This window comes from Homo sapiens, chromosome 12 (assembly GCF_000001405.40).
Source record: "Homo sapiens chromosome 12, GRCh38.p14 Primary Assembly".
NCBI lineage: Eukaryota > Metazoa > Chordata > Mammalia > Primates > Hominidae > Homo > Homo sapiens.
Window position 1 is genome coordinate 74,973,119 of NC_000012.12, and position 243,793 is coordinate 75,216,911.

The window sequence follows — 243,793 nt, forward strand, 5'->3', positions numbered from 1 at the left end:
TTAAAATGTATGCTGGACATGTCAGAAGTAGTCAGGTTTTGTCATGCACTCGTTTTATGACAGATCCAGGCCACAGACACGAAGCTTGGCAAGTATCTTATAAATTATAGCTGTGCTGAAGCCTACAGCAATAGCTCTTAACTCAGGCTCACCTACCAAATATTCTTGCAAAAACAAAAATGATACAGTGAAATAACACAGGAATGTAAAACGCAATTTCTTCAACATCTAAGTACCAAGCATCCAATAGGAGTCTCAGATTTTTTAATAATCTGTTTTATTTTCTTTCCCAACAAACCTAAAACTGTAACATAGAAAACCATGTTATATTACGTAATGCTTTTCTTTAAAGTTTAACAGCCTTAATTTTATAGTCCTAGCACAGTTTTTATTTCACAAAATTTTATCCCCAAAAGATTGGACACTAAATCATTCTTTGTTTCATAATGAGTAACGATTTCATAATCTTGAGATTCTAAATGAAAATGTTCTGCATTATTTAGATCTACTTTGTAAGACGGCAAGTAGGAAAGGACTCTCATTATTTGGAAGACGAATTTATTTCTCTATACTCACTAATTTAGAAAAATCTTTCTATGTTAACTGTTTAGGCCAAGCAAGAGACTCTTTTCAGATGTTTGATTACAGTGACACTAAAGAGTCTAGTATAAATTAAATCTCAACCGGAAAGAAAAGTCTTTTTTGATAAAGACCTTTAGGTTTTACCCTAGACAGTGTGACATAAGAATCTGTGTTTAACTAGTAGATTAAATTTTCACCCTTGGATAAGAATTTATGTTAATTTGTATAGCTTCATTTAGAAGATCTTTTTAGTTTGTGCAAATTGAAAAAAAAACTCTAAGCTAATTTTTATTAGCTATTTTTTAAAATTACCAGTTTTCTTCACCTTTTCAAATTATCATAATCTTATTACATATTTCAATTAAGTTTCAAAAATTGTATATCCTTTCTAAAAAAAGTATGCCAATAAATGACTAACTTCAGTCTACCAAGAAAGATGAATTTTTCTTTTCTTCACCTATTGTTGCAGGGTATCTTCTATGGACAAACAAAGATTTTTAAATCAATTCCAAAACTCCTTAAGAAAAAAAGCATTTTCAGTTAAAATAAATCTTTGAAATCTGGTACTGAAAATACAGCTATTTAGTGGATATTGTGTGGATAAATATGAAATAATATAAGTAGTTCTAATTTTCCAGTATTGTTAACCAACATCCTCCATTCTTCCATTCTTAGTTTTGAGATAGTGACTTTCATATAAATAGTATCCTTAGTCAGGGGAACAGTTTCAATGGGTACAACAGTATTCTCATAAATAGCATTGAAGAGAACAAATTATGTCTTCATTCTGAAACATTTTATGCCAAAATAATAGTATAGACTTGGGTTTGACCTGCTTCAAAATGAAAAACACCTTCCAAAGAAAAATACTTCCAAATAGCTTCACCTTTTTTAGTGCAGCCACATAAATAAAAACAACAGTATGGAAAACAATTTAATTTTTAAAAAGAAAATAATTATTTTGCACTTTGGCTGTGATAGGGAAACTGCATCTTTGCTATTAACAACTAACCCGGATAAAATATGAAACAATGCTTCAAACATTCTGGAGAAAAGAGGAAACACATGAGGAAACCATGATATTCATGCGGTCTTTCTGTCTAAAGCCACATTCTAGAACACAAGGCATGCAAAGGGAATCCAAGCAGAGCATAATTGTATCACTAAATTTAGGATATACCGAATCAATTTTGTGAGGAGGCTGAGGCAGCTATTGTGTAAAGCACAGAAATGGAGAGGAGAGAAATATGCAGAGAAGAAAGTTCCAGGAATTTGAATAGGGGTTGCCTTGAGTCTTTGGAAGAATAATAACCTGTGTATGCTCAAGGTTAAGCTCAATGAAGCACACCAAAAACGTACCATGGAACTGTAAACTGAATACTCCCAAGGCTCTCAGAGGATGGAGAGATGCCCAAATTTTAAGCAGCTGGAGAGGAGAAACTCTAATAAACATCTAAGCATTCATTGGAAACTCCAGAAATTACACCTTAGCAGTAAATTAGCATTAGAAGTTATAGCTATTCTATATGTATCCTAACAAAGGTTAAAATTCTCAAAAAAGTAAGTTGATCCACAATTAGCTTAAAACAAAACAAAACATCCCAAATATTTCAAGAAAAAAAAAAACAAAATCCAGACATTAAATGACTTAATGTTTACAATATCCAGCAAGTAATAAAATCTTACTAGAATAAAAACAGGAAAATGTGATCAGTAGCCAGAACAATCAACCAATAGAAACAAACTCAGAAGTGACAAAGATGGTTTAAGTAACAAAAAAGAATTTTTTAATGATTAAAAAAATGCTTAATAATGTAAAGAAAAAAATGCACATGAGAACAGAAGCAAAAGATATTTAAAAAGATGCAAATGGAACTTCTAAAGATGAAAAATGTAATATACAAAAAAATTTACAAGATAGATTTAACATCAGATTAGACAATAGGGAGAAAATAAAACACTACCCAAACCAAAACTTAGAGAAAAAAGACTTTAACAAATCAATGGAGCTTAGGTGGCATGTAGGACAATATCAAGCAGTTTAAAATACATATAGTTGGAGAGGAGGAAGATAAAAAAAAATTGAAAAAATGACTGCCAGAAAATTTTATATTTATTTAGATGAACAAGAATTAGAATTCTATCAACTTCAGAAACAGTACAAACCAGAAAAAAAAGAATTTTTTAAATGCTGCCAAAAGGTAATCTGTCAAATTAGAATTCTATACCTAAAAAAGATATACGCTTAAATGAAAATCAGACCAGGCATGATCATTCACACCTGTAATCCTAGCACTTTGGGAAGCTGAGATGGAGGATCACTTGAGCCCAGGAGTTGGAGACCAGCCTGGCAACACAGTGGGACACCATCTCTACAAAAATTTAAAAATTAGCCAGGTGTGGTAGTGCTTACCTGTAGTCTTACCTGCTCTAGAGGCTGAGGTAAGAGGAAGGCTTGAGGCCAGGAAGTCAAGGCTGCAGTGAGCTGTAGCTATACCACTACACTCCAGTGGAGGTGAAAGAGGGAGACGCTGTCAAAAGAGAGGAGGAAGGAAGGAAGGAAGGAAGGAAGGAAGGAAGGAAGGAAGGAAGGAAGGAAGGAAGGGAGGGAGGGAGGGAGGGAGGGAGGGAGGGAGGGAGGGAGGGAGGGAGGGAGGGAGGGAAGGATGGAAAGAGAAAAAGAAAGACAGAAAAAAAGAAAGAAGAGAGGAAAGAAAGAAAGAATGAAAGAAAGAAAAGAAAGAAAGAGAAAGAAAGAATGAAAGGAGAAAGGAGAAAGGAGGAAGGAGGGAGGGACAGAAGGAGAAAAAAACAGAAAAGAAAGAGAGAAAGAAAAAGAAATTACAATGAAATAAAGAAACCTTCCACAAAAAGAACAAGAAAAAAGAAAAAAAAAAGTTGAGAGTATTCCTAGCTAATACACTTGAACTATAACATACTTTAAAGGAAGTCTTCTGGCCAAAGAAATATAGTTCTGCCTGAAAAAAAAAAAGAGCTACATAAATTAACTGGAAGTATCAAAAACCATAATTACATTGGTATGTTAAAAAATAAACATTTTGTTTCTTGTCTAAAATTTATTTAAAATATAAACATTTGTTATTTTGTACATTTTCTTCAAAAGTTTATTAACTGGAAAGTGGAAATAGATTGTTTAGTTTGGAAAAGTTAACCCTTCATTATCAGCAGGACCCAGCAAAATCTGACTTCATTGACTCATTCAGGAATATTCATATTGGAGAAAAAATAAAAGAAAAAATTAAGACATTGGAATTTGAAAATTTTAAAAACTGAATTTCAAGGCTCTCTATAACATTACCTAAAACTAACTTTCTAAAGTTATTTCCCACTATTTTCCAACATGTTATAGAGGATCCATGGCAGCTGAACTGCCTTCTGTATTTTTTAATGATTATAATTTCTCAGAATTTATTGATGCTGTCACTACCTCAAACAAAAATTTCCCTAACTCAACTTTAACTATTTCTTTTTAGCCCCAGCCTACTTATTATTTGAAGTCTTTCTCAAAAGTAACTTCCTCCATGGAGCCTTTCTTATTTCTCCTTGACAAAAATAATCATTTCTTCCTCTGAACGTCCATGATACATTGCAAGAAACATTCACTACACATGATTTGAGTTTAATATATGTTGCTTATGTAGTTATGTCCTATTCATGATTAACTATAAGCAAAGGTTGTACCTTGTTTACTATGATATCATCTATATCATACAAGATAAATGGAATTAACATTTACTGAGAACCTACTATGTATCTTTATGAAACAAATAATCTGAAAAACGCTAATTTTCATCATAACTCAAAGAAACAATTATTACTATGCCTTTTTTACACATGATTAACTTTCCCGTTTAGAAAAAAAAGTTCAACTCGTGTATAATTTTACATCAACACACTCTGAGGCTGAAGCAAATCTGACTGATTATCAATGTGAAAATAAAATATAAAAACTGTTCTTATAGTTATTTATAAACAGAACTAACATTAAAATTATCTGAATCATAAGAATCATCTATTTTAGAAAGATAGGATTCATCAAATGGATCTTTGGCCAACAACTGTTCTAGAACGATGCTAACATCACATGTAGGGTGCTACGTTATCTAGGATTTAATATTTTCTGTGATAGAGAATGGCTATATTTTGTAAATAGAAATACCACTACTAAAAACAGAATGCTATAAGTAGAATGTCTTTTGTTTCCAAAGTCAATATACTAGAGTAATGCGAAAACAATAACGAAAGCAAGATATTTCTTGTCAAAATTTACTTGGGGTAAATGCTGCAGCCACGAGCACTGCTGGCAAGTATTCTCAGGGCAAACTGGAAAAAGGTTAAATAAAAACTGCGTAAACTTGTCCAAGATCACATGAATAGTAACAGGAAAGCTACAAGAATAACCGAGGGTTCTATTTATATGATCCAAAGCATATATTTGTTTCACTAAATATATTGGTAATTGCTAAATGTAAATAGAAACCTAACAGTCAAAACCAGTAAGTTGTTAAAGTATTGCATATTTCAAAGAGAGAGAGAGAGAGAGAGAGAGACAGAGAGAGAGAGAGAGAAGGGAGTGAGATGATGTAAGACAGAACAGAGAGATGAAAGGAAGGAAGGGAGGAAGGGAGGGAGGGAGAAAGGAAGGAAGGAATGAATGAAGGAAGGAAGGAGAAGGGGAAGGGGAGGCAAGGGAAGTGAAGGGAAGGGAAGGAGGGAGGAAGGGAAGGGAAAGAAGGAGCTATCATGTATTTGAAGCAGAAATTCTAAGTATTTTGGTTTAGAACATCTCATACAGAACACCCAAAGAAGTACAAAAGAATAAATCAGAGTAACTTTCACTGCAATATAAAGAGAGCTATCTTTAGAACAATAGCAAAATTACTAATAAAAATTATTATCTTGAAGGGATAAAATTGCTATTGACTTGGAATTCTTAAGGTTAGAGGAAGTAACTTCAATAAACCGTGTCTTGAATTGCTGTTGGCAACTCTGAAAGTAATCTTATATATCTTACAATGCCTGGACAAGGAAATACATTTATTTCAAGTAGATCAAGTTTCTTCAATATGTGTTGCTTATGTATATAATTAAAGATATAGTCTAGGAGCTAAAATGATGATGATGAAATAGTTTTTTGTATATCATTATTTAATAAAGTTCCTTGGTTATACCCAAATGTGTCAGGAATACTGCTATGAAGCTTCAAGGAATATTGGAGTCTTGCTCAGTGACAGTGATTTTTGAGATGAGTAAGGCCATGGACTCTACCTGGATGGGGAACCTATGGTTTGTGACAAGTGTCTCACCCACATACACACAAAATAAATCTAATTACAAATATCTCTGAATCTTGTGGCAGAACAATAAAAAAGGTGGTTTCATGTGTGTGTGTATATATATATATATGTTATTCTAATGAATATATTTCATGACCTAATGAAATAGTTACATAATTTATTAACATATTTCAAAAAGTAGAATGGGCAATAGTTGCTAACTTCCATTTTGGTAACTCTAAGTTATGGAAGTGCAACTTGCTCATCACCAGCGCTTTGTAAAAATGGTGTGATGTGTTGAAGCATGTGGAATTAATATCTAAAAGATGTATACATCTTTTGAAAATAATATTTAAATCTGTCTCTGAAAAATATTACGAGAGTTTTACCGACATGCAATTTTAAGACATTAAAATATTTTAGGCCAGGCGCAGTGGCTCACGCCTATAATCCCAGCACTTTGGGAGGCAGAGGCAGGTGGATTACCTGAGGTTGGGAGTTTGAGAGCAGCCTGGCCAACACGGTGAAACCCCATCTCTACTAAAAATACAAAATTAGCCAGGCATGGTGGCACATGCCAGCTACCCAGGAGGCTGAGACAGGAGAATCACTGGAACCTGGGAGGCGGAGGTTGCAGTGAGCCAAGATCGCACCATTGCACTCCAGCCCGGGCAACAAGAACGAAACTCCATCTCAAAAAAAAAAAAAAAAAAAAAAGTATTGCTAAGGCTTTCTCCTGTACATATATCCCAAAGTGGTTCATAGCAGCAATAATCAAAATTTAGAATAATGGTAATATTCAATAATAGGAAGCAATTATTATGGTAATCATCTGTGGAAGATAATTTCAAGCAACTAATAGCAAAAGCAAAATTATGGAGACTGAATAATGGTGGTAATCAAACGAGCAATTTCCCAACTAAAACGCTTATTTGACAGCAACCTGGTTAATTAATGTTGTACATCAATTCAAAAACAAACAAGTATATTAGCTAAAAAAATAAGCAGAACACCTTTCAAGATAATTGAGAGAATTATTCATAAACGACATAGAAGATCTAATTGATAAATATTTGTGAAAATATACCTCATACAGTTAAGTAGGTAAGATACATAGGTAAAAGATATCTATATAAATACTTACTGATACAATTTGCATTCTCTCACAAATATTACCTAATGGTCCATGAAATCAGTGTATTTTGTTTACCACTATATCGATAAACAAAGCACTTGAAACATGATAGATGTAATTTGTTGAATTAAGTGAATTGGCAGATGAAAAATTTCTGAGACTGTCTTTTGCAAAGAGAGGATTCATGTTTACTCTTTTTCAATATTTCATGTGCACTTACTCTTAATGTCTATGCTCCTCCTGCTAATTCTATGGGTTATGAGGGGAAAAAAAGCTAAGTTGCCAGTAAAGTGCGTAGCAGATTTTTCTGTGTGTTTTGTTTTGTTTTTTGTTTTTTTTTTTTTTTTGCTTTATTTTGTTAAACAACACATGGCCCACGGGAACTGGAAAGCTTATCATTTGGGTTAAAGTGTTCCTTTTGGTGTTTCACTGTGGCACTGCACAGTAAAGTTTTATAAGTTCCAGGAAAACAAATGAAAACAGTAATTCAGATTCCAGTCTATCTTTATAGCCTCTAATTTTTGTTCTCACTTATGGCATAGCCATCTTGGGAGCTCTTATTACAAAATTTAAATTCCTGAATCAACAGAGCATTTCAAACAGCGAACTGTTGAACTCCTCCAAGAAGATCATGTTGCAGAGGGCAACGGAAGGTCAGGAACTTCTTCCAATTCATTCTTGTCATCTCGGGAAGTAACACAATCTTTATGGTGTCATAAATCCCATGCCATTAAAGCACCCAGTGTTCTCATAATATTAAAACAGGTGGTATCAGCCCCTAGTCCCAGCCCTAGTATGTATGTTTAAGATTTCATGAGAGATGAGTTGTCAATATTGCCAACTTTTTTAAATATGAAAAATAGGTAGAAAAGGAATGTTTTCAATGATTATAGGATTAAAAATCTTTTTAAAAGAGAGTATTCAAAAATTCTAAGAAAGTAGTATCTGGTCTTAGCAAACAATAACAGACTCAAATTAAGTGGGCAAAGACATTTCATTATTGAGGACAAATTAATGGGAAGGCTAAGAAAAGCAGTAATTATGGATGCAAAAGGAGATGCTGGGGAAAATACAAGTCAACTTTTTCATTTGGTATTTTGTAACTAACTAGCTGTAGCACATAAGGGTAAAACCAATCTGATAACGCCTAGGATAAATGCAGTGAATTTTATGGAGCTGTAACTTTGGGATTGTTCCGTATTTTGAAAAACTTCAATTACATGTAAAATGCTACAAGTGGTATAGTAGGTGTCAGGTCAGGATTAAATAACTAAATGAATATTAAACATATAATTTAGGGCAATATAAAATGTGTTGGTTATTTCTGTTTGTTTGTTGGAGTGTTTTAAATCAATAATCCAGGTCATGTAAAATAAAGTTACTGGGAAAGACTCCACATGACATTCTCATTTTCTATTCCTGGATTGGAAATGTTGAAGATGAGCTATGTATTTAATCATGTCTGCTTCTCTCCATGAATAAGGGAATAGCATAAAGAACACAGCTTTCTTAAAGTTAATGAAAAAGCAGAACAATCAAAGGAAGCAACTCCGTCAGGGAGCAGCTCTGGTTCCTCAGATCTAAGCAGGGAACAGTAAACAACTGCAGTGTCACTATTCCCAGTTGCAGGAAACACAACCTATTATCAAATATCCTGAAGATGATGATATAGGCCCTCCAAGTGACATAAGTCCTTGTGTAAAGAAAATATAAACTTGCCTTCAGTAAAATAGTCTGTTTTCTTGATTATCCTTTTAACTATTTGATACATACCACCTTCACCTACTGAGACATGGTTAGAACAGCAACAAATTCTGGATTTTCTGAGTCAGTGCCAAATTAAGTCTTTGGCCCATTTGTTGGTGTGTTCACCTTAGAGTTAGATTCAGAAAATAATGTTCACTTCCACCTGACATCATTTGGTATTAAAACATTCCAACCTCAATTCAGGCAAGAGCAGAGAAAAAAAGAAGGTTTTTCTAGAATTTCTAAGTCCCATTCCAATTTCAACTTCTTAAAAGAAATGATTCAGGCTTTAAAACATCAAAAAAAAAATCACGATAGAAAGTAAGCTAGCAAAAAATACAGGGGTTTTGTTTGTTTGTTGTTTGTTTAGTTTTAGGTAAGGGAAATTTGAAGATGATAGATTAAGCTTGGACGCATCTGTGGAATCTCTGGCGTGAAACTGGTACAGCTATCCATCTAAATTACTAGAATGATCTTGTTCCTCATCTTTGGAGAAGTCAGAAATGATCCTAAAATGACCAACAGAATTGAGATAGATAGAAGATAGATGCACTGCTCTTATCTCCTTCACTACTTGTTATACTGTATACAGCAAGTCTGCGTGTGTGTGTGTGTGTGCGTGTGTGTAAACTTTCTCAGAATCTCCCTCACTATATTGTCGACTTCTTTAAAGTAGGGTTGCATTTTTAAATATTTGATGATGATAAACATGACATGGAATAGTCACATAATAAATGCATGGTTATTACATCAATGTATTTATACATGAATTAATGAATGTTATTCTCAAGACAAGAAAAGTAAATAAAATAATAGTTACATTGGTTTTAGCTAATATTCATGAATACCTTGGTAAGGAAGAAAAATCAAATGAAATGAAAGTTGAGTTGTGTTAATTCATTTTTCTAGCTTGTATGTAAGAAGCAGTAGCGGCATAGATTTGGAAAGATTGCCTAGCAACTGTTTACCAATAAAGAAAATTTTCAGGATTTTTGTTTGCTTGTGTGTGTTTATGTGTGTGTTTGTTTTTTTGAAACAAATTCTCACTCTGTTGCTCAGGCTGGAGCACAATGGTACGATCACAGCTCCTGGGTTCAAGTGATTATCATGCCTCAATCTCCCAAGTAGCTGGAATTACACGCATGCACCACCACACACACATAAATGTTTAGTAGAGACGAGGTTTGCCATGTTGGCCAGGCTGGTGTCAAACTCCTGGCCTCAAGTGATCCACCTGCCTCGGCCTCCCAAAGTGCTGGGATTACAGACATGAGCCACTGCACCTGGCCCAAATAAAGAAAGGTCTTGAAAACAAACCTGAAAAAAATGATTCTAAAACATTGTTGTATAGAATTAGTTTTTAGCTCAGGTACAGTTAGTTTTTGATTACTTAATTCAATTTCTTAATATGGTTCACAACTTCTTGTGGATTATTTGGCTGAGCTTTTAACATCATAGAATAAACAATATTCTCCATTCGCTTTAGTTCAAGCAAAACTTTGCCTTCTTATCTCGGCCACACACAATGCTAAAGAGATAAAACTGTCAACTTTCTAAAGGGACAGATGAACAGAAAAGCATATATCAAATACAGAGAGAAAGGAACTACTTGTCTGCAACCAGGTCAAGTTATGAGGAAAAGCCACATGGAGAAAACATGGCCACTCTTGATGATGCTGGAGCTTGATGATGCTGGGACCTTATTGTATCCAATGTTAACTAATTGTTACTCACTTCTCAGCTCAAAACCTGAGGAATTTACATTGCCTTTACCAACTCATGGCCTTCAGACTGGATATTTTTGACACACTTCTTCACTAAGGGATAACAAATATTAGCCCTGGTGGTATTTTAAAAATTGACTTATTTATCAATAATTACAATTTGGGATATGTCATAAGCAAAACGTGTAATTCTATACTTCTTGAAAAATTGGAAGCTCAGGTAGCACTGGGTGACTTCACTTGGAGCTTAGTATTAGCCACTTCCCTTAGACAAAAGAGACATATAACCAATATATCACAATCCCAATCACTTTTAAATGATAAAACAGCTATGATGTAATAACTCTTTTCAGGAACACGAAAGGTAGAAGTGGGTTAAAGCAGTGGTGTGCCGGAGCCAGCTTATACTGATTGGCTCAAGAGAAATAGTGTGTGCATTTCTTACCAATTTCAAGGTCAATGGCATCATGCTGGTAGCTTTAATTCAGCTACAGTGAGCATACTTACACCACAGAAATCTGCAAATATTGTCAATCTAATTTTCCATCGAAGCTCTGATACTAGTTGTTAAACATTAACCAGCACACCATTGGATTGAGGTAAAATGCAGAGCACATACCCACATGAAAGGGACAGCTGCATTTAACAAAGCCACTTTAGTTACATTTGTTAAGTGCCTTATTAAAATCATAATCCACAATAAAAATATATTGAGTCTATCATGATCAACCTCTGCTTATCTTTTAAACACAATAACAAATTGTCCATTTGAACAATACTGAACTATTTGTCATTTCTAAGATGGGACAATTTTTTTTCCTCTTGGTTTCTTTATAATTATTGTACCCCTTTTCTGGAATAATCTTTTCATCTTGTTCATCTGTCAATGCCTGCTTGTCTTCTCAGATTTCAACTCAGGTATATTATCTTCTCCTGAGTTATTTTTTTAACTGCTGTAAAGGCGTATTTCTGTGCCCCATATCTACGCTTCCTAGGATAAAGCACGTTCCTCTAATAGTGTACAACATTTGGCAATTGCCTGTTTGTCTCTTCTCTCTGCTAGACGTTGTGCTACTTGAGAATATAGCTTTCCCTTTTATTAATTTATTTCGTTTACATCCTTCTGTCACAGGATTCTACCAGCCTGGATCCTATGCCTGCCAAGGGCAAGTGGAGCTGGAAGGGATGTGTGAGCAAGCAAGCATCAGGTCCGGCCACTGCACATAGCTGCTGGCTGCAGTGGGGTGGGCAGCTCCAGTCTCCAGCACAAGAGCCAGCTCCTTGCGAGGCTACAGCTGGACCAGACATCCCACAAGCAGCTTCCACAGATGGCACTAGGGAATGCAGTGGCACCCAGAAGCTTGAAGGCACCAGGAACCACAGAGCCCCAAAGAGGGTGTCACAGTCCTGGCTTGGGGAACTCCTAGATCTGGGCTCCCTGAAGGACTGCAGCTCTTCTCTCCTTCTTGTCACCCACAACATGGTGAGCAAGGGGTGTGTTTCAGCCCTGTTTGTGTTACAAAGGGCATGTTCAGCCCTGCCATTTGGTGGGTCCTGAGTTCTTGTCCAGTGCCCAGGAAAAATGAGGAATGCTGACAAGTGGAGGGTTAGCAAGGCGAAGAGGAGCTTTATTGAGCAATAGAACAGCTCAGAGGAGACTTGAAGTGGGTAGCATTTGTCCACAGCCAGGGTGTCCCGATGAGTGTTCAGCTCTCAGCAGAGAGGAGACCCTGGAGTGGGCAGCTCCTCTTCACAGCTGGTAGTGTCGATGTTTGCTCAGCTCTCAACAGAGAGGGGAACCTGGTGTGGGTAGCTCCTCTCCACAGCTGGTTGTCTTATTGTCTCCTCAGCTCTCAGCAGAGAGGAGACCCTGGGTTGGGTAGGTTCTCTCTGCAACTGGCCATCCTGCTGTCTTCCTAAGTCTGTCTGAGTCCAGGACCTTTATGGGCCTCAGAGGGGAGAAAGCGTGCACCGATTGATTCATGGGCAGCTATGGGCAGGCATGGAAAAAGCACCACAAGTTCCCGCTACAGTCTGCAGGACTAGCAGCCTGGCCCCCAGGCTTCAGGCCCTCCCTGGCTTGAAGATGGAGCTTCAGTGGGGATCTGCCCGCTTCTGCCCAGGAGCCTGTCTGCCTCCTGCTGCCATTCATGGCACTCAGGCTGTTCATGCCAAGGGGTTCCTGAAGGTCAGCAATGACCCGCCCTCAGCCCTGCCCTTGGCCTTCCTCTTGTGCTAGTTGTGCCCAAAGTCCGGAGGGGATGAAGGTGGCACGGGGTTGGTGTGTCAATACTTCCCTGATTGTGCGCACACCTGGCCAGGCTGGGATAGTGACCAGACTCGGCCCCAACCTTGCTCTGAGATCAAAGCAGATGCTAGGAGTGGAGAGAAGCCAAACAGTGGGAGCAGGCACTTCCAAGCCTGTGGGGGTATGGGGGTCCTTCCCAGGCCCCTGAGAGTGCAGAGATGCCTGGGTCCACAGCCGTGACATGAGGAGTTGCAGCTGTGCCTGGGAAGGTGGGGCTCCTCCTGCCTGTTCCTGGCTCTCACCAGCTCCCTGGAGCGTGCAGTGCTGCCTGTGCCTCCACACTGCAGCTGGCATCGTGGCAGCTGCCGCTCTATACAGGCTGCCACTGCCATCACTTCCAGAATATTACGTTGCTGCTACCTAGTAGATGTTCAGTAAGCTTCTTAATTTTAATAAGCATTTAACTAGGAACATGAAGTTCTTTATACTTTGAGACATTATATACCTGCTTGTTATTGCCATGAGTGCTTTCTGTCTCTTGACTGAAACATGGCTCCCAAGCCTGAAACATCAGGGATAAAGTCTGGTGAGGAAAACAAAAGCAGAGAAGAGAACCAAGAGCCAGCATGGTTCACCAAGGTCACAGGGCTCTTGGTTACTGACTGAATCCAGACTGTAGTCCAATGCTACTAGCAACAAATCTGTTCTTTACACTGAGTCTCGGCTACTTTGCTTCTCTTTAAATGCAAGTAATCAAACTTTTTCTTCCTACTACTAAACATTTTAGCACAGGTATTATTTATATACTTATTGAATGCACAGCTTTTCAGTAACAATCCTAGATAGCTAGTGTCACTATTTAACACCTTAAATCTCTAATTATGATGAGTCCATTTTGACCTTTCCTAGAGTTCCTCAGAGGCATCCCTATTATTGTCTTATCATTAAGATTTATTAGTATCATTTCATTTACGAACTGCCATTTTCATTTTATTTTGGGGCATATGTTCAAACTGGCATCTTCCCCAGCTGCAATCAATGTACATAATGCCACAGCTCCTTGATTGGTTTAAGAACATTTTCTTCTCTACGGATAGGAACACAGTTTAAGGTTTCTGATGATGGCACATTTCAAGTGATGCTGCTTAATTCACCTGCAGTTCTCAGTGTCTTGGTTGTCTCATATTCATCTTTAAAAATAAACTTCCTGATGTTGCAAACTAAGAAGTGGTCCTAAAGAAAAGAAGATTAAAACCACAGATGGTGCAATATAGATACCAGACATCCTATTACACTAACTCTGAGTATTACAATTAATGTAATGAAGAAAAACTTAAATGTGTTGGCCTTAAGAAGTTAGATAAGACCCAGTAGGTGACAAAGTTGCTTACGGTGATGGTTGATTTCCTATTCCAGGTTGTTGGTTTTTCTTTTTTACTGTTCTGAACTAGAAAAAAAATGTCTTGGAAGTTCATATAAATAACTTTCATGATTTCTAAGAACAATCATTGGTTACAGATGAATGTTTTCAGGATAATTGTCATATAGATTTGGTTATGAGAAATTAATAAAAATTGTTCCAAATAAATTTAATGTAATATACATCATTTATATGAAGTCTTTATCAACTTCTAAAATATTGCTTTTAAGTGTTTTTATTTATATTAAAATATATAGTCTATCTTCACTGGAAATATTTTCCTAATTTTGTTTTCATATAATTGCTTTTATTATTGTAATTTCTGTTGAACATTTATTTAGTACTCATTGATCAAGTCCATACAACAAAGAAAAGTTTCTCTAAATCTCCAATGAATTTGGCTGTGCTCTGATTATTCCTGCTTCCCTAGCTTTCAAGACAAACAAAACTGTCTAAAAGTTTTAATTGTAGTTGATAAATTCTGAAAATGGAGTAACTTTTAAAGGCTCTTTCACACAAAAATCCTAAAGAAAACTCATAAATAATTACTCTCAGTAAACCCCCTCAAATTTTTAGAGCTTTTTTCACTTTATTCCCTTGATATAAAGTGTTAGTTTTTAGGTGGATTAAAACAACCTATTAGAAAATCTTGCCAGGTGTGTTGGCTTACCCCTGTAATCCCAGCACTTTGGGAGGCTGAGGCGAGCAGATCACCTGAAGTAAGGAGTTCGAGACCAGCTTGGCCAACATAGTGAAACCCTGTCTCTACTAAAAATACAAAAACTAGCCAGACATGGTAGTAGGTGCCTGTAATGCCAGCTACTTAGGAGGTTGAGGCAAGAGAATTGCTTGAACCTGAGAGGCGGGGGTTGCAGTGAGCCAAGATGGTGGCACTACACTCCAGCCTGGATGACAGAGCAAGACTCTCAAAAAAAAAAAAAAAAAAAAGAAAAGAAAAGAAAATATAATAGACTGACTCTACATTTATTTGTACTGTTCTATTTAAAAATATTTTAAATAATTTTTAACAGACTTTGCACCACAGAATGTCCAGGATATATCAGGAAGGAGCAATGAGGTAAGTGTTCCTCAAAGTGACAGTTATAAGTGACTAAGACATAGGGAGATGAATCACTTGGTCATCATATTGATCTGAATTCTGGGAGGACATAGATCATAAATTTGAAGGAGAAAGGCAATGCATTTCTGCAAATGGATACTGCTTAAAGTCCCTAACATGCTCCTTGAAATAAATGGGGCACAAAAGAGGTTGTTTTACCCTAAAGCAATTTTACCTCCAATCTTGGCAGATTTCCAAATTTTTGAGACTTGACCATAGTCTTATGTTAGAGTGGCTTTAAGGGGACAGGCAATGGGATATTCACTGGATGTAAAATCAGATGATTTTGGTTTGAAAGCAAGCCTTTTCACTTATCAACTTCTTGACTTTCAGCAAATCATATAACATCTCAAATTATTAATTGTCATATTATCTGTGAATGACATATATATACATATATAAGCCAAGAGTGTTTTGTAAGCAGTGAATTTCTTTACTGCCATATTCAATAAAGCAAGCAGTTGTTAGGTGATAGTCATTCATTTATTCATTCAACCACACTGTTATGTTGGGTGGAGGATACTGACATCCATGAAAAACAATCCCCTAATTTCAAGACATGTATAGTCCAGAAAGGGTTGTAGACTCAACTCATTGTGGCTCACAGATGTATTTTGTCTGCTGGCATATTTATTTAAAGTTGGAATTGTAAGGCCTTTTAATACCCTCTCCAGTTAGTCACATGCTCAACCTCTCCTTTTCTTATATTAACCTGCTTTAGTCAAACAAGGTCACACACTATAGGTACTCTCTTTAGTCAAATTATTTTTTCCAGTGGATATGCCTTATTTATGTTGCAGTTTGACACTAAAGCTACATTCAAGAAAATGTTTCTCCATGCAAGCTGTTGGAATAACATCCATAAGAATTCAGCCATTCTTATTTGTATATTTGTCCAAAATGCTCCTTTTCCCCCATTTTACTTCTAGATTATGTATATCTGTAAATGTTTCTTAGATTTACTTTGCTACATTATAGTTTTGCCAAAACATACCCCTGCCAAACAGGATACACTTTTCTCACCTCATTCTGAGGCTTATATTTCCCACAAACTCAACAATGTAAATTAGATCCTATTAGGTTGGTGCAAAAGTAATTATGGTTTATGCCAACTAAGCAACCTGTACTAATAGACTATTCCAGTCTTAGCTAATTGTTCCCTTTTCTGAATTTCTGTGATATTCTGAATGCCTATACCACCCATTTGGGAATGTAACCACATTGGGAAACATTTCTTTAGCTATTTCATGTCAGCATATCTTTCTAAAACACATTATTTTTTGAAAACAGAAACTGGGTCTTAAATTCTCTTGTTTCTAGATCTTCTCCCAGTGAAATCTTGGTGAAATAAATTGACAAATAAGGAGTGAAAGATGACACAGCTAAATATGTGACCTCCAAAACATAGATCTAGTTATATTTATGGTATAATAATATAAAATGCAAACTATCATATATATATATATAGTAAAACTTATTCTTAATTCTCAGAATCAAGCTAAGACTCACTTGTCCACTTTTTCCATCCTTAAACAGAAGCATACATAGAATATATATATATCCCAAGACCCAAACTAATTTTCTAGCAATCAACTCAGTGACTTACATTTGTAATTAGAATAGTATTATCTGTGGTGCTATATTATGCATTTGTTTCCACAGAACACTATCCTTCTATCCTTGTGTTCTGATGTACTTAATAACCTCTTGATTATATATATAAAGTAATTTTCATGATGCTGTGTCTCTACTTTATATAGTCCTGCTTATACATTTCTGCAAATAAAGCCTGTTGTGAGAAATTGTATGATGAAAACCCAGAGAATATTACCTTCATAGTTTCAAATAATGCCTAGCTATGTAGTCTACTGCTCTCAGAATTTCTATTTAATTCCTAGGAGACTACAATCCATTTCTTTGATGTGCATGATTTTGGGACTACATTTGACCATGCTTAGGCAGGTCAGTTTTCCTTTGTGGTTTTATACTGTGCAGGACTGACCTTTTCTTGTGCACATTTATTTTCCTTTTATTTTCTTTAATGGCCCATTGCATGCTGGCCATTCTTAAAATGACTTCCAAGTAGAAAAATATGGATTTAGGATTTTTTTTATAACTACCCCCCAATGAAGTGATCTTTTCTGTGTGAACTGCAAAGAGTTACTAGAAAGCAAAGATTGTTATTGAAAGAGGACTAGACTTCAAATTAGAAGACCAAAAGGATCATAAGAAGCCATTCTGTTCTGTCAATTAACAACGATATGACTTTGGTTGACTTTGCTAAATATTTTGAACTTAATTTTCTTATCCATAAAATGGAATGATGATGATGATAATAATAATAATAATAATAATAATAATAATATTGCTAGCACCTTCTATGGGAAGTTGGTACAATTAAATAAAATTTTTAAGCAAAGAGGTTTGCAAATTTTTAGCATTACAAAAAATGTACATAGTATAATTTGTAAGAATGAAGAACAATGACTGAAGCCTTATATTTGGCACCATCTGTTCTTAGAAATCCATAGGATGAGCCACACAGAATAAGAGCTGAGTATATTGACTGACCTATAGGATTATGCAAAGTCAAAATTCAGTTCTTCATATACAGAAAAGGTGAGTTAGATATTTGAATGGTGAACATGTAAGCACAAAGTAAGTTTGAAAATAAGTTGAAAATTAGAAAATTCTGCAATATGTACCCCCAAATTAAAATTATATATATATATGTATTATATGTGTTGTGTATACATATAAGAAAATTCCACGCAGAAAAAGCAACAGATGAGATGTCAAAAATAAATAATATAATGGTGACTGTTATAATTCTAACAGTGTCCAAAATTCAGGAAGTTTGTTTCAACAGAAGTGGAACAAATAATCACTAAAAAATGAAGAGCTATGCAATGTAGCAGTCAAGTTACGTAGATGGGAAGCTGGCATTCACAGGAATTTAAGTAAAAATTCAATCTAGTCATGCTGCTATTAGGCGTGTTCTTAATTTTGTTGGGTTTTTTTAATATAGTACAGTGGTCAAAAACAGTTATGACTAAAAGGTAAATAATATAACAAAAATCTCTTGTTGGACAAACCACAAGACGGATTTAATATTTGGTCCTGTGGCAGTGACCAAAGGCATCTTTTTACCCTTTATTTACTACAATCTCAAAATTCAAGCTGGTACTTCCAAATTGCAGGATGAGATTAAAGAATGACACTAACAGACTAATCTGCTAGTATTACAGGAGTTTTATTTAAACTATTGTATTTCTTGTCATTTGTGAGCTTACTGTGTGTTAAATGATAAATTAATCTGAGAAGCATGCAAAGTTATAAAATTAACTGTTATAAGTGCTATGTCAGAAAGCTGCTGAGACTATTAAGTTTGTAAATTTGGCATTTACTTTTTTGTGTATGGCAGGGAAATTACCCTGAGAAGGTAATAGCTGAATTGAATATATAAGAAAGAAAGTTAAAAGTGGCGGGGAAGATAAAATAAGGAGGAAGCATTCAGGCATAAGAGCAGCCCTAATATAGCTCTTATAGCCTCATCAAATGGTCGGTGAGATCTGAGCACTGAAAGCAGCAGGAAGAAAGGAGAAACATTCAGCTACAGAGGTAAGTAGAATCAGCCTTGAAGGCCTTCTGTGTAGGCCCTGTCAAATATTTTTGTTTTATGAGTAATGGCACATATGTAGGTTTTGTAGCAAAAGGTGACATATCTAAACGTACATTCCATAAAATACTGTGGTTTCAGAGTGAAGAAGAGGTTTAATGGTGCAATATTGGATATGGGGAGAATGGTTGGGGATTATTGCAGCAGACAGCAGACCACACAGCAGGACCAGGGCAATAGAAGTGGAGATAGAGAGAAGACTGACTTAAGAAATGCTTAGGAAATAAAGTCAATTTACAGTACTGAACTCCATGTTGGAGCAAAGGAGAAAGCAATGTCACAAATAATTCCTGATTTTCTGGCTTGGATGTTGATGCTAGAAACACTAAAAAAAAAAAAAAAAAAATTAATTGAAGTGAAGGGGGTCAATATGAGTTTAGGGGTGTTGACTTGTAGGTAACTTTGAGACATCCAAATAGGGAATATTGAAATCCTAGCTGGACGAAAGTTTTTGAGTCCAGAAATTTCAAAACTGTAAATATAAATTTTGGAGTTATTTGTATATATGCATATATAATATAATAGAATTATTGAATTTTCAGACCTATTTTAATTTGATTATCATTTTGCCATGTTGTGAGAAGTTTTTCAATAGAAATTGGCTGATCCAATGCATTCGTTCACTGAGAGAGCCAGGAATTGGACTGATTCACAGATGGGGTTGACTGGATGAATGTGACAAAGTAGCAAAAGGACCAGGTAATTGAAAGCATTATCAAGAGTGTGTTGACATATGAACAGTAGACTCTAACTAAATATAGAGATATTTGAGGACACAGAAGAAGGAAAACATGAAAGGTGGTCAGCAGACATAAGATGTCAATGAGATTACATGTAGAAGTAGCTGAAAAGGGAGAATTTTGAGATCAGAATGTGATGTGATTTAATTACTGGTTGAAGTTGGGATACTTACAGGTGCAGCGATGTACTCAACCAAAATAAATGAGATGGTAGAGTGGAAAAGAAACTCATTGGCAGTGAGGTCAAGGAGCTGAAGAGGTTGCATGTTGAGAGTTCATGCCCCAAAATGAATAATACGAAGGAAAGATAAAAAGATGGAGAAATAAAGACACAATAGTTCACATGCTTTAGAATATTGAGGAATCAATAACGTATGCTATTGCAGTAGCTTTAAAGAGATTATCATTATAAATGCTTTGGGTTCCCTCAGTTTTGAATTTAAACAACAAATATTTGTACATCAGAATCTAGTGCTTTTGAATATTTTACATTCCAGCTGACATTACGCTCCTTTCTCCCATTACCCGTTTACCCATGCCACCCCCCCGACACACCAGAAAATATAGCAAATAAAAATATGATTTTGACAGTTCTGTCATTAGGAATCAATGAAGACAGTCACAAGATATTTCCTAGTAAGCTCTTGGACAGAGAAAGGAAATGTAATTAAGATGTTGACTAATTTAATGACGTCTATTCTCCAGAGCATATCCACTTTTACCGCTGTTGCTATTTCCAGATCCTATTTTCCAGCCAGTGATTTTTTTCATGAGTTGTGATATTCACTTGAAACCTTAATCATTCTCAAAGATCCAGCTCTAAAATGGAAATTAGGGCTTTTCCCTCCATCTGAAACTCACTTGAAAGAACTAAAGCTGCTGTGTCAACTGCTTTCAAGAATTATAGAGGGCAAAGCAAGGGAAGAGCTTAAGAATAATGTAAAAGATTTTTATTCTAAAACACTGATTACCTAGACTCTTCCTGTGGAAATTTAAATGCTGAATTTTCAGATCCTAGATTGAAATGAGAGCGAGATACACAATATGGCCTTGGTAAGAATATCTAATAAGGACTCTGCCATCATAAAATGAAATGTTGGTGGCATCCAAATAATGCACTACAAATTAAGTGGGAAGCAACATTTTTATGCCTAAAACTCAAATTTAAAGGGTTCTATTAATTAAGGTACAATTTGTGGTGAACGATATTTCAATAAACTTGATTGTTAAATTCTATTTTTATCTAATACTATCTATACACTTTTATCTTTGTCCCTGGCTTTTTAAACATAATCCTTATTCAGTCTCTAATTGCATCCTCAGCTTCGTCTCTACTGGTCTCCTGGCTCTATCATTGTCCCTATGCAGCCTATTTTATAAGATTCTCCAAAATGTCTCCTCATTTTTGCAAATGCTTTTCTTCCTCAGAATAAAGTAAGGTGCAGTGGTTGATCCCATCCCACCATTGATTTCCAAGCTATGGTAGGCAGAATAATGCCCTTGCCCCTGTAGAAGTTTATATGATAATCCAGGACCCTGTGAATATGTTATGTTACATGACAAAGGGGAATTAAGTTTGGAATTGGAATTAATTTGCTATTCAGTTTTCCTTAAAATAAAGAATTTACTCTGGATTATCCAGGTGGATCCAATGTAGTGGCAAGAGTCCATAAAAGTGAAAGGAGACAGAAGAGGGCTCAGGGCCATATATATTTAAATGTGCTATACTGCTAGATTTGAAGATGGAGGAAAGGCTTTGAACCAAGAAATGCTGGTGGCCTCCAGAAGCTAAAAAAGGCAAAGAAAAGATTCTCTGCTGGACTTCCTAGAAGGAATGCAACTCTAATGACACCCTGACCTTTACCCAGCAAGACTGAGTTTGACTTCTGACCTGTAGAACAATGATATAATAATGTGTATTGTTTTAAGCCACTAAGTTTGTGAAAATTTATTACAGCAACAAAAGAAAACTAATACACAAGCCTGTACTTATATGTCTGTCAGCAATTTTCTGCCTCGGGATCCTCATCTTCATTAATAACTTGCTGCAGTTTTTAATTCACATCAGTGACCAAGATTGTTAGCAAATCCACTTGAGTTGGTGTACTGCACAGTAGTTACAGTTTTCCATTACTCAGAGGAAATAGAAAAAAAAAAGTTCTCCTGAAAGGGAGCACTAGAAAAGCCAGCATTAGAAATTATTAGAGAAGGATCACTTCCCTTGACTTCTGCCCACGTCATTCATATTGTCTGAAGGACTGTTTGTCCCCATTTCCAGATTTTCTTCTCTCATTGCTAACCATATCCATTTGGAGTCAAATTCATTTGATTATACCTTTATTATCGCCCCAAGTCTGTTTATAGAATACCTCCTAGGACTGCATTATACCTATACCTTATTTTTGTTGTTGCTTATTAAGATAGTTTCTAAAGTGTCTCTTCTTCCCAAGTATTCCTCAGACAATTGGAAGAGAAATGTTTATCTTCTCATCTGTCTAAATAAACAGCAATCTCCAAAATGTCTAACTCAACTCATTGCTTATAATAAGCATCTGAAACATTTGTCATAAAACCATCCTAACTCATACTAACTGTGGTAAAAAGATGAAGACAAGTCTGATGAAGAGAAAATAAGAATTCTATCTATAAGACACAAAGTTTTAAATTTAAAATCATTCAACTCAATATAACTTGCAGCTATCAAGTATTAAATTATTTTTCTAAAGACAGCATCAAAGTTATGAATACACTATCAATTTTTATGCTGAGAGATGCTTCCAGAGTGTGAGAAAGTGCCTTCCTAAAAAAATTAAATATCCTCCTAAAAATATTAAATATCACTTTAGAATGTTCACTATTCAATTTTCTTATCTTTTTCTTTCTGAGAAAGTATAAAATTAGTTTTTTTATGTCCAAAGGTGGTGATTTCTAAGTAAAAAAGAAACCGAGTATTTAAGTTTTAATTTATGACACTGTTGTATATGGTGCATATTTCATGTATTTGTCCACATCTATAATTTTTATACTTTGTTGTATCATCAACACACAGGATTTCTGAGTTATGGAACGTGGATAAGGGTTTAACAAATAAATCCTTTTCAAATTAATAATGATAATAATTATAATCTTTTTTTCATCCTTGAAATCCCAAGTGGTAAATGCTCCAACAAAATATTATATATAGAAAACAGGGTTATTATAAACAGATTATCTTGAAGGACTATCAAAAAACATTACCATAATTACATACTTAAGAACATAATTATAAAATCTATTTGAAATAATTCATATATTGATAATACAGCTGGAAAATAGAAATATTTGGACTGCCCTTTCTGTGATAAAGAAATGTCATGATCCCTTCCTTATACCTTACACAAAAATTAATTCAAGATGGATTAAAGACTTAAATGTTAGACCTGAAACCATAAAAACCCTAGAAGAAAATCTAGGCAATACCATTCAGGACATAGGCATGAGCAAGGACTTCATATCTAAAACACCAAAATCAATGGCAACAAAAGCCAAAATTGACAAATGGAATCTAATTAAACTAAAGAGCTTCTGCACAGCAAAAGAAACTACCATCAGAGTGAACAGGCAACCTACAGAATGGGAGAAAATTTCTGCAATCTACTCATCTGACAAAGGGCTAATATCCAGAATCTACAATGAACTCAAACAAATTTACAAGAAAAAAACAACCCCATCAAAAGTGGGCAAAGGATATGAACAGACACTTCTCAAAAGAAGACATTTCTGCAGCCAAAAGACATGAAAAAATGCTCATCATCACTGACCATCAGAGAAATGCAAATCAAAACCACAATGAGATACCATCTCACACCAGTTAGAATGGCAATCATTAAAAAGTCAGAAAACAACAGGTGCTGGAGAGGATGTGGAGAAATAGGAACACTTTTACACTGCTGGTGGGACTGTAAACTAGTTCAACCATTGTGGAAATCAGTGTGGCGATTCCTCAGGGATCTAGAACTAGAAATACCATTTGACCCAGCCATTCCATTACAGGGTATATACCCAAAGGATTATAAATCATCCTGCTATAAAGACACATGCACACATATGTTTATTGCGGCACTATTCACAATAGCAAAGACTTGGAACCAACCCACATGTCCAATAATGATAGACTGGATTAAGAAAATGTGGCACATATACACCATGGAATACTATGCAGCCATAAAAAAGGATGAGTTTATGTCCTTTGCAGGGACATGGATGAAGCTGGAAATCATCATTCTCAGCAAACTATCGCAAGGACAAAAAAACAAACACCGCATGTTCTCACTCATAGGTGGGAATTGAACAATGAGAACACATGGACACAGGAAGGGGAACATCACACACTGGGGCCTGTTGTGGGGTGGGGGGAGGGGGGAGGGATAGCATTAGGAGATATACCTAATGTTAAATGACGAGTTAATGGGTGCAGCACACCAGCATGGCACATGTATACATATGTAACAAACCTGCACGTTGTGCACATGTACCCTAAAACTTAAAGTATAATAAAAAAAAAGAAAACATGAATAATGGGGAAAAATATTAAAATTTTTTAAAAATGTAATTATTATTATTGTGTATTAACTACTGCCAGCATGTATGGAATATATTCCGTAGCTTGATGTTGATTCAGAAAGGTTTTTTGAGGAAAAAAAAGATCTTCCAGAGAAACAAAGTATTTTAAGGAATTCTATGTAAGAATGTAACATGTTGGAGAATCAGAATGAAATAAACTCAGATCAAATTAAAAAAACACAAAGCCTAGTTAAAAAAAATTCGGAATCTCCTCTTCTCACCCTGTCTTATGGAGAGTTCAGGCAAATAATCACAGTTTTATTCCATTTGTGGAAAATAACTACTCACCAAGAATAGATATACATTGAAAAATAAGATGACTTATCTTTAATTATTTAAAGTAAATATTGTACTATATTAATAATAACCTTAATGCTACAACTAAACTCAGGAAAGAGAGAATATAGGAAAAAGAGAGGGAGAGGGAGAAATGCAGGTGAATATTATGGACAAATAGAAGTGGCCAAAAGTCACTTCTGATTTATGCCAGAGTCCAGAAGTCGGGTCTTTTACCTGTATTTGAATAAACCCATTATGCTTAATTAAATGTTTCATAGAAATATTTGACGTACAATTACCTCATCTAGGCTGCTGCATAAGTCAATATTCTTCATATTCTGCATTTGAAAATGGAGTTCATGTCAGGCTCACATTTTTAGCATCCTGAGCCATTAAACAATCTATCTAACTTGAGACAGAGTTTTTAGAAAATAAGTACCTTGTCTGTCTTTATACCACATTATTTCAGTGGTCAGGATCCCTTAATTAGTTTTTATGAAGAAATACATGCCACATAATGTGAGTGATGTTTCATTATTATCCAAAGTTTCCTACTGTAATTTGAGTTGTCATCCAAAAAAATTATAAAATAAAATAAAATTTCTTCGTTCTTAAAAAAGTACAACTTCTTACACTCTTATTTACAGAATTGAATGGCCCTCAAATTATTTGAAGCTTAATTAACTTCAGTTGCTAAAATATGAGCTTCAATTCTGAAAGCTTACGCCCTTGAAGAAAAACTTTGCCATATTCGTTATATTGCCCACAGGATTATAAAACAAATTTGCTTTTGGGTTCATGCTTAGTTATAAATTTGGAACCATTTTCATGCTTACTAGTGCCATATATTTTCCATAGTCTACAAATCAGAAAAATATTTAAGGGAAAAGAGTCAAAATAATTAAGAGTAATTTGGATTTAAAAATATCATCATTAAATCATAAAATAAGAACTCTGACTTTTATTTAATTATGCTCCAACAATAGAAATCTACTTAAAGTGGAAAAGAATGTAGAATATGATCTTTAAATATTTATATTATCTCTATGTTACATTTTTTGCCTGAGAAGTTTAGAGCATTAAATGTTATTTTGATTTTTGTCAATTAATTGAAATATAAAAATAAATGTTTCAGAAAAAAATCAAGTTGTTGATTTTTAATAGAGCCAATATGAAATTTTTAAAAATTTCATCTTTAGAGTTCTAAAATAATTAAGTAATCTAGAGCATCAGCTTCATATGGAAAACAGTCTTTGTCTCTTTTGTTCACTAATGTATCCCCAGTACTTAAAAGGCTGTTCATAAAAGACTAAGCCATCGATAAATATTTTTACCATAGTCTGAACTAAAGCCACCACATACTCAACAAAATTTGCAATAAATTGTCATTCATCTCCCTGATTCTTGGACATCAATGCTCCAATGTTTATTCATTCTTATCAAGCTTATGTAAATAAAATATTATTAATTGAAAATCATATTAAAATATAATAGACATTTTGGAATAATTGTTTTTAAATTTTTTCCATTTTTTTCTTTTTATATGAAATATCAGATATTCAAAATATAGTATTTACAGTATCCATTCCATAGTCCATTCAAATTACTTCTCAATTCTGTTTTAAGTTCTAGTTGTTGTATTAAAGAATAATAGGTTTATAATTACTTCAGCAGTTTATATTGTTTCCGAAAATTGAAATTTCAAAAGATAAAGGTATTTGGATTTTGCCTTTATGAAAGCAACATATTTGAACTTTTTATTTAACACTTTTTGCTTCTGGCTTAGGTTTACACCTGGCATTTATTCCCTCTGATGCCAAGAAAATAGGAGATCTGATTATTTAGTGAATGTTGCTTTTTTAAACAAAATGACATTTAATCTAAGGAGTCTGGTTCCTCCAGGTTTTGTTCAGTTTCAGAATAAAGATATTCAGGTGAGAATAAACCTCAAATTGAAAGCGAAAGCAGTCCTTTGAAAAATGCGTGTTTAAAAAGTATACCCTTTGTGATCATTGATATTTAATGCAGAAACTCTATGTAGTACTGTGTAAGCCCAATTTATTCATCTCAGTACTTATAATCCCACTGCCAGACCGGAGTTCCAGACAACAGAAAGTGAGTGCATGTTTTATCATTACTTTTTAAAAAACATTTTATTGAGGTCTCATTGACATACAAAAAGCTATACATATTTAATATATACAGCTCTATGAGTTTGGAAATTAAGTCTATACTTGTAAAAGCATCACTATACTATAATTCATAACATAAACTTATCCATGACCTTCAAAAATTTCCTCCTACCTTCTTATTTATTTTGTTTCTATGTGTGTGTGTGTTTAACAAGAATGCTTAAGATCTACACTTAGTAAATTTTTAAGTATACAATACAGTATTGTTAACTATAGGAACTATGCTGTAAAGTAAATCACTAGGACTTGTTCATCTTGTACAGCCAAAACTCTGTACTCTCTGTAATCTTTGTCTAATACCTCCTCATTTCCCCCTTTGACATAGCTTTTGGCAACTATTCTACTCTACTTCTATGAGTTTGGCTATCTTAGATTCATCATATAAATTATACCACGTAGCATTTGTCCAGTGTCTGGCTTGTTTCACTTACAATAGTGTCCTCTAGGTTCATTCATGTTGTTGCCTATGATAGGATTTCCTTTCACAAAGCTGAATAATATCCGTGTGTGTGTGTGTGTGTGTGTGTGTGTGTGTAATTTTTTTTTATCCATTCATTTATCAATGGACAAGTAGGTTGTTGTCATATCTTGGTTATTGTGAAAAATGCTATAGTAAGCATGGGAATTCAGATACCTCTCTGACCTCCTGATTTCAACTCTTTTGCATATCTATACTCAGAGATGGGATTGCCGGATCATATGGTAGTTTTATTTTTATTCTGTTTGAAGAAACTCCATACTGTTTTTTATAGTAGCTGTACCAATTCACATTCCCACCAACAGTGTACAAGAGTTCCCTTTCATACACATCCTTGCCAGTACTTATCTTTTTTTTTTAAAGTAGCCATCATAACAGGTGTGAGATGATATCTCATTGCATTTTTATTTGCATTTCCCTGGTGATTACTGATTCTGGGTATCTTTTCATATACTTGTTGGACATCTGCATATTTTCTTTGGAGAAATGTTCATTTATTTATTTTTCTCATTTTTAAATTGGGTTTTTTTTGTTGACTTGTAGCTTCTTACATATTTTTAGTATGAAAATTTTAATATGATAAATGTGAAGAGAGAGCTTTATAATGAAATTATTTCATTTCTCACAGTATTCCATTTTTCCACTGTCAACAAGTTTGCTTTTTGTTTTTTGTTTGTTTCTTTGTTTGTTTATTCATAGTGTTGAGAGGTTTTTGTCTTTAATTATCCATGTATGTGAATATTCTGGAGAAAGTGCTAAAGAAATGTATTTCATATAAGTTTATTCAGTCACAAATACAAACATTCACTTCTGTGTGGTTTCTTTGTAGGATATGATCATTATTCACATTTGTTAATTAAACTGATAATGTTCAAAAACAAGATATATGTATCTTGGACAGCTACATGGTGTTTTTAAGCTACATGATATTTTAAGCCAATTATTTTGACTTGGGCTACTTTTTTTTTCTTGCTGTTTTTAAGCATTTTATTATTATTATTATTATTATACTTTAAGTTTTAGGGTACATGTTCACAATGTGCAGGTTAGTTACATATGTATACATGTGCCATGCTGGTGTGCTGCACCCATTAACTCATCATTTAGCATTAGGTGTATCTCCTAATGCTATCCCTCCCCGCTATCCCCACCCCACAACAGTCCCCAGAGTGTGATGTTCCCCTTCCTGTGTCCATGTGTTCTCATTGTTCAATTCCCATCTGTGAGTGAGAACATGAGGTGTTTGGTTTTTTCTCCTTGCGATAGTTTACTGAGAATGATGATTTCCAATTTCATCCATGTCCCTACAGAAGACATGAACTCATCATTTTTTATGGCTGCATAGTATTCCATGGTGTATATGTGCCACATTTTCTTAATCCAGTCTATCATTGTTGGACATTTGGGTTGGTTCCAAGTCTTTGCTATTGTGAATAATGCCGCAATAAACATACGTGTGCATGTGTCTTTATAGCAGGATGATTCATATTCCTTTGGGTATATACCCAGTAATGGGATGGCTGGGTCAAATGGTATTTCTAGTTCTAGATCCCTGAGGAATCGCCACACTGACTTCCACAATGGTTGAACTAGTTTACAGTCCCACCAGCAGTGTAAAAGTGTTCCTATTTCTCCACATCCTCTCCAGCACCTGTTGTTTCCTGATTTTTTAATGATTGCCATTCTAACTGGTGTGAGATGGTATCTCATTGTGGTTTTGATTTGCATTTCTCTGATGGCCAGTGATGGTGAGCATTTTTTCATGTGTCTTTTGGCTGCAGAAATGTCTTCTTTTGAGAAGTGTCTGTTCATATCCTTTGCCCACTTTTTGATGGGGTTGTTTGTTTTTTTCTTGTAAATTTGTTTGAGTTCATTGTAGATTCTGGATATTAGCCCTTTGTCAGATGAGTAGATTGCAGAAATTTTCTCTCATTCTGTAGGTTGCCTGTTCACTCTGATGGTAATTTCTTTTGCTGTGCAGAAGCTCTTTAGTTTAATTAGATCCCATCTCTCAATTTTGGCTTTTGTTGCCATTGCTTTTGGTGTTTTAGACATGAAGTCCTTGCCCATGCCTATATCCTGAATGGTAATGCCTAGGTTTTCTTCTAGGGTTTTTATGGTTTTAGGTCTAACGTTTAAGTCTTTAATCCACCTTGAATTAATTTTTGTATAAGGTGTAAGGAAGGGATCCAGTTTCAGCTTTCTACATATGGCCAGCCAGTTTTCCCAGCACCATTTATTAAATAGTGAATCCTTTCCCCATTGCTTGTTTTTCTCAGGTTTGTCAAAGATCAGATAGTTGTAGATATGCGGCATTATTTCTGAGGGCTGTTTTCTGTTCCATTGATCTATATCTCTGTTTTGGTACCAGTACCATGCTGTTTTGGTTACTGTAGCCTTGTAGTATAGTTTGAAGTCAGGTAGTGTGATGCCTCTGGCTTTGTTCTTTTGGCTTAGGATGGACTTGGTGATGTGGGCTCTTTTTTGGTTCCATATGATCTTTAAAGTAGTTTTTTCCAATTCTGTGAAGGAAGTTATTGGTAGCTTGATGGGGATGGCATTGAATTTATAAATTACCTTGGGCAGTATGGCCATTTTCACGATATTGATTCTTCCTACCCATGAGGATGGAATGTTCTTCCATTTGTTTGTATCCTCTTTTATTTCACTGGGCAGTGGTTTGTAGTTTTCCTTGAAGAGGTCCTTCACTTCCCTTGTAAGTTGGATTCCTAAGTATTTTATTCTCTTTGAAGCAATTGTGAATGGGAGTTCACTCATGATTTGGCTCTCTGTTTGTCTGTTATTGGTGTATAAGAGTGCTTGTGATTTTTGTACATTGATTTTGTATCCTGAGACTTTGCTGAAGTTGCTTATCAGCTTAAGGAGATTTTGGGCTGAGACAATGGGGTTTTCTAGATATACAATCATGTCATCTGCAAACAGGGATAATTTGACTTCCTCTTTTCCTAATTGAATACCCTTTATTTCCTTCTCCTGCCTAATTGCCCTGGCCAGAACTTCCAACACTATGTTGAATAGGAGTGGTGAGAGAGGGCATCCCTGTCTTGTGCCAGTTTTCAAAGGGAATGCTTCCAGTTTTTGCCCCTTCAGTATGATATTGGCTGTGGGTTTGTCATAGATAGCTCTTATTATTTTGAGATACGTCCCATCAATACCTAATTTAATGAGAGTTTTTAGCATGAAGGTTGTTGAATTTTGTCAAAGGCCTTTTCTGCATCTATTGTGGTAATCATGTGGTTTTTGTCTTTGGTTCTGTTTATATGCTGGATTACATTTATTGATTTGCATATATTGAACCAGCCTTGCATCCCAGGGATGAAGCCCACTTGATCATGGTGGATAAGCTTTTTGATATGCTGCTGGATTCGGTTTGCCAGTATTTTATTGAGGATTTTTGCATCAATGTTCATCAAGGATATTTGTCTAAAATTCTCTTTTTTGGTTATGTCTCTGCCCGGCTTTGGTATCAGGATGATGCTGGCCTCATAAAATGAGTTAAGGAGGATTCTCTTTTTCTATTGATTGGAATAGTTTCAGAAGGAATGGTACCAGTTCCTCCTTGTACCTCTGGTAGAATTCGGCTGTGAATCCATCTGGTCCTGGACTCTTTTTGGTTGGTAAGCTATTGATTTTTGCCACAATTTCAGATCCTGTTATTGGTCTATTCAGAGATTCAAATTCTTTCTGGTTTAGTCTTGGGAGAGTGTATGTGTCGAGGAATTTATCCATTTCTTCTAGATCTTTTTATGTTGTTTTTCTTCTCTCTTGAAAAAATTACTACGGAGGTTGTTTCAAAGAAGGTATCTTGACCCAAGATTTTATTGGAGATATTTTGAGACCATTGAAAAAAACTGTATCTCCCTTATCTGATTATAGTTTCATCAATTCCTAATGCCAAACTCTGGGGCTACCTCGAATGGTAAGTCACTTACAAACTGCCAAGTAATAAGCCCAAACAAGAAGTTGTCAGATAACATCCCTGGACAACTGCAAGTAACTTTAGTGTATCTACCTACGGACTTTCAAATAAATGCTCTCCTCCTAATTCTACCAGCTCCTATTCTGTACTTTACTTTTCCTGGGGGAAAAAAAAAAGCAAATTTTGGTGATTATTTTGAAAATAAGTATTATTTGAATTTATTTTTCCCTTTGGTCTCTAGATGAAAAGAATTGTCTTAGCCATTCCCAATAGTTCACAGTTCTTATTTATTTTATTTTGCACATTTGTCAGCATCAATACCCCCCATATCTGTTTCCTACATAGACATATTCTGTATGTCTAATTTTTCTAATATTTTCTAATATTTAATATTTGACCAGGAAAATATTGTATACATAGAAAACACAGGACCATCTTGTGTGTGCTTAAATTGTGTTATATATCTCATTCTTTCTTCGATTATTCCCTTGTCATAATGTTTTTAAGACTTGTTTATACGGTTATATGATATCCTGTTTGCTATTATGTTTCTATTGCTTTATAGTAATGCATATTTCACTTTTCAACTGAACTAGAAATGCAAACTTAGGTTGCTTCCATTTCTTTGATAATTAAATTCCATTTCTTTGGAAATTTCTTTCCAAAATTAGTGTTAAAATGTGTGATTTTCTTTGCGTTCCATAGCTGGGTGTGACTGTAGAGTACATGTACACTTACTTTCACTAGGTAGGGCAAGATTTTCCTGTATAATAGCTGTATTCATTTACGCTCCTACTGGAAACACAGGCTTTCCAAATTTCACCATGCTTGGAAACACTATGACCTGTTAGGTTTACCAACCAATCAGAATAAACTGGCATTACATTGTCATTTTAATTTGTACATTTCTGATGAGGTTATAGGAACCGTTTCATTTGCTTATTACTCATTCATGTTTCTCTTTTTATGAATTACCACTTTTGCCCATTTTTTCAATAGAAATTTCTGGGTGTTGTCTGTGTGCACATGTGTAGGCATTTGCATATTTTCTTGACAATTTTTAGAATTTAAAAGTGATTATTTCAAAGAAGGAACTATTTGTTACACTTTACCAAAGGTGTCATTTTTTAAACTGAAATCTTTAATTTTAATGCAAATTTATCATATATTTCTGTTATAGTTGTCAGCTACATTTTTTTTTTTTTTGTGACAGAGTCTTGCTCTGTCACCCAGGCTGGAGTGCAATGGTGCAATCTCAGCTCACTGCAACCTCTGCCTCCTAGATTCAAGCGATTCTCCTGCCTCAGCCTCCCAAGTAGCTGGGACTACAGGCACAGGCCACCACGCCCGGCTAATTTTTGTATTTTTAGTAGAGACGAGCTTTCACCATATTGACCAGGCTGGTCTCGAACTGCTGACCTCGTGATCTGCCCACCTTGACCTCCCAAAGTGCTGGGATTAGAGGCATGACTCACCGCGCTCCGCCTACATTTTTTATTTGTTCAGAATTATGCCTTTCAAAGTAAGTTTTTGATTCAGTCAGAATTCGACAGTAGTCAAACTAATTATTTCATAAAATTAGTCAATTTCCCTATTTTATTTCCTATTAAAGAGTCCATTTTCCGTACACATTTCTAAGTTTATTCTATTCCACTAGTATATATGTCTGTTCTGTCATAAATATGACACTGTATCTTTGACCTATATTTTAGTTTGTCTAGAATGAGTTCCCTGATTTGGTCTTCTTTTTCAAAATTGACACAGCTATTTGCTCTAGACTAAATGCCTGTGTCCTCCCCAAATTCATGTGTTACATCCTAATCCCCAATGAAATGGTATTTGAAGGTAGATTTGGTAGGTGATTGAATAATAAGAGTAGAGACTTTATGAATGAAATTTGTGCCCTTGTAAAAGAGGCTTCAGAGAGCTCCTTTGCCCCTTCCACTAAGTGAGAACCAAAGAGATAATGGCCATCTATGAACAAGGAAATGGGTCCTCACGAAACACAGAATTTGCCATCACGTTTATTTTGGACTTCCTAGCCTCCCGAACTGTGAGAAATAAATATCTGTTGTTTATAAGCTACCCAGTCTATGATATTCTGTGATAGCAGTTCAAATGAACTAATATATTATTCAAGAATATTTTATACTTTTATATAAATTTTAGCCTATGATTATAAAATTGTTCAAAAATTCTGTTAAGATCATATTTAGATTATAAAAACTAACTTATTAAGAATCAATATGCTTATAGTAAGTTATTTCATCCATTGAGATTTTCTCTGTGGGCATGAAGAGATCTACATTTATCTATGTATTACTTTGTGTCTTTCAATAGAGTTTTAATTTTATTTCCATAAATTTTTCCTACATCTTTACTTGGGCTAATGCATAAATTATTTTTAATTTTTGTTATTTGTGAATGATGTATTTTCCTACGAAATTGTCTGGTTGATTATTTGTTGTGTAAGGGGCATTATTAATTTTTGTAAGTTAATTATGACAAATTAATTTTTTATCCAAAAGCTTTGTAAACTATTTTATTAGTGCCAATAGAGTTTCAGGTGATCTGTGGGGTTGATCAAACAATCTGCAAAAAGATGACAGTATTTTTCTCCTTTCTTGTCCATATACCTAATTTTTTTCCTTTCCTATAAATTTTGTTAAAACACTTAATAAAATGTTGAAGAGTAATGGTGTTGAGGTACATGTCTGGTCATATTAATCTTAAACAGAACATAAATATTTCTTTCTACATTTCCTGTTGTTAGGTGTTTGGTACTATGGCTTTTGATATGCTATGGAAGCTCCCCTCTATCTGTAGCTTCCTAAAGTATTTTTTTCTTTTGTAGTCTTAACTAGATATTAATTTTATCACTTATTTTTCTAATTCTATTGAAATAGTTCATTGTTTTCCTTCCATTAATACAGTAAATCGATACATTTTCTGTTGTGGAACAACACTTGCATTTCTGGAATAAATTCTAATTGATCATAATAAACTATTCTAAATAGTTTTTTTATTTTTGCATGCGTCATCACTTAAATGATCCAATTTTTCCTTTTTTGTACTTTTGTTTTCCAATTGGAATTAAAATTACATTAACTTCATAAAACTAAGTTGAACACTTCCATTTCTGTATTCTGCAACTGTATATAGATAAATAACCTTAAATGTGGAAGAACTCATTAATAAAATTCATTTGTTCTATGACATTTTATTGAGGAGAAGGGTCGTACTCTAATCATTATTTGAGTTTATTTACTAGGTTATGATCTATTCAAGTTTTCCATTTTTTTCTGTAACACTTTTGGCATTTTACCTATAAATTTCCCACCAGTTTAACCATTTCTCTTGGATTTTCAAATTTTATAATTGTTTATAATATTATTTTACTATCTTACAAATACTGTTGTGCCTGTAGTTAGTCATTTCTTTTTCATTCTGGATTTTCTCTCTTTCTAAATTGCTTCTATTTTTGTTGAGTGGTCACCTGATAATGGTCTAATTACTAATATTTTTAAAGAACCACTTAGTCAAATTTTTTCCTTTCCACTCTTTCTTGCTCTATATTTAATATACTCAAAACTATAAATCTTTCTCTAAGCCGGATTTTTCTGTATCACACAAGTTTTTACATACAGAGTTTTCATTGTCATGCATTGTAATTTCTAATTTGTCTTACGAAAACCCCTTTCACACAAAAATATTTGGTAGTATACTTTTTAGTTTCCAGATGTATTAGATTTTAAGTAATTCTCTTGTTACCATTTATTTCATTGTGTTATAATCAAAGGAGATACTTTTTGATGTTTATGTTTTTTATTCATTGTTTCTTTTACCAGAATATGACATTTCTATTTGCATGTTATGAAATTTTTAAAGTAATCATAAATTCATTATCTGGAATTAAAATTGCTAATACATTTTCCTTTCATTTAGTATTTGCCTGAAATACTTTTTTCTATGCCTTTGTGTTCAAACTTTTGTTATTCACTCCTTTCAAGTGGGTTTCAGACTTTTATTGTTTTATAAAGAATTTTTTAGGTTGATTGTTGTTCTATGAGTTATTATTAGTCATCTTATTTTAATTTTCCATCTGTTTCCCTTCTTAGTTATTTTACATACCTTTATGCTTCCCCTTTTTTTTTTCTTCTTCTTCTTTTTTTTTTTTTTTTTTGAGATGGAGTCTCGCTCTGTCACCCAGGCTGGAGTGCAGTGGCACCGTCTCGGCTCGCTGCACTCCACCTCCCGGGGTTCACACCATTCTCTTGCCTCAGCCTCCCTAGTAGCTGGGACTACAGGCGCCTGTCACCACGCCCAGCTAATTTTTGTATTTTTAGTAGAGATGGGGTTTCACCATTTTAGCCAGGATGGTCTCGATCTCCTGACCTTGTGATCCGCCCACCTTGCCATAATTTCTTTCTGATCTGGAGGTTACACCTGATAAATTTTATTTATCTTGTGGTTATTCTTAACTTTCTACAGCTGTGTAGGCATGCATATATAATCTATTCCTGTAAATTTCTTCAGCTTGACATATTCGTATCTTCATCCAGAACAAAGAGATGCCTTGGCGCATTTTGTAATTTCCTAGTCTCCACAAAGTCCCTGACTCTCTACCCTCTCATCATAGTGTTTAATCTATAAGTCTAGCTTAAATTGTTTCATATAGAAAAGTAGGTATGTAGATAGATGGCAGATGTATAGATACATATGCAGATATGCAGAATATTAATAAACAGATATGTAGATGAATTTAATCAATGTCATATGCAATATTCCTGAGTTCATTTTATAATGTTTGAGTACTTCCTCCAAAAATGTCCTGAAAGTCTTTAGATGATAAACTCTTCAAGGCCTTGCTGCTAAAAATATTTGTAATTTAACTCTTATACTTAGGTGAGTTGGTTCAAAACTCCTTTTCTTCAAAATTTAAAAAATGTTACTTTATTTTTTTTTTTTGCAGTCAAACATGCTAATGAAAAAATCAATGTGGTTTTGATTATTTATTTTAGATGAGCTGCTCTTCCTCTCTAGAAGTTTTTAGTAGATGTATTTCCCCTGTCTTTGAGTTTGAAATTCTCTGGGCCATTTCAGTCTGATACCTAATGTGTCTTTATTTCTGAGACATCCGAGTCATTACTTACTTAAATATTTTCATCTCTCATTTTTTTCTCCCAAAGAGACTCTCAAAATTGTTGAGAATTCTACTTTTATTCTAAAATTTCTTATTTTTTAACCTATATTCCTCATTTCCTTATTGCTTTTGGTACGATGTAGAAAAATTACTAACCTTCATCTTCAAACCTATTAATTTTTTGGTGTATTCGCTATGCTATACAAAAATATCTAGTATCTCCAACCCACCTTTAATACTTTTCCTACCCAGAGTCTCTCGTGGATGTGTGTGTGCACGAGCTACAAGGCAGCGGCAGGACCACTGTACTTGCAATAGAGGTTGGGCACGTCCCTGGATTTGGGCCTGACGGGGAATCATTTCAGGCTCCACCCTTGACCAGGAGCTCTCTCCCATCTATTCCTCAAGTTCAGATGGAGAAGAGTTGGAGGAAGGGGAATATTCAGAAGGTGGTGCATCTGCTTGAATCTCTTTTCATATTTTTGCTTCTCAGGAAGCCTCTATCTCTACCCTGCCCTTGTTCCTTTATCACAGGCCAGTACCAACAGGCACTGCTGTTTTCTGCCTCTCATTTGCAGTGGGACAGGCAGGGATCTCTTAGGGGAAAGACAATGACCATCCAGTAAGCTTTGCTTCCTAGCAGACCTTCCATTTATGGCCTCTTTGATTGTCGATTTATCCTCCCATCAATGCCAAAATAGCTTCTTTCTCTGCAGATGTTTCAAATGGTCTATATTAGATATTAGGCTTAACAATACTCTTCTCTTTGCTTTCGTGGAATCCTTGGCACTGCGATTGGAAAAAGGAGGTGACAGACTATCGGTTTTTTGGGAGGGTTTTGCCACCTTTTCAGAAGTGACAGCTGGAGTTAACTTCTCTGAGTCTCTTTTTTCTCCTTATTCACTTTTATCATCTCTCTATAAAGGGAGTAAGAGGTTTTCAGACTTCCAATTGTGGTTTGGAATAATTGAAATTAAATTTTCAGAGAAACAGCATTGCTTGGGCTGAAGCTTAGACATGTGTGTAAGATCAGAAGGGATGTTGCATGCATCACTCAGTAATTGTTCAGTATTTTAAAACTTTGATGGGTATACTGATGTGAAGCTGGAGAAGATTAGGAATAGGATGAGGCTCAGGTAAATAATAATTTTCAGGGATGGTTTTGTATGTATAACTGGTAAAATAATATTTTGACATGACTGATTTCATGAGGCTGAGACAAAATTGCTACATTTAAATGCCATAATTCTAATGAAGCAAATCTTAAATATTAACGTGACTCATTTGTTTATTGCCTACTGTAAGCTAAGCACTACAATATGCTTCTGCTTCTCAGACAGGAAAGTGTTTTCATATACATTGCCCTGTCTGATTCTTCAATTTCATGGCTTACTGAAGGACCCAGGTCTTCTGATTCCACAATCTTAACACTTTCTACCAGACACTAGCTGTTATTCCCTGAGCAGAGTTAACCCTGAATATAATTAATGATATAAGTTAAACATCTGCCTCTTTATTTCCAGTGCCCTCATTCTGATTCTCAGCTGTGCAGGGATCCCCTCTGAATAAAACTTCCATGGAAATGCCATGTCCACAAACTTTGACATTCATGGCCTCATGAATCCTCACCTCTGCCCCATTCACCCAATGTCTTACTGGGCGACTGCTCAGCTAATTGGATTTGAAAATAATTTTACACAGTTACAGATTAATTTGCCTCTCCTCTCAAAGGGTATTTAGATAATTATCAGCAACCTCCAGTGCCTTAACTGAATGAATAATGTGGTAACTTCCAGCCCTGTGGCAGGGTTAGGGGAGAAATGTTTTTAATCACGGTGTGTGGGAGTGGCAAGAACTGGGCTTGACTGAACTGAATTGCACTGTGTCAGCAGCTCTGCCCACACAGCCCACACAACAGGTTACACTCTCTCTGAGTAATCAACCTACAGTCACGGTATTTAGAGACTCGAGATTCAATTTCAAAAGATAAACAAATATCAACACTATTAGGACCACTGAAAACCAGGCAAATTTATACACATATTATTTATGTACATACGATATTTATAAAGCACATTATTATGAAATTTAATTTTATCCAAGGAGTATTTTAAAGGCATGTTAGTAACCTGATTTGCTCCTATGCTGTATAGCCATATTACATGAGAAGAATTAGGTCAAGTAATTAGATCAACTAACATCATGATTTTGAGGTTGTTTTTTTTTTTTCCATGAAGTTCTTAACTATGGCTTAAAATGCTGCATATAATCTATATCCCAGCTTATTCCCAGCCTTCTTCGTGTTCCCTCAGCTCCAGCTGCACTTGCTCCTTGCTGTTCTTTGATTACACCAACTGTGCTTTGGCATTTCTATCCCTTCACACTGAAATACTCTTCAGCCAGATTTCTTCTAGAGCCACACGTTCCTTGACCATCCCATATATCATGACAATCATACTATCCACTTCCTATCCCCACATCCCTGTTTATTTTATATCCTTTATTACCATCTGACATAGTACTTATGTATTTTGTTTCTTTCCCCATTACAATGTGAATTCCATGACAGCAAGGATTTTGTCTGGTTAGTTAAACTAGTATAACTAGTTTATTGAGTCCTCAATAAGTAAAATTGATTCCTCCATCATTTTCCTAGTCTAACAAACTAGGAAACTACTTTGTTAAACTAAGAAAAAAGATTGAGGACTTAATAACTACTTGTTAATGAATAAAGCAGTAGAAAATTGTTGTGCCATATATATAGGTACATAGGAATCATATAATTTTGAAATAATTCCATATCAACGAAAATAGAAAAATGTTTATGAAAACGCCTTAAAGTACATAATGTTTTATATAAATAAAGGCATTATTAATTTTTTCTAGTTGCTGACACTTTGTATAGTTTCTAATTATGATTTTTAATAGTCCAAGGCTGTGTAGGACTGACTTTTTAATCATCTGAATAATTTATATTTGAAAATATTTGGATATATAAGTGTGATGGTTAATACTGAGTGTCAACTTGATTGGACTGAAGGATGCACAGTATTGATCCTGGCTGTGTCTCTGAGGGTGTTGCCAAAGGAGATTAATATTTGAGTCAGTGTGCTAGGAAAGGCAGACCCCCCCTTAATCTGGGTAGGCACAATCTAATCAGCTGCCAGCATGGCTAGAATATATGCAGGCAGAAAAAATGTGAAAAGAGTGACTGGCCTAGCCTCCCAGCCTATATCTTTCTCCCATGCTGGATGCTTCCTGCCCTTGCAGATGGCCTGTTTTGGGTCCTTGTGATCATGTGAGTTAATACTTAATAAACTCCCTATTAGTTTTGTCCCTCTAGAGAACCCTGACTAATACAGATTTTGGTGCCAGGAGTGGTTCTAGAGGAACAGAATATTAAGGATGGAATTCTTTCATTGGGTTTGGTGTTTCTGGAGTTGGCTGCTTAATATGATTAGACCCAAAATTGCTAAGGGCTCTACTTCTAATAGTACGGAGAACACAGATAGTCCTTGGCATGAACTGCTTAGAGAGTTATGCAAAATAAATGCATTTGACATTCCTAATTCATCACTCGTGAGAGGCAAGGAGTTTAGTGACTCTATACATAATACCTTTGACCATATGTGGAGAACCAAGAAACATAATGTAGCTGGTTGGTCGCTCCTAAGTTCAGTGGACAAAGTGATGCAAGAAAATGATGAACTCAGGGATTCTGTCTCCTGGCTTCAGAAGTGGATACTGAGCCTCAAATCTGCTAAGATTGCCCTGAGTGAGAATCTCATCTCCTGTAGAGAAAGAGCTGAAATTGTGGAATAATGAACACAAGCTTTTATCACACGAGCTGCTGACCTGCAACAAAAGATGCATGCACAGCCTTGCCAGGTATCCGCTGTTAAAGTGAGAGCATTCATTGGAAAAGAATGGGACCCTGCAACTTGGAATGGGGATGTGTGGGAGGACCCTGATGAAGCTGGGGACACTGAGCCTGTAAACTCTGATGAACCTTTTTTGCCAGAAGAAACAGTTTCCCCATCCCCAGTAGTGGCAACATCCCCTCCCCAACCCATACTACCATCAGCCTTTCTCCATCTTTGCCAGAGGAGATAAACTCTGTTCTGCCTGAGGCAACAGTGATGGCCTCCCCTGAGGCAGTTGCCAGGAAAGATAATGTTAATTCTCCTCAGGAGCCACCCCCAACACCCCTGTTTTCTTCTAGACCTATAATTAGACTAAAGTCCTGGAGAGCCCCTAGAGGTGAAGTTGAGAGTGTGACTCATGAGGAGGTGTGCTACACTTAAAAAGAACTGCTTGAGTTTTCTAATTTATATAAAGAGAAATCTTGAGAATAGGCATTAGAATAAATATTAAGGGTGTGGGATAATGGTGGAAGGAACATAGGGTTGAATCAGACTGAATTTATTGATTTGGGCCCACCAAGTAGGGACTCTGCATTTAATGTTGGAGCTCAGGGAGTTAAAAAAGGTTCTAATAGTTTATTTACTTGGTTAGCTGAACTATGGATTAAAAGATGGCCCACTATGAGTGAGCTGGAAATGCCTGATCTCCCCTGGTTTAATGTAGAGGAAGGGATCCAAAAGCTCAGAGAGATTGGGATGGTGGAGTAGATTAGTCACTTTAGACCTTCTCACTAAAGTCAGGAGGGTCTAGAAGATATACCCTTGACCAATGCCTTGCAAAATAGATTTGTGATGGCGGTACCTGCATCTTTGAAGAGCCCTTGAATTGCTCTTCTCTGTATGTCAGGTTGAACAGTGGGAACCACAGTCACTTGACTACACAATTTAAATGCAGTTGGAATAATTGGATCCCAAAGTGGCAGGGGCCAAGTTGCAGCACTCAACTGTCAAAGGCAAGGTGGGCATACCTACCGTAATAGACAGCAGAGGCAAAGCAACAATCAAAATAGTCTGATTTGTGTAGAGCTCTGGTACTGACTAATTAATTACAGTTTTCCTAGAATGAAATTGATAGGGAGCCTACTGCCTTCCTACTTAATTTATATAAGCAGAACACTTCTAGATCAAATGAGCAAAAAAAAATTTGAATTATAAAAACAGATAATCATGGCCCCTCAATCAATTTCCAGACTTGAGCCAGTTTACAGACCCAGAACCCTTGAATGAAGGGAAGACTGGGTTCCCTTGAGGAAGGAATCCACTACATTAGTGATAATTTATGCAGTAAATCCTTCTTCTGTCCTTCCCCAGGGAGACTTCCGACCTTTTACCAGGGTAAATGTTCATTGGTGAAAGGGAAATGATCAGATATTTTGGGGACTACGAGACACTGACTCTGAGCTGACATCGATTCCAGGGGACCCAAAACGTCATTGTTGTCCTCCAGTTGAAGTAGGGGCTTATGGAGATGAGGTAATTAATGGAGTTTTAGCTCAGGTCCCACTTATAGTGGGCCCAGTGGGTCTCTGGACTCGTCCTGTGGTCATTTCCCCAGAGCCAGAATGCATAATTGGCATAGACGTACTTAGCAGCTAGCAGAACCCCCACATTCGCTCCCTGACTGGTAGGGTGAGGGCTACTATAGTGGGAAGGTCAAATGGAAGCCATTAGAGCTGCCTCTACCTAGAAAAACAGTAAATCAAAAACAATATTTCATCCCTGGAGGGGCTGTAGAGATTAGCGCCACCATCAAAGACTTGAAAGACCCAGGGGTGGTGATTCCCATCACATCCCCATTCAACTCTTCCATTTGGCCTGTACAGAAGATAGATGGATCTTGGACAATGACAGTGGATTATTGTTAGCTTAACCAGGTTGTGACTCCAATTGCTGCTGCTGTACCTGATGTGATTTTGTTTCTTGAGCAAATTAACACATCTCCTGGTACCTAGTATGCAGCCATTGACTTGACAAATGCCTTTTTCTCCATTCCTGTCCCTAAGGCCCACCAGAAGCAATTTGCCTTCAGCTGGAAAGGTCAGCAATATACCCTTACTGTCCTGCCCCAGGGCTATTTAAACTTTCCAGCTTTGTGTCATAATCTTATTTGGAGAGAACTTGATTGCTTTTTGCTTATGCAAGATATCACACTGGTCCATTTCATCGATGACAAAACTGGGCTTTGGTAGAAACTGAACGTTTGACTATGGGTCATCAAGTTACTATGCAACCCAAACTGCCTATCATGAACTGGGTGCTTTCTGACCCACGTATACATGTTTTTACATATATACACGTGTACTAAGAAAATATCTTCATTTTATTTCCTTTTCCTTTACCATGTGACGTAAGATTTATTGACTTCACATCAGCATTTAAGTATTGTTAACTCTATGTAATAGTATTTGGGTTGGGAACTGATATATTTCCAGTTGTACGTAGGACAGTTGTAATGTTATGAGTAAATATTGTTGCAGGAGTTTTCCTTAGTTTAGCTAAAGACAGGGTTCTTGTCTATCCTATAGACATGAAAATTTAGGCTCAAAGATGGTTTAAAGGGTGAGTAAAGCAAGGTTTTATTGGGTGAAAAGGGAAAAAAAAGGAGGAGGGGGGACAGGCATCCTCCTGTTTCAGAGTCCCCTGCTAGAGAGCTTCCTGCTGCTATTTGAATACTGGGTTCCACATAGGAAGAGGTGGGGCCAGGCCCCTCCCCACTGCAAAGGGCATGAACTTCCCAAGGCTCCACCTCAATGGGCAGACTGACTGGAATTTCTCCAGGGACCCCCTCCCACCTGGCTCTCATTCACCCCTCTAAAGAAGTACATGTAACCGCTGGTAGATTCAAGGTAAGGAGGAAGATGATCTTAACTGCTTCCTGCTGACAGGGGGTGCAGTTGTTGAGAAACAACAGTCAGAGCTCCCTCAGAGGAAATTTAAAGGTTCCTGGCAGAAGGGGCCATCATTAGAGGCTCTGGTTGCATGATTGTTTGGAGTTTGATGGCCTGAAGGCAAGAACAGACAAACAGGGTTATTAGAAAACATGTATCAAAATGAAACAAGGGGAGGGGTAAGGACAGCTCAAAAATTCCAAGGCCGTTTACCAGTTTGCACAGGGAGAGGGAGGCCAAAAGCCTGACTGGCAAAATAAAAACTTTACCCTTTTGCCATCATATTGGGTTTCTGGGTTACCTTCCCCTGAACCTGATCCTAAGCCAATCAGCTTAAGGTTTGGGAAATTAACTCTTTCCCTTTTGGAGGATGCATCTGAGGGAAGTGTCTCATAGTACAAAGACAAAATTACCTAACTGAAGAGAGGACTGAGGAGGAGACAGGGAAAAGAAGGTGCTTTTCAAAGAAGTCCCAGCAGTTCAGGATGCATTTGGAAGGGGTACACACTGAAGACGAATGGCCACCCACCTAGAAAGAGGGGAGCAGACATCCCTGGTTCCCTTCTCTTCCTAGCAGATACCCGGGGTACATGAGAGAGAGAAGGAAGTGTCCCTCTTTTCCTCTTCCATCCTTGCATCCCAGAGACCCAGCAACTTTGGCAGGCACCACCATGAGTGCCAAAGCGGCTTGCACCCATGAATCAGGGAGTGCCTAGAGAATGGGAATTGCCCACTCTCACCTATGCATCTATCCCTCCTACTGTCAGTAGCATTGGAGTTCCCTAGACCTCATGTATGCCATGGATACTGACATGGTCTTTATCCATGAAACAGGAAGCTTGGGTTTGGCTTAATCAGCAGGAATCTGCCATGGTCACCTGTGCTGTGCCTTTTAACCTCCATTGCCATCTGCCTCTGGAGCCATTAGATCCAGTTTTCTTTCCAGGGCTTTGACCCAAAGCTTAGAATTGAGTCTGGGACAAAAATGTGTCTCTGGGAGGGTTGCATGGACTCCTTATCATAAGCCAAATGCTAAGGTAAAACTGTGGAACTGATTTTTCCTCCAACAAGGGAGAGGAAAGGATGTTGTGTGACACACCCAGCTAACTGGTAGCTATAGTTATGCTTGCTAGGATTTGGATGCATGGTTCTTGGATTTGGTTAGTTCCCTTGGTCTTACTTTCCCAAAAAAGGAAACCTTCACATGATGGGCATTCCATTTAGTCCCTACTTATTCCAACCCCAAGCTTCCTATTGCATGGATAAAGGCCACGTTAGTATCCATGGCATAAATGAGGTCTAGGGAGCTCCAAGAAACAAATGATCATAGCACTGAGTTGTTTAAATAGACTTTGGTCTTATACTTGGCCTGTTTATTTGCATAAAGTGCAAAAAGAATAATTATTTCTACACAGGCCTCTTGGATTGGCTTTGATGGAAGTGTGTTCCACAAGGAATCACAGATAAGACCTTTTAAAGCCCAGTCCAGCCACGGATTTCCATCCTCAAATACCTGTGGGTTAGGTGATCCCCTCTTCTTAAGGTCCCAAGATAAATTTGGAGCTCCTGGACCTGTTAGAAAGTGGCATTCTTTACTGACCACAGGTCAGGAACCCTCTACAGGGACTGTGTAGACAAGAGTTATGAGGCCAGTTTCCCCACGGGGTTTTTATGGGCCCTGAAAGTCAAGCTTGACTCCTTAAAGGGAAACATACCCTTCCAGTTAAAGTCTTGATAAAATAACCTTATCCAATTGTGTCCTGTTGCAAAAGAAAAATTGAGTCTTATTGCACTGATGCAAACAACTATATTGCCATAAGAATACTTACAGATAGTTTACAAATTCTAGAGGAACTAGGCAGAGAGAAACAAATGTGCTCCAAATTTTGATCACAGGAGTACTTAATTATTAAAGGCTGTAGATAGTTTAAAATAAGTTTCCTTGACTCTGAAAAACAAAACATGGATCAGCAATATTCCAAGCAGAAGTCAAAAAGGTTGCTTCAGCTTTCTGAGTGCAATCCATTTAGTCAACTCTTGTTATGCATTATATTCATAAGCATTTCAGCTCTTTATGAATTCTGTACATTTTCCTTTATTCTAATGTTACGATCTCTAAAGTTATCAGAAGTCTGCATTTGAGAGCACCTGTTAAAGTTCTATAGCTCTTATAAACCGTCTTTTGAAAAGGATTAAAGCAAGACAACAATTGTCTGTGAATAGCAAAATGTCAAGGTTAGTTATACTTAGAAACACAATTGACAAAGAAGTTTGGTTATCTCCGTGGTTTGCAGTAACTTAACATAAAAACCTTATTTATGATTGGTAGCATATACTTAGACATTAGAATTTTAGATATCCCATACAATTTGGTACATATATTAGCATTATTCACCAAAAACCTAAAGAAGATTGAGCATCATTTTGGCAATCCCATGTACCTAAACATGTCAAATAATCCTGTTTACCTATTTTTTCTGGACACTTCAGGGGCACTCTGAAGTATTTGAAAAGCCAGCTGCCAGGGAAGACAATTTTAAAATGGAAGTTTGATTTGGGGAATGCTATTAAATGTTTGAGGTTTAAGACACTTGATATTATGAAATAGAATTCCAGATTCTAATAATAAATAATTTGTTTTGCCAAAATGATGATTCAGAAATTTTAAACAAGCAAAAACCTTTTATAACCCTTTTGAATTTAATTAATATGTTTACACAGAGAACATATTCTGCAAGATTAATTTCCACAGCTTTTCCACCACTTGTTTGAACCTTTAGCTTTCCCTATCTAACTGAATACAATCCTTTAACCCTGGGCAAAAGTTTACATTTCCATGCCTTCTTATAACCTTCTACATAAAAACACATTTTATTGTTTTTATACCTTTTGCATTTAAATTTATTTTCAGTAGTTTCAATTACATGTTATAATAGTAACTTCTACCAATTGTTGACTTTAAGGTAAAACTTGGTAAGTTGCTTTAATTGTGCATTAACTGCAGCCAAGGTTTGCCTTCTTAGTTAAGATTCTGGTTAGTTCCATATGTCCCTAGGCCTTACCAACTCTAAAGCCAGCAAGTGAAATAGTTCAGAAAACCCATAAAGCAGTTTGGAACCTTAAAACACTTAGAAAACCTTGCATCTGACTTGCATTTTACCAATAATCTTTAAGGCTGTTTTTATTTCTCAAAGATTAAAGTCACATAAACTGAAAGCTACCACAGATTTTATAATCCCTTTAAAAAATATTTGATCCAAGAACTTGTCTTTCTTTAGGCAAAATTAATTAGAACTCTTTTGACAGACATTACATACAGTACACAGATGGACAGGCAGAAGAAAACCCAGTCACTAGGTGGGGCCCTTTGAGACAGGCTAGAAAAATATGCAAATATCAAACCTGAGAGGGCTCATCCTCTCAGGCAAGATTGCTAAACAAAGCCTTGCCAAGCAGTAACCAGCCATGCCCTCAGGGTGTAAAGCAAGATGGAAACTTGATTTTACAACCAAAATTTTTCAGAGTAATAGTTGCACAGTGATAGTTGGGGCAGGGTGGGGGGGGGTGGGCGGGGGCTAGCCTAGTAAAATATCTTCTAAAAGAAAAAAACTTTAAAAGTTAACTTGCTAATGGGGTAGAAAAGGGGAAAGAAAAGAAACAGTTTAAAAATGCCTGAAGAGAAACCTCTTATTCTTATTCAAGTGGTTCCTCCACCAGGGAGAAAATCTTAAGCTTAATTACTGTCCAATGGAATAAAAACCCTTGGTTGGGGAAGGGGAAGGCTGCAGCAGCTTGTGGCTGGGAACCAGCCAGCCAGCTGTCCAGAATCCTTGGGCCATGCGTCCCAGTCCCAGCAACGAGCAGGGAGTGTGGCAGGGAGTGGGGAGTGTGTCAGGGAGTTGCTGATCATCAGTGGGTCGCAAAAAAGGAAGGAAAAGGCCTTGAAAAGGCCCAGGAGCGATGGGGCTGGGGGCATGGTTTCCCCTACCCTAAGAAGTCCGAGGATAAAAAGGCTCAGAAGCAACAGTGAGAGGTTTTGAGTCCCCATTTCACTCACTGCTTCTTGAGCCCCATGTTCGGCGCCAAAAATGTTGCAGGACTTTTCCTTAGTTTAGCTAAAGACAGGGTTCTTGTCTGTCCCACAGCCACACACATTTAGGCTTGCAGACGATTTAAAGTGTGAGTAAAGTAGGGTTTATTGGGTGAAAAGGGAAAAAAATGATCCCCTGCTAGAGCACTTCTCACCCATCATTCAAATACTAGATTTCACACAGGAAAAGGCGGGGCCAGGCTCCTCCCCACTGCAAAGGGCGTGAACTTCCTGAGGCTCCACCTCAGTGGGCAGGCTGGTTGGAGTTTCTCCAGGAACCTCCTCCCACCAGGCTGTCTCAATAAGACCTTATTATTGTCTTTATTTGAAGATTATGTATGATCTCAGGAGATGTGTATGGGTTCAAGCTGACAAGGGGTGTACTTGTGATGGTTAATACTGAGTGTCAACTTGATTGGATTGAAGGATACATAGTATTGATCCTGGGGGTGTCACTGAGGGTGTTGCCAAAGGAGATTAACATTTGAGTCAGTGGGCTGGGAAAGGCAGACCCACCCTTAATCTGGGTGGGCACAATCTAATCAACTGCCACTGTGGCTAGAATATAAGCAGGAAGAAAAATGTGAAAAGAGGCCTAACTTCCCAGCCTACATCTTTCTCTTGTGCTAGATGCTTCCTGCCCTCAAACATTGGAGTCCAACTTCTTCAGTTTTGGAACTCAGACTGGCTCTCCTTACTCCTCAGCCTGCAGATGGCCTATTGTGGGACCTTGTGATTGTGTGAGTTAATTCTTATTAAGCTCCCCTTTATCTATATATATCTGTTCCATTAGTTCTGTCCCTCTATGGAACCCTGACTAATACAATCAGTATGCTAATAAAATAAACAGATATCGAAATACCTCTGTGAAAATTCCTAGATATTTCTTTACTTCCTTCTTCATTATGAATTAAAATATCAGTAACTGATTATGTTTTGTGGTTGTTATTCCAGGTAATCAGAATCCTTATTAGAAGTATAATATAAGAGTGTGGTTTTTATCTTTACTCCATAAATTAAATGCAACCGGTATCATGTGACTACATTTTGACAACAAAATTAAATCTAACTCTATGCATTTCTCTGCCACTGTGACATGAAATTCAACTACAGTCATTGTTGAAATATTCCTCCTTTTTTGCCTCTGAGATATGAAGATTCCAGAGTCTTACACAGTTCAGAAAATGAAGGATCCCTGGTCTTTTGTTCTCACTGTTGGCTGCAGAAATGCTTGTATTTCAACTTGACATTTCTTAAGGAAGTTAACATACCAAGTGCAACAGAAGCTATAGGCTGCATGACCCAACCTTTATTTTCTACCTCGTTCTCTTTTGCTTTTCTCCAACATAAAAGACTATCAACACTAAAGACTGAATTTACCAGCCTCTATGGGTTGGGTAATCTATGTGATGCAGTCTCGACAATGATTTGAAAGTAAAAGGTCGCTGGTATTGCTTTTCAACCTGGGTACTTTCCTATTCTGCTTTTGTGAACAACAATGTAAGGCTGAAGATACAGATGCCATATGAAAAACAAAAATATAAAAAGCCAGCATGTTATGGTTGGCAGAATAGAGAGACAGCAAGAGCCCATGTCCTTAATGACATTGCTAAATGGCTGAGACAATGCCAAAAACCTGTGAACTAAATGCTATGTCAGAAAAATAAACAGCTATTTGTTTAAGATATTTTAAAATTCTGCCTTGTAGTTTAACATATCTCTAATTTAAACCCCAAACTTGGTTAAGGGGATTCTTATCTAGTATGATAGCTCTGCTGCCAATGGTCCCACTTAACTAGGTATATCAGGCAGTCATTATCCATAATTAGGGCTCTGTCTTTCTGGGATATTGTGATAATGTATGTATAGTTCTCTGTTTTCTTAGTTATTTGGGGCTGCTATAACAAAATATCATAGACTACATAGATAAGGAACAACAGAAATGCATTCTCACTGTTCTGGAGGCTGGGAAATAAATAAAGGGTCAAGGCATTGGCAGGTTTGGTGTCTGGTGAGGGCTGCCTTGTGGTTTATAGACGGTGCCTTCTAGCTGTGTCCACACGTGGTAGAGGGAGCAAAGCAATTCTCTGTGGCCTTTTTTTTACAAGGACCCATTCATAAGGACTCTGGCTTACGATTTAATTAACTCCCAAATGCCCCACCTCATAATACCCATCACATTGGTGATTTGGTTTCAACATATGAATTTTGGAGGTACACACTCAGACCATAGTATCTGCTTTCCCTCATAAGACCCCAAGAGCTTGTCTCCTTCCCAGTCCTGGAGAATTTCACCCTTCCCCAGAGTGGTAGATGCAGCCTCTACTCTCCAAACACTTTGCTTATCCTCTTTGCCTTTGGAAAGATTAGACATATACACTAAAGATGGCCTTTTAGACCTCTAATTTGGGATCTCTTCTTAAAGGTGAGATAGAGAAAAGAATGGAGTAGGGAAAGCAAATGCTGATACTAGATACATTTTTCACATTAATCTGTCAAATTACACTGCTATAACCTATCCTATCTTGGGGTAAGAATTTGATTTAGTCTTTCAAAAGATCAATTTTAAATTCTAGGTTCTGTCTCAGCTACCAGTCAATCAATTAAATGATCAACATACCCAATATATTGTTGGCTTACATAGCAAAGAACAAATTCCCATGTTTTAAAATTTAAGGTCTACTATTAAAGATAATAACAGATAAAACTAAAATTTAATTTGAAAACAGATATTATTACCAGAAATAAAAGAAAATACAAGTCCCTTTTTAGCTCTATGTTAGCCACTTGAAATCTCCTTCAGTCCAGAGTCCCCATATTGTGTTTTCATAGAGTACAATTTAAAAACATTTTTTGTCCAGAAATAAGCAGAGCTTATTTGTAAAAAAAAATTAAAAGTGCAGCCTTATTGTTTTCTGGATAAAGATAAATATGCTGTCATTTTTCCCATCTTAGGGGAAACAAAGAAAACAAAAACAATCACTTACCTTTACTTCTCCCATTTGCAATTCCTCTATTTCTCTGTTCCCCTTTGTAGAAAATCTCCTGAGTGTCTACATGTGCTGTTTCCAGTTCTACTCCAGACCCTTAAGACTATTTTAATCAGACTTTACCCTCAACAATGCGCCATGATGATCTTGTCAAGGTTGCCAATTACCTCTTCATTGCTAAATTAAACTACCAGTTCTTACTCCTTTGTCCTTCATTCATTTTATTTCTAAATTTTCGGATCCTTGAGATCTCTCGCTTTTCCTCCTATCTATTTGCCCATTCTCAATCTCATTTGCTGTTTCTGACAATCTCTCATGACCTACCAATGTGGAAGTGCCCTAGGAATCAGTCCTTAGATCTCTTCTCTTTCCTGTACACACACACCACCTTGGTGATCTCACCCATTGTGATAATTTCAAATACCATCTTTATGCCTACATCTCCCAAATGTATATCTCCAGCCCCATCCCAGATCTTTTACCTGGTCTACCTCATCTCCAGGTTCATATATCCACCTCATACCTGAAATTTCCAATTGGAGATATATATAAATTCTTTTTCCTAAGAATTCAAAATAAAGTTCATCAATTTATTTTCTAAGGAGTAAAGCCATGAACAAATAAATATAATAATAACCCACTTTTTGCACCTAGCCAGATTTTTCAATAATTAAATCTTTCACAGATTAATAATCAAATGTTCGAGATGATGTGTAGATTCTCTAAAATGTAATTTCTGAAATAGTCAAATATGTGCTTCAGAAGCATTAAATAAAGCTTATTCTTTCTTAATTCAAAGAAAAATATGCCAAGTTGCAATCTCAAAGCAGGAGTTATCTTAACTTTGCATATTTTTGTCTCAGAAAACAGCAATTCAACATCTTGTGTCACTGCTATTGTTAACAAAGCTGCCCACTGCTTTTCTCCTTCTCAAGCTAAATGAGAGCATGTTGTCCATTTTGCATAGGATTGTGAACAAATAGCCATGTGGTCACAACAACTACTTTAATCAGTTCAGAACAAAACCTCCTCACGTAAAAGAACCAGACAAGCAAGGTACTTCTGGGGATTTGGTAGATTTCTAAAGAATCCTCAAGATACCATGGATGTACCAATATCATTCAAAAGATTCTGTTAATTTTGGGAGATCTTAGTGTGATCCAGGGGTAATATTAGAATCTCTTCAGCCTGCTCTACAGAATACAATTGACTTTTTATATACTAATATATAAAAATTTTATAGATATGTAAAATATTCAAGAATTATGCTAAGAATTTCCAATCTTATCAAACCTTTAAATTGCCAAATCCTGTTAATTTCTATTTATCGTTATCAAATGTAAATATCCCACTTTCTGAAGACTTAGTCTGTAAACAATAAGAACATCATTTGAAAGTATGTTCATGTTGATGCTGGGATAAATTTTAAAGAAGGATTTAATTCTCTTTAAAGGAAATTGGAAATGGGTTTAAAAACTCTTGCCAAAATTTGTGTTCAATTATAACTACCAGAAAGAAAATCAATACTAGAGAAAAAAATTACAAGTTGCTAAACTATAAAAATTATGTGTAAAAACAATCAATTATAACATGATAATTGTAATCATAATAGCAGTTCATAGTTATACAGAAGACTTTCTGTACACAATACTGTTACATATATTACACACATCATCTCATTCAGAACTCATAACAAAATTATAATGTAAGTATTACAAGGTTTTTTTTTTTTTTGATAGTGTCTTGCTCTGCCATGCTGGAGTACAATGGCAATCATGGCTTAACTCAGCCTCAACTTCCTGGACACAACTGATCCTCCTGCCTCAACCTCCCAAGTAGCTGGAACTACAGGTGTGCACCACTATGCCTGGGGAATTAATTTTTTTATTTTTTGTAGAGATGGGGTCTCACTATATTGCCCAGGCTAGTGTTGATCCTGGACTCAAGCAGTCCTGCCTCAGCATCCCAAAGTGCTGGAATTATAGGCATGAGCCAGTACACATAGCCAGAAGTCACATAGGTGGTAAAGGATGATAACAAGATTCCAACTCATACACGCTTAGACTCTAAAACCCATTTACTTTACCACAGGTTAAGTATGCTTATCTACAAAGCGTAACAGGACCCAATAACTTGTGCTTGCTACAGGGGGAGGGGGCACCAGGGGAGATGATGAATGCGAATTTCTGGCTTTGGGAACTAACTCGGTCATTGCTGTTGAAAAAGATTAAAGAAACATACAAAAGCTTTGAAATATACTAACCATAGAGTCAGTGGCAAATGGAAGTGAATTAACGACACTGGTTAGTGCCTGGGAAGGTTCAGTCCAGTGGGTGAGTCAGGGCAGCAAGGAGTCCACAGATGATGATAAAAACTGGGTCTATTATATTCCAATCATTTCATTAGGCTCTGCAGATACTAAAAGAAAGAATTGTATAAAAGCATTAATAGTTGACCCTCTACAGGTAAGAAGGGGCAAAATCATAAAATGTCTTGAGTGGCAGGCTTTAAAAAGTTGGTGTTTTGTTCTGAGGTTGACATATGAACATCTAGGGGAGAACATGGCGGGATGTAAATTTCAGAAAAATCAGCCTAGGTAACGGTTCAATTCAACAAATATACGTTAAGAATCTTCTGAGAGCCTGGGCCTGGGAGTGTGCCAGGCAGTGGAGATACAGTGATAAATGCTTGCTGAAGAGCGCTAAGGGACAATGTCCAGAAAAAGAGCAGGCCTAACGGCATCTTTTTAGCAAGTTTCCTGGCAGTAAAGTGAAAAAGGATGAATGACAGCAACTTAGTTTACTTGCAGCTTCCTGTAAATTTAGTCATCTGAACAAGAGGGGACTGAACTGTTTCAAAACAGAAAGCAAGTAACTGATTTTTAATGACTTTCCAATATTTATGATAGTACTAAGAACTTTTAAAAGTCTATTTCCTTGGGAGACCGAGGCGGGCGGATCACGAGCTCAGGAGATTGAGACCATCTTGGCTAACACGGTGAAACCCGGTCTCTACTAAAAATACAAAAATTAGCCAGGCGTGGTGGTGGGCGCCTGTAGTCCCAGCTACTCTGGAGGCTGAGGCAGGAGAATGGCGTGAACCTGGGAGGCGGAGCTTGCAGTGAGCTGAGATCGCACCACTTCACTCCAGCCTGGGCGAAAGAGCAAGACTCCGTCTCAAAAAAAAAAAAAAAAAAAAAAAAAAGAATTCTAAATTAAAGTAGCTTATAGATTAGCTGGGATTTCTCCCCACCCTCACCAGTCCCTGTAGATCCTTAAATTTTTGATTAGCCAAAACTTAAAATGGCTATCAAAGAACTGTCAAAGAAAATTGCCTCAGATCAGTTAAACAGTCAAGGAAGATGTTATTCAATGGTCTTGCAGTGGGAGTCAAGACTATTGGAGTGATAAAGAGAGATTGAACTCAACTCCACTATAAGAGAAATGGGAGAGCTTTTAAGTGCTGGGATGAGCTAGCAGAAAAGTACTGGAGAATGTTAGTTTGAGGTTGATCATTTTGATCAGGCCATCTGTGTTTGATGATAGGTGTTTATTGAAGTTGGCTCCTGCATTCCCACAGAAACCGGAAGATAGGAGCCCTATCTTTCTTGATAATTATATTCCAAAGGCTTGGCTCCCAGATCCCTGAGAAAGACATTTCTTAGTTATAAAACTGACAAGAGGTTAGGAAAAGACTCACATTTCACAGGGACAGGGAAATCATTTACACTTGCAAGTTTTCTGAAGTAAGTGATTTAAGAAAAGGAAAGCAAGGAGCCTACAGTAAAAAAGAAACTTGTCGAAAGTTTATTCTAGCTGAGAAGAACATTAAAGCCATCTTGCTGATTACTAGCAATGGTAATTCAAATTTTTTAGGTAACATGAAACAGTCTCATATTTAACCTGGTTAAGTTAGATGAAGAACTATTTTGATAGTTGGTGTGAAGCTGTAGAAAGTTCTGCCTGTGGCTCTCTAGTGGACCACATGTCAGGGAATGCTTTCTAATTTTTAGGTTGGTGAAAAAGCAATCACAGTTTTTGCCATAAAGTAATGGAGTTTTTCACTGCCATGAAGTAATGGCAAAAAGTGCGATTACTTTTTCATCAGCCAAATATTAATTCTGTGTACCCTTTTCCCACAAAATACGTATTAATACTTAGCCATGTATTTGGTGTCAGGGAAAGTTGCTACCAAAGGCAAACAGTTTTTTTCCCCCACCTTATTATTTTGACATAATGTAATCGTTCTTATGAATAGAATTATTGGGTCCAAAAAATAAGTAGATAGATCTAAGCTTAAAACATTTAATTTTGAAAAATAAATCTCATAATGACATTTGTCCTAGGGATTTCTAAAAAATAATAACCCAGGCACATTAAAATTTTAAAGATTTTATTTAAGCAAACAGGAATTCATGAATCGGGAAGCGCCAAAATGCAAGTTGTTCAGGGCTCCACCAAAAGTCCAAGGGGGGAAACTTTTACAAGGTATAAAGACAGACACCTAGATAGACAGATAGAAGCAAGACAACGAAAATGATTGGTTAGAGAGAAGAATCTCGAGGTAGAGGTTAGTTAGATGTTATTGATTAGTTAAGCTTAAATTCTGCTTTCCTCGGCTTTGACCGTTCACCCTGAGTTGGGTTTTGGTTTACATAGGAACCCAACCGACTGAAACTGTTTCAGCCTAATGACTTCCAAATTAATTATTTTAACAGAATCTAATTTGTGACATTAAGGAGTTTCGCATTAACAGGTAATATGTTCTCTGTAAAATTATATCATTATATTGTGCTCTTGTAACAAATGAGACAAAAAAAACTTGCGTGAACACATTTTACAAAAATAAATGTAAACCCAGCAATATTTTATATGTTGACAGTCACTAGTTGATTTTGAAAGCATTTAACATCACTAGTAATGTAAATGTAAAGAAACAATGTCTGTTTGTCAAAACTACAAGAAAATAGTAACAGAAAAATTTGTCTAAATTCATTTTTTTATAAGAAATGTGAAAATTGATGATTTCTTCTCCTGCCTCCCTGTTAGGCATTGCAAACCTTCAGAGTTCCCAGTGAAAAGAATGTCTCTGATACTTTACGCTGAATTTATTCTAACATAGTTCATGAAGCAGAATGATAGAATTATTTCTTTACTTTCAGCTTATTTTTTTTTAATTCACACTAAAAGGCCTTACTTCAGGCAATGTTCTATATCTGCTGCTTAATCTTGTGTCCTCTCTTTGACTGTATATCCAGCTGTGTGTCTGTGTGTGCGCGCGCACAAGCAAGCTTGCATTATTATCTTAGATTCTGGAGATCTCTACCAGCCATCTCTCCAGAATCCTGCCAGTACCCAGTGTGATAACGAACAGCTATTGATATAGGAAGAACATCATGTAGAGCATTTAAACTAGTGCCCTTTATTGCCAGAGAAACCATGGTAAAATGAAAGATCTGAAGGAAAAAATTCGCACACACACAGCCACAGACACACACACACACACACACACACACACACACACACACAGTCAGTCCTCAGGTACTAACTTCATACTTAATTCTTTGCAATAAAGTTACAAGTTATTGGCTTGTTTTTCTTTTGTTTTTGATCAAGAAACTAAGAATAATATAGCTTCTCTTGGCCATTAAGAAAGAATTAGATTTAAGGAACATTTTAGATCATCCCTAAAAGATCTCAAAAGGAAGTAAATTAAAACACTGAGGGAATTGATTAAAGAAAGGTTTCAGGAACCACAATATTCAGATTATGTTATGAATTGTTTTCATATACTTGTATTTTTACTTATTTCATATCACTTTTCACCACTACTAAAAGTAAAATTTTCACTAATGCCAAAGTATTTTTATCATTTTATTGTGATGATAGATCTTCCTGGCTTATAGGAAAAATTTTAAGTGCTTAACAGATTTAAAAAAGATCCAAAAACATTTTCCCCCAAAAGTAGGTTACTTGATTTTGAGTTACATGAAATTTCCTTATATAATTTTTATTGTAAAAAATACTTGAAAATGAAAATATAAGTTGTATCAACTTATAACACATTGACATTATTTTACAAATACTGTTGTCTCAAATTTAGAATCAAATTTGGTAGTTGTAAAATAAATGTCCTATTAAAAATATTTGGCCTGCTAGTAAATGACTAGCTAACCTATATGGTACACAGGAGCATGATATTTTTAAAGTCTGTAATGGTTCCACTCAGTTTCTATATTTTGAACTTAATCAAACACCATTAATAAGTGATCACTGCCAAAATATATGACATTGATGTGATATTTTATCACATGCACAAAATTACTCTAAACAAAACAATGTATTTTCAAATCATAATAGAGTTAAGAAATTGTCCTGATTATTTTAATTTCATCTACTGCTGGTGAAATGTAACATTGATATGATTAGTTTTTAAATTTTGGTCATGATTTTTTTATATTTATTGACCCAATAATTTCATCCTTGGAATAATTTTCAGGAAAAATCCTGCCAAAAAATAAAATAAAGTGGACATACGGAAAGTGGTCAATGCCTTCTTACATATAATGGGAAGGAGGAAAAAGAAATAGAAATTATGAGTGACTTAGGGGAATGAATAAGTAGGGAACAACAATCTACTCGGATAATATGCATCCTTTCAAAATTTTAATTACTAAGAATGTATGAATTTGAGAAAATTATTTCAGAAAGAATACTATTCTGTTAATTGTAATTTCAAGGATCTGTCTTCCATTATAGGCCTTGCTAAATAAGAAAAATACATGTGGAAATTTTTTTTCTTCTTTTTTGTTTTGCTTATTTGTTAATAATACACATAGATAAAACTTATTTTTAAAATAATGTATATGCCTAGGCCTCATCCCTAGAAGCCCTTAATTTCAAAAGTTAAAGGTTGCATACAAGGATCTGTATTTTTAAACAGCAGCAACATTTTTTTTAACATAGAGCTGGGATTAGAGACCAATACATTAGATGGAGTTTTTCAATGCAGAGATTCATCATTCAACTGTTTAAGTGTGCTTCTATCGGGTTGAAAATAGTTACAGCACAGTCTGTGAGCAAAGAATAAAGTAAGATTATAAAGGTAGATGGAGACAAAATTGAAGCATGGATTATGTGATGTTAAATACACAGACACACACACACACACACACAAGTTAATAAAATAAAACGAGACTACAAAAGGGAAAAAGGCAAATTGACGAATTGAAAACATTTGGTTTGTAAAGTGGAAAATTACTGAATTATAGTTAATTTTTTCCCTTTTATTAATTTTTATGAGAGCTTTTACTATTTTGTGGGAAAAAATCTTATTTGTTTTAAAGAGAAAGAATCTTCTGTGGATAATGAACCAACATATTTATATCTTCAACTGAAGTGACAAATTTATAAATAACTCATGTGTGGTGTATACGACCCACACTTGAGAAGATAAATTAGAGAACTGCAGTTTCATTAACTGTTTAAGAGAATCAAATAAAAAACATGAGTATTAACTAAACCGACTGTTACCATATGATCCAGAAATTGTGCTCCTTGTTATTTACCCAAATAAGTTGAAATTTTATTTCCACACAGAAACCTGAACACAGATGTTTATAGCAGTAAGATGTCTGTGATAGCTAATTTTATGTGTCAACTTGTCAACTTGCCTGGATGCCCAGATATCTGGTTAAATAATATTGCTAGGTAAGTCTCTGAGGGTGTTTCCAGAAGACAGTAGCATTTGAATTAATAGACTAAACAAAGTAAGTTGCCTTCTCCAATGTGAGCGAGTATCATCCAATTTTTTGTGGGCCTAAAAAGACAAAAGTGATGAAAGAAATGAGAATTCACTCTCTCTTCTTGACTTTTTGATCTGGAACATTGATCTTCTGTGGCCTTTAACTGGGTCTTATATAATCAGCACTCTTGGCTCTCAAGACTTTAGACTCAGAAACTCAGACTAAAACTAGTCTACTGGCTTTTCTGGGTCTCTGGCATACAAACATGACATTTCTCAGCCTTTTATAACCATGTGAGCAACTTTCTTATAATAAATCTATATATATATATATAATCTCCTATTGGTTCTGTTTCTCTGGAAAACCTTGACTAATGTAGACTCTATTACTGAAGGTGGTTCTAGAGGAACAGAATTTTAAGAATAAGTTTTGTATATTGGTTCTGGGATTTTGGGAACTGACTTTCTAATCTGATTGGGTTTGAAGATGTGAAGACTATTTTCAGTAGTAAAGAGAGCATCGATGTTCCATGGCATCAACTGCTGAGAGATACACAAACTAACTACATACAGTATTCTTAGTCAACCACTTATAAGAAGCAAAGAGCTGGGTGACTGTGTGTTTAATACTTTCCAGAATTTTTGGAAAACTAACAAATACAATGAGGTTGTCTGATTGCTACTAATGTGACTGAAAAAGCAGGGAAACAAAAGGATTATCACAGAGATTCAAACTTCTAGCTCAAGTACCACATAAATGACCTGAAAGCTTCCAGGTGTCCACTGAAGGAGACCCTTATCTACTGTAGCTATAAGATTGAAATTGCTGAAAATCAAATGAAGAATCTCATCCTGTAACTGGCTGAACTACAATGGAAACTGAACTCCATTTTTTCCCTAATTGGGAAAAAATAGGATCCTGTAAATTGGGATGGTAACATGTGGGAAAACACTGATGAAGCTGAGAACATCAAGCCCCTAAATCCTGAGTCTTCTTTGCCAGTGAGAAATGTGTCCCCTACCTGCAGGAAGAATGACCTCCCATTCCTAGCAGAAATGTCCTCCCAACTCCCAGCAGTATCAGCCTTTCCATCCTTTCCTTGTCTGAGGAAATGAATCCTGCATTGCCTGAGGAATCCATAATGACCTTCTCTGAGGCAGTTGCCATGCAAGACATTGCTGACTTTCTTCAAGCCAAACCCCCACCAGCCCTCTTTCTTCTAGACCTGTAACTACTCACAAATCTCAGCAGATCTCCAAAGGTAAGGTACAAAGTGTGACCAATGAAGAATTGTCCTACACTCCAAAAGAACTACTTGAGTTTTCTAATTTCTGCAAGAAGAAACCAGGGAACATGTATGTAGAAATGGATATTAAGAGTATGGGATAATGTTGGAAGCAACATAAAGTTAGATCAGGCCAAATTTAATGATATAAGATCACTAAGCAGAGATTTTGCATTTAATGTTGATGCTTGTGGAAATTAAAAAGGATTCTAACAGTTTTATTGGTTGGTTGGCTAAAACATGGACCTCATAACCTGCAGTGAGCAAATTAGAAATGCCAGACCAGCCTTGGTTTAATGTAGAGGAAGGAATTTAAAGGCTTTGGAAGACTTGAATGTTAGATGGGATTTTGTCATTGCAGATCTACTCATTTACACTGGAAGGGTCCAGAAGATATATCTTTCTCTACTAGCATGAGAACAAAATTTGTGAGGGGAGCCATGGTATTCTTGAAGTATTCTGTGATCTCACTTTTCTGTAGGCAAGACCGTGGGGTGGGAACTACAGCCACTGAATCAGGAATCCTAAATGCAATGGAAGCAACTGATTCCAGGGTGGAATGTTTAAAGTGGTGGCACTCAGTCATCAATGGAAAGGTAGGTGTAGTTGCCATAGTGAATGGCAGAGTCAAAGCAGCAATAAGAATAGTCTGGCTCCTACACACCTATTGCATTGGCTCGTTTATCATGGTGTTCCTAGAAATGAAATAAATATTCCTATTTATTCCTACTAAATTGTTACTTGATCTATATAAACAGAAAAGTTTTAGGTGAAAGAAGTAAAAGTCTAACCTGAAACATTAAGACAGAGGCACTGCTTATCAACCAATTCCCAGAGTTGATCCAGTTTACAGACCCAAAGTCTTTCTCACTCCATTGCCCAGGCTGGAGTGCAGTGGCACAATCTCGGCTCACTGCAACTTCTGCCTCCCTGGTTCAAGCAATTCTCCTGCCTCAACCTCCCGAGTATGTGGGATTACAGGCATGTGCTACCACACCTGGTTAATTTTTATATTTTTAGTAGAGACAGGTTTCACCATATTGGTCAGGCTGGTCTCAAACTCCTGATCTTAAGTGATCTGCCCACCTCCACCTCCCAAAGTGCTGGGCTTCCAGGCATGAGCCACCATGCCTGGCCCATATCCAAAGTCTTTTGAACAAAGGGGAGGCCAGGTACCCTTGAGGAAGGATCCCAGTACACTACCAAAAATTTATATTGGTGATCTTTCTCCCAGACTTCCCCAAAGAGACTTATGACCTTTTATCAGGGTAGCTGTGCACTAGGGGAAAAGGAAATAATCAGACCTTTTGGAGAATACTAGACACTAGCTCTCAACTGACATGAATTCCAGAAGGCATAAAATGTCACTGTGGTCTAACAGTCATATTATGGGTTATTGAAGTCAGGTGATGAAGCTTTAGCTCAAGTCTATCTCACAGTAAGCCCAGGAAAAGTCCCTTACCCCATCCTTTGGTTATTTATACAGACTCAGAATGCACAATTGGAATAGGTATACTCAATAACTGGCTCCCTGATATGTGGAGTGAGGGCTATTATGGTGGGAAAAGTAAGTGGAAGCCATTAGAAATGCCAGTAAACTGAAAGCAACATTGCATTCCTGTAGGAATTTCAAAGATTAGTCCCACTATCCGGGACTAGAAAGATGCTGGGATGCTGATCCCCACCCACATCCCCATTTAACTCTCCTATTTTACCTATGCAGAAGAAAGATTGATCTTGGAGACTGACAGTGAATTATTGTAAGCTTAACTAGGTAGTGGTTCCAATTGCAGTTGGTATATCAGATGTAGTTTCATTGCTTGAGCAAATTAACACATCACCTAATGCTTGGTATAGAACTGTTAATGTGGCAAATGCCTTTTCTTTCATCCCTGTCAATAAGGCCCACCAGAAGCTGTTTGGTTTTCGCTGACAAGGCCAGCAACACACCCATACCATCTACCTCAGGAGTATATCATACTCTCCAGCCCTATGTCATAATTTACTTTGCAGAAATCTTGATCACCTTTTCCTTCCCTAAAATATCACGCGTCAATTACATCAATAGCATTATGCTGATTGGACTTAGTGAGCAAGAAGTAACAACCACTCCAGACTTACTGGAAAGAGAGTTTCATGTCAGAAAGTAGTAAACAAATCTGACAAAAATTCAGAGCATTCTACCTAAGTGAAATTTCTAGAGGTCCAGTGGCATATGGCGTGCCAAGATATCTTTTCTAAGGTGAGGAATAAGTTGTTGCCTCTGGCCTCTCCTACAATCCCAAACAAGGCAAAATATATAATGGGTCTCTTTGGATTTTGAAGGCAATATGTAATTCATTGGGATGTGTTACTGCTGCCCATTTACTTAGTGACCTGAAAAACTGCTACTTTTGAGTGGGACACAGAAAGACAAGGCTTTGCAACAGGTCTAGGCTGCTGGGCAATCTGCTCTGCCACTTGGGCCATATGATTCAGGAGATTCAATGGCAAATTCAAAGGTAGATTGGGATGCTATTTTCAGCCTTTGGCAGGAAACCACAGGTAAATCACAGCATAGATTCAAGATTGCAGGGCAAAGCTTTGCCATCTTCTGCAGATAACTACTCTCCTTTTAAGAAACAGCTCTTGGACTGGTACTGGGTATTAGTAGTGACTGAACACATAACCATGGACCACCAAGTTACCATGCACCCTGAGCTGACTATTATGAACTGGGTAGGTATCCACAGCAGCACTTCATCATCAAATAGAATTGCTGTATAAGTAACTGAGCCTGAGGCACAATTAAGTTATATGAAGAAATAGCCAAATGCTCATGGTTTCCACTGCTGCTACACTGCCTTCTCTCTCCCAGCTGCCTACACCTATGTCTTACTGAGGAGTTTCTTAATATCAGTGACAAGGGAAGAGAAAACTCTGGCCTGGTTTACAGATGGTTCTGTATGATATGTTGACATCACCCAAAAGTAGACAGCTGCCGGATTACAACCTCTTTCGGGGACATTCCTGAAGAGCAGTGGTAAGGGAAATCTTCCCAGTGAGCAGAACTTTCAGGAGTAAATCTGGTTGTTTTCCTTGCTTAGAAAGAGAAATGGCCAAATGTGTCATTATAAACCTAATACATGGGCTGTGGCTAATCGTGTGACTGGATGGTCAGGGAATTAGAAGAAACATGATAGGAAAACTGGTGACAAGGAAATTTGGGGAAACATGTGGTTGGACCTTTCTGAAAGAGCAAAAAACGAAGATAAATGTGTTGCATGTGAATGGTCACCAAAGGGTGACCTCAACAGAGGAACATTTTCATAATGAAGTGGATAGGATGACCCATTTTGTGGATACCAGTCAGTCTATTTCCCCAGCCCTTCCTGTCATCATTCAGTGGGCTCATGAACAAAGTGGCTATGGTGGTGAGGATGTAGGTCATACATGGGCTCAACAACATGGACTTCTACTCACCAAGGTCAGCCTGGGTATGGCCATTGCTGAATGTCTAATCTGCCAGCAGCAGAGATCAACACTGGTCTCCAATAAGGCACCATTTCCTGCCATGATTAACTCATTCTTGGGTGATAGGTTGATTATACTGGACTGCTTCCATCATGGGAGGGGCAACATTTAGTTCTTATTGGATTTATTGGATTACAGATTTACTCTGGATATAGATTTGTCTTCCTTGCACTCAATGCTTCTACCTAAACTACCATGCCTGGAATTACAGAATGCCTTATCCACTACACGTTTTCTACACAGCATTGCTTCTGATCAAGAAACTCACTTCCCAACAAAAGAAGCAGGACAGTGGGCCCATGCTCATGGAATTTACTGGTCTTACCATGTTCCCCACCATCCTGAAATGCTGGTTTCTGAGATAATGGTGAATGGCCTTTGGATACTCAGTTTATAGCACTAGCTAGGTAGCAATACTTGTAAGACTGGAATGAGGTTCTCCAGAAGGCTATGTATTTTCTGAATTAGCATCCAATATATGGTGCTGTTTCTTTCACAGCCAGGATTCATGGGTCTAGAAATCAAGGGGTGAAAATGAGAGTGGCACCACTCACTCTTACTCCTAGTGCCCCAATAACAACATTTTTGCTTCCTGTTTCCATGACCGAATACCCTCCTGGCCTAGAAGTCTTACTTCTAAAGGGAGAAATGTTTTCACCAGGGGACAAAACAACGATTCCACTGAAATGCAAGTTAAGACTTATGCCCAGTCACTGGGCTCTTCATGCCTGTTAAACAAAAGGCAAAGAAGAGAGTTACTGTGCTGGCTGGGGTGATTGACTCTGACTACCAATGCACAATTGGACTACTACTCTGCAATGCAGGCAAGAAAGAACGTGGCTGGAACACAGAAAATCTTTTACAGTGTCTTTAATGTTACCATATCCAGTGATTAAGGTCAGTGGAAAACTACAACAACCCAGTTCAGAAAGTTTGGGTAACCCCACCAAGTAAACCAGCTGAGGTGCTTGCTGAAGGTAAAAGGAATACAGAATGGGTGATGGAAGATGGTAGTCATAAATACCAGCTATGGCTATGTGGTCAATTTCAGAATTGTAATTGCCATGAGTATTTGCTCCTTATTTTGTTATGTATACATTGTATGTATGTATATAAAAATCTTTGTTTTCTTTTCTCTCATTTCTTTATCATGCAACATGATATATTTTGACTTTATGTTGTAGTATTTAAGCACTATTAATTTTGTATCAGAATTTTTAAGTTATAGGATATTAAAGAGAAGAGTAATCATCACTCAAGGAATTTATCGTCTCTTCTGGTTTAGTACACTTTTGGACAAAAACGCGATAGTTGTACTACATTAGGCAGAATTTTGACCTCATTCTTGTCTTTACTTGGAGATTATGGTTTAAGGAGCTGCTTTTGAAGTGCCAAGAGTGCCAAGTTGACAAGGAATGGATTTGTGATGGTTAATTTTATGCATCAAGTTGACTAGGGCAGACATCTAGTTAAACAATATTTCTGAGTGTGTCTCTGAGAGTGTTTCTGGAAGAAATTAGAATTTGAATCAATGGACTGAGTAAAGCAGATTGCCTTTCTTAATGTGGGTGGGCAAGATCCAATCTGAGTGCCTGAATGGAACAAAAAAGTAGAGGAGGAAAGATTCCACTCTCTCTGCCTGGCTGTTTGATCTGGCATGTCAGTCTTCTTTTCTTGGACTGAGACTTACATAAGTACTACTTCCTCTCAGGCCTTTGGATTTGAATGGGAATTTACACCATCAGTTCTGATTCTCAGACCTTCAAATTCAGACTGAAATTATACCACTTGTTGTCCCGGGTCCCTAGCTTGTGGATAGCAAATTATGATTATGGTACTTCTCAGCCTCCATAATCACATGAGCCAATCACTTATAATAAATCTCTTTATATAATTGTGTGTGGGGATGTGGGGATGTGGGGGGGTGGGGGGGTGGGTGTATTTTCATTCTATGAGTTCTTTTTCTCTGAAAAACCCTGATGAATACAATATCCAGTAGGTGAATGGATAAGCTGTGGTATGTCCAGAGAATGCAATTATTATACAGTGCTAAAAATAAATGAGCTATCAAGTCATGAAAAGACATGGAAAAACCCTAAATGTGTATTACTAAGTAAATAAACCAATCTGAAAAAAAAATACATACTGTACCATTCCAACTATATGACATTCTGGAAAAGGCAAAACTATGGAGACAGTAAAAAGATCCCCCCCCACCCCCGCTAAAATTAAGGGGAAGAAAGGATGAATTGGATTAACACAGAGGATTTTTAGGGTAAACTATTCTATATGATACTACAATGGTGGATGCATGTCATTATACATTTCTCAATACCCATAGAATGTAGAGTACCTATAGTGAACTCTAACATAAACTATGGACTTTGGGTATTAATGATGAGTCAGTGTAGTTATAGGCTCTTCAATTGTAACAGATGCACCCCTGTAGAGTGAAATGTCCATAGTGGGGGAAGTTGTGCATGTACGGGGGCAGAGCTACATGAAAATCTGCTGAATTTTCCTGCGAGGCTAAAACTTCTTTAAAAAATAAAATATTTTTTAAACAAATGAATGTTAGGTTATCTGGGATTCACAATGGTGGTGGCCACATCCTTTGACGATCTTAGTATTCAAATTGCATATTCAGTCGTTGGTCGCTTTGACATGATAGTGTGATAACAAAATCAATCTTGTAATATTAATTCTATCAAATTATTTTATTTTCAGAGAATAGTGAAACACATCATATCCTCTGAACAAAGTTTGGCGAAGAACAGGAAATTAGAAAATTTAAAATCAATATTAATGACACTGAGCTCACATTACAGAATATTAGCATATATCTATAGTTTAATAATGTTTGGGCATTTAAACAATTAATTAAATTTTGGCAGTGGAAATTGGATGGAAGAAAGAATTTTTTTCAGTAAGAAAAAAATTTAACTACATATTTTAATCATCTGAAACTTCCATGGATTTCAATAATTTAATAGATTCATTTAGCTCTAAATGTCTTCAAGCATGTCATAAATCCTCTGAAGTCTCTGCTTTGTAATGTAGCCTGTTAATATTCACTACAGCCTGACAATATTCATTGTCTAAGATAAGTTCACTTTTGCTATTCTATTAGTATGTCTAGTGATTTATTTCAAGGATAAAATGAATGTCTTAACTTTTCATTCATGACTTTTTAATCCTGATTTTTAATCAAAATTTGATGGCAATTATTATCTATTACAATGCATTATTTCCTCTTCCTACACATTTTTCCTTTTTACAGTAAATCCAACATCCTGACATCATTAAAAATATTTTAATAGTAATTATATTTGGACAGATTCCCTTTTCTGAGCTGTTTCTTAATAGTCTCTTAAGAGTCAACATGGAACATTTTTAGGCACAGAAAAGATATAGAAAAGATTTTGCTTTGCTTAGTCAAAAGTGTTGAATTCTCCAGTATTTTTTTCTTTTATCTCACCCCTCTCCTACCCCTGGATGGTGACATAGAAGTTTATAGGGTAAACTTATATGTATTCCCACAATATAAATGGAAGGCCAACTATGTATGATGTGCTTCTGAAAGAGAGGCCTGTTACCCAAAGGTGAGACAGAAGCCATCTTTGATAGGGCATTTACAACTAGAGGCCCAGTAAATATTTAATCCACAAAAAAGTATTACAGGGAACATTATCTGTGGCAAAAATGTAAATGAACAGTTCTGCCTCTCTCATCCTTAACTTTATCACCCGTAAAATGAAAACAAAATTATCTGCCTCTAGGATTGCTGTAATGATTAACCTGGAAAACATAAATATAAATTCAGCCCTTCGGGAGGCTGAGGCAGGAGAATTATTTGAGGCCAGGAGTTCGAGAACAGCCTAGGTAACATAGCAAGACCCCCATCTCTATAGGAAAAAAGAAAATTTCAGCACTAATCATAAATACTTTATAAATGTCAGATACCATAATACTCAGTAATTTTTAAATCTCAGAATTATGAGAGAAATATAGGCAGGTGAAAGAAGAAGAATACACTGGCTATTTGCCTAACGCTTGAATGATAGATAGTTAGAGCTGTGTATGTTTTTAAATCCTTTTATCCCAAATCCTTCATTGCATACAAGAGCCTGGTGTGATACCATAAAACATAAAAATAGTAAAGTCTGTTGAAAACTGCACCACAAAGAAAAGAGCCAAGACAATAATTTGAGTAATTTAATCAGATAACATTCAAGTTTATCCCCAGCTCATTTGCCTTTTATTCTTCATTTCAGTTAGTTACATTTCCACTGGTTATCATCAAGGTTGTGCATGCGCCTTGAAATGTTCACAAAAGGTCCACGATACAGGGATTTATAATAGGCTATATGTTATATTCAGAATCCCAGGGGAACTAATAGACTCTGAAAATATTGATTAAGCAAGATGTAAAAATCTTATACAGTTTCATCTACAACAGTTTTAAAGACACGTACAAGCTTCATTTGCCACAAAACTCACAAAAAAGTAATTGATTAAAGAATATCTCTTTTATGCAAAATATACATTTTAGGATATAATTTAATTGATATTCTACTATATACTGACATTGCTCCTTGATCATTGAATAAAAAAATACTCTCATTGCCAGAATTATGTTTTTGTAATATTTATAATTGAGGTAATAATGATAAAAGACTTAAACTATGAATAATGTTGGTGAGTTCCATTTAAGCTATAACAATTTCCCAGAACTAAACAAATATGTGACTAAACATAGGTCATTTTTGATAAATGAATACTAACAATTTCACAACATAATTGACAAGCTGATTACATCAGTAATTTATAAGAAAATTATACAATCAAGTTCATAGATTCAACCAAAGAAGTAGAAATAAGGGAAATTAAGACAAAACTATACTACATCAGTATCACTGCCTTAAGTAATTCACAGCACAACCTAATGTGGGCCCATGAAGAGTAATTCAAAGAAGTGTGGGCCTTACTTGAAACTTCAGAGATGTTGATCATGAATTTGGCTTCTTTTGATGAGAAATGGCCAAGACTGTTGACCCATGCACACATGTTGGTATTTACAGTTGTTTCATGGACACTGGCCAGTCTACAAGCAGAGCACTCTCATGGGGAGCACCAGATGAGTTCCAGCCGCAGTTCTTTTATAAGCTTTAAGTGCCTCATGAAGACGCGAGGATCTCTTCCAAGTGCAACCTGGTCACATCAGGGCACATTCAGCAGCAGAAGTCTGTTTCCAGTATAGTCCTTGGTATGGCTAAATTCCACTGTCCCTTTCTCAGCAGTCAATAATCCATGATAAATTCTGTACAACACTGTAGTCAATAACAGCAGCACCAGACAGCATATTAATTCTTTTACCATAAATTTGTGTGTAATTATAATGTTCTATGTGTGGTGTTATCAAAAGAATCACTGTGTCTCTAAATATCATATATGTATGTCTGGATAAATACATTGCTGTACAACATCTCCAACATGCAGGTCATGCTCTAGGACTTGGGGATATAGAGTAATACATGTTTCGTGGCCAATAATAAAAGTGACAATTGTCTTCCTAACAAAAAATAAACATGAGAAATAGGAATTAATCAGCAGTCTCAAGGCTCCCAAATGCCTTAGTGATATTATTTATCCCTCTATTTATATTACGGTCTTTTTCTTCCCTCACATGCTCAATACATGAGACACGCTATTGCTGTTGAATTCATAGGAATGCATAAATAGACTTTCTTCCACTCAGACTGAATATGACTCCCTAAGGATTTTGTTGGAGTGTAGTAATGAATGCTGGTTGCTAGGTAGTAGAAACTGACACTGCAGCAGGCAACCAAGTGCAATGGTGAAATTGCTGCTTAAACCCTGCTTATCAAAAAGATTCACAGTGCCGATTAACTTAGGTAGTCTACAGAGCATCATTAATTTATACACAAAGCAGAGAGGCTGCTCCAAATAGCAAAAAATGGTATGGAGTCGGGTTTGGAGGGAGTAAATATTAAAATCATAAACATCTTACAGAGGCATTTCTGTGCTTCATGGAGACAGATGGCATATACAGGAAAGACAGGGAGCTAAGACAGACAAGAACAACATACAGGACAAAGCACCTGATTAAACACTGCCTGAAAATCTGATTAATCTTTTGACTCAGGAATTTAAGGCTAGTCAAAAAAGCCTTCTGTGAACACCAGTGACATTTGATGTTTGCACAAAAAATTAATAAATAAAAATAAAATAAGGGGGTAAAAAAAAGACACAAGAGCTTTGGGTGATATTTGGCACTCTGCCTCTGAAAATGATGACAAACCCTGGGTATTTTTTTTTTTTAAAGAGTCTAGAACCAAGCAGCAATTTCTGGCTAAACAATGCAAGCCTGGCTGGCAGTTACCTTTCTCTCATGTTTTGTGCCTTCCCCAAGTCATTAAGTAAGAGATCTGGCCTCGGCTTGCGTGTAACCAGTAATGACAACCTCTTTGCAGTTATCTGTGTGCAAACAACCAGAGACATTCAGAACTCCAATACAGCATTTTTGAAGAAAAGTAAATCAATCAAGAAATTAAACTATTTAAAACATATATTTCTTTCAAATAATAAGAAAAAAATGTCAAGGAGAAAAGTGCCCTCCCTGCCCCACAATTCAACATGCAGAACAGTCGACCAATGCTTTCATATCAGCAGGATGGTTCGATGCAAGTACACATATCCTGAGCTATCCACAGTCCCCGAACTCTGCAACATTGCTTTCAGGTGATAGAGACAAGATGGTCCATGCAAATGAGCTGACACAAGTCATGTCGTGTGCAATCAAGATAGGATCCCAGACATCTTCAGAATGGTTTACAGTCACAAGAAATAAAGTTCCAATGAAGTGGTTGGCATTTGGAAGCACACTGTTTTAAATATATCTCCCTGAAGGTATGTTTATATATTAGTGCACTGGTCAATATCTGACACTATCTGTCATTTTATTGCAAAAGGATATCAGGGCAATTAATAGGAGGGATCTTAGCACTACTTTAGACAATCTTTAAAGCCTGGGTAAGATTCATTAGCTACCCAAGTGGCATTTCTGACTTCAAATTGTAGTATCATGCAAGATTTATACTGTATTAATGGAGCCTGGAGTAACTCTACATTTAATTATTTCCATTATGGGGTAAACAGCACTTGAATTAATACAATTTAGCCGACTGATGCAGTTTGGTTGTTTGGTTTACAAGATAGATGGGATGGGAGATCGAGAGCGCCTCAGAGGACAAGGAGAGTTGTAGGGTGATGTTACTGGAGAGAGCCTCAGAGCATTGCCTGCCAAGCCCGCTATGTTGTTTAAGCTTCGGGATTTTTCATATCCTTTTATGAAAAAATGCACAGACATCAGTTGAATTCAACCAGAATATAGACAGACAAATAATACCATGCAGGGCAATCAAAAGTGCTACTTTCAAGCTCAAAGAAGAATTTGTTTACAAAGAATTTAATATTGAGACAATTTATAACTCTAAAAAAATGAAGCTCACTGTAGTTGCCATTTTGAAAAGATTAAACCAGCCATCACAAATTATTGTTACAATACTTCAAAATATATTTTTTCCCAGATTATAGTTAGCATTAATATAATTTTGGCATATAGAATACTAGAACTCATTTAAAAATTAGGCAAAGCAACTTAAGTAAGATATAAGCTTGACTAATATTTTTAAATTTCAGAATGTATTCTTGAAAAAAAGAGAAATAAGTAGGCTACTTTTTCTCTTTTCATTTTTTATTTCCTAAGCCAATAAAGCATACTTAAGTTTAAATGGACAACTCTTTTTCCAGCATATTTAATCTTCCAGCTTTATAGGGTTAAAAGATGATTCTTAAATAATGGCATTTGGTGCCATTATCCAGGTGATGTAGGATGGAATGCCCATTTCTAATTCCTTGGGTAAGAAAAGTAAAGGAAAAAAAAAGAAAATGAATGAAATATAAATTAAGTCATAATTTCAGTGAAATAAGTTTGAATTTGATTACATGATGTTTTCAGCTGATTTCCACCCCCGACCTTCCCACCCAGGAATTGAGAATAATTTGGTGTTAATTCATCTTTTCTTTCTATTATATCACACCTTGATCTTTTGTTCATGATAGCTACGAACTTACAAAATAAAAGATGCTCTCATAAACTTTAGTCTTATTCCTTAGCTACTTAAGCAACCCTATCAAGGTCACCTTTGGAAATATTTGCATATTTTAGTATTTTTTATTACAAAATATTACAGACAGTTAAACGAGGTGGAAAGCACCTAGTATAAATTTTGAAGTGAAATATCTTAAAGCAGGGCAACTATTGACTAAAAAAGTAGTCATGCTACAAAGCTTTGGAGATGAATATTCTGACAGCTTCTTGAAAAATTGTTATAGAACAGGAAAATGAAATTCTTTTTTGGCAACCAAAATTGAGCAAGTAGATACAATTCTAGTGGACTACTTGCCTCCCTTACACTATATGACTTACTTTTTGGATTCTAATCAGACCTCAGTGTACTCGATGAGTGTGTGAGAAAAAAAAAATGGGTCCATTGTTTTTCTTTATGTACCTTTCAGCTATTCATCTTTAATTCAATCTTTTCATGGAACTTCCAGAGAAGAAGCCATGGATAGCTTTCCTCTTTTCATTGGAAGAGAAAAAGTGATGTATCTGATTATTTTATGTATGAGAGGCCAAGACAGACATAGGTATGGATCGCAGTAACAGCTCTCTTACGGGGTAAAGCTCTCTTATGAGGTGAAGCTGGACTGGATAAGAAAAGAAAACGATGAACATTCCCCTCCCCTCACAAAATGCACACACATTAACCTTCAGCAGACTAGTTGCTTTCTTAGAAATTTTGTAGATAGAAATTTATGTCATCCATTAACTATGATAAATGTTCTCTAGCACATAGTCTCTGCTAATTAAATAATTATCTGCCAATGTTTTGTTAGTATTCTGAGCTATAAAACATGAGAAGTGGTATATATTTCATTTTATGTTGGTGAATGATGGAATAGTGGGAGGATATCTGGAATAATATTTAAGAATTGCAAGTAATTTGTCCCTAAATAGAAATTTTCACATGCACAGAGGGTTAGTTATTACTGCTCTTCTGAAAAGTGACTGAAAATATAACTTTGGGAATTGTAGGAAAAAATTATCCTATGCCATCGAAGTTGACTGTATAACCTAAAAACGTAAACTAGACGATAAACATTGATTGGCTTCGATTAAAGGCGAAGTGGTGAATATGCATGAACTAAATGGGCTGTTAATAATTATACATCATCACACAGATTTACAACTCTGTTCTCTACAATCTCCTTGCTCCTACAAGACCCCCAGAAAGATAAAATTCTCTTTGGCAGTTTTATAGTGTTCATGCCAGTAACATATAAAACTTGGTTGCCATTCTAAATGTTATCTTTCTGAATTATAGTTTTACTATAAATATTCTATTCTGTTTATGGGTCCTATATTTCTAATGACTATAATTTCAGTGCCTATTTGAAAAGGCTTCCTTTCTAATTTAGTAACAAGTATTTATTAGTAAAACTATATATTATTCATGTACATATTTTTTCTTTATTCTACATGTTCATTTATGATTAGAAAATTTGATAAAATGTTGCTTAATCAAGGTTTTACTCGAATGGCTAAAAATATAATTCATGAGGGTAAACACTGTTGAACTTATTTTGAACTAACTTCTAGATATACAGCATTCATTTTAAATAATTCTTAAGAGCATGAGCTTATTTGTGGCAATACTGAAACTACCTACCCATGTGCTATTCACGAGCATGTTTTAGTTTATGCAATATGCTTTCTTAAAACAACAAACATGCATTCTAAGTATTGAGAGTTTACTCTTTTAGTGAATCCTTAAAGTTTTCTTAATATATGCCCAATTACGTTCATATTTTTAGCTAGAAAAATAATTCAGTGGGAATCCAGTAATTTATTTTCACTTACAGAGAGAATTTTTAAATATTAAAATCAAATCAGCAGATAGACCAACTTGAGGGATAAATAAATGAAAGGATTATATAGAAAATAAATGAATAGAAATAACAGCAGAAATCTATAACCTACAAAAAGGGAAACAGGAGAAGAAATGAATAAATTTGTGATAGATATGATAAGATAACCAACTGAAACGATTAAGTGAAGTTAGCCAGAAGTACTATCATGCTTAGTAGGAAAAAACATATAACTATAAACTACTTAAGCAAGAATGAAAAAGAGTTGATTATGATAAGAAATGACAAACAATAAAAAACTCATGAATAAATTTTCAATGATGTTCTCACTAATAAAAAGAATTTATATTTGTGAAATAAGATTGCATGTATAAATTTTCCATGCAAACTAAATATCTTATTAATTGCTTTGCTTGCAAAACTTTGCAATTTTATAGTAAAACTTTGTATTTAGATAGTGCCTTATAATTTGCAAAGCTTTTTCTCATTCGTGATTTTCTTTGACAGTTTAAAACTCAAAACATTGTCTAACATAGAAGAAAAACATTCTAGAGTTCTTTAAACACATAATCTTAGTATAAATATTACATGTGATAATCTTATTGAATGCTGCTTAAAAATGTATGTAAATTTAACATGTATATACATTGCATATAGTGATTTAAGATATTCAATGCACTTGGAACAGCATGTTCTATATAAAATATTAGTTTGATATGATGATTATTATTTAACATGTACATATATTTTGCTCAAATACTATGATAGTGTATTCACTCTCTTCAAAATATATTTAAAGATTTTTCTAGCACATATTTAATGTAAAACAGTAAACAACCAAATAAATCTATTGAGAGGATTGAAATACATTTTGGTGCAAGAAATAGATGCAAACAATGGAAGTAATTGGAATGGAGAGGTATTTAAAATATTACTCATGAAAGGAACAAGAGTCTTTTGTCTTCTCTTTTAAGTCTCAAAGGCATAGAAGCAGAGAAGAAAAATCTAAAGTGACCAAAAGAAATGAAGAGAAGTACAACATGGGCAATAAAATATTTCAAAGAAAAAGAGATTCACAAAATAAATATTTGAACCTTAAAATGGTAAATAATTCAATAGGGAGAAACTCCAATGAATAACAACTAAGCACGGTATTATTTAAATGCAGTTGTGCTAATATGAAAGTTTTAAAGTGGATTTTTATTCAAATTCAGTCAATTACCATAAGACATTATTATAGTTATTTCCCTATTCTGTCAACAAACAGAGGAAAAATAACTGTGGCAATAAAGCAACTGGAATTGTCAAAGTAGAAGCTAATAATAAAGCATACCACTTTTGACAAAAGTGGGTTATAATAGTCACGAGACTATTTTTAAAGGGGAGGAAAAGATCCCAATTGTCCTAAGGTTGTAAAGTTTACCAAAAGGGAATAAAAAACCTTTTAGGGAATAGTTTAGACAGTTGGTACAATCAAGGGAAAAGGACCCAAATGATAAGTGGGAGCTTCAATATTCTGTTATACTCTTTACCAAAGATGCTCATCCCACAATTTTTATTCATTCAATCAAGATTTATTATCTTCTAGGTGTCAGGAACAGTTCATGTCTGTTGAAAAATAGTAATAAAAGGATTTTTTATTATTGGTCCTGAAGAAAAATTCTGTAAGTGCATTTTGTGAGTACACAAGTAGGCTTTGAAGTGATTAGACATACTGTTCCATATGACTGCGGATCACGAGCCTTTGCAACCTTGAGACCCTCAGGTAAACCACTGGCAAAAACTACCTATGTACTGGATTAGAAACATTAGAGAACGTTTAATGCTTTACTTTGAGAAAAAAAAACTTATAATTGTTTTATAGTCATGAATTACTCATCAAATATGTGCACAGAGCCAATTAGTGAGTTTTATTTTTTGCAGTGAGAAAAGATAACTTTTAATGACTGCAGAGTACATTATATTAAAGTAATTGGATAAGTGATTTAATATTTACATATTCCATTCCAATTCTGCCCATAGACAAATGGCAAACCAAAGAAGAGAGAAAAAAGGATGAGATGTCTTTCAGATATGACGATCACATAGGTTATTATGTATTTTAACAAGTTTCTAAGGAGAGAAGATGTAATGAAGAGAGGAAAAGAGCACTGTACGCAGTCTTTCCTAGAAAATGATGAATGAGCATTTTACATTACTCCATGTATTTCCAACAGTTTATTGCTAAGTCACCTGTTATGATCTGATTAAATGCATGCCTACCTTTCCTGATCCCTCCATCAGAAGCACACGTGTAATCACCTGTCGTCAGTAGGAAACATGTTTCCCCTCTTCTGTTTTTGTCTCTGGTACTAGAGCGTCTGATGGGGAGCCTTTCTGGGGGTGATAGTGGCGGCTCACTTCCTGTACTGTCGTCACCTGATAACACTGGTCACAGCACCATGCCCATTGACAGACAGTGATGAATGAGGAAATGAGACAGTACAAAGAGTTTACACAGAATGCCGGTAGTCCAGTCACTCGATATACAACACACAAGAATCACATCACAATAAGAAAAAGAATTTTTATCACTCTTCACGAAAAATTACATGGAGCAAAATGGAAATGTATTGAAAAGAATAGAAATGTTTTTTGGGAGATTTTAATTCCATTTTGGATTTTATCTAATAGGAAACTGCCTTTCACACGACTAATATGAATTCAAAATAAATGTGAAAATGAAGAAGCATGTGGATTATTGTCTTACAATTTTTGACGTTATCTATTTACTCTGAATAGGAATATTTAAAAATGGAACCTATTTAAGAAAATATCTTAAGTAAACTTTGGCTTTGTGGTTTTTTAAGAGACATGCTTTTATTAATTTCTGAAAGCATTGTGTCCAAAACTCTTAATAAAAATTATTCCAAAGCACACAAACTCCGTTTCCAGGTAGTCAATTTTGAAGCGGCAAGATATTTTTGAGCATGCAGTGGAACAAGGCCAACTTCTCCAAATGTCCTTGAAATAAGTATCTGTTTACTTCTGTATCCTTGCCAAAGACTTTCACCATCCTATTGGCCTAGATACTAGCTTGTTATTTCAATGTTTACCTGGGATGATAGTGTGTCCTCTTTTCCCATGCCCTTCTTAAAGGCTCTGCATAGATACTTGAGAATAGTTTGATGAGAGCAGCAACACCAACTAAACTCTACCTTTCATAAATACATTCTTAACAGTTGTTAGATATATATTAGAAGAATTTGCATAGCAATCTACTAAATAAGCATAAGGACTGTGAATGAAACTTACAAACACTTACAAACTTCAGCTCCAGCCACATTGTTTTTTCCATTTACCTCATTAAAATTTCTAGAAGCTAAGGAGGGACCTATGAAAATGATGCCTCCTTTTTTGTTAGTTTGCTTTGTTAGTTGATGTTACTTCTAAATTATGCAAAATCATTCACATAAAATCATCATAAGTCATTTTTCTGTAAGAAAAAATGAAATGAAATTTATCTAAGTTATGGGGAATCAATAAACCCTACATTTTCCTAGTAGGGTAAAAGCTAATTAAATTGTTTAATCTGCAAAATATTTTACCTGTACCAGACAGTAGACAAGAGGTGACATCACTATTACTTTGGCAGCTGAATGTCAATTTCTAGTCGATCAACTCTACATTGTCTATAGCAATGGGGAGGAGCAGAGATTCAACTAATCTCAAGCAGTAAATCATTCAAAATTCAGTTCTGAGAGAGAGCAGAACCCAACACATTGTACCTAAAAAGGAATTCCACTGAGAAATTCAACTTTGCCATTGAGTGGCCAAAGCAGATCATCTATTCCCTGAAAAATGGTGGGTTAATTATATTACATGGCATGGACCCTCATCAAAGGGGTTATAATGAGATACCCTACTTAATTTAAGAACAATGAAAATTTAATCAATCCTCCAGGATATTACTAGGGAAGAGCTTTGTTATCAAAAAGGTTATCTTCCATATCACCTGTTTGGAGTTTAGGCCTTTGAAATGTAAGCATCCATTCTTCTTAAATAACTGCTTCTTGTGAATTAGGTTGAGATGCATGGCACCATGTGGCAGAGGTAAAACTGAGACAAACACACCAAGCCAAACGATATGGAGATCAACATTTTGAGGATGAAAGATGAAAAATGGCCAATATCATACCATCACATCGTGCAGGGAAACAAAGAAACATTGGCACAAAAGCAACAAACAGGCAAAAGAAAATATTGGCACCATCAGCAAAGGGCATTCCCACTAAAGCAGGAAAACTCTATAGACCAGCTATGCCATCTCCTACTTGGGGTTCAATTAGAAAATGCTACAGTCTAGCTATCTACAAGCCTGACACAAACACACATTTCGTGAAAGGGTTAGGGCTGAAAACTCATGAACATTTGCAGAAAATGAGAATGACTGCCTTCTGCCTAAGGAACATACTGGTCTATAAAGTATTTAATAACATGCATTTGAAGTCCTGCCTTACCTGATCTGTTATGTTCCAGAAGTCGATTGTCTTTGCCCAGACATGTGTCACTCTGTGTACTATTGCAGGCCATATTTAATTCTGTCTTGCAAAAAGTAGGTGAGCTTGCCTGAGGAGCAGGAGGGATGTGCTTCTTTCTTTTCCTTGGAAGTTTCTGCTTTGCCATTGCCAAGGAGTAGTACATTCCAAAATTATTGACAATGACAGGCACTGGCATGGCTATTGTCAGCACTCCAGCCAGAGCACACAGGGCTCCCACCAGCATGCCTGACCATGTTTGGGGGTACATATCCCCATAACCCAGGGTAGTCATGGTCACTACAGCCCACCAGAACCCAATGGGAATGTTTTTGAACTGTGTGTGCTCACTAGCTGAAGGGTCGTTAGGTTGAGCTCCCACTCTCTCGGCATAGTAGATCATGGTAGCAAATATCAAAACTCCTAGAGCCAGGAAAATTATCAGCAGCAAAAATTCATTAGTACTAGCTCGAAGAGTATGTCCAAGCACCCTCAGACCTACAAAATGGCGGGTGAGCTTGAAAATTCTCAGGATCCTCACAAACCTTACCACCCTGAGGAAGCCAAGCACATCTTTAGCAGCTTTGGATGACAGCCCACTGAGTCCCACCTCTAAGTAGAAAGGTAGGATGGCCACAAAGTCAATGATATTCAAGAGATTTTTGATGAATTCAAGTTTATTGGGTGAAAAAACAATACGGACTAAAAATTCAAAAGTAAACCACACCACACACACTCCTTCTACATACGTCAAGGCAGGATCCGTTTCAATTTCATACTGTAGAACAACACTTGTGCCATTGATGACTGGTTCTGTCTTGTTTTTAACAATATTGAAAGCTTCATGTGTTTCCAGGCAAAAAGTTGTAATTGAAACCAGGATGAAGAATAAAGAAGCAAAAGCAATAAACTGTAGAGGAAAAAGAAATAAAAAAACCCATAGTGATCTGAATCGTAATATATGTTGATTCTAATCTAAAAGCAACAATCCCTGTAAATAAAAAAGAATAACAGCATATTTAGAGGTTTCACTTGGATATGACCTAAGGAAAAGAAGATACATGTATGTAACATTAATTAGAGTGTACAGGTAATGTATTTCAGGTTCTGTTTTCAGCTTATAGATACAAAGGTTTGCTTTATGTTGGAATATAATTTATTGAGATTTTTTTGTGTAAGAAAATATAACCTGTAAAGAGAACATGAAAATCACTGTAAAGGAATTGCAAATGAAAACACACCAAAACAAAAGAGAAATTTAGATGACAGTTTATGATCCTAGAAATCTTTATGCATATGATCAAGTTTTAAACCTTTAAATTTAAGGTGCATGACACAGTGATAGAAATTTGGAAGCTACCCAAATTTAACTGTAGATTTGTATTCATATATAAAATGTTCTGGATATCGTATGGTAACAGCATGAAAAAAAATCTTTGCAATATGTGCTGCCATGTAAATTACATCAACTTCAGGTGGAGACTTGTCCAAAAGTGCAAATTTAGGGAGGAAGAATAAATAAGACTGAAAGGAGAAAAACCCAGTAAAGGAGCAATTTAAATGAAAATGTCTTCCTCTCTTGAAAATGGATCTCAAAGTGTTCGAGTAACATACTATAAAGCTGAAAGAGTTTTCTTAAATTCAATTCATTTCTTCAGCCAATAATATATGACTACACACACACACCTACCACCAACACAGAATAATAAAAAAAGCACTCATATAGTTCTTAGTAGTACCATATACTGTTGAAAGTAATTTACATCATTAACTCACATCAATCCTCATAACAGCACTACTCCTACTCCATTTTACAGTTCAGGGATATCAGGACAGAAAGTTTAAGCTACTTTTCCATGGTCATAAACTACAAAATGATAAGCCTGAGTCACTAACTTGACAAATTTAGCTGCAGATTCTGTTCCCCTCACTTACCAAACTCTCAAATGCAGAATACAAATGTGTTGAAAACCATTTATTTATGCTGGGATCACATACTTCTTAATATTAAAGATCTGAAAACTTGAAATCCAGCTGTTTGAATGAATGGCACTGTTATAGTCAGCAGTGCTAGAGATCACTAGTAATCTGTGATAACACTCAGGTTTAGCATGCTAAATGAACACCAATAGGTTCTTCCTTAAATGTCTAAACAAAAGAGTCATTCAGGAGAAGGAAGTTGTCAGTCAAGCGGAGGGAGGTTCTTACTTGAAAATAATAGAATGTATCCAAAATCCAAAGTTGCCCCTAATATCTAGTCCTCAAGCATGCCATTGGGAAGAGCTGAGACAGTTCAAGAAGAGATTGAAACCACCTCCCTTTTTACCTGGTTGAGTTTTAATCCACCAAAATGTAAAGGGTATACAAAAGGACTAAAATATCTTAGGACTGTGGCTATCTGCCTTAAAGAACCACCTCAAATTATGGAACTTCTTCTACAGTGTGCCAGTTAGTACATCAGCTGTATAGTATTCTAAGGCAGGTCATTTTCATGGCTTTGACTTGCTCTTTCATGCACATTTTCCAACTGCTCTAAGTTTTGGCAATGTGGTCTGATCATTAGCTTTCCCAGACGTTTTATGAGATAATAACATTCTTTTGTCATTCAGTTTTCCCTTTGTACAAGTAAATGTACTACTATTTTTTAATCAATCATTTGTCGTAACACTTAGTATCATAAAGATCCTATGTACACATTAAAAGATAACCTTTCAGAGGAAGAATCAGTTATCCTCTATTCATAAATTACTTCTTAATCTAATCCCAATTTTATCTGTAGATTTAGGAGTCATGATTGTTTCTTATTCTACCTAAAATCTTTTGTCATTAGAGTCCTGCCAATATGTACCTACTAACTCCCACCCCAACTACACTCTTCACCATCCCTACTTTAGACTGAAGCATTTCAGGCATTTACAGACTCAGAAGAATCTTCCTAAAGCCTTTATAGCTCACTACCTCCTTAGTAATGGGATGTGTGTGTGCGTGTGTGTTTGTGTGTATTTTGACAAAATTTTGGTTTCTATGCAAATACTTGTGCATAAATAAAACATGTGAACAGCCTACAAATATAAACAGATCTAAGACACAAAACTTTGAAAACCAAAAGTTGCTTGTTTATGTAAGTTGTTTGGCACTTGTATTTATCAATATTTTATTGGCAATATTTAAAGGACCACACCATGATTTTGTATTTGTATTATTCTACTTTGCTATTTTTATAATTCTGTATATCTTTAGCTTTTAAGTACTTTGTAAATTTGCCAGTTTAATACCAAAGTTGATTCCATTTTCAAATATTCTTTTTATTTTCCTATTATAGTAATATTTTGCTATAATATATATTACATAATTTATATAATTAAATAATTATTTTTATTATATATAACATATATAAATATATATAGTAATATTTTTACTCTAAGAGGAAAATAAAATAATATTTGAAAAAGAAAACAACTTCGGCATTCTGAGAAAAAGACAACATTCATCTCAGAGGTAGATGATTATTTTGCTTTAAGAACAACCAGAGAGGCCAGGCGCGGTGACTCTCGCCTGTAATCCCAGCACTTTGGGAGGCTGAGGTGGATGGGTCGCTTGAGGTCAGGAGTTCAAGACCATCCTGGCCAACATGGTGAAACCCCGTCTCTACTAAAAATACAAAAATTAGCTGGACATGGTGGCACATGCCTGTAATCCCAGCTACTTTCCCAAGTACTGAGGCAGGAGAATCACTTGAACCCAGGAGGAAAAGGTTGCAGTGAGCCAAGATTGTGCCACTACACTCGAGCCTGGGCAACAGAGAGAGACTCTGTCTCCAATTAAAAAAAAAAAAAACAGCCAGAGAGGCAATGTTTTTATTTGTGAAAGCTAAAAACGCTTGTCATAATCTGGATTCTAATCTTAGGATAATAATCTTAGGATTCTAAGACAGAACAAAAGTATGCTTGACAATAACATAATAGAAATTTGGAAACTGAGGTTGAATTCTGAAGAGGGGAAAAGGAAAAGCTCTCTAAGGAGAAGGAGGAAGAGCTGAAAATGTGATGTTCAGCAAATGAGAAATTCCTTCACAGGTCCAGTAGCAGAACTTGAGAATAACAATGGAGAATATTAAATTTTAAGATGATGCCTTTTCTGTTTTGCTTTCAGCAAAAGGCTATTTTATAAAATGAGCTTGATGTTGATTCTGCTTCAAGGAATGAAGGTATTGGGCCAGCAGAGGACAAAAAGAGGAGAGAAGTTAACCATGGGAGGCGGGATATGTTATAGGTATAAGAAACACAGAAGAGTCATAAAAATAAGAATGCCAGGTAATAAGGGGAAATGTAGCACCCATGAAAATTCTTGGAGATACTGAGAAGGTACAGAGTTTCCCATGGAAGGAAGAGGAACTCAGTTTGTTAGCAATTTACTTCAAGTATCAAATGAATGGGTGACCCAGTGGCTTTGAGGACTCAGAATTATCCAGAGGCAAACACTTGGGTTGCATTAGCAAAGACTTGGTGCGCTTTATCTGAACTTAATTCTAAGCTCTTTGGATATAAAGAATGTTTTCTTTTGTTTCTGGCTCACTGAGTAGAGCTTAAATGGGTAAATATGAGGTTACATTGAATAACATTCAGCAAAAGAAAGTAAAAAGGAAAGAAATGGAGGGGAAGAGATTTTATTTGTATTTTTTCCTTCACTGAACTGAGAAATCTTCAAGGACTAGACTGGCATCATATTCACTTTTTGTATTTCTTGCTCCTTGCACGATTGTTACTACTGAGTATGGCAGGATAGATAAAGGGGTGGAAGAATTAATGAAAGAATAAATGAGGAAATGAATAAGATAGACCACATTCCAGTGGGAATTAAAATGATATGAATAAAAGGTAAGTAATATAAATCAAACAATGAAAAATGAATATTGAAGCAAAAAAAAAAGCCAAATTTAAAAAGCAAATTGAACTGGCTTATGGGTCCAAATGTCGTCAATAGTACCTTCCATTCATTCTCTTAATGGAGCATGTGTCTTAGCAAGAAAATGGGGAAGAGAATCACACTGCCATCTCTCTCTGTCTTTTCCCTGTGATAAGACCAAAAACTCCTCCAGACATTAATTAAAAATAAAATTAGGCATGCTGAATAATTGAAATGTTAGAAAGCTCTCCAGACAAGGTATGTCATGTCAACTGATTGTACAGATCTGATGCATCATCCCAGGTAGTTTCAGAGTAAAAATACTCTGTTAAAATATTGGCTTGTGAGTCTAATCAGTAGGCACATTTTTCTCCGTTAGTCATGTCCATGTATTTAATTACAGAGAATGGCCAGGACTCTTATTTTTTTCCAATCAGTGACCATGAGTTGGAAGTCTTCATAGTCCAGGATCTCCATGGAGGGTCTCATGTCAATTTACCTCAATGCAAATATTTAAGCAAATTTTTAGGTATGTATAATAGGCAGAGAGAAAGTGATGAAAAGTGGGGTATATTTTTATTTTCCTCATTTTCTCTTTCTTGTTATCATTAAAATGAGTGAAATTGAGCTCTATAACATATTCACAAATGCTTATTCATTTTTTCAAAACTGTGCCTAGACTGTGTCCTTTCTCTGTGCTACTCTCGCCCAGGATCACTAATATTGCAGCAATTTTCACATACTTTTGTTAATAATTCCACATATCCACAAGTTGCTCAGAGAGACTTAAACATTCTATCCCCAGGACCATGACTTAAAGCAAGAAGTAGGTCTTCAGCCCCTGTTGTGAAATTAGTAAAAGAATAAATTATAAAATTCTGTTGATTTGGTATGCAAAAATTCCACTGGAGCCAACACAGAATCTGCCTTTTAAAAGTTACTTCATCCTCCTATTATTTACAATAGAAAAATCAGCCTATACTATAAAATATAAAGGAAGAAAAACTTAAAAAATATAAGGCTCATCTCTATTTTGTAAATGAAAGTCAGAGAGATAATTTAATATTTGAAAATTAACATCATGGGAAAATCATGAAAATAAGCTACCTAAAATATAATACTAAGGAATTTCCATTTTTATAATTTTACATAAGTTGCATTATTTTTAGTTTGTATTTCTAAGGACATTATCTTTCCAAATGGGAATACTTCATGCCTATTATGCTCCTGTTGCTTTTCTTTCTTAAATAATAAAATAAAGACTAAAGAATTACAAGAATTTTAAATGTTCAAGTATCAGAAGTTCATGTAATCCTGTGATCCAAAATTTCCACTTTTAGAAATTTACTGTAAAAAAATTTACATTAAAGTACAAGGATAGACAAATAGAATGATATTCAATGAGGCATTATTTATAATTAAAAAATAAAAATGTCTGTCTCTGAATTGATGGTATGTCTGTAATATAGCATTCCAAGGAATTAGATACTGCAACATGTACTTACATGGAATGGTCTCCAAGGAATCATGTTAAGTTAAAAACAAATGACTGCAGAACAACAATATGCAGAATGTAATCTCATTTTTTCTCATTACATACAACTAATAAAGCAAATGAACAGAAACACTATATTTTTAGGAGTGGTTATAGCTGGGTGTAAGAGTGGCATTAAGCAGAGGTATTCCTAATGAGAAATCCTAATTCATTCCATAAATGTCTGAAAAGTTAAAATTCTCTACAAAAAACTTTAAGCATGTATTCTAGGTTTAATTTTAAAACAAAATTCAAAGTAAGTAATAACCAAGAGAAGGTTAAGCCTGATTATTCTGAATGACCATTAAGTTGATTTTATTAACCCATAGAACTTATAAATTGGAAGTTTTTAATTTTTCTTCTTTTTTACAGCACCATAAACTCAGCTGATGGTCTTAATTTTGTGTATATTCATGTCTTATACACTAATTTTGCCATAATTAACGAGTTTGTTGTTCATAGAACTTTGGTCTCTATAGAGAGAAAAAAATCTCTTTCATTGCTAAGTCTGTCCTTAAAGGCCAATCAAGTAGGAACAAGTAGGGTCCACTGTCTGGTCTGCTGGTTCCATGCAGAGCTGAGAATTAATTCAGTTTCTTCTGAGGCTGTTGATAAAATCAATTTTTTTTATCCAAGTTTTACCACTTAAAAACAGATCCACAAACATTACCACATTTATGGTATTGAATTAGATTGAAGAAAGCTGGCATTTCAATGAAACCACTATACACAATTACCAAGCTTGGAAATCAGTAAAAAAGATTAGACTTCAGGTGTCTATATATAAATGTGTGTATATATCACACGTTACAGATTTTTATATCTATATCCACATAAAGTGTTTCTATGTATAAATAAATATTTAAGTACAGATTATACATAAACATGTATATATTATAAAGATTGTTATAGAAATAGGTATAAAACAATATAACATTCACTTCTAACATAAAAAAAATACCCAAAATTACTATTGACCACTGAGACAGATGTGGTCCCTGATAAATATCTTCTACCATGTTTTCTTTATATCCTTATCCAATGTACATATACAATCCTTCCTCTATATTTTTATTTTGAGGACACAGATTGATTTAATTGGAATTGTAATTGTTTGTTTAGAGTCAAGGCCTATCCATTCACACAAAAATGTAATTTTCTGGGATACAAGAAAGAAAGGCTTGATGTGTTATTGGTATTATCACAATGAATTATGGTGTACAAAATTAGGTAACCAGAATTAAAAGTCATCAATTATGAACATATAGTATCATTTTGCTTTCTTAAGTATCATGATGAAATTTAAAGTGTGTAATTACCATATTTTATAAAAATGTTTTTTATAATTGTTTCATTACACTGAAGAAAATTTTTATGCTTTTCACTCTTAATAATGATAATGGACAATATATAGCAATTTCATGACATAAACCAGAATTGTAATTTCAAAATTGCAATTATTTAAAATTCCCCCTAATATTTTTATCTTTAATATATTTAATATAAATTTATTTTTAAATGATTAATTTGTCTTGGTATGATATGAACTGCTCTACCACCATCTAGTGTTATAGAGTCACATTATTAAGCCTTATCTGCTATGAGTCCCAATATGTCTTTCTTGAAGCCAACAATCATGTCCCAAAATAAATTATCCAAAAATATTTGTTTTTACTTAATGGAAAGTGATGGAGGTGAAGGGAGGTAACTAGCTTACAAACACCTGCTGAAGAGATGTTCTGATCCAGAAAAGTCTGTTTCTTTTAGCACTATGGCACTGCAGTTAAAGCACATCTTACATAGTGCCACCAATGTCTGTCTACCCTGCAGTACCACCTTTGTTAGTCCAGGTACCTGTAAACCAAAGGGTCCCCAAAACCTCAGTCTCAAATATTATTGTTCTTGCTGTCCTTATTCTCCTTGCTCAGTAATTTTTTTCTAAAACCATAACATAATCCCCAGGTAGCCAATTTCCATCCAGCTATGGGAGCTAGACCCACCTGTAGCTCCAATGAAGCCCCATATTACATATTAAGTTAGAGCTGTAGTACTTTTTCTTCCTTAAGATCTTTGTTTAGTGGACATCTGCTCCTCTTTGCTAATCAGCTTAGGCAGAACCCCTCCAATCCTATCTGGTACACTCCAGCAGGTGTTCCTATTCAGATGTATGAGCAGCAGACACTAGAGTCTCCCTTCCTCCTGTGTCTGAGGAGCACTTTTACAAGTACTTGCAAACTCTTCCCAGAGAGCAGAGGTAAATTTACACTAAAAGATCCTGTGTAAATTGCAATTTGGTTATGAGAAACAAGGAAACCATATTTAAAATCTATAAGAGATTGATTGATTGGCTGTGTAATTGGAAGTACAATAAAATGAACTTTAGTGTTGCATGCCTTAACAAGTTAACTATATCAACTGCTTTCACATCATGGTCTAGGGACTCCTAGTAGCCATGAGGCCTTTTCTGGGGTCCATATAGTCAAGCATAGTTTTGTAGTAATACTAAAATATTTCTTGCCTTTTTCACTCTCATTGTCTCACTTGTTTACAGTGGAGTTCTCTAGAGGCTACATGACATGTGGTCTCTCAACTCATTGAATGCAGAAGCAGGTAGGAGAAATCACCCATTGTCTATTAAGCAAGATATAAAAGAGATTTGCAAAAGTGTAAAACAGTGCCACTCTTCTAATTTTATTTTTGTCTCTTTTAAATGATTTTCCTTTCACACAATTTATTTTTCATTAAAATGTTAGCTCATATCACTTGGTTATATCCCAGTCCAGGAAAATAGGTGTCTCCTAGCCTTTTTATGTATGACTAACAGGACAAACTAGTGATTCTATACAAGACCACAAAGTCTCAAAGTTAATCTTCAATACAATTGGCTGCTTTACTAGATTATAAAATAAATATGACTATGCATTTACTATGTAAATAAATTTTTTAATATTATGAATTCTTCTACCCTAAGGAATTCACAATAGTCATAGAGATCTACAATAATCATAAATATCTAGGTCTATTGCTTAAATATTGGAATGTCTTAAAATCTGGTAATCTCATCTACTTCCATGAATCCACCTGCCACCACAGCATCAATGATAACCCAAATGTCATCTCCAGCTCTGCCTTTTCTTGGCGTTTTATAATAGTAATTCCGAAATACACAAAGCTCTTCAATCTCAATCAATAAAGGCAATCAAAATACTAGCTATTATACATATTATTGTTGAAATTTTCAAGAGAACGTCAATTTACACTTGCCCAATTTGTTGATCAAATCTGCCCTTTCTATTCCATTATATATTTCTGTTATTTTGGACCATCATTTAGCAATGAAACAACTTGGTACCAAGAATCCTTTTTCTTCCCCAACACCTTCATCCATTGAATCGCTGAATCCTGTGGACTCTCAGACTCTAAATACCTCTAGCATTTTTCTCCCTTCTCTTCATTCCCAGGGCCAGCAGCCTAGCTTTTAATATGCTTTTAATTACTTTTTCTTGGATTACTGGGAATAAGCACTCTTTTAGGGGAACAAATGTGATTATGGCACTCACCTGCTTAAAATACTTTAATGGCTCCCAACTACTAGATAATATGGAATGTTCTTTTAAAAACCTTATTTTTATTTTTTGAGACAAGGTCTCTCTCTGTTGCCCAAGTTAGAGTGCAGTGGTGAAATCACGGGTCATTGCAGCCTTGATCTCCTGGGCTCAAGCAATTCTCCCTCCTCAGCCTCCCAAGTTGCTGGGATTACATGCATGTGCCACCACACCTGGCTAATTTTTGTATTTTTTTTTAAATAGAGATGGGATTTCACCATATTTCCCAGGCTGGCCTTGAACTCCTGAGCTCAAGCAGTCTGCCTTCCTCAGCCTCCCAAACTGCTGGGATTATAGGCATGCACTACTGCATCTGGACATAGAATTTTCCTAATATGTTATTCAAGAATTCCCTTAATGTGGTCCTTACCTACCTTTTCTGATATGAATATCACCTCTCCTATCATGTACCAGGCTATTTAATGACTTTGCACATGCAGTTCCTTCTGTCTAAAATTCACCTTTTTCCTTTGTGAGTCTGGCAAAGAACTACTAAGTAGTTAAACTTCAACTCAGTAATCACACAGTCTTTTAACAAATCCTTGAAATCTGGTCAAAATTAACCACTTCCTTTCAGTTTTCTAATATAGCACTTACCTCATTTCTGTAATATTTGATTTTCTTCTCCGTTGATAGAAAATAAGCTTGTAACAGAGAGTTTTATTCAGATTTTATGTTAATGGCATTGATTTGGTGCTTAGTAACTATTAAGAAGGCATAATGGCAAAGATTATGGCCATACCAAACATAAAGTTTAACTCAATCTTGGTTTATTTATTTACACCACTTTCCCCAAGTGGATTTTTAAGAAGGTTCATGAAAACAACAAACAGAATAGGAAGAAAGATATAAACTAAGACAAATTAGAAAATAGATTGTCATCTTGTGTGACAAGAGTAGGGTACTGTGAGAGATGTAAAGGAAAGAGGATGCTTCAAGGTGGAGAGATTAGCAGTCAATTTATGCTGAATTCAGAGAAGATAAAAACGTCTATTGGATGAAATAATCAGGCCACATAGTTTCCTATGATGAAGCAGTTTAAGTAAAGAAATAGGAAAAAATCCATCTCAAGGGATTAACAAACTACTGGGTGCTGAGAAATATAAGTGACAAGTACACACACACACACACACACACACACACACACACACACACACACACAAAACACAGAAATTACTGCATCATGAGGGTGGAAAATCAATTTTGTCCATAGAGGTCATCACAAATATTCATAATTTTTATAGGGCTTAACAGTGAGTCCTAACGTCAAATATTCCTGAATGCTAATCCTAAAACTTTCTAATTTATAGACTTTTCTTACTCTTAACCAATCAGCAAGCCATCATAACTACATGATTTTTACAAATTGTTTTTAACTAATTCTATTCCCAAAAAGTAACTGTGTACCTGTTGTTCTGAGAAGCATCAGGAAAGGAAGAAATTAAGGGCTATGCCACTGATAACAGTTTTATAGGATAAATAAGTGGCAATAGAGAAATTAGGAATAGCTTTAAGATACCAGTAGCAATGCTACCTTTGACATGACTCCAAAAAATAAAACGTATGCTTTCTTCCAAAAATAACAATAGTAATAATAACACTAATAGATAAAATTCAGTGAATTCATCTGTCCTAAAAATTATTTTTTATTTAATCTTAACAACATATTACATAGTAGATTCTATTAACTCATTTTACAGAAAAGCAAACTGAAGCTTAGAGACTGGAGTCAAAGCCCTCTTCTTTATAACATACATGTCTTCTCTGAATGGGCCTTTGTTTAACAAGAATCTTCAACTCAACTGATCAGAAAGACTCAGAAAAGAAAAGCTAGACTGATAAAATAGTGTTTTATGCATACACATGCATGAAAACACAACATGCATACATGCTAAACTCTGGTCATCAATACTGCAAGAGCAATAAAGCCAGGAGAATGAAGTTAACTTTTATTTTTCATTTGTCTTCTAGATTTTTATATATAGTGTTTTTTTCAGGATCCTTATAAAATAAATAGTTTAACATCCAAATGCTGGTTCTACACAAGGAAAGAGAAATATGCAAATAAGTATTAGGCTTTAAAAATGTGTTTATTATTTGAATAAAGTGAATATTCAGTTTAAGACTAAAGTATCTGAAACATTGTGAAACTTGCATGCATGGACAAATATGAACTGAGTGCTTCCTTTCCCAGATTTTTAAATCTTTCAGCTAGATTTTTTTTAAATGATTGTTTTCATAGATTATTTAACTCATTTTAGGGCTTTCAGGTCAAGGTTTACAGGACTTGTCCTTGATATAGAGACAACAGAAGGAAAGCTATTAAATATTTAATGGAGTCAGAAAATACTACATTTAATATTCTCTTGAGCTTGCACAGTGCTGACTTAGAAGGAAATCCAAAGTGCCTCGTTTTCACATGTAGAATCTTAAAAATGCAGTTAGTAAATCATCCTCTAAAATGACATCCACAGCTTCAATGACTACATTCTTAAAAGTAAAATATTTCTTTTAAAATATGTGCTGAAAGCTCTTTGTTAATTGGAAAAAAGACAGCTATGGATTGTTCTTCGAGATGTTATTCATGTCCTATTTTTATCACCTTACTTTATCTTTTTAAAATTTCAACCATTAGGCAAGAGCCAGAATTATATATAGGCTTCATTTTTTTTTATTCTGCTTTGTCATTTCTGTTTTGCTATGTTTGGGTAAGGAGTGAATTTTAGAGATACCAAGCAAATCAGCCATATAAGGATCTTTAATAGATATTGTACATCCAACATTATTTGTTGATTTTCATTTTACATATGTAAAAATTTCCTTTAAACAGAGTTAAAATGTTCAACTCCTATGTTGAGTCTTGGATTGAATCAATAATAATCAATCAATACTCAACATATGATTCAATGATAAATGTTAAACTCACATGTTAAACTTGGATTGAATTGATTCAATCCAAGACTCAACATGTGAGTTAAAGATTTATTCAAATGCCAAATTATTAGCCTTCCCAGAGAAACTGCCTGCCTTATCTCACCCCGGAAAAGCCATTATTCTACATATAAAAAAGGTTTTCAATGTCCAGAAATGAGAGAAGCAGGGCAGTGATTGGTGGTGTTAGCAGTGTGTTGAGGGTGATGGTGGGGGAGAGCTGAATAGGCAGAATTTACTAGAGGACAGACAATAGGTTGTCATTTTGGGAACTAAATTACCTCAAGTACTTCATTCAATAAACAGTTAATGACAATGTTGGTAGTAAACTCAATAAAGTGTTTGAGATCTTTAAGTTTCTTCTTATACATTTTGGTAGCAAAATATGCATATGAACCAGAGACAGGACAAATCCTTTTATAATTTCTGATGAACATGTTTAGGCAAGTAAGAAGCAGATGAGAAAAATAAGATGCAAAGACAAGACTGCTCAAGCATGCCAGCACTTCCTTACCTTGCTAATGTGTTAACTTTCACAATCAATTATTATTTTTCTCAACAAATTATTCACATTAACTTGGATGATTTTAAAACTTTACCACAAAAAATCAGGTAATTTTCCCTTTGTTGGTGTTACAAAAATGATTTCTTAGCCATAAATGACAAAAATGAGAATACAATGAAAAGATGCTGATTTTCATTGGGTTTGAAAATTGATTTTGTTTCTAAAATCAGACTCCTCCCAAATAGATGAGTACTGAAAAGCAAAAGTTAACACACATGTCATGTAATCTCAATTAAGTTCTATTTTAAAACACTTTTTATTAGCTACTTTATTCTTTTATTCCCTTGCTACACTACTCTAAGTTGCTATAAAATATTATTATAATCTCTCTTATTTGACTCTACAAAATTCTAAAGCCAAAATCTCCCCACATATTGGATAAATATTATCACCTCCCTATAACACCTTCTATCTTTCATGATGTAAGTCCATGTTATCAATGTGATTGTTTTAATACAGTGTTCTAATTTTTCTTTAAATAATTACAAATTTTTACTTCCTTGGATTACAAGGCTGAGTATAATGAATTCTGTTGATCAGCAAGTATACAGGGTCCAATAATTGTGGCAGGAAGACTGAATAAATATTTCTCTAAATCACGTGGATTATAGAGAAGAACAAAAATTGCATACTAATTATTTGTTGGTATTGTTATTAGAAGACAAATTTAAGTTTCTTCCCACTTAACTTTTGTTCTGAAATTGTCAGCAGTGGCAAATGTTTTTAACAAGAATGGATGCTTTCAAAGGTTGACATTGAAATGACAGTAGTCATTATGCTAAAAAAGGTCATGTCCAAGCTTATTTCTTATGAGAGAGTATGTTGTTTTTAACTTTAAATTTGATCAGAAAATATTTTCTTTTTATTGTTTCGAATACTTGGATTTTGTGAATTTAACTCAATTAAAGTATAACGTTTACAACTGTTACTTCAAGAAAAATCGTTTAGTATGCTTTATTTGAAACTTTAGAGTGTACATATACATTCTACTACATATGTGTGTGTGTAGCATAGCACCAACAAATATTATATAAAGATTATACAAAACTTCTATAAAAGTTATGAAACTGTGACTATATTTCTCCCAAATAATATAGGCAACTAAATAGGTGGAAGGAGAAACAAGTATCAGTGAATTTCTTTATTATTTGATGGTCCATAATCTTTATTTACTAATTTGGTTTCCTTATAAGTTAGCATTAACATTATAAAAACAGAAATAAAAAATTAAATATGATTATCAGTCCTTGAAAAATGGATTTCAAGGGTAACACAAGACAGAATCACTGGGATTCAATGAATCACATAGTGGAGACTCAAACAATCACAACAATTATTCATTCAGTTTCTTCAAAAGACCCCTAACAGCAGTGAGTATGTAGTCATTTGGTGTATTGGTATGCCTCAAATAAAATGTCAGTTTTATCTAATTTTAACATCACTTTGAAATTAATAAACATGATTTTTAACTTAGAGTTAAATGTTCATAACTTTTATAAAAGTAATTAGAATACAGTCTGTGCTGGATAATGATATTTCAGTCAATAATGGATCGTATATACCATAGTGTTGTCATGAGATTATAAAACCATGTTTTTAACTGTACCTTTTCTATGTTTAGATATTCTTAGACACGCAATACTTACCATTGTGTTACAATTGCCTACAGTATTCAATACAATAACATGTTGTACAGGTTTGTAGCTTAAAAGGATTAGGCTAGACCATATAGCCTAGAAGTGTAGTAGGCAATGCCACCTAGGTTTATGTGAGTACACTCTGGGGTGTTCACACATAACAACAATGAAATTACCTAATGGTGCATTTCTCAAACCCTATCCCTGTTGTTAAGCAATACATGACTGCATTACAAATATTTATAATATTGCCAGTTATTATTAGTTTTCTCTAAAATTTTAATTTTCTAACTGCTTAAAGACAGCATTCAGTATGATCCGGCTTCCCTTGACTTTCTTAAGTAAAATTACATTCATATTTTGAATTTGCTACACATCCAATTTGTACCACTAAAAAAATGTAAAATGTACTATCAAAACTTCATCTAGAGAGACAAAATATCAAATATACGTCTATTAAAATTTAGACATTCTTCTTCTTTTATAGAAGTAGAATAATTCAAGAACACCTAAATTTATGATAGCAATATTTTTCACCGTCTTCTTTATCATTTTCTGATTATTTCATTTATTTAGCACTATTTTTTATAATTATCCAATGTTCACAGTGTCACAATAAAATTTTCTTTTTGCTTTGTTATGTTCTGCTCAAATTTTATTATATCATTTCTAATAGATTCAAAGTTTATATTTTTTACAAACACTCAAAGCTTGAGCTATACAAAGTGCTCCTTGCAGCATTGGAAGTAATATTAAGGATTTCAAATACAGCAGGTCACTTATATATTTGGTTTATATGGATGTCACTATCTATGACTAAATTAAAGTTTCCTAGATAATTTAAACCTTTTGGCTATAATTGCTGTTCATCTGAAAAAAATCATTTGCTTTTAAAAATAAAAGATTTTGATAATAGCTAAATCAATCAACTTAACTTCTGTTAATTTTACTGAGATGAATAGCACTTTCCTACTACTGGGATGATGTAGATATATTTCATGGGCTAAACTTAAACCAGTTTTCTTTCATCTTAAGTAATCCATTCAGCTTTTAATAAACAAAATTTAAATACTAATTTCAAGAGATCCAATACACTTTTAGCCTGGAATTTGTAAATTCTTGTTCTTACTAATGAATTACAAATAAATAAAGAATTTCAACATTTAACAAGACGTGGTTTTAAAGTGATAATTGTTACCTTAAATATACTGAATAAATGTATTCCAACTGTGTTTGATTTATAACAAATTAGTAGAAAAGGAAATTTTAGATCTGTAAAATAATGTTTTAAATCATTTAATCTAATGCTTTCAATTTGGGGATAACAAAAAAGCTTAGGTGGGCATGGTGGCTCACGTCTGTAGTCCCAGCATTTTGGGAGGCCAAGGCAGGCAGATTACATGAGTCCAGGAGTTCGAGACCAGCCTGGGCTACATGGAAAAACCCTGTTTCTACAAAAAATAGAAAATTAGCCAGCCGTGGTGGCATGCATCTGTAGTTCCAGCTACTCAGGAGGCAGAAGTGGGAGGATCTCTTGAGCCTGGGAGTTTGAGGCTACAGTGAGCAGTGATTGAGCCACTGCATTCCAGTCTGGGTGACAGAGGAAACCCTGTCTCAAAACAAAAAAACAAAAATAACTGAAAAACAAATAAACAAAAAAAGCCTAAGAAGTTAGGTCACGTGTTTAGAGTTGCCTTTATAGTTTGTGGCAAAGTCTCTAATTCACCATGGAATTCATATGCAGTTCTTCCTAAAATTTTACAAACAAGTAGATAGATCAATTATAATACATTATAGTGTATTAATTCATGTTTAAAAAATTCATTGTACATATATTCAACCAACACTTATTGAATACCCATGATAGACCAGTGAACATGACAGATATGAACAGTCCTATGAGAATGAAGAGACAAGAATATGAGTTCTTCCTGGGGGAATATGGAAAGGCTTCTCTGTGGAGGAGATATTGAACTCTACTTACTTTTTAAAAAGGCTTCCCTGACTCTCTTCTACATGGCTTGCTGTGTTTGAAGAAAAATAATATCCAAAATCTTCTATGGCAGCACTGAAAATGGGTTTTACCCTTTAACTACCTGCTCTAAGTGTAGAAAAGTCTTAAAAAGTATTAATATGGAGAATGTGTTCAAGAGCAGTAGCTCCTCTCGCTGTAACTCCCTAATGATGTCAGTGTTTACCTGCCTCCTTCTGTTTTCATAATATATTATTAATTTGTCAAAGTGTATCACATTCTCTATTCCCCCACTCCTTACAGACTATGAACTCTTAGGGCAAAAAAAAAACATACTTTTTTTATGTTCTCCGTCTTGTGCATGTAGAAGTCCCCTTATAAAACTTTACTTGAACTAAAGTAAACTGCGTTTTTTGGAATGATCATGGAGTTTATCTTTTAGGCAAAGATACTGTGAAAACAACTTTCCAGGGAAGGAAACATTTGTAAAAGGTACAGTGTTGTAAAAGACTCTAATGAATCAATCTGGGGAAAAGCTTGACAAATATGCACATCTGGAGGGATAGACCCAGATGTGGAAAGCAGGAGCATGCTGCTTGTGTAGTTAGTGATGAGTGTGGTGTTGAGTCCAAATTGGGAATGGCCACCAATGCCATAATAACTACTGAGTAAACACAGTGTTCTGACCACCACAGGTATCCAAGGGCTATTTTAAGTGGGGCAGTGACAAAATCGGTCTATGTTTTTGTATACGTTTTAATGAGACGAAAGGACTTTGGGGAGAAAAGACTAAATAGAATATCTCAATCAGCGAAGCAAGAGAAGACAAGGGCAAGAGTCAAAGCAGTGGCAGCAGCCATCAGGATGGAGAGAGGAAACAGATTCAAGACACATTTCTGAGGTAAAACAGACACTGTGTGTGGCTATGTTGTGTACATAATTATTTAAGTAGGTTAATAATTTATACAAAGTAGAAGGTAGAAATGACAAAAAGTAAAGCTACATAAACAAATTAAAGGTGTCTTATTCCTATAGGAATTGTCTACTGACAAAAAGATCATATTTGGACTGATAAAAAGCTTAATTTCCAGGAACATTAAAAAAGGGATTTGAGGAGTTGATTACAATTAACAGTTGCAAATATCAGGGGAATGTCAAAGAGAACTTAAAATAGGTCTTTGGGTTTGGAAAATGGGAAGTAATCAATGACCAGATGAAATTCCTTTCATGAGACTGTTGAGCCCAGAACCAAACTGTGATAGGTTCAGGAATGACCAGGGTAGAGGAAAGGAGGACTAACTGTTCTTTACAAGTTTTACCATAACATCAGGACAAATTCAAGGCAAAGTCTTAAGGGGGGTTACGATAGAAGGAAGGTCTGTTGTCATTGCTTGGTTTTTGCTCCTCTTTCAGCAGAAGATATTTGAGTATGTTCATGGTAGAAGGAAAGAAGTCATTGGAAAAGGAGAGTTTGAAGATACAAGAGAAAACACACATATGTGAAAATACCTTAAACATAGCTAAAACAGAAACATGGCACAGGACTAAAAAACAGTTTCAATTTTATATAATCTTTTTTTTTTTTTTTTTTTTTTGAGACGGAATTTCACTCTTGTTGTCCAGGCTGGAGTGCAAAGACGTGATCTCGGCTCACCGCAACCTCCACCTCCAAGGTTCAAGCGATTCTCCTGCCTCAGCTTCCCAAGTAGCTGGGATTACAGGCATGCGCCACCACGCCCAGCTAATTTTGTATTTTTTTAGTAGAGATGGGATTTCTCCATGTTGGTCAGGCTGGTCTCGAACTCCCGACCTCAGGTGATCCGCCCGCCTCAGCCTCCCAAAGTGCTGGGATTACAGGTGTGATCCACCGTGCTCGGCCTCAATGTTATATAATCTTAAAGTCAAAACAATTTTCATCTCAAACATAGCATGCTGCTTCCATTGATTCATTCCGGCAGACTAAGATTTCACCATACGATATGGCTCTTACAGAATCATTTCAGTAGACAAATTTTGGTGGTTTATAGAGATCTTACTCCAGTTATTTCTATCTAAGCATAACTGAGCTCAATTAACTATTTTGTATTACCTTAAAAGAAGGAAAGAAAGTCCTTTACTGGGTATATCAAGAAAAGGAAAGCATGCCCTTCCTCACCTTCAACCTCTGAGTAGAAGCTTCTTGCAGATCTAAGCATACAAACTTTGGGGATAAGTGAAGCTTTAATTTGATGCAGAGTTAATATTGTCCCCATGCCCCAGCTACACTGTTTTCACCTTTCCTATGCTAGGGAGACCCAGGGAAGTAAGTTTGAGTCTCAGAGGGTCAACTTACTATGTAGTAAAGCCTATTTCACTAGCTCCATCTGTACATCATCATCGAAACAAATCAGAAACCAATTAACAGGATCGAATTGGCTCCTCTGCAACAAATGTCATGAAAAGTGGGAGATTTATCTCTCTGGTTCCTTTACTTGTGCATAGAAATGTGGATGTTAACAATCATCAGCTAAGCTATTTGAGCTAACTTAAGAAAATGCACTTAATGAATAAAAGAATATTGATAAATGAGAATATTTTTCTGCCTAGTTTGTGTTGACCAGTGCAAGAAATATTTTGTGATCCATATTTAGGTACAAGATAGTCACTTTTTTGGGAAGCCGAGGCAGGCGGATTGCTTGAGGTCAGGAGTTCAAGACCAGTCTGGCCAACATGGTGAAACCCCATCTCTACTAAAAATACAAAAAATTAGCCAGTCATGGTGGTGCCTGTCTGTAATCCCAGCTACTGGGGAGGCTGAGGCAGGAGAATCACTTGAACCCAGGAGGCCGAGGTTGCAGTGAGCCGAGATTGCACCATTGCACTCCAGCTTGGGCAACAAGAACAAAACTCCATCTCAAAAAAAAAAAAAAGTCACTTTTTATACTCTAAGCATAATATTAAAAAAATGCAAAGGTAAATTATTTCAAGGAAAATTAAATAACAGTATGTAGAAAGAAAACTTCCCACATTGTCTGACACCTGCATTGCCATTTCATCTCCATTCTTAGGTTGAGATAAAAACAGAACTTTAAAAAAATATATATATACTCTCAAATACATTTACTACAAAATGATATTTTATAAACATATAAATGCATTATTAATATATTTTATTTATATTCACCCTTTATAAAATTTATATCTTTTTAGTTTAGAGACACTAACTTTATAAATTGTAAATATTTATTAGGACAGCATTTGTGGGAAATAAAGAGTACAAATATTTCGATAAACTATTTTTTAGAATAAGATGTTAATTCATACACATAGGACATATACATGTAGAAGAAAAAATTGCACATTAAAAATACATTCTTTTAAAATTAATAGTCCATATTCTTAATGGCAGACATATTTTTCACATTAAATCTTTTATTTATCTTGCTCAGTTTTTTATTTTTATTTTTCTCATTATTTTCATGTACCTATTACTTTTTTTGGTATAGTAGAAAGTATATTTTGCAGGATTGGCGTTGAAGCATATCTTCACCATTTGCTATATGTGTAATTCTGGACAATTTACTTGGTCTATTTGTGTCCCACATTAAGGACAGAGATAATGGAACTCTTTATATAGTTACTCTTTGATTCTCAAAAATGACCTGATGTATGCAAAAGGCATTACATAATGCCAGCGTCTCTTGTAGCATTAAAGACGGCTTGGTAGCAATTAAAAAAAACCCTACATGACAGCCTTACTTATTTATTGAAGATAAATCTTATGTTTCATCTCTCCTTCTTAGACATACCAGCTTCACGAATAAAGGGGTATCCTAAAAATATTGGGAATTTTGTTTTTCACAATCTTTAATGTAGGCAATTCAGGAGGAAACCCAACACATTATTTGTAATCTTAAATGGTTGTGTACAGCTTATACTTATTGATAATTATCCTATATCCCTATGCATATTATAAGTTTTCAACGAATTTGAGAATAATAAACTATGCTTTCTACTAAAACTGTACCCCACCCAATAAAATTTTTCTGATTTGGCAGACATTTCATAATAATGTAATTCCACAAGGCCACTATCATGAAGAACAACTAACTCTTGACGGAAGAATTAACTCTTGGCCAGACGCGGTGGCTCACGCCTGTAATCCCAGCACTTTGGGAGGCCAAGGCGGGCGGATCACGAGGTCAGGAGTTTGAGACCAGCCTGACCAACGTCTCTAGTAAAAACACAAAAATTAGCCAGGTTTGGTGGCACGCACCTGTAATCCCAGCTACTGAGGAGGCTGAGGCAGGAGAATCGCTTGAACCCAGGGAGGCAGAGGTTGCAGTGAGCTGAGATCACGCCACTGCACTCTAGCCTGGGCGACAGAGCGAGACTCCTTCTCAAAAAAAAAAAAAAAAAAAAAAAAAAAGAGTTAACTCTTCATAAAAGCGAGAGTGAGCTAATAGAATGCCAGATACAGAAAATCTGTTTATAGAAATCACTCAGTATGCAAGTTCAAATGCAAGTGTTCATCAATATAGAGTCAATTTGATATATGTAATTATGCTGACATAGAATCAATATGTTATGGAGCTAGATGTGAAGTTTTACAAAGCTCTCTTTGTCTTTCTGATGCTGCCTGTGTTGCCTGCCATTGTAGCTGTTCATAGCTGTTACTAAACGGCTAACCATTTAATCAAAAGGGAGAAGAACTAAAGTCGCCTTGACAGTTTTGAGCACTGTGTGAAGACAAATGTGATATCTAATTTGATTCAATTAAGGTTTAAAAAGATGCTAATCTCTGGTAAGTAAATCTAATACAGGTTATTCAAACTGTTAGTTAAGGAAATTTAAAAAAAATACATTGAAAGGAAGGGAATATTTTATCTTCAATTATTTAAAAAAATTATACTTTAGAAATATGTCTCAGACCTTTCAGGGAGTCCTGTCATTAAATATTGTGTTACAGATGCTTAATCTTTCTATGTAACTGAAGTCTTAAAAACACATAACATTTGAGAAAGTCAAAGATATTAAATATTAGAATATTTCAAAGAAAAAATAGAAAAAAAGAAAAAGAAAAATCAAGTAAGTCCCATATAAAAAAAAAGGTCACTTAGTATTAACTTTTCAGGAGCTCTTTTATGGACCTCAAAACATTCTACAGAACTTGCTGAGTGCCTGGGAATGACAGTCTTAACTTGCATTTTTCTTTCTCTTGTCAGTTTAAATCAGACATTTAATGCTATTTCAGTAAAGGTTCTTGAACTAAAGATCTTAAAAGGCCTTCGATCTGACATGATTTTAAGACATAAATCTGTCAAAATTGCCAAATAAATATAACTTGCCAACTATTATGGGATTTAGGCTCTCTTGATAAGACAGTTTTCACTGAAGTGGGCAAAATGGTGCCCATTCAAAGCAATAGGAATACATCCCTTATTATGGAAATGTCTATTTATGTCCAAAAAAAACCCAAATCTGATCTAAACTGAAGCAAACTAAATTGAGAATTGCAGAACTCATTCCCAGGCTTCATAATTCTGCATGGATTGTTTATCTGTTGAGGCCTGATATTCTTTCACCATAAAAGAGCTACTGCCATTTCTTTGATTATTCAGTCTAAGTGTATAATGTCTGTATGACTTTCTAAGTTGTTCTGAAACAAATGTTATCATGCCGGAATAACAATAATATTGATAATAATGTATAGCATTCAGTTCTTTTTAAAATAAACTTAATTCTCAAATAACTTATTGGTTGGCTAACTTCTGCTAAGAGGAACTTTTGATTGTTAAGTGGGAAATACAGCAAAAAGCCTTTCAAAGTAAAAGCAACTTTCAGTACCAATTTATGAAGCCAGTTTTCTTTGTAATTTTGTATCTTCTCACTTCTTGAGATAGGTAAGATTTCCAAAAAATTAAACCAAAGAAATAACTCAATGAAGAGGCATCAACATGTTTAATAAAAACTTCTTCTATACAGTTGCAATATTATACTAGAAGACAGTATTTTGGATATTTTGTTTGTTTTCTTGCTTAAAATATTCTGCACAATTTGAAAGACTGCACTTAAGTTTAGGAGGCTGTGAATTATTCATATAAACTATGTGCAATTAAGATATCTGCTTCGTAGGGGAAGAATATAAAATAAAATACAGAGATAGATGATTTTTGAATGTGTTTGTTGAATAAGCCATGGAAGTGATTTAAAATTCTACAGATCACATAAATTTATGGGCTATCTGATTCTAGGTAGTAATTATCATTCCTATATTGCCATGTCTCTCAATTTATAATTTTTAACTCAATGAATCCAAATAAAACTAGATATATATTTAACCTAATTAAAGTTGCTGCTTTGTACTGAAGTTCTCCCTAAATATGCTGGAAAAGTGACTTTTCCTTCTGTCAGTTCCACGTACAGTAGCACTTGATCATCACTTGATCATTCTCTTTTATGCCTTTGCCTATTGTCTGCCTATTGAAATTATAAACATTTTGAGAGGAAAAGTTGTGTCATAAAAAGAATAATAAATAAAAAGTAGATTTAGAGTTTAAAATGATGGTTGGTTTTAGGATTGTCTTAAGAGCATGTTAAGTAAAAAAAAGGAAAATATTCTATTACAGTACTAGTCAGAGGAAAAATAAGTAGGAGGTCTGCAAGCTAGGAAAGAAGATCTAAGACTACTCATAGATTTTTTTTTTTTTTTTTTTTTTTGGCCATTTGGGTAAAGTTGCTGTTGAAATTCTGCAAAACTCACCAGTGGCCTATTTCCCAAGGAGAAAGTCTAGAGGAGTCCATGGCCAGATTTGAGACCCATGCAGTGAAGAGGGTAGAAGAAAACGGTCAAAGTTTGTGTACTCCTCTTAGGATGCTCATTCTGATGTCCAAAACTGTGTAAAATTTCTGCTACCTGATCAATTCTACTTTCCTTGCCCTTTTAGAAATTTAACATCATATCAAGTTTCCTCAAAGCAAAAACTGCATTAACTTTGACAGTTTTAGCCTCACTTAGACATTTAGTCTTGATCTGTCACTGAAGTCTTGGCTTCTTGGCCCCCGCATGTAATTCAGTGGTTGGACATGATCTTAGAGACCACTTTCAAGATTAAAAATATAAACCTGGCCTAAAAACTGAGCTTTGCTCAGCTCTCATTTATTTCATACATATTTATTATACATCTACTGTGTTCCAAACATTATATGATACTGAGATGGCAAAGATGAATCTAACTTATTCCCTTGCCTCAAAAACACCTGAAGTGCTGGACAAGAGAGGCAAGTAAGTGAATGCTATAACAGTGTAATAAGTGTTGTGTTAGAGAAACACAATGTGCCTATGAAAACACAGAAAGAGGCTTATCTAACTAAACGGGAGGAAGAGCTTACTTGAATCAAACTTCAGATTATAGAAGTACGAAAGTTTTCCCGGAATAAAGAAAGTGGAAAAGGGACAGAAATATGAAACAGCAAGATGTGTTGCATTATCAGATGAAAGTTTCATGTGGAGAAGTAGAGGAATGTGAGTCTAGAAAAATTAGACAAAAATAATTTAAAAACCTCAATGTTAACCTGTAGACCGTGAACTTTATCCTTAAAAACAATATTGGAAGTCTGTGCAAGAAAGTGATGGGGTCAAATCTATATTTCAGAATTCTATTAAAATGTGAAATAGCTATACATCATCATTTTTAAAAAACTTAATCTTGTTTTATCCATTTATCATAACTCAGATCCCACCAGGCCAATGTTGATGGTTACATTTTACTCCAATCAAGAGATGCCATGATTCCTTTTTGCATTATCCCTTCAGAAAAAAAATACCCCTTAAGGAGCTGAATAATCTCCTTACTACTTTGGGGAAAAGTTGAATGTCTCCAAATATTAAATCCAATTCTCAGGAGAGAAATATATATATACATATATATATATATATATATATATACACATATATATATATAAATAACATTGCTACAGCATGTTACCTTCTAATCTGATGATTGAAAACGAATTAGTGGAAGCCCCTTGAGAAGATAATTACATAGTTATTCTTGAATCTGTGGGGGTTGCGTAGAAGGCAGATGACATGGTCATATTATTTTTTTCTAGAATCTTAGAACCTTGGACTTAAGTATTGAACCTTCTGACTTAATAGTTTATAAATAAATGCAATCATAGCTGTATTCCTCCTCTAAATAAAAGAAACTATACATCATTACTCATGGTAGCTACTCAATAAGTGTATCTGGAAAGAAGGTGTAGGATCTTTTCAAGATATTGTTTTACAATGCCTCCTTTAGAATGGACCTGAATAAATTCATAAATTCCTATCTCCACCTGCCTTAAGAAAGATAATACTTCTGTTTAATTTGGCAAATGACCTATTCTGAACTACAAAAACAATGGTAAAGTCTCCTAATGATCAAACTATTGGTCCAAAGATTTTTCAAATGGAAATGTTGTATACATATCTTGGCTTAATGCCTTATTAATGTTACATACACACACACACACACACACACACACACACACACACACACACGCTTACAAACAAACCGAAAAGAATACCAGAGTAATTTTATGAAAGCCACACAAATAGAAGGCCTGGTACTCATTTAAACATTTTGAGTTCTACTAACTTACAGCAGACTTAAGAATATCAAAATGTATAACTTATGCCAGAATTTGTTCTTGAACAGTGCCAGAACATCTTTATTTTATTTTATTATTTTATTTAATTAATTAATTTATTTATTTTCTGAGACTGAGTCTCGCTTTGTCGCCCATGCAGTAGCGCGATCTCGACTCACTGCAAGCTCCGCCTCGCGGGTTCACGCCATTCTCCTGCCTCAGCCTCCAGAGTAGCTGGGACTAGAGGCGCCCGCTACCACGCCCGGCTAATTTTTTTTATTTTTAGTAGAGATAGGTTTTCACCATGTTAGCCAGGATGGTCTCGATTTCCTGACCTCGTGATCCGCCCGCCTCGGCCTCCCAAAGTGCTGGGATTACAGGCGTGAGCCACCGCGCCTGGCCTCAGAACCTCTTTATATAGTCAGTTTTCAATCAACTTACATGTCTTTATAATAAATAGTACCATTATTATTAGGTATTGTCAATAAGATGCTTTACTTATGATTCTCCTCTAGAATATTAGATTCTTGATACGTATTTATTTCAATAGCCCCAATACACACTACTGTATTTTCTGCAGGCAAGTTGTTGCCTTGCTAAATGTTACTTTCAGTATCTTGGTTTTCAGTTAAATATATCTATCTCTATCTATACAAATATTTTATAAGAATTATTAATTGGGTGTTAATAAAGTTTGGGAACATCTTTTCTGGTTGAAAATATTTCTAAATGTAATCTAGTCAATGGAGAAAACAGTCAACTTACAAAAATTTTAGTTTCAGCAACTTTTAGTAGTAGATTATTTGTTGTTTGTTTTCTAAAAAATCTTATTGTGTGTATTTCCAGTTTAAAACATTATGTTATGGGATTCATACAGCTAATCAATGGTTACTACAGTAAAGCAGATTAACATATTCAACATCTCACATAGTTGCTTTTTGAGGGAACAAGAGCAACTAAAATCTATTTATTTAACAATATTCCCTAATACAAGATAATTTCATTAAGTTTAGTCCTCATGTACACCACGAGGACTAGCATTGCCAGTGCTAGAGTTGTATGAGCATTTTCTGGGGGAAAAATCACTTTTGGCATTATTACTTAAATAAGAATACAACCACTTCTATCTGGAAAACCTCATTAAAATCCAGTCAATTTTATAAAATTTAATAAACTCCTATTTTTATGGTTCTGAATGACTCATACAATAATTACGTTCCACACATGGTCATTTCAGTAATATAACTTCACAGGCTGTCTGTGCAAATTTTGGTTTGTTTCCTAATGGGATATTTCACAGTTCCTCAAAACCATAATTGAGAAAAACAAGGTAAAGTATCTGATACAAATCATTTCTTGGCATTACTCATTTTTAATTATTTATTTGGTCCAGGATAACTTGAAAGGGCAAAATTTTTCTCTCTTCTAAAGGACTCCAAGATATACCTTTATTTGTAGCTATAGATCTGTCCATTATCTTAAAATAAACTTGATGACCATAAGAATCTTAGAAGAGAGACCTAAGCAATGTAGGACCTATTCAGTGAGTAATGTCCTTTGTTAGAACACCTAAGTTACGATAGCGTAAAACCTCCAATGTATGTTATACAGAGATACAGTTAAGGGGCAAATGAGTTCATTCTCACTTTGTCTAGTAACTCTGACAAGAAAGGAAGAGGAAGAGAAAGTTTAGAAGTAGAAACACATGGTATACAGGCATCCCAAAAGGAGAGTGGTATTGAAAAAAAACCCTAAATATTACATATTTAGTCATTCTGAGTTCTACCAGGAAATCCATAGTTATTATTGTCACATTTCCCTTTCTACCTCAGGACTCAAATTCTCGGGATATATTCTTTTGTCATTTGTTTTTGTGCTTTGTGTTATTACTCTTATACCTCCATTATCGTGTGAATATTTTTAATAAAATAAAATATATTCAGCTTTTCCTGGGTACCTTGTTTATAATATGAATTAGAAATATTGGTCAAAAGACACCATAACTATAAATAAGTGCAAAGAGAAGGTCCAAATGAAAACTGAAAAAAATGCTGTGTGTGTTTCTTCAAGGTGACAGAAGACCAGAGTGGTACTAGGAGACCAGCCCCGGTGGGACGGCACTGTGTTATGACTCAGGGTTTCAGGATACATCTTTATAAAGTAGTTTAACTTCCACCTTTCCTCAAACTCATGTGTTTCAACATTCAGTTTGATATTTTCATGTAAGTCCATCTTCTGTAATTATAATGACTGTCAAGGAAATGTAGTACAGGAGTAGAGAATAAAGAAAGAGTTGTTGAATAGAATAGCTCTTTCCTTCAGTATTATGTCTTCTCCATCATAATAGTCAACATTTATAGGGAGGCCTTACTATACAAATAGTACTGTTCTAAGCTGTGTACATGTATGAACTCATTTCATTTTTACAGAAACCCTATTTAGTGTCTACTACTCTTTTCTTCATCTTATCAATGAAGAGGAAGCACAGAGATCTTAACTTGCTTAAGGGCACATAGATAATAGGTGGTAGAACTGAGATTCCAATCAAGTTGGTCTGCTTCCAGATTAACAACGAGAGTGAATTTGAGAAGGAAAATAAATGACTTGAAGGTGTTGTGAATATACTTTTAATGTAATCTACATTCTTGCTCTATTAAAGTTTCAGTGTTTTGTCACTTAAGATGTTCTTTGAAGACATCAAATTAACTAACTTGGGGATAACTCAAGAATACTTTAATTACGGTAGGATAAATTCCTTCAGATTCTAGCTGTACCTGACTTTAAGGTAAGGACAGAGAGAATTATTTAAAGTACATTTCTTTACTTCAGTCAAATAAATAAATATTAAAACACAAAAGCTTCATAGTTTATTATGAAAAGTTTAAAACAATTTAGGGGGTCAGAAGAAGTAGAATTGCTTGTTTTAACTTAGATTTTAGAAGATACTACCAAATGGGGTATGCATCTTAGAAGAAAATTTTGTGGTGTTATTAGTAAGAGAACATGAAAATATGGTAAACCCTATTTATGGTATGTTCTTCCTCCATTGAGGAGAATTGTTAAGCATGAAGAAAGAGGAACCTTTGATCTTTCATAAGAACACATCCCCAAATGCCCTAGAGTTCCCAGAAATTCTCCAGTGACCTTCCATAGGAGATGAAGTTTCCTCCACCACTGGATATAGAGACTACATGTAAAATTTCAATTTCAACAGAAAAAAGTTCAGCTGTGAAAAACAATCTAAGATCTTAAGACATTAAGAATGTAATTTTTAATTGTAATTGGCACATTTTGTTGACTACATGAATGAGCAAATGGATAAATGGAGTCTGAATTCATTTGCTAGTATATTTGTGTATTTTAAATGTAAATACGTTTCATTGTGTGCATATATGCTTATGTACTGTTTGATCATCATAACTGCCCACAAGTTAAATCTTATCAGACATCATGAATATGAACAGTCTCTACAAAAGGCCAGAATTCTAAGGTAAAATAAAACAAAAACTCAGTTACTGGATACCAAAACCTTGGATATATCTAAGCAACCAAATTGCGAGCTGGAGTTTTTAGCTCTTAATTAGGGTTTCTCAATATAAAATAACCAAATAATCAAAAGCTACGATAATTTTCTGAGACATACACTTTGGCATTTTGGACATAGACAAAAAAGATAGCATGTCTCTTTGGTACCAAAACATTATCTTCATGGATATTATCCTTTTGGGAGAACAATGTGATTCCCTGTTAATGTCTCTGAGTCCTTCCCACATTTCATCAGAAGTGAGAATAAAAAGGAATACCTTCGATGTTGAATCTGGCAGTGACTGAGGGGGAAGAAGACTTGCTCTATGATTGTTCTGGTCTTTCAGTGAAGACTTTCTTCCACCCAGTTTAATATTACAGAAAAATTTTATTTTTTTAACTTCAAAATATATTGTCTTTTTTCTTCCTGTTTTCTGGCTCAATCTCATGATCAGTGCTGTTGGCAATAAATCATTTTTCCATACTAAGAATTTCATTGGAAATATTTTTTAATCACAAATGTAGAAAAGTAATTAAAATAACTTGCTAAGAGAAATAGGTGCACTGCTCAAATAATCCTCTCTTTGTAGCATTTTTACATCAAGTTTGAGGATTAGAAACTGTTTTGTTTTAAATATGTGAAAGAGAATGTGTTTCCACATTCGTGCATAAGCTCCTCCAGAAGTGATAACTTAGAAAAAGTATAAAAAGAAGGAGAAAAAAAAAACCATCTCCAGGAAACTATTCAAGTCATCTCTTGGTATAAACCAACTAGCCATGCATAAAGGGAACATAGAGTTCAGTGCAACACCAGAGATTTAATTTACAAAAGAAACAACAAAGCATTATTGAATGTGCAAAAAATAATGTCTCTGTAGCGAAAAGGCTGAAGTGGGCTGGAATTGTACCAAATGACAAGTAGCAGACCTATTTTCAAGATGTTATTGTCCTTCAGGGATTAACTCAAAGGACAGTTCTGCACTGAATCTGGCCCCTTTAGCATACAGAATCTTTCTCTATTTTTTAGCAGTGTGCCAGTCACTTAGCACACATTTTCTTTCCACGTCATTCTCTCTCTCCCCCTCCGCCCACCACACATTCACATGTGCATGTGCCGTGATGGGATATGCCTATACTAGATTTAATTGTTAGATAGTCATTCGAGTTTTTATATGACCACTCTATGACAGCATAGCCCTCAGTACATAATGCAGTGCTCAACATGTATCAGAATTCCCATATATTTATTGACAGAGATTGATGGAAACTAATTATGGCTTCTTAATCTTCTCATCACAGATTCCTTCTGGAAATAGTAATATATGCTAGCCGAGGATAAAATTTACAATTTTCAGAATGCATTACTATTTCCTGTAATTTATGTACTATAGCCTTCCTGTAACGCTATACACTAACTATATCCTCAGTATTCATCTAACATATTAGAGATGTTTCTTTAGCAATTTTTTTCCCAATAACCTTTCAACTTCTTGGAACATTATTCAAACTGAACCAAATCCCATTCTAAATAAAAGTTTATATATCAGGGCTCTGGCACATCAAAAAATTGTAATACTCAGTTAATTTTGTCACATTGAATTCCTAGCAATTTGGATTTTGTATATATCAATATGTTCGTAGTAGTATAAAGTGGAGGCACAATTTAACACTGCCATTCTTTTTTTTTTCTGAACTGCTACTATTTAAACATTCATTTTTTTTTTTTTTTTTGCCTTTGATGCCCTTGTGGCTGAAGACTAGCTGTATAAACACAATAAAGTATAATAAAAGATCTGAGGCTCACTTGACCAACTTCAAAATACTTTTGTTCTACGGATTTACAGCTCTTAGCATAATAATTTGGTTGCTGGGTATAGTTTGCTAAATATTTTATCAGCAAACAGCCTGATTCACTTCTTGTAATAAATTTTCTCAGCTACCCTGGAAAATGTTAGCAATAAAAATGTCCATTCCAGATAATAGAGTCATACTTATGTAATAATTTGAAAATAGAAGAAAAATATACTAACTTTTTGTACCTCAGAAAAAAAGTCATAAATGCTTCAAAGGAAACACACAGAAATTAAAAAGCGTGATGAACATCTGCTACGTTTAGAAAACAAGCATCACCCATATTAGTAGACATTTTGTGGTACAACTGATTGTTACCTAGACACCTAAACTGTACCAAATCTACAAGAGCCTTTCTTCTGGTTTCAACTCATACCAAGAGTCTTCAAAATGATTATCTTATAGAACTAAAAGATGATTCCAGTTTCCTACTTGTATGCATACAATCTCTTGAGAAACAATTTCTGTCTAAGCTTGAACAAGTTGCCTTTCTGCTAAGTTTACTCAAGATGTGCAAAAGAGGCACAATAGTACGTATTTCTTACTATTATCTCACAGGGATGTTGTGAATATCAATTAAAGCACTGTTTGCTGACAACTTTTAGAAGTGCTAGTGCTATAGAAACACAAAGTACTCCAATTTTGAGGAATAACAAATTAACTTAGGAAGTTTTAAATCCTGGAAATTAAAGATGTATAAGAAGGGATTGGAGTTATCTATAAAATTCATGAAGTAATAATAATAACAATAAAGGTAATAATAATTTTACTTAAAATTATAGAATGACAGTGTCAAGTGAGATTTCTGCACCTGACATTTGCTGTTAATCAAATGCATATATGAATTGGTGTTGATAAAATTCAAAGATGTTTGTTATTCTGGTTGTCAGAAGATTAATTTAGTAATATGACCCTAAAATCTTGAAAATGTAAATTCTATTTGATTCAGAAATTGTTCTACAAAGTCACCCACGAGATTTTTTTTTTTTTTTTTTGCCTACAACATTTAATCATGGATAATGTTGAAAAAGTTAGCTATAAAAATGTCCACTGCAGTGCTGCTTTTCACAGTAAAAATATGGAAGTAACCTCAATACCCAGGGAAAAAAGAATAATTTAGGTAAATAATGATGCATAAATATGCTAAACTACTTTGTAACCAAATAAAATTATTTTCTCGAAAAATATTTAATGATATGAAAATAAGTTCACAAACTGAATGAAAACAATAAGGTTACAAAAATATTAAGGATGATTTTTATGTTTACATAAAGATAGCATACATTTCATTTTTGCATCTAGAGATGGAGATACCTATAGAGACAGAAATAAGTCTGTACAGATAGAGATAGAACTGGAGACAGATTGAGAAAAACAAAGACAGATATCCCTATACTGGTAAACTTGGAGATTTAAAATAGAGATAGAGGCATCTATACAGAGTAATAGAAATATATCAGTGGAGATAGAATGCATATTTATATGTAAAGAGATATAAATATGAATATATATACAAAAAATTTAAGAAATTATAGTTAGTAAGAATTAAAATTATTTTCTTTTATCTGTTATTTCCAAATTTTCTAAAATAAATATTTAATATTTTGTTAAAAAAAGTACTTTAAAATACAAAAAATAAAGATCACCATAATTGTACCAATAACATTACTACTGCTGTTTTCTGTTTGCTATTTTAATTCATAACAGGAAGAAAATATTAAAACCCCATTAGTCTTCTCTAATAATAATCTAATTAGTTCGTTAATTGTATTGGTAAGGAATTGATAACATATTTAAAACTTTCCAGATTTACATAAAAACTCTTGGAAACAACTATCCCATGTGCATTTAACTGATTAAGAATGTAGTTATTTAGCAGTGAATTTGATGAAACCAATGGGGGTGCATATTAAAGCCAAAAGAGAATAACACATTAGAAAACATGAAAATAAGAGTCTCAGTCCCAGTTCTGCCAGTTACCAGGCGTCAATCCTTAAAATGTTTACTAAAAATCTCCATCTTAGTTTCTTCACATAAAATTGGGCTACAAATAATTTTCCATCAACATTAACAGAGATATTTGAATAGAGAATCTGATGATATCATAAAATCTATAGTTTATATAAGCAAGATAGTAGAATTATTATCCTTTAAAATAAATCAGGAAATTGGCAACTCAAATGAATTGCCATATTTGTAACTCAGAATAAAGTGTTTAACTCAACATTTTAATCCTTTAGAAAGATATTTTATAATAAATACATGATTTCTGAAGTTTTCTTACTCCTTTATAAAGAAATGTACTATACAATAATTAGTAAAAACTCATAAATATCAAGATAAGTAAAAGAAAATAACTTTCAATAAACTCAAGGAATACATACAGTAGTTTTATACCCTCTGTTCTATATTCTTCTATGAAGTGGATTGTGAAAGCACTGATGTTTCTAAATTGGATACATCATCTTAATTAGAATCTTCTGTTTAATTTTTGATTTGAGAGCCTTATACTCCTCTTGAAGTATTCTAGAATTAAACTACTTCAAGTGTGTTCAAAAAGAAAGTTGAAAAATGTGGAGGTCAAGGAAATTAATTTATCCCAAAAGTATCTAAGGACCATCTCCTCTATCGGTATAAAATAAAAATCTTGTTCTCTGGAGGCTCATAATCTAGTTGATGATAGATATAGATAGATAGATAGATGATGATGATAGATAGATAGATTAGATAGATAGATAGATAGATGATAGATAGATAGATAGATAGATAGATAGATAGATAGATAGATATACTATTATGTGTCCAGTATGGTTTGGCTGTGTCCCCACCCAAATCTCAACTTGAATTGTATCCCCCAGAATTCCCACGTGTTGCAGGAGGGACCAGGGGGAGGTAATTGAATCATGGGGGTCAGTCTTTCTGGTGCTATTCTCGTGATAGTGAATAAGTCTCATGAGATCTGATGAGTTTATCAGGGGTTTCTGCTTTTGTTTCTTCCTCATTTTTCTCTTGCCACCACCATGTAAGAAGTGCCTTTCACCTCCTGCCATGATTCTGAGGTCTCCCCAAACATGTGGAACTTTAAGTCCAATGAAACCTCTTTCTTTTGTAAATAGCCCAGTCTCAGGTATGTCTTTATCAGCATCATGACAACAGACTAATACAATATCTCTGGGAGTACTGTTGTGAAAGACTGAAGTAATGGCCTTTAGATAAAGGACTACAGACACCTAGAACATTTATATACCATTTAAGAAATAACTATTTAAGCATATTCATTGAAGATATGTATGCTCTAAGAGAGTTAATGGAGCTTTTCAAATATGTCAGCTCCCCTGTAGCATTATCTATAGTATTATAGATTTTATATATATATTTATAATCTATATGTAAATATAGATTATAATCCATCTATCTATCCAAAGAGATCAGTTAAAAATGCAAATCAGTAAAGGACTTAAAATTCCCCCAAATGCCATAGGAATTCACAAAAAAAAGGACATCATCCTATTTCTAGTATTTTTTAATTGATTAAGCATCATTCTGCTATATACAGAAAATCAGATTCCTGAGAACTTGTTAGGCTTTATGCAGTAGCCCTTGAGCTGCTTGTTACCAAGAGGTTTAGCTGTCAGATTAGTTCTTGCAATTGTATTTCATGTCTAAATTAGTGGATTTCATATTATTACCAGTAACCTCTTCATCTTGATTATCTTATGTTACATATCTTGTATCAGAGCATCCTTTCTATTATTCACCTTCCACCACTACTATTATCATCACTACCATTACTTTGAAAAGGAAGAAGAGAATGGGGGAAGAGGAAGAGGGGGAGAATTATAATAATGGCAACAGTAGCTGTCACTTGCTGAGCATATACTGTGGACCAGGTACTATGCTATGCATTTTATATTGATTATTTCATTTAATGTTTACAAAACTATGTTGTAGGCCCCATTTTATGAATGAGAGCATCACTTAAGTCTCCTACAATTAGGAAGCGGCAGAACCATGAATCTAACATCAGAGCCTTTGCTCTTAACTGCTATAGGCGGGCTGACATATTTGAAAGCTCCATTAATTCTCTTAGGTCACACATATCTTCAATGAATGAATATATTTAAATAGTTATTTCTCAAATGGAAAATAGATGCTCTAGGGTGTTGTTGGCCTCTACTTATAGGCCTTTACTTCATTCTTTCACAATAGTACTTCCAGAGACACACACCATTTAACTGATTATGTTTACTTTCCTAGTAACCTTCCAAATAACGACTCATTTCTCAAAATATAAAGAACAAGAAAATTAGGTAATTAAAGATGACTTTAGAGCTGTGTCATTAATGCAATGGTAGTGATGAAAATACATTATGTTAATATACAAAAGACCTGATTTCCCACCCTTTAAATATTTCTCAGTACACTTTTTTTTCTGCTGAAGGTGAAAGTCGGACCTATGCCCTTGTCAGTTCTAAAACTGACAATTTTAATGTAATTCAGCTTTTCTAGATAAATATGTTTTCACTCATACTATAGTATGCTCTATTCATATTCTAGGAAATATTTAAAATGTAGGAAACACTAATGATGACTCTAAAGTTTCTCTATACCAAAATTCAAGAAGCTACTACTTAGCTCTAAAAACCACTTGGAAGGGCTTTCCTTGGTTTGTGGAGGGAAGAATCAGGGAGGGGTCAATAGGTCAGAAGTCTGGTTATTAGAAGACAAGACAGTGTGCCAAATTTGTTCAACCACAAATGGTTCCTGGCTGTTGAGCCATCTGTAGTCCCTGTTATTTGCCAATGTGCAGTTTTGGCTAAGGTGCAAGAACATGCATAACAAAAGAATTATCAGACAAATTTAACTAAGATAAAAAATAAAATGCAGTTTTGTATGTTAATTTGCTTGCTATATTTTACCTTCTTCGTGTGTCTCCTCTTGAAATACTAAAATGCATGTGAATAAGTCAGATGTTTCTAATTTGTTCTCAACCTACATTTGGTCATGTAGTAGACACGCTCCATGAGTCAGCACCAGGCTTCAGGGATAAGAGATATTTTTAGTTCACCTTCAAGCCAGTAGAATGTAGTCCCATAAAAAGCAAGTTCATTTGGCAAAAAAAAAAAAAAAAAAAAAATATATATATATATATATACACACACATATTTATCTTAAGTCATATATAAATACAGAGACATAGTTCAAGAAAATGAAGGAAAAGTGAACATTTGAAATTTCTGACATTAAGCAGGACAGCATTGTATACATCTTCTATGTTACATTCTGAGTTAAGAGGGTTTCTTTGGTAGTTGACTCAACTAGGAAACTGGAGTTGAATAGCTATGACATATTTTTACAATGTTTGTAAATTCAAAAGCACTTTTTGACTCACTTCATTTTATTCATGTAGTTATTCAACAAAAAATAAATCATCAAATATTTTCTATGTACCAAGTTCTCTGTTAGGTACTGAGGATGCAAAATTGAATTATACTTTCTTAGTCCTTGTCTTTATGGAACTTAGAGCTTCAGAAGAAAGATACATAAACAATTAATGATAACTCTATATGAGAAATTCCATAAAGATAGAAATTTCAAAAATATTAAACCATTTTATCTTTACACTGTTCCTATAAGCCAAATGTGGTTCACAGTTGCCTCCTTGTATTAAAGGTAGCATTGGATATGGGGTATGATGTGAATTTGTTAGGGCCTCAGAACTCATTGAAAGCAGTTATGATGAGGATACCTATCTCTAATCACTCACCTTAGCATTAGTACATGCTACCTCTTCCAGTTAGTCAAGATAACATTCTAGAGGCTTTGATTTATACATGCTTTGGCTATCGTTTTAGATAAGCAGAGAAATATCTGTTGATGCTCTTAGCAATCTTATAAGCAATTATTCCTATGCTTGGCCATTTCAGCAATGTTTAAACCTCTAATAATCTTGTAAAGACAGGATACATTTTCTGATTAATCTTTCTCAGTGTTTTCACTATTTTGAGAGTCGTGACCTTTATCAGTCAAGAAAATTACCATTTTTTATGCTCATGATCTTAATTCCCTCATCCACATTAATCTCATTCAACCAAATTTGGGAGAATTCCAGGCCTACACTGCTAGTTAATTTACAGATTCCTATCTGTGAGTACACAGTACTGTAGAGCCTGAAAATGCAAAGCATAGGCACAGGCTGGAGAGGCCAGGCCTGAGAACATGAGCACAGGCTGGAGGAAAGCTGCCTCCTCACCCCAGTGATCTGGAAACTGATTCAAAGAACCTTTCCAAAAAGCATCTTCAGGCAGAAGAATCTCGATATGACACAGGCTTATGTGTTTCAAATGAAACCCTTTGGCCCCCAGTACTGTACCCTTCCTTTCTTCTCAAGCTCTTAACTGCCCCCAAGTGACAGAATCATACATTTCATGGCAATGGATATCAGTTATGGAAAAAAAAAATGCCTAATAATTGAGGGATAGACTTTTTGTCTGACAGATATTGTTTTAGAGCTGGTCTATGAAACTCATTAGCTATATAACATTCAGCAACATATTTACTCTCATCTGTGAAGTCGAGGTTTAAAAAACTATCTATTTTAGGGTAATTAGAAGGATTAAATGAGGCAATGCACAGAAGTATTTAGCACAGGGTCTGGCATGTAGTAAAATAGACAGGATTTACCACATTTTACAAAGATTACTTCCTAAGTTTCAGTTTCATCTGTGAAATAGAAATAAAAATAATCTATTCCATAAACATGTGATAATTTAATGAGGCCATGCATGTAAGTATTTAACTTGTCTCTCCTACAATGCAAGCTCAATAAATGCAAACTATTAGTATGTTGTACAAACATAAAGTTACAGTGAAAGTTATTTTAACCTACAATTAATTGACTACCTGGATTAATCAAAACCTCTATTCTTTGTGTAAAACATATGAACTGTCGTCCAAAATATCCAAACACAACAGCTAGTCAGATACCATCTAGATAGAGCAACCATAGATCTTAGTTTGTCTTAGCCAGTCATAGTTATGCTCTCTTTAATTTCACAAGTATTTAAACTTGGGTGATAAATTATATGGTCACCCTTTAAGTACATTGGAAGGCCTCTTCCCTGCCTCTTCCCTGCCTGAAGATTTGTACCCTTACCATACAAAAGTGATACCCTTTATCAGTTTCCAATGGTGTTTTTGCAAGTTTTAGTTATTAATGTAATTTCATCATTCAATTAAAATTTACATAAATTGATGAGAAATGCTGTGGATTTATATATAATCTAATATATAAAACAACAGATCTATATATAAAACAACTAATCTATAAAACAACAGTGCTGAATCACAAATCCAAATGCATCTTAAACAGAGGTTCTTGCTTTCAGTTGCTAGGTGATAACCTCCACAGCCCCATAAAACAATGATAATATAAAGATCAAGTGAACAAGAAAATGCATATCAGGTTTAAATATTAAGCTCAAAATACTATGAATTAATTTTGGAAGATTGACTACAAATGTTCATAACAAAAGAGCATCACAAATTAAGAATAAATCTTTATGCTTATATATCAGAATTCAATTTATGTATACATATATGTATGTTAATTACTAAAGAAAAAATGGAAACAGATTAGGTACAGCCTGGTGATTTATTTTCTCTGTTAATATTCTATGAAAAATTAAGTGCCTATATAATTCTACTGTAATGCGCTAAAGTAATGTATTTAATCTGCAGTCAATTAATACATAAACTTTTATGTTAAATAAGAAAGTGTCATTGTATCCTCAATATTCACTATGTAATACTCCTGAATTAATATCTTCTCTTAGAAGCCTGTGTAATATAACTATAAAATAGATTCTTGTTCCACAAGTAATTGAATTGGGCTCTTCTTTGAAAGATTATCTTGTCTACAGTGAAACCGGTTAAATAAAAATACAATCCACCTATATTTAACATATGATTTATAAATTTTAAAATATTGAATATTGTTTTATCTACATGTTTCATTAACATCAATGAAAAAATATGCAGTTAAAAGAACATGCAACTTTTAACAGTTTTATACTTAGTCACAATTTTTTTCCATTTTCTTTACAAGTGAGGACTTTGATGGAATTATTGCAAATGGAATTATGGTCTCCAAACTGCTAATAATGTGTTGTTTCAGATTAAAATATCTAGACCTGTCCTATCCATCTTTGTAGCCCTTAGCTATAGAAACTATTTAACTTTAAAGTAATTAAAATTCAATAAAATTTAGAATTCAGTTTCTGGGTTACATGAGTCACATTTCAAGCGCTCAACAAACACATATGGATAATAGTCGTCGTATTAAGCAATGCAGATATAAAACATTTCCATCATTCCAGAAAGTTCTACTGGACAGCCTTGAACTATGCTTTAGTGGAAGCTATTTCCAGCTTTGATTTGCTCTATGTACAGTATAATGGTCCAGTTTAAGACTTTCCAATAAGCTGGATTAGGAAATTTTGAAAATAATATATCATTTTTATTAACAAACCAATTGATTTGGGGGTGCTCCCTTATAAGAAGTTCAAATTATCATTCCAACAGTCTAGATGGCATCTCTACAGTAAGTTTCTACATATCGCTAAACACATTACTTTCAGAAATGCTAAATGTCTTCCACATATTCTCCAAAGCTTCTGTTTTCTTGCTTCCCTTATCGATGTTTACAGATCTATTATCTTCTTAGCCACCTATCTCAAAATAAATCTTCAAAATCATATTTTTTTACTTTTTCCTCTTCCTTCTCTTCATGCTTTTAATAGGCCATTATGCCCTTTTTTACACCAGATATTTTTTTTCCTCTCCACCCTCACTGCCACTATCTTATTGACTTCTTTTTCTCACTTTAATCCATCTTCCAAACAAAAGCTATAGCAGCCTTCTTAGAACTTAGAAGACAGAGCTAACTACAAAATGAAGTTCAAACTGCTTAGCACAGCATTAAGGAATTTCAGGATCCTTTACCCCTGCCACCAGTGACCCCTTACAAGCCTAGGTAACTACAGTTGTAATTTTTAAGAAATCTCAATGAACCAATTGTTAGAAGCCTTTTCCAAATACCTGAATATAAATCCATGTCTTTGTGACCCTCACTTCCTCGATATATAGAGTGAAGGAAAGAATATTTGATGTCAGGAATAGTTTAGAAATTATAATTAAAGCATGTAGCAAATTGTTGTTAATATCATCATTATCATCATCCTCATTACCATCATCATCATCATCATTTGACTCTAGCCTCCAAGTGTCTAACTGCATTCTCAAAGATGCCTGAATAGACAAATTAATAAAGACCCTTATGTTTTATTTCACTGGTGAAGAAAAATGGGTCAGCCAATGCACCATTCACTTGCCATGACCAATCACATCAATTAAGAAGTAGCCTTAGGATTTTAATTACCTTCTCATTACCTCTAAAAGCTACTGAGTGGCTGTTGCATCTCAATGCTGTACATAATCTTAAGTTGTTTTAATATGATTTCTGATTTTAGTGCATAGATTTTCATTGTGCTTCTCCTGATGCAAAGATCACATTTGTAGTCTGCATGCCTTATTTTCCAGACATATTACAATACCAAAGCTACTCAGTTATTGATGTTATTCTATTTCCACTAAACAGAAATTATTGAATTATTATTACTATAATGCTCATCTCAATTTTTATTATCCTTCATTTGAATTTTTTTTATTCTTCAACTTTTTCTTTTCAGCTCTTTGTGTGGCAACAGTGGTAGGACCAATATGTCATTGAAGTAGCTGCCTTTTGGCCTCATGAAGGCAACTTGTTATTAGCAAAAGCAAAGAATTTGCTGAATGATCATAACATCTGTATGAGCCTGTACTGGCAAGTCAATCTTGAATTTCAGCTTTCTTCGTACATAGTTCTGTTTTGAGAAGCAATAAAATAATGCTTGAAAAGTGGTTTGTCCACTGGGGAGCTTGGAAAAAACAATAGTACTTTTATCCTCACGAAACCTAGCGGGAAAGTTGGGTATTGTGTTGCTCTAATTAGAAAGTCTTTACTCTCTGCGATGCAAAATAGGTTTTTGTTTAGTTTATTTTTTAAAAAATCAGTTTAGAAGTTGTTAGAATATGTGGGGAATTTTATCTCATTGATGGGAAAAATATTTATAGTTCTCAAAAATAACCTACAAATGAGTAGGCACCTATACAGTGCTATGTTAAAAAAAAATCTATGTAGACAATAGAATACTATAAGGATTGCAGGCAAAGATAAAAGTGTATGCTTTAAGATATAATATATGGAAATACTATACATTTTGGATGTAAGTTGGAACTTATAAGATCTAAACTATTTTCTAATTTATGGTAAATAATGAAGTACTCAATTATGGTAATTAGTTGATTGAAGATAAAAAATATACATGTTTCATTTCTATATTCTGATTTCCCTTAAATATCAGGATCATTCTATTATAACCATGTTTCTCAAAATGTACTTTCTGGGCCAACAGCATCAGATCCACCTGAGATGCTTGATTGAAATGCAGATTTCTGGAAGAATCTGACTTTTGGTTGTGAAACCTCATCTGCATTTTATTTTCATCCCCTATATAACTCCTAGTGACTAAAAATTTAAGAACACTGCACTTAAGAACAAAGTAAAAGCAACTGAATGGCAAAGTCAAAGCCACGTGAAAGGCCACATAGAATTTCTCTATTTCTCTCCTCAAAATCATGCAGAAAAATTAAAATCCTTGCTTTAGAAGTAGAGAATATCAGCCTGTATAATTTCTCTTTAGGATAATGGATCTGATTTTCAAATTTTCTTGACAAAGTTTTGATAATTAAATAGCAAAATAGACTAATGCTTATATGGCTAACATAAAATTATTTGTAAAAATAGCTTAATCAGTGTAACACTCTCTGGGGGAATAAAAAGCTTATTTTTCATTGCCTTGCAAATATATTCAAGCATATTTTACTCAAGTTTTCATTAAAATTCACTGATGACAACTTATATAAATATCTTCAAGGCAAATTAGACAAAGACATCTATTCCTGAAGAATGAGATTCTCCCCTGGGTAAATGATAATTATGATACTCAATTGTACAAAACTCTAAACAACACAAAAACATTAAAATTTTATAGTTAAAAAATAAATGAATAATTGTCAATCTTCTCTTTTCCCAACCTCTTCATATTTCTGCCAAAATCCCTAATACAAGAATAACACACATATGAAGTATTACATTTCAGTCCAAAATATAATATTCTTTTAATAAAAAGAACAAGTTAATAGCTTTGCTGAAAATTAAGCCTAATATGTGGATAAGCTTATTATATTGCAGTAGAAGTCATTCTTGCATCTATTTTTCAATCTGTTCATCACTAATCTTTATCACAGGGATGACTATGACATTAAAATGCAATAAATCTAGTGTGTGATTGTGATTTGACCTTTAGGCTTTTTTTTTTTTTAATCGTTCGAGTAGCTATCTGTTTCTTCTATATCTAAAACCTTCCAAGGAAATGAGGGTGGAGAGTGGAAAGAAACCAGTGCAGCTATTGAAATTTTTTAATCAATTCATGATTCATAGAATCAAAATATTCTGGCAACCATAAACATAAAAATAAATGTACATATTCAAATAGAATGGCAACAATTCATAAAGTAGATTAAATTTAGGAACATCTTTTAGAATCTGTTCTCCTTTATCACAATGTCAATGGTCTTAGTAATGTCAACTTCGCATATGTTACAAGATCAGTTTAATTCCACAAAAAGAAAAGATTTGTCAAAACGTGTTCCTACCCTCATGTGGCTATGGAAAGGCAATCTCTGTAAGAAGCTAGAGGTCCTGCAAACCTGATTCCCTGAGATGCAACATCCCTCCTTGTTGAAAATAAGAAATATTCACCACTAATTGACCACCCATGCATCAATGGGATATTAAAAGACCCGAAGCTCCATTACAGCTTATTCATAAATGAAGCATTAATTTTGTCTAGCGGTATTAATCACAACATATTAAAATTGAAGTACCCTTAAATTTAAAGGATTTATGAAGTGGTCAAAGATGCTTAATTTACAGTTGGGCCTTCATTTAGATATGCTGATCTTAACATAATGTGACATTGTGCTTATTTCACTAATTTTGCTTCAATTTAAATGGCCAATGGCAGCTAAAACTCATGTTCACCCACAGAAGATTCAAGGTTTTCAAAAATATTAGGACTAAAATCTTTATTATTTTCAATTAAGAAACATAGGTCTACTGACCAGCAAGAAAACTGAGGTAACGTGAGACTGTTTCACTAGAAGGTCCCACTTACAGAGCTGAATTTAATACATTTTGATTTATATTTAGGTTGGTGAAAAAGTAACGGCAAAAACAGCAATTACTTTTGCACCAACCTAATAATAATGCATAGGCTCGGAACAGTACTTTACTAATCCCTTTTCTTTTTAAATTGTTGCTAACTTTCCACTTAACTAAAAGGCAAATTCTTGCTTCCCCTTTGGGTTGAGATTCAGAGTATTAGACCTGCACATTTAGATACTGGTTCACCATTTTGGCACGTACAACTTTCTGCTTGTTAAGAGTAAAGTTAAATATGATTCTCTTTTAAAGTTGCCTTTTGATTGTCCAATAACAGAAAATTTAAACATATACAAATGATATATTAAAAATAAAAAGTCACCTGCTGCCCATACACTAACATCAAGTATTTCATCAGCTAATATTTTAGAAATGGACCTCCATAAAATATTCCTTTACCAAGATAACACATAGTGGAATGAGTTATTATTCTCAAACTGAACAGAGTAACAGACTGATATATGAAAGGTGATAGAGTGATATAGCAAAATCATTCTGTTCTTGTATGCTTATACACAAGTACATCCATTCTCATGCTCTCTTAGCTTAAAAGCTGAGCCTGAAAAGCAAAATTCTAATTCTCCTCCACTCCATCAAATTTATATTCAGTAATATTTTGCATTTTCCTTTAAATTAATTTTTAAATATAGCCCCTCTGCCACCCAGTGAAATGCTTGACTTGTAAGGTCCTTGATCCTATTTAACAAGAATTTTGACCTTTCTAACAGCAACTTTCCATAAGAAGAATTCAGCAGACACTGAGAAGTTTTCAGGAATTTTTTAATTGAATCAGAGCTGATAAGGATTAATTAGCTACATCTGTCCTCATGACAGTCCTGATTTGGGAACAATAATCAAATGAAAGCTCTATCAACAGAAATTGGCAGTGACAAAAACTTACTGCCTCTCTCAAACTCAAATCCCTCCTGCAAAGATATTACAGAAAATGATGTCACAATAAGGTAGAAAACACATTAGCTACTGCTTAGAAATAGACCATGGAAGTCTAAGAACACCTAGATCTTTTTAAAGTAACAACAGGTAAAATAATAAATTAACAACTTCTAATGTCCCTTTGATATGAATAAGGCTTGAAGGCATTGTTCTTCACATAGAAAGGACCACACATTGTCAGCTCATTGAAATACTGAAGGATGAAGACTGTGCTTACTCCTTTTCTGTTTTACTGATAACAGAGAAACTGTAAGAATGAAGAAGAATGGAGAATGGTTTACAGCTGATTATTAGTACATAAAATTACACCACCATGCTACTGCTTTCATCTGCAATCTATGATCTTTATCTTCAAGTGGTTCCTCAGTACTGGCAAGCAACTCTATTATATTCTCTTAGTTAGATCAAATTCATGGGTTTAGTTGCACAGGGCCCACACACAGAATTGTCCCATATTTGGTTTAATCTCCCACTGTTGCTGTCTTGAAATTCTTAATTTTTAATAGAAGCCCCACATTTTGCATTTTTCCCCGGCCCTGCAAATTATGTTGCCTTCCCTGTTTCTAGTCAAGTCATTCTTACGCTCCTCCAACCTTCCTAGTGATTATTTCACATCTTGTTTTCCTTCATTCCTCCAGTGTTCCCTCTCCTTCTTGTTCTCAGTTTAATGATTTGGGTATACATGTTATTTTACTACAGAAAATAAAAACAGAAAAGAAAATTTTCACTTCCTCCTACAACTATACCCAATAACTTTATTTACACCTATACCCACATTAACTCTGGTCTCTTCTTGTTAAATTGGGTGAACAGCTCTTCCTTTTATCTAAAGCCACCTAATACGCAGGAAAACAATCACCTTAAAAATACTTGTTGAGTAAATGAATAAATTTTATTAATCATGTTCTTAAATATTTGTTTACTAAATCTACTAAATAAATTTTCAAATTTTCCTGATCTTGACTTTCATACCATAATTATAATAATTTATTCTAATTTCATTAGAGAATAATGTGGACAGGTACTTTATATCAAATTTTATCAACCATAGGAATGTATTTCAAGTAAGATGGCTATGGCCAAAGATTCAATTTACTTACATTTGTAATTTAGAATGGCTTTGGTAAAATTGAAAAACTACTAGTGACCCTCCAAAATTCAGCTTCCACTCTTTCCCTGTCACAGGTCATTTACAGCTTGATCAAATTTCTTAATTTTCTTCATACATTACAACAGACAAATACCACAGTTGGCACTTACATTATGCCACTTTCAAGTCAACTGCAAACAGCTCACCTCAATCTTATTTCTCCATAAAAACAAAGACCCAATTCAATCTCCCCACAACTACAGGAGATTCAATTTTCACATGAAAACTCAGGCGAATGAACTAGATGAATGTCTTCCATTGTGTTCCAGAAACTCTTGATTTTTAAAAAATATTTTGGAACAGCTTTAGTGGAAGTGGGAAAAGTAGAAAGGAATCCCAGTAGATTCTCCTTCTTCTGCTATAGCATTTATCTTCCTTCTTAATAGGATTTTTATAACATTTTTAAAAAATACTCTTCTGCTAAAAATGGTTGAAGTTTCCTTACACCTCTAAATTTCTAAATAAATAATTTTCATTGAGTATAGGAAAAATCATATGGACAACTTGTTATTCAAAGGACCTATATCACAGAGAAACTGTATTTCCTCAGAAGAAAGACTGAGTGACAGTAAGAGGCAGGTAATTAGGCAATTATAAGACAAAGACATGGTAATAAACAGCAGAGGAATAAAAACAATTGCAAAAAAGTACATACCCACCCTTACACTATTCTACTACCTTCAAGCACTTAGGAAATAAGCTTATTCATATTTAATCAGTTGAAACAAACCCTGAAATTTAGAGATTAAGACAGAATAGCTTGTAATCAAGCAGGTCATAAGGTTTAGCCCATAAATATTCTTATTGCTTTTAAGCACTTAAGAAATTTCTACTTTAAAATCATGAGGAATAGTTTAATTTATAGAAACACAATTTTTAAAAAGGAATGAGATATATCCACACAAAACTTTCATATGAATGTTTATGAAACTCCATTGATAATTGCCAAAACTTGGATGCCCACAAGATGACTTTCAATCAGTGAATAGGAAACAAAGTGTGGTACTCTGACACAGTGGAATGTTATACAGTGATAACAAGGAAATGAGCCAACAAACCACAAAAAAAATTAAAGGACCTTAAATGTATATTGCTAAGTTAAAGAAGGCAATCCAAAAAGGCTACATACTGTATGACCCTAACCATATGAAGTCATGGAACAGGCAAAACTGGGCACAGTAAAAAGATCTGTGGTTGCTGGGGGTTTGCAGAAGGAAGGGAGTGACAAATAGGTGGAGCACAGGGGATTTTTACAGCATTAAAATTATTCTGTATGATTCTGTAATTGTGAATACCAGTCATTATACATTTATCAAAACCCATAGAATGTACAGCACCAAGAATGAACCCCAATATAAACTATGGACTTTGGTTCATAATAATGTATGTATATTGGGCCATTAATTGTAACAAATGTACCACACTAATGCTATATGCTGATAATAGAGGAAAATGGGAGGAGGAACATAAAGGCATATATAATAATTCTGTATTTTCTGTTCAGTTTTACTGTAAATCTAAACTGGTAAATAAATAAAGGCCCATTACAAAAAATAAATTTTCTATTTTTCTATTTTCTAAAAGGCCCATTACAAAAAAGGAATGAGAAGACAAAAGTATACTAGTGAAGTGATCCTACCTTATAAAAATGTATTAGAAGACATATACCATGATTTTTAAGAGCAAGGACTTTGAAGACAGATAGACTAGCATTTTAATTTAAGCTTTTCTGCTTATCAGCTTTTTGACTTTGGGAAAAAAAATTAACATCTCAAAACCAAAGTTTCATCATTTATGAAATAGAGACAGTGTTCGTAAATACATCCCTATGTTTGTTTTTCTCAATGTGAAATATTTAAAAACCCAATGTCCTTCTATTGTTAGGAAAATAAGAACAGTAGCAAGTTATGAGTTTGGTCAAACTGAAATATTAGTACAAATTCACTCCCTTCTCTCTATGAGAACTCTGTAATAAAGCTTATTATTTACATTATTATAAACATGTATAATTAATATGACTGGCTCATTTTCAAACATTAAAAAAAGGTGAATTTATAGCAATAAGTCTCCAATCTGAATCTCTTCCTAAGTAGATGCTGTTCTCGGCTAGATAAGAATAACTTAAGAACATGATTATCCTGTGAATATTTTATGTTAAAACACATTATCAACATTTAATAGAAGAGAAGTTTGCTTTTGCTTTTCCTAACAAGAAGCATGAACAGCCCTTAAGTACTCACATGTCTTATTAGGCACTTATATTACTGTGCTATCTGTTGCTATTTGTAAAATATTTATTTCACATTACTCTGGTTGGTTGATTTAGGTTTTGTTTCCATAGAAGACTGCAGAAAAGCCTTTCAAACATTCTAAACCTACTGTAAATCCCTTTTCTCCGTGGAATTCTTAAATTGCGTTGGTCTGGTAAAAGGAATTATTTCTAGCCAGGCACTGTGTCTCACTCCTGTAATCCCAGCAAATTGGGAGGCCAAGGCTGGTGGATCACCTTAGGTCAGGAGTTTGAGACCAGCCTGGCCAACATGGTGAAACCCCATTTCTACTAAAATTACAGAAATTAGCCAGGCATGGTGGTGGACACCTGTAATCCCAGCTGCTTGGGAGGCTGAGGCAGGAGAATGGCTTGAACTCAGGAGGCAGAGGCTGCAGTGAGCTGAGATCATGCCACTGCACTCCAGCCTGGTGACAGAGTGAGACTCTGTCTTAAATAAATAAATAAATAAATAAATAAATAAAGGAATGATATCTCAGCAATCACACTGGAAGAACTCAGAAGCTATACAAAATCACAAGTGAAGTGTTATCTGAAAAGGACTCAGGAACATCACACCCCTACCACGAGAGACCTGCTGACATGCAGTGTGAGGCTTTGCCCTCAGAGAACTTGGAAGGTTCTGTTCTCCATGCCCTGCTGATTCATTGTTTGACCTTGCCCAAGGACTCTTTTTCACTGCATGTGGCAAGTGAGCAAAAATATCTTCTATTTTCTTTAATGATGGTTTATAAATTAATAATCTTATCTAAAAACACACATCTTAAAAGGAGTGTTGCTACAAAATGTAAAATGTCACTATTATTTATGCAATTGTAAACAGAAAACTGAAATGCAATAATTTGAAAAATTATGAGTAGCGTCTAAAGGGCTGGCACAAATGCAAGGTGCCATTTGTTCTCAGATAAATTTACTTTCTAAGATTCAAATGAGAGTAAAAACTTGAATATTTCATGCACAAACCCTCAACTGTATAATGCATTCAAGGGTTTTGGAGTTGAATTTAGTTCACATTCAAATAAAGCTCAGTTCCACACACTTTTTGTTCTGTCTATGAAAGGCCCAGCTGCTTGCCCAGCTGTGTATCAGTCATTCTTGACCACAGCCCTGTGAGAGTGGAATTCTGTACTTTTGCTATTTCCTTTGGTGCTAAAAATGGTAGACATGTCTTTGCTTGAAGGTCATACAGAAAACTTCTGACTATGAGCTTGAAGATTACAAAGGAGACATTATTTAGATAATTTTATGCAAACATATGGTGTTTACAAGAATTCAATACTGATTCAATCTTATGGTTTTATTACATAGCTATTGAATGATCAATCATTTGAGGGAAATAAACTCAGCTTTTGCTCAAATACAAGATTTCTATTATCCTCATTTTAACCTCAAGTCTCTATTGAATAACTGCACATTAATAAACAAACAAAATATATTCCAAAAAAGAAAGCCACATTTCTATGACCTATACTATTTGTCAGAGTGAACCAAATAACTGTGAGCTATGGAAAAGTGAAGCAATGGATTAGAGTAAGATGAGCTTTCTCAGATACAAAATGGTGGTATGACTTGGAAAACTAGACAGGCCTTCATTTTTGCACGTAAAAATCAAACACTTGATTAGACTAAATCAAAGATTTTTACATTGTTTTTTCAGAACCTCTGGGCTATATGAAAATGTTTTAGAGAAGGCTAAGGAGGAAGAAATACAGTTCTCCTGAGTGGGGCTTTTACTCCTCTTTCTACCAGAATAGCTCTGTACGTATCTTTCTTACTATTGGGGTTCATCATAAGATTTAGTTTAATAAAAATGTTTCCCTTTCTAAAAATACATTAAATAGTAGGCGAGTTCTATAGTCTTTTTCATATCTCAGAGAAAATGGGGTTCTTCTTATTGTGTATTTTGTCCTAAAATGTTGAATGCCTCAGACTTTGCATCCATCCCTCATTCTTCCCTTATTTATAGATTTTCTAACCTTGGGTCTGGCCACAGGGAAAATTATATGAAAATAATACTAAATGGATGTCAGGAGACCTAACTCCTTATTATCTCTGTGAATCTGACCAAATCAATTCACCACAATGGCACTTAATTTTAAAGGCTCTTTAAATGTTAAAATATCTGATTTTATTGGATGACAAATGAAAAGGAAGAAAATGTAATTTTCCAAGCCACTTATGACATTGAATTTAAATTATATCATTAAGAAGATCTTAAAATTTTATAAACCTTTAACTTTTCAAATGCTTTATTTACATTACTATCATATATTCTAAAAGGTTCACAAGGTTACTATCATATATTCTAAAAATTGTTTTTAACTTCATGTATTCATCTATTCATCAATGTAACTTATTAGTGAGAACTTACTAGTTAATAGGTTAAGGAAGAGTAAACTCATCCTGTATATTGTCAATATGTTATGATTTATGATGTTTCTTGAATTTTCTAGACAACAGTAGTTATATTTCTACAGATTTAGCTAGATTTGCCTACGTATATAATAAACTAATTTCTATTGTATTGGACAAGGAAATTAGCCTCCAAAGTGAAGCTTATTGAGAGATATCTTCACATTCTGATTTATTAGTGCATTGTAACACTGAATTATGTACATTAATTTTCTTTCAGTGAAAGAAATTACATTTGAAAGGTGAGACATGTCCTCATATCTGTTACAAGGGTATTGATAAATTTAAATTAGTAAGTTTCAACTGTGACTTGATACTTTAATTGCAGACTCACTTGCCATTTTGGACATGAGACTTTTTCACACACATTTAGGCCTCCCGTCTTGGGATTTCAAACCTTATATTTATTATACAAAATTGATGAGACAAGCTTTTTAACTAAGGAGATTTATAACCCAGGTTCCATATATCCATTCAAAAAACCAATCCAGCACACTAAAAGCAGGCAGTTTGCTTGATAAAAAATATGACCATTAAACTTCTTTTCACACTGATGAGAATGGTTAAATTTCAGGTTACATGGTGTTCAGAGATGTGCTAATTCATTCTAGGGCAATTTCATGGGTTGGAACTATTCTGGGAATACCTAAAAGCAGTTTTGATGTGATTTACTAAGAAGCCACATCTTGTTTCAGAGTTGGCTGTTTGGTCTGTTACACACTTTGAGGGTACAGCTCTGAATTTAACATGGCAACAAAAAAAAGATTTAGTTGATTCAGTGCAAGAGCATAAAGAAACCTTGATTTCCACAAAAAGAACATCTCTTAAAAAGAGAAAACTTGGCTGGTCCCTCAGATCACTTTTTCTTTCTAAGAGCTAACGAGTGTAAATATACTTCTGCCTTAGGAAATAAAAAAGACCAAGAATGAGAGTTCTATATTGTCCACTTTAATATAGATTTTTCAAAGCTTTGGGTGTAAGACTAGTAATACTATAGGGTTCTTCCTTATTCTCAGCACCAGTGAAAAAGGATGAGATTAAGAACAGAAAAGGAAAACAAAAATTGCATATATACATTCCTCTGTGGCTAAATTTAGCAAGCCTTGAAATTGCTAGAAAATGAGATTTCATTTAAGAGGAAAAGACTACATTTAGATCACCAAATCATCAAGTTCAAACTGCTTATCCTAGCAATGCAAACTGACAGCATATGCACATACATAATCAAATGGGAAATAATAATAGTATGTCTCGGCGGACTGCCTAACACAAGAAAGTCAACGGCCCAAGGGATATGTCAAGAATAATTTCTTTGCATGCATTGCTCTGATGCTATGCTTTGACACAGGATTATTTCATCAGTGGAGAGTGTATGAAACTCTTAGGCAACAAACTGGATTTTCCTTTTCAGCCAGTAGGGAAGAAGGACTTAGGTAGTTTCCCTGAAACAAGCCAGTAGTGGAAGCTTGTTTAAACAGACATATTTCTATGTATGCATAAGAATCAGGAGAGAAGGAAAATGAGCCATTTTGCACACTACGTAAGGACAAAAAGAGAGAATCATGTTGAGTAAATCTGACTCTTTTTTTTTCCAAAGGAAAATTCCATCACTTAGTATAGCATTTCAAATATAATCATTAGATGCAAATGAGATGACTAAGGTGACATCTACACTGGTTACATACCTCTATTTTTGGAGAGGCTCAGTAGCATTATTATCCAGGAAGAAACCAAGCCAGTGGCCAAGATGACCCTCAATAAAAAGCTACAGCAGTGCAAATGTTATCTGCATATTTATTTAGGGTATGTATTTTTTAAGAACTCCTTTCATAATATTTATTGCCAATGGCCAAAGGCAAGCAACATTCTTAATTATACATTTATCTATGTAAACACACACATATTTCTAATTAATATATGCATACGTAATTCCTAATCATTTATGTTTTTTATTATCAAACAGTTGTGCCTTAATGGAGCTAATCAAGGACAGTATAGAAAAAAGTACGTTCCTACAAACATAGTGAGCTTTGAGTGGGCTTTAGAGAGTGCCACTGCCCATAGAATACATCTCCCCCCCACCCACACGTTTATTAATAATAGAGCTTTTAACAGGGAAACCATGCCTTCAATCTTACAATAAGATAATTTGTTTTATATAGCATTGCATGGAATGGAGTGTTTTCTTTGAATTTCTCATATAATATATAAAACTGTAACTAATACTTTCCTCAGAGCAGGTTTTCACAGTAGGAGAAAGGACCTGGGGTGTCTCAAATGGGTGCAAGCATGACAAACAGAAGATGTTAAGAGTAGATATTTGGAATGATGAAGACAATTTCCAGTTTTCTCTAAGAAGGTGCCGAATTGCTTGCAAAATAGTCTCCAAGGACAAATCATAGATCTCCAACTAAAGATAATTAAAAGAGTTAAATATAACATGCAAAACAAACAAGCTGATGAATGGAATTGGAAATTTCCAACCATGATTCAGACTATATGCGTGGGTTCCACATATCCACTATTATGGTTCCCAATTCTTTAGGGGGTTTACCCCCCTATTTGTTAAGTAGAATTGTTAAGGAGAACCTATGATGTGTCATCCGTTTCTTGAAGCCTGAAAAATCAGCCATTCATAATAGTTCACCAGTAACTTTGTATAAGATACAGAAGCAAGGGCAATACTTAGATGCCCTGATAATTGATTCTTATTCTTCACTGCCAGGGGTACTTTTATATTGTCACTTAATATCAACCAATTTGCTGGATGCCTATATCTTTTACCTCATTTGCTTATTTGCTAGCAAAGATGAGGTGAATAAAGTTTCACATTAGTAACTTAAAGCCAGCAAGTAGGAGACCTGGGGCTACAAATCTGAGTGCAAAAACCCATGCTCATTATACAAGGTTATACTCATATACAGTAGTTCCCCCTTATCTTTGGGGGATATGTTCCAAGACTCCAAATGGATGCCTGAAACTGCAAATAGTACCTAACCCTATATACACTTTTTTCTATACACAACTATGATGAAGTTTAATGCTAAGTTAGACACAGTAAGAGATTAACAACAATAATAACAAAACAGAACAATTACAACAATGTGCTGTAATAAAAGCTATGTGAAATGGTCTCTCTCAAAATATCTATGGTACTGTACTTGCCTTCCTTCTTGCAGTGATGTAAGATGATAAATGCCTACATGAAGAGGTGAAGTGAGGTGAGTGACGTAGGTATTGTGGTGTGAGTGTTAGGCTACTATTCATCTTCTGATGATGCGTCAGAAGGAGGATCATCTGCTTTGCATGATCCTGGATCATCGAGCCATGACAATGTCAGGAGACATGATGAGGTGAAGTGAGGTGAGTGGCATAGGTATTGTGGTGTGAGTGTTAGGCTACTATTCATCTTCTGATGATGCGTCAGAAGGAGGATCAACTGCTTTGCATGATCCCGGATCATCGAGCCATGACAATGTCAGGAGCAGACAATGTCAATGATCAAAAGCACGGGTGGCATCTACATCATGAATACTCTGGACAAGGGGAAGGTTCACGTCCCAAGTAGAATGGAGCAGGATGGAGCAAGATTTCATCATGTCACTCAGAACGGTACACAATTTAAAACTTATGAATTGTTTATTTCTGGAATTTTCAATTTAATATTTTCAGGCCACAAACCACTAACTGGGTGTAACTGTAACCACCGAAAGTGAAGCCATGGAAAAGGGAGGGCTATTGTATAAAGATCAGTACAGCACATTTCCTCCCAAAACAGTACCCAAGAGAAACAATATTAATGAGTATATTCAAATGAGTTCAGTAGCCGCCAATATACTTTAATTCTGAGCATGGTTTTAAAATATTACTAGTTCATACACAAATTTAACCATCATAATAATAAACTTTTACCTAGAATTTATACATTCCAGGACCTGTTCTAAATAGTTTTCAAATATCAATTTATTTACCTTTCCAACATCTTTGTATATATAGTAGATACGCATATGGAAACTGACATACAGAGAAGTTAAGTAACTTGCCCAAAGTTACACAATTAAGTAAATGATAGAGTCAGGATTCAAACCCAGGCAGTATGGCTCCAGACTCAGGAATATTACCACTGGGGCAGCACTTCCTTTTAAGTAATAAAAACATTTTCTTAATATTAGTGGCAATTATATCAGTCCATTTATTCAACAAATTTTTTTAGTATCTCCCATGTTAGGCACTGATTTAGGCACTTGAGAATTAAGCAAAGATCAAAAAATATAGAAGTCCCTGCCCTCAGAGAGGTTTTATTCTGGTAGAGAAGTCAGACAAAGACATATCAACAAGTAAAATATGTGGTATGTAAGTCATTTGGATAATAATAAAGCAAAGAAGTTGAATAAAAATGGCTAGATGTACAGGGAGTGAAGATTTACTATTTTTAATCTCCTCATTGCAGAGTGACATATAAGGAAAAGGCTGAAGGAAGTGAGTGTGTAAAACATATAGATACCTGGGAAAAGAGTAACTCTAGCAAAGGGAACAGCAAGTGTAATGAAAAAAAAATGCTTAACTCATGAATTACATAGTAAGAAGTCCAGTGTGTCAGAAACAGAATTAACAAAGGGACAAACTGATACAAGTGAAGTCAGAGACAAACTTCAGTAGGTTGTGTAGATCTGTGGAAGGACTTTGGCTTTTACTTTGAAAATAATAGGAAGCCATTCTTGTATTTTCAGGTGAAGGATGTGTTTGTTTAAGAATAGATTAAGAGGACAAAGGTGAAGGCAGGAGGCCCATTAGAAAGCTACATCTGAACAAGTACTGGTGAAATGATATGGGCTTGGACTTGGGAAAAGAAGTATTAAATTCTAGATATATTTTCAAGGCATAGAAACAGAATTTCCTAAGGAATCGAATGTAAAGAATGAGAAAAGGGAAAGCATTAAACTTGACTTGAAAGTTTTTGGCCCATACAAATCGAAGAATCAAGTTGCCATATCATGAGATGGGGAAGACTTTTGGAGGAGTTGGTTTAGAAATTACCATGATTTCGTTTTGGGACATGTTAAGTTTGAAATGGTAGCTATAAGGTAACTGGGAGGAGATGTCAATTAAAGTTGAATATAAGAATCTAGGTTTTGGGGAAGAGGATTCATATGCATCAGCATAGAGATAAATTTCTTTCTTTTTTTTTTTAGACTTGGGGAGATCACTTATAGAGAGAGAGATTGAGAGAGACAAAGTAACAAGAGTTTTAAGAACTGAGCTCCCAGAAAATTCAATCATTAGGATACTGTGGAAGAAAAAACAGTAAAAGAGACTAAGAAGGAACAAACAGAAGATAAAGGGAAACCAGACGGTCTGAAAAAACAAATGTTTCAAGCAGGAAAGAATGATCAACTGTGTCAAATGCTGTTGATGAATCTCAGTGTTGTCAAGGATTTAAGATTTAACCTTAGTTTTAGCTAAGTCATGGTGATGGGTGAACTTGAAAAGAGCAGTCTCAGTGAAATTGGGAGTTAGAAACCAGAGAGTGGTGGGTTCAAGTAAGACTTGGAGGACAGGGAATGTGGAGAGGAAATATGGACAGCTCTTTTGAAAAGTTTTTTCTGTACAAGAGAGCAGAGAAATAAGGTGGTGGCTAGAATTAACCACCATATGATTCTATGCTGTTAAGAGTTATTCCGGTGGTAAGCTAAAAAGAAATGATCCCCAAGAGGGAATGAATAACTGCTGGGGAGGTGTCACTAAGGAAATGAGATGAATAGGACTTACTGAGCAAAAGGAGGCATTATTACCTTGCAGGGAGAGGAAAAGTTCATTCATAGAAATAGGAGAAAATCAAAGGATGAAGGTATAGGTAATGGATGCATATAGATACATAGAATCATACACAGGTTTCTTCCAGATTGATACTATTTTCCCAATAAGATAGAAGGTAAATAAAAAACACCACCACCACTCTTATTAATAGAGCATCAATTCTGTAGCAAGCATAAAGCCAGGGCTATTAATTGTGTCTTAATACCTCTTATAATTTAAATATTATTCTTATCCCTATACTACTATGGAGAAAGCAGATATAAGCAATGGCACAATTTATATATTCAATTTCAAAAATATTTTTAGATTTAACACATGTTAATATTTAGGGAAAGCCAATATTAGTCAAGCATTGATATATACTAATGAATAATATTTTTAGAATCAACACTACTTTCTATCAGCAAATTTAATGTTGATTCATTTTTTCTTTAATATTAATAAGATCAGTCAAAAGTAATATCATGGGGGCTGGGCGTGGTGGCTCACGCCTGTAATCCCAGCACTTTGGGGGGCTGAGGGGGGCAGATCATGAGGTTAGGAGATCGAGACCATCCTAGCTAACATGGTGAAACCCTGTCTCTACTAAAAATACAAAAAATTAGCTGGGTGTGGTGTCACACACCTGTGGTCCCAGCTACTCTGGAGGCTGAGGCAGCAGAATCGTCTGAACCCAGGAGGTGGAGGTTGCAGTGAGCCAAGATCACGCCACTGCAATCCAGCCTGGGTGACAGAGGGAGACTCCATCTCAAAAAAATAAATAATAATGGCAATAATAATAACAATAACAATATCATGGGGATATGGAGTTGAAAGAGTAGGCATAATTGCTAATTATAACAAATTTATAATTTATTATAACATTAAAAACAATAAAAGTAAAATATTTTTCAGCGTCTATGTGTTATCTGAAATGTTTACTCTATTCACTAACCGCTGTCAGAAAAGATTTCTCGAAGATTAATTTTCCATTAATGGTATGACCAATCAGTCTCCTGATATCTTTGTTAGATTTATGGTTTCAGTTGAAGAGCAGAATAAAACATAAAATACATCTGTTTATTTGAATGTATTTCTTGCAAATACTCGCAAGTAACACAGTTACACATTTCGAGTTTAAACGTCAAAAGAGTAAAAGGAATGTGGTGATGGCAACTGAAAAAAAAATCAATGTTTGAGTAAACTCTAAGAGCAAACAGAGAAAATTAATTCCTAAGTCATTAATTTTACTTTTTCTAAAATATTCAGGAAGAGCTGCAAAAGAATTGCTTTTACCTGATGCATATGAAAATTTGGAGCTCTCCAGACACTCTTACTTTCTGAAAGTAGCAAGTAGAATCCTGCATATACATCTAATTTACTTTCAAATTCTATATTCACATTATAAAAGACTTTTAAAAAAGAGGGAAAGGGAAAAGGAAAGAAAACAAGTACAGTGTTTAAAAATAAAAAGTCACAAAAATCGTCCTTAGGCCTATGACCTTTGGGAGCTGGCACATTACTTCAATCGATAGTAAGAAAATGTTTGTTGAATACATTAATAAATAAACATCAAACAGATATTTGCTACATTTTGGGTTATTTTCCACCTTCCACTTTATGAAATGAACTCTCCAAAGCTAACTAAATAGATCCAAGAAGGATTAATTAACAGCATGAGTTTTTGACTCAAGATGTTTCAGTAATGGATATGCACTATACTAATGTGTCCTTGGGCAAGCTACTTAACTTCTCTGATCTTTAGTTTCTACACACAGAAAATAGGAGAAAGATATTTCTAATTTAATGATAACATGCCTAAAGCATGTAGGCAAGGGGTCTGCAACAATATAAATGAGATAGCTGATGTTATGATGTTATGATTAGCAACTTACCTTGCATTGCCAGATTAGGAGAAGACCCTGCCATTTTTCTCCTTTCAACCCTCCACAGCCTCTAGAAAAAATTCTCTAATACTGTTGCTTAACCATTTGTCTTAGAAGCAATTATTTTAAAAACAAGTTCAGAATTGGGACTACTGTTTACCATGAATAAGCCTTTAACTGCCTTTATCCATTCCAAAACAGCTGTTGAATTTCATAAACCCAACAATTACCACTTGCTCCCCTCAAGCCCTCAGAGCTTCTCTTAAATGGATTATCTTTGCCTAAATCCATTCTAAACCAAATAGGAAAATATGTTTTCATGAATCCCGTGTGGTAGTTTCAAGGCTAAGATAGTTTTTTTGTTCAGGAATATTTAAGCATTTTTTCCCTGGGCAGTTCAGCTGAGATTCAAACTATCAAACACAGCAATTCAACTTTATAGGAAATATTATTCCAAAATAATATTTTCACATTTGTGCTGGAAGGAAAAGAGGGAATATTATAACAACTTTCATAATTTCTCTGCAATAAGGCTCAGGGTAAGTTGAAAAGTAAGAGAGTTATATACTAGAAGATACAAACAAACCTTAGAGTCTTGCCAAATTGGAATCAAAATCTTAGACATTTCCTAATGCAACAGTGGGCAGGCTGCTTATGTATCTAAGTCTCAGTTTCCTCACTTAAAACAGGACACTTGCTATATATCTAGAGGGATTCATGTGATTATTTTAAAGTAGATACTGCTTGTTACATAGGAAATCCCAGAAATGGTATTATCTCTTATGAATACCCGATTATAATCTTACAGAAAAAGTTGAAGATTCCAAAAGACAACATGTCTTGAACTTAAACTTTAATGCCCCCATCATCCTTTCTCTGTGTCTGTTTTAAGACAGTAACCAAAGAAGAAACACGGGATGTTTGCTCACCTCTGCGCTTGATGGCAGTCCAGAAACAAGGGGCCTGAAGTGATTATTTAGACCGTGTGGCACCCAAAGATAACTTTTGCCTCAAAGATCTTGAGTTAATTTAGGGAGCTCATGGTTATGTGGGATCTGAGAACCTGTAGGAGAGCTGCAGCTGGGGCTATACTGTTAACTGTCTTTGATGCTAAACAAATATTAAGGCTTGCGCTGCACCCCAGAAGATCAGGGAGCATCAGAGAAGTACCTTTGTGCAGATCGTGATCATAAGATTTTAAGTCCCCTGTCTATTCACCTGTGTCCCAGAGGAACAAAATTCTATTGAGTTTTTACCCTCCCCTGCTTGTCTAGCATATACAGGACCCTAAAACCCTGAACTGGTGTCTACAAAAAGGCCACGGAACCCAGAAAACTGTGGATAAAGTTCCAAGAAGACCCAGAACTGAAGGCTTTTATTTTAAATAGTTCACATAGAGAAGTCTGGTGATAACTTGAAATGAATAAAAGGCAATAAGATTATGTAAGGATATTCTCTAGATCTTAAAAAAATCTAATTTTTTTTAAATTGGTAGAGGAAATGAAAGAGAAGATGACAACTTTTAAGAATTGGCAAAAATCAATGGACAGGAATATCACAAAACACAGAGAAAAAATACAAGAATATAAAAAAATCATGGGAGTAAAGTTAACAGTCTGAAGGAAAAATACAGAAGGTTTTATATGCAAATAATAAGAATTTCAGATGAAGGAAAAGGAACAGATGGAGGAAAGAGAATAATCAAGCCAACAATAGACAAAACGTTTTCTAAACTGAAGAAACACTTGAGCTACAGATTGAAAGGGTTCACCATGTCCCAGAAAGGATTAAGGGGGAAAAAAAACCAACATATTTTATATGCATCCTGGTAAATTATTCTGAATTCCTTAAATGAGGTAAACCCTTGTAAGCATCTATACAAAGTAGGTAACTTTTGAAATAAAAGGAATCAGAGTAGCAATAGAACTTATCCAAAATACTAAGAGATAGAAGCTAATATTGACAGAACATTGAGAGAGAGGACTGTAGTCAAGAACCCATCCCCAGATGAGACACCTATCACCAGGGGAAATAAAAGAAGTATATCTCTGGATATGCAGAGATTCTGAGAATATCAACCACATGTTTCCACCTAAGAAAAGTATGTAAGAAGGCAACAAATATCAACTGACCAGGACCGGAGATCTTGGAATAGGAAATGGTGACAAGAGAACAAAAGAGGGCTGAGCCATGTGCCTTGTAAAGCACATAAGTAGATCTATATGGATGATCTCCATGAAGGGGATAGCAATTGATATGTGGTGTTCTAATTATGGATTCTTTTTGGAAGTCTTTTCAATGTAATGTATTTAATTATAAAATACTTTCTACATATATATAACTTATATACATATATATTAAAGTTATAAAGTTGTAAAGCAAAAAAGAAGATAAATATTCAGGAGCCAAACAACTACCTAATTGTCCTAACGCCTTGACACTAGGCTATGACCCCTCTGCCATACTGCACAGGAAGTGGCCACTAAAATTCTCTTGTTTTCCCTGAATTTATGCATCTTAAAAATACGCTTTGTTATTCTTGTTTTTGATATTTATAAAAACTGTCATTAGACTATATACAATTTTATGGAACTTACTTTTAATGCAATAATATGTCCATGAAATCCATTTTTATAGATGATTTGCCTTCACTTAATCAATGAGAATGTTTAAAAATTATCAAATTTTTCACACAATGCTGGTGGAATAGCTAGTTGAAGAAACTTTAAAAGTAAAATCACTGTGTTAGCTGTTTATATGTGCTGTAATTCTCTGTGTTCATAAAGGAAGATAATATGTTAGAGTGCATGTATTCTTCACCCTCCCTTCATCCTCTTCTAGTCTGTAGATTTTGAGGAGATAGTTTAATATTTTTGATTTCAGACATTAAGTTTTCTGTTTTTCTATTTTAAGTTTTCTATTTTTCTATTAACAATCTATTGCGTGAACCCATTGCACTGCTTATCCATTTTCCTCTAAGAGAACATTGGTGGTTACCAGTTACAAACGGTATCATTATGAACAATTGTGTACACATTTCCTGGTGAAAGAGTTTCTCTAAAGAATATGCCAAAGAGTAGAATTAAATATACTGACTTATTGTATATCAATAAGTATCCTTTTTACAAGGTGATACCAAATGTTTATTTTTTTTCAAAGTGATTTTTTTCTCCAATTTTTATTGGTACCAATAATATATGAGTTTCTGCTGAAAATTGCCAAGTTTTGACATTTTCATTAAGTATTCTTAACATCCGAAGCCATGCATTAAAATAGAAAATGTAATGTCTGAAACTAAAAATATTAAGCTATCTCCTCAAAATCGATAGACTAGAAGAGGATGAAGGAAGGGTGAAGAATACATGCACACTAAGATATTATCTTCCTTTATGAACACAGAGAATTACAGCACATATAAACAGCTAACACAGTGATTTTATTTTTAAAGTTTCTTCAACAAGCTATTCCACCAGTGTTGTGTGAAAAATTCAATAATTTTTAAATATTCTCATTGATTAAGAAAAGATATTCTATTAAAAAATGAAGAAAACTCAATAAAATTCAATAGGAAAAAATTCAATAAAAATAACAAATACTCTATGCAGTTTATACTAGATTTTGTATCTGTAAATAATTTTTAAATATCTTTTTAATTAAAATACAAAATGTCTGTTACAATTTATTTTTTGTTAACTATAATTTATCTATCACTTTATATAATGTGAAAAATACAAAAATAAAAGATAAGTTAGCCCAAAAGATTACTAACATTTTAAGAAGAGTTACAGTTCTACTCTATGCTTATGAAACATTCAGAATTCACAAATTATTCTCCAACTATTAAATATAAAGAAAAAAATATTTCAGTTGAAGTTGAGTTATCTGAATTAAGTATAAAGATAATTCCTCCTTGATAGCACCACTGAAGATTACATTTAGTTTCAAGGACTTCTAAGAAGCAGAAGAAATTTTAAATCTTCAAAAGTTCTGTGCTTTTTTTCTTAACTCTTCCTACAATTTCCCTGCCTCTGTGTGTTATCACTTTCTGAGGTCTAGTCACTCCATTTTTATTTTATCTTATCTAAAAAATTATACTGCGTCCCTATTCTCTCCATTTACTTCTTTTTACTTATTTATCTGATCCAGTATTTCCTTTCTTAACTCATAAGCTGCACATTTCTACTTGCTGTCTTCATTTTTCTGTAAGACCAAAATGTTCCTGAATTGATAAATTTAAGCCTGAACTGTATTAGTAAGAAATATTCCCAAAATTTAGGCCCAATCAGCTACCAAAAAATGTAACAAGCCATCAAAATACATAAAATCCATATAATTGAGCTTAAAGAAACCAATAATCTAATAGACATATTAAGTACATTACTTTTGAATTAATAGTAACCATACAAAGGATAAACACTGATTAAAAAGTCACCATGCCAAAACTAAAAACTTTAAAATATAGGAGGTGCCACTTTACAATTGCCTACGGTAGGCAAATATTCAGTCTTTTCTTGACAATCAGCATTGCCTTGATGTTCAAATAATATGAAAATGGAACTTCATAAAAATTCTCAAATCTATGCAAGGCAAAATAAATGTAGTTTAACCAGGAAACTTGAATTTAATTTACAATGTAACTCAAAGGATAAGCAATAAGTAATCTAACATAATTCAGAAGACATCAAAAGTGAGAAGCATCTTGTAGGCTAGAAACTGATGCTTGTTATTATATATCTGCCAACATTTGAACATCTGGAATGTTCAAAGTGAAGATATATACATAATGGGGTCTATCATTTGACAAATGCAAATGCTTTAAAATTAATGTACTAACTAATCACAATGTTCATATCAAGCGATTTGGACCAGTAAGGTAAACATACTTAAGTTTCATAATAAAAGACCTCAATACTATCTCTTGAAAGCTGAATTCTCAACCTTGATTCACATATATCAGTCATTTAAATATGTAGTTTCTGACCATTAGAACTTTAAAACCACTATTTCCTCCTGTAATTTTCAGAAAAAAATAAAAGGAAAATGAAAATAGAGAATTCTCTTCAGTATCATCGTTCAAAATATTCTTACATGTAGGTTTATATTTATAAAGGAATAATACCATCCTGTGTCAGAATTCTGGCCTGTTAACATGCCCATTCTGCAATCCAGCCTCCATACCAACACCTCCAAATGTCATACCCACCCTCTCTTCAAATGGAGTTTAGAGAGACTAAGAACACATGGGCTGCCCACTATAAGAAACTGTCAATTAAATCTCAGAAGTCCATCTTTGCAAGCTCACAATATAGGTAGAGAAACAGGGGAGTAGAACCTCTTATCTATTTTGTATCTTGATTCTGAAGTGCAGTCTTGTCCATGTCCTTTACAGGGCATTGGTCTGTCCTTCAGCCGTGGATTGTAAGAATACTGTGCTGATACTACCACACAGAGTTTCAGGCCACTTTCAATCTCTCCAGGGAAAAAAAAGAGTTTTGTCTTCAATTAGAATCCAGCTTAATTACGGCTTATTTATTTGTAAGCCTATATCTTTACCCAAAGAAACACACATACACATATATACACACACACACATTGTTATTGAAAGTTTAATGTCATAGACCATAGCTTCAGATAAATCAAAAGAAGACTCAGAAAATTTAATTAATCTAATTTATACTTTAATTTTATTCAACTAAATTTTTAATTTGAAGTGGAATGACTCTCAAAATCTGTTGGAATCTATAAAATATTCAACCAACATGAGAGTGCTTTTGACTTTTTGGCTTACAGACCCAGAAACAATTATGGATAGGTATATTTTAATAAAAGCTATCGCTAAACAAAAAATATCTAAAATTAAAAATTAGATTACAGACAGTTGCTAGGTTGGACGCTTCCTTCATTTTGTACCCTATAGCAAATCTATCAGCAAATATGGTGGGTTCTTGTTTCCAAACATCTTGCAGGCATTATTCATTTACTTGACAAATATATATGTAACATCTAATAAATACCAAGCACTATGCTAGTAACAGAGACATAGTGGTAAGCAAAATGGACTACGTCTTGGCCTCCTTTAAGTCTTGGCCCCCTGAGCCTGTATTCTGTAATGTTCTGCTGCTACGAGTAAGGGCTATAAAGAAAAATATATCGGGGAAAGGAAATGTTAGAAGATGTTACTACAGTTATGGGAATTACAACCCAAAGAAGTAGCAGTTGATCAAAGCCTGAGTGATGTAAGGAACTGAGCCTTCCTCCACACATGTGCAAAGGACCTGGGGTCCTCACTGAGGTTCACAAATACTACTTCACATCATACTATTTTATAGTTCTCTCCCTAAAATGCCTTCAAACTCCTGCCGTCTTTTAGAATACACGGAGTTATTTGTGTTGCCTTAGTCCTTTCTCCAAAAGCTCCAGTCAACATTCAACTTCTACTTTTTTTTTTTTTTTTTTTTTTTTTTTGAGAAGGGATCTCGCTGTCACCCAGGCTGGAGTGCAGTGGCGCGATCTCGGCTCACTGCAGGCTCCGCCCCCCGGGGTTCACGCCATTCTCCTGCCTCACCTGCCGAATAGCTGGGACTACAGGCGCCCGCCACCACGCCCGGCTAATTTTTTGTATTTTTAGTAGAGACTGGGTTTCACCGTGTTAGCCAGGATGGTCTCGATCTCCTGACCTCGTGATCCACCCGCCTGGGCCTCCCAAAGTGCTGGGATTACAAGCGTGAGCCACCGCGCCCTGCCCAACTTCTACTTTTGATGACTAGCTCTGTATTCACTTACTGTGATCTGTACCAAATGTCATTGCACTTAGAATCTAAAAGAGAAAACTGATACTTATGAAACTTCTAATCTGAACCAGGATCTCAGCCAGTAATCCTTCCACACATTATCTGATTTTATCTTCACGATACTTCTATGAGGTAGGCATGGTTATTCAATTTTACAGATGAAGAAGCTGAGCTTCTGAGAGATGCTGATCATACATCTATTAAATGGCAAATCCAAAATCTGTACTCTGTTTTGAATAACTCTAAATTTCATCTACTTCATTTTGTTTATTTACTTATTTATTTATGCTCCCATATCAAAAACAAAGTTTGTCCCATGTCTCGTTACCAAGTTTGGGAGCCAGATGATTATTAGTGCTTTTGCCAGGAATTCTGTTCATCTTCTCCTCTGCATATCAAAGTCTTCAGGGGCTAGCATGTTAGAATACTTTTCCGAATTAGTTCAGGTCACGTCAATGCATCTTCTCTAAACTGGTACACTTGGAATCAGAATTGCAGAGATTTGTACCTATTTATTTCTCTACTTGTGTGATTCTTCGTATCTTTTTTTAAACAAAATTATTTAATTATTTAAACAAAATTATTTAAGAAACAAAATTATTAAGAATGAGAGCTCTGGACACCCTCCCCCCAAAATAATGAATATAATTACAATATTGTGCATACCTGAAACTCATCTCTGGACTCCCTGCTTTGAATGCATTTATTTAAACTACTCAAGGAAATTACAGGTTGCTTGAGCGCAGCAACTATAATTTATTTTTTCTTGAGCTCCCTGCAGTGCCTGGAACAGTGCCGAATAAATACTAAGTGACTGGCCTGTCAAGGAACCTTGTGCTTTATATTTTTAAAGTGATAGGTTTTCAGCATAAACCCATCTAATTTCAATAAAAATGTTGTATGCATTTTGCAGCAACCAAAGATCAGGGGATTATACCTTTACAAAGGGAGCACAAAATGGTTCAGCATCACCATTTGAGGGTCATCAAGCAATGAATTCCAAAGACGGTTGCAGGACCTGAATTTACATGTTTCAAAGGAGGGTCCGAAGGGAACCAGAAAGACAGCTGAACTCAGCTGGGAAATCTCATACTCTGCCTCAAAGAGAATATCAGAAGAAAATGTACTCTTAGTGATATTGTTGGAATTGTTATTATTAAAATAATAATAATAAAGTTAAGGGAAATACGATTAGACTCCAGAAAGAAGACTATAAAAGCAGCTACTAAAAATTGCTGTTATTAATTCTCCTTCCAATTCACATAACATTATTTTCTTATTCAGATTCAAATGAAATGAACATTCTGAGAAAACTGGCTGAATATACATATTCCAATAGAGGAAGATACTATAATAGCAAAACAACATTTAAAAATAGCTAAATAGGAGCAGTGGAAATAAAAGACAAAACATGATATTGTATCTTGAAATTCAGATCACTAAATAACAAAAGGACATTTAAAAGTAGAACAAAAGGGTCACATAGGAAAGGCTGATTAAAACGATGCCATTCCCAACATTCTCTGTCCTGGCAGTCTCAGCCTGTAGCCTGTACCCACCCTTCTTAACGGACACCATATGCTGACCCTCCTCCCCCGGGCCAACACACACATATCTGCAACTCATGGTTGATGCAACTAATTCCCTGCTGCCCACCTGCCTCCAAAGAAAACAGCTTTGCGTTCATCATCTCACTTTAAAGGGTAGCATCTCATCTGCTCTAGCTATCATTTCCAGTCTAGCATAAGAAAGCTTCCCTTACAATTGTTCTTCCTACGATTCCATTCACATAGCAACACATTTTTTTTCTTCTGTTTTGGGCACAGTTACTCCCTGACTCTCATTATCACCAGTAATTGGGCTTTCTTGCATTGTGGTTTAAAAAAAAAATAAAGGAAAGAGAAGACAAAAAGAAAGAAATAACTTCCAGATTTAATTATACATTTGTCTCTGTACACTGAGAAGCTTCTGGGTTTAAAGGCTTACTGTTTTTTATGCTTTCCGACGCTTTGAGAAGTTTTGTTTTGAATTCATTTTGCCTGCTCCTTTCAAAATATATAAAGGAGAAAATCTGGAAAAAATACAAGCTGCACTGTCAACAGGCTGGTCCTGCATTTCTTTTATTATCTTGACTACAACCACCAATGGGATAGCAGACAATTTACATAAATTTTCTATAAAACAACTGTCCCCCCAAAAAGACTGCAACACTGACTTTCTTTTGTAGCAATTGTTAGTCTCATGGGTAGTCTCGAAGAGTCCAATAAATGGCTTTATAGTCAAAAGCTATTTTTCCACATCCCAGTCACTTCGCTACAGTTTTCATCATTACTTACTCCTTAACAAAGGTAGAGAGTATTCAGGGAATTTTTTAAGAAAAAGAAATTAGCAATACATAAGAGCAAACTCAAATATTAGAACTCTTAGGTTTGGAAGGATAAGGTGGAGAGGGCAATAGTTAAAGTTTAAATCAATTAAATAATAATATATTACACATATTTATTCTAATAATATATAATAGCATATACACACTCTTTAACATTTATAATGGCATGTAAATATGGAAACTATAATGCCTTCTTCATCTGTTTTTAAACGAAGATCATATGAGGTAATACTTAAAAGTGTTTAAAAGAATGCATGCCATAATTTAGGGCAATGAAGTTTGGGCATTACACAACTAAAGAGGTTACTACTCACCCATACCACAAATTGGTCCCCTGGAGTTGTACAACTCAGTCATCCTGCATAGTAATCAATATATGTTAAAATTATTTGTCTATGTATGTCCCTACCCCATCATGCTGGACTGTCTCAAAACAAGACTCATCCTTCATTTTTGTAACTCAGTCCTAACACAAGGCCTTCAAAGGTAAGCAATGGCATTTTTAGAGCTTCACAACATCTCTAAAATTTAGATAGAGCAGAAATTACAATCTCATTTAGACAAATCAAGAAGCCAAGTCTCAGAGAGTATAAGTGACTTAATTAAGGTCTTTCAGTTAAATGAGCATATACTGAGCACCATTACAGAATAACCTACAATGAGCCAGACTTCAAGGGTACAGCTGAGAACAATACATGCACGATACTACAGAATAGCTAACATTTCAATGGAGAGAAACAGATAATAGCAGGTAAACAAATAAATTTAAATAACTTCAGATATTACAAATTAGCAAAATGAAGACAATAAGGTGGGTGGCAGGTTTATATAATGTACTTGGGACAAGCCCCTCTAAAGAGTGAAAATTTCAACCTCATTGCTGAGGGCTGTCATGTAAGAATTAGGACAAGCATTACAAGCAGAAGAAAGTCAAAGCTCAAGACCTGAAGCATGCTGGCAAAGAGCAGAAAGAAGACCAGTGGGGCCAGAATGCTGTGAGGAAGCAGTAGTTTTTAGGAAGAAGTCAGAAGGAAAGGCTGGGCATTAGAGGTCATGGTAAAGAAAACAGATTTTATTCTAGTTAAGAAGGGAAGCAGTGAGATTTAATTTAAACTTTAGAAAACTTAATGCAGCTAATATGGAGTAAGTGAGGTAACAAAGTGACAGAAAAATCGGTTAAGGATTTAGTGCAGTAATCCAGGAGAGAGACTATGTTTTGTATTATATCCCTTTCTACCACTGTAAGAGACAGAACATCTAACCGGACAGAATATAATAGAGATTAAATCTGACATCCCTGAATTTTATGCTTTCACGGTTTATAGGCAGAGGAAACTACACTGGAAAAGGAGAAATTTGCTTACAAAACAAGTATGATGCCTACACCTTACTTTTGATCAACTCCATGGTAAGTTAACAGGCCTGGTGAGAATCCATCTAAATCATAGTGGGACACTGAAATTACAAAGAATAAAACAACGAACCAATTAATTGAAATGGTACATGGAATGTGTTTGCTGAATACCCCCTTCCATGGTATCCTTTAAGTCATTTCCTTTTCACAAAATGGCCCTGTCAAATAGATTAATATTATACACAATGGGGTAACTGACAGACTGGGATCTGAGGCTGCTCACTCTTGTTTTCAGGAATATAACAAAAACAGCATGCAGAGGCTGCCAAATGAAGCATTCATAGGTAACTTCAAAATGTAGGTTTTGTTTAAAATGTGGCTTTGCCCAAAACTAATCACTGCTAGGAAGGTGGATATTTTCTCTCTAGTAGAGATCGTGAAAAGGGTTAGTTAAGTGCTTTCCCTTACAATGTCTCACATGATCCTCAAAATAACACTGTAATATAATATTATAATAATTGTTATCTTCATTATTCAGATGAATAAACATATTCAGAGAAACTGGTGACTTAACCATGAAAACTTAACCATAACGGGTGAAGTGGGCCAGAATTTGAAACCAGTTCAACTTTCAAGGTCATGTTACTTCTATCATTCTGCATTGTTTGCATTTAGTAAAGACTCTTGCCCCAGAGAGCTGCATAGGTCCAGGGTAGACTGCATAGGCTTTGAGGTTGTTCTGTGCACCAACTCTGCTCCTTCACTTGGAAAGCTTTCCGTATCTGAAAGTTTTCAGTTTCCTCATATATAAAATGGTAATAACAACCTCCACCACAAAGATTTTCTTTGAGAATTAAGACAACATAAGCAAAAAGTTTAGTGTAATATTTTGGTCAACAACAGTAACTAAATACATGGTAGTTTAAGAAACAGATGACCCTTTCAACTGAATAAAGATATCTGATTATATCTGATAATAATTCTGATTATCTTTAGAATACAACTATAAAACCAAATCCGGCAAAATGTGAATCAAAGAGTTATCATGCTCTGCATAAAGCTTTCGAAGAGGATTTCCAGCCCATCATCTCCATCTCGCTTATAATTAATATAAGACTGGGGATTCAAATGCAATAAATACAGAATGAATAAAACAGAAGGCTAAGTCTCTCATGAGCTTCAGTTTGATATTTCTAGTCATTTGCATTTAAGGGGAATATAGAACAACACGTTTTCCATTATCCCCAAATACTCTATCATTTTAATAGTTGCAGAGATTCCACGGTATAGCTACAGTGTCTTGTCAATATTCACAACTGATTTATGTTGCAGTATAGACCACAGACAGATTCCTGGGCATCTTGGCATTGAGGCTTGGCAGAAAGCCTCCTGCCCTGGCCTTGAACCAGGAGTCATAGACTCCCCGCTGCTGGCATACCACAACCCTATATTCTAAATCTGGCAAGATTTACAGCTGGTATTGCACATAGCAGCATTTCTTTGTAATGCCATTTCTTAAGCCCAGCCAGTTCTTTATACTGCTGGAAAAAATCCATATGCTATCTCTAAATCCTAGGGACTAGCACTCTTGAACTTCTGAAGCTGCTTGGAGTAAGATCACAACTGAAGCCAAAGCCATGAAAAGAATATCCTGTCCCTGACACAGAAGTGCTAAAATTGATGGAAGACTCTGGCAACAAGGAGAGGCTCTTACAAAAGACTCCTTGGCATGTGATTATTAATTACCCTCCCAGGAAAGGCAGTTGCTGGACCTTAGTAAGTGTTTCTTGTAAGAAGAGATATGGGAATTATTTGAGAGGGGCTCCATAGTATGTTTTGCAGAGGGCCTTGAGATTGTACTCTTGATTATTAGCAGCTTACATCTTTTCATTTCTTTTTCCATTGCAATACTTTTTCCTTAAGTGAGAGCTCTGAGTATGAATCAACAAAAGACTTAACCCTATACATTTTTTAATAACAGATGTAACTATATTGTATCCCCATTTCATTTCCCTCTGCAACCAATATAGGGCAACTTTCCAATAGCCACCATTTGCACAGTGTCTGTATACAGCTCTCTCTGGACCACGGTATCCATGATGCTAGGACTGGCCTTGGTACCCTCTGTGTTTCCATTCCTAACCCTTACAATGTTTCCAGTTCTCAGTTTATCTCACTCCTATTTCCTAATGCTACGAATATTCATGATCAGTGCTATTGAATTCCTGACTTGGCTCTTAAATACATATTTGATTTCAATGAATTTCCTGTTAATTACAGCTGCTTTGTTTTCAAATTTTCCCTTTTGGGTCTCATAAAGAAACCAAGCATTCTGTCTTCCAATGTCAGCTGATTTAGGACAATTTGCTAAGTCCTCTTTTTCATTCTGCAATTAGTGAGCACAGGGCCAAGCATAGTGTGAAGCACTAAAGACAATACAGTGAAAAATAGGCATGATCTCTGCCCTCAAGAAGGAATGGATACTAAACAAGTAATCACACACATAACTAGAAAATGTAAGTTTTCATATGAGCTAGGAAAATAAATATAGGGGTGGGAGGCAGAAAAGGAAGTTTCCCTGAGGAAGTGATTGCCTTTGTCACAGGACCATAATCACTCTTTTTTGTTTAATTGTGCATTTTGATTAGCTATTGAAAGCAGAATGTTGTATTAGTTGGGTTAATATTCAGCATGTGATTCAGATACTCTGCAGCTGTGCAGAGAGAGCTAAGTCCTGTTTCTTTTGAAATTTCCTATGGAATAGAAGCAATCATTCCCATGGGCATATTGGATAGATTAAAGTGAGTGTTATTCACTTGTCAGCTCAATTGTAATATCAGAGCAAAGTTCTCCATTCTGTTTCTGGCATTCACCATGATCCTTGACCACCTCTACTTTACAGAAAAGAAAAGTGAGGCCCTTTTTATTACTGAGTTTTCCCAAAGATCTCTGCAAGTTCAAGAATGCAGAACTCTTGGTTATCAGCTTCTTGAACACTGACTCAGTGGACTCAGTGTCAAGTGTGAGTGATAGGAATCCTCACTTGGAGGCCACTGCTGACACCACTTACCTATTAGACCATACAGTGACCTAGCCAAAGTACTTAGAAGAATGGAACAAGGAAAGAGAAGGACCATCTGGAGAAATCACAGGTCAACATCCACTACCACCAAGACAAAACTCTCAGTCCTCTTACAAGAACAGTGGAGACATCTCTGCCCTCTTATAGATCCATGGACAACAGAGTTCATTTGTTTGTGTTGGGGAGAAGGGAAATGGGAGCTGTTTTGTACCAGGCATGACAGGAGGTACCCTCCAAAATTGGCCATTCAAATATCACAACTGTCTTATGAGTAGGCACTATAATTCCCATTTCACAAAGAAACTGAGTCCCAGCACTATTTATAAGGTAGAAAGAGAAGAGCCCATTTCAGAACTCATGTAGGTGAGTAACATAAGAATGAGCATATAATCAAAGCAGCACAGAATTGGAGATCAAAGAGTAAGGCTAAAGTCCTAACTCTTCCCATCTATGAATATGTGATCTTAGACATTCATTAATCCTATGAACTGATCCGTAGTCCTACATTTAAGATAAGGAAAGTAGAATTCATCTCCTCCACATGGCTTTAGAATCAAAGAAAATCATGTCAAAGCATATGAAAATCTATTATAGAATTTTCGTAGTTGGTCTGTTAGGGCAAATAAAGACTATTACAATTAAAAGACATCAAAGCAAACCAGCAAGTACAAACATGTTTTTGTTCATCTATGAAATATTCATTATCATCTAGTATTTGCTAAGGCTGTATATTGAAACATCAGATACTAGTAAAAATCGGAAAGCGGAAAAGATATCAGAAAGTGGTAAAGGTTATAATTTTACCAAAACAACATATTCTTTGTAACTTAGTTTTATTTTCACAAGAGACTATTTTATTTAATTCAGGTCTTATGCCAATCTGCCTTGATAATTTACAAGGCTATTTTATCCACTTTTATATTGTTTAAATTGAGTTTTTAGCTAATTCTAAGTGAAATAAAATCTGTATCTAACCAGATCAAATAATTACGCTAAATTAAATATATTCCTTTAAAAAGTAAGTACAAATTTTATTTAAAAATAAATAAATAAAATGAAATAAAGATTGGAATATAGGCCTTTAAAAGATGATTTTTCTCTAATTTCATTACATAAATTTAAGATGCCACTTTAAGTTTCAGCTTCAAAATCAGGTACAGAAGAGACATGCATGAAAAAATAATTGTTTTCAAGGAAGTTTTTACTGCATAGATTAAGCCTAAAGACTCAGCTAGTTTAATTGGCTTAGAATTAATGATATGTAAATCTAAGTTGAGTATTGCTTGAAACCAGTTCTATTCTTAATAGCATAAAAATAGATACAATAAAATACTTCTCTTCTAATTAAATGTTTTAAAAATACACTTAAGGAGAAGAGCAAAACAAACAGTTTGGTATCCACCCGTCATCCTAAGCAACCACTTTCCCAAATGCCTCCTTTAGAACTGAACAGGCAGTTTCTAACCCTTAATTCTGCCCTATGTTATCTTCCCTAATTATTCATTCTGTCAAGGAAACCAATAGAGCAACATCCTCTCTCCTTTTTCCTAGGGAACATCCCAAATGTGTCTGAGGACAAACTTTATCGTCCTGATTCTAAACCAATAGAGTACAACCCAGTATAGTCTGAGTATACCACCACAACTGAGGTATGCACCATCCTACTATCTTCTCTTCTTTAATTTTTTCCTACCACGGTGGAAAACTTGGAGACCTGATTCTCTTAGGAACCCCAGGGATCAGTGAGCATTACACAGAATCAAAGAAAACAGGAGAAACTTCAAAATCAGCCAAAACTCTATACATTGGTTATAGAGGAAGTTCTCCAAAGGTTGTCAAAAGCCAAAATTGAATACCACTTTTGCAACACAGTGCAGCCATTCTTCAATCAACACTACGATTTCTAAAATCTTATATGTTCCCCATTCATCTAATCAAGCAAATAAAATTTTACCTAAAATAACTTAAAAAAACTCACCACATTTCTTAAAAAAGGTCAAAGCGTTCAAATCTTCCTGCATGAAACTTGATCTTCTGTGTTCAGGGTTTGGTTCTGTATGTGCTGAAGCCACTTGCTTTCCCTAAATAAATTTTTACATTGTATATAACTCCAGAGGAAAAAGCAATCTGTCCTCTGCAGATCAATGTTTATGCTTCAAAGAAGAACAGACATATGATTAATCTAGGGGATTTGTTCACCCCTAAACACCTTTACACTGTATGTTTTTTAAAGTTAAAAGGCTCCAGGTTTACTTGATCAAAATCTTTAGCTCTATGAAAATTTACTACCCAGCAGCTAACCAGCTGTTTAATACTTTCACTAAGGCCGATTGCAATAACAGGGATTTAATGATATAAAAACATGAACTCTTGGTAGAGAGGACTTTTAATATGCTTTAATGGGTTATTAAGGATTAAGAGTCTGAGATTATTTAAGTATGCAGTCATACAGAGAAACAAAATAATGGGCTCTGGATATCCCTCGCAGATGTATGATTCTGCAGAAATAAGCCATGGCACAGGTGAGTCTTTGAAGATAAAGATGTTTTATATACATTAAAGAAGGATTAAGATATAAATTCAAGCCATTGTGATTAAATCTCAATGTGCTACCAGACTCATAAAATTTAAAATTTTTTTAAAAAATTTGCTTTCTTATTAGTGGTTATAACATTCTGTACAAAAGTTTATAATCTTCCCACCAAAATTTATCATTCTTGATATATTTCTTACTTTCTTAGCTTGTTTCTTTATCTTCATTGTGTGGAGTATACCTTAATAAGAATTTATCGGCCGGGCGCGGTGGCTCACGCCTGTAATCCCAGCACTTTGGGAGGTCGAGGCGGGTGGATCACGAGGTCAGGAGATCGAGACCATCTTGGCTAACACGGTGAAACCCCGTCTCTACTAAAAATACAAAAAAAATTAGCCGGGCGTTGTGGCGGGTGCCTGTAGTCCTAGCTATGCGGGAGGCTGAAGCAGGAGAATGGCGTGAACCCAGGAGGCGGAGCTTGAAGTGAGCCAAGATCGCACCACTGCACTCCAGCCTGGGCTACACACTGAGACTCCGTCTCAAAAAAAAATTAATCAAAGTTTCTGGGCAAAAATGGTAACCAAGCAGGCAAAGAACATCAAATAGGTTCAGATGACTGACACATGTTCTACCGTGACTGGGAATAATTATACCAACTAGAAAACTCATGAGGCTACCATTCTCCTGTACCAATTTGTTCACAAGGGTGGATAATAAATAGATCAAAAAAGTATACAAAAGCACAAATACAGATTTTGAAAATAATCTCTAGGTCTTAAACTCGAATCAAAATTAGACAAACCGCTTTTGACTTATGAACCAATGATTAGGACCACATGATTATACTGTCATTCTTTTTAATAGAAACTTTTCAATATACCCACAATTAAAATTAATCAACTGTGTTTTTTCAGCAGAAGATCCAAACCAAGTGAGAAACAGAGGAGCAGATGGGTGTCTTAACTGCTCTATTTGCATATCCTTATGGAATGGTGAAATCTTTCATGTTTGGATATTTCTACTTCACAAAGTGATCATTCTGAATATGAGACATTGCGCTATGCCTTCTGTTTTCATATCACTTTTTGCGAGGTAATTAGCTAGCACTATTAGAATTTGTAGGGTCAGTCATGAGAAGAATTGTGAAGTACATTTCATGGTCATTGCCAATTTACGTGCCAAACTCACCTTTTGGATTCCCTTTTCTTTTTCATGTGTACCATTATCAAACTATATACACTCAGATTACTGGATCACACCTTCAAACTGAATTCATCTCTCTTCCTCATTCCTCATCAGAATTCTGGGCTCTCTCACCTAGGCTCATCCATTGGGGAATCAAGTGGTCAAATATAAAATTCTGTTTGACTATTATCCTTTGAATTTATAAAGCAATTTAATATATATTATCTCATTTTTTATAATAACACCATACTATAAATATTATTTTCTTTCTTTTAAACAATGAGGTAACTAAGAACAAAAGATCCAGAAGATGGATATCTGATGAGCTTATGAGCAAAACTAAAAAACCCGAGTCTCTCTTCTCTCAATCTCATGTGCTTACTACTACACAAAGCAGTAAACAAATTTGTCTTTATAGCATAACCTAGGGCGACATGAATTACTTTCAAATGCATGTTTGCTACATTGAAGATGGTAAAACTAATAGTCAGTTAATGTGTTATCTCCCTGATAATATTTGCATTTTTAAAAAGAATAACATGGTAAACTATGTCTTTTAAATAAGAAAATGAATTTTTCAACATTGAAATCTCTTTATTCACGCACATATTTACTCAACAAATTTTTACTAAACTACCTACAATGTGTCAGACACTGTACAAGGTGCTAAGAATACAACTTGAATAAAGCATTTTTATATCCCTAAGGATTTTATGTAACAGAAAACTTAAAAACACTATTGATTACAGTATAGTGTGATAAATTATAAAAAGAGGATTTCCACAGGATGTTATGGAAACAAAGGGCAGTTAATAAGAGGGGGAGAATGTTCCAGGCACTTAGGAGTTTATAAAGAAGGTAGAAATAGCATGAGACGTGGAAGGAACAACAAGACATTCAGAATCGTTCTGGCACAAAGATGAGTCTGAAAATGAAGGGTCTCATGGGTTAAGCTTAAGATTTTAAATCTTATCTTAAACACTATAGGGTCCCATCAAAAGTTATAAACAAGAACATTCAGGATAAGATATTTGTTATACAAATATTATTCTAGCAGTAAAGAAAATTAGAAACACGCCTTTAGAAAAGCATTTGGGGCAGGAAGGACTTCCTAGGGTTCTTAAATCACATGGTATAGAGCCAACTCTTTTATCTGTAATTTTCCAGGCATGACACTGGCATATTAAAAGAAAAACTTACGTATAATAATCGAAAAGCTTCGAGCTTTCCATCATGCCTACTAAAACAGTGCTGTGTTAAATGTGCCCTGGTCTAGTTAATGTATTGTGTATTTCTAAAAATCTTTGCTTTCTAGTTTGTCTCAGTTAGTGTTTTGGGTTTGGCACTTGTCTCAAAGAGTTATGAATGGGAACTCAAGGTGGAAATAACAGAATACAGTCTGTAACAATCTCTGTACTGTTGCAAAAGTCACATTTTAACAAAGCGAGAATTAGTAGTTACATGACGGTGCTAGTTGAAAATGTAGCTCAAATTAAATTCAAGCAACATTGAAAATTACAGGATCCCTCACTTGCTTTCAGAGAAAAAGGTCAGTTCTTAGCTGCTGACAAGAAGAGAAAAAGGAGGTTGATATTTAAGGAAAATTGCCTATGGCTTTATGGAACTACGGAGACAACAGGCAGTCTCAATAGTCTGTATTATTTCATTCTAGTGATTGGAATTAATAAATAATTGAACATGTCAGTTGAAAATATAAATAAAAGGGAAGGGAAGGGAACTAGTTTGATCAGGTAAGCAAAACATGTAGACTCCCATTGCCAAACTGAACAGCTTCAAGAGGGCCAGGAGGCAAATAAAGGCATTGACCTTAGAACTGAGAAGAATAAAAACTAGACTTGGTAGATAAGTAAATGTGGGGCAGCAAACAGTTCTTTCTCTAAAATGAGGAGGCAGGTGAAAGAGACACAAAATGTGTCATGGTTTTTACCTGTACAAAGGCTGTAGCCATATAAAAATACATAGTGGAGACTTTTCTCCAAGCTAAGAAAGAGCATCACACCACAACCACTAATAAAGGTCATAATGATGAACATCTTCTTTAATATTAAAGTGTCATAGCAATGAAAATATCTAGTAATGTAACAGGATTTCCCAGTTTCAGTTGCAATATTGTGGAAAAATCTTATTACCAGACTACCTCTGCAATCTATTTTCTATTACTTTTTCTCCAAATGAATCTACTTTTCTTATTATAATATCTTAAACCTGAAAATATTCACATAATAGATTTCAAATGAGAATGGCAATGATAAAGAAAAATCTTCCATGTAATAATCACAAAATTATACAATGAAAAATAATAACTCAAATTATATGTAATTCTCTATGGCCCACAATGGAAATCTATTATATTCACTCAGAAGTAGAAATATATTCAACATAAAATGAAATTATTTTAAATATCTAAATAAGCCTTATTTCTGCAGAAAATTGTCCATGACCAAAGCAGTGTAAAAATTGGAGGTGTAAATTCTTAACTGGCCAGCCTCACATCCCCATATGCTTTAAAAACCTACCAGGAAAGAGCAAGAAGTTTGCATTAGCATATGTGGACCTCCAAAAATTACTCATTATTTCGTGATTCCAACACCCAATTTACAAAATTAGTTAACATACCGAGTCAGCAAATACTCCTATTAAATATTGTTATAAAAAACAATACTTGGAGAATTAAAGTCATAGTTTTAACTGTAAGAACCTACTCAAAGAAGGGATTAAATAAAACAAAACGGGTCAAAAAATTCTTTGTTCCCAAAGACAGCAGAGCATATTTGCACATCAGGATTTTTAGATTTTTACATTTATACAAGCCATACCCAATCTCCTCTGTTCAGAAGAAAAGAAAATCATACTTAGGGTTTTGTTCTTCAAATCCTACAACAGGAAAAAAAACAGATATTTAAGCTTCAGAATGGTTTTCACTGCCTGGTTATGTTAGTCAAAAAAAAAGGTTAAGCTTTAAACTCATTAATTTCATATAGGAGGGATGGAGAAATGCATACAATCATATAATCACCAGTGGTGAGCCCCATTGTCTCTTGATTCATGCTTCATTTATTCCCATGTTTTCTCTAGAGAAGATGCAATTAGCCTCTCACATGCTAATCAGATGCAATGGCTTCATGCTTCTCAGCATTTCAATTGATATTGATCCCTGAAACTAAGGTCAGGCTGTCACCAAATAGGAACATATTCTTTACTGACTTTCACAAGCCAAGATACTTTCATGTTGGAGAAACAGGCCAAATAGCCATTTAAAGCATGGTTCATAATGAGGTTACCAGGGTGCCAACTTGAAATCCTTGTCAGCTAGTAATAGTTGCTCTATCACTTGGTTATACATTTCATCCCTAACTCCTCTCAAGCTACTGTCTTATAAAGACGGGTTATGGTATCAAGGGCAAAGGAACAGTGGCAGATCAGCGCAAACAAACTAACCACCAGATGAACTAGTCCTCAAGTACATTGCACAGCCAGGGAGCCGGGGTGCCATGACGCTAACAGGCTGCAGAAGAGTTGCCCCCTCAACCAACTCTACCATGATTGCCAGTTAGCCTGGTAATAAATTAACAAACATCCAGTGATTTATATTTTATGGATAAAATGGCTTTTATTGAGCTCGTAACTTCCCTACCATTCAGTGTACCAAGTGCTAAGTATTAAGTACACATTGTGCTTTCATTGGTGCTTAAATCTTATCTTGTTCGTTCTAACTTCCTTAAAGGTAGGGCTGTGTGTCTAGCTTTGTAAACACACAGGGCTGTGTGTGTATTCTTTTGGTTCCTTTGTCAGTGCATACCACAATACTTGGCATACAAGAAGTATTTCATATACACAAGTTGAAATTGAGTAAAGTGAGATGAGAAAGTAGAAACTGTACTGGGTGAAGAAATAAAATGATTTTCTGAAATCTCTTTCATGATGTGGATATCACGCAAAAAAAAATGGAGATGGAGAGTGCTAGAAACAAAACAATCTGAATGCCCATAATAATCAGTATACCAATAAGACATTCATGAAATGATGCAATGCCTATGACTTTACTGTAGTTTAATCCATTTTAGAAGGCTGAGAAATTTATGGCAGCATGGCAATTTAGGTATGTGGTTGACTTGATAAGTATCTAAAGAAACATGCAAAAAGAAATCTCATGAATAGTTTCCTAAAGATTATTAGGTCCATATAACACTACCTGAATTCTGTATAGTACCCATAATATGCCAGCCTTTATTCAATCTACAAAATAGTTCTTTTTCTGTTTACCCTTCAGGGTCACCTGCCATGTTTTAAGTGTAGGGAACTGTCCTAATTGGTTCTAAGGTGATATTCCAAAACAGGTCCTGTACCCCAATCTAAAAACTATCTATGTATAATTTCCCAAAGAGATTAGAAACTAATCATAACACATTTTGAGTCTTATTTCATATAATTTTATAAAGATGCACACACACGTACATATACACACACATGTATTTATATCTCTTTCAATTCTTCATCCTCCATTAGGTCTGTCTCCTCTATGTTTCTTTCATACTCTCAATTATAACATTTATAATGGCATAATAATAATTTATGTACATGGTTTTATTTTCTACCAGTCCATAAGCTTTTTTGAGAATCTGTTTTCTATTTATCTCTCTCATCCCAGGGCCTAAACTACATAACACAACACAACATAGCTCTATATAAAATAAACAAATGAATGAATGGTGTAACTAAGCTTTATGCTAGCACCAGTAATAGGAAATGTTACGGTTGTAAAGATGAATAAAACCTAAATCATGCTCTGAATGAGGCTACAGAAATTATTATAACATAGAAAGTGATGAACACATCAATAAGAAATTATTATAAGGGTGTGGTTAACAGCAAATTCATTTCCATCAGGTGGATATTAAAATCACAGGTTATCCGTATTTGTGAGGACAAGGATTTTTTATTTGACTTGGGTATATACACATTTTAAAATCATACAGAAGTTTTCACATATTGTGAAAGGACTCCTAGTAATAAAAAAAAAAAAAAACAATGCACATGGGCATGGTAAAATGAGGCAGGAAAGACAGATAGGGAAGCTCAGATTTAGTCTACCCTGTAATCCATATCAGCTCACTGGCAATCCTGAGTGAATGACCAACATCTGCCATTCACAGACAAATCAATCCCATCTGTTACGCCTCCTGTTTGGGTGCACCAATGCAATGATGTGTAGAATACCCTTTGGGATATAACTAGAATAAACATATGTTGAGAAAAGGCCTGAGGCTTGGGAGTAGTCATGGTACTTTGCAAATTATCCACCAAAATAAACAAAACTAGATGATCATAAATTTTCACATACATGCTGTAACACGTCAGCGAAAATGCCTTAACTAATTACAAAGTGACTCAAAGCATAAAGAAGAAAATATTTCACAGGAAAGATGACTACATTTTTTACTGGCATCTTGAAATTTGCCTTTCAAAATCTACCCAGAAATCAAAAAAGTACATATGAACTTTATAATAATTTATGATAGATCTTATTCTCAAATAGTAATTACATTATTTATTCCTTACACTTAGCAAAAGCATGCTTTTAAAAAATTGTTGGATGATCTTAAAACTAAAGAACTACTGAAAGCAGTGGCTTATAGCAGTAGGCAGAATGGGCCCTCAAATAATGTCCTCAGACTTGTGAATTTGTTATGTTACATGTCAAAAGGGATTTTGCAAATATAATTAAGGTTATGGACATTAAATAGGGAGATTATCCTGGATTATCTGGGTGGGTTCAATCTAATAGATGAGCCCCTAAATGCAGAGCATTTTCTCTGGCTGGTGGTAGAGAGATGTGGCAGAAAGAAAAGTTAAAAAAATTCAAAGGATGAGAAGAACTCAACACATTGTTGCTGGAGGGGGCTACCCAGGAAGCATAACAAGGAAGTCAGGCCCTGTAGGAGTGAAGATGGCCCTCTGACAGCTAGTAAGGAAAGAGGGACCTCAGTTCTACAGGCACAAAGAACTGAATTCATCCAACATCTGAATGAGCTTCACGGTAGAATCTCTCCTAGAGACAGGAACACAGCCCAGGTGACACTCTGATTTCAGCCCTGCAAAACCTTCAGGAAGGAATACCGTTGAGCCAGCTTTGCGTGGACTTCTGCCCCACAAAACTGTGAGATAATAAATGGATGTTATTTTAAACCACGAAGATTGTGTTAATTTGTTACAGTAGCCACAGAAAACTAATGGAGAAGCCTTGTCTCTAAAATCAGAAAATTTACTAATTTTACACAAGTTGGTCAAATTTTACAGCTGAGTATAATGTTGAGAAAGTCAAGCTTCCACTTTAAGGTTTTGTAGTTTCACTTGGAAAGGTGAATTAATAAAAGCAATATACCCCTCATAGCCTTTTGGGGGCTATCAGTGAGATACTGCAGGTAATGAGCTTTGCATAGTGCTTGGTATATGATATTTATAATAAATATAAAAAAATTAGCTATTTCTATTGAAAATCAAATGTATTTGTGGAAATATCTAGCTGGATGTATATTTTAGCTACTTTGCAATGTATTTTGCAATGTACCAAAAATAAGTGGATTGATTAATAGAAATAAAGTTAGTTAAATGAATAGATATGTGCAAGAGCAAGCATAATATAGTGTTAATGCCAGAATTGAGGCCATGGGTTTATGGATGTTCACTGTAACATTCTTTCAATATTTTTGTATGCTTGACAATTTTTACTATAAAACTATTGGAACAAAACAAAATTCATGAATACCAGGGATTTTAGGGCAAGGACACATGTTAAGGTGAAACATATTGTTGGCAAAATTGCAACTTTTGAGAAGAAACCTTGGTTGTAGTCATAGCTCCTTCTTTGGCTTTCTCTAGCCCATCTTTCTCTGATTTGTTAAGAGAATCAAATTATATAAAGGATGCAAACTCTCAATACAAAATAAAGGGTTTTATGGTGTATTTTCTTACATGATTAATAATTTTTCATAGTGATACATTTGTATGTCTTAAAATTGATTGATTAAATCAAATTTAAGTGATTCTATAACACTACTGAAGAAATGTAAACTGCATTTAATGACAGCTCCACTACTACTCCAGGTTCCCTACATTTCACTGGATTATTGTTGCTGCTCGACACTGCTTTCATTCATTCCTTACTGACTACCTCTCATCTTTACATTTACATCCTCTGGTTGATGAATTAGCGTGCAAGGTTGCTTCGAATCTTGAATCACTATAAATTCTGGATTACTAAAGACAGATAAAGTGACTATAAAAATCGATGATAGACTTTATCAACTCTATTATACCCTAGTTTTTCTCCAGAAACCAAATATTTAATAATTATTTTAATAATTAGCTACTTGTAGAGTAGGGCAATAAAGAGAGTTTGGTTAATGGATTCAAGATACAGTTAGAAGCAATAAGATCTAGTGTTTGATAGCACAATGGGAAGACTATAGTTAACAATAGTTTACTGTATATTTCAAAATAGCTAAAAGATTTGGAATATCCTCAACAAAAAAGATGATAAAATATTTGAGGTTATGGATTACCCAAATTTGATCATTACAAATTGTATGCTTGTAACAATGTATCACATATATCCCGTAAATATATAAAACTATTATGTATCCATAAAAATTTTAAAAGGAAAACAATACTACAGAACTGAAAAAAAAAACAATTAGCTACCTATAACCAAGGATTTTAATTTAAGTTTTTTATAGATGGGTTAAGAATTTAGGAAAAACTTGGCAAGTGATTCCAATTAAGTCAAATATCTTAGCATGATCCTGAACCCTCAAGCCCAAACCATATATAAAATTTTTACTATTTAGCAGTGGCATTTCATAAGAGTGGCCTTACATGAATAAAATGGCAAAATTTAACTTTCAGATTTCACTAAGTCTGATATAGTTTTTGAAATTTATTATATAAAAATAGAGAATCTAGGCCTTATATGCAGATGCAATATATGTAATTCATTCTTTGATGAGATGGGAATTCATTCATTTAGTATCTTATAGAACATATATCCTGTGCAAACTGGGCTAGGCAGTAACAAGAGAGTGATGAAACAAACAGACACGGTCTTGCTTTAAATAGAATAACAGGGATGAACAGTTAATAAAGATACACGAAAAAAAGATGAAGAAGGAAAAGGAAGAAAAAAGTGGCAACTGGTAGGGGTAGGAGGATATAAGAGCACATATCAGGAGGCATTGACTGATTAATTCTACATTTCTCAAAATTGTATTCTGATATACAACATGTCTGAAAACATGAAACAAAACATGTCACACAAATGAAAAGCAATCTATCTATTATGGTATCCAGTGATAATTAAAATACACCTGGGCAAATGTCAGAGTCACCCGACAGGTCAGTTATTTTCCACTTAAATATGTATAGCTAAAATTAGAGCATAGTACTTAAAATATAATAAAAAAAGTTAAAAAAATTAAAGCATAGTGAACTGCCTATAATAGGCATTAAGTGAATAGTTGTTGAATAGAATATTTTGATACTACAAGGATATAATTATGTTGTGATTCTACTCATACTGTAAAAGCACATGATTAATACATATGTGCATGCTTCTTTATAACACAAAAGGCATGATATTTATCTCTGAAACAAAAACAATACAGTTCAATTGAACAGAAATTATTATTTTAAACGTCATATTGAAATTTCAGGAAAATAAGCAGAGATATCTTTGTGATAAATTAAATTGATTAAGTGTGTAAGTTCAGTCCTGAAAGAAGTTTTGATATACCACTATCCTATCCACAGACCTACCAAAAAAAAAAAGAAGTTATTATTCTCCTTTCATAGATCCATGAAATGTTGGGTTAGAGTTAGAGTGGATTCTGCAAGCCTCTAAGATAAAAAATGCTTTTAAAATAGTCTTCAGTCTTTCTGGAAATATCTATTCATAGATAATGAACGACAAAATTATACTTAGAGTAAGTATCTTAAAGCCTACTCTTAGAAAACACTTTCAGCCTAATATAAAATACAATGTGCATTTGCAAGTAATAAAATCATATTTGTTTTAAATGCTCTAAAATTCTGATTCATATTATGCTTCTCCATAGCTAGTCTGATTATCTCCATAGCTAGTCTGATTATCTCCATAGCTAGTCTGATTAAACAGGCTTTATATAATTATAATTACACTCACAGAAAGGAACGGCTTTTAGTAAACCCATTCATAATCAATATCAGATCATTTTTACTTTAAATAAATACAAAATATTTTCGTATTTATACTCTCAAATGTTACATAGCCCAAGTCACTAAGCCAAGATTTTATTGATTCTTATGGCCCAGGGTTACAAATTCCTGTTCCTTTCAGAATCCCTATCCACAGTTACATAGCAAATGTGAATAAGTTCAGGACAAAGCAGATGGAGAATAGCAGGGTTCATTAGGCAACATTCCAAGTGCTTGTTTCTGGCAAAAATGTAAAATGAAAAAAAAAAGCCACTGAATCCCTGACCATCACAAGTTCACAGCTCTGTGTGAATGTGATAATGATGGTAGTTAAATTAATGTGTCTCTCTTTGCTACAGGGCAGATCTGTGTTATTCCAGTTGTACATTCAAATACATACTGCATGCAGACTAAAAATCCAACTTTCCTAATATTAATGATGCCCTTAAATTATTTCCAGAGAAAATATAAGAGATAGATAGATAAATAAATACATGCTTATATTCAAACTTCAGACATTGTTTTGAAGACAAATATTTTTAGTCCAAGTAGGAATCTACAAACTAGTAGATAATATTGATGTTACCGCAAAATCTGATAATTCCAGAACTTTTAGTGAAAGCTTATTATTGACAATCAAAGATAGAAAGTATAAGAACATTCTACATTGGTTCTGTGAAAAACAGCCTTACCTCTTTGTTCCACATGTCATCGAATTGGTGACTATTACAATAGATTTGATCTCTACCCACTCATTTCTTCATACCTATGCCCTAACTTAGATATTTATAATAATACAGTTTCATTATAAGTCAATATTTCTAATCTTTAATTGTGTGCTATGTATAATGTCACTCTATGTGTACCCAGAGCATGGCCATATTCTAATTTAGCATGGTTTTCCCCTTTGACAAGTCTGTAATCTACTGAGGAAGACCTGATAATTCTGTGTTATGCACACCACACTTACCAACTCCTTTTCTCTAATGTCAGAGAAAAATTTCCCTCCACCTAAGACAAATATGTCAAACACTCAGCTCTATTATCCTTTTTTTCTTGGTATATTTAACCTTTCTGTCCACTATAACCTCCTCTACAGCCTACAATAACACCAAATTTAAAAGATTTTCAAAATACATGAAAATAGAGACACAACATACCGAAACATCTGGGATGCCACAAAAGCAGGGCTAAGAGGGAACATTATAGCATTAAATGCCTACATTTTCTAAAAAATCGAAAAATCAGAAATCAGTAACCTAATACTGCACCTCAAGGAACTAGAAAAACGAGAACAACCTAAACCCAAAGCTAGTAGAAAAAAAGAAATAACAAAAATCAGAATAGAACTAAGTGAAACTGAGACCAAGAAAAAGGATCAACAAAATAAAATTTGGTTCTTTGAAAAGATAAACAAAATTGATAGACCACTAGCTGGACTAACCAAGAAAAAAGATTCAAATAAACACAATCAGAAATGAAAAAGGAGAAATTACAACTGATACCACAGAAACACAAAAGATCATTCAGAGACTATTATGAACAACTACGCTCACCAGCTAGAAAGCCTAGAGGAAATGGATAAATTCCTGGAAACATACAGCCTCCCAAGATGAACCAGGAAGAACTATAAACCCTGAACAGACCAATAATGAGTAATAAGATAGAATCAGTAATAAAAATCTCCCAACAACAATAACAAAAGAAACCCAGGACCAGATGGATTCACAACTGAGTTCTACCAGATGTACAAAGAAGAACTGGTACCAGTCCTACTGAAACTGTTCCAAAAAATCAAGGAGGAGGGAATCCTCCCTAACTAATTTTATGAAGCAGTATCACCCTGATACCAAAGCTAGACAAGGACTCAACAAAGTCCCTCCCGTTCTTTAAAATGAAGCAATACCTTTGCTTTACTCTGCATGTTCCCACCACAACATTCCCAATCCATTGCCACACTCTCTCCTCTTTCCTTGTCAAATTTGCAATTATAACCTGCTCTATTTTCCTCTTATTCCTTCCCAACTCTTCTTCAACTCACTACAATCAGTACCTTTTGAAAATACCTTTGCCAAATCCACCAGTGACCATCTCTTGCAAAATCTAACAGACACTTTTAGGGCTTCTCTTTTCTCTTCTCTTTGGCCCTCAAAATACTGTCTCAACTAGTTCTCTCCTACCTCATTGACATTTAAGTATGCATCAGTAGATGTTTTTCTCTTTTTGTCTTATAAATACCAACTCCTCAAGGATCTCATCCTCAGCTCTTTTTTCTTTACACTCTGCTCTAAGAAATCTCATATAATTTACTGGTTTTAACTACCACCTATACACATAATAAAGACATTTTACAACTGCATCTGTGTTCCTGGCTTCTTCCCAAAGTTCCAGGATTCTATGAACAGCTGCAAATACTGTATATATGTATACATATTTGTGTTTTCATCTGTCATATAACCAAATTCTTCATCAGACCATGGAAAACATGGACTAACAAAGATTTTTTAAAAAACAAAATGGTTAAAAGAAATAATGACATAATCACATCCATTAAAAACAGCTGTATTATAATTAATATTTTGCCCCAAAATATTATGTCCCAAATTATGCATGTGCATTGTCTGTACATATATCTTAATGCCAAAACCTTTCTATACAGATCATCCATATTTCCGCATGAGAAAAGCTTTACAGTCAATATGACCTTTAAAACAAAAAAATTATATAAGTAAAACATAAAGTCAGCTTAGATTCCCTTTCTCAGTTTACATTTTCATTAAGAAACATTCATCACCATCAAATATTCTCAATTCTTCAGCCTGGGAAGGAACAGCGCATCAGTACCTCTGATTTAACCTTGATACAAAAGAAGTGTGCCTGTTAGCAGTTCACATTATTTTAATAGCTACCAAAATGAACATACAGCATTGAGTTCATTTCCTAAAGAGAAAAATCTAATTCAACAAGATAATGAGCATTTCTGAAAGCCCACCATGGGAATATAGTGGCTGCTTAGAGTGGATTGTCATTGATCAACAGTTACCCATGCTGTGGTCTCACATGGACTGACTCACTGACCTGGACATAAACAGAATCCTGCTAACTTCATTTTTAAAGTAATGTTTATTTTAGGAGGATTGCATATCTGAAGTATTTCTTGACACCAGAGCACAGCAACTATCTGCATTTTTTGCTGTTGGATTTTGCTTTTGCCAATGGGAAAAAAATCCACTGTAAACAGAACCATTTGCTCATCTTGTACCCACTACAAAAAGCTCTACCACTGATTGTTCTCACTTTCTTAATCATCAGCCTTAAAATATCTTTTTATACATATATGTTAATTAATAATACCAGTTGGAACAGGAGAAAAAGAATGCAAGTAGACCTGAGGTTACAAAGTGTGTTTTTAGACTACCTGTTTTCAGAATCACTTGAGTGCTTAAAGAACTAAAAATAAATATTTTTTAAAATAAATTTCTGGACACCCCAGGAAATTAATTTAATAGAATATTTATGGTAGAGCAAACGTCCATATTTTAATAGCCTTCCAAGGTGATCCTTGTGTACACTAAAGTTTGAGAACAAGGTATGTTTTTATTGTATTTACTGAGTTGACTTTGGGCAAGAAATTAGAAGAAGGAATTCAAAGCAGAAGAGGTTGTCAAAGATGTTTTACCTATAAGAAAACGGGATTCCGGGCTGGGCGCGGTGGCTCATGCTTATAATCCCAGCACTGTGGGAGGCCGAGGCGGTCAGATCACGAGGTCAGGAAATCAAGACCATCCTGGTTAACACGGTGAAACCCCGTCTCTACTAAAAAATACAAAAAATTAGCTGGGCGTGGTGGCGGACGCCTGTAGTCCCAGCTACTCGGGAGGCTGAGTCAGGAGAATGGCATGAACCCGGGAGGCGGAGCTTGCAGTGAGCGGAGATCGCGCCACTGCACTCCTGCCTGGGCCACAGAGCGAGACTCCGTGTAAAAAAAAAAAAAAAAAAAAAAAAAAACCAAGAAAGAAAAAAAGGAAAAAGAAAATGGGATACCGGTTAGAGAAGGTGCCAGTAATACTCACCTGAGAAAATGCCAAAGAATTGAAGGCATTCTAGCATGAGGTCCTAGAGACCTCAGGGACCTAATAAATCACATTATTTACTGTCTACATCTTTAAGATTAGCCTGACTGCCTCTGCTCTCTTTCGAGTTAAAATAACCAACTCATTTCATTTCATTTTGCTGCACAAAAAAAGCAGTCACTTCAAGCATCCAGCTTGGCCCAGATATAATAATAAGGCCATGCCTTGGAAAGGAAGTGAAAAAGAATAAAACATGAACCAAAATTTTATCTCTTCTTCAATGGAAGCTGTGAATTATGGCTAAAGATAAGCCGATAAAACTGTGAGCGATGCTCTGCTTTAAAAACAGCAGCGAGTGAAATAACAATTTGGCAACCAGCATGAAGAATGCAAAATTTTCCCTGAAATGGAGATCACGTTTGAGGATGAAATTTTCTTATGTGAACAAGAATTTTTGAGTGAATTTAGTTCAGTTCTAACTGCTTTTCCATATCCATAAATATTACCCTGACTCAGCCTTTCTCTCTCTTTCTCTAAATACATTTTCTGGTGGTAGCTATTATAACTCTTCTCCAGCACCAAGGAGATGTCTAAGCAGAAATATGCTAAAGCCATGTTTTCAACTATAAAATAAAATAATAGTTGACTTTGAAAGCATGATTTATAATTTTGTCTTTTTTTAAATTTCTGAAGAACGTTGTGACAACATTAATTATTAGACTTTGTTTTTCTTCTAAACCTGTCGGAGGAATTAATAAAGTATTGCAGCGGAAGAAAAACTACGAGCAAACATATATTTCAGCCATAAATTCCACATATGTAAAACTGAGGCAACAATATCTTCCCTAATTTCTTCATAGGCTTGATAGGGGCATCAAAGGGCAATATGTATGTCAGTTACTTATTGCTGCAATAACAAACCACCCTAAAATATAGGCATCAGAATAAGAATCATATATTAACTAGGGATTCTGCAATTTGGACAGTGTTTAGCTGAGAGATTCCCCTAATGGTCTCTCCTGTGGTCAGTCATGAGAGGGATCTACTGGGCTTGGTTGGGCACAGTGTTCTCACTTACATGTCTGGACTTTTTTTTCTGGGCACTTCTGTTCTTCACATAGCTTCTCCAGCCTACGTCAAGAGAGTAAGTCACATCATGTAAGAATCTATCAAGCCTCTCCTTGCATCAAATTTGCTAATATCCAACTGGCCAAAGTAAGTCGGATGGCCAAAAAAAAAATCATTAGACAAGGAGATTACACAAAAATGTGGATAGATAGGTGTGATTTGTCAGGGACCATTATTATTACAATCTATCAAATGTGTATGATAATTATTTTGTAAATGGCAAAGAATCATACAAATATAAGTAATTTAATAGTAAAAGTTAGAATAGTAAAGAATTATAAAAATAAATTTGAACTAAGTTGATCAATGTCTTCCCTCCCTCGAACATTGATCTTGTTTGCTACCATGTAATAAATTTGATTGATTTAAATTTTATCACGTTAAAAAATATCCTTCAAGGTTTATGTCTGTGGAAACACATTTGGGATACATGTCTACTCATGAATAAATGGAAAAACCAAAACGCAGGCAGACAAAAAAGAATATCTGATATATAATGACCAAAAAAGAAAAAAAAAGTGAAGAATAATCATAGACTTCAGTGAATTAAAGATTAGAAGTGGAGATGCATAATTTATAAAACTTTTAATGTAACGATTAATGTCATAGACTCAGGAAGATGAAAAGAAATTGAGAGATTTTCTATTTCCTCCAGAACACCATTTAGTATCATGCCAAGAAAAAAAAAACAAAAAACAAACTTATGCTTTAAAAAAGTGGAGGAAAAAAAAAGCCATCTCTTCCATTAGCACCATTTAGTAAACAATGATTCTCACTGTGGGAAATACCTTTCTTGTTTCTAACTTCTGCTATTCATGCTAAAACTTGGGCTCATTTTCTTTGCTCTTGTCCTTAGGCAAACTGAATGAAAACTGGTTACTCTCTTCACACAATTGCATAACCCACCATACACTTGAAGGCTGTTCTTAGACACCTCTTATTTTTCTCTTCTTTGGGCTAAGTTGCAGTTTTCTAACCTGTCCCTCAAATGTTTTATTTTCAAACCCTTCAACCACTTTCACTGCACTCTTCTAAATTCTCTCAACAATGTCAATACCCATCTCTAGGGAGTGAGGCTTCTTTATCCTAGGTTGTGATTAACCGGAGAAAACTATAATGCAAAGTTAACCTCTGCAACATTAGATTATCTTGAGGATTAAATAAATCGATAAAGTTTCTTTAAATGAGCTTAAAACAGTAACTAGTATAAAATAGCAAGTAGTAATTACAGTAGTAGTGATAGTAATTATTTGACACTTTGATTTTAAATACTATGTGCTGGCACTTTTCCTAACAGAAACACATTTCTGACTAATATGTAGCTCTCTAACCCACACTGACTGCTGGCTCTTCTTCACCTTTATTCAGAAAGAATCAATGATTTCCATTTAAGCATTCCATTTTAAAAAATTTATTCATTTATCAAAATCATTCAGAATTTGAATCCATCTTCTTACTTTCAATGCGATGTTTCCATGTTTGAGTAATGTTGTGGCTAATATAAATTTAGTATAATGTATTGGATAAGCCATGTGGTCCTGAGACTGGGTTGAGAGAAGAACAATACTCTTTAATGAGTATTACTATGTACCAGAGTAAAAAATTTTACATGCTTTGAAGCATCATCTAACGTCATTCAAACAATAAACAATAGCTAACATGTATTGAGCATTTACCGTATGTCATCCTGTGCTAAGCAAATTATGTGTTATTTCTTTCATCCTCACAAAAATATACTGCCTTAGTATTCACTCATTCTGTACTCATTTTATAAATGAGGAAATTAGGTCTTAGAGAGGTTAAGTGACTTGCTTAGAGCTACGCAAGTAGTAAGAGGGAATACCTGAATTCAAATTCAGGTCAGACTCTAGAAGCTGATTACCTAATCCTTAAATAAACTTCCTGTACAACTGTCACTAAAAATCCTGCAAAGGAGTTATCAGCTTCATTTCATAGCTGAGAAAATTAAAGCAGAGAAAGATTAATAATTTGTCCAAGATCCTACTTTAAATGGCTAACCTAAGACTTGAACACAGTCTGACTTCACGATTAAAAACAAACAAAACAAAGAGATAAGACAATTGTGGTCCCAGAAAGCACAAATCTGCAAATGTGAATTTCTCATTATACTATTTAGACAGACTTGTCATTTACAAGTCAAAAATGAAGATTTGAAAATAAAATAATAATAAAAACAATAGAATCTGTGTGCTAAACAGTTTTTGAAGCCCTCTTGAGTAAGTGGTGTCACTGATAACTATCATTGATTAAACAGGCACTCTACGTCCAATATAGCAAACTGCCTGCAAGACTTAGTGGCTTACAACAAATCATTTATTTTGCTCATAGATCTGTAGTTTGAGGAGGAACAGACCACTTCTGCTCCATGTGGCATTAGTTGTTGAAGGTTTGAATGGGGTTCCAGAAGATTCACTCATGACTTGAAGATAGGTTTAGATTGTTAGCTGGGAGTCAGCCAGGAATATTGGCTAAGGGCCTCAGCTCCTCTTTTCATGGGCCCCTACAAGGGTTGCTTAGGCTGTCTCACAGCGTAGTAGTTGGATCCAAAAAGCAGCATCCCAAGACAATATACATTAAAGCTAGGTTGTCTTTTATGACCTAACCTGAGAAGTCACACAGTGACACCACTATAGCCACAAGTCCGCCTGCTGATATCCAAAGCAAGGGAACACAGACACCACCTGTTGAAGAGAGGAGTGTTAAAGTGATAAAGTATTTATTCCCTCGCACTCCTTTTACTTTAAAAGTTTCATGATTTAACACCAATTAATAATTTTAGGCCCATTCCCAACTCTCAAATCCAAGAGGATGTGGAAAGCCCTGATCAAGCAGTTCTGCATCCTCAGAATGGGTCCGTCTCAGAGGCCTTTAGAAATGATGATGTTAGTGAAAGAATATCATCCTGGAAGTTAGGAAATTCGAGATCTAATTCCAGGAGATTTAACCAATTTGTTATATAATTAAAGTCCCTACAAGTCTCACTTCCCTCATCTACGAAGTGAGGGAGTTGACCTCGGCGATCTCCAAGGCCTCTGAGATTTATGATCAAAGTAACTTATTTCCTACCTATTCTCCTGTACTTATGTCTCAAACTTCATACTCTACTGCCCATCCAGAAACAGAATTTTTCTGCCCCTGAAAATACATCTCTGTTAGTAGGCACCTGCTGCTACAACTTCTCAGAGGACAACCTGCCTTCCAGAATTTCCATCAAGTGTACCTCTTTCATTCAGCTGCCACACCTGACTAGCGAGGTAGACACTACATTTGGTAACTGAACTGGATGTGGTTCCAGGCCCCTGCCTTTTCTGACTTATCTTCAGATTCAAGCCCTACATGCCTGTTATTAAAATAACAGGCTCTGTCCTTGATCTTGAGCTCTCCTTAACATTCATCTAATCAAAAAGGTTCTAATAGAAATCCCTGACTTTATGACATAAAAATTCCCACTGTCATTTGATCCTGGATTCTCATGTTTATTCTTCATGCTTCTCCCTTTCTAGAACTGTATTTTTAAAAAACATCTAGTGAGTTGTATTTTTCACCATGACATTTGCTTCTACCTGCAAAAATAATAGAAAACCTTACACAAAATCTTCTGTAACTCAGATTGAAAACTCTTATTATGTATAATTTGTTTGGATGGGAGTTTTAATTAGACATGTAAAACTAATTTAAGTGTCAGCAATATTTTTTCTAATATGTCTGCTGACATATCCTCTATCTGATAATAAAAATGATGCACAAAAGGTAAAGATCATTTCATGGGAGTGAAGATTACCTAGGAAAACATCACCATTCATGGTGAACATCCATTTTTATATGACTGACATTGTATTAATAATTATGACAGTTTCACTTGCCACCAAAAGGGGAAAAAAGCAGAATACCAGTTTTATTGTACAAAGATAGATTCGTCATTTGTATTGCCTGATGAATATTAACCATCATTACTTTTTAAATTAATTATCTTTTTTAAAAAATTAATATGTCATAAGCATCCTCAGGGCACTAACTATTCTGAAATACAAGTTATTGGAAGACATGGGTATATTCCTTACATATCTTTAAAATGCAACACGGTAGGCTTATCATGCATTCACATCATGTGATAGAGCAGATATAATCAGTGAATTAGTAGAGTGTTGTCCCACTAGTACATTAATGTTTTATTCATTAAATTATTAAGTCGTTGGCTACTGCACTAAATTAGGGCCACTAGAACTCCAAAGTATGCTTGTATAGGCAAGTGTAGTGGCATATGCTTGTAGTTCCAGCTACCTGGGGGGTTAAGGCAGGAAGATCAATTGAGCTCAAGAGTTTGAGACCAGCCTAGGAACCATAGGAAGACTGTCTGTAAAATATATATATACACATTTTTGTGTATGTGGGTGTACTTTTGTGTGTGTGTGTGTGTGTGTATATATATATATGTACAACACACCAAAAACACATTCCAGAGTTTCTTCACCATTTTAATTTGTCCTTATTTATAGCCTAACTTTATAAATACTTATACCTTGTAAATACTTCATTAACGTCACTGGGCCATCAAAATTCCAGTTGGTGTTCAAATTGTGAATTGTCTACGGTGAATGGTTTCTTCCTTTTGACATGGACATTATATCACCAAGACTCAGGAAGTAGAGTCTTTCCATAATCGAAATAGTCAGAGTTCCTCACCAACTCCAAATCTCATTAAACTTACAGTCAAGTGGATGAGAGAGTAAAAAAAAAAGGAAAAAAGGGATTATGCTTATAGAGCCAGCAATGTGATTCTCACAAATCCATTGAGGATATTTTAGACCTGCTCTGATCTTCTGTGTCTTTTTACTGGAAAAATTACTGAGCCAGAAGGCTAAAGCCTTGCAACATCTGTGTGCCAGTTATAAATTCAGAACCGAGTCATTTATCTGCCCACCTCAATTTTCCCGTTCCCAAGCTGAAAGGGTTGGTCTATGTCTTAACTTAGTAAAAACTTTGGATCCTCTCCAAAAAAAAAAAGTACCTCAAACAATTAATGTATGAAATTTCAGGAGATTCAAGTGCTTCTTAACACTTCCCCATGTTCTCTTTAGCACAGCATTTTAAACAATCCCAAGTTTAAAATGCCTGGGCCAAATGATTTCTAACACTCTATGAATAAATAAATAAAGCTCTATAAATTTTACATTGGCTTCTGTTTATTTACATGCTGGGTCTAAGCCAGCTACATTAAGCTCATATCCTATTTTCTTTTCTTTTATTAAAAAAAAAAAGACATTATCCTTGTAAGAATTGCATAATGATTACTTTCAAAGTCTTTCTACATTTTTAATCTTATTTTATATGACCCCGTTAATATACAGGTTCAACCATTCCTTGATCATCATCTGTCATGTTTTTCTCATATTTATTTTCATATTGAGGCTAAAACTGGGGGTAATAATTTAAAACATTTAATCAGTGTCAAGGATAGTAGAAAGATAATTTCTAGTGTCTTCTTGTTGTATATTCTGGTAAATAGTGCTACGTATATGTACTAAGATTTTTTGGGTAGGGAAGAGAATTAACTGAAATATTTTGAAAATATAGAAAAATATAGAATATGGTAAAATGAACACTTTCATGTCCATCTAGAATTAATATATATTACTGTTGTATTATATTTGTTTCAGGTCTTTTTCTTTTGTTGTTTATTTTGTTTAAGAAATAAAATGTTACAGCTACAACTAAAGTCTTACAGTCTTACCAATTTTTTTTTTTTTTTTTGAGATGGAGTCTCCCTCTGTTGCCCAGGCTTGAGTGCAGTGGCGCGATCTCTGTTCACTGCAGGTTCCACCTCCCGGGGTTCACACCATTCTCTTGCCTCAGCCTCCCTAGTAGCTGGGACTACAGGTGCCCACCACCACGCCCGGCTAATATTTTGCATTTCTAGTAGAGACGAGATTTCACTGTGTGAGCCAGGATGGTCTCGATCTCCTGACCTCATGATCCACCTGCCTTGGCCTCCCAAAGTGTTGAGATTACAGGCAACAACCTTACTGACTTTTATTTTTCATCAGAGATAATCACTATCCTATAGTTGGTTTATTTCATTCCCATGAAGAGATTTTTAACATGTAGATATACTCACCAATAAAAGAGATACAATATGTATTACAGTTTTATGTGACTTAAATAATTTATATAAGTGACATCTCTGGCTGCTCATTTGAATATTGCTTTTTATGGAACATTTTGATTTTGAGATGTATACATGTTATTAAAAGTAGATCTGTTTTATTAATTTTAACTGCTGTGGAATAGTTTAGTATATGTGTAAACCACACTTTATTTCTTTAATCCATCTCTGAAATAGATTTGTTTCATATTTTTGCTATTAAAAATAGTGCAACCATTACCATGCTTGTGCAAGTGCATGAATTTCTCAAGGATACATACCTAGAAATAGAAATAGAATTGCTAAGTCATAAGATATGTGCCTCCTCAACTTCAATGATTGCTGATAAATTGATCTGTGTAGCAACTGTAACAATTTTAACTTCCACCAGCAGTATATAAGAATCTCCATTTCCTCACATCTTAGCAACTGTTAGTGTCATTACATGTATTAATCATTTTATGTGTATATAATGTAACCATTGATTGGTTTAATGTGATTCCCGAGGAAACACTTTTCACTGAGTCTTTGAACAATTGTGCTGAGGTCTGAGTGAGAAAAATGAGAAAATAAATATAAGCAAAACAAAAAGTACCAAGGATCTGAAAGAAAAATAAAAACCTTAATATTTACACATCATAAGACTTTATACTTAGAAAATACAGGAGAATCCACACAATTTTAGGTGCAATAAGAGAGTTTAGCAAGTTTGCTAGCTATGTGATCAATACTCAAAAATTCTTACCATCCCTTTAAAAATGAAACATTTTCATTTTATTGTAACATTTTAAAATAAATAATTACATTTTGTTGACAATAGCAATAAAAACAATAAGACACCTAGAGATAAACAAAATGTGTGCAAGGTATTTACAGACAGAAACATGAAATTTTATACATTATAAAAAATGACCCAAATAAATGGAGAATTTTTTTTCGTGGGAAAGAAGACAATCCTCCTCATACTAATCTATTATTTCAATGAAGCTCTGATTATTAACCAGACAACGTTTTCTTAAAAGTTCACTTTCTTACCATCATATTCACACTGAATATTAGGCTTTTCACTAGACCAACTTACGACCTAATTGACTTAAAGTCAGTTGAATGTGAAAATAAAATTAAAACAATCCAAGAAGTGATAGGTTTTAAAAGAATAGGAAAACAAATAAAAACTATAGTCATCATCTAAGGTGGTCAGAAAAGATGTTTACATAATTAAATTTGGACCTGGAATTTTAGTTAAAACTTAAATAAATAGGATAGGGAAAAAGTGTCATTCCTGCAAGACGAAATTTTCTGAGCAAAGCACAGACATGACACATGGCTTGGCCAAGACCACAAACCTAGTATTTATGGAAAAAGACATGGATAGATCCTAGGGCTTCTTTCACCACACTCAGACGTTACAGTTTCCAAGCTCTAGCCATGAAGAGACCAAAGTAACCTAGTTTTCAGATATCTAAGGTACACAACAGTTAGTGATCTGGAAGATATTTCTGGGGCAAACATTCAAAGTTTAGAGTTTGAAAGGCAATGAGTAAATATAAAAAGTATTATAGTCCAAACTACAAATACATTTAAATATCAGACTTAGGAGTTTGGACTTCACTATAAAAGCTAAAATTAGCAAAATTTTATTGTGTAAAAACTAAGTAAAGAACATGGGCTATTGATTAAAATTTATAGCATCCAAATTGTAAATAAAAGACAGTACATCTCTCTTTTCCCCATCCACTTTTCCCTACAATGTATACATATATCAGAACATTGCATTGTAGCCCACAAATATATGTAATTATCATTTATCAATCAAAATAAAAATTTAAAAGACAGCACTATGTCCTCCAAAGTATACAATCTATGATTCATTGTCACATGGTCCTAATCTTATCCTTTACATGACTAGTAAAAGAATAAATGACATAACCTCCATCGAAACTGACAACCATAAGCTCTTCCATGGCTGACATGGGAGCTGTGACAACTATTCATTCAAAATGAGCTCTCAGGAAATATTTTCCGCCTTGATTTTCTTTTAATCTAAGCATCCTTAGGTCAGGAGGTCTGCCTGCCCCTAGCTGTATAAATGATAAACTGGAAATATTTGTTTTCTTTTGTTTTTCCTTCAGCTTATGTCTTCCTATTTATTTTCTTCTTATTTTAGTAATTTAAAACAAGAAAGGCTAGCTTGGTGACTATGATATTTCAATATTTCCTTTTGAAAGATTAAAAGAAGATATATGCTGTGTATTTCATGTTATATTTTTTAGGTAAAATAAAATTACATTACTTTTTTGTTAACCAAAAACATAAATCAATGCCTATTACTAAGCGTTGTTGTGGTTTTATTGCTTCTCATCAAACTTTGGCCAATTTCTTTAAAGAACATTGAAACTTTTTTGGCTTCACATTACCTAATATCTTTCTAGAAAAGTAATTAGTCAATATTCTGAATTCAGTTTTGTTTATTTTGTTTCTTGTTTTATCTTTGCCTCAATTTCAGCTCAACAATTTGAGGATTTCCCCATCTGGAAATGCAAACCTTTTTTAAAATGGCATTATTTCTTACATTTTTATGTCACATTACATTTCTTGATGTAAATGAGTGTGAGCATCTTTTTGGTGACTGATATACAAAAAAAAAAAAAGAATCATAGAGGAAATTGAAAACTGATATCATCTTATCACTATCTACCAGAATATTAGAATGTGAAACCCAAGTGATGAATGGCCAATTCCCAATAACTCAATTAATCAAGGCTGAATTTTGGAAATCTCTATCCAGTCATTTAAAAAGTTAATGGTTTGGAAAAGTTGGAGGAACTCTGTATTTGTGTCTGTGTGTGTGTGTGTGTAAAGTATGTAATTTATTTTGTAGTTTTCCCACTTATTCTACCTCTTGTAGCAGTAATATTAATATTAATGTGCAAAAGTTAGTGAATCCTGTGTCCACAAATTTCCATTCATGAATCAAGACTGCATATTAGCCATCTCATTATTTTTTAGTCTTCTGAAGACTACATATTTGCCTTCCCTCCAAAAAATGTTATGTAACCTGATAAAAATCAAGAAACTATATACCATTTTAAATGTGAATAAAATTTCAGGTTAAGCTGAAATCCTCATCTGTAGAAAATGGTTTTCTTGCCAGTCCTCTAAGAAGCCACACTAATGAAAGAAATGATCAGCGGATGTGGTATGTCTGTCCACAAACATTTTAGTTCAAATCTTATATTGAGCATCTTTAATCTTCATTACTGCTCAACATTTATACGTTAAATAGCCAATGTTTGTTTTAATTTGTCTTTTGAATTGTGCCCCAGAATTTAAAGTAACACTGAAAGGATCTTAATTACCTGCTTTGAAAAAAAAAAGTCTAGTATAATTATCTGATAATATAAAAGGAAGATAATAAAAATGCGTAAATATAATTATTAAATTTAGACTGAAAAAATTCAACATCTTCTTACTCAAATCTTGGGCACTTAGCTAAGGGCTGCAATGGAGGATTATTGAGACAAATTCAGTAAAAATTTCCATTTCATTCAACCAACAGAGTCAGTGCTTTTAACATACTAAATTTGAACATGCTTAGGTTAGGCATGGACATTTTAATTTGCCAAAGTGTCCAGAACTCTTTGGTATTTTGCAGTAAGCCATCGCCTGTGACTCCTGAAGTCATTTGATTATACAACCTTGAATATAAACTGACATTCTGCACCTCTATCCAGAGCCTGCTATAACTCATTTCTACTAAATACATATTCCTATACAAGCTTTACTCATAGGACACAAAAAATTCCTTTATTACAACAAAAATTCAGAAACCTATTTATTCTCAATAATTTGGATGACTCATAAAAATAAAATAACCTCAATGATCTCTGCTTAACAGTTTACTTTTCACTACACCCTCATCCGTTACACTAACACACTTTATCTTTTTCAATAATAGTAAGCTTATAGTTCTGTGAAATATATCACACTACCATTCCTGTAGAAAGTCTAGCCTCCAGACTAGAACCATCATCACCACCAGTCTTGATTTATTTACTTGGTGAATGACTATCAATACACAAATTTCAAGACCACTCTTCTTTTTCTTTCTTTAATCATGAACACTTTTGCTTAAAAACTCCACTCTCAAGGGTTCCTTGACTCCCACAGGCAGACTAAGTTGATCTTTCCTATAAGCACCATCAATACTTCCTTGGCATTATATTGTTTTTTATTGCATAGCTATCCATTGCTAGACTGTGAGCACCATCAAAGCAAGAACATCTCAAACATATATCTGCCTATACTATGAAATACAGTCTACAGAAATTAAATATTACATGATTCTAATCAAGATTTTATAGTTACATTTAATACAAATATGGCAATATTTCACATATTTATTTTTAATAAATAATGCTCTTCTGAATATCATCAATACTTTCATAACTAGATTTTTCTTTATATCGTTGCAAGAATAAAATGAATGTTATTATAAGAACTCAGCTATGTAAAACGTAACCTTCAAAACTCTAAAGTAAAATTTAGAGATAGATTCCATTTTCTATGCACCCATGTTCTTGAATTAACACTTAAGATATCTGCTTCCATTAGTATGGTGGATTATATGCTCTACATAAAATCTGGAAGAGGAATAAATATCAAAAATGATTTTTATCTTAACAGTTTTTGCCTGAAGTCAAAAGATTTTGAATTTCCATTTTGATAACTGGACGGGCTTGCAGATACAAGCTCACCAAAGCCCAAAGCCTTCACGATGCAAGAAAACTAATAGAAAAACCTTGCACAGAAAATTAAATATAGGAGAAACAAACCCTTTATTTGTATGAAACCCTTCCATATCAAACAAACATACTGTCTAGATTCTGATTGTGGGTGAAGAGAAAAATAAAGTGCTCCCCTGAGAATTTGTAACCACAGAATAGTCTTCACACAAGTTTGCAGTTGGAATTCACACTACCTGTACAGTATCAAGGTCTTCGTTCGGAGAATTTAATCTAAAGCTAAATTGGGTTGGCCCACTGCCAGTTGTCTGGCAAAGAAAAAAATGCAAATCCTCTTTGGAGCAGCTCAACTTTAAAACAGACTTCAAAGAATTCCCAAAGATAAAAATTTTAAGAGAAATGAATAGCTCACAGTCAAATTTCACAACCTGAATAAAAACCAAGTCATCATAAATGAGAACCAGAAGAATGAAGAATGTAGGATAGTGATTGGCATGTAAGTGTGTGAGAGAGAGAAGATAGATAATACAAAAATTTTAAAAGAAAGAAATTATTGGAATTATCATCTACTTATTTGATACATTTAAAGCAATTAGATCTGTAGGCAACATTTGGTATTATCAAGAATCAACCAGATTTGAAAAAGAACCAAACAGAACTGATAGAAATTTAAAAATACAATGAAATTTAAATTTATTTTAAAGGGCAACTAAAAACATCAGTTTAAGAGAAAATTAGTGAACTGGAATAAACATCTGAGATATTACCTAGAATGTAGTAGAAAGGGTCAAAGAGAAAGTCTAATATATATATATAATATATTATATATTATACATTTATATATAATATATTATATATTATACATTTATATATTATATATTATATATATTACATATTATACATTTATATATATATAATTATAGGTTAAGAAAGCACTCAATATTGCTGTGAACCTATAATTAATTGCTACAAATAAAAAACATCAAAGTTTTAAAAAGTGCCCAGTAAAAAGAAAGGAGAGCAAATGCTGTTCAAAGAAATACAGTAAGGCCAATGACATTTCCAGGAGAAGATCTGAATGACTCAATCCTCAGATTGAGGAAGTTCTACAAATCCCAAGCAGAATTAATAAAAATAAATACATACGTAAACATATCATAGTAAAAAAAAAGAGTATCAAAATGAATAAAAAGATCTTAAAATCAACGAAAAAGAAAACACAAAAAATAAACAAAAACACGTTATTAAAACAACTGGTTTCCAAATAATAATAGAAACCAAAAAAGAATGGTTCCCTTGGTTTACTGAGAGAAAATAATTGTCAACATACAATTCCATGTGTATATTTGAAGCATTTGTATGTTTAAGTCATTTTTCCACAAGTGATTATTAAGAGTTAATGAAAAACATTCTCACTAAAGGAAATTTTTATTTATATCCTTCAAGGCAAAGAAAAATTATTCCAGATATAAGATTGAAGATGGAAAATAAGAACATTGGTAAATATGTAGGTAAATTTAAACAAACATTAATCGTATAACTTACCAGTAAAAATGACTAATCGTATGTTCATTTAGGGTGGGAAGTAAACAGCTAGAATTAAAGTTCTCAGAAATAATAATACATAAGTTGTTGGAAGGGCCATAGAGTTGGAGAATTCTAAGGTATTTGATTTGTTTCAGGGAGAAGACTCAATGCAATAAATTATGACTCAATAATTTGGAAGCCTCAAGTAAGGTATGCATATGATGTGTGCAAAGGTAATCACTAGAAAAACAGTTGTAGTACACACAACATTCGAAAATTAGAGGCGAATTATACAATGACAACATAAATTTAAAAACTCAATTCACCCAAAATGACTGGGTTGGGGGCGACGTGAAAAGCACAAGGGGAGACAGTGGGAAAAGTGGCAACAATAAACATGGATGAATTTTTAGGTATCGTGAAGTAAATTCAGAGAAAAAAATACTGTATTACTTAGTTAACTTAAAGTCCACAAAAAGTCAACACTAAACCATATATTGTTTAGGATTGCCATTTGGAATAATAGAATAAGAGATGGCTACATGTGATTGGGAAGAAGACATGGTGTGTTCCTAAGGTACATGTAATGTTCTATTTCACAGGCTGAGGGAGGTAGCAACGATGTTTATTTTATCATTTTTCTTAAAGTATGTGTATACAGCAAACCTTTGAATAATCCAGGAGTTATAGGTGCCAATCTCCCATGCAGTTGAAAATTTACGTGTAACATTTGACTCCCACAAATACTGCATATTCGGACTTGTAAGTGGTAGCTAAATAATGTGTACACATGGATAGAGAGAGTGGAATAGCAGACATAGGAAACTTGGAAGGGTGGGAGGGTGAGAAGGGGCTGAAAGATAAGGATTTGCTTAATGGGTACAAGGTATATTACTTAGTGATAGCTACACTAAAAGCCCAGTCTTCACCACTATGCAATATATCCATTAACAAAACTGCACTTTGTATCCCCTAAATCTATAATAATAATAATAATAATTTTTAAATATGTTTCTGCAAAAAAAAATGAATAGCCTACTGTTGACTGGAAGCCTTAATGATAACAATTAACACATATTTTATATATGTATTATATACTGTATCCTTACAATAAAGCAAGCCAGAGAAAAGAAATGTTATTAAGAAAAACGTGAAGGAGAGAAAATATATTTATTATTCACTAAGTGGAAGGGGATCATCATAAATGTCTTCACCCTCATTATCTTCACATTGAGTAGGCTGAGGAGGAGGCAGAAGACAAGAGGTTGGTCTTGTCTCAGGGATGGCAGAGGCAGAAAAGGTGGAGGAGGTGGAAGGGGAGGCAGGAGAGGCAGGCACATTCTGCGTACTTATTGAAAAAAAACTATGTATAAATGGACCTGCACAGTTCAAACTCACATTGTTCAAGAGTCAACTATAATTTTACACACTTTTGTTAGTACAATATATCTCCTAATAAAATTTTACTATCAGGACTCTAAAAAAGAAATATATTTCTATTCCATTGAGTGCTTTCATGATAGGACTGACTAGATAGAGCATGCTGAAGTAGATGACCCCTAGGGGGTCCCTCCTGTCTCTGATATTTATTTATTTAGCAAAGCATGCAACTATCACATTTGTTGTATCAGGAGAAATGGTTATGGAAGATTTGGATGACAGCATTTGAAATACTGGCATCTCAAACAAGCAATATTTTTGATACAAAACTGGCTTTATAGAGTGAGCAGCTGAGATTTAGGAAACCTTAGTTGAGTTCTCCTTTCCAGGGATCATCACACCTGTCCTCGAAGTTGTCTATTTCTAGACTCCCAGCCTGATGGCCTCATGGAGGTTCAGCAGATTTCATTTTATGCAGTCTTTACACCTTGGCAAATGTCAGGCTTCTAGGACTCATCCCCACTGGCATTTGTAGCAAGTAAAAGATAAGCTACAATAAATCAGACTGACTAAATTCCCCAATACCATCTGTGCTGCTACAGCATACATAGATGCCATCATATTTTAAAAAAGAAATCTGACTGGCAATGAAGTGTTTTGAGTCATGAAATATGTGAGCTGGTCACCCAAATAAGTAGGAAAGGAAAATCACATGAAGCTTTTATAATTCTGAGCTATTTTCATTTGATGTCATTTTATAAATCATATGGTACTGGTGCTATAAAACTAAATACACAGCATATAAATAGATAATATAAAAGTCGTGTGGCTTTCTACAATAGTTACAACACAGCAACTGCCATGCAAGATTTCTTTTACATTTTTGGACATTTTGAAAAACTAATTTTTTTTCTGTCACTGTTCTGTCTTTATTGAGCCTATAGAAAAGTATTTTTCAAGTTTCAACACACTTTTTTACTGATATACTGTGCTACCTGCTTAGTATGAAGAGGACTTCATGACCATCACCAAACAGTTTGGTGCTCACAGAAATACAGGGAAAATAAAAAATTATAGATTCAATCTTGTCTGTCAACCCTCTCTCCCAAGAAAAAAAAACGCCCCTCTTTACCATGCCTGCAGAAATTTTTGGCTCAAATATTGCAATATAGCCATCAATGCATAAATTGGATGTGCAAATTGGATTAGGGCCTGATTTTATAAACTGAGTAAATTGTATTCCATGATGCCTGTGATGAATTCAAGTTTTCTCAAGCACTAGACTATTTAAAACCTAACTCCGAGTTAGCTTTTAACTTGGAGTGAAACAAAGCAGAAACAAAGAAAACTAAGAATAGGAATTTTTTCCCCAAAAGTTAGTCTCAAAACAAGCTGTAAAAAAATGTCAGGAACAAGTAAGAAGAAAAATAAACTTGCAATCATTCAAGAGAATGAAGTCAGTACAAGCATGATTGTACTGAGTTTCAACCAATTAATGCATATTTCCTTAGAAATCAGTTTGTGAATCAAGAGTAGGACAAAATGAAGATAATTTGACTTTATATTAGTAAAAATTAATATCTAATCTCTATTAGAGTTCATGTACTACATTTGCCCACTGATAACAGAAAATGAGAAGGCTTGTTAAGTCTACAGGTGGCCCTAACTAGAGAGGGTGCTTAGCAAGAGAAAGAACAGAAGATGAATTAATGAATTAGACATTGGTCAAGCAGATGAAGAGCAGCAGAGCACAGTTCACTAATGACAAGGTTAAGGAAGTGCAAAATACTGAACTAAATGCTTTAGATACAGTTTATCAGTTTGTCTCACAATAAGGCTTCAAAATGGGTATTATTTACAGGGGATGACAATTTGAAATCCCAAAGAAATGGGACTGTACATGAATAGAGAGAAAACATTGTCATATAGAAGCATAAACAAAAGACAAGTACCTACAATGAGGCACAGTTTCTTTAGAGGAAGTGGAGTTGGGCTTCATTGTTTAGAAATAATTTTCCAACAGTCTGATTTCAGGTCACCAGGAGAGAAAGTTGTCTATTTCTACCTCAGAGCTTTTAAGAGTAGAGATATCACAGCCCAAAGAGTGCAGACATCCTGGAAATGTCAGCTTGATGTGTCTATATTAGCTAGATATAGCACCAAGGTCAAACACATAGGACATAGAGCAGGAGTCAGCAAACTATGACTCACGGGCCAAATCTGACTCTCGAAACATTTTTTTTTTGTACAATTTGTAGATAAGAATTATGTATACATTTTAAATGGTTGAAAAAATATCAGAAAAATATTTTATGACACAGAAAAAGGATATGAAATGCCACTGAAATTGAATTTTCAGTGCCCATAAATAAAGTTTTATTGGTTTGCAGTCACGCTCATTCTTTTACATAATGCCCATGGCTACTTTCAAGCTAGTAGAATTGCATATGCCTCGCACAGCCTAAAATGTTTATTGTCTGGCCCATTACAGAAAAAGTGTATTGACCCTGCTTTAAAGTCAATAGGTATTAAATTCAAATCTTGATTTTTTTTCTAGCTATGTGATCTTAAGACAATTTCTTTCAACCTCGGTGTCCTTATTTTTAAATGATGCCTACCGTTGAAAGTTTATTGCAAGACAAAACAATAAACTATCTAAAGCACTTAACCTAGTGTCTTTCACACAATAAATACTCTAATATAGCTACAGATATTCTACCCAGATAACTCTAACTCCCTATTTAAGTTTGCAGCCTACCATTTCTATAATATGTTTTGGGCTCCAAAAATTCATTTAGAATTTCTTTATATCATTATCATACCCAAATAATATCACACCTAAATAATTCATCGTAGTATCATTTTCCTGTAAAGAAGCTAGTGTATTTATGAGCCAGAGGGTAGCATTGACATAACTAACACTGGGTAAAGTGTTGACTATGCGCTATAAACCAACTTACTTCAAGAAATATTTAGAGACCCCACCATAATCTGGGAACAATCCCAAGTACTGCTCTGGTATCCCTCTGTGAAGAGCCTGATGTTGCTTACAAATAGTCATTCTCCCTTCTTCCTCACTGACAGAACATCAGTTTTGTTAGAAGCAACAATGTCAAGGACAGCAAACAAAGCAAAACTCTACATTTTGTAATTGCCTTAAAGTTGGGGATGATTTTGGTAATAAGAAAGTAAATGAAATTCAGTGGGCAAGCTTTCCATTTTTTGTTGGATTGTCCCTTCTGCATTTTGTCCTTAGTCCTTGCCCTTCCTTCTTGCTTAACTCTGTATATCATGGCTGGAACTCTAGCAGTCATTTTGTGGTTATGAGGAAAAGGCTAAAAGAATCACAGAAACCTAAGCTTTGACATCCTTGAGCTGCTGAAACAGCAATTATCTACCTCAGGATTTCTTGATGAATCAGACAAAAGAAAGCCCTTGCTTTGTCTTTTGGTTTCTTGTAACAAAATTCAATCTCTAACTAATAGATTTATCCTCAAGAAGTTATTTGATCCACATACTTCCTTGGACCTGTGCGTCTTTAAACATCAAGACCACAGTTTAGCAATTTTAATGAGTTTGTTTGAGTCATTTGTGCCTGAGTAACATCATATAATCAACTGGCTTTCATGTGAGCAAGGCCATCAAAAGTCCCCATGTGATGGAAAAAGCTTTAAAAATAAGATATGTCATTCCTTAGAGAAAAGGAATTTAAGATGCTAAACTCTGAATGAGACTCTGAATGACTACTGACAGTGATTATTTTAATTAGCAGCATCTCTGATCTAGGAGCTTGAACTCCATGCCGCAAATGAAAAATACAATGACATTATCACTTAAATACGTTTTAAATGGAAACTTCAAACTTTATAAACCTTTAGTTCATCCATTCCTCTGAAAACATTTTCTCTTAGAACGGTTAAATTAAATGGCCAGGAGTCTTTATTGATGTCAAGGCCATTTAAGTCATTTGCGGCAGGTCACTGATTTAGTTGCATTTGGATTTGGCAAAATTTTGTCATTAATCTAATCTTATAGCCCTTATTTATACAATTTACATTTGAAGTCAATAGAAGTCAGTAGGAGGCTTATTTGTGTTGTCTCATAGCATTTAGTATTGATAAATTCTATCACTCTTTTAGTTTATTAATTTGTTTTCTGAATAAGGCTTTCATCCACCAAACTCAAGTTGTGAAATATAACAGTAATAAAATCAGCATCATTACTTCATAAGCCAAAAAATGTTGTTCTAATTTTCAGAACCAATAGAATCTAATCTTCTAACCATGAGTGGGAGGAAAACAGTTATCTGCACAGCTTTATGGACAATTTTAATAAGAATTAAACCATACATATATTTGGAAATCATTAATTAAATTCCTGGAGATTATATTTTTAGATACACTTGAGAGAAAAAAGAAAACAGCTGCACCTTTTTAGTTAATAACCAAAACAAAGTAACAGCCTACATTCTCTTGCCTTTACATTGGGTGTAATTTTGGTTTTTCCTACCAAGAGGGCCTGGCGCTTTGAAATCAAAAGCAAGGTTTTTTCATGGTTATGACATTTCCCATGACATTTATTCAAAAAAATCAATCTGGCTTTTAAAGCACTGGAAACAGGGTCTTGTGAAAGGAGGAAACCATAACAAGGCTTCATCCAACAAAGTTACTTTGATTTTTTTTTCCCAAAAAACCTTCTGAGAAGCTTTATCTGAAAATGGATCTGGGTAGTTACACTTCAAAGGGAAAGGCCATCTAAGAGGCTTTTTATTAACAGCAGGGTTATCTTCTACAGATTTTATTTTAGTCCCTTGAGACTTTGAATATAATCAAGTTATAGAGTCAATACTGAACAAAATTTAATTTAGTCTTGTCCTAATCAGGCTCAAGTTATGCAACAGGGATGACAAAAACGTCTTTACAAAAGGCATGGAAGTGTGGGGTAAATATAAGCCCTTGGTAGGGGTAGAAGGAGTAGCTAAATAGGTGTGTAACACTGTTAAGAAATATCTGAGAACACCGCATGTTCTCTCTCCTAAGTGGGAGCTGAAAAATGAGAACACATGGACACAGGGAGGGGAACATCACACACCAGGGCCTGTCGGAGGGTGGGGGGGAAAGGGGAGGGATAGTATTGGGAGAAATATCTAATGTAGATGACGGGCTGATGGGGGCAGCAAACCACCACGGCACATGTATACCTGTGTAACAAACCTGCACATTCTGCACATGTATCCCAGAATTTAAAGTATAATAAAAATAAAATATAATTAAATTTTAAACAATGTTTAAAAAGAAATATCTGAGCTGCAAGCTGCAAAACAGTGTGGATCTTGTTTCAGTTTTTGCTGCTCCCCCAATAAAAGTTCCTTAAGTTAAGATAAAACTTAGGAAATATTCTACTGCCAGCTTTGGAAACAGTGTATGACTGCCTGTTGCATTCAGAACCTTAGGGACTCAAGTCAAGTGATTTAAGATTATATCAGTAAATAATTAAATATTTATCAGTGTGGGGGAAATGCAGTAAGAAGGCTCAGTCCCACCTTTTACTCAAACCAGCTGTGTTCATCTTGGACTAAGCACTTGAAACTCCCTTAAACTCAATTTCTAACATCGCTGGACTAGGAGGTTTAACAAACACAAAAGAGCTAAACTATCTAAAAAGCAGCTTACATATATGGCTAGTATTTTCCATTTAATCACAGGTGTTCAAACCACCATTTCCTTCAAGGAGTTTTTTGTAACTACATATTGCAAGTTCACTCTGAGAGATTCTGACACACTCAAGAGTCTGCATATTTTAAAGTGCTTTAGGTCATTCTGTAGTTCAGCCAAGTTTGCAAATCACTGCAACTATACTATGAGTTAATTGAGGATAGGGACAGTGATTGACCATCTTTGAATCCCCTGTACCTGGCACAAGTGTCTGTCCCAGAGTAGGTTCTATAAAAGTGAGTGCTAACTGAAAAATATATAAATGAATGAATAAATGATAAACACTTTTAGTTACCACTATAGGCTGAGTTGTGCCCTCACAAAATCCATTTGTTGAAGGCCTAACCCCCAGTACCACAGAATGTGACTGTATTTGGAGATAGGACCTTTAAGGAGGTAATTAAGTTCAAACAGAATTGTAAGGCTAGGCCCTAATCCCATATAATTGCCACCCTTATAAGAAGAAGAAATTTGGACACAGACACCAGGAATGGACATGTACAGAGGAAAGACCCTGTGAGAATACTGCAAGCCAAAGATATAGGCCTCAAAAGAAACCAGACCTGTCAACACCTTAATTTTGGACTTCTAGTCTCCAGACCTGTGAAAAAATTAATTTATGTTATTTGATCTATCAAGTCTATTTTGTTATGGCACCACTAGCAAACTAATACAGTTAGAAAAAAAAGTATTAGGATTTACTAGAAACAGGCAATGATGTCAATACTTTGCCCAAAATCACACAGCCAGTAAGTTCCCAGGCCAGGGTTCAAACACAGGTTTACTAGTTCTATAACTCAAATGATTTCTCCACAAATTACTTTCTATACCACAGTACTGAAATGTGTGACTTATAGTAATAAATCCAGAATTATACTTGCCTTCTAAAACAGGATCCCATCTGTAAAAAGATGAAGGCGGTTTGTTTGAAAACAATATGCTTTTCTGGTAACAATGTTGTGGATGTGCATTGATATCCTCTGTATTCAGATTCTCATTCGCTACATCATGAGATAAATATACTCAAGGCTCAATTAAGATCTAAGAGGAATACAAGTATTTAACATCTCAGTTAAGTGCATTATCACAGCTTCACATATAATATGTATGGTAGTTCATAATGACCAAAAAAAGTTTTAAAACATAATTCTCAAGCATATTATTGATCTTAAATCTTCAAAATCTTGTGAAAAGCAAATTAGACAAAAACAAATTGAAAAGATTATGTGTTTTGTGTGTATACTTAAAGAGAAACTACAATAAAAATAAACCAGAACAGAATGTTGTATTTGCATTTATTACTAGGTTATGTGAGGTGTAAACCTACATATTTGGTTTAATTAGCCCATATAACTCAAGGTTGTAGGCACTTTCATAAATTAGGTCTCATGTTGCAAAAATTAATGGAGGTTTAGATATCCTAATATAAAAACTCAGGAGTGTTTTTTCTTTCAAAAGGTGTCATGAAAGCAATAATAATTATTATATGGAACTTAGGATTTTCAGAAGTAAACTAAAGTATTAAATCTAAAATATTTTTGTAAACATCTGTACATATAATACTAGAAATACACTTTTAAAATATAAATGATATCTAGTCAAGCAGAAACTGATTTTACTCATAGCAGCACGGGAAGCTACTTTCAAGTTGCAGTCCAAAAGCAGAGTTCAAAGAAATGTAAACATATTCTGTCAAATGTTGCACTCTGATTGATACCTTTTAAATGAGGAATTCACTTTACCCAGCACCAGGGGCTTTTACAAAATAAGATTCTAAAGTTTTAACAACATGAAATTAAACCATCCCAGCTTCATCTTAATAAGAGAACTTTATTGCCATCTTCTCCTCTAGGAACATAAATTTTAAGAAAAGAATTACTCTAATCACCTTGGTAAAATTTCTGGCCCAGTAAGTTTTACAGTCTAGAGCACAGCTTGGCCACTGCCCATTTATAGAAAATGTCGTCTGCATACACTGGAATGTGAATTGCTCCCCTTCAGAGTCATGCAACACTGCTTTTAACTAGGAAATATATATTTACTCTCAATTTTCTCACTAAGAAAAAACAGCCTTATTCTCCTATCCATGAAGAATTCCTATGAGACATTAAACTATGACAAAAAGCAACAGCAATTAAATAATATATAGGCAGAAATAGGAAGACACATTGAGGAAGAAAGATGCTCTCAGTAACATAACTGAAAGCAACTTAAATTCCTTCAAGGTTGTGAATTCTGTGCTTATATTCCCAACATGTATACCACCCATTCAATCAACCAATAATACTTGGACCCACCAAGAGCCAAGTGTTAAGTGAGGTTCTATTTGGGATTATAAACAAATAAACAAAGACACTGTAGTCACATTCTCATTTTCTCCCTCCTCTCTTTCCTCTCATCCCTCTCAACTTTAGTGAGCATTTCTGTATGGCAAGTCTTCCATTGAGCCAGGAGTTTACTGTCTCAAGATATATTTTTTTAAATTGAAATGTAGTATAAACATCTTCCTAAAATTTATTGAAAACTCAGTTTCTTTGATGGAATATTCAGTCTTAGTTTCTTTATTTATAAATTATTTAGGCTATATGGATTTCAAGGTCTGCTTTTTAAGTGTTTCTAAATGGGCAGGGTTGTTGCTTTCAACCTAATCATGACTTCATTCTATGACATACTGAGTCATCAGCTCAGGGTCTCCTCAGGTTTGTGGGACTCTTTGCCAACACACAACATGGCACCTGATAGATATGGCTTTGGGATTAATAGATTACATCTGTAGTTTTGTTCTTTCTTCTATTGCTGTCAGACTGTCAGAGGCTGTGTCTTGGTATTTGGACCATCATGACATCCTTTTGCCCTGACTGATGTCACATCTTAAATCACATGCAAATTTAAAATCAGATAACCAAGCCTGCTAAAGCTACATAAAAAGAGGCTTGCCCTGTGAAGAATTAGATTTTGAAGAGAGAAAACAGACTCTTTGCTGCCTACTCATCCTCAAAAAAACCTCTATTTTTCCCTTTCTTGTGGTTGTATTCTTTGAGAGAGGTAACTTAACCCCTCTCCCTACCTGCATGTTAGTGGAAGGTAATATTTTCAGCTCCTTTGAGCAGCATCTATCTGGGACATTCACATGGTCAGTCTATTGACTAGAGATCTAAAAGTCTTAGACCACGACCTGCTTCCTCTTTATTTCCTGTACTTTAAAGTAGGATGCCCTTTCTTCTTGTAAGTTGCCCCCACTAAGCAGACCTATTTGGTTGACCGTAGAAGTGGATCTGCAGATCCAGATCTGTCTCTCCTCGTGCAGACAAGCCTGACCATGTGAGTCAGTATTTGCTTCAGGGGAAGATGGCATGCTCTATTTGCTCTAAGTCCTAAGGCCAGTAATACCGCTTCCCAGCAAAGCCTTGTAAGGGGAGAGAGAGGGAGATTGGGAGGAGAGATGGTTGCAAGAATAAAAGGGTGTGTTGCTGCTATCATGTGTTTTTACATTAATTAATAAAGCTGATATTTTATTTCCTTAATCTCTGTCATTTTTTGTGTATCTAGTTCCCTTGGCCAAAAACTCCAGAGGGAAAATGATTGATTAGGTTATCTCCAGGTAAAAGAGGTATTATTGTGGAATCATTATGGAGAATAAATAAAATTGTTGAGAGAAACTTATTATTTAAATGGGATTCCTAAACTTGAAGTCAACCAGATGGTGAAGAACTCTTTTCATTTGGAACAAATGCATTTAAGTTTCTGCACGCTAATAATTTGTTTTCACACCAGCCACTTACAGTTAAAGACTGCTAAGCACTAAACGCAACATTAAGCACACACATATTCCTGTAGAATGCTAAATTTCAAAACTATGAGACAGATATATAAAAAACGTAAAAAATATCTATTGCTACTTACGCACGCCAATCATTTTTGGGTTTCTTTTTAAAGAAGCTGGTGACGTAATTTCCAACACAATGTTGAAAATCTCAACACTACACTTGGAGACTGATTTCAACATTTTGAAACATAGATTATGTAAAAGAGAAGATTAGCGATTTTCTTGAAACCTAAAAACTTGAAATGCTAACTGTTTATCTTAAAACACTTACAGTCTTGCTAAACTTTCTGTTAAGTAGGCTTGAAATGGGGTCTGTGACCCATTTCGAAACTGCCATGAGACTTGCTGCAAAGTTTGCTACTGTTACTGTGAAACAAACCCCAGGTGTTCTCAAACTACCTTGGGGAAAATCCTACACACTCCTTTTTTGGAACTTGCAGGGAACAATATGAAAGAAAAGAACCAGAATGGTTCCTGGATTCAGGAGCTCTCAAAGCTCTTTTCAAAGAGTTACCTTTAATAAATACATGACTTAAGCTCCCTGTTCCATGACTAGTTTCAAGTTGGTCATTTGAGAAGAATACAGACTCAGGATCCGAGCATCATTAGCCTCTTATGTCTTTTTTTGTTATGTACTTTTCTATACATTTTCAGTAGGAGTAATCTTTTGGACTCAATGCCGTTCTCAAGTGTATGTGTCGGCTTTGCCCATGTTCACTCTGCCAGCCTAACACACCCTAACCTAAAATTGAATTTGATTAACTGTGTTTTGTTCACAATAAATCATCATCCACTTTGAAGACTCTGGTTTCATTATCATGTGAATATCCCAGGATGTCACAAGTCAATTTGTGTCCTCAGCTCCATACATAGTCTAACACATTCTACTGTGCACATTAACTGGAAATTTCCAATTTCTAGAAAACATTCATATTTCTGATACTTTGCCAGTAGCCACTGTTCCTGCAGGCTTTCACTTAATGCATTTGGGCACAAGTATCGATCCTCAGCTGGAGTGCATTCCTCTGGACTAAACTGCTGCCAGGTAGAATTCTGGTAACAAACACATTGAGCATCTTCAAGGCGGACATGAATGTTCTCTGGATAAGTAAATTCCAGTCCCTGAAACACTAACCTGTAACAACTGCTATTTCATTTCTCTTTCCAAATCTATTTAATCTATGAGAATAGCCAATGGAAAGGTACCTGGAGTTTTCTATGTATTATTCATAAATCAAAAATCGTTGAACTAAAACTTTCTGCATTTGCATAAATTATTCAAAATAGAATTAAAATTTATTGAATATTCATTATTACTTCAAAAGCCTGTTTAACAAAATCTGTCAATTTTCCAAGTGTGTGCTTCCTTAACATTAGTACCAAAGTGTCCACCAACCTATGCCAGTTATAACCATTGTTTAGGAAGTAAATCCATGGCTGCTGTACATACTTCAATTCCTATTTTATTTCTTAGTGCTTCCAACTTGTTGATGTCAAGAGAGTGATCACCTACAGTTCCTTAGTAATGTCTCACAAATCCATCATACCTATCCATGAAAAATTCTAAGGAGAACTGATAGAGGCAATTTTTATTTTAGAGTATGATTAGAAGTGTTTACGATATCTAATTATTTAATGCTCTTTTGTGTATTTTATGTAAGCATACAAATGCATAACTTTATGTAAATACATAAAATGCACAAAAGAGCATTAAATAATTAGATATTGTAAACAGACTGTATAGACTAAATAGAGTGGACTTTTTAATCATACACTTAAAGAAATATGCTGTCCCTCAACTCCGCTCTTACTAATCCAAAACATTCTATTTTCATATGTTATCTCAGAGTCACTGCTACATGTAATAGGCAATTAATTGCAGTTAGTCATGAGTTATGAATGATAACTAATTTATACAATAAGATAAATTAGTGAATTGTAATTGTGTATAGATTCTTACTGATAAATTTAGTTTCTTATTTAATAAGTTATTTTTTCTATTATTTTAGCAAATTCACATGTACATATTTATTTTTCTAATATATTCTACCTCTTCTAAATATGGAGAACAATGATTCAAGATAATGTTAAGTGTTAGGTCCATCAAAATTACATACTACAGAAAGTGGAAAGATAGAGTACTTGAAATTTCTAATTGTAGATTATTCAGTTAAGCCTATTTTTCTTAACAGTAAATTGTATATAGATGTTGATATCTATGTACATTTGCCTAAGTGTTTCATCTATAACAACATACTAATATTTCAAGTAACAGATATCTGGAAGCCCTACATAAATCCAACAGGCTAGCCATTGCTTATTTGGGAGGAAACTGATATAAAGATTTGGTTTGTGTGTAAATAAAAACTATATTAAATGTAAGTTGATTGAACACTCCAACCAAAAGACAGAGATTGACAGAATGAGTTTAAAGAATGACATAATTCAACTACAAAAGATATTCATATTCAAAGAAGCAAAAAAGTTGAAAGTAAAGAATGGAAAAAATATATACCACATACCATGCAAATAGCAATCAAAAGACAGCTGTAGAGGCTCTATGAATATCAGGCAAAATAGACTTTAAGGCAAAAATTGGTATGAGAGAAATAAACATTTTATAACTGTATCAAATAAAATGATTTATAAATTTATATAATTTTATATATCTAGTGCAGGGATTTTTTTAGTCAATCCATCAGGAAAATATAAGTAGAAGCATATATGCATCTGAACCTGAACCCCAGAATACAGAAGCAAAAACTGACAGAATTAAAGGAAGAAATAGATAATTCAACAATTGCAGTTAGTGACTTCAATATCATACTTAAATGATGGATGGAACATCTAGGCAGAAGATCAAAATGGAAAGAGAAAACTCGAATGATCTAAAAAAAAAAAAAGTTAGACCTAACAGATGTCTATAAAACATTCCACCAACATCAGCAGAATACACATTTGTGTCAAATGCACATGAAACCTTCTCCAGGTTATATCATATGGTAGAGGAAATATAAGTCTCAATAAATCTATAAGTATTAAAATTATACAAACTACATTCTGCGATCACAAGCAATTAACATAGAAGTGTACAATAGAGGCAAATTGGAAGAGTTCACAAATAGTCAGAAATTAAACAACACATTCCTAAGTAACCAATGGATCAAAAAAGATGTTATAAAAGAAATTAGAAAATACCTTGCAACAAATGAAAACAAAAAAAACACTAAAACTTCTTAGATAAATTTACAGCTCTCCCCAAAGAAACATTTATAGCTCTAAACACATATATTGAAAAAGAAGCTCTCAAATAAATAACTTTCCACCCTAAGAATTAGGAAAAGAAGAGCAAATAAGCCCAAAGCAGGCAGAAGAAAGAAGTTAATACATATTAGAGTAGAAATAAAGAATTCTAAAAAAGAGAAAATCAACAAAACCAAAATTTAGTTTTTTCAAAAGATTAACAAAACACACAAGCCTAACTGAACTTACTAAAAGAAAAGAAAGGAAGGAGACTGAAATTACTAAACTTAGGAATGAGAGGGTATCACTAGCAACCTCAAACAAACAAAAAGAATTATAAGAGAATACTATGAACAACTATATACTGACAAATTAAATAACTTCACTGAAATAGACAAACTACCAAAACTGATTTAAGCAAACATATGGATGACCTTTTACTTTCTTTTTTTATTATCTTTAATTTTATTTTGTCATCTTGGTTTCTATCTAATGACAAGTGTGGGTTACTTATTTATTTTTTCATTTGTAAAATAAAATTACTTTTGTAAATACTTCAAAGAGAAAATAGATGGATTAAAAATAATCTAGCATTTTTCTCAAAAATATAAAATAAAAGCTTCTTATGAATCACAGTTTTCTCTTTAGAAATAGTAATAATTACAAGGTAGGAATCACTTATAGATGTAATGCATGAAAAGAAAGTCATAAGTAAACACATCATAACAGAGAAAGAAAACTGCACAAAGAAAATAACTTGGAATTTAATGTTTATAAAATCCAAAAATTAAGAATAAATAAATAAAGGCTAATAACCAGAGCTGACTTGGCAGGGAAGGCTTTCTTCCACCAATCTGAGTTGTAACTGATCCATTGTGTTTGAAGAGCTCTGTGTTTATGGCTCTTGTGTTTTCTCAAAAGTACAGCTAAGAAAGATTGAGTTATTAAATCTTAATTCAACCCAATAATTTTTTTATTATTTGCATTTTTTTTCTTTTCGTATAACCCCTATTTTATAATAAAATTGAATCATGGTTGTATGTATGCCAATGTCTCAAGATTTTCTTACTCCTTGATAGCCTTTGATCTATAATGCATTAAAAATTTATCTTAAATCTTCAATCATCATTTCCAATTTTATCTCAATCTCTGCATTTTATCTTCTATATTTGAATGACAACTCTTTGCTTAAAATGTATAATATGAGATTGCCAGAGACTAAAATGAGCTCAATATCCAAGTAATTTGGAATTGCTATCTTTAAATGTCTAATCTCATCTTGCTATTCATCATTTGCCCTCCTAAAACTGAAAAAATAAACGCAACTTTTTAAAAAATGAATGATTTGAGAAAAACCGAAATACATTACTATGTTAGGCAAAGCAATCAAGCCCTGGAAAAAACTCTATGACTTTTAAATACCTTTTTTTTGAGTATTTACTATGTTTCAGTCTAGTAGGTATACACAATAATCTGTAAAAATATAACAATAAGGAATATTTATTAAACACTTGTCTATATGCTAGTTATTGTATTTAGTTCTTTACTAAACATCTATCCCAGCCCTATTTTGAAAACAGGGAACTGAGTCAGAGAAGTTAATTGCCTAAGGCCATAAAGAAGCTGGAAAGTAGGGCTGCCAGGCTGCAGATTCAAAGTTAGTGTCTAGACTGAGCTCCCAACTACAAAGCTATAATTATCAATTGCATAGTTTCTATATGCCAATAAATTTCACATAAATTTACCAGGGAAAATATAATTAAGTAAGAATTAAACAAAGTCCGTTAGTTTTGAGAACCACAAATGGTGAAAACAACTTAAAAAAATTTTTTTGACAACCGCATTCTATTTCTTACCATACCAAAACTGGCAGAGGGAGAATTTCTCAAATATGTTTTTAAATTTATTTCTTTGTCAAATTTAACCCCAAATTATTTTGCTGTCTGTGAAGGTTGTAAATAATGTATCAGTCTATGAAAGTGACTTAGAAACTAGAATCTGGTCAAATATATTTAATTTGAACAAAATGAATAATAGAAATCTCCTTCAATATCTTTGGAAGCAAAATTTACTTGAACTTTAAAGACTCTCTTCCTTAGTTTAGGCCATAGCTATGATTATTTACACAATTTTGCTCACAAGTACAATCCAAATGATAATACTAAGAGAAAGATTTTCCTTTTTGAAAGCCAGACAGATGATGTTTTTAATCATCAGTCTTCAGTTTAGACAGGTGCCAAAAGGAAAGGACAAACATTTTTTGTCAGTCATCTCTCCACTAAGTAATTTATTACAGGGAGCCTTCTTTTCTGAAGCCCAGAAACTAATACAAACATTAGATCATAGTAATTAAATAATCACTTTCAAACATAAAGCTAGTTGAGATTGCCTTTGTCTGAGGCCTTGAGATTCTTTCCCAGGTATGATTTCTATCTTAGCACATAGAGCAGTACCTGGCACATAATGAGCATTGAACAAAAACATTTTTGAATCATTGACTATCACAAAATAGATATAAAATTACAGCAATTCTGAAACTAGTTGAATTAACAATATTCAATGAAATAGTACAAGTTACTCAAAGTTTATAATATCTTCAGTGATGTTCCATTACTACTGATAATGTCATTTAAGTGTGCAAAATGATAATTTATTCTTTTAAAATTTATGAAATCAAAAGAGATATAGGAAGATGGTTGTATAATAAGATTACTATGTCCCTCGGGAAAATTCTCTTTAGCTCCTACGAAAGCAAAAAGGAATGTAATTTACTTTTTCACTTTTGGTAATGTATAATGTCCTATGTATTCTATTTTAAAACAAAGTAAATTTTAAAAACCTATTTCAAAATTGTAATTCTTATAAATTACTATGATTGTTGTTTTCTTTCTTTTCTTTCCTTCTCTTTTTTCTTAGAGAAATTTGACAAATAAAGGGGGAAAATAGACTCAGAGAACAAGAGCTATTAATAAAAGATAAAGTGAATTATTTGCAAACAAGCATCTACATCTTTTTCTCTGCTACAGTGTCTTGGAATCTCTTATCCTTTCACAGGTATCAATGTTATGAGAATGTCATTAACTGCTGTTGAAATCAGAAGATTTTTAAACCAAGGACCTGATTGCTTGTGATTACTTTTTCCCTAGGCCTGCAAAAGAAAGGCGACATAACATTAGCAATAAAATTTGAAAATGGGGGAAATTGCTTATTTTAATCTTTTCATATATTGTTTTAATCTATGACTAAGTAAAAGAAAAACAAGTTCCAGACCATTTCAATGTTTTAAAATTATAACTACCTTTTTCTTTTCTCAAGGTGAAGTCACTAGAATTCCAAGCTCAGAATATAACAAAAAAGTAGATGAAAATGGCTTAAAAATAATTAGCACTTTATGATTTTACAAAGCTCTTCCTCGTACATTCTCACATGTGATTTCAGTAATCCTTTAAGATAGCAAAATGGAGGCTTAAAGGGAGTAAGTGATTTGCTCAGGGCCACAGAAATAGCAGAGTGGCCCAGACAAAAATCTAGCTCTTCAGATGCTTTTTCAAATGTACCAAGAGGAAGACAGTTGTCCCTGGTTTCAAGCTATCATTCAAAACTTTGGGATTCAGGACTCCTCTGAATCAAAAATCATGGAATTCTAGATACAGAGGAATACAGATAGGTTATCTAATTCAAATCACTCAATTTACAGATGAAAAACCTGAATACCTGAATGTATTCACTCAACTAAATATGTTTGACTTGTTAGAAAAACCCAAAAAAAGTTCTTTAATTACAGTCCATATGTTAGTTTTTCTTCTCCAATGTTGTCATTACTTAACTGTATGTGAATCAGTAAGACTAGCATGTCACAATGATGTAATTTCTTTCTTTAATATGCCGTTGATGTTGAACTTTTTTTCTTTCCAGGAAGAGAGTTCTCAGCCAAGAGATGTTAACTTTTGTCAACAGCTCCCATATTTGAACTTCTCCACGTTTCAGGGCAACACCCAATAGTTATCTCAAAGCTTCTGCAAGTTAAAAGTTCTGGCACAGCATAGCTCAGAATCTCACAAGGCTGTATCAAGAGGCTGTCTGGGCTGCATACTCATTTGGGGGCGGGTGTACTCTTCCAAGCTTATTCAGATTGTTGTCAGAATTTTGTTCCTTGAAGTTCCTGTATTCTTGCTAGCTGTCAGCTTGATGTTACTTTCAGTTCCTAGAGGCCACTCTTCGGTCTTAACCACCTGGGCCTCTCACAATATGGCAGCTTACTCCTTCAAAGCCAGCAGGGGATCTTACTAAATTTGAATGTCTCTGACATTTTCTGTATCTGACCTCTAGACTCTTTTTTAAAGGGATCACCTGATTAGGACAGGTATACCCTTGATAATCTCCTTTTTTATTAAGTTAAACTCAACTGATTAGGAGCCTTAGTTACTTCGGCAAAATCCCTTCACCTTTGCCAGGTAATGTAACCTAATTACAGAAATATCCCTTCCCATTGACAGCCCTCAACCATGCTGAAGGGAAAGAGATTATATCAGCTGAGTACAGTAGGACTGGGAAGAAATTATATAGCCTGTGTACACTAGGATTGGGAAACCTTGAGGCTATCTTAGAAATCTGCCTACCACAAGTCTTTGTAATTGCAAATCATGCTTTTCTCAGTCATCTTTACAGGATAAGAATAAATGTATGTCACTTGCAACTACATGGATGAAACTGGAGGACATTCTGTTAAGTGAAATAAGTCAGGCAAAGCAAGACAAATATCATATGTGAAAGCTAAGGAAATTAATATCTTGAAGGTAGTGAGTAGAATGGTGGATATCAGAGGCTAGTGGGGAGGGAGGAATGAAGAAAGCTTGGTGCAAAAATACAGTTAGGTGGAATAAGTTCTAGTGTTTGACAGCGCAGTAGAATGACTATAGTTAATAAGAATTTACTGCATATTTAAAAATAGCTAGAAGAGAAGATTTAGAATGTTCCCAATACAAAGAAATAATAAATACTTGAGTGTTGGATATCTCAGTTAACCTGATTTGATCATTACACTTTGTGTGCAAGTATCAGTATCCCATAAATGGTCACAGCTGCTATGTATCAACAAAAAATAATAAAACACTTTAAAAAGGGTTTTTTAAATTATCTTTATCATTTGTTCTCTTCTATTAAGGATGTTATCTGCAAACCTGCATATACTGCACATATACCCCTGAACTTAAAAGCTGAAGAAAAATAAAAATAAATAGCCATCACCATACCCACCCTCACCCCCCAAAGAAAGGATGTCACATTGCTCAAATGAAGAGAATAAGCCTGTTTCAGGCTTCCATCTACATAGCTCATACATAATTTGTGGTACTCAAATTTGTATTATTTGGCATCCTGACATTAATGGAGTTGGAAGCCATTATCCTCAGCAAACCAACGCAGGAACAGAAAACCAAAGACAGCATGTTTTCACTTATAAGTGGGAGCTGAATGATGAGAACATATGGGAAGATGGCGGGGAAGGACACTCACTGGGGCATGTTGGAGGCAGGTGTTGGAGAAGGGAGAGCATCAGGAAGACTAACTAATGGATGCTGGCCTTAAAACCTAGGTGATGGATGATCTGTGCAGCAAACCACCACCATGGCACACATTTACCTATGTAAGAAATTTGCACATCCTGCACATGTAACCCTCAACTTAAAAGTTGAAGAAAAAAAAAAAAGTACATCCACCTTTGCCCTGTACTTTCATTCTTATAGCTGCTAAGACAGAGCTTTAGTCTATTTCTAAATCAGCCCATGCATCTCTCACAAGCTACTGATAAGTCAATTCATCAAGGATCATCAACTGGGAAACCTTTTCAATTTAAAATTAATCAAAACATTCTATGCTAGCTGTTGGCAACTGGGAGCTTAGAAAGAGCTAGCCTTTTACATCCTTTCTTAACACTTAAGTGAATATGCCTCAACCAAGTTCAAGCTTCCTCTCTGATAGGCTGCAACCGCAAGGCTACTATTCTATAAGATCACAACTTGGCCTTGTTCCCCATGTGCCAGCTGTTTCCTTCTAAGCCCCCAAAGCACCAGTTCAGGGCTGTCTAACTTCCTGATGGGAACCAACTTTAACAAGGTATAATTATTATAACCAGAGAGCCAGATAGAATTCTGAGAAAAGCAAATCTGGCAATTGTAAAATATTTTCAGAGATCCCAGATCAAACAGAAATCCATTTTATGATCAAACTCAAATACTCTATAATTACTATTATATACCCTCATGGTAATAATTACCATCCCTTTGAATATTGGCATAGATACAATTTTAATATTTGCCTATGAAATTATTTACTAGTTCTACTCCATAATCACAATTTACGTCTTCTCCCTTTCACTATATCAATAGAAAAAATTCAGAAGTCAAACTAGAAATAAGCATTTTTCTTCAAGATTGTATTAGATTAGTTAAATCCAAGTCAATTATAGTTCTAAAATTACTTGGTTCTGCATTTCTATGTCTGATATAGAGATATAGAAGAATCACATCAGAGTAGAGTGGTTCTGAGAGCTAATCTAAAGATACAATTGAAATTATCTTACAACAATTTAAATGGAAAATAGAACTACACATGAATCATTTCTTCTTCCAGATTTGGGCCTGTAAACTACACTTTCCACTACTCCATAGTTCCTCATTTCTCACAAACAAAAGGAAAAAACAAAAGTGGGTATAAAGAATATTATATTCTTCACTAAAGCACTTCCTATTTTTCATACTGTCACAAACTCAGCTTTCCTCACCAGAGAAATCCATGCCAATGATTGCCATCTTTATTAAAATTCTGTATAATTACATGTCCTTTTGGAAATATAAACATTCTAAATTAGGATTTAGAGGGTAAAATTTAAAACTAATTTTCAACAGAAAGTTTATAATAATAAAGGAGTTTCACAAAATGCAAAAATAGATTTGAATCAGGATGCAAAAAAATTCACAAAGTCATTACTGCAATACTCTTCATGTTATTGGAATAGCGAATTACTTCCAAACCTTTGGAATTCAAGTTTGCATAAAAATCGGCTCCTTGATTTGATCTTAAAACACTGTATAGATTTCTTCACCAATGAAACTTCATTTGTACTTTCTTTTCACTGGCCATCAAGGTAAAAATCAGTTTAAAAAGGTTTTTTCCAACACAATCTATTTCATGGCATGTCATTTCTTCATCTTCTGATTTTTTTCATATTTAGTATAATACTTTATCCTTCCCAACAAAAAAGTCATTTTAAACAGAGTAATTTCCTTCATATGAATTTTGATTTAATTTAAGTTAAATACTGTTCTTCACAGTTCTAACTTTTTTTTTTCAAACTGGCTCCTTAATTTACAATCACGGTGTATTTTTTATACCATGTATTTTTTACACCGTGTATTTTTTACACAGTGATTGTAAAATATTTAAGTTTGTTATTTTTTTAAATAACAAACTTGAACATTCTGGATCATTAATTAAACTTGATCGGAATTATTGAATTTACTAAATATGTGGCTAAAATGTCATAAAATGAATGCTGATATATAAAACTCATTTTCAAATGTTCTTAGGTAAAGTAATTGAATGGGCATCTTAATCACTCTTGGTATTCTCTATGACACATAGATTCCCCTATGAATATAAAATAGTAGCAAATGCCTATTTTACCTTGCCTCTCTTCACCTATGAGAGAGATGGAAATGTTGCAGTCATATTATATAGTCTGAAAATGTTCCATATGTAACACATGAATTTTATTTGACATAGAGCACATATTGTCTCTGATCCACTCCTTTTCAGATATCAAAGTGGTCATTTAATCCAGGCTTTACTTGGAGTTCAAAAGTCCTTCCATTCCCCAACTACTGGTACTTATTAAAATGTGTCTTCTGAGTTGTAAGAAGAAATGGAGTCTATTTCTGGTAGAAACTCCCCAAAGTTATGTTATTCATACAAAATAGACTCAAAAGAAGTCTCCCATTAGAGTTGCCAACATATTTCATTACATGTTCTATTGAATTAACCATGGTTTTAACGCATGTGTTTATCTGAGCAAACATCTATTTATCTGACATGGTTGAAAGGATAGCAAAAAACAAAAAGGCTAAGAGAAAGCAGTTAATACAACAAGAATTCCTCCAAGCTGGTGATAGCAATAATAAACACGTGCAGAGAACAGAGAAACTGTAGTGTCCAGATGCCAAGGAATCTGCTTCCTGCCTGCTCTATAGAACTTCCAAAGAAAAAACAGGAGGGGACAGCTAGGCAAGAGAGAAGCAGAAGACAGCCTGTGTACCTGAAGGATCAATGCAGACCACAACAGTAAACTTCCAAAAGCACCCCTAAGACAAAATCTCTCAGTCACACTGAACCAGGATTAGAATGAGGTGAGAGAGGCATTAGCCTCCAGCCCAAACTGTGATTGCGGGTCTGCTTTATCTAAAAAAAATTCTAGGACATGCCTTTCAAGCTTCTTATCCCAAATGGATTAAATAAGTAGAAAGTGGTTAAATGTGTAAGTTAAAATGAGATAAATATCATTAGGGAATGGCAAATAAGTTCCTATGGGAGCTCAAGAAAGTAGAGATTATATATGTGGGGAATTACATTAAAGATTGCATCATTGGTACTATTCTCTACATAGCTCCAATCCCCATCTTGCCCAGGACATGACAGAATTGTACATTTGGTTTTAGTTGATGGGTACAAGGGACTATTTCTGGTCAATGAATTGCAAGCAGCAGTCATGTTTGCCACTTTCAGGCTACAGCATTTAATTGCTAAAGTGAGACTGCAGAGCTCTCTTTTTTCCCCTCTGGCATAGTAAGGAGTTAAGTTTGAAACAGTAGTCTCTGAAGAGCTGTAATTAATAAGCCTTCTCTGCTGTCCCACAAAACACATGTAGTAAAAGCAGGAAATAAAACTTTCTTATCTTAGGCCACTAATACTTTGGAGTTTCATTTCACTGCAGCATAACGCAACCTATCCTAACTGAAATAACATCAAAGTCAAGTATTCAATAATAGTTTAAGAACAGGGTTGCCAGGTAATTATGGGATGTCCAGTTAAATCTGAATTTCAGGTAAATAGTGAAAACAATAGCATAACATTCAATATTTGGAACATACTTATCCTAAAAAATGATTTATTATTTATCTGAAATTCAAATTTAACTGGATGTACTATATTTTTGTTTGCAGTGGTATCTGAGGTAGATTTTAAATTATTAGTAGAATTTGACAGATGAAAAAGGCAAGCAAATGCTCAGGCAATGGGCCAAAGACCAAAAAGTACAGAAGAATGTTCAAAGATCAGGAAGTGTAACTTAACTGAAACACTGTGTGCCTGGAATGGCAGGTACCTGTACATTTAGCTATTTCCTATGGTTCCATCCTGGTATATATTCTCATTACTCTACATATTGCCCTAAGCACTGTCATCCACTCCAGCCCTTCTTCTCTCCTGAGCTGAAATGGGGACTAGAGAGGCAGTTTGGGCTTAACTCACCTCCACAACGTCCTCCCTGGTGTGGGCTACTATCTTAAAACAGAAGCCAGATCATGCCATTCCTCTGCTCAAAACCTTTCCATGGCTTCCACCTAAATCAGAGTAAAAGTTGAAGTCCTTGCAATGGACTACAAGCCCTGTAAGATCTAGTGCCCTACACATTTTCCGATTTAATTCACTACTCTTCCCCTCTGCTCACCCTGTACCAGCCAAATGGCCTCACAGTTCCTCAAATGAACTAGACACTCTCCCAGCATGGAAATTTTGTTGTGGTTCTTCTCTCCACCTGAAAATTCTCTACCCCTAGTCTTCTATGATTGAACTTCATTTTTTCTCTCCTTCAGTTAATAATACATGTCTGCCACCTAAGCTTAAGAACATATAGAATAATTCATTTCTAATGATATTGTAATTTATGTAATCTCTTTGGAGGTGAATATAGCATTATTATTAAAGGCCATTAAAATATCTGTGACCTTTGAAACAGTAATCCAGGTCCTGGGAATTTGACCAACAAAAAAACCTCAAAAAGAGAGCATATGTGTATTTTCAAATATGCTCTTATCATCAACATTTCAATAGCGTTCTCAATAATTTAATTTATAGTAGTAAAAAACAGAAATATATGAATGGACTATTGCGTCTCGTTAAAATGTATAAAGAAGAAGACTGTGTCAACATGAAACTGGTAAGTGAAGTGATGCTGCAAGTTTTATATATATATATATATATATATATACACACACACACTGTACTTCAACTCTGTATATTGGAAAATGGGAAGAAATAAAGCAATTGTTTTAGGGAGTGTTAGTTTGCTAAGGCTGCAATAACAAAATACTAGATAATTAGTGAAATAAAGTGAAACTTAATGGGAAGATTTACGTTAATGAATTTAATAAAATCTGATCCATTCCCTCTACTTCTCAGCAAAAAGAACAATGAAAAAAGTAATGCTATTTTTATGAACAAACACAGGGTTCAGGAAATATAACTAAAATTCTGTATAAATTAGTGTAGAATCCCAATAGTTTTAAATTGTTTAAGTAAAAGGTACATTTTTCTAGGAATTTCTGAATTGGAAGGAACTTTTGGAATTGTGTCAGGTAAGATGCTTTCAGCCACAATAAACAAGAACTACTGACTCAAAGTAGGTTAAAATATGATTTTTTTTCAAATTTTATGAAAATCAGAGGATAAAGGAGCTGTTAGACTGATTAACCTATCGGCTCAGCTAGGTCAGCAAGTGGCCAGTTCATTCAATTGTTCTTCTCTAACACTCTGTGCTTATTTCATCCTTAGTCAAACAATAGTCTTAGTTATTACATCCAGATATAATATCATACACAGAAAGAAAATTAAGTTCTCTTCTTGAGAACTTTAGAAGAATGATTTCTTCAAAAATTTTCATGGATTCTTGGCCTAAAATTTTATTGTTTAAATTGAACAATTTACCTACAAGAGAAATGGGATTTTTCTTGGACCAATCAGGCCTACCATTGTATGTGGGTTGGGATGAGCATAATTTAAGACATACATCTGTGTAAAAAGAATGGTGGAAACTTCAACAAAGTTGGAGATTCTCTTAAAAAGAAGAAAAGTGGAAAATAATAACAATCTTCCTTACTTTACTTATTAACACCCAACAGATGATATTTAGAGACATCAAATACCTTGTCCAATAATTTGAGTGGCCAGGCCTACCATTGATGCCTCTCTCTTTTTGAATATGGAATGGCCAGTGAGAATATTGGTTAATCCTCTCAACTTGCACATTATAATTTACACCCAGGAAAATACTGAAGGCATGTCCTGGCATGAAATACTAATGAAATAGTCAAGAGACTCTTCTACTTTCATCACAACCAGTGAGTCATTGTCTGACTCACAGTAAGACATGTACATCTGTGCTTAGTAATACAATTCCACTGTACCAAAGAAATTAGCACTGATGCATAGATTTACTAGCTGTCATTAGAAAATAGACCTGTTATAATATAAATAAGGTGGGTAAGAATCAGACTGGAAAGCTGGATGTGAATCAAATTTATTGATTCACACAGATGGCAATATGATTTTTGAAGCTCTTAATATAATTGACTTCAAATCCATTTATCAGTCACTATTGATGCTGAAGGCAGTGTGTAAAGTTTGTTTCTTAAAATTGTGTTTTGTTTACTATTAACAATTTTGCAAAGACTTCATTGTAGATTGAAACATACCCTAGATTTGGAGTCAAAACCCCAAATTTGGAAACTGGATTTGTAGCTTACCAACTGTGTAAACTACAACTATTCAGATCCTTGTAACCCTCAAATGGGGATTAAATCAAAACAATAACAAAAGTACACCCCCAATTTTTAAAAATTTGCAGGAGTGCAGTGAAGAGAAATGAGATAATACACATGAAAACATTCAAAACATAGATTAGCACAAAATACTTCTGTCTTTGATACAGAAAAATCCATGCTTGCCAGCGTGGAGCAAGTAGTTCAGGGTTAAGATTGCCATTTTGTAATGGTGCAAGTATTTAAGCCCTCCTTGTTCAAAGAGGTGGGGGAATCATGCATAGAAAAGTTTTGGGACCCATGAGCTAATAAATCAGGTAATAACTACCCAGTAGATGACTGTTCTATCTTTGAGCTTGAATGTTTTTTCCCTATAGAAAACAAACAAACAAACAAACAAAACAGTAGAAGGAAATCTCCTTTCAAGGTTCATAGGAAAAACAGAAACATACTAAAAGAAAAAAGATAATGAAATAAAAGTTAAATCTGATGATTCTAAAAAAGTTTCACCCACATGTTCCAAAAATATTTGATACATATAAAACTATGTAATTAAACAGTTCAAATCCAAGTTTGAATCAGAACACTAGTAAAAATTAGGCTTTCTGCAGGAAATGATACAGTATTTTATTTGTCTTTAAACATTCAGAGGGCGAAATTTTTTTTAACTGAAAATCAATTGCACCTTGGAAAGAGACTATCATCTTCATCAATCTCAATTTTCTTTTCTTTGTTTTTCATTTTGGCAAAAATATATAAGGAGTGAGTTTGATAGATACTGAAAGAAGTATGCCTTAAATCAGTTAACAAAAAAGAAATGAACAAAGTCTTTTGAAAAATCTCATGTGATTGGATATCAATTCTTATTATATGAGAAAAATAAACTCAACATGTTTTTTTATTTCCGAAACCTACTGATGTATTTTGGCTAATTTATGCATGTTAGACTCCATATTTTCATGAAAACAAAGTTATAGAATGAAGGCATAAAAATGTGTTTTATAAAAGATAGTTTTATATCTTTTATAAAAACTATAAAAGATATAAAACTACTTTTATATCTTTTATAAAAACTATAAAAGATATAAAACTACTTGTATATCTTTTATAAAAACTATAAAAGATATAAAACTAGTTTTATATCTTTTATAAAAACTATAAAAGATATAAAACTACTTTTATATCTTGGAAATAATATGTCATGGAAAAATATATTAACTATTGATTTTTCTAATGATATTTCTGCTACTATTTCACTGACACACAGTCTCTTCAACTTAGCATTCCGTACAATTCTAAAGCTACAAATTGCACTGTATCTTAATCATCTAAAAAAGCATTTACTGAATATCATCTATTTGTAGACTGTGTGCTAAACATGAAAAATAGAAAATTACATAAAGCCATAAGTTAACAACACCAAAATTTATTATTTTCTTTCCTATGTTGTTCTTTATTATCAAAGGAATATATTGTCAACATAGTAATTTTAAATATAGACATTTCAAAGTGTTAAATGCTCAATGTTTTGTATGTTAATAATTTGGCACATATCTATCCTACTTTTAAACAATAATTATGTCATATAGTTAGTATCACACCATTTTCTGCTTCTAACACTACAAATTTTATGAGAAGACTACATCTGGTTTTGTTAATTCTGTATAAATCAAATTTTTATCACATACTAAGACCTCAAAAATGTTTGTTGAATGGGTACCATTAGTTTCTAAATATATGAAGCCTCCTATTAGATTTGTGTAAAAAGTATGTCTTTTTATCACCAATCATTTCTGATATAAGGAAAACAAATGAATTTGATATGCACAATTTATTGTGAAACACTTTTAGTTCCAATCAAGTTTTATTGTTTTTTCTTTTAATTTCATGGTGCGTACACTGTGTATTCCTTATGATGTATATTGATTTTATTTGTTTCAATAATCATTTTCTAATATTAAATTATGTCTAACAGGTTAAATCCTACCTGATTTTGGTAGATCAATATTTTAATAAATTCTTGAATTCAATTTGCAAGTATTCCATTTAGTAATATAGCATACTATATTTATAAGTGAGTTTGCTATATAATTTTTACTGTCAGACTCAAGACAAGTAGATTTTCATAAAATTTACTTAATAGCTTTTAGAAAGAATCTTTTCCTACAGTGTGAAATAAATGATACATATTTAAAGTTATCCTTCTTTGATATTTAAAAGAACCCACTATAAAACTAAGTAGGTTAAAAGAATTCTTGGTGTAATTTTTGGTAACTTTCAATGTCTTCCATAGTTAGCATTTTTGATAACTTATACCTTTTCCAAAAAAATCAATTTCTTCACAACTTTCTGATTTACTCACACATAGTAGAAAGTAGAATTGTTCTCAAACTATTTGAACTTCTAACATGTTGAGTAAAGTGTTCAAAATAAATACTTAAAAGAGAGTCTCAATGGACAATCTTCAATCTCTAAGCAGAGAAAAGTAAGAAGCTTGACAAACTAGTTTCTAGGATTCTCATGGAAATGGAAGAAAAAAACTAAAAGATCAATTCATTTAAAATGCAACTTAGTTAGATTCCAGGTACAAGGTTGAGAACTTCGTTGAAATGAAAGGAAAAAAAACAGTAATTTTCCATTCTTATTTTAATAATTAACTCTTGTCACAAAATAAACTGCTTTCCAACTTCTAATATTATCTTTTGGCTTTTTTCAATGCTTAAATCATCATTTTTTAAAAACTTTCTGTCTGTGTAAGACATATCTGCATATCTACAGCCATGAAGACAGTATCAGTTCTAAGCAATATTGCAGAGTAGCAAAAGTTATACTTATTACTTTTAGCTTTGCCTTTGATTTCTTCCTCCTACTACTAAGTATACCGCACCTTCCCCTTCAAGGCTGCTGAGGGTTCCCTAATGGACAGTGTCTACTGCCTGACCTTCCTCCAACAGCCTCTCATTTTCTCAACCTTTTTATTCAAACTAGTTCATTAAAGCTCTCCCTTCTATAGAAAACTAATAAGAGTATAATGTCCAAAATTGCCGATTTGGCAACCTCACAGATATGAACTCAAATTCTCCTCAATGATTTTCCAGCTATGTGAACATGTGTATTTAAATTAACCTCAACAGATCTCAATTTCTTCATTTATAAAATGAGGATCACTGTGCCAATGTCACAGTTTTACCACAATAATTAACAATAATAAGCCTGTGAAAGCATAGGTATAAGTGCTTCACATCTCTTCAATCATTTAATCATTACTACCAGTCTACTAGGGAAACATTATTACTATTAATATCTTCCTTTTTTTTTTTTTTTTTTTTTTTTTTTTTTTTTTTTTTGTAGAGACAAGGCTTCACCATGTTGGCCAGGATGGTCTCAATCTCCTGAACTCATGATCTGCCCGCCTCAGCCATTTTTAGATGAGAGAACTGAGGGAAAGAGAGGGAAAGGTGCATGTCCAGAGGCACATAGGTAGTTAAGTGATAGAGCTGGAATTTCCACCCAGGTAGTCTGACTTTCAAAGCCCTGCCCTGTCCACTCCATGACAACTGCCTCTGCATGAATGCTTCAACAAGGTAATATGTATAAAGTGCATACCCTGCTTGTCACTTAGAAAGCACTGACTATGGCCGGGGGTGGTGGCTCACGCCTGTAATCCAGCACTTTGGGAGGCCGAGGGGGGCAGATCACAAGATCAGGAGATGGAGACCATCCTGGTTAACACGGTGAAACCCCATCTCTACTAAAAATACAAAAATTAGCGGGGCGTGGTGGCGGGTGCCTGTAGTCCCAGCTACTTGGGAGGCTGAGGCAGGAGAATGGCGTGAACCTGGGAGGCGGAGCTTAGTGAGCCCAGATCGCGCCACTGCACTCTAGCCTGGGCGACAGAGCGAGATTCCGTCTCAAAAAAAAAAAAAAAAACAAAAAAAACAAAAAAAAACAAACAGAAAGCACTGACTGACTCTATGATACTCTCTAAGGTTTTCAGTCTCTTACTCAAAACCTTGAGGGCCAGATGTATTTCAGAATTCTGAATTTTTTAGATTTTTAGAAAGGCAATATGGCATCCTGAACATGTGCATATGTTATGTTAACACCTCCAGCAGGGTTTGGGGCCGCACCCCATAATCAAGCACGTTAATATTTCTGTAGCAATCAAAACATTCACACTAAGTGGGATAAATAAAGAAAACTATAAACAGCCTCACCTCACTTCAGTTTTGCTGCAAATTAGTTACCAAAATTCTGCTATTCCTAGAGCTTTTTCAGTTTTGGAATTGAGGACAAGAGATTGCGGGCTGTTTTATGCCATGCAGTGTACTGAGATGGTGCTGGGGACATGAGATGAATGAAGCACAGTGAGCCTAACAGCAGAAGAGGGAAGACAGATGAATACATGGCCATCCGGCCCTTCTGTCCCCAAACTGATGGAGTGGTTAGCAATCTGATCACTAATTCATAGTAGTTCATGGCTGAGAAGAGCTCAAAAGGTTATCCTTTTCAGGAAACTTACTTGTATGCTAACAGAGGCATTTGGAAATCATAGTGCATTAATTGAAAGGAGTCACTCCACTACTAGAATTTCCTGGCATTGTAGCAAAGTAACACAGTGTGAAAATTTTGTTGCCCCCCAAGCTCAAATATTCTCCACAAAGAGACTCCCCATGCAGAAAGCTCAAACCTGAAATTTGACCAATCCTTTGTGCTAAGCGAAGACGTGCTTCTACAACCAGGATCCTTTCTAAAACAAATTGTAGTCTATTATAGAAGATCACCACCATAATAAAAACATTAAACTTGCTTTTCAATGTACAAGCACAACAACAACAAAACAAAAAATATTGTGCCTAATGAAACAAAATTATCAACCATATTCAGGAGTCAAATAACCAGTACCCAGAAAGTCCTGGGAATGACAATACCCTGGAAATGAAAGCAAACTTTACATTCAAAATTTTTGTAAGATCTTATGCATCTTTGAAATATTATCCACATATGTTAAAAATTTTAACATAATCATTATGACTCGTTTCAAGTCCAACTGAATGATACCTCTGTCTTCTTGCAATAAAAAGGACATAAAAATATGGAGCAAGTTTCCTCTGAAATGGTCCCACATCTTTAACAATAAAAATCTGTTTTACCCTAGAATATGAAAATAAAATTGAAGAATGTTCATGTCTTAGAATATCGCTCTTAGGATAAGCCCAAATTCCTCAATGTGGCTCACCGGGTCCTCCACAATCTCCATCTGCCTTTGCCAACTTGCCACTTCTCTTTCCATTCCACCTCTCAGATTCTTGGAGTTCCAGCATTACTCAACTTTATATATTTCCCAAGGAGTATCATACCACTGGCCCACTTGATGCCCTTCATCTCACAGCTCACAAACATTCTCACCCCCACCCACTTCTCCATCCTATTCCCTACTGTTTCTTCAAGAATCTCTATAAACTTCACTTCTCCATCTCCTCCGCTTGATTAGATTCTCTTTCCATGTCTCCTGTAGACTGCCTATTATAACACTTATATTTGATAGTAATGCTTAGCTCAGCTTTTCTAGATGCAAGTTTTATAAGACTCGTGTAGTCTCTGTGTGGCGTCATTAACTAACACAGAGTCTTCCGTTTTGTAGAAACTCAAAGAACAAATTAATTTTGACAATTACATAGGCTTTTACAGGCTCTGAATATTTTTTATACTATTTAAGAGCATATGCATATTTTTCCCAGGTTAATCATCTAGTTCAGAGTCTCCATAGATGTGGGTTGGCTAGATAAGTAAACTTAAGCTAATACACTGAATTTAATCACTAATGATAACATCAACCACTGGTTTATGTTCTTCTATGCCTTCTGTGTGAAGTTGATTTATATATTTTTTTCATTTAAACCTTACTACATCTCCCTTTTCAGCAAGGAAAGGGAGAACTTCCTGGAAGTCATTAACTTAATTGACAGAGCTGGTATGTGCTCAGATCTAATTTCCCCCAGGTACTTTTTCTTTTTACTACCTTATGTTGCTTGATAAAAAAAATGCTGCCACACATTTATTTCTTTTCTGAATTAAGGAAAGGTAGGGTTCACCAAGCACAGTGTTCTCTTTTAATTATCTCATAGCACCTGGGAAAGATTATATGCAAAATATTCATCCAGTTCTGTATGATGCATTGACTGAAGAGCCACTTATGTACTTAAGTGCCTGCTTGTGAAATGATCTGTGAATCCACAGAGATAGAACAAAGATTAAATAATTATGGTGGTTACTTGCCTACTCCTCACTATTCAGAACCAGGGATAAGCATGATTGTGACAGTTGATATCTTCATAAGAGATTTTAAGTATGTAAGTATTCATTTGTGGACACATGAATGCAGGCTCTATCTGAAGGGAGCAGAAGCATAAAGCCGGAAGAAAACGCAGAATGAAATTTAAAATGATAGTAGACTTTATACCTGAAATGATTTCAGATATGTTGTATTTTCTCATAGAAGAAAGTAAAAGCAAGAGTTTAAAAAGAACTTAACTTGCAATTCTTAATAGAAATAGTAACATACTATATTTAATTAGGTAGTAGAGTATGGAATTATGAACATCTTTGGGCTATAACAGTGATAACGCAGGCTACTAAGGTTATGTGATTGATAAGTTTCAGTTATTATTCAATTTCTCTGTATTTTGGAAAACAAAATGCTACAATGCTATGGTTTGAAAGTGCCCCTCAAAGTTCATGTGTTGGAAACTTGATTCCCCATGCAATGGTATTGGGAGGTGGAGCCTCATAGGAAGTGTTTGGGTCATGGGCGCATGACCTGCATGAATAGATTAATGCTATTATTGCAGGAGCAGTTTCCTTATTAAATATTGAGTTTTGCCCACTCTCTGTTTCTTATCCTCTTCCTTCTCTTTTCCCTTATGTTATGGGATGACACAATAAGAAGGCCCACACTAGATGCTGGCACCATGATCTTGGACTTCTCAGCCTCCAGAACCATAATCCAAAAAAATTTTGTTCTCTACAAATTACCCAGTCTGTGATATTCTGCTATAGCAACACAAAACTAAGGCATACAAAATTTCAAGTCTACTAAATAAATGTACTATCATAATTTCTTGTATGTGTTAATTTAATTATAAATTTTATTGTAGGCTGGCTGTGGTGGCTCACTCCTGTAATCCCAGGATTTGGGGTGGCTGAGGCAGGTGGATCACCTGAGGTCAGGAGTTCAAGACTAGCCTGGTCAACATGGTGAAACTCTGTCTGTACTAAAAATACAAAAATTAGCCGGTCATGGTGGCAGGTGCCTGTAATACCAGCTACTTGGGAGGCTGAGACAAGAGACTCACTTGAACCCAGAAGGTGGAGGTTGCAGTGAGCCAAGACTGTGCCATTGCACTCCAGCCTGGGTGACAAGAGTGAAACTCTGTCTCAAAAATAAATAAATAAATAAATAAATAAATAAATAAATAAATAAATAAAAATTTTATTGTAATTAAATAAAGAAAATAGAGGTATAATTCTAGCGCAGTTACATAATACAAAAGAGTCTACAAATCATATACCTTGGGAAATTTTTTTCTGGCTTCTCTGAGGCGCCTTCTTGGAGTTCTTGAAACATCTGGTGCATTTTGAAGAAATACACAGGGCTCTCCCTTCCATGCATCTTGTGCCTCTGCACACCACTCCAATCAAAACAATCGATTCATGGAGCATGCACAAACTCAAGGCATTCCCAGTGTTGCCCTCTAACAGGAACAAATTTCTATTTATTTCTATGATAAGATTTTAGAATATGCATTTTTCCATGTTACTAATACTCTTTTCATAAATATTTTTCAGAATAGAATATTCTATCATGTGGATTGTTATAGTTTACGTACAACCCATCTCCTTCTGTTGTAAAAAAAGGTTATTATTATAAAATGTTCACTACTATGAAACAATTATTCAAGGGACACTTTTATGCAACAATTACTTTCCTCATATTTAATAAACTTTCTTTTATTTCCTGAAAGTAAGATTATTATATTGAGAAACAATTTTGCCAATTACAAAGACAACAGCATTTCAGCAGACTTCCCCTTGATTGAAAGAAAAACTGCCATTAACTTTCATGAAGAGATTCTTATTTTCATGATACTTTATTTTTTAGTTGTTGATACCTTAGCACATTAGGATGTCAAGTAATCAAAACTCTCAAATGTTGTCTTAAATAATGGCCAAGCTCAAAAACATACAATGTTGAGCTAAATCCTTATTTCACCAAATTGGTATCTTACATCTCAGTCCTTCAGTTTTACATGGAAAAGTAAATCCAAGTATAATTTTCTTTTTATTAGCCATCTTAACACACTGTGATATATTACTCTAAAGTGATGACTTTAAAAATACACATACCAAATTCAGATAAACAATTAAATGACCTCTTCCTTTTTTTAAAAAAGATGCCCTAAGAACAGTACTTTACCAAAGGTATTCCATGAAACTGGATGTTTTCAGAAAACTGACAAATTTGGAAGATAAGCACTTTCCCTTTTTGTTTTAAATGAAACTTGTAAGAGGCTTTAATACACAATGTGCATTGTAAATTTACAAGTGGAGGTAGTGTGTGTGACTCAGTACCCAAATGCAATTTATTTTTTATGAGCAATATCTCAAAGGAATTGTGTACCGAAGAACACATTTCTGCTCTAGGAGAGTACAACCTTAATATGATATTGCCATTATTTAAAATATGTTTGGAAGTCCTCTGTTGGAACTTACTTCAAATGACAATTTACCAAACACTGGAAAATCAGTCTCATTGAATTACAGTTATAGGATATGCTCTTTTGTTCCAACCTTTTTCTTTGTCCCAATATTCTCACATATCTTCCTTCGACTGCTTGTTCCTCACTTACTGAATTATGCGGAGCTTACAGTAGCGCAGGCTGGCACTGCTAGGGAGGAGAATTATTTGCAGAAGAGATATAGCGAAGGCCAAAGAGAGTGATTGTAGGACCCAGTTAAATGTGGTGGCCAGAAGCAACCTTACTTGGAATACATTATGGAGCAGACTGTTATTTAAGTTTAATTGCCCATTTACTATTGCCTGTCTGAAAATATCACAAGTCACACCATAAATATAATAACCCGACGACTATAAATGAAAATTATGAGAACCCAAATTGCCAGAAGAATGCATATACACATGTATTTAAAAATACACCTGTAACAAAAAGATGGATTTCTATACAGCACATAAGTAGTTACTGAGTTTTCCTCAGAGTATTGCCTTTGTGTATAATTATTTAGTAATAATTAAAAGCCCTCTTTTTGTCATAGTCATACCTTGTTTCATTAAAATATACTAGGAACAGACTATCAACATGCAAACAATAGAAGTTGTATAAGCAACAGTAAAAATAGAAATAGAAGGTAATTTGAAGTATGTTGGTCCAATAACGTTTTGATGAAAATGCCATGAAATTTCACCCTTTCTTAGCCCTAGGACCACAGAAATCACCTCTGGCAAGGACCCAGCCATGTCTGTTTTGTTCTGTCAGTGTGCTACTGGATGGCCAGAGGAGTTATCGATCTTTATTTGAGCACTAACTGTTTCAAAAATTAGAATTAGAGTTACAGTAGACTCTCTACAGCACCATAAATACATATAGTTGGAAAATTTTGTGTATAGGACTAATGCTAAAACAGTGAGAAAGACTGCAATGTAAAACCACCAAAGCTTCTTTCCGAATTCACTTTAAAACACAATGTAGTGTTGTTGGATTTAGCAAATAAAAATATAAGATCCTTATTTAACATTGGGAATTTCAGATAAGGAACAATTTTTAGCATAAATGTGAACCACAATTTAGTATAGATTCTTAGATTAAAAATATTTATTTACTATATATCTGAAATTGAAAGTTAATCTGGTATCATACTTTATCTGGCAGTACATCCATAAAAAAATAACAAGGTGGCCGGGCGCGGTGGCTTACACCTGTAATCCCAGCACTTCGGGAGGCTGAGGCGGGTGGATCACGAGGTCAGGAGATCAAGACCAGCCTGGTCAACATGTGAAATCCTGTCTCTACTAAAAATACAAAAAATTAGCTGGGCATGGTGGTGCGTGCCTGTAATCCCAGCTACTCGGGAGGCTGAGGCAGGAGAATCACTTGAACCCGGAGTTGGAGGATGCAGTGAACCGAGATCATGCCACTGCACTCACTGCAGCCTGGTGACAGAGTGAGACTCCATCTCAATAAATAAATAAATAAATAAATAAATAAATAAATAAATAAATAACAAGGTGACACACTATAATAGCCCAGGAAACTCAGTACAACAATAAACTACATGGCAAAATCCAGAAGGGTTTGTATTAGTCAAAATAACTGTTGAGAATAGTTAAGAGTTGATGATCATAGTAAATTGTGCTCAAGCTCTTGAAATGAAAATAGTGAATATTGACAGGACTAGTGAAATTTTAAAACTCCCTTCAGCTTGAAAGTTAGTTGGTGCAGGCATTGTCTCTGACTAGGGAAATAACATTAGCCAAGAATCAGTCCACCCATAATGTTTTGAAGACTGGGAGCTACTTTGTAAGAGGGATGAACCCTACTTCTCCAACAATATTGTTTTTCAGTCATTAGTGTTTTGATAGTTCAGGAGGTGAAGAAAGTTACCACCATGGTCACGTTCTCTACAACCAGCGGTGTAACAGAGGACAAGGGGTACTCCTGTGCATTGTTCCTTATCATCTGACAACCATTTCAAGGAGTCACAGAACTGAGGGAAGAAAGGGGATTACAGTTGCTTCCCTTGGAGATGCATTTGTAAGTTGAAGCAGTAGAAGCCTTTGGGGTCTAGCTTACTGAAAAGTGTACTTTTCCACCTAAAAAGCAGTCAATCCACCAGTCTGTTAGGAAAACACTTCTGTAAGTACCTACTGTGTACCAACCTGTGCTAGGCATCAGTAATTAATTAAACTTGTGCTAGGCATCAGTAATTAAACCTGTGCTAGGCACCAGAATTCATTAAACCTGTGCCAGGCTTCAGTAATTCATTATTTGTCTCCTCTGTACCACTTGATCTTTCATTCCCTACACCGCATTCAGAGTGAAGTTAGGCAATGGTATCAGGAATGTTGTCTATCTTCATTCTACACAGGGTTCATATCTAATGCAATTACAGTCAAAGCAGCAATAGAGGGTTGTCAGCTGCGCTCTGCAACTTATTGGCAAAAAAGACAATTATCTTCAAAACTGTCTTCTGTAACCTCGTGGATTTTCTACCTATGAGTCGATGAAAAAGAGACTCTTCTGTCCCCACCTCTCGCCAATACAAAAATCACTTGATAAATACCACCGGTTATTAGACTAAAGATTTTGAACATTAGCCTACCATTAAGCTTGATATAGTAATAGCTATGATTTATAGAATGTTCACTTTATGTCAGGCAGTCTGCTATGCACATTAAATATGTTATCTCATCTAATCCTCATAATACCCATTTATGAGGAGGTTTTATTATGAAATTGAAAAAGAAACTTAAATTATCCATGGTTATACAACTACTATGTTGTAGGGTCATATCCTTTGATTGTCCCATAACTACCTCTCTAGGCCCTCTTTCAATAGCTCCCAGTAGCCCTCTACCTCTGGTCATGCCTATCTTCTTTCAGTTCCTTTAATTTTCTTTGCTCTCATCTCTAAGACCTCTATCCCACTAATTTCTATTTCTTAAACACCCCTTATCTCCTTTGGCTAAGTTCTGTTCCTTTATATTTCAGTGTTGTGATAGTTCAGGAGGTGATGCTAACAATCAAAGGTTATGCTTTCCTTGGGGCCTTTCCAGATCCAAGATTTTGTTTTGGGGTCTTGTCTGTGCTCACAGCATAGAAATGTTTCTATCCTCTTTGTTTGCCTACACTTTATTATTTCTAAATGTTAGATAGCAGGTTTTAATAAACAAAATTGCACATCAAAAACTTGTGTACTAAGCTAAGATAACTTTCTTATGTGAATACAACAGAAAGATATCCTCGGATATATGAAGACACACAAAAATATATTATATTCAAGCTATTTCTTAGTTCCATAAAGAAATTGGAAAATATATAGCATATTACAAAGAGATGTTTCCAAATTGACTCCAGAGAAAATAATTTCAGAAAAGCAGTAGTAGCAATTAAACAGGTATAAATATGACTGAAAATTATGACCACAAAAGTAATTACAAATTATATGTATATAGTATAAATTAAAAGATACAAGATATAGACTATTAATAACTATTATAAATTATAAACTGAATTATCATTTATATATGGCATATCCACAAATAAACTAAGACAATAAGTTTAAATAATATTTCAATCAATAAGAATTCAGTAAGATAACTATACCTATGATTAATGTACTAAAAGTAGTAGCTTACTCATATGCCATCAATGACTAATTAAAGTGTAATGGACTGCAAGACACCATTCACAATAACAACCAGGCATAGAATATTTAGGAATAACATTTAAAATGAACATGTAGGACCTATATAAAGTAAGCTATAAAATTACTTTTTGAGATCTAAAACCAGATTTAAACAAATGAAAAGGTACTATGTTCTTGCCTGTGAAGGTTAAATTTAAAAAAAATCCTACGTATGCCCTCATGGATATAATTATCTTAGAGAAAATGAATTAACTAAACTAAATTTTTAATAGTCTTTGGGGAAAAAAAGACCATTTTCTTCCTCAGGCTATTCAATATTTTCTGAATTTTCCATTGTAAAAATATTTAAATTTATGATTTAAGAAAACTTTTTGTTTTAAAAATAAATAATTTAACTATAAAGACACCTCATCTTAAAACCACAAATTCATTCTAATACTTTGTTCTGAATATTATTATTATTATTATTATTATTATTTTTTTTTTTTTTTTTTTTTTTTTTTTTTTTTGGAGACGGAGTCTCGCTCTGTCGCCCAGGCTGGACTGCGGACTGCAGTGGCGCAATCTCGGCTCACTGCAAGCTCCGCTTCCCGGGTTCACGCCATTCTCCTGCCTCAGCCTCCCGAGTAGCTGGGACTACAGGCGCCCGGCACCGCGCCCGGCTAATTTTTTGTATTTTTAGTAGAGACGGGTTTCACCTTGTTAGCCAGGATGGTCTCGATCTCCTGACCTCATGATCCACCCGCCTCGGCCTCCCAAAGTGCTGGGATTACAGGCGTGAGCCACCGCGCCCGGCCTATTATAATCTATTTTATAAATTTATTTCATCTACTATCTTACAATGGTTTTTCCTAAAACAATACAGTTTTACCTAATCTCTATAATATTATAAATGAAGACTTTTTTCATTCTATTTACATGACCGCTATAATGTACCTATGCTTCTTTAAACACCTTTCTCAGTCCTGCTATTTGCCACAGCTCAGATGGACTATCTGGGCATAATTCAGTTTTACATGTAATAGTCTTTACAGCATTTGTTTGATGAAGCATATTCTAGATAGAATGTGGAAAAATTCACCTTTGGATATTTCTAATTTATTAAATGAAACAAAGTAACAACAGTGCGATAAATAGGGATTCTTTCTTTTTCCTGCGCTCCTTGTCTAATTTCCTTGCTGCCGCAACATCCATTCTTCAGCATCTTTTCCTAGGACACGGCATCCTTCCATGAAGGCCTCGTTTCCCTGTAATTAGCAGGACAATCAGTGCCATCTATTATTGTTAGTTAGAAGCTTCTCTACATAATGGGGACTTAGCATTTGGTCCCACCGGCGATGTTTCTGTGTAAAAACTTAAAGTACACTAATATGTAAATATTGTTCCAACTTAATGGTGTACTTTCTATGGAGACTCAGAGACATTTGTTAAGCCATCAAAGTGCATGGTTCTTACAAATGTATTCTCAGTGGGTAGATAATAAATTAAGTGTCACCGTCGTCCGAGTGATCCTTTTCAAGAATTTTTCATTTACTGTTAGTCTAAAAAGCTTCTTATGGCAATGAGAAAATCACACATTATGGCTAGGCTTCTAATTTTCTCAGTAGGATTGTGTATGTATTTGGGGATCAGAATAAATTAAAAAGTGGGAAAAGAAGGTGAGCTCAAAGAAAAGAAGAAGAAACATTGCCTTTGTGGGGAAGAATCATAGAGAAATACATCATTGTAGGCAAGGAAAATCACAGAATTATTCAGATGGTGATAAAAACCTAAGCTTTAGTAATCTATCGCACAAAATGGTGACCATAATAAATAATAATGCATTATATATTTTGAAATTGCTAAAAGAGTATATTTTAAGCATTTTCACCACAAAAAAAGTATGTGAGGTGAGAAATTTATTCATTAGCCAGATTTAGTTATTTTACATTGTAAATATATATCAAAATATCACATTGTACCCTATAAATATCTACAATTTTTTTAAAACCTAGTGAGAAAATAACCAGACACTGTTCATAACTCTGGGTAAAAACAACAACAACGACAACAAAATAGTGTTCCTATACACAAGTTTATAACTAGTATGAACAAGAAGCCTATACACATATAGTCCAACTGTAGTTGAAGATAGTAAACTTATCTTCTTATCCAAATTTTATTTAAAATGGTGAAAAATAATCACAGGGATGAAAAACAGGAAAAGTTATTATTATTGGACTAGAATACTGAGATATAAAGCAAATAGGATGAAAATAATGAATACATAGGTTGGAAGTGGAGTAATGTAATTCAATATAGGTAAAGAAAAGGGGTTGGTCCTTTTCTTCCCAAGGAAATCCGGAGGAGCCTCAAATTCAGAGGCAACATGTACTAGGAGAGGGAGCTGGCTATGGGACAACTGCTCAGAAGGTCTGGAATTTCTTTCAGTGTCTGGCTATAGAATTTGCCCTTAGAATATAGCTAGCAAGAACAGCTCTATAAATAGAGTAGGGAATCAACAGAAGAGAAGACAGTTCTAAATTAGGTATGTTGGTGTGATAAAGAAAAGTGGAGCAAAATCTAAGGTACCTTCATATTTCCTCAAAGTGCATGGAGAAAAAGAAAAAGGAAAGGTAACCCCATATTGATTGAAATGCTCTAAAGTTCTATCTCCAAATAAAACTTACTTTTTTAGACCTCCACAATACCCCAATTTGCCGGCCTGCTCCTATCCACCCACCCTGAAGGGAATCCTGTGTTCTGCACAATCCTGCCAACCTACCCACAACACACTATATTCACCCAACTCTCTTTCAGAGTAAAAGATATCTGAAGAGATTCAATAGTATAAAATGCAACAACCAAGACGAGCAAATGAAAAAGAAATTCCATAGAGGGACTAGAGTTAATGCCAGAAATAAAATAGAATTTAAAGAATTTTCCAATTAGTATCTTCAGAAAGATTCACAAAGACATTATAGTCATTAAGATACAACACGCAGATATGAAAAAAAAGAGTAACCAGAAAATAAGAAAGATTCCCTGAATATTGCAAATGTGTTGTCAAAATGGAAAAATTAGGGTACTGGGTTCAATAGTGTCCCTCAAAATTCATGTCTACCCCAAACCTCAGAATTAAATTTTAGCTAATTTAACAATTAGTTAAATCAAAATGGAGCCATGCTGGGCTAGAGTGGGCCATAATCCAATTGACTATTGTCCTGATAAGAAGAGAAAACAGAGACCCATACACTGAGGGCAAGGCGAGGCCAGGGGAAGGGGATCATCATGTGAAGATGGAGATGCATCTACAGCCAAGAAACACAAAGAAACTCCAAGAATTGCAACCACCAGAAGCTAGCACTGAGTCATGAAACAGATTATCTTTTAGAACCAGTAGAAGAAACCAAGCCTGCCAAACTAGCTTCTAGCCTCCAAAACTGTAAGACGATAGGTGTCTGTTGTCTTAAGTCACCCCTTTGAAGTCATTTGGTTGTGGTGATTTGTTATGGAAGCCTTAGGAAATTAATACAGTTTAGTTAAGTGCTATAATACAATGTCTATAAAGTGACGTGGAAACTCAGAGAGAGAAATTAACTGCTTTGGAAGAGGTGTTTAAAAATATTTGATAACTAGAGAATACATGTCTTATATCCAGGAAGGGCAAAAACTGTGGTTTGAACATGACTATGCTTTTGGCAGTGGAGTTGTAAGGAAAATGACTAGGAGCATAGGTAGTAACAAGATTCTGAAGAACCATTCTATGGAATCTTAGTATGTAGTCAAGGAAAACAGATAAAGTTCTTTTAAAACAAGAAAATGGTGTGGTATATATGTGTCTTGGAAGGAATGACTGCCTTGTTTCTGAAGTCACCATCTTCCCAGTTTAATACCTGCTTTCATTTTTATTTTTCTTCCTCACTACCTTTGCTCTTTCTTCTACTTTTCTACAGTGAGTTTTATGTAAAGCAATTTTCCAAAGAGTATTTTGAACTTCAGAATCACATTATCATTTTCATTTAATCCTAGTTCAATTCAAATTTCTAGCTTTGGAATCCACATGGATTTCTACATGGGACAGGCAGTTCTGTTTCATAGAAACTGTGCAAAAACTAATATTATTTTCTTGGGCTTTAAATAAAGTAGTAGCAATATAAAGCCTGTATTTCTTGTACAGAGGATTGCTTATCTCACTAACTTGTTATGGTGGTGGGTGAATTACATTAACCAAAAATCTTAACTGGCATACTCAGCATCTAATTTCATAACCATAAAACCTATGAAGTAGCCTTCTATAATTAGGTAGTTTATACAGAAATATAAAAGAAAAAAATCACAAAATATAATACCAAATATTATAGTGTTAAATCTTGTAAAAGAATAACTAACTACTCATGAGCCAGATACCCAAATAGTAACCATTGAATCTTGAATGAGAAAGAAGTCATAAAGTTTCTCTTGTCCCATAACACAAAGAGAAACTAAGGGAACATTCTTGACTTTTCTTGTTGCCTCATTCACTCCTACCTAATTAGTCAAAACTCCTCTTCAACTGTGTCCACTTTACCATTTTACTTCATTCCTCTTGCTGCTGTCTTATTTCAAGGTTCAATGTTGTCTCCTACCACCTGTGTTACTTCAATAACACACTAAACTGTGGCCCTCTTGAAAAACTTACACTCACCCTCTCCAACCCAATCCCCTCTTCAGCTACAAAGGTTTCAGAATGATATTGCCGATTACAAATTTGTTTGCCGCTGCTCTTAAAATCCTTCAAAATCTCTCCATTACCAGCAGAGAAAGACCAGAACTTCTCAAGAGAACTTGTCAAGCATTCCCAGCCAACCTCAGGGACTGTCTCCTGGTGTACCTCCCCACCCTTTGCTCAATGCTCCAGTGGTATTTAATTATTCACAGTACCTCAAACAGGACAAACAGTCCATGCCTTCCTTTCCTGTTGAAACTATTTAGGCTCTTCCCACTGTCTGAAAAATCTATCTCCTCTTCATCCTGTGGTACCAACAAAGACTGGAACATTTTTCCAATGCTAGCAAAGCTGTGTTAACCTCCAAATCACCCTGTGCTCACTTCTACTGCAGATATTATGACATTGCACTATCATCATCCTTTGGTTGTTTTCTTACAATAGACTACAAGTGTGTTAAAGGCTGGGAATATGCCTTCACCTTGCCGCTTGCAATATGCCTGATTTATAGTATGTATATTGGATATTATTTTAATTAATTACCATTTAATCATAAATGAAATAATTACTTCTACAACTGCCCAGACAGTCATTTAGAATCCACACAGAAAATCTCAGGGAGAGACAACTTATTTCTTCATGAACATTCTAAACACCAGAAAGGCTTCTTAAAGTAGGCTACTATAAACGCCTCACCTCCAGAAATGAGCAATGCTTGCCTCAAGGAATAATAGCAATGATAATGTTAAGAGTAATAATAATACAAATGACATTTCTAGAACCAGGTCTGGATTCTTAACATAAATGTGCTCAGTCTTTCCTCGTAGCACTCTACTGAGTCAGACACTATTATTTTCTCCCTGGTCCAGATGAGAAAAAAGGAGGCTTAGAGAATTCCCTGAAGAAAAGACAGCAAGCAAGTTGTTGAGTCAGAATTCATATTTAGCGTATTCAGTCAAGTCCTTAACACTAATACACTAATTAGCTTCCATCTCAAAATCAACTATCAGAAGTCAGCCAGTTAGTTACTTAACTCCTTGACTAAGAAGACATGCAATTAAAAAACAACTATATAACTTTATTTTTAACTTTTTTCCAAATTCTTCCATCCATGAAAGTATTTTGAGAGAAAACACCTGTTAACATCCTGCTGAACTACAGGTAACCAGTTCTAATACTGGTCTAAGCTTGATTTGTCTCTTAATTCATTGTTGAATTGTATTTGTTTTTTCTGCAGTTGTAGCACAATACTGGCACATAGTGAGCAAGTAGCCAACTGTGCTCAAAGTGCATTCACCTGATATGAATCATACCCAAATCCCACTGAATGAGGATCTCTGGGGTGAGACCTGAGTTGCACAATTTTAGTCAACATCTTAGGTGATTCATAGGCACATTCAAATTTGTGAACTGCAAATTTTAAGTAAACTGATAAAACAGTGTCCATTGCTGTCCTGGACTGAGAGTCTTACATCTAAGCAGGATATCTTACATATAAGCCCAGTGGTCCCCTCCTTCCCAATTTCCACCCTCCCTGTTCTCTCAAGCCTGTTATTCTGTCTTTGCCATGTTTCATGCCTTCAGATCTTTTTATTATTCAATGTTACATGACATGATATTCCCCGTTAAGCCTTCATGTTTGCTCACTACTCCACTGACCTTCCCCTTGATTTTTGGAAAATGCCTACTTATCTTCTGGGAGTTAACCAAAATGTCATCTTTGTTTCCTCCTTAACCTGTGGGTCTACACTATATCAATGTCTCTACTATATCACTTAGTGCACTATAACTGTGAATTTATAGTTCTTCTTTTCCTACTGAATACAAGTGTTGCGAAGGCAAGTGCTAAATTTTAATCCATTTTGCATTCTTAGAACATAACCTAGTTCTGGCCAACAGTTGAAATTCAATAGTTGTCAACTAACAGATTCAAAAGCATTAGAAACTCTGATGCTTTTTTTCTTTCCCAGTTTGTTTAGTTAAAGGAGAATGTACAAATCCTGACAACAACATGCTACTTTATCATCCAATCAGTGTGGACAAAGTAGAGGAAACACAAAAGACTATAGTGATAAAGAAACCCAGCGTTGAAGTACAAAGTCAAGTACTCTGACAACTGCACTTACATCTAAAAAACAAACATTACTAAGAAATCACCTAAGATAGATAAATCAGCGATGAATTGAATCAATGATGAAAAAAATTGAAAAAGAATCAGATTTTTTAAAACACTCACTAAATTAAAAAAATCTTGCAACTGATAGCAAGTACATACTACAATTAAGAATTAAACAGTAAATTTATAGAAAACATGAGGCAATTAATTAAAGACAATCCTGCTTTTGCATCAAGTCTAATCATTTTTTAATGTCACTAAAGCCTAATAATACATTAAAATATGTTTGATCTTATTAGTTTGCTTAAATTCTATATTTCTAGCATTGCATTCTAAGTATCAAATTACAGTCAACATTATGTGCCTGGGAATTAAGCATAAGCATACAGCATACACAAATGATACAAATATGAAAGTTGCTCAACTTTGACGCATCCACTAATTATTTTAGATGATGGTGATAGGTTCACTCAGGCCTAATTATAAAGTTATAATATATTTAAAAAATTAAAGATAACTGCTATTTTCGATTCTGTTTGTACAGAGAAAAGTCAGTTAAGGTTCTATTCTGCCCATTTCCTACTCAGTCTACTTGGTTGCATTAAGAGAATTCTAGTAACTTTCATAATATTCCTCTCATTGCTCCTACAAGAAGCCTAAAAGAGAGAAGCAGAACAACTTAAATGATAAGTCAAACTGTAATAACTATTGTTATATTTTCCTAAATACCAATTTTACTACTTTTATCTAAAAATTAATACATCAACATCGGTAAGGAAGTTTGTTACTGCAATGATTATTATGCCATCATTTCCGGTACAATTATTATACAATATTCACTTTTAGCAAATAGCATTTAATCCTAAGTCAATAAACTTAAAAGTACCAAAATCAAGAACCCCATATCTGAATTTCTATTCTATAATTTGCAAGCATAGACACAAATTTTACATAAATTCTGAATAATGTCTGGCCTTCTCATGGAGCACAAAATGACAAAAAACTCAAAAAAATTTATATTGGTCCAAATAGTTTTTGCTTAAACATAATTTATAAACATGTAATATATATTTAGAGTCAATTAATATTATTTGAATATATGGGCAATATTATTTAAATCACGACATTTTATAAAAGATGTCTTTGCATTTTATTATTTACTAAACAATTTTAAAATCCTGGATAAAATATTGGTGTAAAATAAGAGAATTTATGCAACCAAAAGTTGATTACTTTTTCTTTCTAGGTCTCTCATCATAGAGACAACTCAAAGGAAAACACCTTTTACTGCTAAGACTAAATTACAGAAAAAACTGTCAAGAAAGACTATCTTGGCCTTTGCTCCAATTTTTAAAGATGTCTACAGCACAGTCAGATATTGTTGAAGAATGGCAAACCTCTAAGATTTGATAGCACACCAACCAGGGGCTTCAAACAAAGAATGAAGGAGACACTACTGAAGTGTCTGCATGAGATTTTCTGGACACATAAAACAATGAGGAAATGTCAGTTTAGCAAGATGTTGGTATCATGATCAACTTTCAGGAAAGAAGACCAGTCAAGTAATTGCAGTAATCATGGAGTATTTTTGCCCAACATTACCCATAACATTTTGCCCCAAGTTCTTCTGCTTTGATTTCTATAAAATGTATTTTCTAGGACACTCCCAAATTACAACACTGCTTTACATTCCCATCACATCATCTTTGGCTTACTGTTCATTAAAGAATATTCAGGGAAATTGTTTTTTCTGTATTGTATTTACTGACCTTACAACAACATTTAACTTTGTTTGCAGATCTCCAATAGCTCTAAATGCTTTTCTCTTCAATTCACCAGTCATCCCTGGGAAAACCCACCATGACCTGGTTATTTACATTTGAGAAGATGATGTTCTATTGCCAATAGGTTGAACCAGTGTTGCATTAAAAATAAATAAATCAAACAAAAGTAGAAAAACGTATTATAAAAGACTTATACACAAAAGGGCCAAAGGAAAAATAGGTATCATTTCTTAATTATCTAAATATCTTCTGGCTCAGCTTGGGAGGTAAGCTCCTGCAGGTCTTCTCATAGGTGTTACAAGCTGAAGGGAAAAAAAGTGGTTAAGTGCATAAGCAGGCTATTTTTAAGGCTTTTTAGGAAGACAATAACATGTAAAACTAGTGGGGAAGGTAGCAATGGAAGACTGCAACTGGAAGGGAATCTTGAAAATAAGGCAAATCCCTAAAATAATGACATATTTCTGATATTGTTGAACAATAAGACATGGAAGGGATCAGAGCCTATCCTTCCTAACAGTCTTGCTGCTTCCCGACAGCTAAAATTTGTGCATTTAGTGTTAAACACAGTATAAACTAAGCAATCAAAATTGAACAGAATGAACACTTAATCAGAAGTCACAAGATCTAAATACTAGCCCTGCCATTGTCGTTAACTTATCATGGCTGAAACATGTCAGTTGTCTTCTCTGTGAATTGAGGCAGTTGTGCCAGATGATTGCCAATTTTCTTCCAGTTCTAATCAGCATAAACACCAGAAGTCTATCACATATTTCTTCACCAATTTCACTAATATAATATATATTTTGGACACATATAATAACATGCACACACGCACTTCTCAAACAAAACTTAAAGCCATATTCCCACAAATCTATTCTATCTCTTACCCACATACAAATTTTACAAACATGTTCCCTGAGTATGTGTCTGTATTACAACAGTGAATATATATTTGAATATATATTCTTTTTATGTATATACATATACCCTAAAAATAGAAAAATGATTTTCTAAAAACAGAAATATGGAGCACTATACACTATACATACACATTCATTTTAAAATAATCTTCACTAGTGAGCACATTAAAATATATCTTAATGAACATTATGAACAAAATATAATTTTAACTTATGAAGTGTGCTAGACAGCACACTATTTTCTACGTTTATTCTAATAGAATGGGTTATGGAAGAGATTAGAATTGAATAATTTGACACTATTTTGTAAACACTTAAATATGTTAGGCATAGTGTAAGTCCTCAAGAGAATAAGACTGTCCCTTTTATATAAAATATGAAAAGGGGAAAAACATGGTGTTGTTGATAAGATACTTTTCAAGTGAAAATGCGACTGAGATTATCTAATCGGTTACCCTTGCAGGTGGTTGGATATACACCTGCACTGAATCTTAGACCTAAGAAATGACAGAGCTGAACATCTTCATGGGTTTCATGACAGAGCCACAGCAAAATGATTTCCTGAGATCAATATGTGGTTGAGAGAAAGCTGTTTTCAATGGAAACAGGAAGCTGGGAGCTAACCTGTTTCTATGGTAACCACAGCAGTAGCTACCCAACAGCTGTAGGGAAAAAAAAGGGCAGAAAGTTACAAACGAAATTGGAAAAAAAAAAAAAAAAAAAAAAAAAAAAAAAAAAAACCAGATTCTGGTTTACTTTATTAGTGTGATGGTCCTTGGAGTGCAATCTGAATGGGCATGAACATGTCGTCCCTTCCTCTCTCCCCCAGAATCTTTAGCAATAATTATCCTACAAATCTCAAAATTTTAGAGCTGAAGTTTAGATACTATCTAGTCCAATGTGTCATCTCAATGTTTGGGTTTTATTTTTCAGAATAAAGCAAAGGAAATCAAGATTTAGGAAGATGAAGTAAATTCTCCAAGTTCACACAACTAGTGTTGAAATCAAGACTGGAGCGTAGGTCTCTTAGGTCTCAATTCAGGCATTTTTCAATTCTTTTTCCACATAATATCCAGTCCTGCTCTGTTCTCCTCCCAACACTCACATTCTATTCACTTTCTATGAAAATATTGACTACACCGTGTTAGGATTATTACCATCCCTCAACCTGCACGGAAGGCAAAAAAGCAGTGCTTTTCTGTCTTAAAAGAATATTTTGACTGCTCTTCTCGAAGAAAAGCCCTTCATATTTCAACCAGAATTGAATTAAGTTTATGGAATATATTGAAGGTTATTTTTTAGACTATTTTTCCACTATATATTTTCTTCTACAGGTCTGTGTTTATCTTTAATGCCCTTTACTATTTTATTTAGACACATTTCTAAAGGTTCCCACAATAAAAAGAATACATGGCTCAGAAGTTCAAAGAATACAATACTTGAAAATGACATTTACTTTATTTGTCATAGTAAAAATTGATGGCAATGATAAACATTTTCAAATGCAAAATCTACAAAAAGGTTGATCTATACCTTCCTTTTCAGTTGCTTTGAAAATGAGTTTACTGACAAAGATAAAAAACTTTCCTTGTCTTTTATTTAATTTTGTCAACTCAGGTCTACAAGTGAGCTCTTAGCAAAATATTACAGAAGAGATCATACCTAATCTATCCAACTATATTCACTTTTTGCACACCTAATGTCCAACCATAAATCAGGCCACCTCATATGTATATCACTTGTATGTATATTTAGTTGGCAATTAAATTTACTTGATTATTTTAGTGATCTATTAATCAGGTACTCTCTGATTCTATCCAATGCTTAGACTATAAGCATAAAATTAAATTTATTTATAAGCCTTTTGACCCTGAAAAGGTCAAAAGACACTTCAATGCTTAGGTGGAAAGTGCAAACACACTGGACTATTATAGCAGACTCTTTTGAGGAATATGAAGTTTGGGTATGCATTGTCATGATGTTGGCCATGACTTTTAATTAAATAGAAATAATGAAAGAAACTTGGCCACACCTCCAAATAGCTCAATTGTTGTTTGGTATAAGTACAGTCTTCATTATATTGTAAGGAGAGAGCCTGTAAGTCATTGTGAAAACAGAAAAATAAAGAATTTAAGAGCCTAATATTTTGTAATAAAATAAAGACCAATAATACCTTAACATCATCATTTCTAAAAGGAATATTTTACTGCATGTGTCAGGCAATATTCCTATGTGAGTTTTTTTTTTTTAGGAAAATGTATTTTTAACACCTCTAGAATTTTATTTGCCATAATCTTGTTTTTTTTTAATTTAATAGATAATGCCTTTAGGAAACGTTTTATTACAAATAGAGAGGTGAGCTCATTGAAGGCAAAGGATTATATCTTCTCCATGCATTCCCAGTACTTTTCATAGTTTTCAGTCTACAGTGACTGTGTAATCAATATTCATTGAATAAATGTGCTTTCTAAAATTTTAATAATTGACAACAATATTTTATGAATAAGCTATATTTAGCCATTAATTCTTTTAATTAGAACCACTCTTACAAAACAAGACTTAATACATTTTCTTCCTTTAATCTTAATATATGATTCAAATTGTTCCTATACCTTATTATAATTTTTAAAAATCAAGTGCTACATTTAATACTAGCAAATGTTTATTTAGATCATGTCTTTCTTGTTTTGTTTTGTGGCTTGGCGAAGAGGAAAAAGTGGCCCATACAAAGTAAATTAAATATTTGCAAATTTGAGTCTAATGCTAGAAATTAAAATTTCCATTTTAATGGCTTCTACGGAGTACGTTTTGGTAATGCTGTAGAAGTAATCTATAATGCTAATAATATGAATATTTTCAAGATTTAAAAAATGATAGATTCGCTATCACAATCCCTGTATGATGCAGAAGGATCGTATATGAGATACAACCCATATTGTATTTCAACAACAGTAAATGAGATAAAGGTCAGGGGAATGTATGTGAAAGAGCTAGAAACACATCAAAAAGGCAACATCTTAAGTGGGGTTCCATGGCAGTTATTATTTTGTTTTTTCTTTTCTAAAATGTGCTTTAAAAGTAAAAAACAGAAGATCTGCCAAGTAATCAAAGATATGCATAAATCACCAAGGAAGAGCCAACATTCTAAAACAGAGCTGAATTCAATCATCTCCCCTACCCTATAAAAAATATAAGTGAAAAGAAGAGAAAGAGAAACTTATAACTGCTCTCAGCTGTTTAATATTCCAAACAGATTCTTCAAAATTGTCTTTTATTTTAGTATTTTGTCCTTATGTGATTTTTAAAAACTTCTAAAAATCTAGAAACTCTATCAAGGAATTTCTGCTTGGTACCTGTCCTCTTATATATGATACATTCTTCAAAGGAAAGCACATACAAGCTTCATGTTTTTCTAACACTTACACATTAAATTGAAAATATACAGTGCATCACATTTTTACAAATATATTTATGCATCCTTGTTTTTTACTGTTTGTAAATATCACTCACTAGCATCAACAAAATAAACTCTCATTTTTTTCCTGATCTCGTTTTCTCCACAACAGGTTTCCATGACAACTTATATTTGAATTTTTATAAATTTCTATTTTTGAATACTATTCTTAAGAATAAGAATTTAAATGTATAAAATATACACTTATTTACCAATTGAAATACAACAATATAGACCCCTCATATACGTATTTACTTCATAAATTAAAAATCACAGAGGAGAGGGACATGCCAACCAAAACAAAAGGCAAAAATGCAGGGTTGCAAAATTCAATTAATTATTCAGTTCCTATCACCGTTGTTTTGTCTGCCATTTAAATCACAAAAATTACAAACAAAGCACATCTATTATATAACTGATCCAATCCTTTCAATATTGGAGAAAAAAGAAAATTGTGAAACAGGTATAATGAGTTGAAAAGGGAAATTTAGAGAGTTAAAATTTTTTGTGTCAAATATTTCAATGAAAGATGAGCTAATGTTAAAAAATAAGAGTGTTTATAAAAGTTTAAATACTTCTATTAAGAATGAGACTCATGATAATAAGAACTGAAGCAAACCACTTGATAAATGTTTTATGTTTCCTCGAATTGTGTCGATGCAAAATATAATTTCAACTTGTGGCCTCCACATATGATTCTATTTTTCAAACTAGTCAGATAACGTTGTCAGGTTATCATCTTAACTAAAAGTGCTCAGGTAAAAATATTAAGTCACTTTTAAATAGAATGGTGACTTATGATTACTTTTTTTCAGCCAACCCCTAGGAATTTGAAAAGGGATTTCCCTGAAGACAAGACCCACAAAAGAAAGCCAAATATTAAACCCTGACTGGTCAATAAAAATGGAAAGTTCAAACAGGATTCTTTTTAAGAAGTTAATTCAAGTCCCATATTTTTATTCTACTGTTGGGTGGTAAAGGGTAAAAATTCCAGGAGCGAAAGTCCTGGAATACATATATTTTAAAAGTCATAGATGACCTTTCACAGTTAGGACCCTAGTGAATGTCTTATGCCGCATTAAATCTCAAGACCAATGTGATCTGCAGAGATTTCACAATCCAGTCCAGTTATAATCAGTAGTTTTGCTAGAAAGGGCCTGAGGAGAGTGTCATGAGACCTCTGGGATAACTTTGGCTTTGCTATTAACTTGATGTATAACCTTGGCCATCACTTAGCATCTGCAGTCTTCATTTCCCTCATCTACAGTATAAAGGGTCTTGACTAAACGTGACCTCAAATAAATTTTTCAGGTCTATGATTCTTAGCTGATTCTGCTTCTACTTGCTCTTTGACCTTGTTTTAATCTCAATTTTGGTGTATTCTTTTCTCACCAAAACAGATGCAGATCAAAGTCTCAAGAGTATTATAAAGAAATATCGTAGTAAATGCTTTTTAAACACAATTTTCAAGTCAATGGTTTATCCTTTTGATCAATAAACTATAGAATCAAATTTCATGGCAATGATAAAAGTTGAACACCTTCTTAAAGTTTTTGCTATGCAATCTGGCCTACAATAAGATGTATTATGTTATCATAAGGAAAAATAGTAAAACATTATGTCCTTTTGTAGCACATGATCTGGAAAAAAAGAATCACATGATGGGCCTGAAAACAAATTCAGATTATCTTTTTAGCCACCAAGTGGAAAGAGCTCCATAACACTCAGCTGGAATCCAAAAAACACAGATGCACAGATGTAATGGTCATGAGCCTGTGGTTTAATTTAAATGAATATGCACTTGCGGTTTTGTTTGGTTGGTTTGGGTTTTTTTTTTTTTTTTCCTGAATGCCAACTCTGTTGTTGAATTTATGGCATGGCCTGAAAAAAAAAAAAAAAGATTTCCAAGTTGAAGCTACTAATTCTATGTTCAAATATGTGTATGCAGGCATGTTAGAATTTATGTATGCATTTAAATACCAAGTCTAAAGGAGTAGCAATGCTTTAAATTGTCTCTTTCATATTCTATTTCACACTGAAAACAAAACACGTCCACAGACTTCCAAAGTGTTATCAGTAGCACATCTTCTGACAAATTAGTAGATAGCTGCATAACGTCTCAGATGCAGACACTTCTGACATACAGAGGAAGAAAATAATGAAGATAGAGCCAAAGTAAAGTTGGGAGAATTCCCATTCTGCCCATGGGGTGTCTTTTCTGGGTGTCGGAAGCAAACCAGACACATGCAGTTGCAAAGATTTAACTGAATACAGTACTTTGTTCTCATATATAATTAAAAACCATTCACATACTGTATAATTTTTGGTTATTTATATGTCTTTATTTCCTTTCAACCAGAGAAATCATTATTGGTTACTTTTATAATCTCTTCATGAGATTTTGAAGAATTAATTGGGAATGTCAAGGATTAAAGTTGAGCTGTCATTTAAACTAGAACCCGAAAAAGAACACTGAGGCTGAAATCACAATATTAAAAGTAAAATAAAGTTTGCTCCAATCTAAATTACTCAGATTTAGAGAACTAGGATCACCAAAGTGGTTAATGTATGTTCAACCTGTAAGGATCAGAGATACAGCCCTAAGCAAAAGGGACGAGGCTCAAAATTCTGTGTGTAAGTGGGCTCTCTGGTCAACTCACGGAAACAATCCTAGTATTCGTCTCCCTTGGAAAGTGACAGGCCCAAACAACGTTCTGGAGATTCTCTTCACAACATAAACCTCCAGGCAAACCTTTCCTCCCTCCACCTCCCCAGACACATAGATACATTCCATTTCCCCTTCCTCTGTCCTCAGATTCAACCCCCAATTGGAGCCACGGCTCTGGGTGAGTCAGATGTGAAGGGGGCCTCACTGAAAATGTCAAATAGGGATGACCAGGAGGCCAGAAGAGAGATCTGAGCTAAAGGAAAAGTTAGAACAAAGGAGTGAGGGAGAAACTCGAGATGAATCCTCATACCCGTTTCAGGACAGGGTCCAAAGACGTGCACAGAAAAGTCGACATTGGCCCTCTAGGTCCCATCTGCTAAAGCAAATCTGTTTGAGTTGGGAGAAGAGGAGGAGGAGAAAGATGGGACTGGGTAGGGATGGTGGCCGGGGTCCCTGGGTTTACCCTGCAAAGGATGAGCCTCTAACTGTATCGCTAGGAAATCCCGGGTCTCTTCTACCCCCCATGCCTGAGGCCCTGGGGTGGAAAAGAACAGAAAGTTGGGGAGGGAGTTGGGAGAAGTTGAAGCAGCAGGGAAGGGGTCGATTCTGGCCTTACCCTGGCGGCTCTGGACGAGTAGGGGTCTTCGAAGAGGGCCCACATGCGGGGCTGCAGCCTCCTCCAGCGGCCAGATTTGCCGTCGGGGCCCCCGAGCCCCGCCGCGTCCTCGATGCCCAGCCTCTTGGCCGCCAGGTCCTCGTCGTCGCCGGGGTCGCCGCCAATGAGGTCGGGGGTCTCGAAGATGTCCAGCGCCTCCTCGGCGTCGCGGTGCTGCCGGTAGGTCATCCAGCAGCAGGGCTCCACGTCGGTCTCGTCGATGCCCCAGAAGGCCAGCTCCTCCTCGAAGAGCGGCCCGCACACGTCTGCGGGGCAGTGCAGCTTGCCGGTGCGGTAGTAATTGAGCACATAGGCGAAGACGCCCGGGTGCCGGTCGAAGAAGAACTCGCGGCCGCCACCGGGATGGTCGCTGGCCCTGCCGCCGCGGGAACTGCAGTTGCCCGCGCCGCCCTCGAAGCAGCCGCCTGGCCCGGGGGACAGCGGGGGCGCTCTCGGCGGCGGCGACAGTGGAGGCGGCGACGGCTGCAGCTTGTCGCCCGCCGTGGTCAAGCAGTCGCCTGGGGGCTCGGAGGAGGCAAGAAGGGCCAGGCGTGTTCCAGGCAGGGTCTTGAGGGTGCTGCGGTAGGTTTCGTGCCGGGTGCCCCCGACATTGAGGATCACCCTCTCGTTGTTCTCGATCTTGCCCATCTCTGTGACTCAGACATGACTAGGGGGAGGCAAACACAGCGCCGAGTTAAAGATCTTAGCCGTCAAAGACACACCATGACCCCCACCACCAACCCAGAGCGAGTCCAGGGATGCAGAGTTGGCAGACAGGCACGGGGCAAAGACCCTCCCCGGGAGGGGATCAGCGTCCAGCGCTGTCCCCGCCTCTTGCATCAAACCTTTCCCAGGTTTCCAGAGAACTACAGAGATAGCAGTCCTAGTCTTTCTTGACCTTTCATGACACCGTTTTCCCTGCCTCCCGCTTTCCTTTCTTTTGGCTCTGATCTCTTCACCTTCATCTTTTCACCTTCCACTCTTCCTCTTTTCTGTTCCCACTCAAGTCCAACCTGCTCCCAGCCCCTAACCCCCTCTCTGCCTCCCCAAACACACTCTCTCTCCCTCTAAACCTACTTTCTCCCCCTCCTTTGCCCCATTCTCTCCTCCTCCCCTGGTTGGCCTCTCATTCCCACTCTCCAAGACCCTCCTCTTTCTCCCCTTCCCCTAGCTTGGATGCAATTCTCTTAGGCAGGGAGTTTTCCTCAGGCAACTTGGCAGTGTTGGGTGAGAGCACACCCTCCCCCCACCCTGTGAAGAGCCCGGATTCCACACCCACCCTAGGTCAACCCCGGACCCCTCTCTACTCCCTAGCGCTCAGGGAGTGCCTTCTGAGCAACCTGTTCTAGGATCACCTCTACACCTGCTCACAGACCAAGCAAAAAGACAACACAGAAGTCAGAGAAAAAAAAAATCTCTGCTGTTGCTTTTCACCTAGGAGACCTCTGACTTATTTCCTCATTCGATTTCCTTTTCACGTTATTATTATTATTGTTGTTGATATTATTATTACTTGGGAAAGGAAACAACTAACTAAGATCCATCTTTAAGAATAGAAGTGATCAATGCATCCCACCCATCCCCCTTCCCAAGAAAAACAAATCCCTTAGTGGGTGGAGGGTGGGGGATTTGCTTTCTAGGAGGGGCGAGGCTCGGGGAAAAGCTGCTTGGAGGCACACCCCCTGGGTCCCTGAGCTGAAAGTCTCGCTGACAGTGTCCCTGTTTCCAGCCTCCCAGCCACCTCTCCCCAGGGCTTCATCTCTACATTCCTATTGCGGAAAGGCGGAGCGGGGGGATGCTGGCCTGCAGGGTCAACATGCCCTTTCCAGGAAATCGCCCCTTTCACCACCCCCGCCCCCATTTCCAGATACCTTAACGAGACCGAGAGAAAAGTGGTTCTGCTTTGGTTTCCGAGTGGACGAGGTTCTCTGGGCAGCGGGACTGAGTCTTGGCGCCCAGGTGAGCCGCCCTTCTCCGACGAGAAACTACTTGTTGGCGTTTTCCGGATTCAGGTGGTTGAGCCGCTTCCCTGGGCGCTGGGGTGGGGGAGAAAGCCCCCGCCGGCCGCCGGCCGCGCTCCCCGCCTTCATTCTGTGATCTGCGGATTTGCCAGTCGCCAACCTCCGCGCCCAGAGTCACCATCGCGCAGGGTTGGGCAAACCATGGAGCTCGGGGCGGGTCCAGCCGGCACTGCCCGACCCCTCCGGGAGCGGGCAGATCGGCTGGCCGTGAATGGAGTGGAGACTGGCCGCAGGTCAGGAGAGCTCACCACTTGAAGGTGAAGTCGCCCTGCTCGGATTCCATCTGCAGATTTTGTTTCTCCCCCAAATCAGCCACTGCTGGAGCTGTCCCTTCAGCACCACTCGCCATCAACCTCCCGCCGCCATCCGAAGCACAGGGCTCAGGAAAGAGTGGGTGGGTGGGTCTGGAGAAGCTATGTGTACCAACCAGGTTCACATATTTTTCTTCCGTGAAGCTCTGTCTCCACCCTCTCTGGAGCTTCTGCCTGCCTTATTTACACCCCACTCTCCACACCCTCTCTCTCCCCCCACCCCTCGCTATGCCCCACCCCTCCCAACAAGTGAGAGAATCTAAAACCAATTGCATTTTTTTTTTCTCAATGACAGTTGGCCGGAGAGAGAGGTCTACTAACAGGTGACAGTAAATATTGTTTTTTATGTCTTATGCATAGCTCTGGCTTGCTTTTTCAAATCAAATGTCAGTCTCCAGCCACCACACCACGGTTATCTAAAGCAAAACAAGTTTTAGAAGTTTATCCCAGGAAGATAGTGCTTTACAAAGTACAAGCTCCAGGGTTTCTTTTTGTCTGAAGCTGAAGAGAAAATCCACAGATACCCAAGTATCCAAGTAATTTTTTAATAAGCCAATTTCACCCTTTCTCAAGTTTTCATTGCCCCTTGTATTAGTTTGCTAGGGCTGCCATAAGAAAGTATGACAAACTGGGTGGCTTAACAGCAGAAATGTATTGTCTCATGGTTCTGCCAGTTTCAAATACAAAATTAAGGTGTTGTTAGGGTTGGCTTCTTCTGAGGGTTGTGGAGGAAGAATATGTTCCAGTCCTCTCTCCTTGGCTTGTAGATGGGCATCTTCTCCCTGTGCCTCTTCTGACTATTTTCTCTCCATGCATATCTGTCTCTGTGTCCAAACATCCTCTTTTTATAAGGATATCAGTTATATTAGATTGGGGCCCGCCATAAATGACCCCATTTCAACTTCACTATCTCTATAAAGATTCTATCTCCATACAAGGTTACATTCTGAAGTACTGAAAGTTAGGACTCCAATACAATTTTTATGAGGGGAAGGGGCACTATTCAACCTATAACAGGCCTCATCACCAAACAGATCGTGTGTGTGTGTGTGTGTGTGCGTGCACATGTGTGTATCTGTGTGCATATTCCATGAAAGAAAGAAAGAAAGAAGAAAGAAAGAAAGAAAGAAAGAAAGAAAGAAAGAAAGAAAGAAAGAAAGAAAAAGAAGGAAGGCAGACACTATTCTACAGGCATAGTTTGTTAGAATTGAAGTCCACCCAGTAAGGAAAACACCAGGTCCTCTGTGGAAGAAGATTTCTTTGATAAACAGGTATTGATATGATACTATGGCTTAGAAAAAGCAAGATTTGTGAGTTATTAATAAGAAAATTTTAGCAATATAGAGAGTGATAAGACAGGTAGTAAAATGTGAATTCACCAAATAAACGTCTATCTGTTATGACACATTAAATAGGTTAACAAAGTAGAGAACCAAAAGGTCTTTGGAAGGTCATTGATGTCTAGAAAATAAATGCAAAAGATGTAATATATACATTTATTTTTTAAATTACTGACAATTTTACAGTAAATGTGTAAAGACAATGTGTACCCAGCATGTGAGTTACTAACACACACAAAAATGTATAAGGCTTTAATGTGAAGAAAATTATTTTAATTTTGTACAATTATCAATCACTGAGGTATTTCCAAAAATAATAATGATAATAAATTTCAATTGCCAGAAAAATTACAAAGAAAAAGTATATTCACCTTCTAACAGTCATTCTTCCATTGTCTAGATGGTATCATATATTGCTTAATGTAAATTCAGTAGGTAAAAGGGGGAATGTGGTTTGCTTTAGAATAAATTAACAACTGTAATAGCAACAGAAGCATTTATAATAATAGGTATTTACTGAGATCCTACTATGTTAAAAATGCTTCACATAAATTACCCCCTTTTAATTTAAATAGAGAGAATGTTCACATTAAATTGCAAGACTGTAAAAAGATAACTCATACAGATGATAGGAATCAGTAATGAAAACCTTTAGTCTCATAATATTAGTTGCATTATAAGACAACTACAGAGAAAACAAAAAGAAAGGAAAAGATAATGCAAAGTACTCATGGGGAGGAAAATGGAAAGACAAAGATCTAATGAATCAGTTTGGGTGTAAGGTTATATTATATAAGCTATCTAGAAATAATCACATTGACAAGAGGATCATCGTTCAGAAGAACTCAGACTTTTCTTGTGATTCAAAAAGAATTATATAGAGAACATGTCAGAAAAGTTTGAAAATAAGAATGTGGAAAGATAAAAGGATGAGATGTGCATGTCAATGCAGAATTGATACACAAAGCAAGGAATAAAATACAGTCTCTTTTATTTTTTGCTGGTCAATAGAACAGGGGAAGAACCTAAAACAAATATCCAGGCTCCATTATATAAGACAGGAGAGAACAGAAAACCCCTCCAGCCAATGAACTTTACTGAACCTGCTGTAAAAGTCAGATAAAAGTGAAAAGAAAGCAAAGCTTTGAAATATGGCAATGGAAAACTGAGGGGGAAAAACATTTGTGGTTTCCTTTGTGGTCTGTGTGGAGCAAGGATTTAGAAAACTGTACGGACATTACCCCTTGCAGGGAAGCAACTGAAATGCTGCTTGCTTTATAATTCTTGAGTCAGCATCACAGAAAGGCTACAGAAACTAAGCACTACGTCACCATCAGAAACGTGGATTGATCTCATGAAGCCACACTGTGACTGTCAGAATGACATACTTGCAAAAGTCTAGCATTTGAACAACTTAATTCTTCTAAAGTCTAATGTGAGGATTTTTAAAATATTGTTCACTCTCATCATTCTCAGTAAACTATCGCAAGAACAAAAAACCAAACACCGCATATTCTCACCCATAGGTGGGAATTGAACGAGATCACATGGACACAGGAAGGGGAATATCACACTCTGGGGACTGTTGTGGGGTGGGGGGAGGGGGGAGGGATAGCATCGGGAGATATACCTAATGCTAGATGACGAGTTAGTGGGTGCAGCGCACCAGCATGGCTCATGTATACATATGTAACTAACCTGCACAATGTGCACATGTACCCTAAAACTTAAAGTATAATTAAAAAAAATATATTGTTCACTCTCAAAAAGTAATATATCCACAAACAAAATTTTTCTGCAGTAGATTAAAGAATGGCCACAATTTTTCATTGCTCCCTACAGATTTGGCCCTTTATAATGTGACTTTGCAACTTCTCCCTTCAAGTCTGTTTCTCCAGCTCTTGAATCTGTGCTGACTTTGTAACCTACTTTGGCCAATAGAATGGAATGGAAGTGATTATGTACCAGTTCCAAACCCAGGCTTCAAATGGTCTAGTATGCTTCTACATTCTTGCTCTCTCTCTCTCTCTACCTTCCTCTCTCTTTCTTGGAACTGTATCCTGATACTATGAAAATAAGTCTTAACTAGTTGACCTCATGATGAAAGACATATATGACAGTCATGCACACACACACACACACACACACACACACACACACTTTCCGTACAATAAGAAATGGTATTAGGAGCCAACTCAGAGGACATAATAGAGGATTATCCATAAAATTAATAAGTTGTATCTCAAAACAGCTAAACTTCTCATTTCTGCCCCCATATGATAGCCAGCTGGTTTCCAAAAGTAGAAAACTGTCTTCCTTCCTCTTATTCATCTGTCTAGAGCTGTCCAGCCCAAATGCACTGCCCTACAGAATCACGAGCTAAATAAAAGACTATAGTTAAGCTATGAAATTTGGGAATGGTTTGGTATTACTGATTAATACTCTAAATTTCTTTTGCTCAAAAAGTAATAATATGAACCTACATATCTGCCCTCTTTACAATAACTAACATTTGTATTATGTACTGTGAATTCAAAAAGAAAAACAGTATCTGATATATATTTTTCTCAATTTCATACGTTCTTGCTAAGCATTCTTTACAGTGGTTAATTACACAGGCCTTGGAGACAAATAAAATAGAATTTATCTTCTGGGTGTCATTCACTAGATGTCTCACCTGGAGAAAGCTGCACAACTCCTTCAGCCTTAGTTTTTGATGACACTATACTAGCTATGAGTATTAAATGACAAAAGGCCTGTAAGGCCTTAGAAATATTTCTGACACATTTTAGGCATCTACTAATTGGTAGTTTTTATTGTCAAATGAGAAAAAAGTCTCAGCCTCAACTCAAGTAGTTAATAATTGGCAGAAACAGGACCATGTTCCATATCCTCTGATAACCATCCTAACTTCTGTCATACCATATTGCCTTGCATAGAGGTCAAAACTAGCTCAAATACTTAATATTCCTCATAAATGTAGTGAAAGTGCAATGTTTTAATCCTTGTAATAAATCTCCATTCTTCTCAAATTATTTTTACTTAAAAATATATGGGCTGGGCATGGTGCCTCACACTTGTAATCCTAGCACTTTGGGAGGCCTAGGTGGGCAGATCATGAGGTCAGGAATCTGAGACCATCCTGGCCAACATGGTGAAACCCCGTCTCTACTAAAAATACAAAAAATAGCTGGGCGTGGTGGCGGGCACCTGTAATCCCAGTTACTTGGGAGGCTGAGGCAGGAGAATCGTTTTAACCTGGGAGATGGAGGTTGCAGTGAGCCGAGATCACGCCATTGCACTCCAGCCTGGGTGACAGGTCAAGACTCCATCTCAAATATATATATACATATACATATACAGTATTAGATATTATAATATATAGTATATATTTATGTATATATATTAATGTGTATATATTTATGTACTAACCATCTTTAAATGAGCTACTACATTGTCTTAGTCCATTTTGTGCTACTATAACAAAATAATTAAGACTGGGTAATTTATAAAAACAGAAATGTACTCCCTCACAGCTCTGGAAGCTAGAAAGACAAAGATCAAAGTGCCAACACCTGGTACGGGTCTTCTTATTGCATCCTCAGATGGTGGAAGGCAGCAGGACAAGAGAAGGACAAATTCTTTGTCTTCACATTGCAGAAGAGAGAGAGAACCTCCTCCTGAAATTTTTTATAACAGCATTATTCCATTTATGAAGGTGGTGCACTCATAACCTAAGAACATCCCAAGTCTCACCTCCCAACACGGCCACACTGGGGATCAAGTTTCTAACACACGCATTTGAGGGGACATATTAAGACCACGGCATTTACGCAATACACTCTTTTCTTACCCAAACTAATTACAGTAGATGCTTGAATAATACAGAGATTGGGGCACTGATCCCTACACGGTGGAAAATCTATACATAACTTTTGACTCTCTAAAAACTTTACTAGCCTACTGTTGACCATAAGGCTTACCAATAAGGCAGTCAATTAACACATATTTTGAATGTTATCTGCATTATATATTCTTGCAATAAAGTAAGTTAGAGAAAAAATGTTATTAATAAAATCATAGGGAATAAAAAATATATTTACCATTTATTAAGTGTAAGCGAATCATCATAAAGGTATTCATCTTAACCACCTTAATGTTGAGTGGACTGGGGAGGAGGGGCAAGAGAAAAAGTTGGTCTTACTGTCACAGGGGTGGCAAAGGTGACAGAAAATCCATGTATGAGTGGGCCTGCACAGTTCAAGCCCATGTTGTTCAAGGATCAACTATTTTTGTGATGATTATAATAAAATAGACCTACATATGATGAATTCATGGATTACTAATTTTACAACTTGACCATTGGGTTTGTAAGAAATACATATTTGCAGAGGCTCTGCATAAATATCTAGCATAATAACATAGATGTTTAGTCAATTTAAGCTTGCTGTATACTTATAAAATTGATATGTAAGAGTGCTGCAAAAAGGCATTTTAGATTAAAGAAAGAGAAAAACAAATTTCTCTAAATATAAGATGATGTTGATTGGTAAGCATTAAAAGTAAGAGTTGAAAGTAGCCTTGCTTTGAAAAACAATTCTTGGTCATAGCCTTCTTCACCAGTCATTCATTTAAATAGATAAAGATAAATGAAAAATAGAGATAAATAGATGATAGACAGGATGGATAGATAGACGGATAGATAGATAGATAGATAGATAGATAGATAGATAGATAGATAGATAGATAGTAGGTGGATGGATGCAGAGAAAGAGAGACAGACAGACAGACTTTAGAAAATAGAGCAGCTCATTATTCATATCACACTATCTGAGGTCATTGTAATTTACAAAGGGGGCAAAATGAGCAGATTTTCCTGGGGGGATTGTCCTAACACTAAGGGTTAAATCATTGGCAGATATCAATAAAGCATACTCTAGTTTCTTGTTCTTCTTGTTCCTCTACAGATCATGGATGATAACTATGACACTTGAATATCTGAATAATTGTATAACCTGTACTTTTAGTACTTTACCTCCTTCTACTGCTAATTATTTCATTATTTATAGAGTAAGTGTATGGCTTACTCTATCACATTGTAAACTCTGTAGATCTGCTCTATCTATATTTTCTGATGACCTCTCAGCCATAGGAAAGTTCTATGCTTGGAAATACATCACATCACATCCCCTGAGAAGGTTTTTAAAATGCAAAAATCTTCACCCTGAGATTTTGATTCAGTGGTTTGGTGCAAAAAATTGTAAGTCTGTTTTTAAAAAGTATCATATATTTTATGAAACACTGTCTATAGGAAGTTGCATTAAAGCAAATATTTATAAAATATGAGAAGACATTACCTGAACATACCATCTGCAGAAAATGTTAGGGAGGAGTGAGGCAAAAAGAGAACTAACATTTATTAAGGAAAAACTGTAATTCCAGGCACTGTATCTGTATGTATTATTTCATTATTTATTATAATAGGTCTACCAAGAAAATACTGAAATATCATTTTTTTATATTTGGCAAAGGATTGTCAGATTAATGAAGAGAACAGTATTACTGTAATTGCAGCAGTTAAAACTTAAGTACTTAAGTGCAAAATAAAATGCCAAGAGCTTTGGATTTAACCCATTTTATCATCAACCTATCATTTTTACTGGTGTTTTCCAAAGAGGAAGCTGACGCTGAAATTGTAGAAAAACTTGCCCAAGTTCACATAGCTAATAAGAGACAGCTGGTAGTGTTCAAACCCACAGGTGTTTAATTCTAATGCCTGTATCCTGGTCAAAGAGTAAACAGCAGAGCTGTGATTTGAATATATGCAGAACCACGATTTGCATAGAAAATAGAAGATAATCGACATGACAAAAAATAAATACCAAATTTAATGTATCCCAATTG

The 243,793-nt window shown here is 34.8% G+C and overlaps 1 protein-coding gene and 1 long non-coding RNA gene across 31 annotated transcripts, besides 1 other annotated feature; both read right to left on the bottom strand.

Annotated features, from left to right (window-relative positions):
- Positions 1–43,069: 43,069 nt before the first annotated feature.
- On the bottom strand, positions 43,070–52,721 carry LOC105369843 (uncharacterized). Of its 3 annotated transcripts, XR_945101.4 has the most exons (5): positions 52,480–52,721; positions 44,852–44,896; positions 44,650–44,708; positions 43,550–43,665; positions 43,070–43,250 (listed from the first exon to the last, which is right to left on the bottom strand). It is a non-coding gene; the product is annotated as an uncharacterized LOC105369843 (long non-coding RNA). The 3 variants fall into 3 exon arrangements; XR_945102.3 differs by lacking the exon at positions 44,650–44,708; XR_945100.4 differs by lacking the exons at positions 44,650–44,708; positions 44,852–44,896 and adding an exon at positions 44,966–45,084.
- A 14,238-nt stretch (positions 52,722–66,959) lies between these two features.
- On the bottom strand, positions 66,960–236,721 carry KCNC2 (potassium voltage-gated channel subfamily C member 2). 28 transcript variants are annotated; one of them, NR_182257.1, is made up of 7 exons: positions 236,089–236,721; positions 234,179–234,884; positions 77,272–78,199; positions 76,767–76,870; positions 75,035–75,199; positions 69,162–69,256; positions 66,960–68,088 (listed from the first exon to the last, which is right to left on the bottom strand). NR_182257.1 is itself a non-coding variant. In NM_139136.4 (6 exons), the coding sequence occupies exons 2-5, from the start codon at positions 234,863–234,865 to the stop codon at positions 69,195–69,197; spliced, it is 1,842 nt and encodes a 613-aa protein (NP_631874.1). In that variant the 5' UTR covers positions 234,866–234,884; positions 236,089–236,721; the 3' UTR covers positions 66,960–68,088; positions 69,162–69,194. The 28 variants fall into 28 exon arrangements, 26 of the variants coding, with proteins under 26 accessions (NP_631874.1, NP_001401131.1, NP_001401135.1 ...); NR_182259.1 differs by having other exon boundaries at positions 66,960–70,123; positions 78,039–78,199; NM_139136.4 differs by lacking the exon at positions 76,767–76,870.
- Positions 233,896–234,597: an enhancer, noted in NCBI's record as "H3K4me1 hESC enhancer chr12:75600794-75601495 (GRCh37/hg19 assembly coordinates)". NCBI's record gives its function as "activates a minimal SCP1, AML or CMV promoter by ChIP-STARR-seq in naive H9 embryonic stem cells {active_cell/tissue: H9 hESC(naive)}" and the evidence as "EXISTENCE:reporter gene assay evidence [ECO:0000049][PMID:30033119]".
- Positions 236,722–243,793: the final 7,072 nt, after the last annotated feature.

Excerpts from the sequence above, each read along its gene's own strand:
- KCNC2 (NM_139137.4), bottom strand. The coding sequence starts at position 234,865 with ATGGGCAAGATCGAGAACAACGAGAGGGTGATCCTCAATGTCGGGGGC. Across the intron at positions 78,200-234,178 it reads ACTCGTCCAGAGCCGCCAGG|TTTATTGCTTTTGCTTCTTT; the intron begins GTAAGGCCAGAA and ends TTTCCTCTACAG. Across the intron at positions 70,124-75,034 it reads TGATGGAGGGATCAGGAAAG|GATATGAAAAATCCCGAAGC; the intron begins GTAGGCATGCAT and ends TTTTCATAAAAG.